The sequence below is a fragment of the Arachis hypogaea genome, chromosome 17 (genome assembly GCF_003086295.3).
Source record: "Arachis hypogaea cultivar Tifrunner chromosome 17, arahy.Tifrunner.gnm2.J5K5, whole genome shotgun sequence".
Taxonomy (NCBI): Eukaryota; Viridiplantae; Streptophyta; class Magnoliopsida; order Fabales; family Fabaceae; genus Arachis; species Arachis hypogaea.
This window is the reverse complement of record NC_092052.1, coordinates 1,174,010-1,394,991: the sequence shown is the minus strand read 5'-3', so window position 1 is coordinate 1,394,991 and position 220,982 is coordinate 1,174,010. Positions and strand designations below refer to the sequence as shown.

Sequence of the window (220,982 nt, the reverse complement as noted above, 5' to 3'; positions counted from 1 at the left end):
CTTTTTATTTTCTGCTCTTTTGTTTTTTCTCTTGGTTGTTCACCAAAAAAAAAAAAGTTTAAACAAATATTTTGATATGTGTATTAGACAAATATACTTTGTTTGTGTTTTGAATTATATTGACTTGCTTGTTTAGAGTACTTTTCTTTTAATTTAATAATACGATAAATTTATTTAATTTTTGAAATAATATAAATATTTAAATACAAAGTAGATAAAAATTTGTATTAAATTTATATTTATTTTGTATGAAAACAAGTTTATTTTGCAATGAAAAAATCTAAAAAAAATTATATTTTTTCTCACTGACGGATTTACAGACGGATTTTTTGTCTGTAATCAGAGTGTGAGATGATTTTGCAAAGTTTAAATTACAGACGAAAAATCTGTCAGAAAATTTGTCTGTAATTACAGACAGAAAATTTGTCGAAAAATTCGTCTGTAATTACAAACGAAAAATTCGTCTGTAATTACAGACAAAAAATCCGTCGGAAAGTTCGTCGCCTTCGGAAAATGGATCGAGAATTTACAAAGGGAAAATCCGTCGGTAACTGGTAAAAATCCGTCGGTAATTTTCTGACAGAAAAAAATTCGTCGATAAATAATTTTCGACGAGGCTTTTACAGAGGAACAAAATTCGTCGGTAACCAAAAATCCGTCTGTAATAAAGACTAAATCTGTCTGTAAATCTATCTGTATTAATCCATTTTCTAATTGTGAGATAGATAAATAGATATGTTTGGATATAATAATATAAAAGTATTTTTTTGTTTACTTCTTACATAAAAAACATCTTGTTTGTTAAGGAAAAAAATCTTAAAAAAAAAAAATATAAATTACAACTTTTTAAAAGAGATATTTTTTTTTAATACTTTTATTTTTATTATTAAAAAATTTGCTAAATATGTTAAAAAAAATTATTAAAAATAATATTTTTTTATCAAAATTAATGACGCCCAAAAAGCACAAAAATTTATCCAAAACTCAATCAAATTTATGCCCGCAATTGTGTAGAAAAAATATATAAAAATTGGGATCCAATTTATATAATTTATTTGAAACAAATTCAACTCAAATCATTTGTGATTACGATCAATATATTATTTTAGTTTAGAAGATTTGATTAGATTCAATTGGATCGGCCGTTTGTGATTTTGATCTCATATTAAAACCGTCCATAGATCCATTGAGATGCTAATGTCATTTTGAAACATGAAAACCTTCATATAAATAGAATACAATAAGAACATTAGAATAGATTTTAGATCGATAGTCATCTAGCAACGCAAACTCAAACTGAAACGATGACGTTACTGATCATAATTATGAATGACGCCGAGAAGAACGCGTCGACAGGACGTGTACTGCTCCGTCATCACACGGCCACCGCAAGAACGCCGCCGCTGCCAGACCTTCCGAAGGAATTGATAATGGATATCTTGCTGAGGCTTCCGGCAAGGACGCTTGTTTCCCTAAGGAGCGTGTGCAGTTCCTGGAGAAACCTAATTTCCGCCCCTGACTTCACCCGCAACCACCTTCGTCGTTCATGCTTATGCGATCCAAGCCTGACTTCGCTACGAGACAATGGTGTCAGATACGACAGTTTTGGAATTCTGTCCGTACGGTCAATAATGGACAAACCTTTTGAACCTACTAAAGTCGATTGCTTCAGTGGACAACGCTACAACAGAATCGTTGGTTCTTGCCATGGATTGTTATGCTTTTTTGATGATGATGATGGCGGCCAGAATACACATGGCATGTTGTGGAACCCCTATACCGGATTCACATTCCAGTCACCACAAATCAGCGGTCAAGTCAGCGTTTGTGGCTTTGGTTATGATCATCTCAGTGACAGCTACAAGCTTTTTGGAATTATAAGGAAGAAAGGGCCATCTGGTTTGGAATTTAGTACCAGAATTTATACTTTTGGACCAACTTCTTCCTGGAGAAGAATTGATGATATCCCATTTGGCCAACCTGGTGTTCCAACTGACGACCCTTTTATGCCTGATAATATGGAAAGGGTGTTTTTTGGTAGTAGCTGAGCATGCACTATTAATTGGAGTGTTAATCATGAGGTGGTTGTTTATTTTGATTTGGGTAAAGAGACTTATAGTCATTTCTCTCTGCCTTATACCGATTCAGATGATTATTTCCAGAGGATGAGCACTTATTTATGTATATTGAGAAACTGTCTTTCTATTTGTTATGAGCATTTGAACGCACAATGCTGGTTTGTGTGGCAGATGAAAGGATATGGAGATGCTCAATCCTGGACTAAATTGGCAATTATTCCGTTCCACCCGCATCTCGTAAATTTGAGTTTTCCTTTACAATCTCTTTACATCTCGGAAAGTAATGTTCTTTTGGCCATTTCTCCATCTTTAAGAATAATTTTGTGTAATTTAAAGAATGGTAGCATAAATTCACCTGACAACATAAATTTAAAGGAGAACTATCCTAGTCTTTGTCAAAGTATAGGTTTTAGGATGGCTTATATCTACTATGAAAGCTTAGTTTCACCAAATGGTCTTCAAAGCAACTCATCCAAAATATTGCTGCAAAAACCAAAGTTTATTGTCTCTTAAAGTCTGTATGCACCTTCATTTGGTGAAGCCTTTCTAGCATTAGTCTACTACCATCTCTTAAAGTCTGTATGCACCAGAACAGCAGCAACTTTTGATCGCGCCGGCAACAAAAGCGTGGACGGCCAGATGCAGGAAACGCGTGCTACGAGATGAATCTGTTCAACAATTCGCTTATATTTCAATCAATAGAGACAGGGAGGAGGGACCATGGAAGAAGTCGCCGACAGCTTCAATGCATGTGGGGAGGGGACACGGGAGGTGAGAGTCGGAATCACCACGAAACAGGAGAAGGAGCTCCTTCAAGGTATTGGCAAGCGCAGTCCAGGAAGAATGAAATGACATGCATGTTGGAGAGAGGTCGCAGTCATTGTGAAAAAGCACAAAATGGTCACCATTGAAGACGACCAACAGTTATCGAGTCGGGGTAGGCGCGACATGGGCGACCTCAAGAAGGCAGTACCTGATGAGGATTCCAATCGAGGCCACAGTCGAGGATCCAGGTGCCTGATTTTGCCTCCATGCAACAAACGATGGCAGTCTTCAAGGGTGAGGGCGAGGAAGGGAGGTTTGGGGCGACTAAATCCTCATTTTGGTCCTGAAGCGATTACTCATTTTGGTCCTTGAAATTTAAAATTACCTATGTTGGTCCTCCATATTCAAGTCCAGGCACCAATATGGTCCCTCAATTCTTTCCGTGCTGAGATTGCACCCTCCTTGTCACGCTGGATGATGAGTAAACAACATCGTTTACTTTTGGCGTCCAAACAAGTTAGAAACGAAGAATAGTAGAGGTAGAGAAGAAGACGAATACTTTATTTTGGGTCTCCATCGTTTTTTCTCCCTTTATATACAAAACGATGACATTTCTGACTTATTTGGGTGCTAAGGATAAACGACGTCGTTTACTCATCATCCAACGTGGTAGGAAGAGTGTCATCTGAGCATTCCATTTGTCTAGTCATCACCGGAAAGAATCGAGTGACCACATTGGTGCCTAAACTTGAATATGAAGGACCAGTATAGGTAATTTTGAATTTCAGGGACCAAAATGAATAATCGCGCTCAGGGACCAAAATGGGTATTTAGTCGGTTTGGAGCTGTTAGGGGAGGGCGGGTCTTGACGTGGGTACTGGGTAGGGCTTCGAGTCGGGCTGGGTTCTGTTTGTGTAGGCTGTGTCAGCTCTTCGGCCTAAGGCCATGTCCAAAAACACAAACAAAAAAGAAAATCTTGGCTAACGGGCTCAGCCACCGTAAACATAAAGCAGGAGACAAGCTCTGCAACAAAATGGCCAGGTGTCCATCTCATATTCATATAAAAGGAATATCTGTAAATCTGTATCAAACAGCATCTGTACTATAGATTGACGCTTGTTTTTTTAGTTAATTTTGAGAACGATCAAATTTTACATGATCAAAAATGACTATTTATTCTCAATATTAATGTTATAACTATTCATATATTTCCTGTTTTTATTAGCTATTTTTTATTATTTTAAGTAATTCAATTTAATATAGATAAAAATTCATATACAATTGTGTTTATGTGAAGTTGTTATTTGACAATTATTAAATAATTTGACATATTTAATTAAATTATTATTTAATATTTTTTATTTAAATCCTAAAAGATCAAACAAAAATTGCTACTTGCCAATAAGTTATAACTCAAATGATATCATCTCTTCATACTTACCTAAGAGATTGCGGGTTTGAGTCTCATTATTTTCGATAAAAAAAAAAGCTATTTGCATATAAAACTCAACTACTATATATTTCTGATTAAACACATACATAATTTAATTTATTTTTAATATATATTTTATATTTTAATATATATTCTACTTTAACTACTAATTTTGATAATTAATTTTAGTTTACACCTAACATATTTAAAAGTTAACATATATATTCTCTTCCAATTGGGTTGGATTGGTACATATTCATTTTTGACATGATCTTGTCATGTTTGTCTCTCCATCATCGATTATTCAAGATTTTAATGTGAAAATGACAAAGTCATAGTAAAATGAAATCAAGAGAATCCAAAATCCTGCAGTAAAATGATAATTAACAACTTTACTGTCCTACAGAAATTCGTCCGGTGCAAAAACATATCACAATAGTGAGTAAACAACCATTCAAATTAACTTAAATATGAGGAAAATTGGTCAACTAGAAAGTTAATAATTCTTGCAAGCATTTTACCAGCACATCAAAATGCTGAATCCTGAAACTGCCACCTCAAACAAAACAATAATAAAAGCTAACAAAATTTGTGATACAAGCATTCATAGGACTATAAAAATGAGACTAAAGCTGAAATAAAATAAGAAAATATAAACAAGAGAAGTAAAACATCCAATACATAACGAGAACTAAACCTTCAACCAGGTTAGGTAAGAAAACCACATGATCAGATGCTTTGCAAGATTGGATCAACAAAATCAGAAATGGAAAAATGGAAGAAAAAAAAGTTAACAAAGAGGCAAACCCGGTTACGAGTGATATTGAATTATCCAGGAGAAATCACATTGAGAATTTGAGATTACACCGATTTCATTTCTATTTATCAAAATATTTAAGCAAACTAAAGAGGTAAAAGAGGAGAAAACATAACTACGGTCTACTAAAACGAAGAAAGCAGAACTCATCACGAAAGCACATCAGGAAAATTATGTAAATACAAACAACAAATTCAGAAGGATTTGAATAACAACAGAAGCAGCTTTAAACAAGGATAATTAATTGATCTCAATTCTGAAACAAGAACACAAGGACATTTGTTAGAATGAAAGAACATAACCACAAAAAGATATACTTCTCCTCCACATTCACATTGAGCAAAACATATGCATATAGTTTGCTCTATCTATGGTATCTCTAAGATAAAAGAAAAGAGTAAACCGCTCTCCTTAACACCATATGTCACAAGATTTGATAAGAACCAATATGCAACAAAAACTAACAATGGCTACGAGATCAGAGGCATACAAATTGGTGAGGAATAAGAACCAATATATTCACACATCAACAAACAAAATTATGAGGATAGCATATTCACAAATAGAGTTCTAGCATCAACAAACAAAATTCCAACATCCAACTTAAAAAAGAAAATAAAAAATTCCTAAAGCTTGTTTAGTTTTTATCTATGGTAATGTTACTGTGGTCTCCGGCAAGCTCATCTCCTCCATGGCAACATCACTGCCTCTAAGGTTGGCCACAAGATTTCCATCCTTAATCATGACAGGGCCAGCCTCAGAGAGAAGGTCCAAGCATGGTGGTTGACATTCCTCTGGAAGCAGGGATTTATCCTTACAATACCTTAAAAGAAATTCTTCACTGACATCAGTAGGAGCAGTATTAACATGGTGGGAATTTATCTTCGACTCGAGATATTGAGGTATCGAGGATTGAACAAGATTCTCAGCTAAAGTCCCAACTGTCAACAGATCATAAGCTTTCCGATAAAGCGAAGAAACCTACATCATCCCAGTCAAACAATTTAACAAATCAAGATTGATAACAATCAAACACGGTAAGAAAGGGTCAACTGAAAAGGTAGATGATGATACATACAGGATATCCAGGAAATGATGATCGATCATAACGGGAATGAGGTAAACAGTTCAAGTCAGCAATCTCAGCGGATATTATCTCGCGCAGCATATCACTGCAGTTTTTTGACAAGTCAACAGTGGCAGATGCCGACATAGTCACAGAGTTTAGTAATAAGAACCAATAGGAAGCATCATTTAAGGCGTCTATGGCAATGCGATGGCCTTGATTGGTGGTGGTATCGCTGGAGAGAGCAATGTGGGTGCAGAGGGCTCCCAGGTTGAAGAGAACAGAGGCCATCTCCAAATAAATGTTGTGCTGAGAAGAGACTTCTTGTGGGTTGAAGGCATTGTACCAAACAAAGATAGGTGGGTTGGGTGAGGAAGTCATGGGGAACAAGGGCTGAATCATGCAAAGGCATTTGAAATAGCGGATGAGGCAATCACGGCGGACGGGAAGAGGGATGTCATCACGCTGCATCTCACCACGCAATTTGTTTAGCATTTGGAGAAGGCCTTCTACTTTCTTTGCCACGCTCTCAGAGTATTTGAGGACAAAGTAATTGCGCAGGGAATCGTATAGGTCCAAGGGCTCACACTTCTTCAAAGGGAATGCCAAAATATGTGACGAAGACGAAGACGAAAGGAATGCCAAATTTGTTGGATAAGGAGGAGGCATGTCCCATGGGTAAGCCACCAGCTTTCCACCATCCATAATCTTGAAAGGGCTGTACTCCGAAAGGAAGAGGTCAATGAATGGGATTCGTGGTTGGTGTTCTAGTTCTCGTGTCCACGGGTCACCGCAGTTGTAGTTGCAGGCAGCACTAACTAATTTTTCAGTGACAGACTCTGCATCATCATCAAGAGGAGACACCAATGATATTACTAGAGGTTGCTGGGATTCGGGTAGGATGGATGATTTCCTCTGAAGAGCCTCCACCTGAAAGAATGTCAACTTCTGGGAAAGATGAGTTATCCATGTTCGGTCAAATGCGAGGATATGTTCCGTTGCAGGCAAGTTACGTAGTATCATAACAGATACCGCCCGATAATTCTGAGAAACCTACATCATCATAATCATCATCAATATCATCCTATTGAAAATCTAAAATGAAAAAATAAATGTAAAATCAATCAAGAGTTAAAACTGACCGATTCAAACGAAACGGAACTGGCGTCGTCATTTGTGTTGTTGTGGTGGAGTCGTTGCTGTAAGTTGAGCTCCGAAGCCTGAGCGGAGCAGAGGCGGTGCAGAGTCTTGGCCAAGAGTAGACTCAAGTCGAGAGTGGCGGATACGTCCTTGGCAAAAACCGTCCAGAGTTTGTAGAAGAAATTGGCGGCGGCATTGAATGCGTCCATTGCAAGGTGACGGCCAAGGGAGGTGGTGCGGTCGCAAGAGGCCCCAATCTGGCTGCAGATGGCGCCGAGGTTGAAGATAACAGCAGCCTTCTCCAATTGGATGCTGTTGCGCTGCGAGGAGACTCCATTCTCATGCTCAGAGAAGAAGGCGTCGTACCAGACAAAGGTGATCGGGTCGGCGTCGGCATCGGAGGAGATAGCGGTGAAGAGCGGCTCAACCATGCAGAGACATTTGAAGTAGTGGATGAGGCAGTCACGTTGCATGGGAAGGGAGAGGTCCCCTCGCTCCACCATGTCCCTGCGGCATTTGTCTAGGGTTTCGATAACGCTTTCCACTTTCTGTGCATCGCTCTCTGAATATTTTGTGGCTACGAACTTGCGTAACGGCCGGTACAGATCCACCGGATCACTCTTCTTCACAGGGATTGCCAGCAGCCTTTCCGGGTTCTGATTGACGTTGCTCATGGCGACGGCCAATCAGGATAGGATACAGTTAGGATTCGATGAAAATCGGATAGGAGCCAACTAAAGTTAAAAATGAAAATTACCCACCAAAAAATTAAATTTAAAAACCCTTATTTAATTATTTCACGTCAAATTTTAAATTTTAAATTCTCCAATTTCGAATTTCAAATATTTAAAACATTCAGCTAGTTATTTGACTTATTTCAAAAAAAATAATTATTTGAAATCCTCCAATACTCTCTTCTTTTTCAACCAGCGACAACCCCTCTTTTGTCAATAATCATCCCATTTCACCGTTGCTACTTGGCAGTCACACACCACTCACTCTTAATAAAAATAACCATTCACTTAGGTAGCGTTTGTTTTGAGGTACTGAGACAGAGACTGAGATTTAGTATCGTGTTTGTTAGTTCAGAGACTGGTACTAAAATTTCTGTCTCTGTCTCTAAAATTTCAGTATTTCAGTACCTCCAAAAAGTAGGGACACAGGGGACTGAAATTTTTAGAGATGGAGACTGAAACTTTAATAACATTTTATACCTAAAATACTTTCATTTCAATTAATTAATTCCAATTTTACCCTTTGTATAAATTAAATTAGAGTTTCATTCTTGTTTCAATTCATGTCTCCCATTTTGCACCAAACAGAATACTGAGATTTATTTCAATCCCTGTCTCTTAGTCTCTGTCTCTCAGTCTCAGTCTTTCCGTCTCTGTCTCTCCACCAAACGCTACCTTAAGGATAAAAATAATCATTCACATACCTAATGAATTGAACATCTAACATATTTTAATTATATATAACTAAACTCAATCCAATCAAAATATTCATCTATATAAATATAAAATAACCATCCGCATACCTACTAAAATGACCATCCTAAATTGACCATTAAAATAGAATAAGAAGATGAATAACCAGAAGAAACTATTATTGTGATGAAACATAATTTTGACGGACTAGTCATGACAAAAGCGGCACTATTGTGAAGTATAGAGCTCAAATCATGAAAGAAGCTAACCATGCTTGGATCCGAAGAAGAAGAAGAAGAGCATGGTGGTATCATCGGTGAGAAGAGGCTTGAAGGAATGGGAGAAAGTAAAGCCGGTTCAGAAGAGAGGTACGAAAACAACGACAGCAGGGTTAGGCTGAGCGTCGGAGGACGAGGCATATCGAGCTGACCGGCGGAGGTGAGGACGGTGTTGGTGAGAGGATGCGGCACTCTCGGTATGGCCGGCGAGAAATTCAATGACGCAAGGTGAGAACGGAAGAAAATGACGGTGAGTTTTGGACGTGTATTAGAGATTACCGTAAATTTTTTTTTTTTTGTGACTTGGTTACCATAAAATTAAAAATAACAGCACATAATGTAAATGAATTTAAATATTAATTTTAATTTTTTAATTTTAAAATCTAAAATTAAATAATTAATTAATAATCTAATTTTTAATTTTAATTTTTTTTATTCATTGTACATAATTAATATTGGTTTCAATACTTTCTCAACCCGGAATTGGAAGGAATTAATTCTGGTCAAGTACATTTACAAAACATACCATCAAACTCATGTGGTTATCAAAATCCACGATTCACATTATTGATCAAACCCCATTAAATTCAAAAATTGAATACTAATAAATTCACAAATCAAACAGCAAAAAAACCTTTATCAAATTCATTATTTGCGCAATAATGCTTGATGACAAAGATAATCGATAAATTTGCTATAGTATAATTGAAAGGGAAAAATTATGAAAAATCACATATGAAATGAGTGTAAGTAGGTTAGTCAAATGCTAATGTGTTATAGTTCAATATCGAAGAGGTTGTGAATTCGAGTCTCTTTATTTTTAGTAAAAAACAGTAGGTTAGTCAAAAAAATTACAAAATAAATTGGAATACTATGTGAAAAGTTTACAATGGTTAGTCAAAATTTTGGATCAAAATGCATAAATAATTTGCTAAGTATAAAAATTATTTGTCATTTACAAAAAATATAATATTCTTTTTTTATTGTGTTTGTCACGTTTAATAATATTTAAAGAACATTTTGTATTTTAAATAGTTTTTCATATTCACTTAAGAGATTATGGATTTAAGTTTTTCTATTTTTAATAAAAAAAAAAGACAATTTTAATAGTTTAGTCATACGTATATTTCATATGAAAATATCACGTGCCTAATCATGTGACTTTTTCTAAAACATTCTAAGATAACAAAAATGCCATAGTAAATGTACCCAATTAAAAGTTATATAATAGCCACATAATCCCATATTAACAACCATATATATGCACCAAATCCCAATTTAGATTGTTCACCATTTTCACAATTGTACTGGGAAAACATTTGAAGATACTAGACTCAATGCAAAGTGACGAGGAGAAATAAGGTTGAACCTCAGGGAGTGTATGTAAGGCCTGCCTATGTGCATCAAGCGGAGTGTCATCATAGAATGTTTGTAGGGTCTTTTCGGTAGGGGTGCATATGGGGCCGGGTGAAGCCGGGTTCACCGTGACTCGAACTCGACCCTAAATAATGACCGGGTTTATTTATGAGACCCTTACCCGACCCTAGATCCGATGAAATCGTGTTACTTTCGGGCCACACTTAAGCCGGGTCTAAACCGGGTGAAGCCCGGGTCTTGATCAACTTTATCACGACATCACCAAAAATTAGATTCTACATCTTTTGAACCTCTAAATTTTAGAAAATAATTATTCCATAACATTGCAACATTCACATAATAATAATTTAGAATCTAATAATAATAATTTAAAGTTTCATAATAATAATTATATCAATTACACATTAAACATTCAAAGTTCAAAAGACAATTAAAACAAAGTTAACAACTAACACAAGATTAACATAATAATAATAATTTATAGTATCATACCAACCAATAACAACAAAATATTAAGTAGCAAACAACTACACGGGTCCAACGGGCCGGGGCCGGGTGACCCAAGGCTTGGCCCGAACCCGATTTAATAAATAACCGGGACCATCTATTGAAACTTCGGGTCTGACCGGGTCATAACGAAGCCGGACCAAATTAGCCCCGAAGTCATCGGGCTCAGTCCGAATCTTCGGGCCGGACCGGGTCTTATGCACCCCTACTTTTCGGGGAGGCAAATCGAGGATGAGGATTAGAGTTGTAGGGCTGCTGCGGATGATTTCAAAGACAAAGTTTGGTGCATCAGTTGAAGTGTTGAGATAAGCTGAAAGACTTGTTATATCAAAGGATCCTCTTGTTATATCAAAGGATCCCAGCACAAAATCTATCTGAATCACACATTCAAAATCCAATTTGATCCTCATCAATTGTTTGTGTGCAAAAAATAGACACTAGCACTTTACACGTACCCCAAATCATGAGTGTCTCTACATAATCTCAAGGGATCTCAGTTCCATGTTCTAGATAGACTAAGTGAATAATCTTAGTAACAAAACAAGGTCAACAGCACACAGCAGGAAAAATCATAAGGCAAAATGATTACTCAAATACGGTGAAAGATCTCAAAACTATACAAATGAAAATACAGTCTCTTATGTACTAATGAGGAGTAACTAACTAGACTATTCTAACTAACTAATCTGTATAATTTAGTTACATCAATTGTGCAGGTTTGAGAGCTATACTTATCTACATAAGCTGCATAGTAAGTTAAGGTGAGTAGGAGCCTTCTTATCAAGTAACAGATATATTTATTTTTTTATCAAAAAATTTAAACATGATTCAGTTTAGATTGTGTAAATCGATCGGATCAAATCGGATCTAATAATTATAATGCGGACAATTGGGTTTATTATTATTATTGCTATAATAAACCGATTTTGTTTTAATTTATTAAAAAATAAATTATTAATCAGTTTAATAAAGATATCTAATAATATGATGACACATATAAACGTCTTAAAAAAAAGACATTTTTAATGTCTTTATCAAAGTAATATTCATATTTTTTAAGTGTTGTCAAGGTTGGATTGTAACATAGACACCATGTATTATATTGTTAATTAGTCCCAACAATAATTGTGATTTTTTAAAAAAAAAAATCAGTACATTGAGTGAATTAAGAAAATTATTTTCAAATCAATGCAGTAGCACAAATAAAAGTTTATATTTTATAAAGGTGTTAATTAATTGTTGGGCTTAAATAACAGGGCATTCCATGAGAAAGAGAAAAGGGCAAAAGAAGGATTAACAAGGCTACAATTCTTCTTGATGGTATTTACTATTTAGAGCAAGCTTTGGTTATTATCTAATTCCCGGTTATTTATTCCAAGCAATATCAAGTGTGTCTATAGTATGCTTTTTTTTTTTTTTTGGTCAAGATAGTATGCTTAATAATTAATATTTAAGGACTCCATTTTAGCACATCAAATAGGATCAAGCATGAAAGGACTTGGAATTGGTTCATTATGGAAATAGTGAATAACTTCTTCTAAACATAATGGGCTTGATTTCAGCCAATTTGATCAGCAGATTGGTTTATATTATAAAACCAATTGTTGGAAAAATAAAAACGTTATTTTTGGTCTTACTATATAGGACAAGCCCACGATTCTACAAATAAAAAAAGCCCCATCAGAAGAATCAAGTCTTTAAAAAAAAAAAGCACAGAGACTTTCCTTCTCTCAATAGGAGAGTAGTCCTAGAACTTCGGGTTCTTCTCCAACAGGGAGCTCTTTTCAATCTCAACACCCACAACATATCTCTCACCACACCCATATTATAAACAGCTATAAGACCTGCAAAACACAACAAATACTGAGCAACGTACAGCATGAGCAGCATAGAAGGAAAAGTTATCAAGCTGAATAAACCAGGAGAGCTGGGATACAAGAAAGAGTGCTTAAATGTAGTAGGCAAGGTAATAAGTGATAAAGAAATAAGCTTCAAAACATGCAAGAATGCCTTACTGGGAATGTGGGGAAACCCACAGGGAGTGGCAGTAAGTGATATTGGTTCGAAGAAGATGCTATTCAGCTTTAAGGACAGAAAGAAAGGGCTACAGATAATGCAAAATGGGCCATGGAATGTAAGAGGAAATATGGTGAATCTGAGACTATGGAGGGAGAGTGAATCAGTGTTTGAGGTAGATCATGACTTCATGGAATTTTGGATCCAAATACATGGCATCCCGCTTGACCTCATGGATAGAGAAACAGGAGTGCGAATAGGAGACATGTTGGGAGTTCTAGCCGAGGCGGAAGACCCAAAGATGGATGGAATTCTGAGGAGATCATACCTGAGGATAAGGGTCAGCATCAACATCACCAAGGCGCTACCAACAGGTTTCTGGTTAGACAGGGAGGACCTGCCCCCTCTGTGGGTCTTCTTCAGGTACGAAAGGCTACCGGATAGCTACTGTTTTAATTGTGGAATCTTAGGACATGAAAAGAGGACTTGCAAGAACCCAACAGCAATGGCAAGTTGGGATCCTACCAAGAAGAGGTATGCACCAGGCCTAGGAACAGGAAATGGACAATCAAGATCAACGGCGGGGGGAGGGAGCTCAAAACAACAAAGTTGGAATGAGGAGGGAGAGAGGTTGGCGCGTGAGCAACAAAACCAGGAAAAGGAGAGTGGGGAGAAACAGAAATCGGAGGAGAGCAGGATAAGGGAGGAACAGGCGTTTCAGCAGAAAATCAGGGAAGAAAGCGTCCGGGAAAACCAAGCTGAGAGAGAGGAAGAGATGGCTGAGGCAGAAGAGCAGGTAGAGAAAGTACAACAAATCCCTGATTTTCAGGGAATTAGGAATAGGCAGAATGTCCTAGAAGCTGCCTATAAATTTAAAAGACTCATTGAGGAGATAAGGGAGAGGAAAGATGATTGGGCCAATAGCAATAAGGCCCAAGAGGAAGAGGAAATGATTGGGGCAAAGAGGTTGGGAAGAAAGGGCCCAACAAAGGAAAATGGGGCAAATACAGAGGCAAACATGTTACATGGAGAATATGGGGAAACAAATGGGCTGAAACAACATATAATAGAGGAGGGGGAAGTAAACAGCTACAGCATTGCGAAGGGGAGGTTGGGCCTGGAAAATGAAGTAAGAAAGGAGACCATAGGCCAGGAATTAAAAAGGCTGATGTTAGCAAGACACAAGGGCAAACAAATCTGTGAAGACAGATTAGGAGGCAATGATAATCTAGCCTTACTGAAGGGTGACAGGAAAGATGACAAACAAAAGAAACAGTTAAAGAAAACACAGAGGAGGGATCATAAGTATGAGAATCAGCAGGCTCACTCAGGGGGGAATGACTACTACGTTGAACTAGCAAGTGATGAAGATCAAGAAGAAGGAATGGAAGCTCAGGGAGATTGGGAAACACAGCTTGCAAGGAAGCTGGAAATAAAACTGAACTTGAAAAGGAAGAGAGAACTATCACAAGTGCCTTTGCTAACGTACACAGAAGGGAGGGAGGAGTGCGAGGACAAGGAAGCCAAGAAACTGAGGAGCAGCAACACGGCTCGGGATTCATGGAAGTGTCAACCAGCAACACAAGACCCTGAAACGCTCAAAGAAGGACAGAAGGCTGAGGAGGCGGGCCTTAACATGCCCCAGCCTCAGCCATGAGTATTATAAGTTGGAATTGTCGGGGAATAGCGGCTGCCCCGACAATTTCTGAGCTATACAATTTATGTAAAAAAGTAAAGCCGCTTATAGTATATCTAATGGAAACTAGGGCAAGTAGAGACAAAATGAATAGGATTAATAGAAAGCTGAAGTTTGATAATATGTTTTGCGTAGAACCCCGGGGCCTGTCCGGTGGACTATGTCTTCTATGGAAATCTAATGTGAATGTTAATGTTTATGAATGGTGTGACAACTATATTAAAGCCAATATTAACATTAATAATGATTTGAAATGGCAGGGCATTTTTGTGTATGGAAATCCTGTTTTTAAGAAGCGAAGGAAACTATGGCAGGAGCTCACGGTAAGTAATATAAGCAAGTAGGAACCTCAAGTTTATTTGGGGGACTTCAATGACATTCTAAACCAAGAAGAAAAGGCAGGTATGCTCCCACAACCTAAAATCTGTTTAGAAACGTTTAGGAGGTTTGTAGATGAAAATGGATTGATGGATGTCGACTTAAAGGGAAGTAAATATACCTGGTTCAGTAATCCTAGAAACAACTTCATAACTAGGGAAAGATTAGATAGGGTGTTAGTGAATTGGAATTGGTTGCAGATTTACCAGAACGTTAGCCTAAAAGCAGCTCCGGCCATAAGCTCGGATCATTGTGCGCTCATATTGGATTTACAACCGAGAGGGAGGATAAAAAGAGAATTCAAGTTTGAGGCGTTTTGGGCTGAACATGAGGAGTGCAAAGAGGTGATCAAGAAGGGCTGGCAACAAGATGAGGGAAATAGGAATTGTTGGGGCAAATTCATTAGAAAGAGAAACAGATGCATAAGGGAGCTGATGGAATGGAGCAAACGAAAGTTTAAGAGAGCAGATAAAGAACTAGAAAGAAAGAAAGCAGAATTACATCACATCCAAGAGAGCGATATGTCAGAAAGAGACCAAAGAAGAGAGAGGGAATTGAAGAACCAAATATCAGAACTATGGAAACAAGAGGAGAAATATTGGGGGCAAAGATCAAGGCTGAAATGGCTAAAATGGGGGGACAAAAACACATCATTCTTTCATGCAACAACCATTCAGAGAAGAATTAGGAACAGAATTGACAAAGTGAAAGATGAAACAGGTCAGTGGATACAAGGAGAGGCAAGCATAATGAGGTTAGTGGAAAGGTACTACACTAAATTATTCACCTCCGAAGGGGACAGAAACTTGGAAGAGTGTGTAAGAGACATACCAAAAAGAGTTACTAGAGAGATGAATGAGGAGCTAATGGCAAAAATTAAAGATGAGGAAATAAGGGAGGCTGTTTTCAGTATGGGAGGGCTGAAAGCTCCAGGGCCAGATGGTTTAAATGGGCTTTTCTTCCAACAACACTGGGAGATCTTAAGCAAAGAAGTCTGTGGAGTAGTGAAGCAAATTTTTGAAGAAGGATGTATACCAGGGGATTTAGGGGAAACTACTGTTGTTTTGGTGCCCAAGGTTAGCCAACCTGAAAGCCTAAATCAGCTCAGACCAATAAGTTGCTGCAATTTTGCATATAAAATAGTAACTAAGGTCCTGGTGGGAAGGCTAAGGAAAGTGTTAGATCAAATCATATCTCCAGTTCAGAGTGCATTTGTCAAAGGAAGACTCATACAAGACAATATAATTATAGTGCAAGAAGCTTTTCATATGCTAAATAAAAAAGGAAACGCTGGAAGTCAGGACCTAGCGATAAAATTGGACATGAATAAAGCCTATGATAGATTGGAGTGGAATTTTGTGCAAAGGGTCATGGAAGAACTTGGATTTAGTAATGAATGGGTGAGGCTGGTTATGAGCTGTGTTAAAAGCGTCACTTACAGATTTAAAATAAATGGGAAGCTATCCAGTAGAATTACCCCACAAAGAGGACTTAGGCAGGGAGACCCATTATCACCATACCTCTTCATTTTGGCAGCTGAAAGCTTCACTATTCTGATGGAAAAGGCGAGAAGGGATAGGCTGATTTCTAGAATAAGATTAGCTCAATCTGCACCGGTCATCACTCATTTGTTATTTGCTGACGATTGCATAATTTTTGCAGGTGCGGAAGAGGAGGAGATATTTCAACTAATCCAGATTTTAAACAAATACACGGAGGCATCAGGACAAAGAATCAACATTGAAAAATCCGGGCTAATCTTTGGAAGCCAAGTATCTATACAAAAGAGGGTGAACATAGAAGAGATAACTGGAATGGCGTCATGGGATGATCCAGGAAGATATTTAGGGCTGCCTGCAAGATGGGGAAGATCCAAAAATAGGGCGTTGGAGTGGATAAAGGAGAAAATACTTGACAAAATGCAAGGATGGAAAGAGAAGCTGCTAAACCAAGCTGGAAAGGAGATTTTGATAAAAGCAGTAATTCAAGCGATCCCGGCTTTTGCTATGAACATCATCAAATTCCCAAAATCATTCTGCAGAGAAATCGAGGCTGCAATAGCGAGATTCTGGTGGGCAAACAATGGGAGGGAAAAAAGTATCCATTGGAAAAGCTGGAAAAAGTTGACTAAGAGTAAAACAAACGGAGGCTTAGGGTTCAAGGATTTGGAGTGTCAAAACATTGCGCATCTAGCGAAACAGACTTGGAGGCTGCTAAAAGAGGGGGAAGCTATTTGGGCAAAGACGCTAAAAGCAATTTATTACCCTAATTGTAGCTTATGGGAAGCGAAAGAAGGAAGAAATGCGTCATGGATATGGAAAAGCTTGTTGGAGGGAAGGGATTTTATTAGGAAGAAAGGAAGATGGAGCATAGGGAGTGGAATGGAAATAGATATATGGGAGGATAATTGGGTGGCAGGAATTGGGAAATTGAGGAGATATGGAGAAGAACAAGTCAGAAAAGTGAGTGACCTTATAAAGCATGGAGAGGGCTGGAATGAAAACAGAATCAGAGAAATATTTCCGGGGAACATAGCAGAATCTATCACAAGAACACCTATAAGCCTGATTAACAAAAAGGATAATCTGATCTGGCCATACACAGCCGAAGGACATTACACAGTGAAATCAGGTTACCGGGCTGCGAAAGAGGAGAAAGATGCAAAAGAAGAGGAAAAATTAAATGAAGCTTCATCAAGTCAGAATCACAGGGAGATTTGGGGGACTATATGGAGACTACCAGTGCCACAAAAGATCAGAATGTTCCTATGGAAAGCAGTGGAAGGTATTCTACCAGTAAATAGCAATTTGTACAAGCGCAGATGTGCAGTTAAGCCTTCATGTAGCATATGCCAGGATGAGAATGAAACTGTCGAACATGCCTTACTCTTATGTCCGTGGACGAGGGCGGTTTGGTTCGGATCAAGTATTCAAATAACACCTACAGCCTATAATGTGGCATCGTTTGGAAGATGGATATGGGATACAGTACAGAAAATAAGAAGGGAGACAGGGAAGGACCAGGAAAGGATACTATGTAAGCTGGGGTGTGTGTGTTGGTACATTTGGAAGACAAGAAACCAATACATATTCCAGCAAGCAACAATCAACCCAAAACAGGCAATAATCAATGCAGAACAACTAGCAGCAGAATACCACAACACAACAAGCGGCAGTAGCACACAACATAATTCAAGCAAAGGCAGGATTGGGGATAAGAAGAGAATTACCTGGAGACCCCCACCACAAGACAGGTTGAAGGTTAATACTGATGCAGCGTTCCAGAAAGATACAGGTAAGGCAGCTTCAGGCGTCGTCATTAGGAATTGGCAGGGCAAGTTCATTACTGGGACAACAACAAAATTTACCACAACTTCAGCAATAGCAGCAGAAGCTCAGGCATACAGAGAAGCTCTAATACTAATAAAGAATTTACAAATAGAAAATTGTATAATTGAAACAGATTGCTTACAACTGGTCCAAGCTGTCAAGGCGAGAACGCCAATAGCGGAAGCAGACGCAATTCTCAGAGACATTCTGCAATTGCTTGAAGAGGCGCCAACTGTAGGAGCTACCTGGACTCCAAGGGAAGGCAACACAGTAGCTCACCAATTGGCAGCGATGGCATTGGGGAATGTTCTCACGAGCCAGTGGACTTACAATATGCCTAATCCAGTTAGAAATTCAATTAGAACAGAAGCCACATTCGCAATTTCTCACCATAATCAATTGCCGCAAATTCAACAGGTTGGGCATTCGTCCCCTACCAATCAGCAAAGAATACATAAAGAACGGGACATACCTCTGAGGGGAGGAATGGATACACGAGACATGCATCAAGCTGAACGGGCAGAGAAGCACCAACCCAATGCGGCGCAGGGGCGAACCATGGAGAGGAGCAACCACAGTGGCAGAGTTGAGGGAGCAGATCGACGAAGGAGTGCAGATGGCTATGATCCATGGCGGAAAGGTTCAAGGCAGAGGATTGTTGAGGCCGAGACAACCCACCCAGAAGACCCACCGCGGTTACTCCAAAAACGGCGGCAGTATCGGACGGATGAGGAGAATATACATGAATGCTCCAGACAACAAGAAACTCGACCAGGGAGCAAAGCGACGAAGAAGAGAGTAGTGTTAGGGTCGAGTGTGAGGGAGACTGGGTTTGGGGCGAATCGGGTTCTGTTTGAAAGGCCGGGTCAGTAATCTGACCTTGGCCAGGTCCAAAAAAAAAAAAAAAAAAAAAAGCACAACCCTTTGTTGTAGTGGTTATCATCTATGTCTTGTAATAGGTATATAGTACATTATAACAACGTAAATTGACACAGATGAATAAAAATTGGTGAACTCTATCATGCCCTCTTTAAAATAAAGGATAAATTATTCCTTATAGTATATACAATGATTATTGATAAATTATCTTTTAACCAAAGTTTCAAAGTTCAAATGAGATCGTCAAATCTAACTGATGTCTCTAATACGATCGCTAGAAAATCCTAAAAACGAGAGAGCTAAAAAACTTATAGAAATTTGTGATATATTAGTTAAAAATGATGGTAATTGGTGCGTGAAATGAGACACCAAGGTATTTTATTTTATTTTTTTTATCTTTAATTGCTCTTAAATTATTTTTCAATCATTATTCAGATAATAAAAATCCTAAGATGGTAATTATTGACTCATTATTTTTATGACTAACTAATATTTTGGTTTGTTTTTGTTATATAATTATACAAGACTATGAGGGTTGATTATCTGAAAAGGAGTATCATTGTTAATCCGACTGAATTTTAAGAAAAAATATTAGGAAGAAAATTTTAGGAAGGGGAGAGCTGAAAAATTAATAGATGTGCTCGTTGAAATGGGAGAATAAAAGCATATGAACAAGTTCAAAATTCTAACCTAATTTATTGGAAATGGTGATTGGATTTGAGAGGAATTATGGTTTTAAAATTGGAGAAGAAAATGTGTATTTGGTGTGGATTATGAAAATGACACTATTATCAAGTTTCAAGAGAAACATCGCGTCAATTGAAAAAAAAAAGAGAAGATAACATAAATCTTGAAGGTTTGGTAGAAGAATAATTTATGAATAATCACTGTATATGTCATAAGGGGGTAATTTACCCTTTATTTTAAAAAAGGTAGAGTAGAATTCACCATAAAAATTTGTTTCTTTTAACTATTTCTTTCAGATTCGATATTTACTAGAAGATGGGAGTAGAATTTATTTATTTGAAAGGATCGTTCATTTTATTTTTCTGTAGTATCCAAAAAATTAGTCATTAGATTTCTAGTCGGACGATGAAAAAAAAAAGGGTATATAGTACATACACTTGAGTTCAAAAGTGTTTGCTTTTATTATTATTCATATATTAGAGAGAATATAATAAACCACACATGAATAATTAAAATTAAATGTTGTTTTATAGTTTTTGTCTCATAAATTATAACTAAGCAATAACTAGTTTTTTTATGTAATATATAATTATATATGGATGGCATGAACATATCCTAATACTTATAGTAGGTTCATAATGCCATAAAAATATCAAATACTAGTATTTAAAACACTACCAAAACTCTTTTTTTTTTTTTTTGATAATCATTTTACTCTTTCTTCTGTGTCTAATGCAGTGGAATTGATCTGTTTGTTATTTTGTATTGAAAGGACAATATATGGAGTGATGAGGACAAAAATATGCCTCACTAATTTCAGCGTTATTATTGCAATTGTCTCTCTTCATTTATTGTTCCTTTCATTTTTTCTGGATGGTGGTCATGGGCATGCTGTATCTAGGGAATAGGGACATTTTCTATAACTCTGCTAAATAATAATAATAATAATAATAATAATAATAATAATAATAATATACTCAAAGGACAAAATGATTCTAAATAATTCGGAAATTTTTAATTAATTTTTAAATTTTAACTATTTAACTATATTTAAATAAAAAAATTATTTTATTTAAAAAAAAAGGTGCATTTACGTGTAACGGTGTAACAAAAAGATGGAAGTGGCCCTCTTAACGTGGCAGTCATAGAAACCATCTTTGAGAGTTGAGAGGGATTATAACGAAAAGAAAAAGTACGAGAAACTAATAGAATATTTGTACAATGTATACAATAGGGGTTTATGGAGTATTAGAGATATAATCATTAATGTTACTTTTTTTTATTAGTTGAAGTTTTTAGGATGAGTGGTATCATGACATAGTATTAGAACTCTAAATTCGAAAAGTCAAGAATTCAATTCTTAATGAACCCGAAAATTAGTTTAAATTTTTGGGAAGATATTTATTATCGCTAATATTCGAATGGTTATAGCGGGACTCTAATGATAATAATCACCATTTTGAGTTAATTACGAAATTAAAGCTTATTGAGTAAAAGATGGAGTCACGGTACATTTTGTTTTAAATCATAAAGAGAAGCTAGTTCTTACTATATTAAGTGAATGAAGCATTTATATAATTGTTGTTGGTTAAAATTGGTAAATTGTACATAATAAAGATAAGGCATAAGAAGAAAAGAAAGAACAAGAGAACCACTCCCTCCACTGCCTCAACCTCTTCTTTAGGAATCAATTTGAAGCGAGGAACTTCCCAGCTTAGTGTCCAATGGTTGACCAAGACCAACGCCTCTGTTGTCGAATCTGTTTTTCTTGATTCCAGATTCATTCCCTGGTCAGCACCAACCCACACCTCTCTTGAATCTCTTTCAAATTGGTAAGTAAGTTCTTGCTGCATATCATAGTTTTAGAGATATTAATCATTAATAATATAGTAGAGATTAATTATGACTTATTCTTAAACGTTACTTAGGGTTTGTTTGGATAGGTTCATAAGTAAATTTTTTTTTTACTTTTAATTTATAAAAATGTATAGTATTAATGTCTGTTATAATTTTTAAAATAAAATTGTAATTTTTTAAAAAGTTATTTTCGTATTTATGAAAAAATTAAAAAAAATAATTTTTTTCATAATAAAAATTTTTTTATCATTTTTTTCTTAAAATAAGTATTTTTAAAACTAAAAAACCAAACACAAAATAATTTATTTATAAGTTACTTTTAATATAAACATTTATTGTTTAAGCTATTTTTTCAAAAATAATTTAATTAAATTATTTATCCAAATTGGACCTTAGTGATGTACTTATTGTTAATTAAACAAATCTTAATTTTTTATTTATTATTTTTTAATTCTATTTTCAATGATATTTTTTCCAATAAAAATATGCTTTTTTATTTTTTTTTACTGAAGAGCTTACCATAGTAGTTTAAGTATTTTAACATTAAAAATAAAAAGATTCTTCTAATATTTTGGCTATTTCAAGCTTGTTACAAGACCTAAAATTTTATTGTACGTGTTTTACTTTTACCTTAAGTTGTGTTTCAAACTTTAAAACTTTGGTGATGAATATATAATTAGGCTCCCTTTTAATAAAAATTTAAGTGGTATTTGTGTTGCTCTTATTACTGTTGTTGCTATTATTATTATTGATACAGTAAAATCATTTACATCTAAAAATTAGTAGGCATTAGTGGTAAATTCGGCGAGAGCTGGCAACGCATATAATTATGTAAAATTAGTAGCTTTTCAGAGTGATTTTTGGCCAAAATGTCTCTAAATTCAAAAGAAGAGTTAAATAAATAATAGGGAACAAATAAATAAATTTAGCTCTTGTGGAAATTAAAAGAATAACTATCGTATAATAAAAGATGTAAACAATTATAGTTCTAACAGTAAAAATATAAGCCAATGAGTTATAGTTCAAATGACATAGTCTTCCCATATTTAATTAAGAGGTTGCGGGTTCGAGTCTCCTATCTTTGATAGAAAAAAAAAACAGTAAGAATATAAACTAAATTAATATCTATTAAAAATAAGTTAGTTTGATAAAAATAAATAATTTAACTAGTTTGATACTTAATAAATACTTATTGTCAATGAGCTATAATTCAAATGACATAATTTTTTTATACTCATTTAAAAGTCACGGTTCGGAAAAAAAATACTTATTACTTATAACGGGTAATTTTGTCAAACTATCCTAATATTTAATAAATATACAATTAGTTTACATCTTTTATAGTTAAAATTATCGGTGACTAAATTATTCAAAATAGTAATTTATTCAAATTTAAAAAGAGAACCTTTTTAACTAATCGAATACTAATAATTATATATTTTGAATAAATTTTTAAAGTCGCATCACAATTTAGTAACGTTAAAATAAAAAATGTTTGATAACAAAAAAATTAATTAAAAATAATTAAAATTTATCTTATTTAATATTTATTAATTTTATTAAAAATTAAAATTAATAAATATTAAATAAGATGAGTTTGTTTCCTCTTAGCATTACCACGTTAAAATAAGTGTCAAATACAATGTTAGGAAGTTCTCATTATCTCATAAAACTACAACTAACATTATATATTATACATAAGTAGTTGTCTTATGTATATATCTTGTTCTTATATTAATTAAGAGTTAAGAGGGTTCACATATATAGTCATGGCAAAAATAATGAATAGAGACCACAGAACGTGGCGAAAATAATGAAAGCAGTAACCAATGTTAGTTCTCACTATAAAAACTTGTCCCACAAATTCAAAATATATATTATATAGTACTATAATAAGTAGTAGTCCTTTCTTTCTTTCTTGTAGGAGAACAATTAAGCTAAGGTAGGCATGGGAGAGTGAGAGAGAAAACACACACACACAAAACTTGGTGTTTCAACTTCGAAGAAGCTAAGGTTAATTTAGGTTAATTTAAGGACAACAATGGCTGAGGTTGTCCATAATGGGCTTCAAGTAGAGAAGCATCAATCCAAGGTTTCTTCTGTAGATGGTATGTTATAATCACCAAACTCTTCTCATATATCTTTAATTTTGTTTAGTTTAGTTACATGTTGTTGATGATGTTTATTATATAAATAAAATTGTTTCTTGAAAAAAATAAAAAATCATGCATATACTTTGAGCTTTTAAATTTAATGGGGTTTTTGCAAGCAATCGCAACTAATGAAATTAATTGATCTCACCATAATAATTCTCCATTATATATAATAGTATTTGGTGAAAATTCGGGAGTAATTAACTTTACGTGAAGTTGGTAGTTGAGAGTCGTTAAATAATTTGAATGATTTGACTAAATTTTCATCTAATGGCTCTCAATTATCAATTTCACGTGAAGTTGACTGTAGCTAAGTTTCTACCGGTAGTATTTATATATTCATTATCTATTCAAAGACTCAACTACTTCACCCTTAAATATTCATATATATATAATACAATAACTCTAAGTCTAACCAGTTTGAAAAAAAAAATATATATATATATATATATATATATATATATATATATATATATATATATATATATATATATATATATATATATATATATATATAAGAGTTGATAATCATTATTTGAAAAAGAAAAAGAAAAGAATAAGGAGATGGCCATGCATGTGCTGATGAAGGTGGATGAGATAGACTTTGAGAAGTGAGAAGAAAAGATAATTTGGTAAGATTAGTTATGGATCCATCTCATGGACCATTCTGTAATAAGAGTAGCAGCTAAAAGGTCCCATGTGTTCCCTTTTAATTTTTATTTAATGGTATTATATAAGGTGCATGCTATGGTTTAAAAAATATTGTTAAAATTAAAATAATAATTTTTAATTTAAAAAATAAAAAAATAATATCAAAATATTAAAAATATTAAAAAATATAATTTTAATAATATTTTTAGTTTAATTATTCTGTTGGTCCTATAGTTTCATAAAATTTTCAATTAAGTCCCTATACTTTTTTTTCTTTTAATTTGGTCCCTGCACCAAATTTTTTTTTTCAATTAGGTCCCTCTTGACAGTAATTGATTTAATTGAATAGGGACTCAATTAAAAAAAAATTTGGTACAGGGACCCAAATAAAATGAAAAAAAAAATATAGGAACCCAATTAAAAAGAAAAAAAGTATAGGGACCTAATTAAAAATTTCACAAAATTATAAGGACTAGTAGAGTAATTAAACCAATATTTTTCAAATATTATTACTAATATTTTTTAAATATTATTAAAGTTATTTAGCTATCGTAATCATAAACATTTTAGACTCTACTGTTATATGAATGTTATAAAAAAAAGTGTTTAATTATTCTGTCAGTTCCTATAATTTCACTTAATTTTTAATTAGGTTTTTATACATTTTTTTCTTTTCGATTGAGTCCGCATATCATATCAGATTTTGTAATTAAGTTCCTGTTATGACAAAAATGTTAGAATTGACAGAATATAATGTTAAACAAAACAAATATGCCTAACATTTGACTGAATATTCTCTATAGCTCAACAAAATATTCTGTTAATCTTAACGTTTTTGTCACAGTAGGAACTTGGTTACAAAATCTGATATAATATAGAAACTTAATTAAAAAAAAAAGTATAGAAACCTAATTGAAAATTCAATAAAAGTATAGGAGGCGGCGGAATATCTAAACCTAACAAAAATTTCATCATTATTAAATGTTATTTGAAGTTTAGAGTTGGAAAAAAAATGTCACATTATTTTTCCTTGTACTAGTACATTAATTATACCTAAATGGTTGTTTGCCATTATTGTTACATATGTAGGTGACATAATTAATGAGGTTAATGACACTCCCATTGAACAAGTGAAGTTAACAGTGCCAATCAATGATGATCCAAATCAACCATCACTAACATTCAGAACATGGGTTCTTGGAACCATGTCATGTGTTGTTCTTTCGTTTGTGAATCAATTTTTCAGCTACAGAACCAACCCCCTTTTTGTTTCATCTATGTCTGCTCAAATTGTTGCATTCCCACTTGGCAAATTCATGGCTGCAACACTTCCCAAAAAGCCTATTCAAATTCCCATGACAAAATTGCATTTCACATTGAATCCAGGCCCATTCACTTTGAAAGAACATACCCTTATTACAATCTTTGCTAGTGCTGGATCTAGTGGTGTTTATGCAATTGGCATAATCACCATTGTCAAGGCTTTCTACCATAGAGGCATTCATCCATTGGCTGCTCTTATGTTAGCATTATCAACCCAGGTTCTGATTAATATTTAATTTAATTTCTAAGCCCAATAATAATTAAAATGATTTAATTATTTGGTTGGTCTATATAATTTTACTAAATTTATAATTAGGTTATTATATTTTTTTTAATTGGGTCCTTACATTATTTTTAATTTTATAATTAGGTTTTTTATAGTATAAAAAATGTTAGAATTAATTGAATATTTATTCATAAATTAAAAGTATTCATAATTAAAAAGATTTTTGACCGCATTTATTTTGGAAAAAATATGCTTTTAATTTTAATGTTTTTGAAATGAAAATGACATAATTACAAAACTAAAAACAGTATAGGAACCCAATTAAAAAAAAAAAAGTATAAGAATCTAATTGAAAATTTGATAAAACTATAAGGACCAATAGAATAATTAAATTTAATTAAAATTAATATAAAAAATAAGCACTTTAATTTAATTGTGTCCTTGAATTTTATGTTTAGATGCTTGGTTATGGATGGGCTGGGATTTTTAGAAGATTCCTTGTTGATTCCCCCTACATGTGGTGGCCTTCAAACCTTGTACAAGTATCTCTATTCAGGTATTTTATTATTTATTTATTTCATTATATTTAACTTGGTAGCTTTTTGCAAATTTTGTTCCATTAATTGATGTGTAAGAGCTAGAGATTAAAAATCTAATTAATAATTAACAAATTACTTAATTTGTCTTATGGTGGTGGAGTAGATAATTACTATTATTATGCTGATTAGGGTAATTATATAATTTTAACAACTATTACTGAAATTAAAATCACACTTTTTTAACGCTTTGACAATACTTTTTAATTTTTTAAAGGGTAAAGTATACTTTTTGTCTCTGAAGTTTGGCAAAAGTTTTAAAAATATCCCTAAATTTTATTTTGTTTTAATTTTGTCCTAAAAAATTTTTATTTGCATCAAATATATCCTCAACGGCTAAATTTTCAAAAAAATTAAGATCAATCTAACAATAATGCATGAAAATTATGCTTGATTTGCTTGTATTGAGGGTTGTTCTTATGAAATTGTTTTTGAATTGGTCTTCAATTTTTTGAAAAAATAGCCGTCAAGGGTATATTTGATGTAAATCGAAAACTTTTGGGATAAAATTGAAACAAAATAAAATTTAGAGGTATTTTTGAAACTTTTGTCAAACTTTAAGAACAAAAAATATAATTTACGCTTTTTAAAATTAAATAATATTTTTAAATAATAAAAAAAATTACCTTAATTTTAACAATATTTTTTAAGTGTTGTCAAAATTGCATTGTAACATAGCCACATGTATTATATTGTTAATTAGCATCAACAATAATTGTTTTTTTTTAATCAATACATTTGAGTGAATTAGGAAAATTATTTCCAAATCAATGCAAGAGCAAAAATAAAAGTTTATATTTTATAAAGGTGTTAATTAATTAATTAATTGTTGGGCTTAAATAACAGGGCATTCCATGAGAAAGAGAAAAGGCCAAAAGAAGGATTAACAAGGCTACAATTCTTCTTGATGGTATTTGGAACAAGCTTTGCTTATTATCTAATTCCAGGTTACTTATTCCAAGCAATATCAAGTGTTTCTATAGTATGCTTAATATTTAAGGACTCCATTTTAGCACATCAAATAGGATCAGGCATGAAAGGACTTGGAATTGGTTCATTTGGGATTGATTGGAACACAGTTGCTGGATTCCTAGGTAGTCCTCTGGCTGTCCCTGCCTTTGCAATCACAAACATGTTGGTTGGATTTGTTTTCTTCATCTATGTTGTTCTTCCTCTTGCTTATTGGAACAATGTTTTTGATGCTAAGAGGTTCCCTCTTATTAGCTCTCACACGTTTGACTTTTCTGGTCAAAGATACAATGTCACAAGGATTCTGAATGTTAAGACTTTTGACATTGACTTGGAGAGTTATCAGAATTATAGTAAGCTCTATGTTAGTGCTGTCTTTGCACTTCTCTATGGATTGAGCTTTGCTAGTTTGACTGCCACTATTTCACATGTCATTCTTTTCAATGGAAAGTAAGATTCATCCCTTCATTTCTCTCATTCTATTCTATTTTATAGCATACGTTGTAAACTCGAGTGCAATTAACTTGATGTGAAATTAATAGTTGAGAATCGTTATAGGTTTGACTAAATTATCAACTAATGACTCTTAGCTATCAACTTCACATGTAGTTTATCTGCACTGAGTTCTTACCATTCAATATATATAGATTTTAGGGTAATGTATATCTTTTGTCCTTGAAGTTTGACAAAAATTTTAAAAATATCCCTAAGTTTTATTTTGTTTCAATTTTGTCCCAAAAGTTTTTTATTTGTATCAAATATACCGCTGACGGCTAATTTTTCAAAAAATTTAAAATCAATTCAACAACAATTTCATAAGAATAACCCTCAATACAAGCAAATCAAGCATAATTTTCATGCATTATTGTTAGATTGATCTTAAATTTTTTTGAAAATTTAACCATCGAGGGTATATTTGATGCAAATCGAAAACTTCTATGACAAAATTGAAACAAAATAAAATTTAGGGGTATTTTTAAAACTTTTACCAAACTTTAAGGACAAAAAGTATACTTTATCCTAATTTTTAATACAAAATATTCAAATTTTTGTTTTTCATAATGCTAATGGAAATACATATTAACAATCAAAATATTTATACATATTAATTTAAATACTTTTTAATAAAATAATCATCTATCAAAATATTTAAATTTGTCATAGTAGATTAATAATCAAACATGTTTATAATAATATGATAAACTTTATTTTTCACATTTTACTCAGTCAGCATTTAATATAGCAAATTAAAAAAATAATAAATTAATTAATTAAGCCTTGTATACATATCATTATGTTTGATAAATCATCTAACAATTTAAGTAATAATGGCCTTATATGAAATATGAAGAACAATATATCAGATGTGGAGGAAGACAACAAAAACACTGAAAGGAGAAGAAGTTGAAGATGTGCATACAAGAATAATGAAGAAGAACTATGAACAAGTTCCTCAATGGTGGTTTGTCTCCATTTTAGTTCTAATGGCCGTCATGGCCTTAATAACTTGTGAAGGTTTTGGCAAGCAACTCCAACTTCCATGGTGGGGAGTTTTAATGTCTCTAGGAATTGCATTAGTCTTCACTCTGCCAATTGGAGTCATTCAAGCAACAACAAACACAGTAATATATATTCACTATCCTTTAATTTTATGGTTTAATTACTATTTTCGTTTCTATAATTTTACGAAATTCGTAATTATGTTTTTATACTTTTTTTTTCTTTTTAATTAGTTTCTTATACTACTGCTTTTAATTTTGTAATAAGATCATTTTCATTTCAAAAATGATGGAAACTCAGGTGCAGTCGATTTTACGTAAAGTTGATATTGAGAGCCGTTAGATAATTTGACTGATTTGACTAAATTTTCATTTAACGACTCTCAATTATCAACTTCACGTGAAGTCGACTGCACCTGAGTTTTTACCTTAAAAAATATTAAACTATGTGAGTTCTTAATTATAGATACCTTCAATTTGTAGAGAAATATTCAATTAATTCTAATATTTTTTTATATTAGAAATGATCTAATTACAAAATTAAAAATAGTGTATATAGACCTAATTGAAAAGAAAAAAAATATAAAAATTTAATTAAAAATTTGATAAAATTATAGAAATTAATAAAATAATTAAACTTAATTTTATTTTTAAAAAATTAAAAAAATAATTTATTAATATTGTATAGATTTGACTAATTTATTGTGAATAACATGCAGCAAATTGGACTGAATGTGATCACAGAATTAATAATTGGATATATTTACCCGGGAAAGCCTCTTGCAAATGTAACCTTCAAGACATATGGATACATTAGCATGTCACAGGCACTTGCTTTTCTTGGTGACTTCAAGTTAGGTCACTACATGAAGATTCCTCCAAAATCTATGTTCATCGTTCAGGTTGGTATTATCAAATTATTGTCCCAAAATTACTTATTCTAATTTTTTTTAATGGTTAGATAGCTTTATGAGTATGATTGTATATAAGTAAATTATTAAAATAATACCTAAAAATTAATGTTATTGACAAAAATAATCTTAAAACATACGAATGATAAATAAGTTACTCAAATATTTAAAATTTTAATAAAAATAATTAAATATTAAATATATATTTTTAAAAATAGTTTTAGAGATTATATTTTAAAATAATCTTTTACGAGCATTATTAAAGAGTGGGATCTTTTCACTCTTAAAATTTGATGATTTTAGGTTAAGTAACATTTTTGTTTAATTTTTTTGAGTAAAGTATAGTTTTTGTCCCCAACGTTTGGGGTAAGTCTTATTTGTGTCTCTAACGTTTAAATCGTTCTATTTGTATCCTTAACGTTTATAAAAGTGATTCAATGTTATCCTACTATCAATTATACTAACAAATCAGATTATATTTTTCAATTATTCTCACTTGGATGTGTTCGATTTTAATATTATACCCACTATTTGTGTTTAGATTCAATTATGTCCTTAAAAAAGTGAATTATGTAAATGTTATAGGAATTAGTTTTAACATTTGATGAGCTATATTTCGGAGTAGATCATCGATTCTATCCCAAACATTTATATTCTAACTTCAAGAAGAGGTTTTTAAAACTTAAATTAAAGCATTCATGATGTGTAATTGACGGCAGGATAACATTGAATCACTTTTACAAACGTTAGGAATATAAATAGGACGATTTAAACGTTAGGGACACAAATAGGATTTACCCCAAACGTTGGGGACAAAAACGATACTTTACTCAATTTTTTTTTTGAATGACTGAAATTTTTTTACAAAATTGGATTTTGCTTTATTTTTTTATATGCATATTTTAAATAATTATCTAAATATTCAAACAATAGGTGAAAACTCATGTGCAGTCGACTTCACGTGAAGTTGATAGTTGAGAGTCCTTAGATAATAAAAATTTAGTCAAATCAGCCAAATCATCTAACGACTCCCAGTTATCAAATTCACGTAAAGTTGACCGCAACTGAGTTTTCACCTTAAAATATTTTTATCATGTATTTAAATCATTTAATAAGTTATTTAGTTTATACTTTTAAAGTTATTTTGTTAAATTTTCGAATACCATTTTTATGGTTTTTCTGAAACAAAATTTTTTTCTAAAAAGTTAAGGTCTCGGTATTTCTGGTACACTTGAAATTTTTACGTTGTTATGGTGTTTAGTTGGCAAGCACAATAGTGGCTTCAATTGTGTGCTTTAGCACCGGATGGTGGCTTCTAACAACCGTTGATCATATCTGCGACGAATCACTCTTGCCGGCCGGTAGTCCCTGGACATGCCCCGGCGACGACGTGTTCTACAACGCTTCAATCATATGGGGCGTTGTTGGACCAGGAAGAATGTTCACCAGGGAAGGAATCTACCCTGAGTTGAACTGGTTCTTCCTGGTCGGACTTTTAGCTCCGGTTCCGGTTTGGTTACTTTCTAGAAAGTTCCCTGAACACAAGTGGATTGAACTCATCAACATGCCACTCATCATTCAAGGCGCCAGCGGCATCCCGCCGGCGAGAACGGTGAACTACATTATGTGGATAATTGTTGGGATATTTTTCAATGTGTATGTTTATAACAAGTTTAAGGCATGGTGGGCTCGCCATACTTATATTCTCTCCGCCGCCTTGGACGCCGGTGTTGCTTTCATGGGTGTGATGTTGTATTTTACACTCCAAAACTATGGTGTTTATGGTCCAAAATGGTGGGGGTTTGAGGCAGATGACCAATGCTATTTAGCAAAATGCCCCACAGCCTCGGGTGTAGTTGCTAAGGGATGTCCCATTTTATGACTTTCTTTTTCATATATTATATTCAATATCGTTCTTAAAATGAATGTGTCTTTTATTTTCAGCCAATTTGATTATAGGACAAGCCCACGATTCTACAAAGAAATAAAAAAATCCAAATAATTAAATGTTTAGAAATGGCCATATAGAAGTGCTTGCTTTTTGACCCAAAAAAGAAAAAAAAAACTTATTTTTATAGGCTAAAAAATTTAGATATAAAAGTGAGATAAGTGATATATTTTAATATTGTAATTTTAGGTGTTTTTTTTAAATTGTGACAGGTAAACAAACGCTTTTTATTTTTAATATCGAGGAAGGTGTGGGGTGTAACAGCATTATGAAAATAGGGGTGCTTTTCCTGCATGTGGTGTTAGGAGGCTGAAATCGGATCGAACGATTTAGAACAAGGAACTCAGACGGTCCGATTAGAGGAGATATACAAAAAAATAATTTTTTTATAAAATTCGGACGGTCCGTTTTGATTTAAAAAAAAAAAACTAAAAACGGAGGGTCCGTTTTATTTTAAAGGAAAAAAAAAACATTGTTAACGGAGGGTCCGTTTTTAGATTTAAAAAAAAAAAAACAAAAAGTGTAAACGGAGGGTCCGATTTCATGTTAAATAATAAAAAAAAAATAAAAATTAATCGGACGGTCCGATTTGTGATCAACGAATTTTTTAACAAAGAATTCGGACGGTCCGATTTCTCCCTATCCCACACCTGTGTCTAACACCTGTATACACCATAACCAAGCACAACTCACACACTCCTCCAATATCCAAAAAAATTAGCCGTAAACAAATTGGATCCTCATTTGTGTTTAAAAAATTTAAAAAATTCAGAGTACATAAATTAGATCCTAAAATTTGAAGTACACAAATCAAACCTATTCCAAATTTTTTTAATTTTTTAAATATAAATCAGACGATCCGATTTTTGTACTTCTTACAAATCAGACGGCCCGTTTTTTATTATCTAAATTAAATCATTCTACATTTTAAAAAAATACCATTCACAATTAAAAAAAAATACTATTATTAATTCAATATTAAAAATAAAAAAATGCGCTTCATAATTTATTCATATATTAGAGAAAATATTCTACGACACATGAATAATTAAAATTAAACATTGTTTTCTAGTTTTTCTCATAAATTATAATTAAACATTCCTCTTACTTTATCTTTTTATTTTTAAATTACATTCCGAAAATTTATCAATAACTAATTTTTTCTTTTTTTCTTTATGCAATATATAATTATATATGGATGGCATGAACATATACTAATTCTTATAGTAGGTTCATAATGCCATAAACATTAAATACTAGTGTTAATGTTCTGATCCAAAATTTAAAGTTAGACTCAAAAATAAATAAAGTCCAAAATTATATAAGTCTATATATTCGACTTATTCGATCGAACCAATCAATTAGCAGGATCAAAACTCAAAACTGCCTTTATTAACAAGCTCATATATTTAAGATATGAGATCGTAACAACCTAACAACTCCAAGATAGGAGGAAAAAAAAGATAACTATTTGATAAAATTTTAACAACCTCTGGATTAAAAAAAAAAAGATAAAATAAGATAGGAGGAAGGTTATAGAGCTGATCCTTAGATTACTATTTCAAACTCTATAAATATCCTTTTATCTTAGATATTTCTTAACTCTAATCTCAGTATTTTTCAACTTTAAATTACTGAGTATCGGAGTTCTTTACAGATATCATTCTTACCTTCACTAAGTTCTCAGAAGGTCACACTTCAGGTAACTCCAAAACAACTAGTATTTTAAAACACTACCAATTACAACTCTTTTTTTTATTCTTTGATAATTATTTTATTTTTTCTTCTTTGTGCAATGCAATGGAATTGATGTCTTTGTTATTTTGTATTGAAAGGACAATATTTTGTTATCTTTGAGAGTTGAGAATGATTGTCATAACCATTCCAGATAATTACGAAATTAAAGTTTATTGAGTAAAAGATGGAGCACTGTACATTTTGTTTGAAATCACAAGAGAGAGTTAGTTCTTTCTATGTTAAGTGAACGAGACATTTATATAATTGTTCTTGGTTAAAATCGGTAAATTATTTTTGGTGGAATACATAATAAAGATAAGGAATCAATTTGAAGTCAAGAACTTTCCAACTCTGTCGTTGAATCTGTTTTTCTTGATTCCAGATTCATCACCCTTGAATCCCTTTAAAATTGGAGAGTTTTTGTTACGTATAATAGTTTTAGAGATACTTATTATTAATAATAGTATAGATTAGTTATGATTTATTTTTAAACGTTATTTAACAATGTATTCCTTATTAATTAAACAAACCTTAATTTTTTATTTATTATATTTTATATCTATATTTCAAATGTAGAATTTAGAATTTAAAAAAGAGCCGTTTAAAGTTTAAAATTTATGTTTTAAGATTTGTGTTTTAAATTTCAAAAAACATTTTCTTAATTTTTTTGGAATATATTAGCATTTTTCGTTACTTTTATAAATATAGATGGCTTTATAATAGCTAAATACATGCAAGTAGATACTTATACTTTATAACAGCACTCCTTGTTTATTAACTGAATTTCAATTTTTTTTATTTATTATATTTTATATTTATATTTCAAATGTAGAGTTTAAAATTCAAAAAAGTTTAGTATTCAAAATTTATTTAAAATTTAAAATTTAAAATTTAAAATTTAATATTTAATATTTAATGTTAGTTCTCACTATAAAAACTTGTCCCACAAATTCACAATAGTACTTTCTTTCTTTCTTTTAGGAGAACAATCTTAAGGTAGGTCAATTAAGGAGATTTATCCTACTAGTACAACCATGGATGAGGTTGTCGTCCATAATGAGCCTCAAGAGAAGCATCATTCCAAGGTTTCTGTAGATGGTATGTGTTATAATCACTAAACTCTTTTGATATATCTTTTATTTAGTTTAGTTTACATGTCGTTGATGTTTATTATATAAATAAAATTGTTTCTTGAAAAAGATCATGCATATATATACTTTGAGCTTTTAAATTTAGTGGATTTGTAAGCAATTGCAACAAATGAAATTACTTGACCTCAACATAATAATAATTCATCCTTACAATAGTATTTATATATTCATGCAACTATCATCATTAATAAATGTTATTTGAAGTTTAGAGTTTATTCAGGTTTTACTTGAAAAAATAAACATGTCACATTATTTTTCCTTGTTACATATGTAGGTGACATGATTGATGAGGTTGATGACAATCCCATTGAACAAGTGAGGTTAACAGTGCCAATCACTGATGATCCAAATCAACCAGCACTAACATTCAGAACATGGGTTCTTGGGATCTTGTCATGTGTTGTTCTTTCATTTGTGAATCAATTTTTCAGCTACAGAGACAACCCTCTTTCTGTTGGATCTATGTCTGCTCAAATTGTTGCATTCCCACTTGGCAAATTCATGGCTGCAACACTTCCCACAAAACTTATTCACATTCCCATGACAAATTGGCATTTCACATTGAATCCAGGCCCATTCACTTTGAAAGAACATGCCCTTATTACAATCTTTGCTAGTTCTGGAGCAAGTGGTGTTTATGCAATTGGCATAATCAACATTGTCAAGGCTTTCTATCATAGAAGCATTCATCCATTGGCTGCTTTTATGTTAGCAATTTCAACCCAGGTTTGAATTACTATTTAATTTCTTAACCCCATTAATAATTAAAATTAATATAAAAAAATAAGCACTTTAGTTTAATTGTGTCCTTGAATCTTATTTTTAGATGCTTGGTTATGGATGGGCTGGGGTTTTTAGAAGATACCTTGTTGAATCTCCCTATATGTGGTGGCCTTCAAACCTTGTACAAGTGTCTCTATTCAGGTATTTTATTTAGGTGAAACTCAGGTGTAGACAGGACTGTCAAACGGGCGGGCTAACTCGTCCCGTTAAGCATGTGTGTTAAACGGGCTAATCCGTTTTAGCCCGCTTTATTCGCGGGCTAGAATTTTTTAGTCCGGACCGTTTATGGTCAGCCTGATGGGTTAAACGGACCAGCCCGTTTATCATTTTATTTTATTTTTGAAAAATATTTTTGATAAAAAATATCACTTTTAGGTCAAAAATCATTAAAAAATAATATTTTTTAATTGATGGGTCGGATTTTTGGGTTGGATAAAGAGAAATACTAGCTAAACGTGCTACTTTTTTTTAAAAATGTAAAAAAAAATTTTAACGAGCCACCCGTTTAGCCCGCGGGCTAGCCCGTTTAACCCGTCATTTTTTTCTGGATTAATCGGGCTCAGCCCGTTTAGCCCGAAATTTAAACGAACTTAATTTTAGAGACAAAATTCACCCATTTAAACGGATAAACGGGCTGGCCCGATGGGTTTAGCCCATTTTCACAGTCCTAGGTGCAGTCAACTTCACGGGAAGTTGAGAGTCGTTAGATGAAAATTTAGTCAAATCAGTCAAATCATCTAACGGCTGTCCGCTATTAACTTCACGTGAAGTCGACTGCACCTGAATTTTCACATGTATTTATTTATTTATTTTCAAAAGAATGCAATAAACGGTTTCTATTATTAATGAATGAATTGCAAACAGGGCATTCCATGAGAAAGAGAAAAGGCCAAAAGGAGGATTAACAAGGCTGCAATTCTTCTTGATGATATTTGCAGCAAGCTTTGCTTATTATGCAATTCCGGGTTACTTATTCCAAGCAATATCAACTATTTCTATAGTATGCTTAATATTTAAGAACTCCATTTTAGCACATCAAATAGGATCAGGTGTGTCAGGACTTGGAATTGGTTCATTTGCACTTGATTGGAACACAGTTGCTGGATTCCTAGGTAGCCCTCTGGCTAACCCTGCCTTTGCAATCATAAACATGTTGGTTGGATTTGTTCTCCTCATCTACATTGTTCTTCCTCTGTCATATTGGAACAATGTTTTTGATGCTAAGAGGTTCCCTCTTATTAGCTCTCACACGTTTGACTTTTCTGGTCAAAAATACAATGTCACAAGGATTCTGAATGTTAAGACTTTTGACATTGACATGGAGAGTTATCAGAATTATAGTAAGCTCTATCTTAGTGTTACCTTTGCACTTGTCTATGGATTGAACTTTGCCATTTTGACTTCCAGTATTTCACATGTCATTCTTTTCCATGGAAAGTAAGATTATTATTCATCCCTTCATTTCTCTCATTCTATTCTATTCGATATACATGTCAAATCATCTAACTGTTTAAGTATATGAACTATGAAGAACGATATATGGGATGTGGAAGAAGGCGAAAAAATCACTGGGAGAAGAAGATGTGCACACAAGAATCATGAAGAAGAACTATGAGAAAGTTCCTCAATGGTGGTTTGTCACCATTTTGGTTCTAATGACCATAATGTCCTTAATAACTTGTGAAGGTTTTGGCAAGCAACTCCAACTTCCATGGTGGGGAGTTTTAATGTCTCTAGGAATTGCATTGGTCTTCACTTTGCCAATTGGAGTCATTCAAGCAACAACAAACAACGTAAATGCGACTGCACCTGAGTTTTCACTATATATATATATATTAACTATCTTTTAATTTTAAATTTAAAGAAATAAAAATAATTTATTGTATGGATTTTGTTACTAATAATTTATTGTGAATAAAATGCAGCAACTTGGACCGAATGTGATCACAGAGTTAATAATTGGGTATCTATACCCGGGAAAGCCTCTTGCAAATGTAACCTTCAAGACCTATGGATACATTAGCATGACACAGGCACTTAGCTTTCTTGGTGACTTTAAGTTAGGCCACTACATGAAGATTCCTCCAAAATCTATGTTCATCGTTCAGGTTGGTATTACCAATTTTTTTACTTTTATGAGTTTCATTGTATATGAGGAAATTATTAAAATAGGTGAAATTACTAAAGGGAGCCACTCACATAAAGACGCTGAAAACGTCTTTTTATAAAGATATTTTTTAATAATTAAAATTTAACACATATAATCAATTAAATCGTATTATTTTTGTCAAAATTAGGCTAGACAAATTAATTTAACCGAAAAAATAGTGAATCAAATCTTGAACTAGTCTAAATTAATATTATTTTTTTTATAAAAAATGACTACAATATCCTTATTATAAAAAATGATTAAAATACTCTTATTATATATATATAAATTTCAAAATTTCTAAATCCTAACCCTACGATAGAAAAATAAAGGACTAAAATTTAGAATTCTCAAAATTAATATATATAATAGAAGTATTTTAGTCATTTTTTATAATAGGGTATTGTAATTTTTTTCTATAAAAAAATGATATTAATTTCATTTAATCGATTATATGTGTTAAATTTTAATTATTAAAAAACATCTTTATAAAAAGATGTTTTCAGCGTCTTTATTTGAGTGGCTCCTTTAACTAAATACTAAATATATATTTTTACAAATAGTTTTAAAGATCAGATTTTACAAACATTATTAAAAATGTGAGATTTTAAGCTAAGTAAATTTTTTTATTTTTTTGTGAATGACTGAAATTTCTTTACAAAATTGGATTTTGCTATAGTTTTTTATATACAGCTTTTAAATAGTTATTCAAATATTTAAACAAAAACAATTATGGAAAAAACTCAGGTGAGTCAATTTTATGTGGCAGTCAAATTATTTAACATCTCTAAACTATTAACTTCACGTAAAGTTGATTGCACCTGACTTTTCGCCATATCTAACGAAGAATAATTTTTATGTTGGTATGGTGTATGTTTAGTTGGCAAGCACAATAGTGGCTTCAGTTGTGAGTTTTGGCACCGCATGGTGGCTTTTGACATCCATTGATCATATTTGCGACGTATCACGCTTGCCGGCCGGTAGTCCATGGACATGCCCGAACGACGACGTATTCTACAACGCCTCAATCATATGGGGCGTTGTAGGGCCAGCAAGAATGTTCACCAAGAAAGGAATCTATGCCACCATGAACTGGTTCTTCCTCATCGGATTTTTAGCACCGGTTCCAGTTTGGCTACTTTCTAGAAAGTTCCCTCAGCACAAGTGGATTAAACTCATCCACGTACCGCTCATCATTTCAGGCGCCAACAACATCCCGCCGGCGGGATCGGTGAACGTCATTATGTGGGGAATTGTTGGGTTATTTTTCAACGGGTATGTTTACACCAAGTTTAAGAAATGGTGGGCTCGCCATACTTATATTCTCTCCGCCGCCTTGGATGCCGGTGTTGCTTTCATGGGTGTGGTGTTGTATTTCACACTCCAAAGCTATGGTGTTTATGGTCCACAATGGTGGGGCTTGGATTCTGACCATGACATATGCCCTTTAGCATCATGCCCTACAGCCCCAGGTGTAGTTGCCAAGGGATGCCCCGTTCTTAGTTGAATCTTTCTTTTATATTTTTGAGTATATATGGTTAAGGAGTGTTAGGAGGCGGCAGATTTATAATACTATTTTTTAAGTATTTTTTTTATCAAAGTTATTTATGACCTTTAGATGAGTATGGAAAGACTATGTCATTTGAGTTATAATTTATTGGCTTTTTTAAGTATTTTATTTATCGATATGCATTATTTATAGCGTATTTAATGCTTGTTTGGGCGCTATTATTTTGATAAAAAAAAAGATTTTTTTCAATGAAAAAAAAGATCTTTTTTTATTTTTTAGCGTGTTTGGCAAATTTCGAGTAGTAAAAATAAAAGCACTAGAAAAATCAGAAAAACATCTTTTTTGAGAAGGTGTAATTTACATCTCTTTTTAAAAGATCTTTTTTCCTTACAAAAAAAATATGTTTTTCATGTAATAAATAAACAAAAAATACTTTTATATTGTTATATCCAAAAATAATTGATAGATAAAAAGATATTTTTGTATGAGATACCCAAACATAAAATTACTTTTACTTTTTTCTAAGATCTTTTAAAAAAAAATAACTCAAAAAAAGATCTTTTCTTAGAAGATTACCCAAAGAAGCCCTTACTAATTTACATTCTACTTTTTTCTAAGATCTTTTAAAAAAGATAACTCAAAAAAAGATCTTTTCTTAGAAGCTTACCCAAAGAAGCCCTTACTAATTTACATTCTATTATTTATCTCGTTTTTACTATAAACGAAATGATTATAAAACAAGATAAGACACAATTTTATTTAGTTATCTATAAAATTTGAAAAAATAGTTGAGGATAAATTAAAAGTTTTTGAATTATAAAATACTGATTTATCATTCAGACAAATAATTAAGGATATGAAAGAGTATTTACTATTTTTTGTTTTTTTGAATGAGTGAAAAATTAGTGCATTTGGACAAAGAATTTGTCTAAATACGTTAACCTTTGTTTAGATACATTCTTTTTCAAAGAACATAAAAAAAATAAATGAGTTACTTGTTTTGAAATTAAATGAGTATTAATTAGCAATTAATTTTCTGAGATCACATATTAATTAAAATACAACATGTACATACAAAGATTTTCGGTTATATACACAGGACTAGTGTATGTATATCTGTGTGTGTCACAAGGCAACAAAAAAAAATTATAAATTTATAATGTTTTTAAGATCCTTTAAATTTATTATTTACCAATCTATTCTAATTTGTTTGCATTCTATATATTTGTTATACATAAAATTATTTTCCCATTTAAATGTTCCAAAATGGTTCAGCCAGCTAATTAATCAATAGTATTTTCAACAACACTAGTACAAATTTAACTATTTCTTCTCAAATTAGCATTTTGTATTTTACATTTTTTATTTATTAAAAGTTTAATATATTTAGACAAAAATATGTTCAAAGTTCAAAGTTCAAACCTATCAATATTTCAATGAACTAAAAAATTGCAAGTAGTCAATAATTTGAGGAGTGGGAGTAAATATTAAAAAAGGTAATTAGAAAATCCTAACTCTTTTTTTATAATTTCTAGATATAAAAGAAAGTAATTAAATTTTATGTTTTTGATGTTTTAAAAAATTAATATATATTTAAATTTTTTATTTATTAATAGATGAATCAAAGAGATATTTTCTACTTAGTCAGCATGAGTCATTACTCATTACTACTCTTAGTTGTGAACAGCTTTTATTTTTCTAAATATAAGAGATTCCATCTTAAAATAAGTATCATTTTTTCCTCTCCCCCAATACCACATATTTTTTTCCCTATACATTCAATTGATGACGCATCAATGATATCATAAGATATACATAGAATATATAAGAATAAGATACATACATGTTTAAATATGCATTAAAAAAAAAAAGAGATAATGAAATACAAGGTATATCAAGTTAAGAGGGTCCATCACTATAAAAGTGTAGTTCCTTTCTTGTTGTGTGAGAACAAGGTACGAGATTGAAAGAGACACAGAGGTTGGTGCTTTCTCATCAGTGGCCAGAGAGCAATGGATTGGGTGGTCAATGAGAATGAAGAGAAGCTTCAATCCAAAATCAGAGTAAATGGTACATATACAATTCTATGTACTAATTAACTATTGTAATAGTAGTAATTAAATGAAGAATAATATGGTGATGAACAATGCTAATTGCTTCAACATCTATTGAATTGATCTTGTAGACTTGAATTTTTTTTAATGTCAAAAGTTAGTAAGATCCTTCCTAGGGCCTCAAGAATAACAGAAGGATCAATCTTTTAATTTGTTTTAGATACAAAAATTCAAGTAAAAAATATTGATTTTTATGCATAAAAAAAGAATTCCATCATATATATATTCCGCCAATAGTAAAATAATGCGTTTGATTTGTATTTTTATTTTGTACTGTATTGATTTTTATACATCAAAGAAATTTGATCATATGTTTCGTAAATATCAAAATTTATGTTTGATTTTTATTTTTAATGTCAAAAATTAGTGAGATCCTTTTTTAGAGTCTCGAAAAGAACAGAAATATCAATATTTTAATTTGTTTTTAAAATACCAAAAATATAAGTAAAAAATTATCGATTTTTATGAATAAAAAATTCAATCACAAATGCGTTTGATTTGCGTTTTTATATTTAATATTTTTTTTACAATTTTGTGAATAAGAAAAAAACCAATAAAAAATATTGATTTTTATGCATCAAAAAAGGATTCCATCATATATTCCACCCAAAGATTGATTTGTATTTTTATTTTGTACTGTATTAATTTTTATACATAAAAAAAAATTTGATCATCTATTTCGTAAATATCAAAATATTGTATTTAATTTTTATTTTTTATATTTTTTATTGTTAATATAAATAATTAGCGAAATTCTTTTTCCGAGTCTCAAAAATAACAGAAAAATCGGTGTTATTTTAATTTGTTTTTAAAATACCAAAAATGTTTATTTTTATGAGTAAAAAAATTCCATCACAGATGCGTTTGATTTGCGTTTTTATATTTAATTTTTTTTTTACAATTTTGTGAATAAGAAAAAAACCCATAAAAAAAAAATAAACTCACATTTTTGTAATTTTTTTTTTTTTTAAGGAGAGAATGAGGAAGTAGATGATTCTCCAATTGAACAAGTGAGGCTAACAGTGCCAATAAGTGATGATCCAAATGAAGCAGCACTAACATTTAGGACATGGCTTCTTGGGATCATATCATGTGTGGTTCTTTCATTTCTGAACCAATTCTTTGGTTACAGAACCAACCCTCTTACACTTACATCTGTGTCAGTCCAAATTGTTACACTCCCAGTTGGTAAATTCTTGGCTGCAACACTTCCCACAAAGCAAATCAGTGTTCCTTTGACCAAATGGTCATTTACCTTGAATCCAGGACCATTCACTATGAAAGAACATGTCCTTATAACATTATTTGCAAGTGCTGGATCCAGTGGTGTCTATGCAATTAACATCATCACTATTGTCAAGGCTTTTTATCATAGAGGCATTCATCCACTTGCTGCTTTTATGTTATCTATGTCAACTCAGGTACCCTAAATCATTTTATTTATTTTTTTTTGAGGAAAAAAATTTTTTTTTTGACTAATTGAAAATACAAAAATGTTATTGGCATTTTAAAATATAATATATTTAAATTTATTCGTCTAAAATATAAAATAAATAAATTTTAGAGAGATTTAGATGTCTCACGTTTTAAAAAATAAGAAACATTTTTGTATGTTTAATTAGTTCAAAATTTATTTATTTTTAAAATAAAAAATCAGAAACCTATTTATTACTTACTCTATTTTTTTTTTTTGAGATATTTTTTAGTCTAAAATTCAAGAATTAAGGATTTTGTTGAAATTATTTTAGATGCTTGGTTATGGATGGGCTGGAATCTTTAGAAGTATTCTTGTTGACTCTCCCTACATGTGGTGGCCCACAAATCTTGTCCAGGTGTCTCTATTCAGGTATTTTAATTTATTTTAATATTTACTAACATATATAGGGTCTTATTAGATTATTTATTAAATTGCATTTTTATTAATTAATTTAAAGTTAAATATTCATTATAATATTTTTTGAAAAAATAAAAGAATATACAATGATAATAAAAACGAAATTATGAAAAAAGAAAAAAAATGGAAAAATAGTTAAAAAGACAACTGGCATAATATAATATAATATAAAAAAATATAACTTAGTATTTAAAGACCATAATTTAAGATTTATAACTTAAATATTTTAGACTCTACTCATCACAATAATCATTGTATAATTATTTTTAAAGGTATCCACATTCCACAGTCCACACATGTAAACCCAATCCATTTGACTTTGACCAAAGTTGATAGATTATTTATTTATTTAATACTTTTCGAAGAATTTTTCACCTTCATATAGATATATATTGTCAAGAATATTAAGCTAATTAATTAGTTAACATATTAATTTGGGCTGTGTGAAATAATTTTCATAATAAAATATTAAAAATGAAAATATTAAAAAATATATTTTCTATCATTTTTTCATTTATAAAATTTAAAAAAATAAAATACTAAAAATAAAAATAGAAAATAATGGAAAAGCCAAAATCACTAGGTTCTAAATAATTATTACAAAAATACTATTTATATACTAAAATCAGTTATCATATATTTAACACGTATTTTATACTAGTAACTGATTCTAGTGTACATCTAACATGATTCTGAATATTACATTGTATTAGGGATATGGCTTTAATCCTTAGCTTATGAGTTATGGTTGATAAATTACTCTTGAATGAGATTACAGGACATTGCATGAGAAAGAAAAAAGGCCTAAAGGAGGATTAACAAGGATGCAATTCTTCTTAATAGTGTTTGGAGCGAGCTTTGCATATTATGTTATTCCAGGCTACCTCTTCCAATCATTGCAAGCTATCTCTATAGTTTGCTTGATATGGAAGAAATCTATCACTGCACAACAAATTGGTTCAGGCTATTATGGCCTTGGCATCGGCTCGTTCGCCCTCGACTGGAACACGGTGGCCGGCTTCTTTGGGAGTCCTTTGGCTTACCCCAGCTTTGCCATCATCAACATATTGGTTGGATTTGTGATCTTTGTGTACATTCTTGTTCCACTCTTCTATTGGAACAACATCAAAGATGCTAAGAAGTTTCCTCTCATTAGTTCTCACACATTTGACTCTTCTGGAAAAAAATACAATGTTACCCGTATTCTAAATGCAAAAAGCTTTGACATTGATATGGAAGGTTACAACAGTTATAGCAAGATTTATCTTAGTGCCATATTTGCACTTGATTATGGCTTGAGCTTTGCAACTCTCACTGCCACTATTTCACATGTTCTACTCTTTCATGGAAAGTAAGTTAGTAAGACTATTCATCATTCATATATATTTAAATTGAAATTCAAACTTATATGCAATTACCTTTAAGTTGATAGTTGAGAACTGTTAAGTGATTTGACATGTTTGACTAAATTATTATCTAACAGTTCTCAACTATCAACTTCAATGAAGACAACTGCATGTGAATCTCTATCTTTTGAAATTTGTGGGTCATATATATATTTGGTCGATTTGAAGAACGATATACCGGATGACAAGAAGCACAACAGAAGCACTTAAGGGAAAACTTGGAGATGTGCATACAAGAATCATGAAGAAGAACTATGAACAGGTTCCTGAATGGTGGTTTATCTCCATTTTGATTCTAATGACTGTGGTAGCTTTGATATCTTGTGAAGGCTTTGGAAAGCAACTCCAACTGCCATGGTGGGGAGTCTTAATGTCTTTAGGGATTGGACTGTCTTTCACTTTGCCAATTGGAATCATTCAAGCAACAACAAACCAGGTAATCTACTCCCTCTATTTGGCTCATGTTTTCAACTATATACAATCTATCACCACTTTAATTTGAAGGAAATGTTTCTGAACATAAATAAGTTGTTGTGTGCAGCAAGTTGGACTCAATGTGATCACAGAGTTAATCATTGGGTACCTTTACCCGGGAAAGCCCCTTGCAAATGTAACATTCAAGACCTATGGCTACATTAGCATGTCTCAAGCTCTTGGATTTCTTAATGACTTCAAATTAGGCCACTACATGAAGATTCCTCCCAAATCTATGTTCATTGTGCAGGTAGGCATTTGATTCCATAGTTTCCAACATGTATCTAATGCTACACCGTATATAAGGTTGTATTTGGTAGCTGGTAGGCACACTGGTGGCTTCCGTCGTGTACTTTGGCACAGCATGGTGGCTTCTTACATCGATCGATAATATATGTGACACATCGAAGTTGCCAGAGAGCAGTCCATGGACATGCCCCGGAGATGATGTGTTCTATAATGCGTCGATCATATGGGGGATCGTAGGGCCAGGAAGAATGTTCACCAAGAAAGGAATCTACCCGGAGCTGAACTGGTTTTTCCTCATTGGTCTCCTTGCGCCGGTTCCAGGGTGGTTCCTTTCTCGAAAGTTCCCACAGCACAAGTGGATTGGACTCATACACATACCACTCATTATGCAAGGCGCCAGCAGCATTCCACCAGCGAGATCTGTGAACTACATCACGTGGGGAATTGTGGGGATCTTCTTCAACATCTATGTTTACAAGAAGTTCAAGGTGTGGTGGGCGCGCCATACTTACATCCTCTCGGCGGCCCTGGATGCCGGAGTTGCTTTCATGGCTGTTGCACTCTATTTTGCACTCCAAAACTATGATATTTTTGGTCCAGATTGGTGGGGTGCTGATGGAACTGATCACTGCCAACTGGCCAAATGCCCCACAGCACCAGGTGTAGTTGCTGCTGGCTGTCCTGTTCTATGAGTTTCATATAAGAAATCCATGCATGGAGGTGTTAATATAGAGTATCAATAGTAGAAGAACAAATTGCAGTTTGTTTGCATAGCAGGCACGTTTGATATAAACAAACAGCAATCACTTTAGGATCCAATAATATTTATTGTGTTTAGTAAGATTTTATGTTATATTCACCTTTTAGTTCTTTTATTTCCTTTTCTCTGGTCAAGTTGTAATTAAGGTATATGTGTGCAATGAAAGTTAAAAGCATATGTTCTAGCATGAAAGCAAACAATCTCAAATAAACCAAAAAGGTTCTTATTGTTATTGGGCCATTTCATTTTATTTTTATGTTTAATAAAAAGGTTCTTTAAATTTTTGCAATCGATTGTCCAACTTCACAATTACAATTGCAACTACATATAAAGTCATAAGCAAACCGTAAATCAAGATGATATGACTAATTAAGAAAACTCCAATGAATATACCTGAATTCGAAGTAATTAAGAAAAAAAAGGCTCTAAAACCAAAATCCTATGGGACAGAAGAATTTTAATATTGTCAAAACAGGTAGAAAACATCCTGCTTATACATCTGAAAAATGTTTCTCTATCCACTATTGTTCATAGCTGAGAAAACATCACCAATTTGTATTCTAGTGCAATGAATTAAGTAAAAGTGGAGAATACAGGGGCTGGAATCAATTGAAGAGCCCTGGATTTAGCCAATCCCTGAAAAAAAAAAAATAATGAAATAGATTATAGATTGTGTGTAATCAATTATAATACCAGAATATAAAGTGCTGCATGGCGAAAGCGCTTACTTGCTTATATCATCAAGATGATCATCGAAATCTACAATACCCTTCCATTTCTCGGTTGAAATATAGTCCAACAAGATCAGATTTGCTGATGGCTCTCTGAGAGAGAATCGACTGTTCCCTTCCGACTGAACCAACTTCCAGTTCTTAGATGCATCCCTAACATAAAGCTAAATCATAAGAGAAAGGCAATCTTGGTTAATGTAACCAACAAGATAAGAGTATAAACACTTAGAACCATATGTTAATGATTTCCTTTTTATAATTTACTAAAAGAAATAACAAATGAATATGCCTTTTAGATGCATCCAGAGACAAATAGCATGTGATCTATTTTATCCATACAAATGTTGTTTGAAACCTTATAACGCATTAAGTCTGTGCCTAGATAATAAACCGAAACAAATTGCATGACAGAACAATTTCATTCTCCTATTCATCAAACTAGACAGATCAATATGCTGCAAAATGTTGGCAATCAAACAAGGGACTCTATTTTCTGGAAACTGAGACTGAGAGAATGATGCAACAAAGTCAGAGGCGCAATTTACAATCCTGCATCAGATCTTAGTTCCAAGATATTACAAATTGCAACACAAAGATGCTGGCCCCAATATCCCTCTAAGTTATTGTCTAAATTTAGAGCTTAATGCAGCAGAAAAAGGTCCCAAAAAAAAAAGATCAAAAAACAAAATAATCAAAGCAGAGCATTTATCTCAAAGTGCTTAAGGGGACTACAAAAGATGCACATATTCTAACAGCTTCAATACTTACAAACGCTGGTAAGGATTTATAATCAAATGTGCTTATATACGGAATCCCAAATACAATCCACAGAGTAAATACAAATATACAATCATAATAGAACAAATGAAGATTAAAGGCTTTCATGATTGTAGTTTCCTATATAAACGCTGCTAACCTGCGTTACAGCGCTACGATCCTTGCTCTTTTTCAAAGCTTCAAGCTTCTTGTTATCTAACTGCGAATAAAGGTAAGGAACAACACGAAAATGACAACCACAACCACACGAATCATAACAAAAACAGAAGAAAATCCCAGCACATACCAAGAGAATGGCGGCTTGAGGAAAGTAGCGGCATATATGATCGCCAATATTCTTAGCAACACCACCAAGCTCATAGTCATCAGACCTCTCATTTGCATGAAAATAGCCAACTATGTTCAACCCTTTAGCAGAGAAATACTCCTCTATCTATGTCACACAAGATGAAAAAGAATTGAAAACAAATAAATCAAAGGTCTTGCTAACCAATGTAAAGGATACTACAAGTACAAACTTTTTAACAGCAAATATAACTTTTTCTTCAAGTTCTCTATGCATTGAAAGAACCAAAGCTTTCCACTTTGACTCTATTGACCAACATGGCACTCTTTAGCTAAATCCACAAATCAATCAATTAGAAAACCAAGCAAACAAAATTAATCGGCACAAAGCATGCTACTTTACATTAGAGTTAAATCAGAAAATAAGAAAATTAATCAAACAAGATAATTGTACCAGAAGGAAAGAGGATAAACTCAACAGTTTAAATTACAAATTCTCCTAGAAAGTAAGGTTTTTTAACGCAAAATCTAAAGTGCAACATGTTGGGAGTCAGAACAGAATTAAAAAAAAAAAAGCACAAAACCCTAGAGAGAGAGAGAGAGTACGAGCATGAGAGAGATCTCCAATTGAGGGAGGAGACCGAGGTGAGAGTGGAAGAGAGGGACGGCATCGTCGATGAGAACGGCGTCGTTTGAAGGGGAGATGCGGCCGATGAGGACACCGTTGACGGAGGAAGTAGGGTGATTGAGTGAGTGAAGAACGAGCTTTATGTATGCGTTCTGTGACAGCTCGTACCTCAGATCGCCGCTGCTGCTACCCATCGATCGATTCAATCGGTTAAAGATTCAGATTTTAATTTCAGATTCCGAAATCAGAAGACAGTGAAAGAATGAAGAACAAGCTAGCTTCACTGGACTCCTATCAACTGTGTCAGCTCAGCTACTGGACTGCAACGACGTCGTCTTGAATATTATTCTTCTTATACCTAACTAAAATTTTAGAGAAAAGGACAAATAGGTCCCTGACTTTTTGTCCCGCAGATATTTTTGTCTCTGACTATTGAAAAATACTTTTAAGTCTCTGACATTCACAAAATTTGGACGGATCAATCCCTGACGGAGACATTTGGACGGATCAGTCTCTGACAGAAGCATTTGAACGGAGGGACTGATCCGTCCAAGTTTTGTGAAGGTCAGGAACTTAAAAGTATTTTTCAATGGTTAAGGACCAAAATGTCCGCAAAACAAAAGGTTCAGACCTATTTATCCTTTTCTCTAAATTTTATTTTAAATTAACTTTTTTTTAAGGTGAAGCTGACCTAATCTATCTATTAGATATAAAAAGTGTTATTTGCAGTTATCAAATTAATTATTATATGGATTTAACTAATATATATTCTAAAATTTTTATTAATAATTTTTAATATTTTATTTTAATAATACACAATAATTATATTAAAAATCAAGTTTTACATAATTTTTTATAATGAAGTTTTTTATTAGTAATTTTATTATGTATTTTTAAGATATAGGTTAACTAAATTCTTATTTTATATATATTATAATTTTTTAATATATTTTATATTTTAATATATATTTGATAAATAATTTTTTTAATGTACATATAATATAATTATGTAGTATATTTAATGAATTTTCAAGAGTGTTTTTATCCAAAATGACTGTATGATAACTTATATAATCATTTCAAAAATCTAATGATGCTAGAAATATATACAGATATATATTGACCTATTGGGGTTAGTTTTTAATTAGCTTGAGCTGACTAATTGTATTATTAAATTTACAACTTTCTTGTCTTTAAATAGGAAAAGAAAAAAAAGAAAAAAGAATGGATTGAAGATTACGATTGCTATGTGTATGTGTATTATGCACATTTATTTTTTATAGTTAATGCATTTAAATATCCTTTAGCCCATACGTGCATAATCGTTCCCGCAAACAATTATAACATGATGGATTCATACAAATGAAATGAGTAGATTGATTAATATTGTGGAAGTTATTTTTCAAATTGCAAAAAAGAATTAAAAAGTATGTTCAAATTATTGGGCTACGGAACCCGAAGTACTAGGTTAGTCCATTCTAATTAAGTCTAATCGGATGAAACTAATTCCAATTTAACTTTTTTATATTGACAATTTTAGTTAAATGTAATAATGATTTTGATGTTATATATATGTAAAGCCACTGTCTACATACTTGGACTCAGTATGATATAAGATATGCAAATATACGGATTTTAAATTTTTGTAAGATACAAAAATAAAATATATATAAAATATAAAATATTTTTTAAATAAAATATAAATTAATTTTTTAATTATATAAAATATATAAAATATTTTTTATTTCAATAAATAATAATATATTATTTCTAAACTTATTTTAATATACAGGTTAACAATCAAATTAAATACTTCGATACTTGATAGTATTTAATTATGTCTAAGCGTGTTTAGTAAAAAAATATTTTTATTAAAATATAATTGAATACAAAAGATATTCGTGTCAGACAAGTATCAATAAGTGTTGTATTTAAAATGTGTTCAATAGAATCGTATTTAAAATGTATCCGAAATATGAATATAATAATTCAGTTAACTGTTCATACTTCTTATATATAAAGTGTAGTATTAGTGTATTACCCCTTAAAAGAGTAATTTAATTTAATTTTTTAAATATGTTATATTTTTGGTCTATATTTGTTAGTTAAAAATCCTAATTTATTATTACCCCAGAGAAGGTTAATATAATTTATGTTATTTAAAAATAATATATTTTTATGAATTGCTTGGGGAAAAAGTAATATTTCACTATAATTTTCTATAAAATGAAAAAAGAAATCACAATGATTTGGTCTAACATTATATGATTTAAGAGTTTATAAAAATAATCATTGATGCTGTGTCCCTTATAAGACACAAACTAAAGACACTATCCCCTTTTCTTCTTCTTTGTGCTTTGTGTGTGTTAACACAGCGAAAAACAAAAAAAAAGCATTAGAGAAAAAGGATGAGCGGCGGTGGCGGGTCTTCTAGGGTTCCGATCCCCAACAATGTACGGAAGACCATCCATGACATCAGAGAGATCACCGGAAAACAGCACACCGACGACGAAATCTACGCCGTCCTCCGTGAATGTTCCATGGATCCCAATGAGACCGCTCAGAAGCTTCTCTATTTAGGTTTTCTTCTCTTCTCTTCTTTTTTTTCAAATTCATTTCTCTTTGTATTTCTTCAATCCCAAATGATAAAAAATGTTACTTTTTACTGTTCCCTCATCTGGGTCTTCCTTTGTTTCCCTTGCGATCCACTGTGATTTCTTATTTTGCGCCTTTTGGCTACCGACCCTTTTTGGTGTTTGTTCTTTATAGTATTTCTGTTGTTAGGGATTTGAAGATAACGGTTTCAAGTTTTAAGCTTTACTAGAGTATTAGCTAAGCCAGTGATTATTGAAGTTGAGCTGGTATTATCATTTTCATGGACGTTTTAATCTCTTTTTGATGTTTTTATTGGTTTGTGGGAACTTTGTTTGGTGCTTTGAATACCAGAAGTTTGGACTTTTGCAACTGTTGAATGCGTGTGAACATGATTTAAAACATGGGGTTTGGTGGTATTAGCTTAAGTTCTTAACATGCTATTGTGATTGCTTATATCTCCCTCAGGATCTCAGCTCACGCACTTTCTATTTAATGGCTGAAGGAGAAGGACTCTGGCTTATAATCATTTATGAATGTTTTAACGGCATTTCTGAGTTTTCTGTGGTTTTAATGTTATTTATGTGAATGGTTTTGTTCATACATTTTGGTTTGTTCACAGATACTTTTCATGAGGTGAGAAGGAGACGTGACAGAAAGAAGGAGGTAACTTTTCTTTTCTGTTGGATAGTTCTTTACCTTCTTCACTTGTTACTTGCTATGTGATTATATAATTGTGTCTAAGTTGGTTCGTAACTTGTGCTTATGAAAGTTGAGTTGCTGAATCATATTAATATCGAGCCTGAATAATATATCAGTTGAAATGATGCCTTGATGGACCTCTTATTTGTTTCTTCAGAATTCAGATATCTTGATTGCTACCATTTTGTTGGCTACTGGTTATATGCCATGTTTAAAATTTGTTCAATATTATTTGCTGAAGGGTGGAAGATTTGAAGTTATGTGTAATTGCCTGTGTCTGCATTATATACTGTGTTGTGGCCATTGTAGATGTCAAGTTGTTGTAAATGAGTAAATGAGCTTGTACTTTTCATTATATTCTCTCGTATTTATTGTCACCCTTAACTAATTCGAGTTTGTTGATCATTCCAGGGTTTTGGGAGTAGAACCTCTGAGGATTCTCGGTCAAAGCAAGGTGGACAAGGGAGGGGGTTAAGGGGTGCTTCCGGGGGTTACACGTCCAATTTTTCTGGTATAACTTCACAACTGAAGTCTCTAATATTACCTCTGTTTCGTCTACGGCCATCCATTTTCAGAAGAGTCACCAGGAAGCTTGGCTACATTAAAACATAACTTTAGGATATCATCAATTCTTAAAAACTTAGCACAAGCTGATTCTTTAAACATTTTCTTACAATCTTTGATCTGAAACTCTTTCATAATAATGTTTTGATTTTGCTGTTGCAAGATGAAAAAGACCAACTCTCCTACATGTTTTTTTGTATAGAGATCTGTCTTATGTATTAGCTGATCTCCTGCCACTTCTTTTTTATCTCATTAGTTGCGTTACTTTGTTTTACAAATATCTCTTTTAGATGGCGGTGGCGGTGGGAGGAACCTTGCAATGCGTAGGGAAAATGGAATCAATAACAGTGCAGAGAGAAATCATGCACCCTCATCTCAGCCAGTTTTGCAGAAAACAAAAGCTAATGCAGCATCTCAAGTCACAAGGTTAAGTTGTTCACCTCACCTGATTATTGATGCTAATAGTATTACACCAGTTTCAATATCTTCATTTATACTTTAATATACTCTATTTTGAATCTACATGCATCCTCTTCAAATTTAATTTTCTTCAAGTGCAGAGTTCCTGCTAATACAACCCATGGTGCTATCGCTACAAATCAAACCAATGGAAAGTCTGGCAATGGTTCTGGTGGCCAATCTCTTGCAGGGAGTGTTCCAACTGTCCCTAAAAGCAGTTCCACTGATAACAACACCGGCAATCAAGAAAATGTTCAACCCCAAGTTGCTCCTGTTGCTGCAGCTACTTCCCCTATTCAAACCTTTAACTCAGTTACCAGCACTGAGCAAGGAAAGTCACTGTCAAGTTCTGGTCAAATTCTCACTTCTGCTGCTGCATCCACTGGTCATACCTCTTCTTTGGATCCTGTACTTGCATCATCTTCCTCCCATAATCCTGGTGTCAGTAGTTCTATTAGTAGGGAAGTTGGGAGTCCCTGGATGTCTGCTGGAACAAATCATGTCAAAGGGAATAAAGTTATTCTTAATGAAGCTAGTGATTTACCACCCAAAAATGAAAATTCCGTGTCTGTGAATTCTGCAAGCAAAATGAATGCCCCTTATTCAAACAATGTTGAAAACAATCGGTTCTTTGAGCCATCTCAAGTCTCAACTGCTTCTCTAAATGGAAACTTGGGGTCATCTTCTAGCTCCAGTAGCCAGCCATCTCTGGGTAAATCTTTTAATTCTATGTTCACAAGTAATTCTTCACTCAATTCTTTCAATATGCTGGTGTATTCACTTCTGTTTCTGAAACAGCTAATGTTTCCGAGGTTCCAACTTCTGATGCTTGTGTGCAATCTTCAGCCGAATTGAGGCAACATGTTACTTTTCCTAATCATTTCCAAGTACCCAAGGCTTTAAAAAGTGGTCTGACATTTGGAAGCTTTGATACCTTGGGTCCAAATGAAACATCTAGCAGTGGAGCTGATGGTGACCATAACCCTTCTCCTGCTCTTGAATCTTCTCTTGGAAGCGACAAAGATGCCATCTCTAGGTTTGTGGTCTAAATGCTTCAATTTTTTTGTATAAATCAAATTATAAACCTTTTTAAAATGTTGTAGAGATGGTCTGTTATTGGGTCAGCATAGCTTTATTCTTTTGCCAAACTCCTCCATTTAGGTAATTACCATAATATACCTTAATGTCACCACTTTAAAGGTGTAGAGTTTCTCTGCGGAGAAAGTGAATACTTCTTTCATGTCCCTCTGGAAATCCTGGGCTGGGGTATTATTTCTTTTATGAATTGTAATGCTTTTAATTGATCTCTCTCTCTCTCTCTCTCTCTCCAAGTTTATTAACTGAGCCATGGTGTGCTCCTTTTAATCTTTGATTTGATGGTATTCATACTTGAGTGTAGGGACCAAACTGCATCGTTGAGTCAACAAGGGGATCAAGTTGATTTTCAACATTCTTCGCCCTATATGATTGAAAAGACATCTGCTCCACCAGAAGGCAATGCTGTAACTAGCACTGACTTGAAGGTTGATCATCCAAAGCAGGAGGTATTGTTGGCTCCAGAGGGCCATCAAATTCCCAACGTTCAAAGTGCTCAAAACTATTACCAGTCCATCATTTTAGGGAATCAGCAAGTTCAATTTGAGGGAACTGAACCTCAATCTCAAGAAACATCTCGTTTTACTAACTATGTTGTAAGTTTCTCCATGCTTTAGCTTTGGATTGTAGTGTTACTTTGAGAAATTGCACTTTTTTCTTTTACTGTCAATTGATTGGAATTGCAACAATGAGTATTTGTTTCCTTTTCCACACATTCCCTTTTCCTTAACTTCCTCTTGTCCTTTTCAAATTGCAGCCTGCAAGTTCCCAGACCGTCACTAGCCCTAGCCCAACTCCACCTCTGCAGAGCCCTATTCCTGTACCTCCACAATCAGTTTCCCTTTTCAGGCCACCTTACCCGGCCAACTTCTTTCCATATGGCCACTATTACCCTCCAATTTATCTGTCTCCAATACACCAATTTTTAAGCCATAATGGCTTCCCTCAACAGCCATCAGCTGGCAACATGTATCTACCCGCAGCTGCTGCTGCTGCAGCCGGGATCAAATTCCCTCTCCCTCAATTCAAGGCTGGAGCGAACACAGGAAATTCAGCCCATATTGGAATTCCTTCTGGATCTTATATCAACCCTCCTGTTGGATATGCACCTAGTCCAGCCGTTAATGCAGGAAGCTCAGCTGGAAATGAAGATATTTCTGTGTCTCAATTGAAGGAAAACCATATCTATACAACTGCACAACAGGTTAGTTCATTTCCATACCTTCTTTAACGTTTCTGTTTAAGTTTCACGCTCTCTTTCTCGGTCGAGTGGGAGATCATGTTTCATCAGCATCTGTCCAAGTTTTTGAATCTTCTAGTTATTTTGACCCCATTTTTTAAATCTCAGAGTGAAGGATCTGCTGTCTGGATACCTGCTCCAGGCCAAGATGTATCAAATTTGCAAGTTAATTCTCTGTACAACCTCACTCCTCAGGGACAACATCTTACATTCCCCGCGCCTCAGGCCAGCCATGGGGCGTTTGCAGGCATCTATCCTCCGGGGCAGACGGTAGTTTCGCCTTCAACACTTTTGCAACAGTCTCAGGCTGTGGCTGGGCCTGTCGAAGCTGTAGGACCCCCTTCAGGCTCTTACCATCAGCCTCAGCCTACACAGATCAATTGGAATTCTAATTTTTAGAGCTGAAAAAAAAAATCTCTTGGTGACAATGATGTGTTCAAATCCAAGAAATATGGTCCTGATCTGAAAGTGTAAATAAGAAATGCGGCCAAAAAGAATGAGGAAAAAAAAAGAAAATTAGTACTCTTTTTTGGATGGAGATATTTTGGTGCTAACGATTTTGAAGGGTGCTAGTTGCAGGTTTTTGTTTTTTTTTTTTTAATTTTTGCGCCCCAAGAAGTTTATTTTACCCTTCACATGTTCTTTTGCCCCCTTATATAGAACATTTAGTTGTGGCTATAAGAAAGAGATTCCTAGTGGTGTTATACTAAGCCAAGAGTTTCAATAGAGTAGGGTGAGATTTTACCAATTTTTCCAGTTCTAATGTCTCACCTGTATATTACATTTTGATGATTTGATAGCGGATATTATATTATACAGTTCTATTGCTGTATTAGAATTTGTCATATCTATTTTCTCTATAAACAAAAATTCAAGTTTCATGCCCCCTTTTTATGTTTAGAATGTGCTTTGCTTGGGTTGAATGAGAGTTCTAACATGCCTTTTTGAATTATTGTTTATGCACTGAGACATTTGCATTTTATGATCATAGCACTTTTTATAGGTTGGTTTCTTTGTTTCTTTCAGTATAGGCTTCTTTCTTTCTTTTATTATTCTCTGCATTCACAATCATGAATTTATGTACTAATATTGATCAAATTGTATTTTGTTGAGAACTATCTTGCATACCAATCTTCAACATCTGTCAAGTTTCAAACATTAATTATAGAAAATCAAGTTACCATATGATACAAGTGTGATGTAACACACTCTTTAAGAAATAAAAAATAAAGAAAACTACTCTTGGTAGACATAAACCTAACACATGTTTCAAGTTTTAATGATTAAATCTTTGCAACTAAGGCCGTCTATACAACAAAAATGAGACAGAATCTGGTTTAAATGTTGCTCCCAAACGATTGATTATCTATCTGTCTTAGACAACAATGCTTGTACTATTTACATTCAAGTCTGTGCTGCCTTCACCAACAGATTTTGTTACAACCTGCTTTGGAAGCTGCTTGGTGTTATCCTTAGATTCTTGCAAGTTGAGTGTTGTGTAGACTGACATTCCAGTGAGAGCAACAACAGCACCTCCAATGCTCACAATCCCAGGATCTGAGTTGAATATCAGATACCCTCCAAGAAGAATCACACATGTTTTGAACTGTCCTAACACAACATGTGTGGTAGCTGAAGTGGCCCTGCATCAAAGTGTGGAATTAGCCTATTTAATTTACTTTTCATTTTTCCATCATAGAATTACTCATGACATGTTCTGTTGTTTGCGTGACGCTCAAGGTTCTTGCATAGCACATATGATATCGTCTGATCTATATAGTCGATCTAATCTAAACAAAAAAGTGGTATGCTGTTATTATTGTAAGAGAAGAAAAGGTAGTCTCACCCTAATGCCAATGCACCTGACCACTGTAAGAGAAAACCAAGAAGAGCAGATATCAAGATTGCAGTTGAGTTGTTTACATCCCACTGAAAGGATAGGACTCCTGGAGGATCTATCCATGGCATCAATGCCCCTAGGAAGAAAACTGTCACTGGGGTTGTCTTCCACATCAACCTACCATAAAAAAGGTTTTTTTTTTAAGTCCAAGTATTTTGGCAAATGGTAAGTGTTAGAGGAAATAATTAGAACTGGAAGTTAACTAGAACTAGTTAGATATTAAGATTTAGTTACATATGAGCTTTTATGAAATTGAAACTGTCAGTTGTCAATTGTTATTGTATTGATTAATGGGTGTAACTAACTCTTAACTATATGTAACTGATTCTAACTAATTTCTAATTCCAATTATATGCGCTAACATAACATCGTTATGCCATGGAAAAATTGGTTAGTGATGACAAGTACTTACGCCAGGGCAGTCCAATTTCCTTGCTGTTGTAGACTAGACCATAAAATCTTATTTATGGCACTTGGTATTATCCATGCAATTGCAACCAGAGCACCAAATAAATTGAACTCTAAATCTGTTACAGTTGCAACTGCTACACCTACTGATACCACAGCCAAAGCCAAGACCTGAATCATTACAATTACATGATAAGTGCATATAAAGAAAAATAAAGAGAAGGGGTTGGTGTACTAGACCCCTTTTTAGCATATTTGAAGGGCTTTGCTAAAGAGAAACAAAAGAAAAAGCAGCAGCATTATTCCTTACCTTTTTAAAAGAAATTGTCTTCCCAAAAAGTACAAACTCAGCAAGAACAATTGTTGGGGTGACAGCAATTTTAGCCATTTGGTAGAAACCAATACTGCATGATGGGATGACTATTCAGTAAACAGAAAAAGTTACAAATCATTTATGAGTTTAATTTATATGTACTGACAACTATCAGGTGTTGACACATGGGGGAAAAATGATTTCCTTTTCAGATAGTGAGGATATTTGATTAGATGTAAGTGTAAAAACTCTTTTATATGCACATTATATAGAAATTAAACTCCTATTTTACTATGAAAAATGTTATAAAACAAAGAGGTGGTGGACCTGTTATACTTGAGGCTAGTGTTGGCAAGGCCAGAGGCAAAGGCCATTACAACACCTAATGCAAATAGAGAAGAGAATGGAGTTGTTTTTGATGGAGGTGACACAGGAAGCACTGATAATGCCTTGAAAATTGCAAGGAGAACCCATGCTGTGATGTAGTGAACAAATGTGAGGAATATTGGGAACTTGAATCCAACTTTCCCCATCACCTGTTAACAAAAATTTCCTTCAATGAATAATAGTTCATCATCACATCATGAATTACTTGCAAGAAAAGAAAACGAAGCAAATCGTGCTGACCAATTTGTTTGCCATGATGATCCCAACAGCAACCATGAAGTTGAAGGACAATGCAGCCACCGGTCCACAGTATCTTTGCTGTTGGCGCTTCGCTCCTTCGGAGGTTCGGAGCTCATTGTAGAGAGAAGCTCTGAGCTCTTCCAGTGCTCTACCTGACTATCAGAACTGACATTAGTCTTAAGAGTGAAGAGGACATCAATTCTAATACATATAATGTTCTTAAGAACAATGATGTTGCCATCAATTGATTTATGTCATATTTATGCATGTCTCTGAAAGATTATTGAAGATGGTATCCAATTTAGGAATTTGAAAATTAGAACATCAAAAGAAATTTCAGAAAATGGACATTATCAGTTCAATCCAAAAATGGGAATTGATATCACAAAGGAAATTAAAATGTATATTACAAAATTATAACTTAAGACTGTCTATTAGATGGATTTTTGAACAAGAAAAATGAAATCTCACACAGAATGATCAAGGAAAGAACAATGTTAAAATGATTTGAAATCTATACATAGCAAAATTCAGGAGAGAATTTCAGAAAATCAAGAATACAAGAATGGAGAGGTAAAAGTACTTGTTTGCATGCAATGAAACTTAAGTGCAGTGACATCTAAGAACTAAGAAGAGACCTGCTTCTCCTGCATCACTATCTTTTCTTTTGATGAGTTTTCTTCCCTCTTCTCTCCACAGCAAATCAAACCACCCCATACCAATCTGGACTATTCATCACATATTTGATCAAATATTGAGGACCCTTTGTGTTACACTTGTGTTACCAATTACATATAAAGAAGTTATTAAAATAGAAAGACAGAGGGGGAAAAAAAATAAATTAAAGGGTCACATTAATATGAATGAATAGGCCAAGATGCTTAAAACACAATCAATGCAAAAGGGTATCTTCAAAAACAGATTTTTTTCATTCTTCAAGGAGGTGTTTTCTCAATAGCATGAAAGAAGAAAAAAGAAAAAGAAAAAAAATTAATAAAGAGAATAAAGGGAAAAAGTGGAAGAAGCTAAGAGAAAAAATTGCTTTGTGTTACATGAGAGAATATTGCATTTGATCTGACTTCCAACAATATAATGACACGTGTCCTTGTTTCAAGTATAGTTAGAGATTGGTGTAACTGTTGATTTACGGGGAAGTTAAGGTAACATCATGAAAAATATTGTTATTATGATTAGGAAACAGTCAAGAACACATGTAGCAACAACCATATGAAGTGCTCTTATATTAGGTGAGATTGACTTGATAGCAAATCTTTCGTTTGTGATATAAGATACCAATCAATATATTATATGTATTATGTATCATATCATATATCAGATATCATAACTAAAAATCTAAAATATGATACAAAACTTTTATCTTACTCTAACTGCATTGCCAATATTTCAGGTATCACACCAACTAGTTGTTGGTGTTAACCGTTATTCACTATATATTATGCATGCTAAGTTTTTTTCTTTCTATAACTAAAATACAAGTATAACTTCTTGATTTAATTCTATAGTTTAATCTTTTTTGCATTGATTATATAAACTAGTAAATAGTTAAAAATCAAACACTAATTCTAATATATGGGGGCAAATGAAATGTCCAATATAATACTAAAAGAAAATTTGTTAAGAATAAAGTTCTAAATGGTGGCTTTCAAGTTGGATGATCAATCATATACCATAATGCTTTATTATTTTTGTTTCCTATCCCTTAATTAAATTTTCTTTGATTGGTGTGCTACTTTAGACTAAACATCTATTTATGGGAATGGATGATTAGATGCTGTCATGCTGCTATTCCAAGAAATGGAATTTGCACAGTACTATCAACCATGACAAGTTTTTCTGAACTTTCTCACACTTTATCAACCTCTAAAGCCTAAAATGATGTCTAATATAATAATGCCATATCCTTTTTTTTCTGTTTGGATAGTGGGGACAGATACTCAGCCCATAAGTCCACTCATTCATGTTTGGTATGGCTGGTAGCTTTCCTACCATAGTATATATTATTATATTAAATTTTAGTCCATTCAATTATTTGCTATATTGGTGAATGCAATCAGTATTGTCCTCACTGTCTCTTTTTTAGCCTAATACCTCTGAATTTTTTTTATTTTTTAAGTTATTTTTCTTTTAAAGTTGTCCATAAGGTCAATATCCATTGTTTGCATAGCTGCAGAATTGATTCCTTCCTTATCCATATCCATACTATAATGAATTCAGAAAATTTAAGCCCTGTAGAAATTACAATGAACAAAACCAAGGAACATGATTACATCAATACTAAATCATTCAAAGAAAATGTTAGTGTGGTCCTATTTAACTTTGAACACATCAAATCCAATTACAATGTAATTTTCCAGTTACAAAAGGTGGTTTCACAACAACTAATGGAAACAAAATTCACTTCTCCTGGAATGGATGCTCAAAATAATCATTTTCCTTAACGACGACATCGATATCAGCATCAGCATGTGGTTTGTTTGCATCTAAGCTTCTTGGGGTCATAGCTGCTAATTTCATTTCATACTCTGCAACTTCTCTTCTGATTCTATCAGTTGCCATGATTTTCTGAGATATTTGTTCAAAACCTTGGTGGATGCTAGTGAGGAGCCTATAAATCTGCCTCCCTGTAGCATCCTTCTTCGCTTCCCTGCAGAGAAAAAAGAGAAAGAAATTTCTTATTACCTACCTTTAATAGAAAGTAACAAAATTAGGCCCTTTATCTTCATTTTATTTTCTTGTGTGCACTCTGCATGTAATATGCCCTAGCACACCTGTGTGGATGTTTCGATATGCATGCGATGATCAAATGTTCATACCTAAAGACAATTTCATCAGCAACAGCATACGTCCGATGCAAGCGTTCTTGGATAGAGTTACTGTCTAATTGAACCTCTCTAGTTTCTTTCAAGATACGCTCAATGTCAGCATCCTGTTTGCGACTATTTTTTGTTATCTCTTTTATTTTTTCAGTGTATGATTTCCTCGATGATGATTTTGGCTGCTTCGCAAGATCAGCAGAGAGCTTTGATTGCTCTTCCTCCCTAGAGAAACACAATATTCATGTTTAAAAAGTATTCATTGAAAGGTAATCAACAAGGATTGAATTAGAAGAAACTTTTCAACATTCCAAAGCCAATCTATTTTACTGTTCTCTGAAGAATCTTTTATTCAGTTCAGTTGTACAAAGTAAAATGAAGAATTCTTGAATACATACCTCTTTCTAATTTCGGATAGAATGAGCTGTTCTTCCTGTTGACATTCTCGCAACTTTTCGAGCATTTCTTGTAAATCTGGATTACTTGAATATAAAGAGTCCTCGAGACTTCTCTTCTTCTCTTCCAAACTTTTTCTTACTGGATCCCTGCAAAATGTATTGAAATTCGGTGAAGTGAACAATTTGTCCTATGCTGTGACTATTCTGACCTGGAATCAAAGTAAACCCTGAATACACAGTACTAACTGAAGCTAAAATGATCTAGTATTTCATATGAATATGTTTACTCACCACTCTGACTCCAACTTCAAAAGGTTATGTCTTTTGGCTTGTAGTTGTTCATTCAACTGGTCGGCATAGAAGTCAACGGAGTGTTGCTTATCAAATGCCATTTCTGATGCTGATTTCATCACTTCCAATTCTCCTTCAAGAAGCTCTAGTTCAGAAATTCTTGAAGCCAAGTCATCTATGAGTGCTTTTTCCTGATTTATAAGTTTATTAGTTATTTAGTTTCACATGCCATTCTATATCTCCATATTTCACATCTATTGACATGATCAGATCAAGAAATAAAACAGCTGGATTATACAATTCCTTCATCTAAACATCAACTACCCAACAAAAGATAGAAAAATAGGAAACAGGGGATCCCCAAACTGGGTCATATTCAGTTGGAATTAAGTTAAGAAAAGCATGTAACAATTTCTTTTGTGAAAGTTACCTTTTGTTTCAAGACATTCATATCTCCACCATCTTTAACATGAGGACCACTTTCTTCATTTCCAAATGAAACTCTTCCATTGTCAGGTACTTCAACCGAATCCACTTCATTTAATATACAATTTTCTTCATCCCTGCTACAACCATCCACCATGCTTGAGGAGGATTCACCGGAAGCAGGTGTTACATCCATTTCCTCTACCTAATCCATTGTTGAGTACTCGAGTCCATAACGGATCTTCTCAAATTATCCGTTTAGATTTCTTCAAGCACTAATCTTTCTAAGGTCAGCAGCACTTCCAAATTTCAATAACTCCAAAATATTCTCCCCGCAAGGAGCTTATCAACTTATACAGGTCCTCGTCAGATGGATACAGAAACTGCCACAGACAACAGATGCATTCCATTCTTAACCATAAATCCATAACATAGCAATTAAAAAAAAATCTAAGAAGATGAAAGGTTAGCACAAAGGGTTTAGATCATGTCCTGAACTGACATAAAAAGATAACTTTCATCATTGCATCTACCTTTGAAGTTTTAGTAGTAATTTAATGCACTAAAGTTACATTTGATAGAATGATTAGATGATTTCAAATCATAAATATCGATGATTATAGATCAACAATCCAAAAACACTACAAGCTCATGCTTTAAAATCTGAGTCCAATCCTACCAACAATCATTGAAAAAAACTTCCACACACAAAAATGTTTAGAATCTCAAATGAATTTCTTTTTGTAGGAAAAAAAAAAGTATAAAAACCTCAAAATGAAGAGTTAATCTTACTCACTCTCATATAATCGCAGAGATCACAGCTAATAATATTACTGAACAGGGATGAACAAAGCAAGATTCATCAGAGATACCAATTACAATAAAGAAATTCAAAATCTCATCTTTGCTTATTTTCCCATACTTTCTCAGCTTTTAAACACCAACCCAGAAGAAAAAAAAGAAAAAAAAAAGAGCATTAAATTCCTCAGGTACCTTGTTGAAGCTGAAATCTCCAATGCAACCGCTTAGCAGCTGAAATCTCTACAGAGTAGCACTTACGATTCTTCCACGCCCCCTCTGTGCGAGTGTGTGTTGTTCTTGCTGTTTTGGATGAAAAGGTTCAAGCTTTGAATTAGGGGTTCTACAGTTCAACACTTTCTAGTTCATGTGTAAAACGGTGTCGTATATCCCAAAGTTAAATGTTTTCATCTTGTTTTTTAGGAATTTAGGGTTTTTTTTTTCTATTTGACAAATAAAAAAAAAAACAATTTGATGTATGGTGTAAAGTTATACTAAATGAATATTTTAGAGGTTAATTTTGATACATTAATATATGTATAGTTATTAATCACTTATTTTAAAAGAAATTTATGTAAAAATTATTTAAATTAACAATTGTTTAGAATCCTTTTCAAAACTTATTTTAAGGCACATATGCATAATTAAAATTAGCTTCACTTACATTAATGTCAAAATAGGTTAAGTTATAGGCGAATTTTATACACTAAATGTCAGACATTTCTTTATAAATATTCTATTAATTTTTAAAAAGGAAGAAAAAAAAAATTGTGATATGTTAAATTCTAATCATATTCTCTTTTGTAAATGAATTATATCATAAACAATGAATAGAATGCAGTTACATTCATGGTTTTGTCATGTTATTGTTACAATACTCATAATGGTTAAATTGAAAGGGATATGTAAGAACTGCATTTCATGCCATTGATGGACCAATAAAATGCCACGAGAATTATGTGGCCCACCAAACTAAGATTCTAGATTCCATATATAGTTAAGCTCTTGGTCTAATGCAGATGCTTCATGATATCTGAACTTTTATTACTAGGCTTAGATTCAAGGGTTGTAATAGTAGTAGCAGTAGCTCATCCCATTATTCATGATCATGGAAAATGGTAGGGAGGATCATGAGATTGAGGACATGTCAATGTCAATGTCACCACCTTCTGTTGGTTCCATGCAAATAGCTGGAAGCAATGGCTTTGGCCACAGCATAGAGTTCATGTCTCAAGCATATCTTCCCAATAGGTACTCAGAAGTTGTCCTTAAAATTGTGGATTCAAGCATTAACCAAGATCCACCACTCCCCATATATCTGAAGGTAAGGGAGAAAATAATCTTGCTTCTATGAAAGAATTATGTTATTTGTACATTAAAACTTTTATCAGATAATCTTACCGTGAACCATGTGAGTTACAGAGTTAGTATAATGCATAGTTACATGGAACGCAATACGTTCTTTTATGGGAATGGGTACGTGGTACGCCATATTTAAAATATTTTATGTGAAAAATATACTTATACATTTCAATACGTAGATGAATTGTAAATTGGTACGCAATACGTCACCTAATTAGTAAATTTATGTAACTATGGTATAGTGTCGCACACAACACATATTTTTCCCATGGAACTCTTTCAAATTTAGGGTGTTTTTTTATAAGATTGTAGTTAACTTGGTCTTGAGAATGGACAATTCATTTTCTCATTGATTTGCAGTTTGAGGATGTAGAGTTCAAAGTGAAAAATAGCCAAACAGATTCCAACAACCCTTTAAAGAAAATGGTGACAAAGGTGGCCACACAACAAGTGGAACAAGAAAAATACAAGAAAATCCTTAAGGGTATCACAGGGAGCATTGGCCCTGGTGAAATTCTTGCTTTGATGGGTCCTTCTGGCAGTGGAAAAACAACTTTGTTGAAAGTAATTGGAGGAAGATTACTTGAGAATGTAAAGGGAAACATTACTTATAATGATGTTAGATTTAATCCTGCTATAAAGAGAAGGTTAGTAATTAACATCTTTCTATAACATGAACTTTTGATCTTTTCAAACCATAAACTTGTGCTGATGTTGTAATTTTCTGTTTCTTCTCTTTGTTTTGCATTGTAGGATTGGATTTGTTACACAAGAGGATGTGCTTTTCCCACAACTTACAATAGAAGAAACATTGATCTTCTCTGCATTCTTAAGGCTACCAACCAACATGAGCAAGCAACAAAAATATGCAAAAGTGGAAAACACTATCAAGGAGTTAGGACTTGAAAGGTGTGTTAGACAATTGTGCAAATTTATTTCCTTATAGTTTTTACAGAACCAAAGGAAGGGGGAAAATTTTGTTTCTCTGAATAATCTTTTGTTTAACCATAGATGTCGCCACACGAAAATTGGTGGAGGATTTCTAAAAGGCATATCAGGAGGAGAAAGGAAGAGAACTAGCATAGGGTATGAAATTCTTGTTGATCCTTCATTGCTGTTACTTGATGAACCAACTTCAGGTCTTGATTCAACCTCAGCTAACAAACTTCTCCTCACTCTTCAAGGACTTGCCAAGGTATTGGTAACTAGAAATTAGTAATTTACTGTATCTAGATACAATTTATATCAAGATGCATGAGTTATGAATGTATAGTTCAAAGTGACATATATTCTTACATGAGTAAATTTTAAGTGTCATTTGGAATAGATGCTGAAAACTATCTTTTGATTAACTTTATAGGGTGGGAGGACCATAATAACTACAATTCACCAACCATCAAGCAGAATCTTTCATATGTTTGACAAACTTCTTCTGATATCAGAAGGCTATCCTGTTTATTATGGAAAGGCTAGAGACTCAATGGAATACTTTTCTTCATTGAGATTCGCCCCTGATATACCGATGAATCCTGCAGAGTTCTTGCTTGACTTGGCAACTGGTCAAGTGAATGACATAAGTGTTCCTCAGGAAATTTTGGGAGATCAAGAATCTTCTGAGCCTTCAAAAGCTGTTATTAAGGTAAGTTTCAATTAAGTTAGTTAGTTAACTATGTCCATGTCTTATCTCATTTCTAACTTAAGAAATGTTGATTTGTTTTCTTAGTATCTAAAACTCAAGTACAAAGAAATTCTGGACCCAAAAGAAAAGCTAGAGAACCATGGAGTGGTAAACACACCAAAACATCTTCAGCTAGCAATTCAGGTTAAAAAGGAGTGGACATTGAGTTGGTTGGACCAATTCATTATTCTTTATAAGAGAACATTCACAGCAAGATGCAAGGACTATTTTGATAAATTCAGACTAATTCAAGCCCTTGGAATTGCAATTATTTTGGGGCTACTTTGGTGGAAATCCTCAACCAACACAGAGGCTCAACTAAGAGATCAGGTAGTTCCTTTCATAATTTCTATTTTCATTTTGATTATAAAAACCTAACAGGGCCTTAACCTGAATCAACATATTTGATGCAGATTGGTTTAATGTTCTATATCTGCATATTTTGGACATCTTCATGTATCTTTGGAGCAGTATATGTTTTTCCATTTGAAAAAGCCTACATAGTGAAAGAAAGGAAAGCAGACATGTATAGACTAAGTGTATACTATGCATGCAGCACTCTGAGTGACATGGTAGCACATGTTTTCTATCCTACTTTCTTCATGATTATCTTGTACTTCATGGCCGGATTCAAGAGGACGGTCGCATGCTTCTTCTTAACATTGTTTGCAGTGCTGTTAATAGCCATAACAAGTCAAGTAATTCGCATCATAAATCAGTTCTCCCAAAAGTTTAAGCGAAAGTGGAACAACATTAATACTAATCAATGATTTTGTTATCAGGGTGCAGGAGAACTATTTGGAGCTGCAGTTATGAGCATTCAAAGAGCAGGAATGGTTGCTTCTTTAATACTAATGTTATTCCTTCTCACTGGTGGATACTATGTCCAGGTATGAACAAGATGATTGTATTCAAACACTGACTTCTAGATGTTCAAACCATGAGTTTGTTTGTTATAGAAGTAGTTTACAACATTAACTGAAAAGATGATTGTATTGAATGCATGGATTCAGCACATACCAAAGTTCATGCAGTGGATGAAGTACCTTTCATTCATGTACTATGGATTCAGACTTCTTCTAAAAGTGCAGTATTCAGGAGACCAACTCTATGAATGTGAGAGCATAGGAGGGTGTAGGACCCTTCAGAGTTCACCTTCATTTGACACTGTTAATTTGAAAGGTGGCTTACAAGAAGTTTGGGTTCTCATAGCCATGGCATTATGCTTCCGTTTTCTTGCTTACTTCTGCCTCCGCAGAAACATTGATGTATGCAATTATTAGTATCTTTGATGAGTGATTTGAGAATTAATGTGGTGGTTGTGGTTGTTTGTAACATGTAATATTTGAGGTAAGTTTGTGACTGCAACTTCATAATTAGGAATACTTAATAGTTCCTTTGTTGAAAGCAAAATGAAAATACTGAATTTCATGTATTGTATTTTACAGCTTGTAATATAGCATATAGGTACTTCAATTTACATTAATCAAATTAATGGGGGTGATTTGCTATCTACAAACTTCTCTTTTTTTGTTTCATATTATTATTTCTCAATTTAAGTCAATCTTTGCTCTCAAGACACTTGCAACCACCTATTTATCAAGCATGAAAACACAACTCAAAGGAGAGGGGAAAAAAATACACAAAAGGTTTGTTTTTTTAAGGTGGAAATTCATATGGAGTTGTCTTCATGTGAAGTTAGTCGAAAGAACCGTTGGATGATTTGACATATTTAACTAAATTGTTATCTAACGATTTTTAACTAGCAATTTCATATAAATACAACTATACGTGAGTTTTTATTTTATTTTATTTTATTTTTAAGTAACATAATAGAGGGATAGAAGGGGGGTGTGGAGGTGGTTTGGGATCAAATCCATGTGCATGTAATGAATTAATGATGATGCTTCATGCCTTGATTAAAGATAGATTTTGCCTTTTCTTCTTCTAGGATTAACTTAGTTAACAAGATGTCAGGAAGAACTTTGCATTCATTATCTATCATTAATTTGAATGCTTTTTATTAAATATAAAAACTATAAAAGTAACTCCTTTTATTATAACATAATCTATTGAAATTGAAGATAAAATAATTTTTTGTTTAATTATATATACATAAAATAAAATCACATAATTTCTCTCCGAAAATTTCCTTGGTACATACAAACTTTATATCATCATCTACCTCTTTTATTCATTACTTAATTGTAACTACATTCTTAACCCACATTAAATACTTCAATTTACACTCAAGTTTAGGATCACTTTTTCCTAAACTATGTCTCATTAAACCCACAAAGCAAAGCACCAAATTTCCCCCACTATTTTCTTACTGTTGCAATGTTTATGTTTTTGTTCCCTCTCTATCTTTAAAAGGCATGCAATTTTTTTAATCTTTTCTCACACAAAACCCCAAAACCACCATAATCATATGGTTATGATATGATGACCTTTCATTCATTCATAACATATCTACTTCTACATTGTAATTATATCCCAAATTAAGAAATCTATCTATCTATCTTAGTTTGACTTTTCTCTGTTTGTGTCTCTGTCTCTGTCTCTGTCTCTTACTCTGCTCTCAGAAAAACAGAGTAGCTCTGCTTCGTCCATAAACTGCAACAAAATGGAACTTGTACCCTACTCTGATTCCAAATCCGACACCAACCCACCATGGAAAGACATGTTCCGATCCGCCTCCGTCAGAAAACCAACCCCGCCACCGTCTCCTCCGCCGCACGCGCCGCCGCAGCAGCAGCATCAGCAAAATTGCTCTGACCCTGGTGATAAAAAACTCAACTTTTCCGGTGAAGACTCTCAGGTACGACTCGCAATCTTCATAGCCATGGCACACGCTGGCCTCGCCTTCGCAATTATCGTTTTTTATGGTCTCTTCAAGCTTCTAGAGCAGTACTTGAAGCCTCTTCAATGGGCAGTGCTATGTTCTATCCCTCTCAGGGGAATTCAGAACGCCATTGTTGCGTTCTGGTATGAGCCATTGAAGCTTGGCCTCACCGACACCCTTCTCGCTGTCCCAATTGCGGTTATTAGGGTCTTTTTGGGTACCCTTTCTGAGATTCGAGAAGCTTCTATGAGGGTCATTCTTAGGAAGTCAAAGTCTGAAACTTTATCATCACTTGAAAGGAAAAAGCTTAGTGGGTTCTCCACTATTCTTCGGTTACTTCTATCTTTTGGTGTGTTTGTTGTTGCTTATGAGAATCTTGGTGTTGTTGGGTCAATGTTAATTATTGGATTAGGCTTTGTTTTCAGCACAAAGAATGTAGATTCCACTTTGTCTTACTTTAATAGCATTAGAATTGGTGGTTTTTTCACTAGAAGGATGCTTAAGAGGTTGCATACTATTGTGGCTGTTGGGTTGATTCTTGGCATGATTGTTGGGTTCTTGGTTGGGTTGATATTCTTCTCTTATAAGATTGGTGTTGAAGGGAAAGATGCTGTGGTTTCGCTGAAAGTGCATGTCGAAGAGAGCAATTATGCTGAGAGAATTGGTGTTAAGAAGTGGATGGATGAGAATGATGTTCCTGGGATGGTAGATAAGTACACTGCTCAGTTTTACAGGACAGTGTCTGATCAGGTTGATGGATTGGCAATGCAGTACAATATGACCGAGTTCGTCAATGGTCTTAAGCATTTTGTGATAACTAGTAGCAGTGTTAACACTTCAGGGTCTTCAACTGAGTTGTTGACCCCTTCGCCTTATACGGAAAAGTTCTTGAATTTGAAGGATCGGGTAGCAAATAGGGAATGGAGTCAGATCTATGCAGAAGTGGATAGCATTTTCCGAGAGCTTGTAATCACTCGCGAGGACTTGGTTGAGAAGGCAAAAGGGTATGCCGTCAAGGGAATGGATGTAGGTCAAAAGGTTTTAGCTAGCAGCACGAATGTGCTTGGAAGTGGCACAAAGTTCTTTATGTCAATTGTAAATTCCATAGTTTCTGGTGCTGCTGAGATCTTCAATTTTGTGTCTCAGACAGTGGTTTTTTTCATGGTTTTGTATTATCTCATAACATCTGAATCTGGTGATGTGACTGAACAAGTTATGTACATGCTTCCACTTCCAAAATCGGCCCGGCTCAGATGTGTTGAAGTGTTAGATAAGGCGATTTCCGGAGTACTTTTGTCTACTGCTGAGATTGCATTCTTCCAAGGGTGTCTGACTTGGCTTCTATTCAGGCTATACAGAATACATTTCTTGTATGTGTCAACTATGCTTGCCATCATAAGTCCACTGCTGCCGATATTTCCAAGCTGGCTCGCAACAGTTCCTGCTGCAATACAACTAGTGCTTGAAGGCAGATACATAGTCGCCATTGTCCTATCACTTGTTCACCTTTACCTCATGGATTATGGGGCAAATGAGATACTAGAAGATGTGCCTGGCCATAGTTCATATCTTACTGGAATGAGCATCATTGGGGGAATGGCATTGTTTCCATCAGCTTTAGAGGTAAATTGTTACCCTCCATGGTTTGGTTCATATCTTCTGTTTTAAAATTTAAGACTGGTTTTCGTGTGTGATTCGATTTTGTTGTATCAAACACTTACCACTAAGCCAAAAACTACAACTTCATTTCTTTACATCTAGTGTATGTGAATCCCACAACAGTATCACATTGACTAAGTTATTGTTCTGCAGGGAGCTATAATGGGGCCATTGATAACCACAGTCATTATTGCTCTGAAGGATTTATATGCTGAATTTGTTTTGGAACAACCAAAGGACATTGCCAAGACAAAGGAAGATTAGACCATAACCTGTTTATATGACAGTATTCATTTCATTTTGAGTTGAAGGTTTCTGCATCTGCAAGTTCATTATTGTTCTTATCCATTCTGTTTATGGATCTTGTTCCTAAGTTCCTGATTTGTTTGTAATTTATATTCTTTATCTGTATCATTCATTAGATTATTTGTGAAGTTTGTAACTGACAAAATAGGACTTTTATTTGCTCTTTCTATTCTCATTCCATTTTTAGATGACATAAAATTACTCTTCACTTGGAGGCAGTGTTTGATAATTGTATATTCACTCCAAAATTGTTGTATTCCTATAAGAATTTTTTCTTATTCGTTGTACCCCAATAAATAAATATATAAAAAAATTTTAGAACATGTATTAGATGAGCTTGTTGGAAATATAATAGTATCTTTTTCAAGCACAAAATGTTTGTTATATTATATACTTTTCACAAATTTCATAGTTTGATAAAGGAATCAAAGAATCAAGTTAATTGATGGCATAAAGAAAAGGATAACAGCTTGGAATTGCAGCAGAAAAATGGAGTGAGCACTGAGCATTGACATTCTTGAGTATATATTATTACAGAGAAAAGGTGTTCATTATGGAAAGTGGTAGTATCTAATAATAAAAATATTTTATGTGACATTAATTAATTTAGTATCTAAAGAAGCATAGCACAAGAAACACATGGGAACATAATTATCAACACTGATCTGGCAATTAATTTGCTCAAAATACTAAATTATTAGCTTAGTGATTCAATCGGTTGATCACCAATAAATTAATTAAATCAAAATTAATTCAATATATAAAATATAAATTAAATATATGTATATATTTTAAAAATTAAGAATTTGATTTACTAATTTTTCGGTCAAATTAATCGATTTATTTCAGGTTTGAGTGATAACAAAGTCAGAACTTTTTCTTAAAAAAGTACATTATAGTTTGGAAAGCTATAAATCATTAGGTAAATTCTATGGTGCCTATAACTTTGGTATCAAATTTGCCGAACTTACCTTGTATAGTAAATTTTAAATATTAAAAAATTATTTACTTTTATATTTTTTAATTTAAATATTAATTTTTATCTTCTTTTAGTAAATTAGGCAAATATAGATAGACACCATAAAATGCACCAAATCATTATTTGAGTGAGAACAAAAATTCTTGTAACTTTTGCTAAAGAAAAATGACTTGAGAAGTTTCTACTCCAAAATAATGGGAACCATAGATATATAGATGGGGATAAAAAACATACCAATGTGAAATTTTCCCATGATTTAATTATATTTCAGATATATCTTTTTTTATCATCAACTTTTCGTCTTTTATATATAGGTTTATTTTTCTAATATAATAGTAAAAAGAAAAAAAATTAAGATCACATATTATAATTCAAAATGTGTATAATTTTTTAGAAAAATATATAAGGTAGTCTAGAATTTTTTTTATTTTAGAGAAGTTATTCTAGAAGTTTGTTAATTAATAAAAGTTCTTAGAGGGAGACTTAAGAGGCATGAGTCATGCTATTCCATACTTTTCTTAGTAATCACCCTTTTCCCTTTAACTTTAAAGCCTCTTGATTTCATCTAAATAAATTGAAATACATAAAAAATTATGTAATATGTGGACTAAAAATCAGTATATATTTATTCATATTATTTTATAGAATAATCAAGCTTATAATAAATCAATAATTAAATTTGTTTAGAATAGCATAATAAAAAATTATAAAATATCAATTACATATTTCTATACACACTTAATGACTAATCTTATTTTATAATTACAAAAAGTGTGATTAATTGAAAGATAATAACGTTAGAAAGACTTCAATTGTTCCCATTTCATTTCATATGAATATTATATTTTTTTATGAAAGTGATTTTTTTTTTTCCTTTGCAAGATATGTAAATAATAACACGTTGCACCTCTCACCGGCCATGTAGGGTCAAATAGGATTCAAATACATATCGTAAGCATAGCTTAAAGCCTTAATCAACTTTAATTATCTTTGTTTTTCTTTGAAATATGGTCACTTCACCAATATTTTGGCAATCCTTTAATGGTTAACATATGATCGAATTTTAGTCGTTCAAGTAACTTGCTTCTAAACAAGAATAAATAGAATTGGTCTTATCATATATTATTATTCCATGGATATAATCTATGATGTACGGACACATGATACGACATGATATGGAACACGCCGACACGCAAATTTTAAAATTTTATATGATACAGGGACACACATATATATAAAATATAAAGTATTTTTTAGATAAATTGTAATGATATTTTGATATTTTATTGATATTAAAATATAAATTAAAATTTTTAATTATTTTTAATGTCTTATTTTAATTATATCAAATATTTAAAATATTTTTTGTTTTAATAAATAATAATATATACTGTATCTAAATTTATTTTAAGAATATATGTTAAGAATAAGACTGGACATGCGGATACGTGATGATATTTAGGTGTGTCTAGGCGTATCCGAAGAAGAATTTTTTATTTTTTATTAAGACACGAACAAATATCGGTAAATATCGTATCTAAAATGTGTCCGACACACGGACACGATAACTTAACGAAATGTCTATGGTTCATAGGATATAATATTCCACATCTTATTTTCATTGACGTGTTACCATCTTTTTTGTGAATTTGTGATGAGGTGATGAGGTGTGACCTTTTGATATGTAAAAATGTGTTGGTATTAAAATTGATGGAACCATTTTTATATATTAGAAGTTAATATTGACATTATTATGAAATTGATTTCTCTTTTCGATTTTCATGTATGAAATTTGAAAGAAATTAGTACAATTTGTATCCACACCATATATTGAAAATTTTGAAACAATAAATCCGAGAGTTTGACTCTTATATATATATACCTTTCAATTTCTTTGGTCTCAAGTTTAGACTCGCCAACATTTGATTTGGAATTCTTGTAGCCAAATAGAAAATGGGGTATGAATGAAGGAAAGCTTAGCTTTGCTCAACAATTTTGTTTTATAATTTCTAACTTGCTATTTAATTGTCCATTTTGTAATAATTGCTCATCAAAATGTACAAGAATTTTATTTTGATTTCGACATCGTTTGCAATTATATTATGTGTATACAAAAAATTAACTATCAAATCAATTGTGCATATAGAATATATATTAAAAAATAAAATACACATTAAAAATGTATAAATATATATTTATATACAAATATATAATAATTAATTTGATAACTGATTTTTTTTTGTATACGTATAATATTTTTGTTTTATTTGATTCTTATTTATTATTTTTTTATATGTATAAGTTGCTCTCATTTTTGTTTTATTTGATTCTTATTTATTATTTTTTTTATATGTAAAAGTTGCTCTCATTTTTGGTAGACCTACTTGCTCATACATTAATTAGATGAGATAGACCTATCAGGTTGCTTGATCCCACAAGTTAGTTTTGATGGTAGATTTGGCACTTCCTACTTATTATCTAATAAGATTAAAGCTTAAACAAGTCAAATTTGTTATCATGTAACTAATAATCTGCCTGCCAAACATATCTTGAAAGTTTAGATACTTATATATAGTTTGATAATAAATTTTTTGTTTAATTCCACTATGGGTCCTGTAATTTTATTAAATTTTTAATTAAATTTTTATATTTTTTTTTATTTGAATCTCTATATCATATCAGATTTTGTAATTAAATCTCTATCGTGATAAAAATATTAGAATTAACAGAATATTCTGTTAAACAAAACGAATATGCCTAACACTTGACTGAATATTTCGTATAATTTAATAGAATATTCCGTTCATTTTAATATTTTTGTTAGGTAGGAATTTAGTTACAGAATCTGATATAATATAGGAATCTAATTGAAAAAAAAATACAAAAACCTAATTAAAAATTTGATGAAATTATAAAGACCGACTGAGTAATTAAACTAAGTTTTTAATTTGACCCTTAGTTTTTTATAGGTTTAAATTCTTCTAGTTAGATTATAAAGCTGGGAAAAAGAAAATGTATGCAAATCTCTAACGTTATTTATTGTTATTTATAATATAAGATTTTTTATTTATTTGAATAAATAGTTATGTTTTACCTAATAAAATCAGATAAGGATATATTATAGACTTGATGATAAAAATTTATTCAACTAGAGATATGATTAAAGTTTCTAGAAAAATAAAAAGAACTCAAATTATAAAGACTTGAAGTACATTCAATACTATATATATACAATAAAAATGGACATGAGTTTTTACCCCATATTATAAAAATTATAAATTAATATAACTGTAATCTATCACATTTTTGGAAAGTTCCAAAGTCACTCCAAGTCTCCAAACACAAATATAGTGCACACAATTCTTTCTGTTAATTAACTAAACAAGTAAAAAGAAAGTGGAAAAAAAAAACCTCCATTGTTGGATGGTAGTGGCTAAATATGCAGAATTTAGGAGCAATGATTCCTAGAAATAAGGAGGGGCCACACTATAATCGATTGTGTAGTTCTAGTTGGATTAGGTGGCCAACCTTTTACCATATAATCCCAAAAAAGATCAACAGTACCTGCTATAATTCAGATCAATTTTCTGCTTCATTTATTATTATTATTATTATTATTACACAAAAAAGAAGGGATTACTAAATCAGTTGTGTGTATAAAAATATATTAAAATATAAAATAAACATTAAAAATATATGTGATTACCATGGTACAAAGAGTTTAGGACAGAAACGAAGAATTATTTAGAAAAATATTATTTTTGTTATTCATATTTCTCATTTTATGATTACAAAGTTCTTACCAATATATAGACCAAGAGTACGGTAAGAGTACACTCTTATGGAATAATATCCTAATAAATTACATTAATTTTTTTCTAATCCTCCTTGATATTTTTCCGATTTTGTTCATATTCTAATACTCTCCTCAAGGTGAGTAGTGGGATCACCAATACTCAGCTTGGTTAGAACTTTAGCAAGGGCTTGTCTTGAAACTGTTTTAGTAAGAATATCAGCTAACTGGTCTTCTGATCTCACAAATGGAAGGCTCAATAATTTCATTCTCAATTTTTTCTTTGATAAAGTGTCGATCCACCTCAACGTACAGGATTCTCTAAAATGGTGCGGCTTTGTTGTCACATTTTAACTGGTTTGGTGATTGTGGTGGAAACTCAATCTCAGTCATCAATTGTCTTATCCACAATACTTCAGTTATGCCTTTAACGATCCCTCGAAATTCTGCTTCAGCACTTGAAAGAGCTACAATTTTCTACTTCTTGCTTTTTCAAGTTATCAGGTTGTCTCCAACAAGTGTAAAGTAACCAGCTGTTGATCTTCTATCATTTGGGTTGCCTGCCCAATCTGCGCCAGTGTATGCCTCAACCTTCAAATGGTCATTCCTTTTGAAAATAATTCCACTCACTGGAGTTCTCTTCAAATATCGAACTATTCTCATAACAGCTTCTATATGATCTTCTTGTGGCTCATGCATAAACTGATTTATTATTCCCACAGCATAAGCTATGTCAGCTTCTTTGTGGCGGTGCTCTGTCCCATGGCAATGAGGACTATGTAATGCACCATTGTTTTCTGCATTTGGAATAACATTGTGCGTTTCTGAACGACAATGGTCTTCAATATGATCATGCTTTTGATGACCCTTACAATGTTCATAACATTATGATGCTTGACACTTCCATCTAATCTTGAAACCAAAGGGCAGGGTTCATTCTTTGAGGAACGTCTCTTGGAGGCACACTTCTGAGTCAGAGACACCTGTTTTGTCTCCTCTGAGTCACAATGCTTATGGCTATGATGTTTATGTTAATGTAGTTGTTCATGGTAGTGTGGTGGTGGTGATAGTGATGACGATGAGAAGATTTTCCATGATGATGATCATGTTGATGAGAGGAGTCACCATCGGTTCCACCACATACATCTTTTTGGAACCTAACTCTACTCTGATACCATATTGCCATGGTACAAAGAGTTTAGTAAAGAAACGAAGAATTATTTAAAAAAGTATTATTTTTGTTATTCATATTTCTCATTTTGTGATTACAAAGTTCTTACCAATATATAGACCAAGAGTACGCTAAGAGTACATTCGTTATGAAATAATATCCTAATAAATTACATTGATTTTTTTCTAATCATCCTTGATATTTTTCTAATTTTATTCCCTAATTATGATATTCTAATAATATGTTGATTTGATTTATTAATTAATTTTTAATGTATATATAATAATTTTTATATAAATTATTGAATAAACAATTATATTATATATAAAAAAATATTAATTATTAAATCAATTATTTATATAGAATATATATTAAAATATAAAATATATATTAAAAATATAAAACAATATATATTTATACAATTTTTAGTATACACGCAATATTTTTTACATAAATTATTGAATAAAAAACCACCACTTAGCCATGCTAAAAGTTGTTAGGGCAAAAGAGAAGCAGGTCATATTCAAAGATTCAATTAAAAAATAAGAGTGATTTTAATTTTAATGAATAATTTGTAAATTTTTTGAAAAAGTATTCAAAGAATCTAAAAGCTTGGTTTAGATTTACTTCAGCTTTTCAAAAATAAAATAATAATAATAAATGTTAATTGATTAGTTTGCTATTTGGTAAGTATGATAAACAAAATTTGAGTAAAGTATTTTTTTTGTCTTTAACGTTTGGGTAAGTTTTAAAGTTGTCTTTAAGTCTCTAATGTTTTAAATTTGACTCAATGTTATTCCGCCTTTAGGGATCCATTAATAGAATTGACGGCGGGATAAAATTGAGACGATTTTGAAATATTAGGGACTTAAACAGAACAAAAACGTTGGAGGACAAAAACAATACATAGAAATAAATTTTAATTTTATCCTTTAATAATATTAATTTTTTACTTTATATAATATTCAATTATTTTTTAATCACATATAAGTAAATTACACTTAATCACACTACTTTCATTCTAAATATTTTTTTTATATTTTTATATTAACTTATAATTTTAAGTGTAAAATTATAAAAAAAATAAATTTATTTAGAATGAAAGTAATATGATTAAGTGTAATTTATTAAAAAATAATTGAATACTATGTACATTAAAAAATTGATATTATTGAAGGATAAAACTAAAATTTATTTGTATGTATCGTTTTTGTCCCCAACGTTTTCATCCTATTTTAGTCTCTAACGTTTTAAAATCGTCTCAATTTTGTCCCGCCATCAATTCTGTTAACAGATTCCTAACGGCATAACAACATTGAGTCAATTTTAAAATGTTAGGAATTTAAATAGCACGATTGAAACGTTAGGAATAACTTTAGAACTTACCCCATACATTGGGACAAAAAGAATACTTTACTCAACGAAATTTAAATGATATCTTTTATAAATAAATAATTAAATATCCAATAATCTTTTCCTGAGCAGACATATATGCATGAGAATATGAGATAACTTTGAAGCCTTATCCACTTGTATTCAAAGGTCATCAACTTTATGTTTAATATATCATCAAATAACAAAAAATCTCTACATCTGTCTTAATTTTGTAATATTATTATTGAGAGAGAGAGAGTTAATAAAGTTGTGAAACATATTGAACTTCAATTGCTTTCTCAACTTTGCTTCTTTTTCCTTGCATTAAATAATTATAAGCATATATAGCCCTTTGAGGAAGTTGGCCAACGGTTAACTTCCCTCCAAACAAACCCTTTGTGATTCCCTTGGAATCAAAGCAAAGTTTCAGACTTTCACATAGTTTGATACTTGGTCACCTTTCTGAAACCCAAACCTTACCTTCCTATGACACATGCTTCATACCATCTTCTTACCCTTCTAGAATTTGTTATATAACACTCTTCTTCAGCTTTCCGTGCACCATGTGTTTGATGAAAGGTTCATGTTGTTGAAGCTTTGGTTCTGTGTTTGAGGATACTGGTTTGGTTTTGTTTTGTTGAGGAGTTTAAGGCGGTGAAGAGTGTAGACCCCATAAAGGGGAAGTTTGAATCAAATATTCAAGGTTCTAGTTCCATCCCAAAGCAACTCTGCCACCTGGGGTGCTTCAGTTTCAAGTTCTCATGAAATAAAGCTAACACCTTTTGGAATCAGTTCCTGGGAAAAGATTCACATAAAAGACTTTATCCCTTATGCATGCCTTTTTTACAAGTTTACATGGATTCTTAACATATAGAGGCAAAAGGGGTATTCGGGATTCTTTTTTTGTTTCATGTTTGTCGAATTTGTGAGGATTTGATTCGAGTGCAGAGAGAATATATATATATATACGTTTCCAATGAATTCTAGGTGCTTCCTTCCACAAGAGTCCTTATTCATCAACTCTGGCAGCATGGCTTCATTTTCTTCAAATTCTGCAGCTGCAGCAGCAGAAGATAGCAGGGTGAATAGTACCAGAAACCGGCCTCTTCCACGTGCCTCCCCGCCTTCGTTTTTGGTTCAGACGGCGATGAGGGTATCGAGAGCAAGATGGTTTACCTTCTTGAGAAGAGTGTTCCATTACCAAAATGGATCAAGGTCAAACCTTGGCTCTAATCCTTTCAATACTAGAACATGGATGATGATGGAGTTTATAGCTTTAGTGGTTCAGATAATCACTATAACATTCACTTTGGCTATTTCAAAAAAGGAGAGGCCTGTTTGGCCTATGAGGATTTGGTCAGCTGGTTATGATATTGGTTGTTTTCTTAATCTGCTTCTACTTTATGGCCGGTACCGGCAAATTTGTGCAACTCAAGGAGATGTTCTTAGCTTTTCTGATATTGAACAGCAGAGAAACAATGAAGAAACCAGGTATCATATGAAATTCTATCTTCAAGAACTTCATTTCAGTCAATTTTTTCATTAATATAATTGGTGATAGTATTTACTGTTTACTGATAATTTATAGGTTACTAATTTCTTGGGCATGCTTAAGAATTCGCTAGAAAATGTTGACACATCGTTTGTTTTTTGGTTCTGCATCTCAAACTTGTTATATTTTTTTCCAAAAGAAAGAATTGCTCTCTAAATTGATTATGACACACCTAAAGAACCAATCAAAGTGTTAAAAGATGGAAAAGTTCCAACAAATCAGAAAGTCGTTTCCATTTATAACCTTAAAAAGAGCTTGTAAGAATCAAATACCCTCTTTCATACCTCACTTTATTGTGATCAGTTCATGCTATTTATGTGCATAAATCATCTGTAAAATGAAAAGCAACTCTTTAAGCAGAAGTAAATTCAAGTTTATGACCAAATTTAACAAAAGCAAAACACTGAGAAGAAAGCAACCTTTAGGTTTAAAATGACAAATTCGCCTCTCATTAATCAGAAAAGGGTGACAAATTAGTCTTTTCGACTTTTCATACAAAATCTGTACACTATATATTTTCGGAAGTCACTTATTTTATTTTGATTAGAGGACAATTACTTTCTAGCCATGCTCCTTTTTCTGGTGAAATCTGAAAATATATGTAGTCTAATTTTCATTGTGCTATGCAGTGTATACAGGATTTCCCATTTGATGAACAAGTGCAGGACTTCACTTGAGCTTTTCTTTGCAATTTGGTTTGTGATGGGAAATGTTTGGGTCTTCGACTCGCGTTTTGGATCCTTTATCCAAGCTCCAAAGCTCCATGTTCTTTGCATCACACTGCTTGCATGGAATGCAATATGCTACTCTTTCCCTTTCCTTCTGTTTCTGCTCCTGTGTTGCTGTGTGCCTCTAGCTAGCAGGCTCCTTGGCTACAACATGAACATGGGATCTTCGGACAAAGGAGCATCTGATGATCAAATCTCACAACTTCCAAGTTGGAGATACAAAGAATCACATACAAAGTTAGAGTTAGGCAACAAGGATTTCGAAGGCAGCGAGAAGTTGATCAACGAGGACTCAGTAAGTGGCACCAATATTACATGCATACATACATACATACATGTTTGATTTGATATATAGTTTGGCTATGTTTGTTTGAGGGATGGGAGGTAAAAATTTTCACCCTTTTTTACTCTCAAACCGAACATACTCGTCTCATAAAGTAGAGATTCATGGATAAATACAGTTCTAACAAGGTCTCATTACCTTTATTGTGAATATGTTTAAATATGAGGTGCTAGAATAATTTTTTATATATTTAGGCATTTATATAGAATTGAACAAGTTTGTTGTTTTTCTGGTGTGCTTGCAGGAATGCTGTATTTGCTTAGCCAAGTATAAAGATAAAGAAGAAGTTAGACAATTGCCATGTTCCCATGTGTTCCACCTTAAATGTGTGGATCAATGGCTAAAAATCATATCATGTTGTCCCCTTTGCAAACAAGGACTAGAGAAGTAGATAATTAGAAATAGCTGATACAAAAGTTCAAGAGGACCAATATTATTTGGTCATATGTATACTCTTGAGATGGTTACCTTCACAGTTTTTTTTTTTTTTTTTTCTATAATATACTTTATTTGGTTCCCTTGAGTGAGTTTTTGTATATATACAGATAGCTCACCAGTGACCAAAAACTACACTTTACTGTAATACTCTGTTTTAAGGAATGAATCCCCATAACTTTCCAAATTTGTGAATTTCCTCTGCATTATTTTTTTTTCCTGTACTATTATCTGAAAATTCTAAAAGGAGAAAATTCTGTATTGAAATAGTGAAGCAAATATATTATATTAGTTCCAAATAATCAAATTTCCTCTATTTTCTTATATAGTGAAATTTTGACATGGCTAGCAAGATCAGATATAATTTCAATTATACCATATAAATTAAAGATATCCATATTGTAGTTTACCAACCCTAAATTTAGCATCAAATATAAAATGTTACCAAAATGGTGGAATTAGACTAAAATTGTAAAAGGGGAAAAAATAATAAAGCAACACAAGGGTTTAAAAAAAGTGAAGCTTTCACAGATATCACAAAATCAAATTAGACAATGAACTTAAATGTTCAAAGCAAACAAAGTATATAGCATATATTTTCCATGTTTTCCAACTAGGTTGGAGATCATAAAAGTTACCAATGTATTGGGAAAATGACAGCAAGGACCTCATTTTTGTGGTTAGTGTTTGGACTAAAGAAAATTGTGGTCACAGATTGTTTGTTGGGAAATAGCCACTATTTTTGTAACATTTCAAACAGCAAAGACCCCAAGATTTTTTGTTTCTCAACCTGATTCTTGCTGGAATTCTATAGAGACATAAATCCTATATATATGCATATAAAATCTAAATCATTCTATTGAAGCAATCAATCAATTATTCTTCATTACAATATTCTTTATTGGAAATGGCTCCTCCAACTAATAGGTATGTTTGTACATGTATCTCTTATCTGTGCCTTCAATAATCAACATTGTATCCTTTGAATAATTCTTTTGCCAAACATGCATGATCATAATTACAAATCATGTTATTGAAGAAACATAATGTTTATGTATATTAGCATTTCAAACATGTATGGTAGCACCTCTTGAATTTAGAATTTCTTGTTTCACAAGCAACTCAAATATAATGGCATAGACATGTCCAAAAACAAAACAAAACTAGGATATGGATAGAAAATTAGGATATTTCAATGTAAAATTTCCAAATGTGATGAATTGGTATGGCTAATTAAGGAAGCATTATTATGAACATAGGAAAAATTTGGATGCAATAGAAGTGAAAAAGCCTCCTAGGTTGAATATGGACAACAATGTCCATGATCTCAAGAACAAGAAGTCGCCATTGCCATTGCAAATGCCATCACCATCACCATCACCATTGGGACAATCTCCTCTGCCATCGCCATCACGATTAGGACAATCTCCTCTGCCATCAGCATCACCATTAGGACAAACTCCTGTGCCGGCCACCACGAAATCTTCTAGTGGAAAGTTTGAGTGTCTATGCTCACCAACCACACATGCTGGCTCCTTTAGGTGTAGGCACCACCGTGCCAAGGAGGCAGAGATGCGTCGCGCAATGTCTGTTGATAGCAACCTCTCTGCATTAGGATCCAAAAAGATCACCAACCCAATAGTCTAAGGGTGAATGAAGCCTTAAAGAAGCTATATGGTGCATGTTTTTCAGAAAAAAAAAAAGTTTTCTTCTTCATGTATGCCTTTAGCTTTTCAAGGATTTGAAGATTATTTCCTTCAAGTTCTTCATTCAATTATGTGCAATTGTTCATTCTTTTAACTCAAAACATTAGATTAATGTACTTACAATGTTTTGGTGTATTTGATTTTATGGTACAATACTCCATTCTTATGTTTTAAGCATTCATTATAATAACTACTATATTCTATATTACAGAAAAAGAACAGAAAGAAACTATATACTATATAGAGACTACATTAAAATTAGAGTGAGGCCTGCGCATTGGTAAATTATTTATACTATATAGTATATTTTAATAAATGTTATATTAAAAATATTTTAGAGAAAAAGATTTACTAAAAATATTTTGTTTTACTAAATAATGATTGCTGATGTGGCATCATTAGCAAAGAAAAGATGATTTAAACAGTTAAACTCATTGTGGAGAGAGTTAATATCAGCTTTTATATATTATAATAGATTGAGGATACAAAAATAAAAGAGAGAAAAAGAGCAAGAGCATGAGCTTTAATTATTATTTTTAAAACAAAAGCGGATATAACAATAAAGAAATAGTACTCAACAAAGGTCTGTGTATTTTAATCTTTGACAGGGTATGGTGATGGCAACAATATTAAAATATTTTAGAGCTTAAACTTACAATATTTTTTGAATATATGAATATATCTTCTAAATGATTATATATTTGTGGTCTAGACAAGATATAATTTTTTTATCAATAATCGTTTCTCATAATAGAATACACCTTTGGAATCATTGGCCCTTTTGCTTCATTCTTGTCTCCCCACCAAACAGTCCTCATAGTATACCTTTGACTGCTAGTTGGGCTTGGCCCATTTCGTTTGGATTCAAATTTCCTTCTTTTTTTCTTAATACAAATTTGAGATCATTAAAAAAGAATTTAGTAAACCAATTTAAGATGGTTCAGTGGTTAACTCATTTGTCTGCTTAGCTAACGACAGACCTTTAAACGGAGTTAAGATTCGCGACGAATTAGTCTTTCACCTTTAAATAAAAATGAATCTATTTTTGAAGCAAAATTCAATCAAATGCTAATCTAAAGCATGATCCACTCTTCCAAGGAAAAAAAAGGGATCTATTCTTTGAAGTAAGATCCAATTTTTTTTTTTTTTTGAACTTGTCATTTATCAATATTTTAGAGTCATAAAGATGTATTTTTATTGATTAATTTTTGAGAATATAAATCATGATACAAAACAATTATCATTTAGTTGTTAAAAATTATATCTAAAATTTATAGTTTAAAAGTTCTAAATTCAGCCTTTAACAACAATCCTTTTAAAAGGTACCTTATGATCAGAAATAATCCTAAATCTGAACAAATAGATGATGTTTTTCATAGTCACCTTCCTTCAATCCTTCTCTTGGGACTGGCTTCTCAATTATTGAAGCAAACCAAAATGATTAAAAAAAGGTACCATAATGATCAGAAATAGTCCTAAATCTCAACAAATTCACCAATAACTTGATAATGACCTTAGTAGGACACACTAAAATAGGTTAAGGTCTTTATTAATTATTGTCTTCCCATCCAAAAAAGGAACCATAACTACATATCATTTTGCTTTTTCTTTCTTTCATTATGGTCAAACTTATTAATAACTCTCAATTCCTACATATATTCCCCATTTCTAAGGTTATGATTTTAAACCATGAAGTAGTAGGATTTTTTTTTTTTTTTTTTTTTTGTGATTTATGTGGTAGGTTTTCTATTTCGCTATGCATATCATTTGCATCAAGTAGTTGTCACCTGCCAGTTGAGTCACACTATCATTTTCTTAACTTGCGTGTTGAAACATTGTTTTAATATAAAAGGTAATTAACAAAGTGGTTTTACTTTTGTGAATAATAATAATAATAATAATAATAATAATAATAATAATAAACAAATGGTTGTTTTAGTGATTAGCTCGTTAGTTTGCTTAAGTAAATATTGAGGTTCGACTCGTCTAGTCTAGTATATGTAACAATTTATTGGTCAGTGACAAACTCTTAAATAGAGTTCCGATCAACAATAAATTAATCATTGACCTAACATACCGAGAGATACTGTAAAACCAATAATAATAATAATAATAATAATAATAATAATAATAATAATAATAATAATAATAATAATAATAAACAACTACTCAGATTATATTTATACAAGTTATTGAAATTAGAAATTATTTTTAACGATATTATAAGAAACAGTGCAACAAAATCAAACACAAAATATTTTGATTAAGTGCTTGTTTGGGGCATTATTTTGATAAAAAAAAGATATTTTTTTAATAAAAAAGATTTTTTTTTAATTTTTTAGTGTATTTGGCAAATTTCGAATAGTAAAAATAAAAATATTAGAAAAATCAGAAAAATATTTTTTTTAGAAGTTGTAATTTTACATCTTTTTTTAAAAGATCATTTTTCTTTTAAAAAATATGTTTTTCATGTGCTAAATAAACAAAAAAATACTTTTATATTGTTATATCCAAACATAATTAATAGATAAAAAGATCTTTTTGTATGAGATATTCAAACATAAAATTACTTTTATTTTTTTATAAGATCTTTTAAAAAAAAATAACTCAAAAAAAGATATTTTTTTAGAAACTCACCCAAACAAACTCTAAATAAAAGATAAAACAGTTTACAAATAATCTTTTATATCTTTCCCCCCGTTTTAACAAAAAAAATTCAAACTCAAAATCTCATTCAAAAGAAAAGAGAAAATCTTATCTCACATACTATTTATTTTGTGTGAGAAAATAGAAAAAAAAAAAAAGATATATATTATTATTATTAGTATTGGAATATTATCTGTCAGATGAGATAGTGAGTTGCATTCCAAGGTGTACTCTTATCTGTCATCATCGTCACCTTCCTCAATCCTCACACAAAAAAAGGATTCATTCGCATTCCATTCTTCCTCTAATTTGTGTCTCTGTTTGTGTTGCAGACACCAAAGCCAAACAGAAACATATTCAGAACGCTTTTTCTCTTTTCCCCACGCTTTATAACTCTATTCCCCACACTTTTTTCTTCTAAGCTTCTCTCTAATTCGCCGATCGATCATCTTGCCTCCAAGGTGAGAACTTTCCCCATACCCACTTCACCTTTTTCGTTCTATTAGCTCTGGAATCATAGAACGTAACTGATTTTCATGAATTTTGACGTCGGGTTCTCGAGATTTTCTTAAATTTCCCATCTTTTTGTTCCTTCGCGTCGGTTTCTCTATTCTGTATGTAGATCCGTGAGTTCATTTACCTTTCATACGTGTTTGTGTTTCGGAATTTTTGCCTTGAATTCTCATAATTTAACCTCCTTGAATTTTGCGAATTTCAAATAATTATTCTTTTTTTTTTTTAATTCACGGGCTAGATTCAGTTTTGATTTTGGAGTTGCTATACTGTGATTCTGACATGTTTTGTGTGTGATGAAGCTAGATTGGGGAGGGAGAGAGGGGGTGGGGGGGACCATGGATCCGTGCTTTAACTCATTGGAAAAGTCAATTTCATAGATCAGTGGCGCTTGGCTGGATGAGAGTGATTTTTTGGTTTGTGGCTTTGTGAATTTGTGTTAGATATTAATGGTACTTAATTTGTTGGTTGAGCTACTTTAGTACAAGGATTAAGTGTGTTTCAGGCCTCAAGTTTCAGGTTCTCTGTTTGTTGTAGTAAGTGTTAGTTATGAGTTTTGATTGCAATTAGGATTCACCAAGTGGAATCTAGGGGCCTTTTACAAACGTTTGGAACGATTTAAGGAGTTTGAGGCTGTTGCAGGTTTAGAAGATGAATGGTTCTACTTCAGTTTTGGATTTTCTATTGAAAACTAGCTTAATTTTGCAGGCTTTTGGTATCTGACAATCTAACCTGAAGCTTTATTTAGTTGCATGCATGAGTTCCATTGTAGGGTTTGGAAGTTATTTATTATTCTACACATGTTGCTGGTCTTCTTTCTTTTCTCTTCACTATAGTATTAGTTCTAAACTTAAGTTTTCACCCGTTTTGTGCTGTAATTCCTGACTTTAATATGTATGTATGTATGTACATGTGTGGATTTGAGAAAACTCCCCTTGCAGTGCAAAATGTGATTGATTGCATGTGGTTGGAAGAAAGTAATACATAACTTTCGATCATTGAGAGTGATGTAATTAGTAATTTGAAATTATGTTTTAATCCAAGTTAGAGCACAGATCTTTTTTTTGGGGGGCGTTTTGTCTTTAATTATTTTCTCTATAGGTTTTTTTTTCTTGTAATTCTGAAATTGGAATATATTGTTCCCAGTGGTTCCTCCAAATTAAGATATCTTGGCATTTGGATTGATTAGCTGAAGTTGGAAATGGTTAAAAGGTTAGCTGGCCCTACACCCACCAATGATTTCATTAGGAAAGAACTAAATTAAATATCTAATTGATTTCTTTTTGGAACAGTTATGGAGTATTTTGATTTACAACTTGGAGAGATATCATGTTGCAGTGCATAGAGGGATTGAGGCATCTATTTGCTCCTCTTTTACGGTGTTGTGACCTTGATATATATAAACAGTCAAGAGGCCTTGAAGATCCTGAACTCCTTGCGAGGGAAACAGTGTGTATGCATCAAACTTACTATGTGATTCGGATACATTTACTGTTACTTCTGTGTTGTTATGAATGAATCTTTGGTTTGGATACACATGCTTCTAAAATCTAGTATCTTGATTTATTCCCTTTAGACTTTGAAAATATTTGATTGGAATTGATGAACAAAAAAAGAAATGAAACCACACAGATGATATTTATATCTAATTTGTTTCTGTTTTCTAATATATGTCATGCTACTACTTGTGAATGGATGCACATTGCTTGAACCAGTGATAACTAACTATTTTTCTGCAACTGTATGCAGTTAGCGTAAGTGAAATCGAAGCACTTTATGAGCTCTTTAAAAAGATCAGCAGTGCCGTGATTGATGATGGGCTGATTAACAAGGTTAGATTTCTCTCTCATCTGATGACTTGTGCCTTGCACATACGATTATGTCAATGACCTTCTATACCTATACCTTTTATGAAAGAAAAAAAATGTTTTACTTGTCATTCTATACGAAACCATGAATTCCATTGTTCGCCTAGGTCTTTTTTATCCCATCATAAGGGATTTACCATTAAAATATCTACCAGATGTTATACTTAATTGCATTTTCCCCATAACATTAATACATATATATCATTTGCAGGAAGAGTTCCAATTGGCATTATTCAAGACGAATAAAAAAGAGAGTTTATTTGCTGATCGGGTATTGCTTACTTCTTTTCATTTGTTTCTAACTTCTTAAACCAATATCTGTTTCCTTGATCTGATTATGGTTAGTATCTCGTATGAGCTTCTCAATCTGTTCTCTCTTAGGTATTTGATTTGTTTGACACAAAGCACAATGGGATACTTGGTTTCGAAGAGTTTGCTCGTGCTCTCTCAGTTTTCCATCCAAATGCCCCTATCGATGATAAGATTGAATGTATGTTGTTTGAAATTGTTATTCGTCATTTTAGGACCGAATTTTTTATCACTCGTCTTTTTGAATTAAGGATGATGCAAGATTTGAACCAATCCTTTCATTTTTAACAAACGAAAACTAAAACTGTATTATCTATTGTTTCAGTTTCCTTTCAATTGTATGATCTCAAGCAGCAGGGTTTCATTGAAAGGCAAGAGGTAATAGCCTTCTTAGATTTGATAAATTAAAGATTTTGATCCTTATTTGGGACAATCATGATTTTAATATGCTTTTCTTTTCCTCTAAAGGTGAAGCAAATGGTAGTTGCTACACTTGCCGAATCTGGCATGAACCTATCGGATGATGTTATAGAGAGTATAATCGACAAGGTGCGACCCTCATGTCCAACTCTCTTTTTTGCTTTCATTTTACTTTGTTCTTTTATTTTTTGGTCTCAAGTCACTCCATTTAACACTAAATTTTGGATGAATGTCTTCAGACTTTTGAGGAAGCTGACACAAAGCATGACGGCAAGATCGACAAAGAGGAGTGGAGAAGCCTTGTTTTGCGCCATCCATCGCTTCTGAAAAACATGACCCTTCAATATCTCAAGTAATTTTCTAACTTATGATCTCTCAACTTCCTAGTTCCTAGGAATCTAAAATTGAAGAAGACCATGGCATTGGTATAAAATAAAATGTACAAAGAAAAATAATGGCAATTAGGAAAGAAAGTTTGTTATTGATCACTAAAACCCTTTTAAAGTTTCTTAGTATGTGTTGAGAACAATATAATGACATAAAATTGAATTTGCTGAGAACTTTCTTGAACAGGATACGAATTAATTTATTTACAATCATATAAATGAAATTATGAAAAAAAGATGTATTGTTTTACAATGATGATTATTTTGGTTTGTATGATGAGCAGGGATATCACCACAACATTCCCAAGCTTTGTGTTCCATTCACAAGTAGATGATACCTGAGTCTTCAAAGCAAAAGCATTCATCATCACATGGACACTTTCTGTCTTTCTCCTACGGTTTCTCACCTCTTGTGTAAAAAATGGACATGTCAGAGAGATTTGCTTCATTATTATGCCTTTGAAGAAGATAATTTTGTTTTGTTGATTCATATTCAGCTGTTTTTTATATTTTGGTGATGTTAAACTCTCAAATTTGATTTATTTATTTATTGCTTGAAATTTTCCACACCATTTTTTCCCATTACATAAATTAGTGATGTGCTGTGCACATGTATTAGGTCCTGGAAAATCTATTACCACGTTCTTTGACCCGTAGTTTTTCCAAATTCTCAAGATATTCAAATAAATGAACCAAGGGGTTGCATTGTTAAGAGATGAAATTTTCAAATATGTAAAATGCAAATCTCATCCATAAATACTCCTTATTAAGTAAAAATATTGTACATGTAAAATTATTATATTTTATATTAATAATTTAGATTTAGAATTTAAAATTACTGTTTAGAATTAAAAATTAGGATCTAAAGCTTAAAATTTTAGGATTTAGAAAATATTTAAGGTTTTGGATTTAATGTCTTTTTTGAAACACATCAGCATTTGCCAAAATGTAATATTGTTGGTAAACTGTCTAAAGTTCTTTTATTTTGTTATGATTTTCACTTGTTTTTTACTTTGTTATGATTTTCACTTATTTTTTCACCAAAAATAGAGACTCAAACACGCAATTTCTTAAATGACTATCCAAAACTATGCCATTTGAGTTATAACTCATTTGTTATGATTTTCACTTACTAGTGCCTTTATCGACATATATTACACTCTGTTTTCAAGTTCAATAAAATTTTTCCTGATTCACTTAATCCGTTCAAACTACACCAGTTTCTCTAAACCTCACTTTAACAAGTTAATAGTATGTTTCTTCCCCCACCAAAATTTTAAGTTCCCAAAGGAGAAGGTAATTAGATTCAATATAGCACCTAATCTGTCGGCGTTAGGAAATCAAATACGTTAGAAACAATCCATTTGTTCTCATTTTAATGCAACATAATGTATGAATTAGTTAATTACAAGGTATTATACAACGTGTAATTTTATTTTGCAAGTTCCAGACGTCACTTGTAAAGATACTAGTTCAAGATCCAAAGTATTCAGTAAGAAGAAAATTTTCATACATATAGATTATGTCTAGAGAAGGCACCACTAAATTAAACTACCATGTCATAAAAAAAAAAAACTTATACGAAAAGAAAAACATTCAAAGTTTAAATATTTAACATATTTATTATAGTTTACTAAAAATTAAAAACTTCTATAAATAGTAACTAAACCCTCTTTTTAGAGAAAAGGACAAATAGATCCCTGACCTTTTGTCCTGTAAACATTTTTGTCCCTGACCATTGAAAAATAGTTTTAAGTCCCTAACCTTCACAAAACTTAGACGGTACGGATGCATTTGGACAGATCAGTCCCTGACGGAAGCATTTGGACGGAGGGACTGATCCGTCCAAAGTCAGAGACTTAAAAGTATTTTTCAATGGTCAAGGATGAAAATATCCGCGGACCAAAAGGTCAATGACTTATTTGTCCTTTTCTCCTCTTTTTATGAATAGAAGTTAGAACAGGCTTATGGCACCTCCTTCAGTTGTAATTATTTTGAACAAAATACCATAGCTAAAGATTAAAAAAGAAACCGAGGATGCAAATTGAAATTTAAGGTCATTCAGGTAAACGAAGCAATAATAGAATAGAGCCCAAAAACTTGACGAAAGGATTACCATATACTGCTAGGTGTTCAAGAGCACCAAAAGGAAAAAAGTTCCAAGACTTGCACCTAATTCGTCGACAATCAAACTTAAAAAAGAACTTAACAGTAAAACCAAAAGAGAGTTCCAGAATTCCTCTATAATAATCTAGAAAGTAAATTGCGTAAGCGAGATTTAATCAACCTCCTCCATCTTGCTACCTTCGGCATCAGCATCAACGTCTTCAAGGGGAGGCATGTCTGCATCTGCATCACCAGCATCCTCGTCAATGCTGAGTCCAAGCTTGAGCATCCTGTGAATCCTGTTCCCAAATGTGTTGGGGTCGTCAAGGCTGAACCCTGATGTTAGCAAAGCGGTCTCAAACAGCAACAGGACAAGATCCTTCACGGACTTGTCATTCTTGTCAGCATCTGCTCTCTTCCTCAACTCTTCCATGATTGGGTTCTCAGGGTTGATCTCCATCGTCTTCTTGCTCGACATATAACCTGCCATGCTGCTATCCCTCAATGCCTGCGCTTTCATGATTCTTTCCATGTTTGCGGTCCAACCATATTCACCAGTGACAAGACAGCAAGGGGAATCAACAACACGGTCGGAGACTATTACTTTCTCAACCTTGTCACCCAACACATCCTTGATCACCTTGCACAGACCATCGAATTTCTCCTTCAGTTCTTCCTTTCTCTTCTTTTCATCTTCACTCTCATCAAGTTTCAAACCTTCCTTGGTAGCAGAGACCAGCTTCTTACCCTCAAATTCCTTGAGCTGACCAACTGCGTATTCATCAATGGCATCAACCATGTATAGCACCTCATACCCCTTCTTCTTGAGCTTTTCCAGGAATGGTGAATTCTCAACAGCTTTCTTGCTTTCACCTGTGATGTAGTAGATGTCATTCTGTCCTTCCTTCATCCTGGTCACATAGTCCTTGAGGCTGGTCATCTCATCACCACTCTTAGTTGAATGGTACCTGAGCAATTCAGCCAGCTTTGTCTTGTTCTGGGAATCCTCATGGATGCCAAGCTTCAAGTTCTTTGAGAAAGCCTCATAGAACTTGTTATAGTCCTCCTTGTTCTCAGCAATCTCAAAGAAGAGCTCAATGCACTTCTTTACAAGGTTCTTTCTGATGACCTTAAGGATCTTGTTCTGCTGAAGCGTTTCTCTGGAGATGTTTAGTGGAAGATCCTCAGAATCCACAATACCCTTAACAAAGCTAAGATATTCAGGAATCAACTCCTCGCAGTTGTCCATGATGAAGACACGCCGGACATAGAGCTTGATGTTGTTAGGCTTCTTCCTTGTATCGAAGAGGTCAAATGGTGCCCTCTTAGGTACAAAGAGGATAGCCTTAAACTCAAGCTGACCCTCAACAGAGAAGTGCTTCACATTCAAATGCTCTTCCCAGTCATTGGTGAGACTCTTGTAGAATGCAGCATACTCCTCCTTTGTGATCTCCTCAGGCTTCCTCATCCAAATAGGCTTCTGCTTGTTCACCAAAGACCACTCATGTGAGACTTCTTTAATTTTCTTCTTTTTCTTTTCCTTCTCCTCCTTTTCTTCGTCTAAATCCTCAACTTTACCCTCCTCTTCCTTCTTCTCTTCCTCGTCCTCATCATCTGATATCTCCTTCTCAGTAGTCTTCTCAATCCAAAGAGAGATTGGGTAGCTGATAAATTCAGAATGCTTCTTAATCAAATCCTTCAACCGGCGCTCCTCAAGGTACTCAAGCTGATCCTCCTTGAGGTGGAGAGTAATCTTGGTTCCCCTACCAAGATTCTCACCAGATGTATCCCTTGTTACAGTGAATGAACCACCAGCTTGAGATTCCCACACGTACTGCTCATCATCGTTATGCTTTGTAGTAACAATAACCTTCTCAGCCACCAAATAAGCAGAGTAGAACCCAACACCAAACTGTCCAATCATGCTCACATCGGCACCAGCAGCCAAGGCTTCCATGAATTCCTTGGTCCCGGACCTTGCAATCGTACCCAAGTTGTTCACCAAATCTGTGAAACGCAAAGCAGAGAACCATTAGAGAATATTGATTAGCCTACAGTGCAACACATGTAAATTCACCTTAACTGAAAAATTTTCTGATATCTTACCAGCCTTGGTCATGCCAATGCCACTGTCAATGATTGTTAATGTGTTGTTAGTCTTGTCAGGAACAATGTGAATAAACAACTCAGGTTGAGCATCGAGCTTGCTCTTGTCCGTCAAGCTCTCAAATCGGATCTTATCCAAAGCCTACATTATAACAATTAAAAAATTGTAAGACACGGATCAATTCCACATTATACAACAAATTGACCCTATATATGAACCTTCAAGCCTAATCGCCCAATTTCAAAACAGATTGAAAAAACAATGGTCACAGTAGAAAACTAAATGAAAACGGCTTCCTAAACAGTAACCCTAACAAACTACCACAACATGAATTATAATACTCAGCAACAATAGCTTTTCAGCTAATAGGTAACCTGATACTAAAATAGAAATGACAATAAAACAACATAAAATCATTTCAAAAGAAAAAAAAAAGTCAAGCAGATCTTCGTCGAGATTCATCAACAAGCAAATTCACCGATAAACATATAAGATATTCAATCTCAACTACAATAGCGTGAAAACGTAACCATCGAAAACACTACACGGTAATCATAATCATAATTCAAATTAGAAAATAAAACTAGATCTTGCTCAAGAGCTAACGAGAAAAGGTAAAATGAAAGCAAATGAGACAAAAGCTTACATCAGAAGAATTGCTGATGAGCTCACGAAGGAAGATCTCCTTGTTGCTGTAGAAAGTGTTGATGATGAGACTTAGGAGCTGGTTGATCTCAGCCTGGAAGGCAAACGTCTCAGTCTCCGCCATTGGAACTTCGAAGAGGAGAGAAAAGTGAAAGAAGAGTTAGGGTTTTGAGAGAATAAGCAAACGAAGAAAGCGTTGTTGCAGAGAAAGAGTGAGGGAGTGAGGGAACGTATAAGAAGGGTTAGCGTAAGGGGTTCTAGATCCTTCTATTTTTCTAAATAATCCGAATTATACGGACCCTACAACCACAACTACACGTGTGGGCCCAATTTTATTTTGGGAGCTACGTTCGCAACCGTCGACTTGGTCTTTCTTTAATTCCAGCCGTTCGTTCAATTGTTTATTTTTGGTTACTCTGATATTTTCATTTTATAATTTTTCTTTTAGAAATTTCTAGATTTTCAGTTTAAATTGAAAATCCTTTACCTTTATTATTTCTTTTCACATAATTTTACTGTTTAGTTTAATTTTCTTTTTGAAAACCAGCTTATGATAATTAGTAGATTAATTCACTCTTTAGACTTTATACTCTAAATCTTCTCTCTGACTCTATCCCTTTTTGGATAGAGATAGTGGAAGATTATGAGTATTCATCCATCATCATCCTTTGAAAATTCATAGAATTAGAAGGCACCAAAAATGGAAAAAAAAAAAAAGGTGAGCTATATTTTTGAATTTTCTATTTCATCGTTAATAGTAGAATTTTAGACTTTAAATGGAAGACTCATTATGAATTGTAGCTACCTCCCATCGAAAACAAATAGAATGCTATATTATTAGTTCATAGTTGGATCTGGATTTGGATTTTGGATTCGGATTCGGATCCACAACGGAAAATGGAGGGCTGGTTCTCTTCGCGGACTGCAACTGATGACCAGCTCAAAACGGCGTCGTCTTCTTCGTCGTCGTCCTCTCTGCTAGCCGATTGGAATTCCTATGCTTCCTCTCAGTCTCAGTCGCAAGGTATCATCGCATCCTTCGATCTCGAATCTGCCGTTCGATCCGCTAACGACACCGTTTCCGGCACCTTCAACGTGTAAGATTCATCATTTTTGCTTCTTACTTCTTTCTAATCATTACTCGCTAGCTCGCTCGCTTAATCAACCAGTTTCATTCTATGCTTCACGCGATCTGCCTTCTTCGTTTGTTTTTGGATATTATCTTACTTAATTAAGATCGAAAGCTGGAGCCTGTTCAAATAGAAGAAGCTATGTTGATTTAGCTTCCTTTGAGTTTGAACCTAAAGGTGGTATCATTGCAGCTGACTCCCGTTGGAAATGAACAAAAGCTTCTGAGGAAGAACTTATTAGGGTTTCAAGGCTGGTTTCATTAATTATTAGTAGTAGCAGCACTAGTTTCTGGGATTAAAAATGTATTTAGGATTAAGACATTTTATGAGATTAGTAAACTTGCATAATGATTCTGGCAGACTTGTGATTGTGAGCTTGCCTGTGATCCCACAAAATCCAACAACTTCAAACTCCAAGGGGCTTTGGCTTGTAAAATCGTGTCAACTTACACCGAATACGATGATTTTGACAAACATTATTTGCTATGTATCTGATATAAAAATCATAAATATTTTTCTTCTGGCATGTGTATAATCAGTATCAGTATATACTGTTACTTGTTAGTATAGAAGAGGTTGAGAATTGGTGTTAGTAACCCTTTCCTTATCCTCATGCAAATGTAGTATAATGATTCTAAATTCTAATGCAATTTTATGTGGAAAAACACTCTGTTCTTTTCTGCTTTATCTGATTGTAGTAGAGAAGTCATCGTTTACTTTCTTTTAAGCTTCTCTGCTTGCAGTATAATTTGATATGGGTAGGTAGAATTTTGACTAAAATGTTTTCTTTTAGTGGATGTCTGAATCGTGGTGAAAGATCATGTTGGACAGAAGCCTTCTATAACTCAAATTGCAAAATATTATCTACTTTTGCCTGAGCTATATGTTCTCATGTTGTTAACTGATTTGTCCCTAATATCTTGTTTAGGGTTTCTAAAGGTGTGAGAGACATACCTGGCAACCTCCAGTCCGCCACTAGTAGTCTTCCCTCAGGGAAAGCATTGGTGTATTTTAGTTTGTTTCTGGCGTCAGGGGTCTTCTTTGTTTTCATCGCGTTCACCTTGTTCCTTCCTATGATGGTGGTTATGCCCCAAAAGTTTGCCATATGCTTTACTCTAGGGTGTGGATTTATTATTGGATCATTCTTTGCTCTCAAAGGTCCAAAGAATCAGCTCGCTCACATGTTTTCCAAGGAGGTAACTAACCAGAATTTTGTCATGTTTTTGTTCATGGTGGCAATATAACTTTTACCTATCATTATAACATTCTCTGGGTGCTTTGGTTTGACACATCCTTTTTGTTTCATTTCAGAGGCTCCCTTTTACCCTGGGTTTTATATGCAGTATGTTTGGTACCATATATGTATCAATGGTGCTACACAGCTACATCCTTTCTGTTGTGTTCTCTGTGATACAGGTATCGTTTTTTCGTGTCCTTAAGATGCTTCTTTGTGCATGCTTCATCCTGTGTTATCATTAGCATTTGATGTGGATTTGAAGTTTGTGCAAAGGTTTCTGGACATAGTCTTGGATTTGCAATAACTTTCCCTCCCATACGACAACCAACATAAATTTAAGAGATCCTATTTACACTTATGGGCCTTGCCGAAAATTGTGTTCCCTAAACATTTTTGTGTATAGTAGTAATTTGTTGTTTCTTCTTTCTGAAATAGTCTATCTTGCGTTGAAATAGATATTTTGATTATACTTGCAGGTTCTCTCACTTGGATATTATTGTATATCATATTTTCCTGGTGGTTCTGCTGGAATGAGATTCCTAACTTCTTCCCTTACCTCCCGAATTTCTGCATGCTTTGGGAGTTGATTTCTCTTTGTTAATGGTGGATGAGATCATTTCATATCCATGTCAATATTTCAGCTGAAGCTCTGAACTGGCTCAAGAATATTGCTAAGTTGAAGCATCATTCAACTCCTCTAAGCAATGTGTGTTGCAACTTCTGAATGAAAATTTCGATTTAAGGAAGTCCATTGCATTCTGCATGTTTCTTTCCTTCGGCCAAGTGTAGAAAATAGCTTTTGTCAAATGAGATCTATTCTTTGAACATTTATTTCTTCTCTTTTGCACATTTATCATTTTCTGTTTATTAACTGTCACATAATCGTCTGTAAGCTAAACTATTTTGCTAAATGTTTTATAATACCGTGCCATTTTGTGTGTTCTGGAATCAGCTACGAATCTTTCAACTAACAAAGCTTTTAATGTTGTTTCCATGTAAACACTTGGAAAAGAGGCTGAATAATTTTGTAATGATTTTTTTTTTTTTCTTTTGTTGCCCACGGTATCTCTTAGTCCATCCTGCCAAAGACTAATCTGTAGTGTATTTGAGTTCTATTTAAAGATCTGTTGTTAGCTAATGGGTTGTTGCATGCGAGAGCGGGATTCAAAATGTGGGACATGAACTAGTTTCTTAAACGGGTATAAAATAAAAAGTTGGATCCTAACGAAGTCTCTTTCTTTCACTTTCCAAAAACAAAAAACGAACACTCTTTCATGAGGCCCATAAACAAAACCAAACGCTCTCTATGGCCCAAGGAATGAATAATCGCAATTGCTCTTCATAATTCCTATGCTAATGTCAATCAAATTCTAAGATTAAGTCTCGGGCTTACTTCTTATGCCCATCAATATTAAAAAATATTTCTAGTATTATATTCCCCATGAAGCAAAACATTAAACCTAAGTAACATAAACTTCACGAGTTTGGAATTTTTTTACCCGGCAATATTATCCTATTACATTCTAGTAATGAGGGATTACCAAATAGTATTGAAGACTAATTGGCACTAGATTAATACATTAGGGACTAATACTAGTGTACTTTATTCATTTCTAAAGTACAAAAGAAGCAGAAAGCCTTGGGTATTATGACCCATGAAATTTATTAGACAATGGTCAAAGTAATATAATCTGGGTAAAAAAAAAATGACTTCTTTTTAGAGTAAAGTATCGTTTTTATTCTTAACGTTTGGGGTAAGTTTTAAAGTTGTCCCTAACGTTTCAATCGTCCTATTTAAGTCCCTAACGTTTTAAAATTGATTCAATGTTGTCATGCCGTTAGGGATCCGTTAACAGAATTGACAGCGGGACAAAATTGAGACGATTTTAAAACGTTAGGGACTTAAATAGGACGAAAACGTTGGGGACAAAAATGATACATAGAAATAAATTTTAATTTTATCCTTTAATAATATCAATTTTTTACTATACATAGTATTCAATTATTTTTTAATCACATCTAAGTAAATTACATTTAATCATATTACTTTCATTTTAAATAAATTAATTTTTTTATAATTTTACTCTTAAAGATTTTTAGTTATCATGAAATGTTTGTAGAATGACTAGTATATAAACTTGCCGAAAAGAAAAAATAATATATATACAATAAAATATATATTATACATTTGTCTCTAATGTATCAAAATTCTTTAAAGTTATAAAAAAATAAATTTATTTAAAATGAAAGTAATGTGATTAAGTGTAATTTATTTAGATGTAATTAAAAAATAATTGAATATTATGTACAGTAAAAAATTAATATTATTGAAAGATAAAATTAAATTAAAATTTATTTTTATGTATGGTTTTTGTCCCTAACGATTTCGTCCTATTTAAGAACTTAATATTTCAAAATCGTCTCAATTTTGGCCCACCGTCAATTCTGTTAACGGATCCCTAACGGCAGGATAACATTGAGTCAATTTTGAAACGTTAGGGACTTAAATAGAACGATTGAAATGTTAGGGACAACTTTAGAATTTATCCCAAACGTTAGGACAAAAACGATACTTTACTCCTTCTTTTTAATAGTACAATGATCAATTTGCCACCCATAATTACCCCTCTAATAATTTATAGCATTGGAAAGTGACTTAAGAACAGAACCCCTTAACTTAAGGATAGAGTTGGACTGCAATGATGTGATCATATATATAATGATTTGACCATTTTAATATGAAGAGTATTTATGATAGAGTTAAAGCCATGCATGCATGCATGAGGTGTCATCAATAGTCATTTATAGAGTCATGTTATTTTCAAACACTAAATATAAATCCATAAACTCATATCTTTGTACTATACAACATGATATGATTAATTAATATTTATCTCTTTTTATAATAAATAGGGTATTGAGAGGCATATATGGCATGGAATAGGGAAACCAATGCCAAAAAGCCGAAATTGAGTGCATCACTTTGCAAGGTTTGAAAATGAATACAAACAAAAGCTAAATTATATAATGAATTTGTCACTCAAGGGACTCACTCATTGAGACTTGAGAGGATATAGCATTGTCTATATATATAATAAGTATATATACGTTCTCATTGAATTTTCTCATGTTGTAGCTGGTAAATCTCATTTATAGAGCATAATTACATGCTAATAATTATTTGATAATAGTGATTTGTTTTTGTTAGATGTATAATTTTTGTTTGTCTTCTCTTATTAATTTAATTTTTTTTAAAAAAAATTTATAATATAATATCAAAAATTCTATGATTAAAAAATTTAAAATTTAATCTTTTTTAAATAGTGTAATTAAGACAAAAGAGAAATAACTCCTAGCAAATTTTTACACAATTAAAAAGAATCCTTACATAAAGATATATTAAATATATAATTATTTGTGTATCTCTTTCGTCCGTTTAAATTTTTAAAATAATTAAAATGTGTCAGTTATATATCATTTTTCTCCTGAACATGAACTAAAAACGTATACTTTTTTAGTGTGGACAAACATATAAATTATGAAATCTAATTTACGTGAGAATAAATTTCATATCCTATCTAACAATCATATATCAGTCTGACTGTGTTTGTTTTCGAGAATAGGATATGACAAGACACTGAGAATAGAACAGGACAAGACACTGATGAATAGAAATACAAAATTTTATGTTCTTGTATTCTGTTTGGTGATAAACTAGAACAAATTATGAAAATCTAATTTATTCTCATTTTTTTCATTCAAAAAATTTGAGATGAAAAATATAATAATAAAAAATACAATTATGAAAAATTAACAAAAATAATGAAAGAAAAAATAAAAAATAAGTTGTGTCCTTTGGTAGTGTCTTCGTGTCATTCCTGTCAGGATTGACATAAAATACACTAATTAAGTGTCTCTGAACACATTGTCTCTGTCCATATCTCTTCTGCCAAACACAATTTTATGTCTCTATATTCCTATTTCAGTATCATGTCTCTGTAAACAAATGCAGCCTATACAGAAGATATAGAACAAGTGTCCAGAACATTTTTTTTTCTCAATATAATCACATAATTTTATCCTAATTAATATACCATTTATTGGGTTTGGTTCTTTTCGACCTAGCCACATACAGCTAGTCTTATCTCTATGATTATGGAAGCAATGACAAGTTTGAAGAGACTGGGCAAATAATTAGAAAGAAACAAAGACTTTAATTGTTTGTAATAGAGAAGGTTTTGTCATATTAATATTATTGATCATAGGATCTAGACTTAAGACTAGTAGTCCATCCCATACGTGTGAATTTGGGAAGTGTATCTTGGGATCTTGGCCATTCATTTATGATTCTAATTTCAATTCACAATGCATGATGCATGTCAATTAACAAATCTTGTGTTGGGTTCCATCAATGATCAATGTGTGTATTAATTATTGGGATTCAAAAGTCCAATTGATGTACATCGAATTCACAACTTTGCTGACTTTATTGCACGTGTGCCATGCATTAAGGACAAAAGTTCAGATAGTAACACAATTACTTGTTAATTATAAAGGACCCCATTCCTTTCCTTCTAGGCTCCATCCTCAATGCAAAATTATATCATTATGGCAGCGTTTGATGGAGAGACAGTGATGGAAAAACTGAGATTGAGAGATAGATTAAGAGATAAAAATTGAAATAAATTTTAGTATTCTGTTTGGTATAAAATGGGAGACAGAAATTGAAATAAGAATAAAATTTTAATTTAATTTGTACAAAGAGTAAAATTGAAATTAATTAATTGAAATAAGGATATTTTAGGTATAAAATGTTATTAAAGTTTCAGTCTCCATCTCTAAAAATTTTAGTTTCCTGTATTCTCACTTTTTGAAAGTACTGAAATACTAAAATTTTAAAGACACAGATAAAAACTTTAATACCAGTCTCTAAACCAACAAACATAATATTGAGTCTCAGTCTCTCAATCTTCGGTCTCAATACCTTAAAACAAACGCCACCTAAATATCTATGATTTAGTTTTGAAGATTAGACTTAATTGTTTGTATAATATAATCTCATAACCACTAAAAGGCTACTATCAACATCAAAATTGGAGAAAATTAAATGTAAGCAATCATAACTCATAATTAATTAGCTGTGGAGGTAGTCAATTAGATTGGATAAAAGAGTAGTTATCTCTATTATTGTTATGGTCTAGTATATATTTTAATTGGATTCGAATTATCGATCTTCTTTACGGATACGTATTATTTTTTTTGAGACATAATTGAGTCGTAAAATACTCAATTCAAATCATAGTATGAATTTACTTGAGATTCATCTCGTATCTAATAAAATATATATACTATATAAATATAAATATAAGGTGAAATATCTATTTTATTATATTTTTTATAATTCTTATATCTCATGTAGACGACATCTAAATTGAGCGTTGGAATTTTTATTGCAAGTATTGTTTCATCTTGCTCGTGAATTATTATTGTTGACTGAAATTTTCGTTTTTTGATGATTAATTTTTATTAAATTCAGGTTATTAGTTAGTCAGATTAATTACTATGGTATATTATTAAATTTTTTTCATGTTGAAGAATTGATGGATATATTCATAATTTAATATATTAGACATTTTTGAACCACTAATGTACTAATTAATAAACTCTTAAAACAACATATTTTAAAATAAAGGTTTAATTATTCTGTTAGTCTTTATAGTTTTGTAAAATTTTTAATTAGGCCCTATACGTTTTTTTAATTGGATCTCTGCACCAATTTTTTTTTTTTTAAATTAGGTCTCTTTTAATAATAATTGGCTTAATTGTATAGAGACCCAACTAAAAAGAAAAAATTGGTGCAGGAACTCAAATAAAAAAAATATAGAAACTCAATTAAAATAAAAATTGGTGCAAGAACTCAATTAAAAAAAATATATAAGAACTTAATTAAAAATTTTGTAAAACTATAAAAATCCACAAAATAATTAAACCTAAAATAAATATATAAAGAGAGTAGTACATGTTTATATCTTACATCTATTTTTACATACAATAATACTAGAGAACCAACATGGTTTCAGCCAAAAATCAGCCAAATACCTTTGAGTGAATTCAAAATCTCTACGTGAATGTTGTTTATGCTAGGCATTAGGATGTTTCTTTTATTTATAAATTGAATGATTCTGAATCTATTTTCTGATTTATCATGTTTTAGGCATTTGGAGAGGGAAGGATGGTGAAGAGACGAAAGCTAATTGAATTAGTTTCCGTGATTCACATTGCAATAATACTGAACGTTTCTCCTCCTAATTTGAATATGGTAAAATATTTAATAACCAATATTTTAAATCATAAATAAATAAAACTAATTACTATATTTATAATTAATTAAGTTGTTCCATTCTTAGTTGATTTGGAGTTGGTTCATATACTTTTCCTTTTTACATACCTTGAGTGACTCGCTTTCTTGTCATGAAGACATGAACAGTATATAACCTAAAAATCAATACCACCACTAAGTTGTGGCTCAGTGCTAAATCAAAATAGTTAACGACAAAATCATGAATTAATTAATTAGAGGTTCATTATTGTAATTGGAGGTATATGTATAGATAGAGGGTGTGTATTCATTGCCCTACTCTACTAATGTTTGTTCAGAGGTCATCACTCACACATTTTGTGACCACCATAACATTTTCATTAGTCAAATATGGATTTTCCTTGGATCCTGTTCTGATTAATATATATAGAATAATAATAATTGTGAGTTTTGATTTAATTTACTGTAACGACATAGATTCTACATTCAACTAATAAGTATTTATAGTAATTAACAAACACAAAGCAGGGGAAGTAATTAAGGGTTAAAATAATAATCATGGAGGAATTATATGGAAGGAATAATAATATATAAATATATTGAATTTATTATTTGTTGATATCTTATAAGCAAAGCTTCAATTCACTGAGGTTGTTGTTCTCCATTAGCATCATCATCATCATCACATCACTTGTATGTATAAATTAAATTAAGATATATTTTTTAATTAGTGAGTAGTGGTGCTACAGAAAATTATTAATTAATAATCAAGCAATTAATGTTGTTACCTGTATATCACGTGCATGGCACACCCCTATGTGTAATGTGTTCATCAATCATCACTATAAATCCACCAACAAGGCAACAACAAAGTGAGTTTATTTATTTATTTATATATTATTAGGTCCGAAAGAAAATGCTCTTCATATATATAAAAAATATTGTCATTCATAGGAAATGAATTCTTTTATTAAAAATGTTATTATTTAACAATGTTTATAAGTGATAATAATATAAGATAACCCTTTAACATAAATCCTATTATGTCAAGAAAATTTGCACTTTTTTTTGTATGAATAATTATGAGTTTAATAATATATAGGGTAAATTATTTTTTCGATTAATATCAGTTAATTTTTTTTGAAAAAAAAATGAGGATTCAATAAAAATAATTTTACAATAAAAAAATATTGTCTAATATTTTATACACTATTAAAAGTGCTTAATTCGACAACCTATACTATTTTAAAAGTTTTACAAACACATATATATAACTATATATGTAAAATTAAATTACACTTTTATTGTATAGAGAGAGATGAGGTGTATCTATGATTATCCAAGACTACTACTTTTACTACAACAATTTCAGTAGATAGCGGTAGAAATTTTACGACAATTTTATAAAACCACCACAAAACAGCAATCTGCAGTATATATAGTGGCGGTTATTAGTTGAGATTGTAATAAAGACAATATTTAGCAGCGAATTTTTTCAAACCGCCGCTATGTGTCGCTTTTGTTATAGTGTTTGGTTAAAGATGAAGAAATTAATAAAGTGATGGGAAACAAAACCGTATATCTTCTTGTTTTATGCTTTGTCTAATCTTACTTTTATTATTACCATATTCACTGAGTTCTTTTTGCCTTGGTATATATCCAAAAGAAGCTTGTTGTTTTTCATTGCTACAATTGCATTGTTGTGAAGAACAATGACATCATCATGCATGCTAAAAATTTGATGTGTCAATATTTCATAGCATGTCCCAAGGGCCGGATCAAGAAGCTTTTTATTATGAGTTACAAAAGAAGAACATTACAATAAATTGGTAGGGTAAGAATGTGGATAATAATTCTACATATGATTCCCATCCACACACATAGCAATTAGCATAGATCTCTTTTGTCTCATATATAGGGGCCCTTTATATATTTATTATCGTCTTAAATTTGATTCATTATATTCATCTACCGTTATTTTTATCAAGAAATTCAATTAATATTTCCTATTTTTTCCCTATTAATCATATTTTGTTATTATACTAATTAATTATAGAATAAGTATGGACCAATTTTTAATTAGTCAATCAATCAACTTTTTAATAGTAAAATTATTTTCTTAATCCTCATTTTTTGAGAATTTAAAATTAGAATTTAAAATTAACTAATATTAACTAAAAAATTTGTTTTCAAATTAAACTCTTAATTATATCCATGCACCATATATAATTTGCTATCTTGGCAAAAGTAGTTAGAAAAGGTTTATTAAGACCAAGAATATATAATGGGAGTCACTTAGATAAAGATGCTAAAAACGTTTTTTTATAAAGATATTTTTTAATAATTAAAATTTAATACATATAATTAATTAAATCATGTTATTTTTGTTAAAATTAGGTTAAACAAATTGATTTGATCAAAAAATAGTGAATCAAATTTTGAACTGGTCTAAATTAATATTATTTTTTATAGAAAATGACTACAATACCATATTATAGAAAATAACTAAAATACTTCTATTATATATATTAATTTTAAAAATCCTAAATTTTAGTTCTTTATTTTTCTATCGTAGGTTAGGATTTAGAATTTTTAAAATATATATATATATATATAATAAGAGTATTTTAATCCTTCTCTATAATAAGGATATTCTAGTCATTTTTTATAAAAATAATATTAATTTAGACCAGTTCAAGATTTGATTCACCATTTTTTTTGTTAAATCAATTTATCTAACCTAATTTTGATAAAAATAACATAATTTAATTGATTATATATATTAAATTTTAATTACTGAAAAACATCTTTAAAAAATGACGTTTTAAACGTTTTTATCTAAGTGACTCCATATATAATAGGCTACGTAGCTATTTCTAGACCATAAAATTAGATGGAATGTAACTATATATAGTCAAATTCATTGAATCCAAAATTAAATGCATGCATCATGAGCATGCATGTCCTATGCATGTTTACATTGTATTTTTATGATTGAAGGTGAATAGTATAGTGTGGATGTAGATGAAATTTTTCATCTATCTTCTAAATGAGGTAGCTAGTAGATTGGATATATAATTGGAAAAGATTCTAAAAATATATAAGATCATGCAAGATTCATAATATACAGAAAACATTATCATGAAATATCAAGCTAGATATATGGAGTGAGATCTTAAATCAAATCAAAGGGTAATCATCAAGATTCATTGATATATATGGCAGGTGGAGAAAAATGGTGCCCTAAATTTGAGCACCCTGGGGAAAGGTTAGTTGTTATATAATCTTATATAGATTTACATCCAACTCAGTTGGTCGAGTAGTCAGTTTATTCGTCTGCTTAAATATGTGTCGAGAATTTAAATTTCGTCTTGTGCATATAGTAATTCATTGACTAACGGCAAACTCTTATATAAAGTTCAGAACCGAAATGAATTAGTTATTGACTCATTGCCCTATTGAGCTGAAAAATATCATAAACAACAAAAAAAATATAAATTTATATTCAAGTATATATTATTGATAATTTTAATTACTGCTATATATATATGACTAAAAAACATTTTTTTCAATTAAATTCACTAATAAAATAACTAAAACTATCATATATTAAAATAGCTAATTCTTATATCTACAATCTAATTAAAAGTATCACTTTATTCCATTTATCAGTAATTGGTTATTACATTTCTAGTGTTCCATCAATCAAAACAAGCTCAAAAGTCACAGGATAAGAAGAAGGGTCTTAATCTCTTCTCATGATATGATACTACAACAAAATGAACAAATTAACCAACTACTTGATTATTTGTATTATTTTATAATTTGTGTATAGTTCAAATCATTTCCTTTAGACATTAAAGGTAAATATTAAGAATATCTTTATTCACAAATTTTTTCATTAGAAGTTAATGATTTCTACTGTTTGATTTATTCAATAAATTGTTTTTTCACACTTAAATTCTATATCTAAAATTTAAATATATCATAAAGGATACCTTATTCAAAAAGAAGAAAATGGTATCTAACTTCCAAATTTGAAATCTAACATAACCATATGTCACAAAACTATGCCTTTTACTTTCATAACATGAATTAAGAAAGTATTTTAATTTGTTAATCTCATTATTTTCTTGTTCAAAACTTATGACTCATGATGACCACTTTCATTCAATATATATATATATATATATATATATATATATATATATATATGTTAAACAGAGAACCTTTTTTGCTTTTTGCAAGTTATTCTAAGCAGTAGATAATTCCAAATTAATAGTTGAAGCAACTGCAATAATAATATTGTCCCTTCCACTCAATACCATCATATCAAAGACCACCATACATTTATGACTAAATAATCCTGCAAATATTAATTATAAAACCCATTTTTTCCCTCCTTACATCTTCATCTCCATGTGCACTTCACTTCTGATCTCCACCACCATCATCATATGCACTCCTTTTATATATAGTAGTGTATTAATACGCTTAGAATTATATATTATGAGTTATTTATAATTTAAAAGGTTTTGAGTTTAAGTCTTTGATATAACAAAAAAAGGGAGTATTTTTTGTAGATTATATATTATGAGAAATATTTTAAAAAAAATAATTGCACACCAACCTTTTTCTTATTTCCATTATATATAAAATATAAAAGTATAAATATATAGATTATATATAGCGTAGATAAACCAAAATCTGACTGTAATCCTCCTTATTATTAAGTTTTAATTATAAAAAAAATGAATGTACATTTTGTTTCTTAGAGAGAATTAGCGAATTTTTGTAAGGTTTAATTACTCTATTGATCTTTATAGTTTTATCAAGTTTATAATTAATTTTTTATATATTTTTTTTCAATTAGATCTCTAAAATACTTTTAGTTTTGTAATTAAGTCATTTTCATGTCAAAAATATTAAAATTAACGGAATATTTTTTCAAAAAATATGTGGTAAAAAATTTAATTAAGTTTTTAATTTGGATATATTCATTTACAAAAAAAAATTAAATTAACTCTAATATCTTTTACACTAAGAATGAATTAATTATAAAATATAAACTAATGTAGAGACTTAATAATTAAACAAAATATAAGAATTTAATTATAAATTTAATAAAATTATAAAGACTAACAAAATAATTAAATTTTTTTATTTTAAATTCATATTTTTTTAGAGACAATTTTATTAGTCGATTCTTTATACTTACTATAATTTGAATTAAAGATCATGGACTAAAAAAAAGTACTTATTGCTTCAATTTACTAGTAAATATCAATAAAATTAGTGAATTATTAATTTATTATAGTAAAAATCCTCCATAACTTAAATAAATTATCTAACAATAACTATTGATAACTATTATGGATTTTAACATTGGAAACAAACATACAGGTCCTCATCATTGCAATATTAAGAATCTGATCCAAATAAGTAAGGAAGCAGATTAAAGTACAGAAACTATTTAGGGTAGAGATACTAGCAATGTTGCAACCACCACATCAATGGTTTCCATCAAATTGCAACCACATAAAAAATTAAAGAGATGCATGGACCACACCCAAATGGGCCATAACTAATTAGATAGAAATTATTTTCTTGATTTAACAACCTATATATCACTATCCCTAAAATAATCATGTCAATTATTATTCACTAAAAAAAATAAAAAAGTGTTATATATATATATATGACTAAGGACTAATTCGTTAAACTTAAGTTTTATTTAAGAGTTTGTTATTGATTAATAATAAGTTGATAATATTCAAATTTTGAACATTTATTTAAACGAAAGAGTAAATTAATTACTCGAACAAATTAATTATTTTTAATATATATTTAATTATTCCTAAATAAAGTTCTACTTAACTACTATTCCATGTTTTCCTGCCAACCTTTGTTAGTATAAAAAAGTTCCAATTTCGTCAGGCATATATTTTTTATAATAAACATTATTTTTATACTAGGATGTTTTAGTAACCAACATATATTTTTTATTTTATTAATTAAAAAATATTCTAAATACATAATTAATTAATAATAATAATATTTTTATACAATATAAAAAGTATTTAGTGTATAAATTGGTTATTAAAACAGTTTTACTTAAATATCCCATTATGTATTGAACCCAATTGTTAAGTAATTAATTAGATAATAGTTTAAGGAAAAGTCTAGGGGACCAGCAGTTTTATTGAATTTTAGCCAGCATGTAACCAGCAGAGAAAGGTGAGCCATTGAATGAAATCTCACACCAATCTCACACCATCAAATCATCATTGATGGCTAGTTGATGGCTAATCACAAAAATTGCTGGCCCTAGCATTGCTCATAGTTTAAAACTCTCTTACAATTCTAATGAAAATGATTATGCACTAGTGCCCACGTGGGGAGCAAAAAAAAAAGAGAAAATCTTAACATGATTTTCAGTTCCACCATTTTTCTTCTCTGACAATGAAACACTAGTTAATGGAGACTACTAACACATCAGATTGGAATTACACTCAGACTGCAGCAAATTCCATCAAATTTCAACCCACTACTTGGCATGTTTAAACAATAATAATAATAATAATAATAATAAATAAATAAATAAATAAATAAATAAATAAAAGAGAAAAGGATAAATAGGTACCTAACCTTTTGTTCCGCGGACATTTTCGTTCCTGACCATTAAAAAATACTTTTAAGTTCCTGACCTTCACAAAACTTGGACGGATCAGTCCCTCCGTTCAAATGTCTCTGTCAGGGACTGATCCGTCCAAATGCCTCCGTCAGGGACTGATCCGTCCAAGTTTTGTGAAAGTCATGGACTTAAAAATATTTTTCAATTGTCAGGGACGAAAATGTCCGCAGGACAAAAGGTCAGGACCTATTTGTCATTTTCTCTAAATAAAAAATATCATATCTTACTTCTATAAATACCATCCTACTTATGACTATGCATTTATCACTTCAAAGAAAACCTCTTACAAAAAAACATAAGCTATAGCTCTTGAGTTTAAAGCTTATGCTATTCTTCCATAAACAAAAGTATCATCACTTCTCATCATCTCTTAGCAATGTCTAGAAGCTTAAGAAACCTCTCACTTTCTTCCAAAATTATCTCTTCCATAACATTGATTCTCTCAATAAACTCTCTTTTCTTCTTTTCATGTTGTTACTCTCTTGATGAACAAGGCAAAGCCCTTTTGGCATGGAAGAAAAGTTTGAATGGTAGTTCTAAAGATGCATTATTAGCATCTTGGGACCCTTCAAACCAAACACCATGCAATAACTGGTTTGGTGTGAAATGCAACTCAGAAAATGAAGTCATAGAGATAAACTTGAACTCAGTGAACTTGCAAGGTTCATTGCCTTCAAATCTTCAATCTCTTAAGTCCTTGAAGATTCTTGTCCTCTCATCAACCAACATCACAGGAAGAATCCCAAGAGAGTTTGGAGACTATCAAGAACTCATCTCAATTGATCTTAGTAGAAATTCTCTCTTTGGTGAAATACCAGAAGAGATTTGCAAGCTAAGAAAACTTGAGAGTTTAGGACTCCATGATAACTCTCTTGAAGGAAAGATTCCATTGAATATTGGAAACTTATCAAGCCTTGTGAACTTGACACTCTTTGATAACAAATTGAGTGGTGAAGTTCCAAAGAGCATTGGCTATTTGAGAAAGCTTCAAGTGTTCAGAGCTGGAGGGAACAAAAATCTCAAGGGAGAGCTTCCATTTGAGATTGGAAACTGCACTAACTTGATGATCTTAGGCCTAGCCGAAACCGGCATTTCCGGCAGTATTCCGGCATCAATAGGGATGCTGAAAAGGCTTCAAACCATTGCAATTTACACAACACTATTGTCAGGTTCTATTCCTGAAGGGATTGTGAACTGCAGTGAGTTGCAGAGTCTTTACTTGTACCAGAACTCTATTTCTGGTTCAATTCCAACTCAAATTGGAAAACTCAGCAAGCTTCAGAATCTACTCTTGTGGCAGAACAATATAGTTGGAACAATTCCTCAAAGTCTTGGAAGCTGCACAGAACTCAATGCCATAGATTTGTCACTGAATCTTCTCACAGGTAGCATACCAAAGAGTTTCGGAAAGCTATCAAATCTTCAAGTTCTTCAACTCAGTGTTAACCAGATTTCAGGTACTATACCTGAAGAAATCTCAAACTGCACTTCTCTGTATCAGATTGAAGTTGACAACAATGCTATTTCTGGGGAGATTCCTTCTCTTATTGGCAACTTGAGAAGCTTGACTCTGTTCTTTGCATGGAAGAACAAGCTAACTGGAACAATTCCAGATAGTCTTTCAGATTGCAAAGATCTTCAGGAGCTTGATCTTTCATACAACAGTTTGATTGGTCCAATACCGAAACAACTATTCGGATTAAAGAACCTCTCAAAGCTGCTGCTTCTTTCCAATGAATTCTCAGGCCTTATTCCACCTGATATTGGTAACTGCACAAGTTTATACAGGTTGAGGTTGAACCAGAACAAATTTTCAGGAACTATTGCATCTGAGATTACCAACTTGAAGAATCTGAACTTTCTTGATCTTGGAAGCAACCATCTTGTAGGGGAGATTCCTCAAGACCTTCACAGATGCCAAAAACTCGAGTTTCTTGATCTTCATTCCAATAGTCTCACAGGTTCAGTTCCATATATGCTTCCAACAAGCCTGCAATTCATTGATTTCTCAGATAATAGGCTAGAAGGTGAACTAAACCATTCCATTGGTTCACTAACTGAATTAACAAAAGTCAACTTGGGAAAGAATCTTCTCAGTGGAAGAATCCCTTCAGAGATTGCTTCTTGTTCTAAGCTGCAACTTCTAGACTTGGGAGGCAATGGCTTTTCAGGTGAAATTCCAAAGGAAATTGGTCAAATTCCTTCGCTCGAAATCGGCCTCAATCTCAGCTATAACCAGTTTTATGGTGAAATTCCAGCAGAATTCTCTGGCCTTAGCAAACTTGGAGTGCTTGATCTTTCACACAACAAGCTCTCAGGGAAATTAGATGCTTTTTCTGAGCTTCAAAATCTTGTTTCCTTGAATGTTTCCTTCAATCATTTCTCTGGTGAATTGCCTAACACTCCATTCTTCAGGAAGATTCCAATCAGTGATATCACTTCAAATGATGGTCTCTTCATTGCTGGTGCTGCTACACACAAAGTTCATGCAAGATTAGCTATGAAGATCATAATGTGCATTCTCTTGATCACAAGTGCAGGAGTAGCACTCTTCACAATCAGTTTCTTGATTCGTGCTTATATGGCCAACAAATCACTCATGAAAAGTGAAAATTGGGAGATAAATTTGTACCAGAAGTCTGAATTCTCATTCTCTATTGATGACATTGTCAAGAATCTGATATCAGCCAATGTGATTGGAACTGGAAGCTCTGGTGTTGTGTACAAGGTAGAGACTCGAAATGGTGAAACACTAGCAGTTAAGAAGATGTGGACATCATCATCAGAGTCCAATGGAGCATTCAGTTCAGAGATTAAGATACTAGGTTCAATCAGACACAAGAACATCATCAAGCTTCTTGGTTCTGGATCCGACAAGAACAAGAGCATGAATCTGCTGTTCTATGAGTACCTCCCTAATGGAAGCCTGAGTTCATTGCTTCACGGTTCAGGAAAAGGGAAAGCAGAATGGAAAACCAGATATGATATTGTGTTAGGCTTGGCTCATGCACTGGCATGTTTGCACCATGATTGTGTGCCTCCTATAATTCATGGAGATGTAAAAGCTATGAATGTGTTACTAGGCCATGGCTATCATCCTTATCTTGCTGACTTTGGTCATGCAAGAATTGTAGCTGAAAATGCTGACAAGCCAGTTCAAAGACACTACCTTACTGGTTCCTATGGATACATGGCTCCAGGTAACTTATACTTTTTTCATTCATAGTATAGAGACTTAATTACAAACTTTTAAACAATTAACTATTTGATGAACATTTTCAGCACTTAGATAATCCCTTTAAATCTTGATTAGTACTAATTAGTATTGTTTTTGTTATATTCACAGAGCATGCATTGATGCAGTGTATCACTGAGAAAAGTGATGTTTACAGTTTCGGAGTGGTGTTACTTGAGATCCTCACAGGAAGGCACCCTTTGGATCCAACTCTTCCTGAGGGTGCAAACTTGGTTCTTTGGGTCAAGAACCACTTGGCTAACAAAGGAGAACCATTTGAGATCATTGACACAAATCTTAGAGGGAGAATAAATGACCCTACTGTGCACCATGAGATGCTTCAAACTTTGGCAGTGTCATTTTTATGTATCAGCAACAAACCTTATGAACGTCCTACAATGAAGGACACTCTTGCAATGCTCAAGGAAATTAGACCCTTTGGTGAAGCCTCAGGGGAAGATCATCATGTGTTCAAGGGAGGTTTTTAACAAGACTTAAGAATGCAGTTTCAGATGAATCTTCTAACTAGATGAATACTTGCATGGTTCACATTAATTGTGCATAGTGTATTGGTATGCCAGTTAGAGCTGGCTAGAATAACTAGAGATATTCAAATATAATCTTATTAGATATACAAGTAAGAAAGTGTTCTAGATGTTTTCAGTTTTTCACCCAACTTACTTCTGTTTTTTTTAGGTTTATTGGTTTTTGAATATAATGATAAAATAAGATCTTCTTGGCCACAATTTTACCTTACAATTCAAGTTTCTGTTTTAGGTGTATGTTTGTGGTGAATGAACCAACATGCAAACAATATCATGAACAAAAAAAATTGCTCCATGTACACTAAAATCAGCTATTATATATTTGTGTATATTTATACATATTGATTTATACGTTTTTCTAATTAAATAATCAGACTTGTCATAGTAAAATACTCAAACTTACAATAGAACAATAATCAAACTTGTTTACAGTAGCATAATAATTTTTCATGAGATGTTAAATACATATTTCTATATGCGGTAGCTGATTGGTGGCTGATTTTTGGTATAAGGTTGTATTAACATTTTGATAGGAGGTATCTAGGAGAGAATGAAGGCTTAACTCTCAAGGAAGCAGAAACAATGATTAGCATTAGATCAGTTTTTGCAGTTAGAAATCACAAACATGTATGTAAGACTCACTTAAAACCTTATTCAAGAAATTTATGTATATAGTTACTATTGCATGTGATGACCAATGTGGACAAAATAATAGTGAAATGAAACCATATATAAAGTTTGAATTAACAAGATTCCTTGACTGCATTCTTTTTTTCTCTCTATCCCTTCCATACAGACAGACACACACATGGTCCCAGGTTTCAAAGCTTCACATGTATTCCATGTGCTGTCTGAGAGAGACTTATTCCAGTGATTGGAAACTCTCTCATAAGCACATATTTCAAACTGAGATTCTATGTTTGTTTATCCTGTACACATATTTGCACATGTAATCACAATGCATTCAGGACCATTATGCTAGTAACATTGAAAGATAACAGCATATATACACATTGCACAAGTGAACAAGGGAATTTCCCATCATTTGCACGGTTCCACAAAATTCTTTGCCATTTAAAAAAAATGTTTGGTCAAAATGGTCTCTGCCACAATAAAAAAAAGGGATATGTATTGTGTAGGTTCTTTCATATAGTAAATGCCTTCTATATTAGAAGGAAGACTGAAAATATAGAGCTTGAATTTGTCATATTATTGAGTCACAATTGTTCTCACCAACATTGTTTTTGTTCCTTTTTCATTAATCCCAAATAGTGAAAAGGGAGTTTTGTATGTAAGCTTATCCATTCACATTCACTTGAATATCTTCCCATAATCTATTATATTCATTCCCCTTTTCCTTCCTTTTCTCTCTATATCATTTACAAGCATAAAAACTTCAGCATTAGTACTTATTCAATTTATTTTTTTTTAAGATACACCCCCTCCCAAAAATAAAATCTTTTTAAATTAATGCAAAAAAAAAATTACTTCATGTCATGATACAACTAGGCCTCCCAAGTCCCAAGTCTCCATCACTTATGTAAATAATTCAACAGATGTCATTATATAATTAGCAGTGATTATAGCTGTAATTTGAAAGCAATGTTTGATAATTTATCTTTTTAAGCAAACCATGGAAACAAGCATGTGGCAGATGATTCCAGATCACTTCAACACCACAGCTCCAATAATGATAGGGCATGCATTTGAGAATTGACTCCACAAAGCAAACACTTCTCCTTAGTGGTGCTTTTATTTGCTGCTTTATCACAAGCCTCTGTCAAAACAAGCAGCTTCAATGTACTCAGACAAGTGAAGTCTTTGAGCAAGTTGATGAGGGGCTATGAAATTACTACTTTTTGTTGTTGTTGCCATGGCACTATGAGAGTCAATGGTGGCTCCATCCCTACCACCATATTACTATGTATGCATTTCAGCAAACACTTCTGGACCCTACTGTCAGTGGAATTTCTAAGATTGGTCTGAGTTTTGGATAATGTCCCATTTGTGTGATCACCATGGAGGATCCTGCTTTTGTCTTTCTAGTTTCTTCAATATGAAGTTAATGACATTCCAGCCGAAGCCACGGTATTGGAGCCACCTTATGATCCTTGACTTCCTTGTCTCTATGGATATGTTCTGACCACGCGACCATTGCTTTGAGGCCTGAGCATAAAGATGATCCATGGATTGCTTTGACAAGCCAATAATTGGCTTCTGATCTTCCTCATAATCATTGCCCTTAAAAACAACTTCAACTGCATTCTCAGCATCTGCTTGACTTACTCCCTTCTTGAAAAGTACCTGACATAATAATCACAACTCCATTACACAAAAATAATGCCCTTAAGGATAAGTGTGTTGTGCAATGTGTGCTTTTGCCTAGTCTTTGTCCCCCAGTGAGGAACCTTCAAGAATGCACGGTTTCGGTGCATCTAAGAGAAATCATGAGGGGTGAAGAATGAAACCTTCAACGCATTTGCCATATTGGGAAAGAATGAAAAAAACAATGGAATTAAATAACTATGGAATGAATTGAATTGATGAGACTTCAATGAAGTATCTAAGTAAAAGGTGAAAACAATACTAGATAAATTGCAAAAGAAATGGAAAATATCGTATCAGAGCTTCCGTGTTAGTTGAACAATTCGCTGAGAAAATTAATAGCACAATAATATGCATCAAGCATAGAATAAATATTTCATTAGAAAGTTCTTAGGTGTAGAAAAAATTCAGTGCAGACTAAATACATGAGTTGAAATTTTGACACAGAAAATTACATATCTTGGGGAATAAAATGATTATTATTAATTATAACCTTGACCTTCAATGCTAGTATCTATTCTCACATGTGCACTCTCAACGGTTAATTCCGAAAAGAGAAAAGGTGGATGCATCGTGCACTGCTGAGTTTGCAAGATGAGGTCACTATGCATTACAATTTTTCCTCCTAATACTTCATTCTAGAGTTAAAATGAAAGAAATTCTGGCAAGCACTTACACAAGCATCATATCATCCTAAATATTTCCACAACTAAGTATAGATAAAGGAGAAAAAAGCAGTATGGAACATGGCTTTACTTAAGGCTACACATAACAAAGAAAAGGTATTAGGAAGAACAAAATTACAGTATAGACCAGCTTACACGTTTGATCCGCCTCGGCCCCCAAGTTGATGAAGACCATCTAGATTGAGCTAATGATTCAGCATACAGCCTATCATTGATCAATCCTCTGAACCAAAGAAAGAAATAGAAAACAGTCACCATAAACCAAAAATCTTTATTTGTTAGGTAAATTAAGTGTATCAAAATTAGGACATAAAATTATTCTAGAATATATTCTTTTTTTGAGGGGAAAAAAGGCACCCTCTCTCCCTCCTGAGGCAAGAAAAATGGAATAAAAAGAGAAAAAAGGACTTTCAAACATTATAATAGAAAGTTATTTTTAACACACCTCCTCTGAAACTTGTTTATCACTTCCTCCACTACATTAGGAGAGAATCTTTTCCCAAGCAACTTCTTTCGCAACTCGACTGCTGTGAGTGCCCTGAGAAGCAGAGAGACAAGCATGCTTTAGAAAATAATAATAGCATAAAACTGCATCTTATATAAATATATTTGCACCCTATCTCCATAGTAAGTAATTATTTGACCTGAATTAATATAAAACTTATTTCAATCTTTTGTTCTTTTCTTTGTCAACTTATAAAATTTGATTATACAGAACAAAATAATGGGGATGGGGAACAACACCTAACCTAGATGCAAGAAATTTAATAGCTGATTCCTCAGCATCATTGGTAAATTTGTCAATTTGCATTGAATCTTGTTCACAAAGGTCTCCTGCTTGATGGACTGATAACTCTTCAACAGCCTCCGCAACCTCTTCCATTTGTTCACAACCTACAATTCACAAATTAAAATCATAACTTTTTTTTTTCTTTTTTTACATTAAGTTTAACCCTGCATATTGAAGCACTAGTGAGTAGTGATTCCCCCAAAACATGACCTAGAGTGATATCATACTAAAAGATGTTAGAAAGTTTACCATCTTCAAGGTTATAAACAGGTAAGCTATGGTGAATTACATTCGGATTGCGAAAATTTTCGCTCCGCATAACCCTTCCATGCACACCATTTCCCCCATTTAAATTCTTTGGCACACTTGCATCAGGATGGCTAGAACAGCTAAAATTTTTCAAGTTCTTCACTGGCAGAGAAGTTTCAGATGAATTAAAGTCCCTGCTCTTCAAGCACACAATGTGACACTTCCAAATGGTCCTATTTTTCAAGTTTCAACCACAAAGGTAAAGTGCAAAGCAAACATAAGTATATATGATAAGAATCCAGCTCAAAAATCTTCAGAATATATGTATCATACACAAAAAATCTGATCTTTTTCAGAAAGAGATTGAAGAAACTCCTTCACTTGAATCCAATTCCATCGATTGGGTAGCTAAAATTGTAACTGACTAACTCAATTACACTTAAAAACTAAGACTTTCTGTGTGTTGGTTTCCCTCACTGTTCTCTTTTAAGTCAAAAAATGGAAACTTTGGAGCTGAATGAGAAAAACAACTCACTGACGAATTGAGAAAACGCGAAATGGAAGCTGGCACGAGATTTTGAAGCCGATGTTTCCCGCGAAAGTTGCCATGTTCATCGAATCCTCAATTTTAGCTAAACACAAGTGTCTGATTCGTTTGATTTTCACGCTTTCGTTTGTGTTCTGTTTTTGTTTTTTTTTTTCTAAAATTGAGTTTGGGCCATAATGAATTTGGGCTTTGATCTTTGGGTTGGCCCATATTTTCTGCATCCCCAGCTAGCGTATTGGAAATTTGGAATTTCTTTTTCTTTAGACCAAAAAATAACACAAAAAATATCTTATTTGTATATTTATTTAGAGAAATATTATTCTTGGAATAAAAAAAAATCAAAGAAACGTTATTTTTACATTAAAAAATATAAATATAAAACACAACATAGAAGATAAAAAATGAAAAAGGATTAGATTTAGCTATTTTTATAAAATACTAGTGTATGTTCCGTGTCCTGCATGGGATAATACATAAAATTATATAAAAGATTTTATTAAAATTTAAATAAAAATATATATAGTAATTATTATTATAAATATTTTATAATTTAAAAATATTAAAAATAATTAATATTTATTTTAATCAATTTGGATTGGTTGAATGGTTATCTCATTTGTCTGCTTAAGCAAATATTTGGAGTTCGAATCTCATGCTTAATAAATAGAGCATCAATATGTGGTGGATTAATCCTCGACTTGTCGAGTTAGAAAATTCATAGAAAAAAATTGTATTTATCTTTAAAATAGATTAATTTTTCACTAATAGCAATACTTATGAACTTTTATCTTTGTTGAAATTTACTTAGGACAATTTTATTAACCACATTTTGAAAAATCATATTTGTTGAAGATAAAATCAAGAAGAAATATTTTTTTTTTAACACTCAACAGGATAAATATCTTCCACAAAAATAGAAGAGAAAAAGGATAGAAAATCTGAAAAACTAAAGATGTTGCATTATTCATTCTATGCTATATTCATTGGATTTTTTTATACTTACATTTAGATGTAGAAATAACATTAACATAATTATGTAAAACCATGTTAAAGATAAAAAGAATGCTAATATTTTAACAATGTTGTGTTATGGTTGTTATCTGATTATAGCAGTTCAAAACAAGAAGAAAAGAAAAAAGATTATGGTAGGTGAATAGAGAGAATAATGCTAGTAAAATTTGGTATTACAAGATTGGAGAATCTTAATCTGAACTAGTTCTGAGTTCTCCAAGCATACAAGAAATGGCAAAAACCTATGAGAGATGGAGTCTCCCCTGCTATTTCAGATTTTTCTGAGCTACAAGGATTCAAGGATCCAGGCTTAAAGATAAACACACCACGCCCTGATGGACCAATCTCATTGAATAACCAATCATGAACATCCCAAAACATATGAACTGGCAAGTTATTCACCATGAGAATTTCATTCCCTCTAAACCTCCAATTGAGGTTCATGATCCTACTTGTCAACATGCCATCTATGGTGATCCACATTTCCGGATCATCCGGCCCGGATAGCGAGGTCTCAATGACAATATCATGTTCCTCTTCGCCGTCGTGTAACATTGCCTTGGTGCAAAACATCTTCTTTCCAGACACATTTTCTTTCTTGCACAACAAGGTAGCCTTTTCAGGTGATGGTGTTGATTTGGTTCTTTCATAAGCATCCTTTTCTAAATCTCCTAGCAACAGAGCCACCTCTTTCTTGTGCACCAAGGCAACGTAATAGCCCGAGCAAGGCTGTGGATTGTTGGAGAATTTCGCGTGCCGGAAATCCCAGAAGATATCTATTCTTGCCTTCTCTATTTCAAAGGACTTAAGGCCCTTTTTCCCCCACGAATGGCCGGATTCGAAATCAATCTTGCAGGTGAACTTGGTTGAAACAGAGGAAGAAGCAGAAGGCTCTTCAAGGCTCATAGAAAGGGAATGTTCTGTGGGACTCTTGCACCATGTCACAACAACACTACGATAAGAATCTGCTAAGTTTGTATGATACACAAAGGTGACATAATTCTGAAGGGCATCTTTCCTTGCAGCCTCTCTTTTCGCCACCTCATCCTTGTTCGGCAGACCAGTCCTCCTCGACCGGCGATCAGGAATGGATATTGGCACTGCTCCTATAAGAGAATTCGCCATTGCATATAGGATTGATACTTGATCCTTCTTTGGCCCTTTAATGGTTGTTTTGTTGAAGAGAATTACAATTGGTAGAACTAGGTATGAAGCCTAGTTACAATGAAAATCATCATCTTTCTTTCACCTATTGTAATTCCCAAATTGGAAAAGCTTCATGCTTTGCCAATTATTTAAGGAAAAGAGATGTTTTGTTACACCATGGGAAATGGACAAAACAAAATCTCTTGCTAATATAATGATTGATTGTTAAAACCTTGGCTTGGAATTTGGAAATGTACCAAGGATGTTAGAAGAATTGCAGAGGAGTTACAATTTTGATATGAAAGAACATGCATGAAAGAAAATCAAGGCTTAACGAATTGCAATGTGAAAAAACAATACCAATCTATGCTGAGGTTGTCAATGAGGTGTCAATGAACTAATCTTTATCCTTTTCTTCCCTATTAATAGGTCAATTTTCTCTCAAGTTTGAAGATGAAAAAACAAGTTTTTGTCCCACTCTCTTGCATTATTTTTCCAACCTTATTATAGTAAATGTCTCATTCATTTTGGAAACTAACAAGAAGGATGCTGGTTAAGATTCTGCTTATGAACTTCTTTAAAATAGGATGCTATAGGTTCCATTATTTATGTAATACATTTCCTAAAAAATAGTATAGTAAAATAATAGGAAATTAAAACAGACCATATGCTATAAATATCATTATATATTTAAAATATGGCAGTGAACTTATGTTATTAGAGAAGCAATAATAGATTAATAATTAACATATCATCATACTAGAAATCAATATCTCAAAGCCCCCAATTCATGACATTAGTGAACACAACCAACCTAATATATTAATGCAATCAACTTCTCAGAAAAGTTATGTACTACATAAACAACAACACTTTCTGGTTTCTTTAAAATACATAATTCAAGTTACAAAGTTGAAAAAATGAAGAGAGGTCTCACAAAACTGACCTCAAGAACTCAGCCTCTACACAAGTACATGAGCCGGCACCACAACATGCACATCAATACCAGTAACTGTACAAAAAATAAATAATATAAAAAAGAAAAAAAATCATTTTCCAACATGAATTCCTCAAGATAAAACAAAAAACTTTCCACGTGGTGTAGATCTGCTCCTTCTAAATTCATGCATTGTGGTATTGCTGCGACCGGAACCATTTATAAGTTTATTCTCAACTTTGCTAGTCAATAAAGGCTCAGCTGCTTGCACCATTCCTCTGCATATCACAAAAAATGTTCGGTTATGTTATTAATAGAGCTATGAATATCATAATTTGCAAGCAAATTTTACAATAATTCCTTTGTTCATACCTTGATCCTATGTTTTGACAATTCTTTGACATGTTCTGTCGAATATTTTTCGGATTCAAAGTACCATGGACTGCAGACTCCATGAACCTGAGATCATTTTCGGGCTCAAAATAATCGCTTTTTCGAGGCGCAACAGCAGTTATTTCACCAACAGTTTCCATATCAGATTTTTGAATCCTAAAGGGTATTTGTTGGTGATGCTGCTTGGCCTTAGCCTTACTATCAGCCTTGCTTTTCTTGTTAACACTTTGTTTTGATACACTAAATACTTGCTTGAATTGTTCTTCTTCCTGTTCTTGATGAACTTTCCTGGAGCTGATCTTTTGAAGGTTAGTAAGTGTTTCAGAAAGGTTGCTGTCTTGTTTGGATGTCTCTTGCGAATTCAGATACGCCTTTGAGTTATTGTCTATAGATTGGGCGATTTGCATTATAGCAAGAGATTTGTTTACTCTAGCTGGAAATTGATTCTTTAGTATCGGTTGGTTTTCTGGTGTGTCACTTTTGACCTTGCTTTTAATGACAGAGCCTCTATCAGTGGATATTGATCTCCTGATTGGAGGCGATGGCGATCGACCCCTCCCTGATGAGCTTACTAGCTTTTCTTCAGTTAGAAGAAATGATTTTGGGATGGAATCCTTGTCCATAAATGTTGAGGGGAGTCTTGATCTTGTTTGCTTACCCGAAGAACTAATTTTAGCCTGAAAAAAAAAATAATAATTTGAGATTTAGGGAGGGAATATACAAGTATATTAACACTACATTGCATCAGAATTGCCAAATATATCACAAAATATGATTATATGTGAATATTCAAGAACCTCAGAACTTCTATCATCCAGGGATCTTTGACTATTATCAGACTTAATACTGCCACTGGTAACATTTTTAGGCAAACGATATGGCGAAACAGCCCTTGGTTTCTGAGATTCAATGGCGTTTCTAGTATTCCCTGTTTTCCATTGTTCAAGTTCAGTTTCCTTCCTCGCCAATGCTAATTTGATATTTGATATCTGAAAATATTCATATCATTATATTACATTCAGTAAGTAAAATTTGAAATTGCACATCACTAATGATCAAATACCGAACCTCATCCTTTAGCTCTCGGATTTCACCAGTTTCTTTATTAGATTGAGCAGCCCCAAGTTCAATGCAAGCAACCCTCTCAGCAAATTTTAGTGTGCTAATTGTTTCCCCAAGAGCATTGACTTCAGGATTTATATGAACAAACATCAAAGTTTTTGCATGCCCACCTATTTATGTAGAAACAAATAACAAATGCAAAAGATAAGTACAGGTCAAGTTACATGAAAAAACAATATATACTAAAGATAAAGGGTAAAAGAGTTCTTTGTGATTATGCTGATTACCTAAAGAGTCTTGTAACACTTGTGTGAGCTTGCTATTTCTGTAAGGAATATGTGGACTCTTCTGTGCCAAAGCAGAGATAACATCTCCAAGTGCAGAAAGAGATTTGTTTATATGCTGTGCCTCCTTTAGTCTTTCACCAACAGCCTCAGATTTGTCCACTCTCTCGCTTCCAGCCAAATCCACAAGATGGAGACAACCCTTGAGAATGGAGTTTGAAACTAGATCCTTCCCTCTAACATGGACTGTCAGCACACTGCAATAGGATGGTAAAGAATTTTGTTTAGTATTTTTTATGGTTAGACTAGTCATCTCTATATTGAAGAAGTTTTACCTGTGAGAACGGCTGCTTCGCTCATTTAGAGCTGTAGCGCCTACAGCGCGGTTCTTCTGACCAATTCTCATCAAATCAAGAACATCTTGAGTACAACTAACTGGAACTAAACTTGCATCTGGCACATTAAGTCCATTCAATTGAGAATTGTTTCGTATATCTAATGTATATATTTGTTAAGGACATCATTGCCAAAACTAAAGGATTTGCTTTAAGGATTAAGATATATAAATAAAGAAAATATGTGCTTGAAAGAAGGATATCTTCTATTAGAACCATCACTAACTAATAAATCTCTAACTTGCTCATTGTATATTTCAATCATCTGGACACCAACTTCATATTTTATGGCTTCTGCCCTTTCCTTTGATATATGAAACAAGTCGCGCAAAGCCCTGTAATTTACACCCCATGTCTCTTCAGACATCAGATCAGGGCCGCTCTACAAAGGCAAAAATGACATTAGACATAAGCATATAAATGAAAAACAATAAGACAACAATAAAGATGACAAAGCATATGATTTGCAACTAGTCTATGAAAGGAAAGGTGTGTTGAATCTAGCACTACCATTGTGTAGGTCTTTCCTGAACCGGTCTGTCCATATGCAAAAATGCAAACGTTGTAGCCATCTAAAACGGACCTGACGAGTGGTTGAGTGTCCGCGTAAATTTGTTCTGCGCACGATAAAGAAGAAATCATTATAATAATCTTCAAATAGGAAGTAATGTATAACAAGCTACAATTTATTTGGAATGAAATTACAAAATGTCTAGTCATGATGCATTGAATATTTAACAAAGTGTGTACTAGTCCTATAGATTTCACTACTTGTTAAAAATTGAACTACCTTGTGTGACATTTGTTGGAAACACCTTATTGAATGAAAACACCTTTCTAGCTTCTTTCCCTTGCTTTTGAGGATTTACTATCATTATATTTCCATCTTCTCCTATATAGTCCACTGTAGATTGCGCATTTGACTGTCCTGGCGAGAAAGGCTTCACTCTACAGTAGACCCTTATGGCTCCTGTAACATAGAATATCTCATCATTATACATTTCATATAAGTAGCTTCACAGAATTCAGTCTTGAGAAGTTTTGGTAACTCCATGTACCTTTGAGGTCTTGTACTTGATTATATAGAATGCGGTTCTCCTCCAAAACTTTGTGGTAGGATGTGGAAGTCACTTCAAGACTCTTGATATGATTCTCTGATAATTACACAAAGGAAATTAACCTATTGTTATGAAAGAATAATATACTAAAAGATTCTGCTTAGGTGGAAGAAATTTTTCCAATGGAAAACCATGTATAGATAGATCTTTACCTAGCCTGCTCAGTTCTTTCTCCCACTCAGATTGAATTTGTTTGACCTCCATCTTTAGCTCATCAAATAAGTATTTCATCCTCTGAAGAAATAGTAAAACCATTTAGGGTGTATGGTGCTACATGATAGGGATCTAAAGCAGAACATTGACAACAGTTAGTGCTAAATTTTATACCTCAAGTTGTTTCTGCTGAGCATCAATTATTTCCACATGTTTTGAACAATGATTGTTATTATGCATTGTATTATCACGCTTTCCGCCACAAATGCAGAATTTCGACAAATCATCTGATGCCAAACTACTTCTTTGATTAAGATATAATGTGATAGCTTCTATAAAATCTCTCTTAGTGATGCGACCACAATCGCTTTTCAGTATTCTCTTCAGCAGAACTCCAAGCTGCAGAACAATGTTCAGAATTCTATTTTAGATTACTTTATGCAGCTAGGAAAACTAAATCCAAATCAATGGCAGTTCTAATAATTGAGAAACAAAAAAAATGAAGGTGCTTATTATAATCAAAAGCTTAGTAGAAAAAAAAATTGGCATACCTGTTTGCCTTGAGAAACAAACATTGCAGAGAAATCCTTGGCTAATTTTCTGAGCAAAGTATCAATTACCTACATATTTTGATCATGTATATCAGATATCACAATTCAGGAATAATATTGGATGAACATATAATTCTTTATGCAAAATCTTGATTTAGGGGAAAAAATTCCCTAACAAGTAACAAACATATTAACACACATTACATTAGCCTATCCCAAATTTTCCACTTTAGAAAATAGCTAAGTACTCAACATATAAATTATGCAACAATTTTTTTACATGTAAACTAGAGTAGAGCTAGTGTACATGAATACAACACATTTGGAAAGGATCTTACCCACCATTGCATTCAGTGGAAGATCTTCAACCCCATCTGTCTCTCTAAGGTATGCCAGGAGAAGCTTCAGTCCAAATTGATCAAACAGGAAGGCCAAGGCATCAGCAGTTTTGGTTTCTTCGACGGCAACATCTTCGGATAGACGAAGAAACTCTAGCATCTGTTCATATTGTGACAACTCAGACTCATCCAGTGACTCATCAGCACTTTCACTGCTCGCCACGTCGGAAGGCGAAGAACCTTTCGGAAAGGAAGTGATCCTCACAGTTCCTCCATACCTCCACACCCCAACTCCACCTGAAAGCTTCCATTCGTAGTACCCTTTCAAACACAGAATGCAGTCCACAACTTTACTTGATGAACCTCCCTGAAAATATATCACACATTGAAAAAATTAAACCTCATTAACATAAATCAAAGTCAATTACAAGTTCCAAGTTCCGAGTTCCAACCTTTTCCAAATCTGAAGCTTCAAATGTCAAAAGCTGCATGTCCTTAACAGCTTCCAGAAAGTTCCTCATATTCTCAAAGTACTGAATTGCAGATTGTGCAGCTCCCTCTGCAGATTGAACAGCAGGGGTGGGATTCTCCACCACCTTTTTCCCAATGCATTTTTTATTAATCTCTATATGATTCACTATTATATTCTGAAGTAACGGCTTTTGTAACAAACTATAACTGAATGTAACGGTTAGTTAGTTAGTTCGTTACCTTGAGGACGGCACCGGGGTTGACCTTGTTGAGGACGTTGCAGAGAATGAGACCGTTGCGAAGTGAGAGGCAGAACTCTTCCTCGGAGGGTTCTTTGGAGAGTGATGCCCACGCGCCACTGTCCATTTGGCGAAGCCATTCTGCTGCTTGATACCTTCTTGAAGCTTCAACAGATCAACATGGCGGGAAAATAACGCAATTTTTGTTATTTCCATTTTAATTCCTTTTCAAAAAAAATTATTGCACTCTAGTCCTTTTTTCTTACTAAGAAATACTTCATAATCAGCAAATATTATTATTTTTGACCCGCATTTAGTCACATATATTTTATATCTAAAATAGATACACACAAAAATACCCAAAACATAGTTTACACTTATATTTACTAAAATTTTACATACATATATTAATATAGTTTGTATTCACATTTTTTAGAATTTGTATATATAAATTAATAAAATTTATTATTAAAAATAATTTAATATTTATGTTAGTTAAATAATAATTAAAAATACTAAAAATTAATGTTAGAAGAATTTCTCATAATTCTTTTATCTCTATAGTCTAAATTTAATGTTGGTCAAAATAGCGGAATGCATCTAGTTTTATATGTGACAAAAAAGTGCATTTAAAACTTAAAAGTAAATTCTATCGCATTACTATAAAACCGGCTATGCTTTATGGTACGGAATGTTGGACTGTCAAAGGGGAGCACGAACATAAGCTAAGTGTGGCAGAGATGAAGATGTTGAGATGGATGAGTGGTCATACGCATTAGGATAAAATAAGGGACGAAAATATAAGGGAGAGAATTAGAGTAGCACGTATTGTAAAAAGATGATAGAATCGCGTCTCAGGTGGTTTGGACATGTGAGAAGATGACCGACAAAACACCCAGTCAAAAAGGTGGATGAGATGGAAGATGGATAAGGAGTAAAAGGCAGAAAAAGACCATTCATGAGGTGGTCAAATGAGATCTACATGTAAACGGTCTCTCTGTAAACATGATACATGTCAGAGTTCAATGACATCGTTTGATTCATGTAACCGACTCACCTAGTGGGACAAGACTTTGTTGTTGTTGTTTGTAGTCTAAATTTAATGTTAAGTTATATAACATTATAAAACGAAAGAATAATAAAGGCGTCTACTCTTTAAAGAGAACATTAATGATTTCATTGTTATGCTTTTGCTTTGACTACCTATTTTATTGACTTCAATTGCTACTAAAGAGTAGACAAATCTTAAAGTAAAAGATTATGGTATAGTATAGTATACCATTCTTTTACCTTTATGCTACTATTTAATACTTAACATAATTAGCGTATATAAACATTACGTTACAAATTAAATACAACTAAACTAGTAAGAGATAATAATGACCCACAAACTTAAAAGAGATAATAATGCTACCATAATAATAATTCTCCCAATTCAAAAGTTGATAAATTCATAGAGAGGACCACAGACCCACCACCACCCACGCCACCATTGATGGCGGTGGCCTGGTGCTGCCAGTGGTGAGGGAATAATGCAGTGCCACGCACCCCACCATTATTTGCAACAATAATTTTTGTTCATATAATAAATAAACGTAGATTAATTGATATAATACCAGCTTCCTCTGCTTTCCTCTGAGCTAATTCATGATCGTTGATGATCTCATCTTCATTGTTGTTGTTGATGCTACCCTTCAAACCTCTCTTACATGGAGTCTCCTGCCGCATTTTTATTTACTTATTTATCTCTGCAGAATCAATAGAAACTAATAATCAGAGAAGTGTAACATGGTAGTTGATGTTCTAAAAAATGAAGAGAAAATGAAAAGAATTTAACTACCTGGGAAAGTGATGAATGATGAAGAAGCTGAAGCTGAAAGAGGTTGGTGGAATGGAAGCAGATCTGATCTAAGGCAAAATAGTTCTCGTGCGTTTTGTGTAATGAAAAAGTGGAATCAATGAAGCATTCATTCAAAAATTTTTGCAGTGGCTTTGGAATTTAATGCAGTGAGCGTCTTTTTTTAGTTTAGAGAGAAAAATAAAATGAAGAAAAACAGAGTCATCAGAGGGGAGAGAGAGATTCAAAAAAACAACGGATGAAAAACAAAACCTTAGTTAGAGATTTAAAAATAAACGTTGGTGTCTCCGTCACGGTGCCGTAACGGTATCCGACGTGGCATGGTCTATGTAGGACCCATGAATAGTTGGACCAAACGGCAGAATCCGGCCTCAATGACCAAAAGGGCTAAGTTTGTGATTTCAAAACTTTTTGCTACCAAAATGCAAGAAGATACAAGTTAATGTGTGCATGTTATGCATGCTTTATTGTATGGATCCGATCCGATCTGCATATATGTGGTATTTATTCGAATCCGATCCAAAAATTGTGGATATAGATCCGATTCGCAAGACTATCGGATCGAATCAGATCAGATTCACACACTAATCGAATCGGATTACGGATTTTATGTACATAGCCGTATATTCGATCCGTATATCCGAGTATCCGCAAAAATAAAGAAATAAATAAGTAAATATTCTTTTTATGTTTTATTTCAACTAATAATTATCATATATGTTGTATTATTTTAATTTATTATTTAAGAAAAGTATGTTTAATATTATTTTAAAAGTAAACATATTTAAAAAATAAAAATAAGCTTTTAAAAATATTTTTTGTTTTGCGGATATATCCGATATCCAATCCAATCCGATCCGATCCATAAATGTGCGGATCGGATCAAAACTTAAAAACTGCGGATATTGGATCCGATCCGATGATTTTAGTACGGATCGGATCGAAAATTTGGCATATTCGATCCGATCCGCGTTCACCCCTACTTTATTGTAGCTACCCTCGTATTTAACCAATTTAATTTGGTTGAATAGTCAGCTCATTCATCCGTTTAAGTAATATTGGAATTTCTAATTTTCTGTACTGCATGCAGTAGCTAATTAATTAGCAACGAAATTATAAAATATATATTAGAATGTAAAATATATATTATTAAAAATAAATTAGATAATATATGTATTTATACACAAATATATAGTGTCTGATTTTGATATACACATCCTATTTTTGTTATAGGTAATATACTCAATGAATTAAGAATGTCACGGACATGACAATAGATCCTTGTGAACAAGAGTTGTGAATGGTGTTTGATGCTTATATAATACACTTGAAGGAGATTGTTGATTTGATATGATGCAACACAAATATCAATTAAATTTTACATACTATATATCAAAATAGGTTACCCCTAATATGAAACTAACAGATATGGAGATATTAAATTAATGACAACTAAGAAAGTAGCAATGTTTGGCGATCTCTTTTGACTAAGAACTTAATCAGCTTGCATGGTTGGTACTTGTTTATGCAATTAGATTAGTTGATTGTTTTACAGGAACAATGTGAATATGTTCGGTGAAAAAAGGTGAAAGGTGAAACTAAAGTTGGCGAGAAATCCTCAAATCCATTGGAAAGTAAATAATTATTTTTAATATTTAAGTAGATTTATCAATCAGATGGAATTTATCTCTTATAAATATTATTATAATTATTAGTATTTTAATCGGTAAAAATAGAAATTTATTCTGTAATAATAATAATAATAATAATAATAATAATAATAATAATAATAAAGAGAATGGTGATGGGTCCTATTTACTTGACGGCAATAAATTAAAGGCATATATAATGATAGAGTATCTATATATCCCAGTGTGCGTTAGATTTTGAAAAAGAATGAGAGCCAAAAGTCTCAAAGTTTGGTCCTGTTCCAGAACGTTGGATCCCCCAATTTTAAAATCATTTCATTTGTTAACCTTATATGTAGTAATTTGCATTTTGCACCACATTTAAGGTAAAAACTCAGGTGAAGTCGACTTCACGTGAAGTTGATATCTGAGAACCGTTAGATGAAAATTTAATCAAATTAGTCAAATCATTTAACGGCTCTCAGGTATCAACTTCACGTGAAGTCGACTGCACCTGAGTTTCCACCCACATTTAATGGACCAAGCAAGACCTCACCCATCTGAATTCCTCTAATTATTGAACATTTTTTATTCCTTTTTCTTAGTTGGTTAGAGATTATTGATGATGTAGGGCATGACCCTTTTCTTATATTTCAAAAAGTTGACATCAATATTTAATAGTGTTATTGTTATTGTTGTTATTGTCATTTATTATTATGAGAAAAGAATAAGAGCATGCATGTTGTGCTTGTGCACATATGTAGTGTTTGTTTTGAGATACTGAGACAGAGACTGAGAGACTGAGATTCAGTATTGTGTTTGTTAGTTCAGAGACTGGTACTAAAATTTCTGTCTCTGTCTCTAAAATTTCAGTATTTCAGTACCTCCAAAAAGTAGGAACACAGGGGACTGAATTTTTTAGAGATGGAGATTGAAACTTTAATAACATTTTATACCTAAAATAGTTTCATTTCAATTAATTAATTCCAATTTTACCCTTTGTGCAAATTAAATTAGAGTTTCATTCTTGTATCAGTCTTTCCGTCTCTATCTCTCCACCAAACGCTACCATACATAACTTGATTGTGTTTGATCATTTAAGTTCCTTATGTTTTGATTAATATTTCTCATGTTATGATGTTAGTTTTCAAGTGGTTTTATGCACTTATCTTTATATATTATATTTTTGTTATTGATTTTCTTTCAAGCAATTCTTTAATTCAGTATGTTAGAATTTGCTACTGATTAATAAATTGCTACATATATATCATGAGATTTTTTTTTTTTTGGTTTCCCACGGTATCTCCCAACCCGGCAGGTCAAGGACTAATCCGTCGCGGTACTGAGCTCCATTTAAGGGTTTGTTACTGGCCAATGGGTTGCTGCATGCACAAGGCGGGATTCGAACCCCCGACACTTGCTTAAGCGGACTAGTGAGCTAACCACTAGACCAACCCAACTTGGTTTATATCATGAGATTTAAACCTTCGACCAATCCAAATTGATTTATTTGATTTTTTTTTTTTTTGGACTTGGTCTGGGTGTTCTCTTTTACAGTTAATTGGGCTTTTTCTTCTGCCATACTCTCTCAATTAAACACAAAAAATATTGTACCAACCAACTAAGACAATTTATTTTTAGGGTTTGTGAATCCAACAAGAGTTAAAAGAACTTAGCCACTATTATATCCTAACTAAGCTTTCACATTAGGCCCGCTTTGTTATAGGCCCAATATGTTAGGAGCTTATTTTTTGTTGGGTTCAAACTTGACCCTTCAATGTCCAAAAGCAATTTGAGCCTTCAAAACCCTCATTATCGTCACATGATCTCACCTTAGTTTATGCGAAAGTAAAAGGAGCTTAGTTTATTAGGATGTTTTGTTCTTTTAGTTGCCATGTCTTTCAATATGATCACTTTCTATCATTTAATGGAGGACCCCTTTCAGGTGACTCTCATGATGCATTTCTCTTTGCATATTCCTCTTCTATTGCCCAAATCTTATATACATCGCTATCTTACCCATTATTGATTTTGATCTAGATTCTCACATTTCCCTTTTGAAACTCTAGATAATAATATACTTAGCTCGACCTTTCTCTTATCTATGGCAATAGTCAAATTATTTAGTGCAAGACAAAGCTTCTTAAGGATATTCTTTGCTATTTCTTTAGGTTCAATATTAAGAGTTGATGAGCTTTTGTACATTTAGGCTGCGTTTATTGTATGTATGCATTATGAATATAGACATTGAAATATAGACACTTAAAATATAAATATAAAATATTTGTGTTTATATGTACTGTTTGGATATGATAGCTATGGTATTAGTATCATGTCTAATATTATGTTTGATTTATAAAAAACAAGACACTACTTAATTGAAAATGATCGTTTTGACCTCTTAATTTAAATTAAAAATTAAATAATAAAAAAAAGACAAAAGCTATTTAGATTTCTATTTTTTTAAATTAGTTTAAAAGTCCCTCAATTTTATCCCAGAAATCTCCCTTCTCCCAAATTGGTTCGAGAGTCACCCACTTGTTTCTTTGAATTAGACACATGGCTTTTTCATTATTTTTCCTATTTGATTAGGGAAAATAGCTTATCAAATTTCAAAATGCATTAAAACAACCACCACTAAGATTATCCATTGCCTATTCAAAAATTCAAATAAAAATAAAATGAGTAATTACAAAGAAGGAGGCTAATGTGGCTGCGAGATGGAGAGGCAAAGGCGGCAGAGTAGTAACACAAGCTCATCGCGACCGGAATATAGCACGCAGAAATCAGAAAGGAGAGTTGACGGGAACAGAGACGATGTGCGGTGGTAGTACAGCTTCAATGATGCAGAATAATTACAGAAAAAATCACTAATTAGGGTTTGTAACAAAAAGAGGAGATATTTGGAATTTTAAAAAATGAATGAGGATAAAATAATCTAGAAAAATGATATAGATTCGTGTCCATCATCTAAAATTCGTGTCTCACCATTTTACAGGAATATAAAATACATATATCTTGTGTATATTTATGTGTAAGCATGTCCTTATTTTTGTGTCTCATAAATCAAACAATAAACACGTTCCACGGTGTCTATGTCTTAGTAAGACACAGACATTAAATAAACGAGTTGTTAAAGCCTCACTAATTTAATGATTTAGAATTATCTCAAATTAAAAAAAAAATGTTATATCTTACAAATATTGAATAAAGATTTATAATGGTTGATTGTTATTCGACTTAATACTTAATAACACAATTTTATAAGTTTAATAACTTATATTATAATTATTATTTCTCTCTTAAACAGAAGGTTATAATATTTATTATATATAGATATAAGAACACTAAATTTAAGAGTGAAAAAAAATACTTTTTATTTTAAAATCAATTAAATTTAAGAAAACAACTCAATCTTAAAATCAAATAAAAAGAGTTCATAACATTATATTTCATTATATATGTACTACTTAAATACTTAATATTAAAATATAATCTCAAATGTAATATCTTTTGTAATTCATATTAACTTGAACATTAAAATTTTTACAAACATACTTTTCACTATAAAAAATTAATAAGTTAGAATAAAAAGATCGTAATAATTTTACCTCCAACTTATTTGTTTCTACAATTTAATTAAATAACTCTTTAACTTAAAAGATTATAAAACACTTTTAAACAAATATTCATTCATCTACCAAATATTTTACCTAAAACTAGTGCATTTATAATAATATTAAATTTATCTAAAACTAGTATACCAATATTTTATTTTAATGTTTCTAAAACTAGTATACCAACAAAGAGTAATTTTTTTTGGTTGGATTTATCTAACATATATCTTACGAGTATATATTAATTTTATAAATTAAATTTTTTTTTATTAAAAATATAAAAAAATTAAAATTTTAAGATATTTATTTTGTATCTATTAAATAAAACATTTAAAATTTTATATTAATAGTAAATTTATAGAGAGGGAATACTCTTGGTTTCAACAATTTTCAATTTTCAAGAAATGAATGAATGAATTCAGTGGTACACGTGGAGAACTGCTATTGGAGGTGGTGGTGGGAGACAAACACGAAACGACATGCCGTAGAAGTGTGCAATCAGAATTCAGAATTCAGAGGGGAGGGCCCACATGTGATTCAGTGCCGACGTGGATCTGCGGAATCTAATTAGTAACTTCGGTGCATGTGGCCCACAACCAGCGCTATTTTATACTGAACCCAACACAGACACACTAACTACATACCCACTTGTCTGGCCCACACCTCCTTATCTATAATAATTGATGGGTTAATGGGATTCACACTTTATTCATTATCAAAATAAAAAAAAGTAAGTATTAAATTAGTTTTTTACGTTTTGGCATAATTTTATTTTAATTTTTAAGGTTTAAAGTGTGTTATTTAAATTAAAAATTTTTTATTTAATTTTAATATAGTTTTATCGTGAAATTAAAGTTAAATAATTAATGAAATGTCTTACATAACAGCAGTACAAAAACAAAATCGATAATATGGACTCATGGAGAATAAGTATAAGCTCCAAAAGTACGAAATCAACTGTAAATTCATCAATATATTTATTTATAATTTTTTAACAATTTAAATAAAATATTTTCGATAGAACTAAAGAGAATGATAAATAAATGTATTGATACATCCACAGTTGATTTTGTATCTCTGAAACTTGTACTTGTTTTCTAAATTATCAACATTGTTCTTATACTGCTGTTATGTAGGACATTCTATTAATTATTTAACTTTGACCTCACGGTGGGACTATATTGAAATTAAATGAAACTTTTTTAGATTCAAATAGTACACTTTAAACCTTAAGAACCAAAACAGGATTACATCCAAACGTATGAGACCAATTTAATATTTTACCCTGAAAAAAACTATCATCTTAATTAATCGACTCGCTATTATATTAAAAAGATTTAGTTAATAACCAAATGGGTTAGTCGAGTAATAAGTTTATTCGTCTACTTAAAAAAATATCAAGAATTTAATTTCTATCGGCAATAAATTAATTTTTAGTGTATCAAAATAGAAATATCAAAATCAACTTTAGTTAATTAAGAAAAAAGATTTAGTTAATATGGATTCTAAAAATACATATTAAATTATTAACTAAGAAAATTTATAAAATTTAAGAATGTATTTAATTTACATTTTTTTATTTTATAAAATGAAAAATAAAATAATAACAACAATAAAAAATTTTTACCACAAAATTCTAATAAAAAATATCAAAAATAAAAATAAAAAAACATGAATTAACACACTTTAATTTTCAATGTAATTTTGTTATGTATCTATTAGAATAAAAAAGATCCTATATTTCTATTAATAATAATTTAAGTTTTTTTTAAAAAAATATATGTTAACTAAACTCTTAAAAATACAAAGATATTATGTATACAATAAAAAATTAATCATCAAATTAATAATTATATATTTATGTATATTTATATACATTATTTTATATATTTTCAATATGCATATAATATAACAGAGTTAAAATAAATATCTTGGGTTTGATTCCCTCTCTAAGTTTGAGCTGCTACACAATGTGTTTAGTGTTTTACATACATAGCTTTGTTGGGTTGAAGTTAGTAACGACAATGGCGGCACAAGTTATGGCAATTAGCACCCCCATCGCCCCTGAATCTCTCTCTCTCTCTCTCTAACTTGTTAACTTGAGATTAGAGAAGAAGGGTGAGAGGGTAAAAATGACATTTCCCCACGTTAAGGCCCTCTTTTTTGTAATTGGCTCATTGCATGTAAAAACACGCACACACTGTAATATAAGTAAGATTAGATTAGCTGTAACATTAGGCCACAAATCTGTAATTATATATGTCAACAATATAATTGATCGATTATCTACCAAAAATAACATAATCATTCATTGATTATTACTGTTATTATTATACAAATATTAAAATAATAATAATTATAATAATATTTAAGGAAAAAGAAAGAAGGGCAAAGTAGTGAAGAGAAGAGAAGAGAAGAGACTACTAGAGCAGTAGAGAGTAGGGTCCTACTGCACCAAACCACCACCACCATCATCACCATCATCGTCGTCATCATCATCATCATCAGCTTCTTCTTCTTCTTCAATTCATATCTGACACCGTACCATTCGCGGATTTCCATCCTTTTTCCTCAGCTCCGTCCTCTGTACAATTCTGATTTCACCAGGTACGTTTGTTTTTCCAGATCAGCATTATTATATATTGGTTCATTCATTCATTGAATTATTAGATCTGGATTTCTGTTTTGTTCTGAAACTAGTTTTAGTTTGATTCTGATTTCTGTTTATTCTCATGCGATGGTAGTGCTGAAATTATGCTAAGAAGTAAGAACCATTTGTTGTTTCTTCGGAATCAGAATCTATGTGATGCTACTTATTGTAATGTCCATTGGATCGGATGGTTTGGTTTTTCATTGACTGTATAATCCGGCTAGGGTCCGTAGTTGCCCCTTCCAACACATTTCTTTTGTTACCTTGGCAAATACTCGAACTTGAGAGCATTGGAAAAAAAAAAAGCATCATGAGCTTGCACTGCTAGACCAATTCAATGTTGGTACATGATGTGTCATACGATGTCTTCTTGTTCTTCTTCATAGCTGGGAGGCATGATTAGACAACAAAATCTTTGTTCTTTTAGGTTAGGAATTTAACTCTATGGTGTTTGTGTATCATAGAACTCTGTCTACATTTCATATAGTAGGTCCAACTGTCCAAGTCCAGATAAAGGAGGAGGGTTGCTATAGGCCTTTGGCAACTAAGGTAAGACTTGTTGAATCCTTGTGACATGAATCAAACAGAGTGTTGTGTATGGATAGCTTGATTGGAAAGATTGCTTGAACATCATGACCAAGACCAAAATGGGTGGTCTTTGTTCCCTAAAGAATCTCAATCTGCTGTGATGAAATGCCTCCTAAAAGGCTAATGAACAGAATGATGCTTTTGGACAAGCAAAAGAAAAAAACATGATCTGATGATCTGTATACTGTCAAGTTCATGAAATTAAACTAAATATTTAATCCAAACAAGGTGGCTAGTCTAGTCTTTTTGAAAAAATAACTTAAGAATGATGGAAATGGTTGGCATGATCCAATCACCAACATTTGCAAGTTCTCAAGACTAATGCTTCTGATAGCTGCAATGCAAACTCCATAAGTTATCTCCCATCCATGTTTCATACATTAACATAATATATTTTCTTGTTTAATCCCTTCCTATGATTTTAATCCATTGTCTATTCCAGGTCTTTGCCAATAAATCAATTGAAGATTTGATGGGGTCTAACTCTGAGGTTCACTTCTCTGGATTTCACATGGATTGCCTAGAGCAAAGAAAGGCCAGCATGGAGCAACCAACAACTTCAGAAGATGATTTGTATAAACAACCTTTCATTATAGGTGTGTTTTTGAATGGCAGGCTGCCAATGGCCAATGTAGTCATAAAATCCACCAACTTATTAGTTGGATCTTGGAACTCAATGATCATGCTGGTGCATAATATCATTCAATGATCACTTCACTTTTTGATATGCTAGTATAAGTTATACTCTTTTGCTTTAAATTTTGCAAAATGGTGTCAAATCATATACTTTGTCATTTCCAAAGTAGATCTTACTGGCTACCGCACACCTCACATGGTTGGTTATCATTAGAGTTTTCCTCAATTCCAAAATCATAAGTTTCGATATATTCAATTTTTTTCCTACAAATTTTTATTTGGTATCCATTGCAGTAATTATTTTCATTACTGTCTTTGTATATTGTAGGTGTTGCTGGTGGGGCAGCATCTGGCAAGACTGCCGTTTGTGATATGATTATTCAGCAGCTTCATGATCAACGAGTTGTACTTGTTAATCAGGTGATGAATAAATGTTTACTATATGATATTCAAATAATTTTTGGATTCATTTTTTGTATTTCATTGTAACATTGGCTCTCTGTTAATCCAACCATTTCTATTTATTTAGTTTTAGTATCTCCATTCATTTAGTTCTAAGCAAAAAATGCTTTTACTTCTTTTAAAAAAGATTATTTCAGGTTGATGTTTGTTATTGTACTAATGATGATGACTGAGCATAATAAAAGGATTATTTAATTTACAACAGGATTCATTTTACCATAATTTGACTGAGGAGGAACTTACAAGAGTACAAGATTACAACTTTGACCATCCTGGTCAGTTCAATTGTACTCATTGAGCATCTTAATAAATGGATTGTTTAATAAATTTGTGACGGATCTTTGCTTTATTTCTGATGCATGTTGTTGATGTTATCAGAAGCTTTTGATACCGAGCAGTTGCTAAGTGTCATGGACAAGTTAAAGCGTGGTCAAGCAGTAAATATTCCAAAGTATGACTTTAAGGGTTACAAGAGTGGTGTGTCTCCGGCGAGAAGGGTATTTGGAACTTCCCTTCTTTCTCTTAAATTTTGATTGTTTTGTTATCAAGCTATAGAATCTTTTAGTGCATAGAAGAACTCTCACATGATATTATTTTTATGTTTGTATTTGAATGCATTAGTGTATTTATGACTTCCATTATCACGCAGGATGTGTTTCTTCTGTATTTTCCTCATGAGAAGAGCAAATTTATCTGAAATAAAATTTCAGCCATTATCTTAAAGTTTATGTTGGCTTAATGCGTTTTGCAGGTAAACCCTGCAGATGTTATAATTTTGGAAGGGATCCTTATTTTCCATGATCCACGTGTTCGGGCATTGATGAATATGAAGATATTTGTTGATACAGGTCCTTTTTATTTTATTTATTCCATTTTGATTTGTTTAATTCATTCTATTGTATGTTTTATGTAGCAGTCCTTAAAGTATTTGGAATCTGCTATGATATTCATTTTCCTTTTAATCTCATGGACTTGATTCTTTTCCTCATAAGTCATAATCATGATCATGATATAGGAAAATGTATATTCAAATTCTCTAAGAAAATGCATGTTTTTTCTTTGTCTTTTCCAGATGCCAGTGACACCATATCTTCTTCAGCTTTGTTTTATTGCTATTAACATTTTTTGTTGGTGGTTCTGCTAGTTCTTTATAAGCTCGTATATCTTGAATCTTTATTGTACTACTAAGTTACGCTGTCAGTTTACATTGAAAAATGTTCAGTGCAGATGCTGATGTTCGGCTCGCAAGAAGAATTAGGCGTGATACTGCCGAGAAGGCTCGTGATATTGCAACAGTGCTTGATCAGGTAACGAACTTGTTGTAACAGCATGAAGCATATCTCATCTTCTGTCTTTTCACCCTTCAATCTCGCATTTATGACAATTACTACATTGCAAGACTTTGGAAATTTATTTTACTTTACGTTGCTTATCAGCTATGATGTGTGTGTTCCTTGCTTAAGAAACATGTGATTATTCAGTTTTTACCGAATTAAAGTTATTAAGGACATGTTTTGTTTTTGTGATATTTGATCAAGCTAGTATATTCTTCTTGTGTCAATTTGATGTTGAAATCCTTCTACTCTATAGATTTAGTAACTGACTTGTCTGTTATTTATTTGATGCAGTATTCTAAATTTGTGAAGCCGGCTTTCGATGACTTTATCCTTCCAACAAAGAAGTATGCTGATATAATCATACCCCGAGGAGGAGATAATCATGTGGCCATCGATTTGATTGTACAGCATATTCGAACAAAACTTGGTCAGCATGATCTGTGTAAAATATATCCTAATTTATACGTCATTCAGTCAACTTTTCAGGTATTTCCTGCTATTTATTTACATTTCTCTTATCATCTATCTACACAATTTGGCTAGAGCTTCATAACTTGAATCATATTCATCACATTTATTGCTATCATGCAGATGCGGGGTATGCATACCCTCGTACGTGATGCCAAGACAACAAAGCATGATTTTGTATTCTATTCTGACCGTTTGATCCGTTTGGTATGGGAATATTCTATTCTAAGACAAGGAATAAGTATGACATTTTCTTTATATATTATTCGTCATGGTTTGATTCGGTTAATTAACCAGGTTGTAGAACACGGCCTAGGGCATCTGCCATTTACAGAAAAACAAGTAATCACTCCTACTGGTAAGCCTTTTTTTTTTTTAAAAAATTTATCCTAGTTGAGAGTCAGGTTCTGCTTTCGATGATTTTAATCGCAGAAATTACTATTTTTAAAAGAACAACTTTTGTGCCTGTTATTTGGTTAGCCTTAGCTCTTGTAATCTTTACAAAATTAGTTCTTTCATGTATGAATCTCTTAATGGTAACTCCATTAATGCAGGGTCTGTATACAGTGGTGTGGATTTTTGTAAGAGGTTGTGCGGCGTCTCCATCATCAGGAGGTATCATTCTATTCCAAATATAAAGTCATTAAATCCAAGTATTGACTAAAATTTTTTTCTATTAATCAACCTTGTTTACATTGCATGTAGTGGTACTAGTTTCCTTGAAATTATTATCCAAACCTGTTCCTCATTCCTCTATTATGTTCCAAGGGACTAGTTCGTTTTTTTCCCTCTTTTCTCCGTTTGATATGAACTTATGATCTAAAGATGTTTCTTCATAAATAAAATCTTTTGCTTAGAAAATCACTATTTCCTCATATTGAATACCTTCAATAACTAATTTCAGTGGGGAGAGTATGGAGAATGCTTTACGCGCATGCTGCAAAGGTATCAAGATTGGGAAGATTCTTATTCATAGAGAAGGAGACAACGGTCAACAGGTCTGCACAAATTCTTGTACTGCATGACTTTGTTTCACTCATTTTATGATAACTAACCTTTTATCCTTTGATTATTGAACAAACAGCTAATATATGAAAAGTTGCCGAATGATATCTCAGATAGGCATGTGTTACTCTTGGATCCTATCTTGGGCACAGGTACATTTTTGCCATCATTTTTGTTGGTATAGTTCATAATTCATTCATAAATATTTCACATTATTGACATTAGAATAGCTTCATCGTTTAGGTAATTCAGCTGTTCAAGCGATTTCTTTACTATTAAGAAAGGGCGTACCAGAGTCCAATATTATATTTCTCAATCTCATATCAGTAAGTTATCGATATTGTCATTTTCTTTAGTTATCTTGCGCCTTTCTTATCTTGAAAATATCATAGTGATGATTTACAATTTTGTTCTGTTCTTGCCAGGCACCTCAAGGTGTTCATGTGGTCTGCAAAAGCTTTCCAAGAATAAAAATCGTGACGTCTGAGATTGACATTGGTTTGAATGAAGATTTCCGTGTTATACCTGGCATGGGGGAGTTTGGGGATAGGTATTTTGGAACAGATGATGATGACATGCAAGTTGTGGCCCCTTCTTAATATCCACAAGATATTTTTTGATTGATAATTACTCATGAGACTTTAACTTGAAAAAGAAGAAAAAGAAAAAAAAAGAGGAGGTTGAAATTTGCTGAATTATACTTTTAATTGGTACTGAGTTTCATCTTTATATCAATTTTGATCATATCCTTCCTTCTTTCTTTTTTTTTCTTTCACAAATTTTGTGTACCTTATAAGAGAAAATTGTTCTTTATAGTTTGATCTTATATTCTTTCTCGGATATATTTTCCATCTCAGAGATATTTTATATCTATATATAGAAATGAATATACAGATTCTTTAATATATATTCTCTAATTCTAATTATTCATGCGACGCCAAGATTTGGTTAGGATATTGTGTATTGTGTCTACAAATTTTCTGTTTTATGAATCACAATGAAGAATATATATATGAGGATAATGTAAATTGCATGTTGATGATGCATGTTGCATGATTGAGGTACTTGATTCTGAAAAAAGACAAGGAGAAAAAAGATAAATAATGTGGTTGATACCCAATCATGCAAACAATCCACATATAATATCTTAGCTTTTGCATTTCATGCAAAAAAGTTTGATATCCAGAAGAAAAAAGAACCAACCAAGTCCAAGAGGATCAAGGGTGAGAGGTTTCCACAAAATATTTGTTTGTCTGGTCTGTCCCCTAACATAATATATAGGGTGAACAAAATAAATATAAATAATAAAAATATATTGAAAAAAAGGATGAGCTGCCACGTGACAGACAGAGGAATCACACGTTGGTCTATCCAAGTGTGATAACCTTCGTTAGGCTAATCACTTGACACCTGTGCTGTTTTTCATGATTCCTATTGGTATATTCCTTTGAGAGACTTATCTATATAACATGGTAGTTTGTTTAACTCAATTTTTGTGCTGTCGTTTGTTATCTGTTTTCCCGCCATCCAAAATAAACACTTTTGAAGCTTGAAAACATTGTAACAATGTCTGCCTTTGTTGGAAAGTATGCAGGTAACAAATTATACAATGTTTTTATATCATATACTGTATAAACTGTATGTTTTTGTCTATCCAAAAAATGTAGCACAGTATCCTCATTTCTACTAAGAAGTTTCTTCAACTTGAATCAAGCTTCTTCAAGTTTATATATATTTGGATTCCAAATGGTTTGTTTTATGATATACTAGATGAGCTTATCAAGAATGCCAAGTACATAGCCACACCAGGGAAGGGAATCTTGGCAGCAGATGAGAGCACAGGCACCATTGGCAAGCGGCTTGCAAGCATCAATGTTGAGAACATTGAGGCCAACCGCCAAGCGCTGCGCGAGCTCCTCTTCACCTCCCCCAATGCCCTCCAATACCTCTCCGGTGTCATCCTCTTCGAGGAGACTCTCTACCAAAATACTTCTGATGGAAAGCCTTTTGTTGAGGTCCTCCAAGAGAACAATGTCATCCCAGGCATCAAGGTGGACAAGGGTGTTGTGGAATTGGCCGGAACAAATGGCGAAACCACCACTCAAGGCTTTGACTCTCTTGGTGCAAGGTGCGCCGGCTTATGATCCACAAATACTTCAATTTTTCTCTCATGTATGTCGTATGCGTATTGTATTGTATTGTATACTTATATACGTGAGTAACTTTTTGAACCTCTATTATATGCTATATTCAAAATCACTATTGATAAATTTACTATAAGTATTTGATCCAAAATAGTACTATATTTTTACGAAATTGATGTATTTATGTGTTGTCTTGAATGCTTGTATTTGTAATTGTGCAACATAGGTGCCAGCAATACTACAAGGCCGGCGCACGATTTGCCAAGTGGCGTGCCGTGCTGAAGATAGGCCCAACCGAGCCTTCTGAGCTGTCCATCCAGCAGAATGCGCAGGGATTGGCTCGCTACGCCATAATTTGTCAGGAGAATGGGCTTGTCCCCATTGTTGAGCCTGAGATTCTGACTGATGGGAATCATGACATAGCTAAGTGTGCTGCTGTTACTGAAACTGTTCTTGCTGCTGTTTACAAGGCACTCAATGATCATCATGTTCTTCTTGAGGGAACCCTCCTCAAGCCCAACATGGTTACCCCTGGCTCTGATAGCCCAAAGGTAATAATCTTCAAAATGATTGCAAAAGACCAAAATGAACTTGCAAGAGTAATTAGTAATTACCACTTAGAATAGTAGTTTAAGGATCATTGGTTAGTTAGGGAGTTAGTTTGCTATAAACAAAGGAAAGAAGAGATTAGTTACTTTCTTTTTAGTCTTGGCATTTGTTAGAGTCTTGAGAGTTAAAAGTGTCTCTATCATTGTGCTTAATAAGCGTCTCAAGACAGAAAATACAAAGATATTGAAAAAAGAGACATTTAATATAAATTTTCTTTTCAAACGGGTTTGTATCTCTGGTGCATTTAATTTGTGTTTTTATCTCCTATTTCTATTTACACTTCCTATTTTCTCTTCTTTTTTCATAAAATTCAAAAAATAATGAAAATAGAAACAAAAAATGAAAATACAAAACAAATGTACTAGTGTCTATTTTTATTGTCAAACAGGGCCTAATATCCTCTATGCCTTGTTATTCTTGATAATTATTCAAGAAATACAGTCCTCCATGAATAACTAACAAGAACATTTCACTCATTTGCTGATGAGCAGGTTCCCCCAGCAGTGATTGCTGAGCACACAGTCACTGCACTGCGCAGAACCGTCCCATCGGCGGTTCCAGGGATTGTGTTCTTGTCTGGTGGACAAAGTGAAGAAGAGGCTACATTGAACCTTGATGCAATGAACAAGTTGGAGGTGCTGAAGCCATGGACTCTGTCATTCTCATTTGGAAGAGCACTGCAGCAAAGCACACTCAAATCATGGGCCGGGAAGAAGGACAACATCACGAAAGCTCAAGAGGCATTCTTGGCTCGGTGCAAGGCGAATTCGGAGGCTACTCTTGGCAAGTATGGTGGTGGAAGTGGAACTGGTTTGGCTTCTGAGAGCTTGTTTGTAAAGGGCTACAAGTATTAATTAGCCATCAAAATGGAGTTTGGAGATTGATTTGGAATGTGTATGATGCTGCTACTTAAGCCTTTTTCTTCTGATTAACATGTTTTATTTTTTTGATACATACATATGTTATAAATTTCAAAGTTTATATATTTATAGGAGCTGATTGTAATGGCCAATGTGATGATCTACCTCTCAGAACAATAAAGTGCCACATTTTCATATGAAAATTTGAAATCTAAACAAGTGAAATGTGATTACAATAACTAGGAATAGAAGTAGTATGCATTATAAAATGTTAGGATGATTGAATTTGAACATTATGTATGTTCAAACAACAGTAGTACTAAAACTTTATTAGCAGCCACTTTCTTTTTCCTTTTTCTTTTTTCCTTTTTTGGAAGAAAGAAAATCAAATGGAAGGATTGTACTACCAATGAGTTTCTGTAAGCACATGTTATGACTTTATGATTGCTTAGCTTCAAAGAATTCATCATATAATTTTGATGGCTAAAAAACATTTTAAGTGGTGGTAAGTGCCAACCAAAAGTAATGTTCAAAAGAAATGTTTTTTGGTGGCCAAGGATATTAGGATATTCCTCTAAAGCTAATACTACTTTTTCATATGCTTTATTGGTGTCTCAGCTAATTATAAGTGACTAAACTAATGTTAAGTGCTTGCTTTGAAGATTCTAGATTAAGACATGATATATTGGTAGGCAATGTTGACTCCAATAAATTTTACAATTTAAAAGGATCCTAATCAATAACTAATAACAAAAAAAAAAGGCCATTGTATTGAAATAAAATAAAATAAAAATCCAATGCTTGCTTTAGCAGACATTGTTGGAGTTACACCAATCCCATTAAGAAAAATAAATAATAAAAATAAAATAATATCTTGTAATTTTTCTCTCTTCTCTTTTACATGCACAAAAGAAAAGTTTAAATTTAGTACTAATCTGTAAAACATGCTCTAAACTCAATAAATACTTAAAAGAAATATCTACAAATTGTTTACCGAAAAATGATCTAATCATACCATTCTTTTTCACACTTGTATATACCATGAGATGCAAATTAAAATAGAGCATTAAGAAATCAATGAACACAAGAAGATACAGAGAGATTTGCACCATGTTCTGCATCTTCAATCATCTCCTTGAAGTTATGCATTGTCTTGAAACTAGAACACCAGCTGGTGGACCTGTCATCTCAATTTCACATATGCTATTCAACCAATAAGATAAATGGATCAAACCAATGTTGAACTTCACCTTAAATGTCCCTCTTACATAGTAGCTTACTTTGTTGCTCTCAACTTGCCTTTGAAGCTTCACACCAACATCTTGAGGCAGAAAAACCAACTTGGAAATCAAGTTCACAGTTTGCAGCCTTGTCTCCTTTGGCTTCTGCATAAAAGGATTCATCGTCCGATTCGATATGAGCCGGTTGGAGAAGAAGAGTTCAATGTCCAAAGACTCAAACTTTACATCAATTCTCTTGTTGGGGTTTGAGAAATTTGCAAGGAGAATGAAGTCACCATTCAAGTATTGTGTTGAGTCATAGTACACAACATTGAGGCTTGCATTTGGTATATCAAATGTGGGGTTTCTTGGTTTGATTGCTAAGTAGAATATCAATATAACAATTCCAAAGAAGATTAGTAGAAGGCTGAATATGAGACATAACCCTGCAAAACACCATATAACTGGTTTTGTCCTTTGACTTCTTGGTTGCCATAGTTTTTTATTTGGCCTATTGTTTTCAAGTGATTCTAAGGAACTTTGATTCCTTATTATTTGTTGTTTTGAAGGGGGTGGTGGAAGGGCTAGCATATTGGAATGGATTATAAAAGAAACTTGAAAAAGGTCACTCCAATGAGCCAAAGTGATGATGAGGAAAACATGAATTGTGTTGATGAAGATTATATATACTAAGATGATTGTTTATTCCAAATTGAGGTGATGGATTGAGAGAAGCTTTTTTAAATAAAGTAATAGTTGGGACAATGAATCATGTTTTTCTAGGTTGGTGTACTTGAGCTAAAGTTGAGTCATGTATTATTTATGTTTGGACTTTGAAAGGTTGATGCTTTTGTTATGTGGCAATGTTTAGTAGAATTTTGAAAGGTTTAATTATTTTTAATTAGTTTTTTTTTTTTATAGTTTGAAAATAATTTATAGTAGATAAAAAATTTGTAATTAAATTTTTATTAGCTGTTATTTTAAAAAAAAAAATAGTTTCAAATATTTTATAAATTATAATCCATCTTATATTAAACACGAAAAATTATCAAAAACTGACCCTAATATTTTTATCTAATATAGAAATTTCGTTATAAACTTTTAACCTATAAAAATCTAAGAGAAAAATCCAAAACAGCCCCTGACAATTATCTCGAAAGACAACGAGGTCCTTGACAAAAAAAAAAAACCCAACCTAACCCCTAATAATTATCTCGAAGGGACAACGAAGTCCATGTGCCAAAAAAAAGTCAATATTATTTTTTTTTTTTGCACAGGGGCTAATCAGTCCAAAAAAAAGGGATCAGGAGCTGGATTGGATGTTTTATTTTTAGGGGCCTCGTTGTCCTTTCGAGATAATTGTCAGGGCCAAGTGGAGTATTCACTCAAAATCTAATAAAAAATTTGGTGAAATTATAAAAATTTATAGAGTAATTAAGCCAATTTTAAATAGGGGCAAATTGTGAAATTGATTAAGTTTTGTAAATAGAAAAAAAAACCTCTTAAGAAAAATAATCAATGAATAAATAATGAGAGTTCATCAAATGGACTCAATATTTTTATTTACTTCTTCTTTAAGACTCTATATGTTTTACATGGTTTATACTTTAGACTTTGTCAAAAGTTGTGTGCAAGTAAAAGGAGTCAATTAGATGAAGGGCTTAGATTATGGGTGTATATAAGTTATAACATAATGTTATATACCATATGATATCAAACTATATATGCAAGTGCTATGTAGAATGTTTAAGCACTAAGGAAGCATGCATAGGAGCCAAAAAGTGATTTCAATTCTTAGTTAAAGGTTCATGTTTTCGTTAAAAGCAATGAATCAATCATGTTGGTCTTAATGACCCCACAATATTTTGAAGTTGATTTTAATTGTGCCAAATTTAAGGCCACTTTTTGCACATTGGTTTTATCTAGTGCTTTCTAGTTTCTACAAATATAGGGCACAAGAGCATTACACAATCATTTTCTTTTAAGAAATCAAAATAATTAATTTTTTCCAATAAAATTATTAAATATATCATAATAAAATAATTAAAATTTTTTATATTTGAATTGTGTGATGAGCAGAAATAAATTGAGGGGAAAAAGGGAACAAAAAGAAATACACTTTATTCATAATTTTTTTTTTAGTTGGTGGGTTTCAGCCTAATAATTTGACATGGCCCAAAATTAATACTAATCATAGGCGTAAAGCCCAATAATAAATTGAAGCCTAACAATAGCATAGAGCTTAACTAAAGTATAAAACTGTAGAATCATTCAAGACCAAAAAAAAAAAAAGAAAAAAAAACTGCAGAATTATTATTTAGCAATAATCTCCATAAAATATTTAGGTTAACTTGCATGAAAAGAGTTTCTAATAACTAATAAGTAATAAAATTGATGGACCAAGTTATGGTAGTACAAGTTATACATATCTTTAATTTATTTATAAATCAATATAGAATTTGAAGGGAAAAAAAAGTTATTCTTTCTTTTTCCAATAGGTATTGATGAAGGTCCACATGGTTGATCTGGTTTATTCAGGTTTATCAATTTTTTTAAGAGTAAAGTATCGTTTTTGTCCCCAATGTTTGGAGTAAGTCCTATTTGTGTTCCTAACGTTTAAATCGTCCTATTTGTATCCTTAATGTTTATAAAAGTGATTCAATGTTATCCTACTATCAATTATACTAACAAATCAGATTATATTTTTCAATTATTCTCACTTGGATATATTCATTCTCAATTAGATCTCACTTGCATGTGTTCGATTTTAATATTATACCCACTATTTGTGTTTAGATTCAATTATGTCCCTAGAAAAGTGAATTATGTAAATGTTGTTTCAACATTTGATGAGCTATTTTTCGGAGTAAATCATCGATTTTATCCCAGACATTTGTATTCTAACTTTAAGAAGAGATTTTTAAAACTCAAACTAAAGCGTTCATGATGTATAATTGACGGCAGGATAACATTGAATCACTTTTACAAACGTTAAGAATACAAATAGGACGATTTAAACGTTAGGGACACAAATAGAATTTACCCCAAACGTTGGGGACAAAAACGATACTTTACTTTTTTTTAATTAAATTTTTATTATTATTTTTTAATTAAGTCTTTATACTATATTAGATTTTATAGTTAAATCTTATCATAACAAAAATATTAAAATTAATAATATTTTATTAAACAAAATAAATATACCTAAATATGGTTGGAGCATATGGTTGTTGCTTGGCTAGGATAGTCAATGCAAGGGAGAAATGACTCAGATTTTTCAACATCCTTAATTAATAATTAATAATTATATATACTAGTCGTTGTTCTTAAATCTTCTTAGGATTTGGCTTTTACCTTTGAGTCAGCTAATAGAACAACGTACTAGGTACTACTATGTATAATAGTCCATGCTAATTAATTTGACTATTCTCTATAAATATTAAATAATACACCAATGCCAACCACATTCTCAATATCACAATTCAATTAAGCACTTAAATTTTTTTATAAAAGGAAAAAATTCCAGCTAGCTATAGCTAGGTTCTTCTCATCACTTGTCGAATTCGGTCTTCATTCATTGCAAGTATGGAGGTAAGATTAGTTGTGATTAATTAATGATTATATGAAAGGATTGAACTAACATATATATATATGTTCTAGTTACTTGGAAATTTAATTTTATATATTACTAATTAATATTATTGTTGAAATTGAATTTCAATTGGTGCAGCAAAAGATTGTTATAAAGGTATCATGCAATAACAAATGCAGAAGGGGTTACTTGTGGAGTTGTGGTAAATGCAAAAGCAAGATCCTCAAAGTTGCGGCGGTTGAACCGGGTATTTAAATTTTTTTTTATCAAAGATAGGAGACTCGAATTCGCAACTTTTCAATTGAGTATGGGGAGACTATGTCATTTGAGCTATTACTCATTGGCCCGAGTATTTAAATTTTGTTTAGTTTGCATTTGCATTTTTTATTTTATTTTAGATATTTTTTATTTTTAGAGTTTTATATATAAAAGATTATAATAAAAATTAAATAATAATTTTTTATTTTTCATTATTATTTTCTCACTTTCTTTTATTAAATCCTAAGGTGAATTATAAAAATAAAAATTCAAGCCAAATGAATTTGTATATGTATTTGTTATTTTATTTATATTAATTAATCAATGATGGCCCACATATATAAATAATAAAAATAATGTTATTAATAAATAATTAAAGCTCGCCGTTATTTATATATATTTAATAATAAAAGTAAAGTATATTTTATTTTTGAAGTTTGTTAAAAATATTTTTAAATTTTATTTTGTTTTAATTTTGTTCTAAAAATTTTTTATTTGTATTAAATATATTTCTAATAGCTAAATTTTAAAAAAAATTAGAATTTATTCAGCAATAATGCATGACAAATATATTTTATTTGTTTATTTTGATGGTTGTTTTTGTAAAATTATTACTGAATTGGTCCTAATTTTTTTAAAAAAATCAGCCATGGTGTATTTGATGTAACTCAAAAGCTTCTAGAACAAATTAATATTAAAATAAAATAAAACTTAAAAATATTTTTAAAACTTTTTAACAAATTTAAAAAAATATATATACTTTGTCCTAATAATAATTAATGCTAAATAAATTTATATATAGTGGAAAAAATATTTGTGGTTTCAAAAGAATATTGTGCATGCATGCAGGTGTGAGTTCATTAGGGTTAGAAGGGGCAGAGAAAGATGAATTGGTGGTCATTGGAAATGGGGTGGATCCAGTTTGTTTGGCCAAGGCTTTGAGAAAGAAATTCAACGTTGCACAAATCATAAAGGTTGAAGAAATTAAGGAAGACAAAAAAGAAGGAAAAGAAGATTCGTCGCCGTCGCCGTCGCGGCCGCCGCCGTGGTCTTATGCTCCCGGCTACTACTGTCCACCGTATCCCCAGAGCGTAGTTTATGAAAACCCATATGGTAGTCAATGCATCATCATGTGAGAATTAAACTATATGCTAATATGCTATATGTATATGTTTTTTGCTTCTCAAAAATAATAGGGTTTTACTATCTTGAGTTTCTTAATCTTCAATAATGTATTTGTCTTCTTTTAATTATGACTTATGAGTCTATGTTTTATGTTTAATTAATAATAATAAATAATATATTACCGTCAGATTTAGTGGAAGAAAAATTTGGTAACAAGCTCTATAATTTTTGTAATTAAAAATTTATATTTGTCATGGACGACAAAATTTGTCGATAAATAGTTACCAGCAAGATTTATATTGTGAAATTTATTCCGTCGTTAAATTCGACGATGAACATGTTACCTGCAAAATTTTTTAATAAATTCGATAGTATCCGACAATTTTATATAAACTAACGAATAAGACTATTGGTAAACTAACAGGTCCAAAAGCGAAAGATAAAAAAAAAGATATATTTAAAAGTTGAAAATTTGTTATTTTTAAAACTTAAATTTAAACCTATTTTTAATTATAATATAAAATACTTGTTATTTTGACTATTTTATCATTATTAAATATATCTAATTTAGCAAAAAAAAAAGGTGGATTAGTAGACTAGTATAACTAATATCCTATATTTTTATTAAAAAAAATGAATATACTACTTGTTCAACTAATTTATCTTAAATTATGTCACCCAAAAAAAAAATGGTAATATTAAGGAGACAAAAGGAGACAAAATAAACAGGTGGAACTTACCTTATTTAATATTTATTAATTATCGCAACAATTAATGAATGTTAAATGAGGTAAATTAAGAGTGTTTTTGACTAATTTTTTTTGTTATCAAATATTTTCGAAAAAAAAAAATCCTAAATCAAATTTGGAACTTTAATTTCTTTATGCCTGCCTTTTCAATGTGTTAGTCGAGAAACACCAAGCATAGTCGCCATTGATTTTTTCAAGCATTAAGCTTTGAATTAACCTAGCTATACGTACGTACACTACGTTCAATTCATGGTTCACTACTTTACTTGACTCGTGACTCGTCAAGTCAAATGATACGCATATAGATGACGGAGTCAACTTAATTTACAATCATCAATTAGTTTATATATATATATATATTAAGACCAATTAATTTTTATTAGAATTATTTAATATATCTAAATATTTATTATAAAATATTACGTTTTTATTATTTTAATTTTTATAACATCTATAAATATTTTTTATATTATATCATTTTATATAATTTAATATACACGATTTTTTTTATTGTTCTTTCTTATCTTTTTAACAATATATATATAATAATTAAATATCTCTCATGCTCAACCCATTCAAAAATTAATAAAATTAAAGGAGTATTACACTGTGCCATAAGGTCATCAATTACTTGAAAACTATATAGGCTGGAAAAGATTTTACTAAAGATAATTATTTAAAGTTGAATTGTAATTGAAAAGTATATTTTTATATAGGGAAAGTATTGAAAATCAATATTAATTGTGTATTAATGTACAATAAATAAAAAAAATAAAAATAAAATTAAAAATCAGATCATTAATTAATTATTTAATTTTAAATTTTGAAATTTGAAAATTAAGATTAGTATTTAAATTCATTCACACTACCGTAACCTCCAATACACGTCCAAAACTCATCGTCATCTTCTCCAGTTCTCATCGGGTCACTGAATTTTTCGTCCGTTATACCAAGGCTGCCGGATCCTCCTACCGACACCGTTCTCACCTCTGCCGGTCAGCTCGATGCGTCTCGTTCTCCGACGCTCAGCCTAAAGTTGCTGTCGCTGTTTTCGTGCCTCTCTTTCTTCGCTTTCTTCCATTCCTTCAAGCCTCTTCTCACTGATGATATCATCATCCTCTTCTTCTTATTTTTCTTCGGATATATCAGATTCAAGCATGGTTAGCTTCTTTATGATTTGAGCCCTATACTTCACAACAGTACTGCTTTTGTCATAACTAATCTTTCAAAATTATGTTTCACCACAATAATAATTTATTCTGTTTATTCATCTTCTTCTTCTCTCCTTAACGGGACTCTTTTATATAAAGCAAGCATGTCTAACAAATATAACAAATTGATATCACAAAACAACTGACTACCATAACGACCTTTTAAGTTTAAATCATGTTTTTATGTTTTAAATTCAAAAATAAAAACAAGGGAGCTATAATAAAAGCTTCCTGGTATGATTAATTCAACGCAACATATACTCATATTTTTCGCATTTAACCTAAAAGATTTTTTTGACTTGGATATTATTCAGTCTTCTCCAATAATGCTTCAACCAAATCGTCGTCGCCGTATCGATCAAGAAGTTCTTTCCAGGTTTTCTCTAATAAATCTCTTGCTCATATACTAGTATATATGTTAGTGATTAAAATAATAAAAATTGTAATCATCTGAGTTGGTCGAGTGATCAGTCTAGGGTTTGTTTGGGTGAACTTTTGAGAAAAGATCTTTTTTCGAGTTATATTATTTTAAAAGATTTTATAGAGAAGTAAAAGTAATTTTATATTTAGATATCTCATGTAAAAAGGTCTTTTTATGTATCAATTATGTTTGGGTATAACAATATAAAAATACTTTTTTTGTTCATTTGTTACACGAAAAAAGATCTTTTAAAAAAAGATGTAAATTACAGCTTCTCAAAAAAGATCTTTTTTTGATTTTACTAGTGCTTTTACTTTTACTACTAAAAATTTGCCAAACACGTTAAAAAATAAAAAAAGATCTTTTTTTAACAAAATAATGGCGCTCAAACATGCACTTATTCTACTTAATAAATGTCAAATATTTAAATATCGTGTATGTAACATCTGATTAGCCAATAACAAACCATTAAATGGAGCTCAAATCCGCATTAGATTCATCCTTAACCTAAAATTGTGTAGTTTAAATTCTTCCTTAAAATTGTTCTTACTTCTTAGGGTTTATGATTATACCCTAAAATAAATGGAACGTGACTTGCAGGAACAAGGACGAACATTCCAGATGCAAAGTCGAAACTACTTGTCGTCTTGCACAGGCACACTGCGCACCCAATTTCGATGACTACTATTCTTACCGATCCGATCCTTTCATCATGGCCATCTGGAAATGGTAACTCTTAACACCATCCATAAACGCATAACTAACGTTTGTAGAAATTTCACTTTTTATAATAAAATTGATAAATAAGCTCAAAGATTTACATTTCGAGAGATTAGTCTCTAAAAAAAAATTAATTATTTTATCTGTCTTTATAATTTTATTAAATTTTCAATTAGAATTTTATATTTTTTTTTTCTTTTCGATTGAATCTCTACGCTGTATCAAATTTTGTAATTAAATTTTTGTCGTGACAAAAATGTTGAAATTAACAAAATATTCTGTTAAACAAAACAAATATGCCTAACACTTGATTGAATATTTTGTATAGTTAAAATTCCAATGTTTTTGTCATTGCTAGATATTTAGTTACAAAATCTGATATGATATAGAGGCTCAATTAGAAAGAAAAAAATATAAAGATCTAATTAAAAATTCAGTAAAACTATAGAAATCGATAGAGTATTTAAACTCTAAAAAAAATACCAACAAAATTCTTCACGAAAACATATATAAATAAGTGAAGTTCAAATTAAAACCTTTTTATCTTGATCATAAAAGATAATTTGAAGATAATGTGTCCATATCTACTAGCTATCGTATAAAATTTTATTAGTATTTTTTTAAAGACTAATCTGTCTTAAATTTAAATTTTTAAATATTTATTTATTATTTTACTCTAATATAACATAATATAACTCACTTTATCTTATCTTTTCAGGAAATTTTCTGTGGATTGGATTATTCGGACTGCTTCTTGTGTCACGTTGTCTGCGAAAATAAGGGACAAGAAGGTTCCCATTACGTCTTTCGTTATTCGAATCATTGACTCTGCCAAAGATCGCAAGGTCTTGGCTAAATTAGGTCATCATAAACTCACTTTCTGCATTGAATTATTTGAAATACAATAAGATATAGCTTTAAAATTTCAATGGTTTTTCTCATTTTGATGCAGAGGTAAAAGATAAATTGCTTAAAAAAGGAGGAAGATTTGACTGGAGAGTTGGGTCACTTCCAGCGAGATTCATTATTGACCTTGAGTTCCTCGATTTGAAAGCTTCATCTCCAAATGTATGTACTTCTATCATTCATAGTACTATTTAGATTGTCTAACAATTTATCTCAAAATAATTTTATTATAGTGGTTTTGCATCTTGATTTCATGACTCATATTTACTTATGTCTTTAGTGTTACAATGTAAAAAGTCGTTTAATTACATCTATTTTTTAGAACGACTAATTGTTATTTTTATTGACGTATCATTATGTAATTAGATGCATATGTAAAATTGTTTTATACTGTCGATATATTAAAATTAAAAGTCTTACATAACTGGATATACAGAAATACTATATCTATATTAAAATCAGCTATTTTTTATGGTATAAAAATATATATGTTGCTTAATTTATTTTTAATGTATATTTTATATTAGAAAAATACTATTTGTATACCAGAATCAGTTACTAAAATCAATCATTAATGTATTTGTATATAAATACATGTGTTGTTTAATTTATTTTCAATGTGTATTTAAATTTCAATATATATTTTATACTTATAGCTGACTTTGGTGTTTGATTTTAGTACATGTAACATAACCCTTTATATTAATAACTGATTTTAGTGACTAATTTTAATATACAGCGTACTTGTTGAATATGTTAAGCTTTCAAGATATTCACATCGTTGAAACAAAATCATATTTGCTTGAAACACAGGGAAAAGATGTTTGTTCCATTTGGCCTACCAAAATCATGAATCATCAGAAACCAAATTCTGGAGTTCTTGAATCTGTTGGTCGAATGCTGACAGAAAAAATCCATACTGACGTAACAATAAATGCTTCAGATGGAAGCATTGGAGCTCACCGCGCAGTTCTTGCTGCTCGATCACCTGTTTTTCATGGCATGTTCAAACACAATCTAAAAGAGAAAGATGATTCCACCATAAACATCTCAGACATGTCAATAGAATCTTGTCAAGCATTCATAAACTATCTTTATGGTGTCATTGAAGATGAAGAATTTTTCAAGCATAGATTGGAGCTTCTTCATGCCGCAGACAAATATGACATTTGTGATTTAAGAGATGTATGCAGTGAGAGCCTTGCAGAGGATATGGATTCAAGCAATGTTCTTGAGAGGCTTCAGGATTCATATCTGTATCAATTGCCAAAGCTGAAGCATCATTGCATGCAATATCTTGTCAAGTTTGGAAGGATATTTGACATTAAAGATGATTTCGATGCATTCTTGCAAACTGTAGATAAGGATTTGGTTATTCAACTCCTTGGTGAAGTTCTTAATGTCTGGAAAGGCTCTTAATTTTTTTTCCTCCTCAAATAAGCATAGAGAAATAGCTTGTTTTGATTACTTAAAAGATTTGTTCCCATTTGATGGATGCAGTTCTATTACTTGAATGAATTTTTTTTTTGTTTACAGTATCTTCTAATTCGATAAGTTAAACACTAATTCATCGCAGATTTGAGTTTTATTTAAAGTCTGCTGTTGATCAATAAATTGTTATATGCATGAGGTTAGATTCGAATCCTAGTCCTTTTTAAAACTTGAAAATGTGTTATTTACTTAGGGCCCGTTTGGGAAACTCTAGAAGTAGCTTTTTTTAACTTTTGACTTATGAAAAGTAGTAGTATTAATGTCGGGTGCAATTTTCAAAACCAAATTGCAACTTTCTAAGAAGCTATTTTGGAGCTTATAGAGAAGTTAAAAAAAATGACTTCTCTCATAATACTTCTACTTTTCATTACATTTCTTTAAATTAAGCACTTTTAGAGTTAAAAATCAAAACACAAAATAACTTATTTATAAGTTACTTTTAATAGAGTCATTTATTGTTTAAGTTATTTTATCAAAAGGAGTTTAATTAAGTTAGTTACCCAAACTGGACCTTATAGGTGGAAGACCGAATCGCTTGCATTGCCGGTTCTCAGTTGAACCAATTTGACTGACCGGACTGGTTCAATTTTCAGAACCATGATTATATTTAAAAAAAAAAAAGTCCTTTTTTGTTTTTTTTTTTTTTCTTTATACGGAGAAAATGGCAGGCCCTGACAGCTTGTTCTCCAAGCCTGCATGATTTTTTGGTATTGCCAAACATACAGGTTCTTTTTGGACAGGTCAAGCCTTCAGGTTAAGTGGAGTAAAGTTGCTTCTTTCAATCTATTTCTCTGAGAGAGAACATTGTGGCCCAATTATGATATTTATATTGGGCTTAGTAACATTGTGGCCCAATTACGAAATATTTATATTGGGCTTAGTATAGCCCAACCCAAATTGTGCTGCTTCTAAAGTGATTGGATACTTTGCTTTGAAAGCACATTCTGCATGTTCTTTTTAGTCTTTACTCTTACAATCATACCCAATAGCCAATAGGAGAGTCACAAGTCACAACACTTGACTTACAAAAGACATCGCCAAAGCAAACACGTAAATCAAGAAAAATCCAATCACATTATAACACAAGCAATACATGCAAGACTGTGTGTACAAATGAATAATATATTAGCATATAATTTAAGAATATAATTTTGATCTACTGGTAATATAAAAAATAACAACAATGATAGGAATCAAGATGGTTTCAGTCAAAAGTCTAAGGTGAATTTAAAATTTTTACGTGGATAATGTTTATGCTAGGTATTAAGATATTTCTTTTCTTTGTAAATTAGATAGTTCTGAATCTATTTTTTAATTTATCATATTTTAGGCATTTGAAAAGGGAATGAGGGTGAAGAGACGGAAGCTAATTGAATCAGTTTTCGTGATTCACGTTGCAATTGCAATAATATTCTAATTTAAATGTGGTGAAACATTTAATAACCAATATTTTAAATCATAAATAAATAAAATTAATTATTATATTTATAATTAATTAAGTTGTTTTATTGTTGGCTAATTTAAAGTTGGTTGGATATACTTTTCAAAAAATAATTATTTTGATTAATGTGGCGTTACATAATTAGATGTACATATAAAACTAATTATACATCAAAATTAAATTTATAATATAAATAAAACAATGATGTAACTACTTAGTTCATTTTTATTTATGACTAATAAATAAAAACAAAGAGAGGAAGATGAGATGAAAGAAGTGAAGGTTTTCGAAGATGAACATGAATACAACAACATATAGCTTAGCCTCTGTTTTGTTTTTACATTTCAATGGTGCTTGTTTTGATGCAGAAGAGACAAATTGCTGATCAACAGAGAAGGATTTGTGTGGGGAATTGAAGTTCTACTTCCAGGGAGATTTATTATTCATGTGGAATTTCTCAATTTGAAAACTTCATCTTCAAATGTATTAATTAGAATCCCTTCTACTATTACTATTATACTGTTCGTCCTTATCGTTTTATTAAATTTGTAATTAAATTCCAATAATTTAGAGTGGTAATTTTAATTTGGAGATAAATATTCTAGTACAATAAAGACTTAGATTTTAAAGTTCAAAACAGTAGGGACTAGATTAAAAGCTTTTGAATTATAAACATTTAATTATAAATTTAATGAAATTATAGTAAGTAATTTAATTGTATGTTTTTTAATTGTATACTCTTAGAATCTCTTCTACTATTATACTAGCCGTTTTTATAGTTTTGTCAAATTTGTAATTAAATTCTGATAGTTTAGGGTATAGAAATTTAGCCCTTAACTTTAATTTGGATGTGAATATTATGTTAAGGAAAAGTATATGGAACAATAAAGATTTAGTTTTTTCTAGCAAGGGAATATTTTTGTAATTTTTTGGACAAAATACAACTTCTCCCAACCCAACTTATAAGAGTATAAAGATGAAAATTAAGTGTTTTAGATTATATTTATGTTGCTTTGGAGACAATATTTATAATTATATTTTGGATTATGTTTATTTTGCTTTGAAGACAATATTTATAATTATGTTTGGAATGAAAACTTGGTCTATAATCATATTTATTAGATATTTATAATTATAAATTTATTAATATAGTTATGAAATAATGTATATTATTCAGTAGATAATAATAAAAAAAAAGAGGAGTTTTGGCGAGTTTAATTAGTCCGTCAGCCCACCAGCCCGCAATTAAGCAGGGCGGGATGAAATTTTAGAATCGACTCATTAAGCAGGGCAGAACGGGCCAACCCGTCAAAAGACAGGCTTCTGACGGGACGGACTTCCCTGTTTGCCACCCGTAAGTATAACTAATTAATGTCCTATATTTTTATTAAAAAAAATTGAATATACTACTTGTTCAACTAATTTATCCTAAATTATGTCACCCAAAAAAAATTATCCTAAATTAAATTTTGGGACTTTAATTTCTTTATGCCTGCCCTTTCAATTCAATGTGTTAGTCGAGAAACACCAAGCATAGTCGCCATTGATTTTTCGAAGCATTAAGCTTTGAATTAACCTAGCTATACGTACGTACACTACGTTCAATTCATGGTTCACTACTTTACTCGTGACTCGGGACTCGTAACTCGTCAAGTCAAATGATACGTATGTATATACATGACGAAGTCAACTTAATTTACAATCATCAATTATTTTTTTTCATATATATTAAAATATATTAAAATTAATTAATTTTTATTATTTTAATTCTTATAATATCTATAAATATTTTTGATATTGTATCATTTTATATAACTTGAATACACATGATTTTGTTTTTTATTGTTCTATCTCCCTTAGCTTTTTAACAATATATATATAATAATTAAATATCTCTCAAGCTCAACCCATTCAAAAAATAATAAAATTAAAGGAGTATTACACTGTGCCATAAGGTCATCAATTACTTGAAAACTATATAGGCTGGACAAGATTTTACTGAAGATAATTAATTAAAGTTGAATTGCAATTGAAAAGTATATTTTTATATAAAGCAAGCATATCTAACAAACATAACAAATTGATATCACAAAACAACTGACTACCATAACGACCTTTTTAAGTTTAAATCATGTTTTTATGGTTTTAAATTCAAAAATAAAAACAAGGGAGCTATAAAAGCTTCCAGTAGGTATGATTAATTAACGCAGCATATACTCATCATATTTTTCGCATTTAACCTAAAAATTTGTTTGACTTGGATATTATTCAGTCTTCTGCAAAGCAGGTACCGCTCCATACTCTTCAACAAAATTCTCGTCGTACCGATCCAGAACCTCTTCTTTCCAGGTTTTCTCTAATAAATCTCTAATATGTCAGTGATTAAAATAAATGTGGAAACTCAGGTGCAGTCAACTTCATATAAAGTTGATACCTGAGAACTGTTAAATAATTTGACTGATTTGACTAAATTTTCATTTAACAGCTTTCAAATATTAACTTCACGAACTCGACTTCACCTTAAAATAATAAAAATTATAACCAACTTAAAGTTAGTCGAGTGATCGGTTTTTTTATTCTGCTCGAGTAAATGTCGAATGCTTGAATATCGTGCATGTAACATCTCATTAGATTCATCCTTAACCTAAAATTGTGTAGTTTAAATTCTTCCCTAAAATTGTTCTTACTTCTTAGGGTTTATGATTATACCCTAAAATAATTGCCAAGGCAACAAAGAGAGGAAGATGAGATGAAAGAAGTGAGGATGGATGTTTGAGTGTGTGTGTTGAACGTTTTGTTGATTGCATCAATGAAATTGGAATGTGACTTGCAGGAACATGAAAGAACATTATTCCAGATGCAAAATCGAAACTACTTGTCGTCTTGCACAAGCACAATGCACATTCAATTTCGGTGACTATTATCTTTGCGAATCCGATCCTTTCACCATCGCCATCTGGAACTGGTAACTCTTAACACCATCCATAAACGCACATATAATGTTTGTAGAAATTTCACTGTTTATAATCAAATTGATAAATAAGCTCAAATATTTACATTTTGACATATTAATTTCTAAAAAAAAGTTTAATTATTCTATCGATCTTTATCATTTTACTGAATTTTCAATTAGGTTTTTATATATTTTTTTCTTTTTGATTGAGTCCTACACTATATCAGATTTTGTAATTAACAGATAAACAGATAAAATTCCAATGTTTTTGTCACGCTAGAAATTTAGTTACAAAATCTGATAGGATACAGAGACTCAATTAAAAAGAAAAAAAAGTATAAAGATCTAATTAAAAATTCGTGAAACTATAAGAATCGATAGAGTAGTTAAACCCTAAAAAAAATACCAACAAAATTCTTCACGAAAACATATATGAATAAGTGAAGTTCAAATTAAAACTTTTTACCTTGATCATAAGAGATAATTTGAAGATAATGTGTCTATATCTATTATTGTATAAAATTTTATTAGTATTGTTTTAAAGTGTAATTCGTCTTAAATTTAAATTTTCAAATATTTATTTGTTATTTTACTCAGATGTAACATAATATAACTCACTTTATCTTATCTTTTCAGGAATTTTTCTATGGATTGGGCTGCTTCTTGTATCACGTTGTCTGCGAAAATAAGGGACAAGGTTCCCATTGCGTCTTTCGTTATTCGAATAATTGACTCTGCCAAAGATCGCAAGGTCTTGGCTAAATTAGGTCATCATAAACACACTTTCTGCATTGAATTATTTGAAATACAATAAGATATAGCTTTAAAATTTCAATGGTTTTTCTCATTTTGATGCAGAGGTAAAAGATAAATTGCTTAAACAAGGAGAAAGATTTGAGTGGAAAGTTGGGTTACTTCCAGGGAGATTTATTATCGACCTTGAGTTTCTCGATTTGAAAGCTTCATCTCCAAATGTATGTACTTCTATTATTAATCGTACTATTTAGATTGTCTAACAATGAGATAATACTCAATTTCATCCCTGAATTTGCATACGAAGCTCAATTTAGTCTCTAAAATTTTAATTGCCTTTATTTAGTCTCCAAACTTTGCAAACATGACTCATGTTAGTCCTTGAAAGAATTTTCAATGTATATACGTTAATAGAACGCTGTCATGGATAGGCGGATGCGACACTAGACTCTGTGAAATGATGTCGTTTTGTTTTTGACACTCAAATAACAAAAAAACAACATCATAAGTGGTGTTTATTGAAACTTTACTTAACAAAACAAGTGATGCGACATCATTTTTGAGCTATTTGAATGTCAAAACTAAAACTACATCATGTTACATGTTTCAGTGTGGCATTTGATTGTTCATTTCAACGCTCTATTAACGTTTTTTAACTAAAAATCGTCTTAGAGACTAATGTGAGGCACGCTTATAAAATTTGGGGACTAAATAGAGATAATTAAAATTTCAAGAACTAAATTGAGACTCGCATGCAAGTTCAGAGACCAAATTAAGTATTAACTCGTCTAACAATATATCTCAAAATGATTTTATGGTAATGGTTTTGTATCTTGATTTCATGACTCATATTTACTTATGTCTTTAGCGTAACAGTGTAAAAAGTCTATTTTTTAGAACCACTATTCACACCTCTACTATAAAAAGAAATTATTTTTATTAACGTGTTGTGACATAATTAGATGCACATGTAAAATTATTTTATACTGTCAATACATGAAAATTAAAAATCTTACATAACTGAATATACAAAAATACTATATCTATATTAAAATCAGTTACTTTTTATGGTATAAAAATATATATATTACTTAATTTATTTTCAATATTTCAATATGTATTTTATCTTAATATCTAATAATTTTAGTGACTAATTTTAATATATAACGTACTTGTTATCAAGTTTTTAAGATATTCAAATCATTGAAACAAAATCATATTTGCTTGAAACACAGGGAACAGATGTTTGTTCCATTTGGCCTACCAAAATCATGAATCAGAAACCAAATTCTGCAGTTCTTGAATCTGTTGGTCGAATGCTGACAGAAAAAATCCATACTGACATAACAATAAATGCTTCAGATGGAAGCATTGGAGCTCACCGCGCAGTTCTTGCTGCTCGATCACCTGTTTTTCATAGCATGTTCAAACACAATCTAAAAGAGAATCATGATTCCAACATAAACATCTCAGACATGTCAATAGAATCTTGTCAAGCATTCATAAACTATCTTTATGGTATCATTGAAGATGAAGAATTTTTCAAGCATAGATTGGAGCTTCTTCATGCGGCAAACAAATATGACATTTGTGGTTTAAGAGATGTATGCAGTGAGAGCCTTGCAGAGGATATTGATTCAAGCAATGTTCTTGAGAGGCTTCAGGATTCATATATGTATCAATTGCCAAAGCTGAAGCTTCATTGCATGCAATATCTTGTCAAGTTTGGAAGGATATTTGACATTAAAGATGATTTCAATGCATTCTTGCAAACTGTAGATAAGGATTTGGTTATTCAACTCCTTGGTGAAGCTCTTAGTGTCTGTAAAGGCTCTTAATTTTTTTCCACCTCAAATAAGCATAGAGAAATAGCTTGTTTTTATTACTTAAAAGATTTGTTCCCATTTGATGGATGCAGTTCTATTACTTGAATGGATTTTTTTTTTATTTGTTCATGGTATCTTCTAATTCGATAAGTTAAGCATTAGTCCATCGCGGATCTAAATTTTATTTAAGGTCTGCTGCTGACTAATAGATTGATTGTTACATACATAAGGCGAGATTTGAATTCTAATACTTGTTAAAACTTGAAAATGTGTTATTTTAAAAAAAAATGTCCTTTTTTTTTTGCTTTTTTTGGTCCTTTATACAGAGAAAATGGCAGCCCCTGACAGCTTGTTCTCCAAGCCTGCATGTTTTTTTGTATTGTCCAAATACAGGTTCTTTTTGGACAGGTCAAGCTTTCAGGTTAAGTGGAGTGAAGTTACTTCTTTCAATCTATTTCTCTGAGAGAGAACATTGTGGCCCAATTATGATATTTATATTGGGCTTAGTAACATTGTGGCCCAATCATGAAAGTGATTCGATACTTTGCTTTGAAAGCACATTCTGCGTGTTCATTTTAGTCTTTACTCTTCCAATAATACCCAATAGCCAATAGGAGAGTCACAAGTCACAACACTTGACTTACAAAAGACATCACCAAAGCAAACACGTAAATCAAGAAAAATCCAATCACATTATAACACAAGCAAATGAATAATATGTTAGTATATCATTTAAGAATTTAATTTTAATGTACTGATATTTATAATATAAAATATTTTATATAATTATATTTTTTTTTGAATAATTATTTACATTGTTGATATAAAATTTAATTTATAATATAAATAAAACAATGATGTACAAAGATGAACACATCACACTACTTAGTTCATTTTTATTTATGACTAATAAATAAAAACAAAGAGAGTAGGATGAGATGAAAGAAGCGTTGCATCAATGAAATTGGAAGATGAACATGAATATGAAGGATTCTGCATACAGAGTTGAAACGACTTGTCGTCTTGCACAATGGAGAATCGACAATTTAGCTTCATGCACTTATCGCAAATCCGATCCTTTCACCATAGCCATCTGGAACTGGTAACTCTTATTAACACTTAGCAGTTAGCACCTTCTCTTCTGGATAATAATAATATAATTATCTTATCTTTTCAGGCATTTATCTGTGGAGAGGAACAGAGTTTCTTGTGTTAAGTTGTTTCCAGAAGCAACGAACAATCTTCCACTTTCATCTTTCGTCATTCGCCTGCTTAGCTCTGTCAAAGATCGCAAGGCCTTGGCTCAATTAGGTTTTCTTAATTCTATTTTGAAATACAACAACATATAGGTTAGTCTCTGTTTCTGCTTTAACATTTCAATGGTTTCTTGTTTTGATGCAGAGGTAAGAGACAAATTGCTGAGCAGCAGAGAAGGATTTGTGTGGGGAATTGAGGTTCCACTTCCAGGGAGATTCATTATTCATGTTGAGTTTCTCGATTTGAAAACTTCATCTTCAAATGTATGTTATTCTTAGAATCCTTTCTACTATTATACTGTTCGTAATTATCGTTTTATCAAATTTTTAATTAAATTCCAATAATTTAGAGTGGTAATTTCAATTTGGAGATAAATGTTCTAGTACAATAAAGACTTAGGTTTCAAAATTCAAAACAGTAGGAACCAGATTAAAAGCTTTTGAATTATAAACATTTAATTATAAATTCGATGAAATTATAGTAAGTAATTTAACTGTATGTTATTTTTAGAGTCTCTTCTACTATTATACTGTCCGTTTTTATAGTTTTATCAAATTTGTAATTAAATTTCGATAGTTTAGGGTATAGAAATTTAGCCCTTAAGGCTTAAGTGTTGCTAACTTCAATTTGGATGTGAATATTATGTTAATTCTAATGTTCTTTTGTACAACAAAAACTTAATTACAAAATTCAAAACAGTACAAGAATATAATTGAAAGTTTTTGAACTATAAGCATTTAATTTCAGATTTAATGAAATTATAGTAACTGAGAGAGGAATTTAACTATGTGTTTTCTATCTAATAGTTCATACTTATGAACACAGGGAGAAGATATTTGTTCTATTTGGCCTAACAGAATTATGCAGCAAAGATCAAATTCAGCAGCTCTTGAATCTCTCAGTCGAATGTTAATGGAAGGAATGCACACTGACATAACAATAAATGCTTCAGATGGAAGCATTGGAGCTCATCGCGCAGTTCTTGCTGCTCGATCGCCTGTGTTTCGTAGCATGTTCTCTCATGATCTTAAAGAGAATGATGATTCCACCATAAACATCTCAGACATGTCAACTGAATCTTGCCAAGCATTTATAAACTACCTTTATGGCATCATTGAACACCAAGAATTTCTAATGCATAGATTGGAACTTGTTCGTGCTGCAGATAAGTATGACATTTGTGATTTAAGAGATGTGTGTCATGAGAGCCTTGTAGAGGATATTGATTCAAGCAATGTTCTTGAGAGGCTTCAGAATGCATATTTGTATGGATTGCCAAAGCTGAAGATTAGTTGCATGCAATATCTTGTGAAGTTTGGAAAGATATTTGACATTAGAGATGATTTCATTGTATTCTTGCAAACTGCAGATAGAGATTTGATCACTCAAATCTTTTATGAAGTTCTTAGTGTCTGGAATGGTTTTTGAAGTTCTTCTTTCTTTTGATTATACCTTTTGTCCTAATTCAATGTACCTAACTTATTTAATTTCCATCAAATTGGGTAAATAAATCAATTTAATTTGATAGTTAAAAAAATTGTAAAAATATAACTCAGAGACAAATGTGAAGGAGATCAAAATTCACATCAAATTAGTCCAATTTTTTTAAATACATAGATATAAATATATATATAATGTCATATTTCAATTAAATATCTAAGAGTGACATTAGCATTGACTAATAAGGAATTATAATGAATAGATTGGAAGTGAGAATACATTAAATTGAAGCCTTATAAGTAATGATTATTAATTTTTTTTTTAAGCACAACGCACATAAATACATGATATATCATTTTTATTGTCTGTTCCACCGAATAAAGGACATAAATTTTAATAAATGAAATATTTGTGCGACAAAAGACTAACACTATGTTTGGTTTTAGGAAAAATAAGAGGAGAGAAAAGTGGTGGAAGGAAAATAAGTGGAAAATTTTATTTTTCTTTGTTTGGATACCAAAGAAAATGGGAAAAAAAGAAAATTTTGGTGTGGGTCCTACAAATTTTTTTTCCATCCATTAGAAGCATGAAAACAAGAAGAAAAATGTTACTTTTGATGTATTTACAATATTATCTCTAATTCTATTATTAATAATAATTATTAATATAAATTTAGTTTTAATAGTTTTAATACATTATTATAATAAAGATTTACATTTAAACATTATATATGTATTAGATAAATAATTTATAAAATTATAATATTTTATAATATTCATAAAATGTAATAAAACATAAATAAATAAAAATATTTATACTTTATTTTATTATAAGGGCATTAATGTAATTTTATACCATTATAATTTTTTTTCTTCTCACTTTTCTTCTTATCCAAACAAAAAAATTTTTCTTTCTATTTTCTTTCCATTCATTTTCTCTTCATTCAAACAACACATAAATAAATCTACTTTTCCTTCTATTTTCTTTCCTCCCATTTTCTTTCCTCTTATTTTCTTTTCTTCTATTTTCTTTCTTATATCCAAACAAAGCCTAAAAGAGTATAATGGCTCTATGTAGTAGTACTAGGTATGAAGCATGGACACTTGTTGAGTTAATGTGTTCATGTGTTGGACACCACACTCGTTAATGGGTTTATGTGTGAGATACGACTCACACTGTCGACACGCGTCTGGTGTCCAATCTTATTTTTAACATGTATTTTTAAAATAAATTTAGAAATGATATATATTATTATTTATTAAAACAAAAAATATTTTAAATATTTTATATAATTAAAATAAAATATTAAAAATAATTAAAAAATTAATTTATGTTTTAATATCAAAATATTATTACAATTTATCTAAAAAATACTTTATATTTTATATTTATGCGTGTCTCCGTGTATTATAATACAATAAAAAATACAATGTAAACTTTTTTTGCTATAAATTTTTATAAAAAGACTTATATAAAATAAATTGTCATTTTTCAGTTTTTCAATCTTTAAAGCGTGAGAAATCTAAATTGAAGAAAAATAAGGGTCAAAACAAATTTTACTCTTTAGAATTTTACATCATTGTGAGTTTGTGAGATGTAGTTTATATTAGCTTGGGTAACTAAAAAGAGATAATTGTGCGATTGAATCTAGTCTAGTACTAAGACGTGTTAAGAGATAACTGCCAAGTGCCAAGTACCAACTTCGGATCTAAACACACGTACGCAAAGAACTTCTATAATCTATCTAATTCTAATCATTAATCACATAGTGATCCTATATTTGATATCTATATATATCCCTTAAGCAATAGAAAGATGAACACCACTTCCTTTTGGATAAAACTTACGTCCAATCTCCAATCACGATTCTCCATTGCATTCATTTTTTTTATATTTCTTATTTTAAAATATATTACTAATTTTTTTACACATATGCTTGAACAATTGTCAAGATAAAGCTAAACTCTCGAAAGCCATCTTAAAAAAAAGAAACGAAAAAAAAAAAAGGATTTTTAGTATAATGATCCGTTATTCCGTTACCCCCTTTCTCTGTTTCCTTTTTGTCTCATCAAATTCGAAAATTCTTATCAAATATCCATATTATCCAAATCCATGTGTCTTACTTCTATCATAAATCTAAACACATAAACAGTAACAAAAAATAAAAAGAAAAAATGCTGAGCAATTTCATCGAGCAAATTTGGAAGAAATTAAGGATAATACATTAAGATTTTAATTAAAAAAAATCATATTTATTATATTTTTATTAAAATAAGAAATTTAAAAACTTCTATTAACAGCATACTTAACCTTAATAAATCTGGAAAAACATTAACGGTAATTGATTAGAATCCCAATAAAAGAATCCTAATTACAATACACAATATCCTAAAAAAAACAATAAAAGAAAGAAATTCACAGAATGATGAACAAAATAAAGCAATAAAAAAGTAAGGACTAATTTGAATGAAACTAGAACAATGGTGGCGGCGCCGGATAACCCAAGAAGGGTCTTCCTCTTCCACCACCACCACCACCACCACCACCACAATCATCGCAGTAACTAACACTGTCCTTCAGCTTATGGAATCCATGCTTGAAAACTCCGAAGCCAAAGAGAAAACCAATGGCAATCACCACAAGAACCAGGCACGTGCATAGCATGCATATTCTCGCCCCACAACACATCTCTCACCAACAATCTCTGAAATCACCAAAGTTTGAATCTTTTCCTTCTGGGTATCTCGGATCTGAGAAAATTCTCGGGTGGGTTGATTGAGAAAATTTGTGAGAAGAATGCTGAATTTAAGAAGAAGAAGAAGAAGAAGTAAAAAGGTGGTGTCTGTGTCAACAATGTGATGAAAACGTTTTGAGGCTTTTTATTCGCTTATAAGGAAAGCTATCTAATCCATTTAACAAAAACTATTTCCCTTTACACATTAAAAAAAAAAAAAGAAAAGGAAATTTAATCTTGAAAAAATATTTTGTGATATTTTTAAATTTATAATTTAAATTAAAGAATTTATTAATTTGTTTAGACTTTTTAAAATACTTATTTCCATACCCTCTATTTCAATAGTTTATCTTATCTAATTAGTAAATAATATTATAAAAGTTTAGTATTATTTTACTTTCTTTTTAAGTGTGTTTTATTACAAAAATATACTTTAAAATTTAGCTCCTAAATTAATTATTGAATATTTGTATATATTTATATATATAATAATTAAATGGTCATAATAAAATAAATTAAATCTGTAATAAATCATCTCTATATATATATATATATATATATATATATATATTATATTTTATGAATTATTGGCATTGTAGTGTATTATTGTGAAATTGGGTTTGTTTGATTATGAATAGGCATGAAGAAGGTGTTGCGTTAAAGGAGGGAAGTGTGGTGAAGTGGTTTAATTGAGTCAGTTATAAAATTTCAATAAAATAGCAAAGCAAGGTTGAGGGATATGGCGCCTAAAAATTAGGTGATTGGGTCCATCGTGAAGCTGACTAATTGCTTGTTTTATTCCACAACTCCATCCCCATGAAACGTTTCCAGTTACTTAATCACACATCGTTAACAATAACGTCTCTCTCTTTGCTTTTTCTTCAAATCATTAAACAAATCATACTCACACTCCCCCCACAACTTTTCTTTTAGGGTTGAGCCCAAGTCGGTTTAATTCGGATTTAAGATAAAATTAGAATTGAACCGATTAAAATATAATTGGTTCGATTTGATTCAGATTTATATTTTTTTTGTACATGTACCTAAACTAAATTAAATCGATTAAGAACGAATTGATTCGGTTTGAATAATTGGATACCCGCTATCCGTGCTCACTCCATATTTTTTTTTTTTTGTGTATTTTTAAGGCCTAATATTTTATATTTTATTTTATTGTATTATATAATCTTGTTTATGGACAAAATTGTATTCATCACTCATCACTTTATTTTTTTTGTAATGATTATAAACATAGCCCATTCAGAACATGGGCTTATGCAGGAAAACTTATAGTCAAACCAACATAATTTTAAGATTAGTGTAATGGTTAGTTTATTAGTTCGTTTAAATATTATTTTTTAATTTGTTTGATTAAGAAATATTATAAAAAAATCTGTCGGAAATAAGGAATAGTACAAAATAAAAAAATTTAGAATTGGAAAAAGCAAAGGAAAAAAGTTGAGTTAAAAGGATTAGTTTTTTAACCCTTTTTTCAACAGTTAAATTTAACTATAGATATTATTAGATAAGTTCCTAATTTTTGTAAATTAATTTTATTAAAGAACTTAGTTTCTTCACAATCAAAAGTTAGAGATCTGTTTTTCTTTTTTCTAAAAAAAAAACTGACCTTGAAAAAATAATTGTAATTGCAAAATTAACAAATGGTTCTTGTGAATTGCCTTATTTAGTTATTTGAAATTTCACAAAAATTCTTTGTCATATTATTTAGGATAACCGCTACTTAATTATGTCTCTAATTCTCTTATTTAGGATAACCACAACTTAATTATGTCTCTAATTCTATGTCATATTATTATTGTTGTGTTCGCTTTTTAACTTCGAATTAGGTAAGTCATAGGCAGCTAATTAATTAATTAGGCTAGGCATGTATCAATTCACATTTTTCAATTTATTCAAGTAATCGTTGTACATTATTTTCAATTAATCTTTAACTTATATTCTACTAGTATTTGAGATATGAACTCATGATGCAACATTTCATGGTTATATATATGAGTGTATCCAATGCTTTATTATAGTTTTACATATTGTATAGACATAAAAGTTTAATTTTAATAGACGCATTCAATCACATAATGTTATGTCAATAAAATTAGATTTAATTATTTTATTAATTTTTATAATTTGATCAAATTTATAATTAGATTTTTATATATTTTTTTTAATTGAGTTTTTTTATTATTTTTAATTTTGTATTAGATTTTTAACCGTGTAAAAAATATTAGAATTAACAGATTATTTTTTCACATATTTTTTGAAAAGAATATTCTGTTAATTTTAACGTTTTTGATACAAGAAGAATCTAATTACAAAATTAAAAATAATATAAAGATCTAATTAAAAAAATATATAATAATCTAATTATAAATTTGATAAAATTATAAAAACTAACAGAAAACTAAACCTAATATTATTATTTACTTTAATTGTATGAATACTCATTTAAAATACAGATATGATTGAATAACTATATAAAATATTTTACAGCTGTAATTACATCAAAATTAAAGTTTATACACAATACACAAAAGTAAGAGAAAAGGACAAATAGGTCCCTAATCTTTTGTCCTGCGGACATTTTCGTCTCTAACCATTGAAAAATACTTTTAAATCCCTGACCTTCACAAAACTTGGACGGATCAGTCCTTCCGTCCAAATGCCTCCGTCAGGGACTGATCCGTCCAAATACCTCCGTCAGGGACTGATCCGTCCAAGTTTTGTGAAGGTCAGAAACTTAAAAGTATTTTTCAATGGTCAAGAACGAAAATGTTCGCGGGACAAAAAGTCAGATATCTATTTGTCATTTTCTCAAAAAGTAATTAACTGAAAATAAAAAAGAGCTAGGGAGATGGTGATGGAGCATAAGGCAAGAAGGGCCTTCCTCCACCACAATCAAGGCAGATACTAAGTTGGTCTTTGAACCTGTCAAGCTCATTTTGGAACACTCCAAATCCAAAAAGACATATAATAATGATAATTATCATAGCCAGGCACGTGCATAGCATGCACACCCTCCCTATGCAGCAGCACATCTTTTGATTATCAAGAGATTAATTAAGAAGAACAAGAAAAAAGATTATTGGTTTCTTTGTCACCGGATGAAAATAATGCTTTGCCTTTTATAAGCTTATATAAGAAAAGTTGCGGATAGGAAAAGAAAAACTAAAATCTTGTTTTCTGTTTTTATCCTTTTAACAACCCTATCAATTATAAACTAAACCTACACTTCATCGTAAGGTGCTTTTTTAGTGTGTTTTTGTTATTAAATTTATTTTAGTGCGTTATTGTCAAAATTGGATTAACACATACATGAATAATTTTAACTACTAGCTGTTATGTATAGTAAAGTGGTTGAGTTTGTTACAATAAAACAATGTGTGTATATTTAATAAACTCAATCACTAAAACAAAAAACATATATATTTAATAAAAATTTCATTTATAGAATAAGTTAATAACACATATATATAGAGAAAATGGTTGTCGCAGAACTCGCATAATAATCTTAACCATATTTTTTTTAGTCTACAGAATTCGTCGCAGTCCTGAGCTCCATTTAAAAGATTGTCGCTGGTCAATGAGTTGTTGCATGTACACACTTGTTTGAACCGATTAGTGAACTTACCACTAAACTAGCCCAACTTAATCTGCAATGGGAATATTTTTTTTGGTTTTTTGTAGTGGGAATATTTTATCAAAGGGACTAAACCACTTTTTCTTTTGGACAAAAACGACTAAACTATTTTTGTTTTTGGTAAATGAGCACAATACAGAGTAGTTTGTGTTTTTGCAAAGAGTTTACAGATTTTATCCAACAAATTCTTTGGACTCAAAGCTAAATTGGGCTAAAATAAATTGGGCCCACAAAGCGCATCATACAAATGTTTTAAATTCAAGGTAAAAAAATGTGTCAAAGCCCAATATATGAGAAATTGTAAATGTGACTGTCTCACTCAAACAAATAAAGCTTTAGTAATAGAACCTTTAGTGTGTGTGAGTGGGTGTGTTGTGTAATCTAGAATTGGGGGTTGTTCAATCTATTGATAAAAAAAGAAATAAAATAAAGCTCTCTCTAACCAACTTAGGTTGGTCAGCTCACTCGTCCGCTTAAGCAAGTGTTGGAGGTTCGAATTTCACCTTGTGCATGCATCAATCTATTGGCTAGCGGCACACCCTTAAATGGAACTCAGATTTCTGACGGATTAGTCCTTAACATGTCGGGTTAGAAAATATCGTGAAAAAAAAAAAAAAGCTCTCTCTTGTTTCAAAACAAATATTTAATTAGTATTATATTGTTTTTTACCAATTATGATAGAGGCACTAAATCGGTGAGGATTTAGGTGTCTTTATGTTAAGGGTTTTTTAGTTAATTGAAGGTAATTAAAGTCTCTGCATTGATGGCGTTGTTCCCCACTTCCACTCAGAGTCTTTTGAACTAAACTACATACTAAAGATGTTATTATGTGTAGAACACTTTAGTTAGCGTAGAGAAAAGTAATAAATAATAATATTAAGTATACGTTAAAATTAGTTATTAATCAATCACTGAATAATAAATATGTATTTGACTCTCATAAAAAAAATTAGTATATTACTATAAAAAAAATTTATTTATTTATTTGTTCAACTTTAGAATAGATATAATATTTCTAGATAATAAAATTAATATATAGTATATGAATAAATTGTGCTTAAAAAGTGAGAATATCATTGTCTACCCTACCTAAAGAATATTTGCAGCTTGTCCTTTTCCACAAATCAACACCACAGATTCTTCTTACATATGTTAATGTTATATTTATTTATAGGCATAGCTAACGTGATTTTTCATCCTACCCTGATGTGTCCACCGTCCATTATTATTGTCATTGATATATATACACTCTATGATGAACAATATCATATTGTTTTTGTCATTTTATAATTATATTTTCAGCGTCACAGCAATGATTACGGACAAATGAGTCACTAGTGGCCCACTACATTTTTTTATTAAAGATAGGAGATTCAAACTCGCAATTTCTTAATTGAGTATGAGAAGACTATACTATTTAAGTTATAACTCATTGACCTAATGATCCACTACATATTATAAACAAAAAATATTATTTATACATTAAAATTAATTATTTATTAATATATTTATATATAAATAAATCATCAAAAAATATTTATATTTAAATATATATATTTTAATTTATTTTTAATATATATTTATATTTTAATATATATTTTATATTAATAATTAATTTTTGTGTACACGTGAGATAATCGAAATTAGGATGCGTTTATATATGTAACATAATTATTACACAATATGAATATATATTGATAACGTATACATTAGGGTATAATTTGTTCTTTTTATAATTTTAGTAAACATTAGATATTTAATATTTAATTAATTGATGCCATCTCTATTATAGCCCTTACACACGTATGTGGTATACCAATAATTGTTAATTGTTAATATGATTGTAATGTTTAAAGCAAACCTTGACTAACATTTCTCTCCAAATAAATAAGGATAAATTATATTTTTTTGTCTTTAAAATTTGATAAAAATTTTAAAATATTTTTAAATTTTATTTTATTTTAATTTTGACTTAAAAATTTTTGATTTATATTAAATATATTCTTGATAGTTAATTTTTTAAAAAATTTAAAACTGATTTAATAATAATTTTATAAGAATAATTTTTTAATACAAATAAATCAAGTATAATTTTCATGTATTATTGTTAAATTAGTCTTTAATTTTTTAAAAATTTAGCCGTTGAGAGTATATTTGATATAAATTAAAAATTTTTGGAACAAAATTAAAATAAAATAAAACTTATAAATAATTTAAAAATTTTTACCAAACTTTAAAGACAAAAATTATACTTTACTCAATAAATAACAATTACTTAGCTTGCATGAATGAATAAAACTACAATTAGCACGCAATACATTGTTATAATAATTATAATAAACAACTTGATGACATCAAGTGCAAAAAACACAGTAACATACACGCAGGTTGTGGTTGGCAATGACTAGTATGTATATTACCTATGTAATGCATTCAATAATTACAATTAGGGTCGCACTACGGTACAGATCAAGATTTACAGATATTCTATTTTTTAATCTTATTTCGTTACATATGTATTGAATGTTCTTTGGCTGGCTTGGCTATTCTTCATCTAACTCTTTGAGTTAGCATCTATGTGATTTGGCTCAGATATAGGCATATAGCAACTTTAGCAAGTGGCCCTTGGATTCGGGGTATGAATTTTGAATTTTATTAAGAAAGTGGAAAAAAAATATAAAGTTGGGTTAGAAGCAGAAAACAATAATCATGTAAAGCAAGTTTATTAAACTAGAGAAAAAAAAAAGATAAAAGAATATGTTGAAAATAATTAACTTTTTTCACTTTTTAGAATATATTTAATTGCAAATACAAGTTAAAATTGTAAAAATTTTGTTTTCTCTTATATAAGATTTAAATGAAAATAAAAAAGAATTAGTTGAAAAATTAATACAAGAGACATGCAATATGAAAATGCCACATACATCAAGCACATTTCAAAATTATATCTATAAAAATTTTAAATTTTAATTTTTAAAATGATTAAAATACTTTTATAATTAATTTTTAAAAGAACAAAACAATTTTTGAAGATTGATTTTAAAAAAACTAAAATACCTTTTACTTTATTCTTAAAGGACTAAGATATCTTTTTAAGCATTAATTTAAAAAATACTAAATAATCCTTATATAATTAATTGAAGTTGATTTATTGTATTAGCAATTATGAATTTAAATTTAACATTAAAAACACTAAAATAACTTTTTATTTAATTCTAAAAGAATTAAAATAATATTTTAAGATTAATCTTACAAACATTAAAATTAACCTTTTAAAATTAAGGTTATTTAATTATATTAGAAATTATAAAATTTAACTTTTAAGAATACTAAAATAAAGATAGAGTTTGTTTTAGGAGATTAAAACGTCATTTAGCATAAATTTAAATAATTTTATTTTGATATTGTCACTATAAAATAATTTTACACATGTATCCAATTATATAACGATATGTCAGACAAAATAACTACGTTTTATATTAATAGTATGAATAATCATTAAAAAAAAAAAGAATGTAATTGAACGACTATATAAAATATTTTACACTATCAGTGTATTAAAATTAAACTTTAATTTAAAAAGACAAAAATATCATTATTTTTTATTAAATTAGAAATTAGAAATTTGAATTGAAGTTTTAAAACACTAAAATACCATGTCGATTATTTTAGTCAAAAGAATCACAAATTGAAATATTTTTAAAATAACTAAGAAAATTCTCTTATGAAATTAGAAGAGATTTTACAAAATAAAGAATAAAATATTAGAACTAAAATGATAAATATTTAATTAAAATATTTTTTGAACAACACACTTTTATGATTCTTTTGAATTCTTTTAATTACTAAACACAATTTTTAGAAATTCTTACATTTGATAATGTCTTGAAGTTAAATTTTGGATTTTTTATGTGTAGTTCATAGATAAAATTATTGAACTTTTATACCTGGTCTATTAGGCTGCATTTGTTTCTGAAAATAAGATAAGACAAGATATTAAGAACAAGACATAAATGACAGAAACACAAATTTTTGTGTTGTATTCTATTTGGTGATAAACTATAACAAATTATAAAATTTAATTTATTCTCTTTTTTTCATTAAAAAAATTTTGAGACAAAAAATATAATAATAAAAAATATAATTATAAAAAATTAACAAAAATAATAAAAAAATGAAAAATAAGTTGTGTCCATTGTAAGTGTCTTCGTGTCCTTTCTGTCAGGATGGACACAAAATACACTAATTCAGTATCTTTAGACACATTGTTTCTATCTATATCTTATCTGTTAAACATGATTGTGTCTCTGTGTCCCTGTCTCTGTATCCTGTCTCTGTAAACAAACCAGCTTTAATAATCAAGCTTAGTTTGAGAAGACTTGACGCAATAATAATATCTAATATTCTTAAATCTTTTAGTGATTTGAATAATTATTTAGTTTGAGAATACTTGAAAAAATAACATTTTGTAACACTATTTTATAAAAAAAATATCATTTACAATGCACTGTTAACTATAAGTTTCAACCAAAAAAGATTTACCACCTTGAATATTGATTAATACTAAAGGAGCAATTCAACTATTAAAAAATATAAACATAATTGATCATAAACTCAATTTTATGGATATGGAAGGGTAAGGTGTGTTCTTATTAGATATGGAGCTATGGTGTACAAGACAAAAATGTGGGATAGCTTTTTCTGAGTCTAAGATAGAACAACTCGGACCGTGCGAGTTCTTCGAACATAAAAATTTGCTGCACAAATCGCATGGTACGATTTGCAGCTGGAGGAAATTTGGTATATATGAAGGAGGAATTCGGACCCTCCGTTTTGCTTGTAATGGGAAATTTTTTTGAATGTTATGGGAATGAAATCGGAGGGTACGAGTTGGTTTTTTTATTATTTTTTTGAATCCGGATAACCTAATCGAAGGGTCCGATTTTGTTATATGGACATATATAAAAGTGTGTAACTGAGGGAAGAGATCTAGTCGCGTTTTCTTCTCCTTCTTCAACGTCTTCTTCTCCTTCTTCAACGCCTTGTGTTCCTAGTTTTTTTGCTGTGTTTCATGAAACCAAGATATTTATTAGTGAAGTTCATGTTTTTTAAGTGACTGATTTTTTTAAGTTCATGTTTTTTTAAGTGACTGATAATTATTAGTGAAGTTCATGTTTTTTTTATGAAGCTCATGTCGATCCATATCTTTAATTTTCTTTTTTTTTTGGCATTTTTACTGAACTTTCACCATGCAAAGCTTGGAAGATTGGAGAAATGAAGAAGAAGAAAAATGGTGAAAGTGAAGCTTCAGAGTGAATGAGTGAAAGTGTGGGGCTACGTTGGATGCTACACCACCGCTTCGGGAGAAGCCTCTGCCGACACATGTCCTTCCTGTCACTAATCGGACCATGCGTTTTGAGGGATGCAACTCGGACCGTCCGTTTTGAGAGATGCAAGTCGCAGGGTTCGAGTTCTGCTTTCTCTGATCCCACAACGAGGTGAAGCACCTCTGCTCCCCATATGCGAGTTCAACACATACTTTGCTTCCATATACAAATTAAAAAGCGACAAAATGAAGCCAAATTATTTCAAAAAAATTATTATTTTCATAATAAATATTTAATTAATAATTTTGTGCCAAATAAAATTATACATTCAAATATCACTTAAAAATTATAACATTGATTTTTGTGTTTTCATCTCCAGATATAGATTATAATTTTAATTAAATTTTTTATTATCACTATTGGCATAAAAACTCATACTTTTTTGTAATTTTTTTTTATCATGAGATAAATTTAGTATTTGTTAAATGTATGACAAAAATATGCTATACATATTTAAATAAAAAAATTAAAGTTATTTAAAATGTTCAAATTAAAATTGAATATTTGAATCTATTTATCTTATGAAGATAAAAAACTAAATTTTTTGTTAAATCCTGAGATAAAACAAATGTTTTTTTTTTTCTCAAAAATAATCTTCAAAACAATTATTTAAGTTATATCAAAGCAAAAAATTTTAATATAACAAATAGCATGGCAATTATGAACAAGCCAATGTTAAATTGTTAATATACACTTGATTTTTGGTACAACAAATTTAATATTTTTTGTTGGCTCTCAAGTGCTATTTAGTGTTATTTAAGTACTATGATCCTATCCCTCCAACAGAAAGAGAAAAAAAAATTGATTATTACTATGTGTGTAAGTCTACAAGCTAGCAATGATAATTGGCTCCTATGAAGCTTTGAGCCATTTAATACTTTGTCAAGCTACTTCTCATTGCACTAGAGAAAAATTACTGTCCTTATATTTATGATTAAAATAGAATATCTGTACATTGATATCTGTACCTTATAATTTCCCTTACAATTAATATCAAACGGACTTGTCAACTAGATGCCAATTATTACAACCTTTTAGAAGATGCCAAGTTGGATCTCAATTGCAATCTTAACCACCACGTCACTGCCACGTACTTTTTTCAAATCTAACGTCACACTTATTTAACTTTTGCCAAAACCCCAAATTTATTGGTGTTTTCTGTTTAAAGAGCTACTTTATTTTTTTTTTTACTTACTAAAAATAAGAGACTCGAATTCGCAACCTCTTAATTGAATATGAGAAGACTATACTATTTGAGTTATAATTTATTGGCAAAGAACTACTCCTTTTACATAAATAATCATCAACTACTTTTATATATAGAGTTTATTGAATTCAAACTAATTCAATCCAAGTTTAAAAACCACTAAATTCTAATAATTTGCATTGAATTGGATTGAATTTCACTACACACTTAACAAATCATATAAACTTGATATTTTTTCTATAATATATTTTATTTTTTACTTAAAATAATATTTTGTAAATATAAATGAGATTTTAGTTATATTCTTGAACATTAAAATTTAATTTTTTTTATAAAACCGAATAATCGGATCTAATACAAATTTCAGTATTTTAAATTAAATTTAAAAATAAAATCAAACTAATACAATTTAAATCATATTAAATTATATATTTGAAATTGAATATAATTTTGCCCTATAAACTATAGATTGAAAGAGGTATGATACTAATAAACTATCACTCAAATAATATAGGGTTTATTTGGATGTCATTTTTAAAAAGATATTTTTTTTAATGATCTTTTTTTAAAAGATCTTTTATAAAAATAAAATTGATTTTATGTTTGGATAAAATAAGATAAAAGTATTTTTTTGTTCATTTATTATGTAAAAAATATATTTTTTTAAAAGAAAAAAAGATCTTTAAAAAAATATAAATTGTAACTTCTCAAAAAAGATATATTTTTTTTATTTTTCTAATACTTTTACTTTTACTATTAGAAATTTGTCAAACACACTAAAAAATAAAAAATAAAAAATATTTTTTATTAAAAAAGGTATTTTTTTTATCGATTTAATAACATTCAAATAAACACATAATTTTTTCATAATTTTCTCATACTCATTTAGAAGTTGCGAATTCGAGCCTAACTTATAATTTATAAAAAAAAAAAAGCAGCATGATATGTAGGAAGGAAGGCAAAAAATCAAGTTGATCCAACATTCATCAAGTGTCACGTGTTGTTGTTGTCATTCGTTGTACCTTAACTCAATTATCACCGATATTTTCTCTTACTAAATATTAAATTATTGAAAAAATTTTAAGTATATTAAAAACTACTGGTGTTCTAATTATTTTAACTGTTAATTTTAATTAATATATGTTGATTTTAATTAATATATATTATATATTTTTTTTATAATTCACATCAACGATTAAAACAATTCAACGATTAAAACAATTAGAACATCGATATTTTTGGTACACTTTTCTAAATTATTAACCCAAAATCCCTTACGCACCCATCCATGCCACGTCATCTTTTATCATTCAGATATTTTTCATGCTTCGTAGCTGTACCCTTCCAATCTTTCTCCAAATCAAGAAACGTTTTTATTACTATAAAGTGAAAAATTGAGGACAAGACCATATAAAAAAAATTATGATTATTTGAATCTGGATGGTTTAAAGTCCCGAGAGCCGATCCATTTATGAAAAGTGGCTAGCTAGATTGAAAAGTATATAGTTTCCTATAATATATGCTACCATATTTTTGTTTTCTATGTTAGTGGCACTGACAAAATCCCAATAATTGTAACATTATTATTATTTACTTTTTTTTTTTTTATACTTATAGGTCCCTAACATGTTGGTGTGCAGTTACGTGTAGATTATGATTTTCCAATTGCTATAAATACCTAGGGGTGAGCACGGGTAGCGGGTACCGATTATCCGTCCGAATCTAAACCGAATCAATTAAATTGGTTCTAGAATTAACGGATAATTGGGTCCAATCTGAACCAAACCGATAAATTTTGTTAGCAATTGGTTCGAGTATCGATTCTGGAGATGCGGAACCCGAACTAACCCGCAAACCCGATTATATATTAATTAAATAAAAAAAATTAAAAATATATATAATTTTTCTATTAGACAATGATTATTCACTATTAATATGTTTGGATTTTAATGAATTTAGTTTTTAATGTATTTGGTGTTTAATATGTTTGGATTATTTCTATTGATGTTACATGTTTATTGTACTTATTAAAATTTTAAGATAAAAATTTGGTTTTCTTTTTTATGAATTTCAAAATCAACGAGTACCCAATTATTCGAACCAAACCAATCCATTCTTAATCGGTTTGGTTTGGTTCAAATATATATACAAAAAATCACAAATCTAAACCAAACCGAACCAATTACATTTTGATCAATTCGATTCTAATTTTACCATAAACCCGAACCAAACCGACCAGTGATCACCCCTATAAATACCCACCCTTGATCTGTGCTTTGTTGTATTGTATTGTATCTCACGTATTTTTCTCCCTTCTATCTATCTATCTTACAATTTGGATTTGAAACAGCAACACTCTCTATCCTTTGTGTGTTGCTGTTGTTGAATTCAAAGAGAAGATGACAGTGGGAGCAGGAATAAGTGTTGCAGATGGGAACTTGATGGTGTTGGGGAAGAAGGTGATGAGCCATGTGAATGACAATGTTCTTGTGACTCCAGCATCATCTGGTGGTGCCCTTCTCAATGCTGCATTCATTGGTGTTCATTCCCATCATAAGGGTAGCCGTATAATCTTCCCAATTGGGAAGCTTGAGTAAGTTTTATTTCCTTGTCTCTTTCTTTGGTGTTTTTTTTAGTACTTTAAGGATGTGATTGTGATCATGGAAGTGATGTGTTGTGTGTTTAGGGGTTTGAGGTTTATGTGTTTGTTCCGGTTCAAGATGTGGTGGATGACACAGAGAATGGGGACATTTGGAAAAGATGTCCCAATTGAGACACAGTTCTTGTTGATTGAGACACACAATGGTTCTGAAGACCAATCTTCCTATGTAGTTCTCTTACCACTCTTGGAAGGTGACTTTAGAGCAAGTCTTCAGGGGAATCATCAGAATGAGATTGAAGTTTGTGTTGAAAGTGGTATATCCCATGTCTTGTATATCCTAATAAGAATTAAGAACATGTTTTATTATGTTGTGTATGTGTGATGAAACATGTGTTTGATTTGCAGGGTGCCCTGCTGTGGAGGAATTTGATGGGACTCATCTTGTGTTCATTGGTGCCGGATTAGACCCTTATGAAGTCATAACCAATGCTGTCAAGTAATTTATTTCAATTCTCACAGCATGATTGTGCAGTGTTTCTTATGTTCATATGTGAATTTGTTAGAGTAATTGATTCAAAAATTTTGTTCAGGACTGTTGAGAAACACATGCAGACATTTTCTCATAGGGAGAGAAAGAAGGTAAATCTCATTGTCTGTCTTAATTCTAATGTTTGTTAAATGTTAATTAATCATAACTGTGTGTATTCAGATGCCAGATATATTGAACTGGTTTGGATGGTGTACATGGGATGCTTTCTATACCAATGTCACATCAGATGGTGTAAAGCAAGGATTAGAGAGGTGTTATTCCTTTTCCATGGACAAAATTTCAAGCTATGATAATAGTTAGATTTTTGTATAATATATGTTCTTTAATGCAGCTTTAAGAAAGGTGGGATTCCTGCTAAGTTTGTTATAATTGATGATGGGTGGCAATCTGTTGGAATGGATGCTAATGGTATTGAATGGGAAGCTGATAATTGTGCAAAGTGAGTACTTCTTTTCTTGATTTCATTGTGTGGATTCTAAATTTTACAACATTGAACATGTTTGATTGATTCATTGTTCTTCGCCAGCTTTGCGAATCGATTGACAAATATCAAAGAGAATCATAAGTTCCAAAGGGATGGAAAACAAGGCCAAAGGGTAGAGGATCCAAAATTAGGACTTAGTCACATAACCAATGAAATCAAACAAGAACATGGCTTGAAGCATATATATGTGTGGCATGCAATTACTGGATACTGGGGTGGGGTTAAGCCTGGTGTTTCTGGCATGGAGCACTATGAATCAGCAATGGCCTACCCTGTTTCGTCGCCTGGAGTTGAGTCGAATCAACCGGATGAAGCCTTAACAACTATAGCCATCAATGGACTAGGCCTTGTGAATCCTGAGAAAGTTTTTAGCTTCTATGATGAACTCCATTCTTACCTGGCTTCTGCTGGCATTGATGGTGTCAAGGTTGATGTCCAGAACATTCTTGAAACACTTGGTGCTGGCCATGGTGGCAGGGTGAAGCTTGCAAGGAAGTACCAACAAGCATTAGAGGCATCAATCTCTAGGAACTTCCCTGATAATGGAATCATTTGTTGCATGAGTCACAACACAGATGGGTTATATAGGTACTAATTAAGGATTTGCTTAATTCTATGAACATTAATCTTTGGATTCATTCAAGTTAGCAATGGATTTTCTCTTGATTGTTTTGTTTATGTAGCGCGAAACATTCGGCTGTCATTCGAGCTTCGGATGATTTCTGGCCAAGAGACCCTGCATCACACACCATTCACATTGCATCTGTTGCTTACAACACAATTTTCCTTGGTGAATTTATGCAGCCAGATTGGGACATGTTTCAAGTAAGTTCAAATTTCAGATCCTAACATCTTTCTTCAAAAGATTTTACTTGCTTGCTTTCTTGACAAGTTGATTTATCATTTGAAACTTTTCTGCATTGTAGAGCTTACATCCAATGGCTGAATATCACGGCGCGGCTCGAGCAGTTGGAGGATGTCCTATATATGTCAGGTAAATGGTGATGAACTAATTAAACCCGTGCTATCAACTTCATATATGAAGTTAAATGCATCTGAGTTTCCACCTTTAGTATAATGTATTAAGTGAATTAGGGTAATGATTCTTAATGTTTGGATATTGTTACTTGATTCAGTGACAAGCCAGGACACCATGACTTTAATCTTTTGAAGAAAATTGCACTTCCTGATGGTTCTATATTGAGGGCTAAACTTCCTGGTAGACCAACTAAGGATTGTTTATTTGTTGATCCTGCTAGAGATGGAAAAAGGTTAGAGAATCAACAATTATACTTGGACTAATTGATGTAACATATTTATTGTTCTTATGATTCATTTTAATTTTTCTCAGTCTTCTCAAGATTTGGAACCTGAATGATTTTTCTGGAGTGGTTGGGGTATTCAACTGCCAAGGCGCGGGGTGGTGTAAAGTTGGAAAGAAGAACCTCATCCACGACGAAAATCCGGGGACAGTTTCCGGTGTGATTAGGGCTAAAGATGTTGATCATTTATCCAATGTCACTGATAAAAATTGGAATGGAGACACCATTGTATTCTCCCATCTTGGTGGTATGTTTAATTTCTAGGCTTTATGGTGGAAACTCAGGTGCAGTCGACTTCACGTGAAGTTGATAATTGAGAACCATTAGATGATTTGACTGATTTGACTAAATTTTCATCTAACGATTCTCAACTATCAACTTCACATAAAGTCGACTGTACCTGAGTTTTTACCAGGCTTTATACATTATACTTTTAATTTAAGGCATGACTAATTTATTCTTTTTATGATGTTAATTTTGCAGGAGAGGCTATTTATCTTCCAAATGATGCATCAATTCCAATTACAATGAAATCCAAAGAGTATGAAGTATTTACAATTGTTCCTGTAAAGGAATTGGAAAATGGTGTCAAGTTTGCTCCTATTGGTTTGATCAAGATGTTCAACTCAGGAGGTGCAATCAAAGAATTAAGCTATGGATCCAATGAAACAAGCACAAATAATGTTGTGATGAAAGTAAGAGGGTGTGGCCAATTTGGAGCATATTCATCAACTAAGCCTAAGTTGGTAACAATTGATTCAGAGGAAGTTGAATTTAGATATGAAGAAGATTCTGGATTGGTTAGTGTTGATCTGAGAGTGCCAGAGAAGGAGTTATACCAATGGAACATTTCTGTTGGCTTTTGAATCATAGAAAATAATGTTTGTCTTAATGAAATAAATTTCATGTAAGAGCTTCTATAAGCTACTTTTTTGTAACATAGATTTATAGAATGCAATAGAAAAAGAATGGCAAGCACAGCTTACCTATACAAAATTTTCACTAGAAAATTGTTTCAATTTTTTTTCCTCTCTTATTTTATTAATGGTTCTCATTATTATACATTTGAGTTCTGCTAAAAAAACCAACTACGCGCCAACTCCAACTAACTAGTTGAAAAACAAATTCGTTATAAAGAAGAAAAAAAAAAAAAAAACAACCTTCTACTATTCTAATTTTTCGAATTTCAAAATCAGAAATAAAAAAGATTTAACTTAATTAGCTTATATTAGAGTTGGTTCTTTAGACTTTTTTTATATATTTTGATTTCTGATCATGAGAAATATTATAAATATCCAAGACATTATTTTTTGTGTATAATATCACAACTCAATACTAAAAAAACAGGTACGGAAGTCAAAGTAAAAGTTACAGATCAGAGGAATGAAAATTTTGTAAACATTAATTTTTTTTTAAACATTTGTCAGGTTGAAATATTCATGGTAAAAATAGTAATTTACTGAAAAGAGAATAAAAATAAAGGTGTTTAGAGAAATAAAAATTAAAATGACATGTATCATATTTAGAGGGATTAACAACATATGTAAATCCAAAAAAAAGAATAAAAAACTTCTTAGATTTATTACCAAAAACCACATAATTTTTTTTTTTTAAATTGGGAATGAGATTTGAACTCGCGATTTCTAGATAAGTATGGGGAGACCATATCATTTGAGTTATAGCTCATTGGCAAAGATCACTAATTTTTGCGTAAGAAAAAAAAATAATTATTTAATTGAGTGTATTAAAATTAAATTAGATCAAACGGTATGCAAGATGAAACTATAAATAATAAGGTAGATGTACTCATATATTGGCCGGTTTGATAAAATAACTTTTAAAAAAATTGTTTCTGGCTTTAGTTTTGAAATCTAAGAGTCTTTTTAATTTGAAAATACTTATAAAAATATTTTTCAAAACTAGCATGTGTTTTTTATAGTTAAAAAAATTAATATAATCTTATATTTTAATAAATGTTTCCATTTATTTTTATTTTTATATATATTAAAATTATTTTAATATTAAAAGCAATCTATATGTAACTGTTACGATGTGTAACCGGAGATTAATAGGCTGGACTCGTTGGGTTGACCCAATCGTCTGAGGAAGGAAGCCTCTGAGCATATTTGCGTCTTTGGGCCTCCGTCCGACTTGTATGTGCGAGAAAATGGGGGTGATACCTGCAAAGACACTCCGATGCCTAAGTCAGCAATGGTGTAAGCAGGTCTAGAGAGTATTGTGACTTAGTAATACCTGAGGGGTGTCAGTGTATTTATAGTGGTGAACCAATAACCACCGTTGGAGTAGTTCCACCTTTTAAGGAGGATAATCGTCCCTTTATCTTAGGGAAGTTGGGATATGGCTCCTGGAAGTGTGTTGAGAGATTTTAGGGGCAGTTACTTGAGTGTTATCTGCCAACTAATCTTCGTCCCCGACTTCTTTGGACCAAGTCGTTGCTGAGATCGACTTCTTGAGAGAAGGTCGGTGTCGTGTGAGAGCCAATCTTAGGATTGGGCCTCTTATTTGGGCCTGGACTCTAGTGTTTGGGCCAGGGTATGAACAATGCCCCTACTCGAGTACAACCTCTTCTGAGAGTTGGGTTCGAGTATTTTAAGTCGGGCTTGTAGCCGACCTGATGAGGAACCGACGTGATTTTTCAGAACTGACGTGTTTTAAAATTTCTCAACAGTCGTGTCTAATCAAACGTCGCGTCTGTTAGGAATTTGCGTATTCACACACGAAGATCAGTTACATTGGTAACGGCGCACCTCTTTAGTGACGGCCTCCGTTTTTACCATTATGCCGCTAATGTATTTATAAATACTTTCCATCTCTTTCTTTGTTTCGTTTCTGAAAACCTTCGCATTTGCCCTCTCCATTCGAAAGAAACTTCTGTTCGAAGGGACTCCTCCTTTCTTGAGCCACTACTGTTTCTACCCTTTTTCAAGCAAAGGTTAATTCTTCTCTCTTCTCTCTTTTTTACAAATACTTTCGTTTGTATATTTTTACTTTGAGAGGAGTGTTGACTGTAGGCTTAGTGACTCTGTTTTGTTGAGGATCTGACCCCAGGCCCCTTAGAGACCCTGTTTTTGATCCTTTTTCTTTTTCCTTTGTTGGTTTTGCTATCCTTTTTATATAGGGAGAAATGTCTTCTCTAGAGTCCCTTGCTCAGTGGGTGGATGTTACGGTTCTTGGAGAATAACCTTTTGTAGATTCTGACTACATCACTGATCTTCGCACGCATCATAGGATTTGTGCTTTTGATGAGGACAAGCCAAAATATGAACTGATTGCCCCGGGTCCGGAAGACCGGGTTTGTTTTAGGAGGGTTTCTGATGAGGACCCTCATTTCTTTTTTATGTATGAGAGTATTTTCGCTCGACTAGGAGTTTTTCTGCCCTTTTCTGCTTTTGAGATTTCTGTCCTGCACCACTGCCGTGTCGCTTCTACTCAGCTCCATCCCAACTCTTGGGGTTTCTTGAAGGTTTACCAACTTGTTAGTCAGGCTTTACATTTTCCGACCTCTTTGAGGATTTTCTTTTATCTTTTTCATATGACCAAGCTTTTAGTGGGCAAAACAATAAACAACATTGGGTGTCTTTCCGAGCTATTCAAGGTCGGAGAGTTTTTAACCTTTTGACGAATCCTTCCGTGACTTCAAAAATTTCTTCTTTAAAGTTCAAGTTGTAGAGGGTCACTACCCCTTTTTCCTGGATGAAAATTTCGTTCCTCGTTTTCCTTTATACTGGTTGGAGGCTTCTTCTGTGGAGAAGTATGGTTTAGATTATTTAGACGAGGTCGAAGAAGCTGTTGTGGGGTTCCTTCGAGAAGTTTGGGGGAGGGCCCCTTACTTGGATACAAAGAAATTTCTCCAAGGGTCTCCGACTTTTGTTCGGGCTCAAATATGTAGATATGATTGTTTCTTATTTTGCTCCGACTTGTTTTAACTACTTCTGACTCTGGAATTTCGATTTCTTTGTGAATTGATTTTTTACCTTCTTCTTTTTCAGAAATGGTGAAGAAAGCTTCTGCCTCCTCTTACCAAAAAGTTCAAGATGCCAAGAAAAGATCTCGGGCGCAGGTGGACGCTTTGAGGGCCACTGGTGATCTTCCTCCTCCTGCTCCTCCTCCTCCTCCTCATCCTCATAACTTGGGGACTTCCTCCCGTCCTATCATGGTCCTCTTCCTCTACTTCTTCTCTTCCTTCTCCTCCCCCGACCTTCCCCTGAACCCGAGAAAAAGAAGCGGAAGACTTCTGGCTCTTCTTCCGGGGTTACATTTGATGGTCCCCAATTTGTCCGAAAACATCTTTTTCCTCATTCATCCATTAATATGGATGATGTTATGGTTTGGAACCATCTGAATGTTATAGTTCAAGGAAGCGTCCGGGCGGCTGGGGTGTGTACGAAACTCCTGGATATTTTTGAACATACTTCCCTTAGTTCTTTGGGTTCTACCCAAAGGGTTGAGGAGCTTGATGGGAGGATTTCTTTATACCAGGAGGAGGAGAAGAAGTTGAAGGAGGAGGTTACCAAGTTAAGGGAGGAGAAGGATCGGATTCGAGAGAGGGAGAAGAAGCTGATGGGTCAGTGCGCTATGGCGGAGGGCCTTAAGGAGAAGGTGGAGCAGAATTATATCAGGCTTTTTACGGAGAACTTAGACCTGAAGAAGGAGCTCTCTGGGTGTCGAGACTCTTATCAGGACTTGGAGGATTCAATTGCTGAGGGGGCAGAGGAGGCATGGAGGATCTTTAAGGAACACTCCGAGTTAGACCTTTCCCCCTTAGATCCTGACAAGATCGTAGTGAATGGTGCAATTGTCTCCCCTCCCCGACCTGAAACTGATTCCGAGTTGAAGACTCGGAGGCAAAGGGTAATAGAGTCTCCTTCTTGGGGAGACGTTCCGAGTTCCTCGAAAGTTCCTTCTGAAGGCCCCGACCAACCCGCTCCAACTCTTTTGGATGCTGCTCCGACTTCTCTCCCTGGTCCTGGTGGTGATGGCCCTTCTCTTGGTGGTGGTGATCTTCCTTCTTCCAACTAAATTATGATGGCTATATGGGGGCCCGGCCTGTGGGTCCCCCGTTTTAAAATAATTTTTCCTTTTTATGTTTTATTCTGTGGTGGTAACTTGCTGACAATTTTTTGGCCTTTTATGGCTATAAACAAAATTAAAAATACCCTTTTTTGGATAAGGGTTTTATATTATTTTTGTGTTGGCCTGCATGCTTTCTGTTTAGGTTTTGAAAACCTTTTTTGATCTTTTTTACTTTTCGAAATCTTTTGTCTTTTTTGAAAAAAACTTTTACCTGGACTGACTGTCCTTTGTCTAAGTTATCTTGAACTTTTCTCAAAGTCTTGGGACAGTTCTGCCTTTGGTTTTTTTATGGGTTTTCTTATCTCTTTTTTGATATTCCTCGTACTCAATTTACTTTTACTGAGTTTCCGTAACTTATGCTATTTTTGCGATGCATTTCCTTTCTTCTCGGTTTTTTCTGACTTTGTAAGTCGAGTAATTTCCGAGTTTCATCATGATCACTTTTATAGCCTCTTTACACCGACTTGTACCTCGTCGTTTTATCCTGACGACCATCTAAGTCGATTCATAGGATTTTCACGCTTTGTCGAGTTTAAGTCGGTGCGTTTCGTAGGAAGGGCGAATAAAAAGGAATTTATAGAGATATGAAAAAAGATCTTTATTTATTTGCAAAGGTACTTTTATTACACTAAGTGTTTTTGACAATTTGCAGCCCCTTAGCATCTCCCTGATATCATATGTATATGTCTTTCTGGGGTTTGTGGGGTGGATCTCTCCGGTTCTCGTCGCCTCGCTTCCTTTTCCCCTGATGGTCCGACCTTTCCATGAGATATCTATCAAGCCGACCTTCTCTGGCCAACTTTTTTATCACTTTTTTAAGGTCATAACAATCATTTGTTGAGTGAACATATATCTTATGGTACTCACAGTAGTCGCCACGACTCCCTCCCTTTTTGTTTTTTGATGGGTCTAGGGGGAGGTAGTCTTTCGGTATGACAAATTTTCCTGTAGACATCAACTAGGGAGACTCTTAGAGGAGTATAAGAGTGATATCTCCTAGGCCTTTCGGGGCCGACTTCCTCTCTTTTCTTGGGCTCCCTTTCTTTCTCTTTTGATGAGTGAGGGTGCCCAGGTCGCCAACTCGGTTCTCGCAATCTGGCATTCTCCTCCATGTTGATGTACTTCTCAACTCTTTCTTGTACATCGCTCAAGGAGGCGGGGTGCCTTTTAGATATGGACTGGGAGAAGGGGCCTTCTCTAAGTCCATTTACTAGTCCCATGAAAACTGCTTCTGTGGGCAGGTTCTGAATCTCCAGGCACGCTTTATTGAACCTTTCCATGTAGTCCCGTAGAGGCTCCCCGACTTCCTGTTTTACTCCCAGGAGGCTCGATGCGTATTTTACTTTATCTTTCTGGATGAAGAATCGCATTAGGAATTTTCACGAGAGGTCCTCGAAGCTGGTAACCGACCTTGGAGGGAGGCTGTCGAACCACTTCATTGCTGCTTTCGACAAGGTGGCCGGGAAGGCTTTGCAGCGAGTGGCATCAGAAGTGTCAGCCAGATACATCCGACTTTTAAAGTTGCTTAGATGATGCTTGGGATCCGTAGTTCTGTCATAGAGGTCTATATCGGGGCTCTTGAAGTTTCTTGGAACTTTTGCCCTCATTATGTCCTCATTGAATGGATCTTCTCCTCTCAAAAGGGAATCTTCTCGGTCGTTGCGAGAGTTCTGACTTTTGAGAGTGGATTCCAGCCTCAAGAGCTTTTCTTCTAGCTCTTTTCGTCGCTCTATCTCATTCCTCAAGTTTCTCTCCACCTCTCGCTGTCGTTCTAACTCCTGCTCCACTTGCTCCAAATGCCCTTGGTGGCCGTGGAATAGTCCCATGAAGTCGGTTGCATGGGTTTGTCCTTCTTTTCCGGACTCGCGTCCATCAGAAGAGTTTGTCTTTGGGTCTTTCAATCCAGAAGTACCCTCTCTGTTCTGATCGGCGCCACCTTGGTGGGTGGTCCCATTCGCATCATTGTTTCCAGCGTCGAGATTCTCTTGCTAAGAATCGGACGCCGTATGACCATCTTCTGGTGAATTGTCCGCCATTATTGGTTGATCTCTCGGGTCCCCGACAACAGCGCCAATGTTACGATGGGTAACCGGAGATTAATGGGTTAGACTCGTTGGGTTGGTCTAATCGTTTGAGGAGAGAAGCCTCCGAGCATATTTGCGTCTTTGGGCCTCCGTCCGACTTGTATGTGTGAGAAAATGGGGGGTGGTACCTGCAAAGACATTCCGATGCCTAAGTCAGCAAGGGTGTAAGCAGGTCTAGAGAGTATTGGGACTTAGTAATACTTGAGGGGTGTCAGTGTATTTATAGTGGTGAACCAATAATCATCGTTGGAGTAGTTCCACCTTTTAAGGAGGATAACCGTCCCTTTATCTTAGAAAAGTTGGGATATGGCTTCTGAAAGTGGGTTGAGAAATTTTAGGGGCAGTTACTTGAGTGTTATCTGCCAACTAATCTTCGTACCCGACTTCTTTGGACCAAGTCGTTGCTGACACTGACTTCTTGAGAGAAGATCGGTGTCGAGTGAGAGTCAATCTTAGGATTGGGTCTCTTATTTGAGCCTGGACTCTAGTGTTTGGGCCAGGGTATAAACAGTAACTTTTAAAGTATAGTGTGCTGCCATATAAAATTAATTTATCTAAGTTTAGAATGTCAATGACGTTTATGTATATATGGTTACTTATACGGATCTAATATTTGAAAAAGAAATGGTTTAATGTCTAAAATGATGGTTAGCCACTAATGATTGCGTCAATGGCACCAATAGAATAAAGATTTCATTTAGTAATATTTAATAGTACTTGATTAGATTGACAAACGATATTTTAGACATGGAGCTGTTGAAAATGAGAATCACTAAGTTAAAATTTCTACTTGCTAATGTAATTCAATAACTTGTGGTTCTAAAATGTTTCATTTATTTTAGCAAATGAAAACTACTAAGTTCCTTATTTTCATTTATACTATTCTAAATTTGACAATATAAATTCAAAAGAAGCAACTAAACCCAATTTTCATGTTGTTCCGTGTTGGAATGAAGAAATGTCTTTTGTATAAATATCAACTCAAAATGCACAAATATAATTATATAAATACCCTTATATTATTATTATTTTTCTCACAAACTTATTAAATTCAGATCTAAAAGGCTCAAATACTCAATGTATTTCATGTGCTTTACAACATATTTTTTTTCCTTCAATATTCCTTAAAAAATATATATATTATATTTATTTTCATTACATATACCCTCTTGCTCTACCTTGTGATTGTTGAGAAGAGAAAAATCAAACTTTGAAAGAAGAATTTAAAGAATGGTTGATGAATTCATGGAGCAATTTCCCTTGATTCATCAAAGCTGTTCTTCTTCATCTTCAGGCAATAATGTGACAAGAGAATCTCCTAAGAGAATTGGTAAGTAACTTCAATTTTGTTCCAACACTTAATTTTATATATAGATTTTCTAATGGATTCATTAATAATCTTCAAGCAATCATAATGTATCAAAAGCAAATTGTATTGGAATTGCATTCTGGGATGGAAATAAACAAGTAGTGCAAAATTAGTTAGACTAGTAGATATGAATGGTAGTTAATTGATTCTCAATTTCAAAATCTTAAATTCTAACCAAAATTCAATCTGAGTCTTTATATATAACCAACATTCATATTAAGAATTTAATTTCTATCCATTGAAAATATTAAAGTAGCAAGTAACAAAAATTAGGTTTAATTATTACGTCGATCTCTGTAATTTTATTAAATTTTTAATTAAGTCTTTATATTTTTTTTTTCTTTTTAATTAAGTCCCTACGTCATATCAGATTTTATAACTAAATTTCTGTCGTAACAAAAACTTGAAATTAACGGAATATTTTTTTGGAAGGTAACGTGTGGAGCGCGATAGCGCACATAATAACAGGAGTGATAGGGGCAGGGGTGCTGTCTCTAGCATGGTCGGTGGCGCAACTAGGTTGGATTGGAGGTCCGATTTGCATTGTGTTATTTGCAGTCACAACCATGGTTTCTTCAAACCTTCTTAGTGACTGCTATAGACACCCTCATCCTGAGTATGGTGCAACCAGGAGTTCCTCCTTCATAGATGCAGTCAAATTATTTTTAGGTATTAAATATTTATTTATTGAGTAAATTATACTTTTTGTCCCTAAAGTTTGAAAAAAGTTTTAAAAATACTCCTAAATTTTATTTTGTTTCAATTTTATTCTAAAATTTTTCGATTTGCATCAAATATACCTCTGACGGCTAATTATTCAAAAAATTTAAGACCAATTCAACAACAATTTCATAAGAACAACCCTCAACACAAGCAAATCAAGCATAATTTTCATGCATTATTGTTAGATTGGTCTTAAATTTTTTAAAAATTTAGTCATCGAGAATATATTTAATGTAAACCGAAAATTTCTGCCAAACTTCAAGAACAAAAAAATTGGAGTGAATGAATACATAAGGGATGTTATGAAAAATGATGATAGGAGAGAAGAATAAACATGTGTGTGGAGTCATGGCTTATGCAACCATGTTTGGCATTACAACTGCCTTTGTTATTACATCTGCCACCAGCGTCAAGTAAGCTCCATTTTTTTTTTATTATTGATTTATTTTTTTCTTGCACTTTTGATTTATTATTATTTTTTTTTTGTCTGAATTTTTGCTGAATTTTGGATGTTTGCAAATTGCAATGACTTTGAGCTTTTTATATACATAGAAGAATAAGTACAATAAATAAGCCTAATTGGGCTCAGTATTTAGGTTCAGTGAATGTGGAATTTGAAGAGATACATAGGCTTCTTAAGAGGTTTAATTAATACATAAGGCCCAAAATAATATTTCTTAGAAGCTTCATTATGGGCTCTTTTCATTTCCAATGATTCTATCTCATTTAGGATTTGTCTAATAGTCAATTCATTTGTCTATTTAAATAATTATTAAAAATTTAAATTTTATTTTGTACATACAATAATTTATTGATTAATAACAAATTTTTAAATAAAATTTTAATCCACAACAAATTAGATTTTGACCTATAAAATTAAAAGATACCATAAAAAAACATCAAAACAAAGAAATACCACAAAAAAAATATATAAATTATTCTAAAAATAAACAAAAAAAAGTGTTATTAAAATACAAATTATGCTTCCGAACCTTAAATGAACTTTGCATATATAAAATAAAAAAAAATTTACTTAAAGTAAATGTCACCCAAAGTTTCTTTTGCAGTCACGATCTATGATTAATTATTTTTGAATTAATAATTTAGGTTAGTTGAGTAATCAGTTTATTTATTCACTTAAATAAGTATTAAAATAAAGTTTAAAATATTTTTCATACATGCAACAAATATTAATCAATAATAAATTTTTAAATGAATAAAACAACATATCGAATAAAAGAATAAAGTAAAAAGCAAAAAACAAGTCATCTTTTTATTTATGTTCTCCAATAATGATATTTTTTTTATGTGAATATTTTTTCATTTGACAAGAAAACATCACAAGTATATGTTAGGAAAAAATTTTAAATAACTCTAACAATTATTTCAAAAGACAACGAGATTCTAAAAAAAATACTCTTTTCGATCTTTGATCTTTGTTTTTCTGGGACTAATTAACCCATGTGTCAATATTTTTAATCATTGACAAATCATTGACACATTGACTAATCATTGACATTGACATATAGACTAATCAGTCTCATAAAAATAAAGATCAGAAATCGAAAAAAATAATTTTTTTTGTTTGAGAGTCTCATAATATCTTTGAGATAATTGTCAAAGACAGGGTTGAATATTCACCCTATATGTTATTATAAATTCTAGAGAAAATTCCACTTTCCTCCTATGCGAGATGCTAAAATGACACTTTCCTCTCCTTTATTTTATAAATGTACATTATTCTTCCTTCTAACTTTTAAAAACCTCCTCTTTAATCCATTTTAAATTTTTTGTGTTAACTAATGTTAACTTTATCCATTTAAAAAAAAATTATTTTTTGAAAAAATATCCATTAACAAAAATTTTATTTTTTATCATTAAATTTTACTTACTAAAATACCCTTTAATAAATTATTCTTTTATTGATTAAATTGTATTTTTACTAAAATATTTTTTAAAAAATTAATAATTAAATTATTTTTTTCTAAGATATCTACCCTTCAATAATTTTTTAATTATTAAATTATGATTTTACTAAAATTTTTGTTACGATTATTTTTATATTTACTATTAATTTTTTATATCAATATATATTATTTTAACATTAAATAAAAAAATCTTACCACTGTTAATATGTATAACAATTAATATATATTGATATTGAATAATAATCTTACTAAAATTTTTTATTTAATGTTAAAATAATATATATAGATATAAAAAAATTAATAGTAAAATATAAAAAAATTGTTAACGAAAATTTTGGTAAAATTATAATTTAATAATTAAAAAATTATTGAAAGGTATTTTAGAAAAAAAATAATATAATTATTAATTTTTTAAAAATATAATTTAATCAATAAAAAAATAATTTATTAAAGGATATTTTGGTAAGCAAAATTTAATGATAAAAAATAAAAGTTTTGCTAATAAGTATTTTTCTAAAAAAATAATTTTTTTCTTAAAAAATAGATAAAGTTAACATTAGTTAACACAAAAAGTTTAAAATGGATTAAAGAAAAAATTTTTTAAAAATTAGAAGGGAGGAGAATGTACATTTATAAAATAGAAGGGAGGGAAGTGTCATTTTAACATTTCGCAGGGGAGGGGAGTAGAATTTTCTCTAAATTCTATAGTAATGTTAATAAATTATTTTTTAATATAAATCTTATTTTAATTTTTCTATCAATTTGTAATAATTATTTTATATTTTTCTTCGTAGGTTAATTCTGGCAAAAATTGTATAACTTCTTTACAGTTGTGTAATTTTAATAATAATTTTTTAATATGCATGATAAAATCCTAATTAATTTTTTTCTTAAACAAATATCATGTTTTAATTATTATTTCCTCTGGTGCATTATTTTAGTCTATATCATTGACATATTTAATTAAAAATGAGTTTCCATTTGACACTCAATTCTACTACTATAAGATAATGATGATGAGATTGTGTTGATTATTTAAAACAAATAAGATAACCATATTCTAAAATTAGATAAATTAATTAGATAAACTATAAAATTCTGAATATTGATTGTTGATGCACATGTGATTATGTGAATGTGTGATTTTGTCCTCTTTGATGAAAACACATATATACACAATAATAGAGACTTAGGTCCATCAATTATTTCGTAGATGTCAAAGATCATGCAAGTAGAGTACCCCCACTGAACTTCTACTCGTCAATAAATTCAACTACTACTTTACTTCAATTTATATCTTTGCAAAATGTCATATAGAATGTTATTTATTTATTTATTTATATGTAAGGGTGGACGTGGACCGATCGAATTGGATATAACAAAAATTTTGATTCGATTCATATTAAAATAATTAGATCGGATTTAATATCCACATATTTTAAGTTTGAATCTAATCTGATTCGATCCGCACATTTGCAGATCGAATAATCGGATATCGGATATATTTGTAAAACATAAAAATATTTTAAAAAATTTATTTTTATTAAAAATATCAATAAAATCTTTTTTTTCACTCTTTTAAACATGTTTATTCTTAAAATATTATTAAATATATTTTTTTAAATAATAAAAATAAAATAGAATAATTATTAGTTGAAATAAAACATAAAAAAGAGTATTTACTTATTATTTATTTATTTATTTTTTGCGGATTCGCGAATATGTAAATACCTATCTGAAATCCACAATTTAATTGTATTAGTGTGCAGATTTGATCCGATCTGATATCCTTATAGATCGGATCCATATCTACAATTTTCATATCGAATTCAGATAAACACCGTAGATATGCGAATTGAATTTGATCCATGATAACCCTATTTATATGTAAAAGAAGTGAACATGAAAGTTTTAAGTTCTTTTTGGCTTAGGTATTAGTAGTAGTAAAAATAATTTTGATGAACATGAAAACAAAAAAGTGTTATTTATACATAATGTATATAATTGATTCTAAAACAATTAATTAATCAGCTTTTAATGGTTCAAATAATAATATAAGTAACATGAAAATACAACATATATATGATAGTGGTGGGGTAGAGTTTTTTCATTTTCTCTTGATTACTGTTATTTTCGGTAGAATGCATCATTGTAGCAAATACGTATGGGCAACATTATTGGGTATTGCATGTGCTTCAACAACTTGTCAAATATAATCAATTCATATCATGTATTTTAATTTAGGGGTGTACATGGATCGGACTATATTCGCGGTAAATATCCGCATTCGATTCGAAAATTGCTGATACGATCCGATCCGCAAATTGATCGGATTGGATCAGATTCGATTTGCATCTTTTGCGGATCGGATCGTGGATATCTGCTCTACATCCGCATATTCGATCCGCGGATCCGCAGATCCGCACTATAATAATTAAAAAAAATAAATATATATATGTTTGGTATTATATTTATTTGTTTGTATGTTTTAGTTAGTAATTATTATTCATATATTGTATTATTTTATTTTTGTTATTTAGAGAGAGTTTGATTAAAAATATTTTAGGAATAAATAAGCTTAAAAGTATGAAAGAAATATTTTTATCGAATTCTTTTACATAGAAATATGATTAAAAAGAGAAGGTTTAATTATGTGGATATATCCGATATCTGATCTGATCCGATCCGCACATTTGCGGATCGGATCGAATCGGATCCGACACTAAAAAGTGCGGATATCATATCCAATCCGATCCGATAGAAATTGTGCGGATCGGATCGAATTTTCGGCCATATCCGATCCGATCCGCGGACACCCCTAATTTTATACATACAAATATTTGAAAAAATAATTGAATTTTTGCAATGTTTTGTTATATTCAGTGACCACTTATTAGATAATGATGATTGGCATGCCGGTAGAGATGACCCTCCATGACTTAGTGGTTGACTTAATTAGGGCTATCAAAGGAAAGTGTGAACACAAAAATGTGAAAGAAAAAAACTTTGATGCTTATTTTTGTATTGGAATTATTTATATCAAGTGTCTTTCAATTACTAAAAAGTCGGTAGGAAATTTGATACACCTACATTTTTTTATTAAATAAGGGTAAAAATTTATTTGTAATTTTTTCGTATAAAATTAATATTTAAAAATTATTAAATAATTTAATAAATTTAATTAAATTATTATTTAACTATTTTCAACTATTAATTTTACGTAAAAATAACTGTATGTAAAAGTTATATACATAAAATCTTTCTGGTATCAATTGGATACAATTTTTTTATTAACAAAAATACAAAAATTTGCACGTAATTACGTAAAATTGATAATTTAAAATAACATATAAATTTTCAACTAATAAAAAATATTATTGTAAGTATGCTAAAATGAGAAAGAAGCGCTTGTGATTATTAAGAATATAGTAGGCGTTTGTTTCTTAAAATTTTTTATTTAAATTTTATTAAATTTTTATAGTTCAAAAATTTATAATCGAATTTTTAGAAGTTATCTCTAAAAGACACAATATTCATATAAAAAATTCATCTCTAGAATATTGTACTATTTATCTTGTATAAAATAAGTAAATCACAAAACAAAAGTTCAAAAAATAATTGGTATTTTTGTTAAACAAAAATGAGTTTTTAAATGCAATGATATTGATTAACACAAATTAAAGTAGTAGCTTTACGCCATTGATTCCGCTTTCAAATTCAGAAAGCTAAGGTCCAAGACCAATGGAAAAGGTTTAAGTATTAAGGAATGGTTGAAATTAAACCTTAACCTCCCACTTACGGCAAAAAGACAACAATAATATTCACATCAAACTTTATAGTCTACCACTGTACAAGGCTGCCCTCAATTCAAATGAGAGATAAAAAATAAATTAACAATATATATTTATTATTTATATATATTATTTTATATATTTTTTATAACAAATTTATATTTTAATATATATTTTATATGAATAGTATATATGATTAACTAAAAATTAACTTTATATGTAAATATATGGATATAATGGGGTGGTCGCGGATCGAATCGGATTGGATATAACCAAAATTTCAATTCGATCCACATTAAAATTATCAGATTAGATCCAATATCTGCAAAACATATAAATATTTAAAAAAGTTTATTTTTATTAAAAAATAATAAAATACTATTTTATTATTTTTTTAAATATGTTATTCTTAAAATATTATTAAATATTTTTTTAAATAATAAAAATAAAATAATATAACATATATAAATATAATCATTATTAATTGAAATAAAATATAAAAAAAATATTTATTTATTTATTTTTATGAATTTATATATATACGAATACTTACATAAAATTTATAATCTAATTTTTATTAGTGTAGATTAAAAATCGAATCTAATAATTTTATAAATCGAATTAATATTCATAATTTGTGAATTAAATTCGGATAAATACTACGAATACGTAGAACACATGTTACCCACATGGTTGTCGAAGGCATATTCAATTTCAAAAAATTCCAAGTTGGTGTGCAGAAAATAATAATTGAATTCTCTTTTGATTCAATAATTGAGTACTTGAGTCTTCTCTATCTGTATTATGTAGGCCTTTGTTTTCTAAACATACCGTGCATTTGTTTCGGTTTTTATTGAAAAACTAAATTTTATAAAATAATCCAATTTTTTAAATAGTCTTTATTAAAAAAATAAGTTTTCACTCCCAATTACATTTTAAAATATATTTAAAATGTCAAAGATAAAATTAAAATAAATTAAAAGTATTTTTAAATTAAAAAAATTAAAAAACAAAAAGTATATTTTTTCCGATTGTTCTATTCAATAACAATAACAAATTAAGTATTAAGGTAGTATTTGGTGAAGAGATAGAGATGGAAAGATTGAGACTGAGAGACAAAAACTAAGAAACAAGGATTAAAATAAATCTTGGTATTCTATTTGGTATAAAGTATGAGACAGAAATTTGAAACGAGAATAAAATTCTAATTTAATTTGCACAAAGAATAAAATTGGAATTAATTAATTGAAATAATAATATTTTAAGTATAAAATGTTATTAAAGTTTCAGTCTTTATCTCTAAAAATTTAAGTCTTCTGTGTTCCTACTTTTTTAAAGTACTGATATACTGAAATTTTGGGAGACAGAGACAGAAATTTTAATATCAGTCTCTGAACTAACAAACATGATATTAAGTCTCAATTTTCTCATCTCTGTTTCAGTACCTCAAAACAAACGCTAGCAGTATATTTTTTTGGATAAAAATCATCACAACTTGCATCATTCATATCATATCATTCCAGCATTACCTAACCATTTTTTCAACTAAGTCACCCACCCCTATATATAAGTCTCATTTAATTCATTACTTAAAATCACACTACACTTATAATTAATTATTATTTTTAACACGGGGTTTGTTCTTTTTTTCTGTGTGTGTCAGAGTAGCTTGTAACCTTGTATGTTACAGGATTTTTAATTTTCACAGTGATTTAGATCACATTAGTCCAATATGTACCTAGCACATGACAGAGGTCAAGGACAACAATACAGAGGCACACATGCATATGTTTTAGATTCATTCTCATGCAACAACACGTTCATTCAAGTGTGTTGATCTTAGCTATCAATTCTAAAATTTAGTGTTGCAACAAAATATACATTAGAATTCAAAACAAACCAATAATTATAAAATAGAAAGAAAAAAGAAGAAAAAGGTGGTACATGCCACCTAATTTTTCTTTGATTCGACGTTGTTTGATTCGTGTAGTCAATTGGATTCAGTGGGATAAGACTCTGTTGTTGTTGTCGTTGTCGTCGTAGCTATCATAGGCTTACCCGTGAGGCTTCAAATTGCAGTGACTTTAGTGGTCTATCTTTGAGTTGAATTCTTGGATTGCAAAAATGGGAGTGCAAGATTCTCTCCAAATAACAAGAAGTGGTACTGGCACTTATGATGATGATGGCCATCCCAAAAGAACTGGTAAAACAAAAGATCCTCCATAGGAAGGACCATTATGTTGTAAACCATTCCAATTTTCTAACTTAGGTTCTTGAGTTTGAAAAAATCCTGAATTTTTTTTTTTTATTTGTCCTTGTTTGCATCAAATTCTACTATACCAGGAACTCTAAGAAGTGCAGTGGCTCATATCATCACTGCTGTGATTGGTGCTGGTGTTCTATCTCTAGCATGGAGCACTTCTCAATTAGGATGGATTGCAGGCCCAGTTTCATTGCTTCTATTTGCAATTGTCACCTATATCTCTTCATTCCTCCTTTCAGATTGTTACAGAACTCCAGATCCTGTTTCTGGCAAAAGAAACTACTCTTACATGGATGCTGTTAGAGTCTATCTTGGTATATTAGTCTTTTAACACATCAATCACTCTAATTAGCCTCAACTAAACTATGCCATCATCATAATCATAACCATAATCATAATTATACCTTCTAACTCAGTTTAGTGTTAGTTTAGGTAGTAAAAGGACATACTTGGCTGGATTCCTTCAATATTTGACCTTGTATGGGACTTGTATAGCTTATGTTATTACCACAGCAAGCTGTATAAGGTACTTAACTTTAGTGTTAGATTAATTATTAGTATCTATTCTTGTTATTATTGCTGATATTGTTTTTGTTACAAATTAATGCAGGGCTATTCTGAAATCAAATTGTTACCACAAAGAAGCGCATAAAGCTCCATGTAAATATGGGGATACATTGTATATGATGCTATTTGGAGTTGTTCAGATTGTGATGTCATTCATACCTGATCTTCACAACATGGCATGGGTTTCAGTTGTTGCTGCCTTAATGTCCTTCACATATGCTACTATAGGACTTGGACTTGGCATCACAACAGTCATAGGTAAAAAGCTATATATATATATGTTATGATATTTGTTTAGAATTATAAGACTTAATATGGTTTGTGTTGTAGAAAATGGAAGAATTATGGGAAGTATAACAGGAGTAGCAGCTTCAAGTACTGCTGACAAATTGTGGTTAATCTTCCAAGCACTTTCTGATATTGCTTTTGCCTATCCATACTCAATCATACTCCTTGAGATACAGGTAATCTTAATTTCATGAAGATTATATTCCACAAAGTTTTATGTTGGTTGATCTAATACTTGTATTTGTATTTGGGTTTGGGTTGAGAAAAGGACACTCTAGAGGCTCCTCCATCAGAGAACAAGACCATGAAGAAGGCCTCCATGATTGCCATATTCATCACAACATTCTTCTACCTCTGCTGTGGATGCTTTGGATATGCAGCTTTTGGAGATCAAACACCAGGAAATCTCTTAACTGGCTTTGGTTTCTATGAGCCTTATTGGCTTATTGACTTTGCCAATGCTTGCATTGTTCTTCATTTGATTGGAGGATATCAGGTAGTACCAAATATTATACACTTAGGTAGCGTTTGTTTTTAGATACTGGAATTGAGATTCGGAAACTGGAATTCAATATTGTGTTTGGTGGTTAGAGATTGTAATTAAAATTTCAATCCGGAGACATAAAATTTTAGTCCCTTCAGTAACTCCGAAAAGTGGGGACGGGACTGAATTTTTTGACAAAGACTGAAACTTTAATAACATTTCTTCTAAAAAATATCATCATTTAACTTTTTAAATTCCAAATCTATCCCCTCAATCTCAATATTTATCTTAAACTAAATATAATACTGAGATATAACTCAGTCGGTATATTTTGTACCAAATACAATACTAAGACTTAATTTAGTCTCGATCTCTAAGTCTCTGTTTCCAGTCTCAGTTTTCCTACCAAACGCAGCCTAATATATACTTCTATTTTAGCTAATTGTTTTTAAATATGGCTATATACTTATAAATATGTGATGTTTATAAATTTGTGGTGTTTATTATTGATCAGATTTATTGTCAACCAATATACAATGCTGTTGATAGATGGTGCCAAAGAAAATACCCAAACAGTGAGTTTGTGAATAAATTCTACAGAATGAAGCTACCAAAGTTACCAGCATTTCAAGTGAATCTATTCAGAATATGTTTCAGAACAACCTATGTTGTTTCCACAACTGGACTTGGAATATTATTCCCTTACTTCAACCAAGTTCTTGGAGTGTTAGGGGCCATAAGCTTTTGGCCATTGGCAATATATTTCCCAGTTGAGATGTACTTTGTGCAGAAGAAAATTGAAGCTTGGTCAAGAAAATGGATTGTTCTTAGAATATTTAGTTTTGTTTGCTTTCTTGTCACAGTGTTAGGTCTTATTGGATCACTTGAAGGAATAATTAGTGCAAAACTTAGCTCATGAAATTCATTAAAAGCTTTTGTTTAGCGCGATTATGTGTCTAGTTTGTTTGCTTATATATTATTGCATTATTATATTCAACTTTCATGTAAATTCAACATACATGGAATTATATTGTTTGCTATTAATACAAGAAAATGTAATGCTACAGAATTACTGTAAAAGAAATAAAGTACATGTGAGAAATTTGTATACAAATTTTGGATACGTATAATATTATATATTATATTATATAAAGTATTTGGGAGACGTTTAACTACCAAATAAAATGATTGTACTTTTGGATATTTTACTCTTTTGAGTATTTTCTCTCATTTTGGACATTGATAGTGAACTTAAATTTGTTTAAAAATTTAACAATTCTTTTACACACATCTTTTTTTATAATAGACACTATTTTGACATAAATATTTTTAATAATTAATAACCTCTTTTGGTTTTTGATTAAAAATAATATAAATATTCAATTAATTAATAACTTTGTTTTTATATAAATATAGTTATATAAAAGTTCAATTAATTAATTAATTAATATTCTATTTGGTATAGTAAACGGGCCTAGGCCCAATAAAAGGATTGCACATGCGAGGGAGAGATATATTAATTCATAACATGTTTGTTTTGTTGAATGTACTGTTCTGTAGCCTATATCTTTAATGGGCTTCTAACAAGTTTTTGGACAGACAATTCTAACTTTAACTATTAAGATCTACAAAAAGCCCTATTAAGAGTTTCAGAAGCCCAAAACGAAGGCCCAAAAAAAAGCCTTGTAAGGGGTTGTTGTTGCGAGAGCTGAGTTGCAGCTTCACTCACAAAAGCCACCACCCGCAGGCTGCAGCCACCTCACTCCGGCGACCTAAAACAAAATTTCAAACCATAAATATTTCAATTTTTAAAAAAGGTATATCTCTTCTCTTCTCTTCAATTGTGAGCATGAAATGAAATGAACTAATTAATCAACCAAATTGATCATTGTTGCAGTGGCCACGTGGCAGTGATGTATTTGTCGAGAACGTTTGGGCGAACACTGTTCGCCGCAGCTGCTAGATCCAGAACCTATGCTTCCTCCGCCGGAGCCGCCACTGCTTCCGGCGACAAACCCCGCAACCCTCTTGAGGAGTTCTTCGAGGTTGACAGGGACATGGAAAGTGATAAACCTATTGTATATGGTATCCACTTTGCGCTTCTTTCTCTTCCTTCATTTCCATTGTTACAAATAACTTAGGGTTTTTGTTTGATTTCCAATTTGGTTCTAGCTATAGAATTTGATTTCCAGCTTAGGTAACTTTCACTTGTTTTTGTGGTTAGTTAGCTCACTAAATTGTATCCAAATCAAAGCATATATCTACTAATTATTGTGCTAATTGACCTAAACCTAAACTTATATATAGTATACTCCTGAATTGCTATAATTGTTTAAAGTTGTTTTTTTTTCCGGAAAATCACAGCTGTTTGGGATGTAATTGCATTGCAGACTGCGATTTAAGATCAAATGACCAATGATAATAACAAAATTGGGAAATGTTAACTGAAAGTACATGATTTCACTTTGTGTTTGGATGTTCATTTTTGTTGCTTGTGTGTTATGAATGTGGTTTTCTTATTTGCAGCTATAAAATCTGTACCAATTGTGCTCTAGTGATGGGTTTGTGGGTTAGTTACTTGGTTTATCTGATGTTGTTAGGTCGGGGTTGGAAGGCCTCCGAATTGCGTTTGAAGTCTTGGGATGATCTTCATAAGTTATGGTATGTGTTGTTGAAGGAGAAAAACATGCTCATGACTCAACGCCAGATGCTCAATTCCCAGAACCTTCGATTTCCTAACCCGGAACGCATCCCCAAGGTATATATATATACTTCATAGAACAATGGTTATGGTGATACTTTTGTGGTTTGAGTTTAATTTTCATGCACTGTGTAATTATTTTTGCTAATGTGGCGTTATGTGATTGGATGCACGTGTAAAATGGTTTTATCCTGACATTGCATCAAAATTAAATGGTTTTCTCGTAGAAAATGTTTGCATAGGACAAAATGCAGATTAGAGAGAAACTTAATGTTTACTGTTAAACTCTGTTATTGGAGTGGGAAAGAAACACTAGGTGATTAGTTTTAAGTGCTTTTTTGTTGAGAAGTTTGTTTGTGAAATCAGGTACGGAAGTCAATGTGCCGCATCAAGCAAGTACTTACAGAGAGAGCAATAGACGAACCGGATCCCAGGAGGTCTGCTGAGATGAAGAGAATGATAAATGCTCTCTGATGATTCACAATAGAACATTATTGAGAAGGACTTTTGTCTTTGATGGATTCTTGGTTTGCAAGCTTTGTTTTTGCAACAAGTGGTTTACATTGAGATGTACCAGAAAACTATAAGATAAGCACGTATGCAGTATCTATATTCTCTGTTACATCGATATTGTTAGTTATCTAGGTTTTGAATTGGGAATGTCTCCTATATTTTCACATATTATAGGAACTATTAAACAATCCAAGCCATTTAATACTTGCATATTCTTAGAGCACATTAATGCGTGTGCTATAGCCTATAGGCACTAATTTACAAACTCGTTTACCTTAGGAAAAGTGTATCGAGTTTTCGGTTACATAAGTTTCGATTAACAAGATGTGCTGAGGTCAATTTTGGATAAATAATTTAAATAATTTTTTTTGGAAAAAGGGTTTAAAGTATAATGATTTTTGCTAATAGTAACTTATAAATAAGTTATTTTGTATTTGAATTTTTAGTTATAGAAGTACTTATTTTAAAGTTGTAGCGTTTGGATAAATGACTCAAAAAATATAATTTTTTTTACACAAAAAAATGCGACGATAACAAATACTTTTCAATATTGAATGTTGATTTTACATAACTTAATTATTAAGATTACAATAGTTGAGGCAATTGATTTTTTATTTGCTCTCTTATTAGTTTTATTTTGTAGGCAATTAGTTCTTCCCATGTAATATCATTAGAAATTGGTTCTTCTACTTCATCTTCACCCATAACGGTGTATTTGTATGTGGTGAATAGTAATAAAATTTTAATTCACAATAATCTGCAATGCCAAAAAAATTATTGTGTAATTAGTGTTTGTTGGTTTTATTGTGTATGATATGGTAGGTAAAAATAAAAAATAAATGTAAAATGTGTGTTAATATATATTTTGTTACTGTTTTTTATTTTTTTTACTCCTATTAGAACTCCCTCCTCTTTTATTGGGGTCAAGAACTTGTTATAACTAACTATAAAAATAATAGCAAGTTATATAAAAATAAAATTACATGTAAAAAAAATAAAATTAAAACTAACTAACTAAGATTTTATACTACACTCAATGTTAAGTACAAATTTAATAATAAAAATAGAGTGGTAAAATGATAAAAAAAAAAAATAGAAAAGAATATATGCAGTATGTAGTTCAGATAGAACATTGTTTTAAAATGGTAGTAGAAGGTCAATACTTTCATCAGATGAACCATTATGTGAAAATGATGGTAGAAGGCTGAAGGCCTGTACTTCTAGCAGATGGAACCTTGCGTAAAAATAGTAGTGGAAGATCAGTATTTTTAGCAGAAATAAAAAATATTTGTTTACAAAACCAAGAATGAAAGTATATTTTTTTTTGTTTTGATGTCATTTTTTTACAAAAATAATAAAATAATTTATTAAAAAGGAGAAATCATATATTTCCACCTCTTCAAAAAATTGTGAATTAACTTTTTGAAAAGTTAAAAAAAATTGTGAATTAACTTTTTAAAAAGTTAAAAACTTTTTTTTTAAGTGATATCAAACACACATATTATAACTTTTCATAATAAAAAAAAACGTCCACTACTTCCCAAACAAACTCTGAGTACACTTTGAATAGTTTAAGATGCCATCGATAAGAAGATCTCAACGTAGATTTGTTACCGATCCGAGATAAGTTCCATATAATGCTGGATTGATTAGTCAACTCAGATTACGTGATTCTGTTTCGTACTTGTGCCAAACCAATATTGTGGTTCATAGACTTACACGTTCAGTTTTATAATTACAGAAAAAACTTGTATGGGTTCTGCACTTGATAAGTATCCTCAATATTAAAAAGATAAAATGCTAGTCTTAAAACGTTAGGAATAAACTATATCCAGCCAGCGTTGAAAAACAAATTAAATTAAATGAATCAAAAAATAAAAAATGTTAAAGGATTATCAAAATTAATTATTTTTTGTTATAACTTTTAATCATTAACTCAATTTTTTAGTCTAATAATTCAACAACATATCTTTAGTACACACTTTTAAATATTGATAGTTAACTCATGATCAAAAATAATAAAATTTTAATAATTCTCTAACATTTTTCTAAATAAATAGCACGTTTTCCATCTATATGTTGATCATGTCATTCTCACGTTACCTACTTTAATAATACCAACAAGAAACCTCATAAAAAAAGAAGTAATAATTCATGCTATGTTTGCTAAGGCTCTAACAACAAAAGTAGAAAACCTTAAATGCGATTCGTTATTATGCTTTTGTGAGGAAGAGGCGGATATAAAGAGTCAACAACTTCTCATCTCTATTGAGGATTGATCTCAACAAACCTTAAAAGCAAGAAACACACATGGGGTTAGCAGCAGAACCAGCTTCAAGTAATGATGACAAGACACCATTGTTGCTCTCTCACCCTCTCAAAAGAACAGGTTTGTTTTTGTCATGTCTCAAAATCTACACGTAACGGCCGCAATAATAATTGCTGCAGAGCCAATTGCATTGCCAAGACAGTTGGCACTGCAGCAACAATATTGCGGCCGAAATGTAGAAGAATGAATGAACGAATGAATGATGAATAGGGACGGTGTGGACGGCGGTGGCGCACATAGTGACAGGAGTGATAGGATCAGGAGTGCTGTCTCTGGCATGGAGCATTGGACAGCTTGGATGGATTGCAGGGCCATTCTCCATTCTCATCATTGCCTCATTCACTCTCATTTCTTCTTTCCTTCTTTCCAACACTTACCGTTCTCCACATCCTCAATTTGGACCTCACCGTAGTGCCTCTTACCTTGATGCTGTTCATTCTCATCTAGGTACATTTTCAAAGTTACTCTTTTTAAGTCTTTGCTTCGAGTTGAAACCTATTTTGGCCTATGGAATTTTTGACCGGCTTCAATTTCGACCCCTAAATTTATAGTTACCCAATTAACACCTCTAAATATTGGATTGTTTCCCACACTTGTCCCCGTAGCTATCTCTGATAACGGAGATCTGATGTGGCACGTTAAGTTGACAGAGTGTGTATCTACGTAACACCCAACTTGTTAGAATGGATGTGTGATGAGTGAATGATGTGTCAAAAGTCGAATGAACTCAATTTGCAACCCTCTTTTCCCAATATGTTCGAAACTTTACTGGAGAAATTCAGTTCATTCAACTTTTGCCACGTAATTCACTCATCACAAATCCATTCTGGCAAGTTAGGTGCCACGTGGATACACACTTTGTTAACTTAACGTGTCACATCAGATCTCCGTTAACGGAGATAGCTACAGGGGCAAACCTGAGACACAATCTAATATTTGAGGGTGTTAATTGGATAACTATAAATTTACGGGTCGAAATTGAATCCGTTCGAAAATTTCATAGGCCAAAATGGATTTCAACTCATTGTTTCATTTCCAAATATTAGTCAAGATTCTTGTTGGCTGAATTACAGGACTAAAGAATGGACGGTTATGTGGCCTTCTTGTGAATATAAGCTTATATGGTTTTGGAATTGCTTATGTTATTACATCAGCTATCAGCATAAGGTGCATCATCTTAGACTTATAGACTAGTACTCTCTTGTTTTATGCATTATTGCTGATATTAGTTTAGTTTGTGACTACAGAACAATCTTGGTTTCAATTTGTTACCATACCAATGAAGAAGAAGTAGCATGTGAGTTTGTAGATGCATATTATATGCTGATTTTTGGGGCTATACAAGTTGTACTCTCACAGATACCAAACTTCCATAACATTGAATGGCTTTCGGTTGTTGCTGCAATCATGTCATTTGCTTATTCTTTCATAGGAATGGCCCTTTCCATTCTGCAAATCAAAGGTATGCTCTTTAGACAGTTGCTTGATTCTTGCGGTTGCGAGCTACAATTCAAAAGCATTTAACTTTCTTACTCTACAATTTGATGCAGAAAAAGGTTATGTTGAAGGTAGCATTGAAGGAATCAGAAGCAGGAGTAGAACTGAAAAGTTATGGCTTGTTGCTCAAGCACTTGGTGACATATCATATTCCTATCCATTCTCAACAATTCTCTTGGAAATTCAGGTATATCTGTTCTATGATCATACCAGAACTTAACTACTATAGATTCTAATATAAGTTGCTTTGATTGTTGAAGGATACTCTAAAGTCACCTCCACCGGAAAACCAAACTATGAAGAAGGCCTCTGTGATATCGGTGGCGATCACAACGTTCTTCTACCTTGGCTGTGGAGGAGCTGGATATGCAGCTTTTGGTAATGATACACCAGGAAACCTCTTAACAGGTTTTGGATCCTCCAAGTATTATTGGCTTGTTAACTTTGCCAATGTTTGTATTGTGGTTCACCTTGTTGGTGCATATCAGGTACACAAATACAACATAGTCTTAGTATATAATATCAAACGTTAAATTTTAGAATAATGCTACACATCTAAGTCTTTTTATTAATCATAGTCCAACCAAAATAAACCATAAGACTTAGAATAATACTAGTCATAACTGCTTTCATTATGTTAGACTAACTTGGTTAGACTTGATTAACAAAAGACTTGGATGGATAACATTATTCTAAATTTTTTATTTAGTTCTCTAATTTCACTGTTGGAGTAAACTATCATCAAATAATTGTGTTGTTTATCATGTCTGCTGTGATATTCTCTCTGTTTTAAAATAAGTATCTCTTTCACTTTTTTTGGTCCAGGTGTATAGTCAGCCACTTTTTGCCATTGTTGAGAATTGGTTCCGCTTTCAATACCCGGATAATGAATTTGTGAATCACTCATATTTCTTGAAACTGCCATTTTTACCGGATTTTGAACTGAATTTTCTGAGGCTGTCTTTCCGAACCGCTTACGTGGCATCAACCACGGTGATTGCATTGATGTTCCCTTACTTCAACCAGATTTTGGGAGTACTAGGAAGCTTAATCTTTTGGCCATTAACCATATATTTTCCAGTGGAAATGTACTTAGGTCTGTCTAATACTGAAGCATGGAGTGCTAAGTGGATCATGCTTCGGAGTTTAAGCATTTTAGGCTTTGTTTTTGGTTTGTTTACTCTCATTGGTTCCATTCAGGGAATAGTAACTCAAAAATTAAGCTGAAAACAAGTCAAAGAAGCACTTAGAAACTACTCACTATTCACTTTCATGTATCATTTGCATATGTTTAACACAAGTTTTATTATATGTTCATTAAGAAGGTGAAAAAAAAAAAAAAAGGACAATATTCCTTTAACGAAAATGTTAAATATCTTTTTACCAAAGATAAAGAGACTCAAATCCGCGACCTCTTAGACGAGTATAGAAAGACTATGTCATTTGAGTTATAATTCATTGCCAACAAAAATGTTAAATTAGCCGTTGGTATATTTTTTTATTCATATTCAATTACACATTTTTTTACCAAATAATTAGAATAATTGAATTTATCATAATAGAATAATTAAATTTTTTTATGATAACATAATAAAAAAATTGAGATATCAAATACAGATTCCTATACATTTATTTATTTGTAAACATATGATTCATTGGTTAATTGAGAAGAAATGTTACTTAAGAAAAAGTATAAAGGCAAAGCTAAAGTAAAGCAGGGAATAAGTTAAAGGCAAAAGGGAAGAGGCGAGTTGAAGTTTAATTTGCATTATCTGTGAACGATCTCTTCCATTTTGATGGCAACAGTTGCGGTGGACAGCTTGATTATGAAGCTGGCGCGGTTACTGAATGAGGAAGTGACGCTGCTGAGAGATGTGCGGACGAAAGTTGAAGGAGTGAGAGACGAGCTGTGTTTGATCCAAGCTTACTTGAAGGATGCTGATGCCAAGGCAGATACTGCTGACACCTCCTCCCACGCCGTCAAGGTTTGGGTCAACAAACTCAGACATGCTTCCTTTCTTATCGAAGATGCCGTTGACTTTTACATCATCAAACTAGCACCTCACCCATCTCAAAGGCAAGCATTTGATTTGCATAAATGTTAGAATTGGAAATAAACAAAGTAGCGAGAGAGAAGGTAGAAACTGACGTGTATTTGTCTTTAGGTAAAAATTATTGAATTTGGATCCTCTAAATTTTGAATTTCACTTTCAGAGAGTAAAGTGTGATCTCTCACTATTTATTTTATAGATGGGACCAAGAGTAAATATGAGAGAGAAACTATTCAAGAGTAGAAGATCACATTTTACCCTCTAAAGTAAAAATTCAAAATTTAGAAGATCCAAATTCAAAATTATTAGACATATTTGACTAGAAAAAGTCTAGGGACTAGCAACTTTTTCAAATTCTGGTCAGCATGTAACCAACAAGAAAAAGTGAGCCATTGTATGAAATTTCACACCAATCTCACACCATTAAAACCATCATTGATGGCTATTTGATGGCTACAAATACCAAAAATTGCTGCTCCTAGCACTCTTCAATTGACTAAGTTGTTATTTAACGACTCACAGAACTGCGAGTCTTTACCATTATATAAGGTATGAGTTTGTAGTTTGTTAGTTGCAAATTAACTAACTTTGGTTTCTTGTGATGAAAGGCGTGGAATGCTGTGCAAGTTTTGTTTGGTGATAACAAGTGTGGTACCCAGGCACCGGATCAGATCTGAGATTGTGAACGTGACAGCGTCCATACGGAAGCTCTACGAAGATAAGCAGGCTCTTGGGCTCACTCCGTCATCAGAACAAAATGTGGCTGAACGAATACGCTATGACCTTCGAATGGGTTCCCATTTTATTAGGGATGATGAACTTGTGGGAGTTGATTATGCCAAGAATTTGCTCACTGATTGGCTCATACATGGAGAAGCCAGGCGCACCATCATCTCCGTCGTAGGCGAAGGGGGACTCGGTAATATTCTTGTTGCTCAGTTATTACTTTAGGAAAAGTCTATGTGACCAGCAACTTTGTTTTCTGGCCAGCATGTAACCAGCAAAGAAAAGTAAGCCATTGGATGAAATCTCATACCAATCTCACACCATTAAAACCATTATTGATGGCTACAAATCACAAAAGTTGCTGATCCCCTAGCATTCCTCATTGCTTTAAAGACTTTACAACTAGTTTTATACTTAGAGAGTTAGAGGAGTTGTTATTATAGATGAATCCCAAAATATTATTGAAATGTTACGGACTAATTGAAAGATTTTAAAGTCCATACTAGTGATTTGTTAAAATTTATTGTGGCTTTATACTCTTTTCCCCTTGTGAAACGTAATTAATGTAAGAACAGTTTATATTTAAATATAACCATTTTCTAACTTAATTTCTTTCTTTGGTTCTTATTAATATCTCCGTAAAGGGAAAACAGCAATTGTTAGGAATCTCTACAACAAACATAAGGAGGATTTTGATTGTTATGCTTGGATCACTGTGTCTCATTCCTTCAAAGAGGAACATTTGCAGACTATAATACAAACTTTGTATGAGAATGATGGTAAAAAGTATCCTGTGGAGGGAATCAGGGAAAAAGAGGTGGACAAGTGTAATTTGACACAAAAACTAAGAGACTACTTGCAAGGAAAGAGCTACATGATCGTGTTTGATGATGTGTGGGAAATACACTTTTGGGAATGCATGGAATTTGCTTTACCTGCTGATACCAACATCAGAAGCAGGATCATCATCACAACAAGGGACAGAGGAATAGCTGAATTTTGTCAACGTTCTGCTCCAGTTCATATCCATGAACTAAAACCATTGCCTGCTGATGATGCTTTGAAGCTTTTTCTTTTGAAGACATTTCAATTTGACCATCATGGTTGTCCTCAAGATCTGAATGATTTGTCTCAAAGATTTGTTAAGAGGTGCAAGGGAGTGCCACTTGCCATTGTAGTTATTTCGGGCCTCCTTTCAACTAAGAAGAAAACTGTATCTGAATGGCAAAAGGTATATGATAGCCTCCGCTCAAAATTCTCCACCGATCCTCATCTTAGAAGCTTCTATCTGGTCTTGCTAGAAAGTTATCATGATCTTCCTTACCATCTGAGGTTATGCCTTTTGTACTTTGGCCTTTTCCCCCAAGATTACTCCGTTAAGTGTTCAACGCTTATTCGCCTATGGGTAGCAGAGGGCTTTGTGAATGAAAATGAGATGTTTGGAGATCAAACACTTGAGGAAGCAGCAGAAGACTACTTAGCTGAGCTCATTCGTAGAAGCTTGGTTAAAGTCTCCAATGTGTTTGTCAATGGCAAGGTTAAAAGTTGCAGGGTCCATGATTTGATGCATGATTTTATTATCAGAAAGTGTGAGGAGTTAAACTTTTGCCAAGTGGTGAGCAAACAACGGTTCAGATTTCATGAATGGACGAGGCGTATATCAATCCAGAATATTGACAAAAGTGCTTTTATTGGAAATGATCAAAGTTTTGTTCGGGTGCGATCCTGTATTAGTTGTGGCATTGAAGAACTTTCAGAATCTGTGGTAAAATCTTTGTTCTCCGGTTTCAATCTCTTGGTGACATTAGGCCTTGAAGATGTTCCACTTGATCATCTTCCTGAAGTTGTAGGAAACTTATTGAATTTGAAGTATTTGAGCTTAAGGAAGACGAAAATCAAGATAATTCCCAAGTCCATTGGCAAGCTTCAAAAGCTACAAACTCTAAACCTTAGAGATACACAAGTACTAGAGCTACCTATGGAAATCAATAAGCTTGTTAAGCTGCGACATCTTTTATCTTATTCCTTCGGTTCCAAAGAACATCGGCAACATTTATTAGGCTTCAGGTTGAATGGAGGGATTGGGGGTTTAACAGATTTGCAGACTCTTGCGATGGTGGATACAAGCACAGCTAATGGGGATGGAATTATTCGAGAAATGGAGAATATGATCAATATGAAGAAGTTGGGCATTGTTGAGTTAAGTGAAGTCAATGGAAGTAGTGTTTGCAATGCCATAAAGAACATGCCCAATCTTTGCTCTCTATCCATCAAGGCAGCCGAAAACTGTGGATTTCTTGTGCTGCAAGCAATAGTTGATCCTCCTGCTAACCTGCAACGTCTTTACCTGAATGGGCCTCTGCAGAGATTGCCAGAATGGATTCCGAAGCTTAAGCATCTTATTAAGTTATGCTTGATAGGGTCAAGGCTAGCTGAAGATCCATTGCCTAAACTTGAAGGCCTGCCAGAATTGCTGGAACTCCATCTTGATCACTATTGTGAGAGTGAAGAGGTACATTTTAAATGCGGCTGGTTTGAGAAATTAAAGGAGTTAACCTTGCAGAGGATGAATACCGTGAGGACTTTAAAGATAGATAAAGGGGCACTGCCTAAGCTTGAAGTTTTGCGGCTGGGGTCATGCCCTCAAATAATACAAGGGGCGGATGCTATTCAAAATTTGGAAGCTCTTAAGAATCTTTACCTCATTGACATGCCAATACAATTTTCATATGATATTGCTCTTAATAATTCTTACGACATTGACATGCCAAGACAATTTGCAAATGATATTTCTACCCCATTAAAGGAAAACACAACACTGTATATTTCTCCACCTTTGCTCCCTCCCCCGCAACTTACTCTGCCGTGCCTTACTCCGCCGCGCCTTCCTCCCAGGAGGGGACAAGTAAAAGTTAAGGTTTTACAAGATTTGGCATCCACAGCTATCAGATTTCTTTCGGCTGCCTAAAGCATGTACAAACTCTGTTCCAAAATGTTTTTCATCTTGTATATTTGGTATTCATAAGCGTTATTAAACTATTAGTTTTAAGTTAATTATAGCCACTCTCAGGTAATTCAGAACCATTTAACTCAATGCATATATTTAACTTTCTTGTACATACAAATTGATGTAGAAAAAAAGGATATTTTGAAGGAATCAGTAGCTGGAGTGGAACTGAAAAGTTATGGCTTGTTTCTCAAGCAATTGGTGACATATCATATTCCTATCCATTCTCTTTTTATGGAAATTCAGGTATTTGGATCAAATATATTCAACCCAGACAGTGTCATGTGGGGTAAATAGAGAATTAACATTTTTGTTATAAAATTTTCTAATATTATATTTTTTGGTGTTCAAGTAGTGGAAAACAAACAGGAAAGGAAGGATTAAAGGAGAAAAAAAAAGGCAGTATCAATTTATCATCAGTCAGCAGACCATACACATTAAATAAAGAAAGCTTTTTTCTTGATTTAGTTGTATTGGTATCATTTGTTTTTTATTTAGATTAAAAATTAAAAGTATGTAGGATATTATTTCACATGTAATCAACTGAGGGTTCAAACATTGGATTCCTACAAAACAAGTTGTATTTCCAAAATCTCTCTCTCTCTCTCTCTCTCTCTCTCTCTCTCTCTCTCTCTCTCTCTCTCTCTCTCTCTCTCTCTCTCTCTCTCTCTCTCTCTCTCTCTCAAATGAATTTTAATTTACAAGAGGAGCAAATACTCTTAACTTAATTTTAGAATTATGTTGATAAGTTTTTTACAACTTATCATAGGATTTTATTAAAGGAAGTGAATGCATACATTTGACTCGACTACTTTATTATGAAATTAACAAGAAATTGGGCAACCTCGGATTCTAGAAAAGTTATCACCCACTTGATCAAACACATATTGCCATTTCTTTATAATAACAATACATGAAATCACGAATAATTGTTGTCTCTTTAATGTTTGCATGAGTGGACATTCATAGGTAGTATGGCACTTGCTGCTAGGCACAAACTACAAAGCTTTATTGGTACCATATATGCAATAAAAATTTTAGCTTTTGGAGCAATTTACAAGTGGCGTTTGTATATATAAAATGTGATTCAAATTTTTTTATATTTATTTAAATAGATAAATAAATTGAACATTTAACTAATTTAAATTAGTTATTAGGATTTATTATTACTAGTTTTATACTCTTGCATATTATATGACAAAATGATAGAGAATTTTAACTAATTTAAATTGATCTAGTGATTAATTTAAATTAGTCTAATAATTAATTTAAATTAGTTATCTCAATTTGAGTATGTAATAATTTATTAACTAATAATAAATTTTTTATTAAAATTTAGATTTACAACAAATTAATTCTTAATCCATTCAACCGACCAATGCCATAAAAAAATGTTGGAAGATTTCTTGAGATTCCCTTAACTAAGGACATATTAATGGACAGACCCGCACGAGGGCCCATTTCATTGGATTCTTACAGAAAATTATGTGGGATCTGAGCTCACATGTTCTGACACACCTTAATTAATTAATTAAATGTGATATGTTTAGGAAACAAGGCCAATTTTGTGTTGTTAATGAATTAGTATTTAAATTTTGTCTAATTTAATTTTTTTGTAATTAATTTTAATTTTTTAAAAATTATTTATTTTTATATTTTTTTAAAAAAAATTAATTTTAATTTTTTTTAATAAATAAGTATTACTTTTTAGACATCATAGTAGATATTCACCAGAAAACAAATGGCTGCGTTCACACTGCGCAGTCAAAATAGCTTACTTTGCTTAACAGACTTAACGGTAACCGTGTGCCGTTATTTTACTATTATTTTTCAATTGTGTTTTTGTAATTTTTTTTATCAAAGAAAAAAGACTCAAACTCGCAACCTCTTAATTAAGTATGGAGAGACTATGTCATTTGAGTTATAACTCATCGCTATGTTTTTGTAATTAACATCAGCGGTGGACCCTAATATAACTTTGATGCATGATCGTAGGGATTGATCGATACGTTGAACTTACCTAATTAATATTAAATTAAATATTATAGACAAAGACAAACAACAATAATGCCGCCGTAGATTAATGAGTAGTGGGATTTAGGCTTTCCAACTACAATTTTCAAACACATTAATATTCAATAATCAAAATCATTATTTATTTTAAATTGGCATACAATTTTTTCTATATGTTGTAATATGTGTAAAGAGAAAGCTAATAAACATCTGTAATATTTTTTATTTGGAGAGTGCTAAGTAAATAACGACTATTTTAAACAACATAAACAACCACCAATCAAATAAAAACACACTACATTTTTAAATTAATCATCTAAATTTTAATATTAAAATAACCATCCGTACACCTAGTGAAATGAATATCCAACATGTTTATTATTCACATTATTTAATATTTTCATTATTTACTTATACTTTTCATTCTGATTATACAATGTAGCTAGTAACTGTGTTGGCTAAAAACTTCAAAACTTAAAGTGATTATCATCATATGTGTATAATAGTGCATAAGAGAGAATTAGCAGAAGAGGAGATTAATACAAAAGGAAGCGTTTAATCATACATAAACAGAGTACAAGAGAAAACTATGGAAAAAACTCGTATTTAATTGTTTTCATATGAAGTTGATAGTCGAAATCGGATAACAATTTAAATAAATCTGTCAAATCAGCTGATGGTTCTTGACTATCAACTTTATTTTCCTAATACTGATTAGCTAACCCTAATTTAAAAAGTTAGAACACATATATATCTTCTGGTATTGCTAGGATTACTTTATATAAATTAAAGCTTAATTAAAAAAAATAAAAATATGAATACACCATTTAAAAAAAATTAAAATAAATCAAAATCAAAATCCAGTTGTATAGATATAGAGCCACCCCAACTAAATTTAGGGGGTGAAGATAATAATAATAATAATAATAACTTTGTTCCTAAGATGATGAACAACTCCAAAATCCAAAGATCTCTCAAAAAACATAGTCTAAAACTAATAAAATCATGCACTTAAAAAATATCATGATGATGAAGGGCCTTGTATACATATATCACTATCTATGTATATCTATATATATATATTGTAATAATTTAGAAAACAAAAGGAAAAGAAAGATCTGTTGATAGTGCAAGGCAGAAAAAGACATCATCAAGGTCTTGTGGAGGTTGAAAGAATGATAATGATTTGCGCAAAGAAGAATTTGTTGTAAGAATCCTTGGCTTCTTTGGAGGAGGAGGGCATGTTGAAATCTCTGGTATCCGAAACTTGTCACCTTTTGGAGTTGAGCAAACACTGCTGCTACTAATTACCACCTCTGAATCTGAATCTTTGGATGAAATCAAGTAGCTTGTTGACTCATGCTTCTTCTTCAAATTGCTTCTTCTTCTTCTTCTTGTCTTTCTTGTCCTTCCAGAAGGAGCCATTTTCATAGCTTGTGACAAATTAGAGATAGAGAGAAGAGAAAAAGGTTATGTTAGTATTGATTAGTCAAAAGAATCGGTAAACATGCAACTATATATATATAAAAGCTATATATACGAAGTTAAGCTCCAAGACACTTCTTAAGATTGGGGATGCGATAAAGACGTTTACGTGTCACATTGTCACATTATTATTGAACGTATTAATGAACCGATTATTTTTAAATTTTTTAATAAATTTGAATAAAATTGATTTTTTTATTACAATAACAATAAATTCAACTTTTTTTTTTTAGGAATTTAATTATATTTTTTAATTTTTAGGGATTTAAATGTCTGCAAAACAAAAAGTTAGGGATATATTTATTTTTTTATCAAAAAATTTAAAGATATTCGGTTTAGATTATATAATTCAATCGGATCAAATTGGGTCTAATAATTGTAATGCAGACCATTGGATTTATTATTGTTACTATAATAAATTGATTTTGTTCTAGTTTATTAAAAAATAAATTATTAACCAGTTTAATAAAGATGTCCAATAATAAAATGACACATATAAACGTTTTTTAAAAAAAAGACATTTTAAGTGTGTTTATTAAAATGGTCTCCCTTAAGATTAGCGTTTTAATTAAAATTGTCTTTAAGATTTTAATTGTACTAATTATATTTTTAAGGTTGACAAAAGTATACTACGTTAGTCTCTAACTCATTGTTAACAACATGCTTACGTGGCTTAAAGACATAAATTGTTAGTAATACATGTTATTTCATAGTTTGGTCATATGTAATGATATAATGACGAATTAATTAGTGACACATAATATATTGATGTAGAATAAATATATTATTGACATCTCAAAAGAGAATAAATATACTTATTTAATAAAAATAAAAAATAAAAATCATATCAAAATTTAAAATTAGGATAATTTTGATAATGTGTATATATAATATATGAACTTTGGCTTACTATAAAACATTGATTAAAAGAATAAATGATTTTTTATTTTTCAACTAATATATTAAATGCCTTAAAATTTAATAAATTTACATTTATTTTTTTTAATAAAAATTTTCTTTCTCTTATAACTTTAAGGAAAAATAACTCATGGAAAATCCAAATACATGATTTATCAAAAAAGAGACCGCCAAATTCATATATGTGTGTGCTTTTTTAAGCACCCTCTTAAAGATTGTTAAAAAAGCGAATCTAAAACACATTTACCCCACTACAGATACTCAAGGCCTTGGAATTTTGATAAGAAAATGCAAACAATATGATGATGCAAAAAGTGGGAGAGAAATAAAGATCATTCAAATATTTTGGGACCCTATATTATTAGACTTTTTATTGTTAGTACCCTATATGTGTATTTGTATTTCAACATATATTTTATACTAATGATTGACTTTAATAGCTGATTTTGGTGTACACGTAACCTTAACTAATTAAATTTTATTGGGATTTCACCAATGATCTGACCAAAAGCATTCTCACGTCTAAAATTGCTTAATATCTATCCCTCGTACCAAACGAAAGTTGATAACCCCATTAAGAATCTACTACTTTTGTTTAATTGGGATGGTATAATTCAAAATTCTCCTTAAAAAAAATTTTGAATTTCAGTTCTTCATTGGAATCATATATTGTTTTTGTATTTTTTAGGTGATACATTACGTTTTTTATGATTATATTACAACTTTCTTTATCTTTTAATTTGTATACGATAATAACGTGGCCCAAAAAACGTTTAATAAAAAAATATTATATATATACTAAAAATTAATTATTATGTATTTATAAATATTTATATATGGTGATTAACATATTTTTAATTTAAATAATCAATCAATAAAATAATAATAGAATAATTAAATTTATTTATAATAGTATATTAAATTTTTTTTATAAAATACTAACTATATATTTTTATATACAATAATTAATTGATATAATAACATAATTTTAGTATACAAATAATATAATTAAATACTTAATGGTTAAGATTCTCATTAGGTTACGGATCCATTAAAATATTTTAGTGGTTCTTGTTCAGCCATTTTGTGTAACAAATTGATTACTCATATTATATGTACTAAATACTAATTGATTCATATGGAGTTGAAAATTAAGAGACTAAGAGGGGTTTGGCACAGTTCCTGTCGTATAGCAGTGGATCCCTTTGGTTTGTCTTTTTAGAGTAATACTAAATCTTAGCTTAATGAACCTTGTCAGCCACCACCATGCACTTCAAATTTTTTAATTGGTTCGTCATAGAATCCTAGGAGCTGTCTTTGCACTTTAAATTTATGAAACCCAACATCTCTAATATTCAGAGCCACCATGATCAAATTGGCATTTGAGGAGCTTAATATCTTGCAAACCGATATCAATTTTCAGTCATACATTCATTTAAAAGACTGTAGACTATTTATTTTGAATTCTAGATTAGGCATTATGCCCCCTATATACAAACTCATTACTAGTTTTTTACATTGTCCAAAAAATATTAGCTAACATTATTATAAGGTAATCCACTCTTTTTTTTTTTTCCCTACCATATTCTTTAGTCTAACGGGTTAAAAATTAATTTATCATAGATTAGAGCTTTATAAGACAGGATTCAAATCTTCTGATATTTGTTTAAATAAACTAGTGAGTTAACTACTAAAATGGTTATAAAATTTTTTTTTTCACGTTATCTTTCAACTTAACAGGCTAAAAACTAATTCATCGGAAATTTGAGTTCCATTTAAAAGTTTGCCGTTGGTCAATAGGTTGTTCTATACATAAGGTGGATTCGAACTTCTAACACTTGTTTAACCAGACTAGGGGACTAAAATGATTGTTATAAGATTAAGCTTTTTTTTTTGGGA

At 31.6% G+C, this 220,982-nt stretch overlaps 33 protein-coding genes across 42 annotated transcripts; 24 read left to right on the top strand and 9 right to left on the bottom strand.

Moving 5' to 3' along the window:
- Window positions 1-1,304: 1,304 nt before the first annotated feature.
- Window positions 1,305-2,930, top strand: LOC112765691 (F-box/kelch-repeat protein At3g23880-like). Its single transcript, XM_025811564.2, has 3 exons — window positions 1,305-2,027; window positions 2,250-2,315; window positions 2,781-2,930. The coding sequence occupies exons 1-3, from the start codon at window positions 1,305-1,307 to the stop codon at window positions 2,928-2,930; spliced, it is 939 nt and encodes a 312-aa protein (XP_025667349.2).
- A 2,655-nt stretch (window positions 2,931-5,585) lies between these two features.
- LOC112764979 (uncharacterized) lies at window positions 5,586-8,061 on the bottom strand. Its single transcript, XM_025810837.3, has 3 exons — window positions 7,301-8,061; window positions 6,171-7,211; window positions 5,586-6,073 (listed from the first exon to the last, which is right to left on the bottom strand). Exons 1-3 carry the CDS (start codon window positions 7,970-7,972, stop codon window positions 5,741-5,743), a joined length of 2,046 nt encoding a protein of 681 aa, XP_025666622.1. The 5' UTR covers window positions 7,973-8,061; the 3' UTR covers window positions 5,586-5,740.
- Window positions 8,062-14,685: 6,624 nt separating this feature from the next.
- Window positions 14,686-19,179, top strand: LOC112765686 (uncharacterized). Its single transcript, XM_025811561.1, has 2 exons — window positions 14,686-14,922; window positions 15,178-19,179. The coding sequence occupies exons 1-2, from the start codon at window positions 14,686-14,688 to the stop codon at window positions 19,177-19,179; spliced, it is 4,239 nt and encodes a 1,412-aa protein (XP_025667346.1).
- A 2,202-nt stretch (window positions 19,180-21,381) lies between these two features.
- LOC112765812 (oligopeptide transporter 1) lies at window positions 21,382-31,979 on the top strand. 2 transcript variants are annotated; one of them, XM_025811675.3, is made up of 8 exons: window positions 21,382-21,704; window positions 23,654-23,837; window positions 25,623-26,074; window positions 26,541-26,638; window positions 27,525-28,097; window positions 28,999-29,269; window positions 29,866-30,048; window positions 31,319-31,979. In XM_025811675.3, exons 2-8 carry the CDS (start codon window positions 23,771-23,773, stop codon window positions 31,937-31,939), a joined length of 2,265 nt encoding a protein of 754 aa, XP_025667460.1. In that variant the 5' UTR covers window positions 21,382-21,704; window positions 23,654-23,770; the 3' UTR covers window positions 31,940-31,979. The 2 variants fall into 2 exon arrangements, with proteins under 2 accessions (XP_025667460.1, XP_025667461.1); XM_025811676.3 differs by lacking the exon at window positions 21,382-21,704 and adding an exon at window positions 23,411-23,560.
- On the top strand, window positions 29,912-39,495 carry LOC112762537 (oligopeptide transporter 1). 2 transcript variants are annotated; one of them, XM_025808402.2, is made up of 8 exons: window positions 29,912-30,048; window positions 34,724-34,840; window positions 35,168-35,619; window positions 35,720-35,817; window positions 36,541-37,113; window positions 37,208-37,469; window positions 37,602-37,784; window positions 38,706-39,495. In XM_025808402.2, exons 2-8 carry the CDS (start codon window positions 34,777-34,779, stop codon window positions 39,330-39,332), a joined length of 2,259 nt encoding a protein of 752 aa, XP_025664187.1. In that variant the 5' UTR covers window positions 29,912-30,048; window positions 34,724-34,776; the 3' UTR covers window positions 39,333-39,495. The 2 variants fall into 2 exon arrangements, with proteins under 2 accessions (XP_025664187.1, XP_072079172.1); XM_072223071.1 differs by lacking the exon at window positions 29,912-30,048 and adding an exon at window positions 33,649-33,707.
- Window positions 39,496-41,198: 1,703 nt separating this feature from the next.
- On the top strand, window positions 41,199-46,464 carry LOC112765035 (oligopeptide transporter 5). The gene is made up of 7 exons (XM_025810891.3): window positions 41,199-41,405; window positions 42,422-42,870; window positions 43,198-43,295; window positions 44,122-44,694; window positions 44,918-45,185; window positions 45,291-45,473; window positions 45,544-46,464. Exons 1-7 carry the CDS (start codon window positions 41,348-41,350, stop codon window positions 46,162-46,164), a joined length of 2,250 nt encoding a protein of 749 aa, XP_025666676.1. The 5' UTR covers window positions 41,199-41,347; the 3' UTR covers window positions 46,165-46,464.
- Window positions 46,465-46,598: 134 nt separating this feature from the next.
- On the bottom strand, window positions 46,599-48,995 carry LOC112765036 (ER membrane protein complex subunit 8/9 homolog). Of its 2 annotated transcripts, none has more exons than XR_011875410.1 (5): window positions 48,632-48,995; window positions 48,027-48,173; window positions 47,880-47,939; window positions 46,961-47,116; window positions 46,599-46,868 (listed from the first exon to the last, which is right to left on the bottom strand). XR_011875410.1 is itself a non-coding variant. In XM_025810892.2 (5 exons), the coding sequence occupies exons 1-5, from the start codon at window positions 48,845-48,847 to the stop codon at window positions 46,838-46,840; spliced, it is 621 nt and encodes a 206-aa protein (XP_025666677.1). In that variant the 5' UTR covers window positions 48,848-48,995; the 3' UTR covers window positions 46,599-46,837. The 2 variants fall into 2 exon arrangements, 1 of the variants encoding a protein (XP_025666677.1); XM_025810892.2 differs by having other exon boundaries at window positions 46,961-47,127.
- A 1,899-nt stretch (window positions 48,996-50,894) lies between these two features.
- Window positions 50,895-56,184, top strand: LOC112766447 (GBF-interacting protein 1-like). Its single transcript, XM_025812347.3, has 9 exons — window positions 50,895-51,233; window positions 51,868-51,911; window positions 52,359-52,458; window positions 52,802-52,937; window positions 53,072-53,682; window positions 53,769-54,006; window positions 54,370-54,661; window positions 54,823-55,269; window positions 55,414-56,184. The coding sequence occupies exons 1-9, from the start codon at window positions 51,062-51,064 to the stop codon at window positions 55,702-55,704; spliced, it is 2,331 nt and encodes a 776-aa protein (XP_025668132.1). The 5' UTR covers window positions 50,895-51,061; the 3' UTR covers window positions 55,705-56,184.
- Window positions 56,185-56,425: 241 nt separating this feature from the next.
- On the bottom strand, window positions 56,426-59,568 carry LOC112766448 (nucleotide-sugar uncharacterized transporter 2). 4 transcript variants are annotated; one of them, XM_025812350.3, is made up of 7 exons: window positions 59,192-59,568; window positions 58,554-58,709; window positions 58,254-58,462; window positions 57,924-58,017; window positions 57,618-57,784; window positions 57,152-57,322; window positions 56,426-56,948 (listed from the first exon to the last, which is right to left on the bottom strand). In XM_025812350.3, the coding sequence occupies exons 1-7, from the start codon at window positions 59,204-59,206 to the stop codon at window positions 56,681-56,683; spliced, it is 1,080 nt and encodes a 359-aa protein (XP_025668135.1). In that variant the 5' UTR covers window positions 59,207-59,568; the 3' UTR covers window positions 56,426-56,680. The 4 variants fall into 4 exon arrangements, with proteins under 4 accessions (XP_025668135.1, XP_025668133.1, XP_025668134.1 ...); XM_025812348.3 differs by having other exon boundaries at window positions 58,554-58,705; window positions 59,192-59,472; XM_025812349.3 differs by having other exon boundaries at window positions 59,137-59,409.
- A 1,215-nt stretch (window positions 59,569-60,783) lies between these two features.
- On the bottom strand, window positions 60,784-63,678 carry LOC112766446 (uncharacterized). Its single transcript, XM_025812346.3, has 6 exons — window positions 63,496-63,678; window positions 62,507-62,885; window positions 62,077-62,267; window positions 61,786-61,932; window positions 61,388-61,612; window positions 60,784-61,218 (listed from the first exon to the last, which is right to left on the bottom strand). Exons 2-6 carry the CDS (start codon window positions 62,696-62,698, stop codon window positions 60,969-60,971), a joined length of 1,005 nt encoding a protein of 334 aa, XP_025668131.1. The 5' UTR covers window positions 62,699-62,885; window positions 63,496-63,678; the 3' UTR covers window positions 60,784-60,968.
- A 688-nt stretch (window positions 63,679-64,366) lies between these two features.
- On the top strand, window positions 64,367-67,859 carry LOC112766445 (ABC transporter G family member 26). Its single transcript, XM_025812345.3, has 9 exons — window positions 64,367-64,624; window positions 65,023-65,309; window positions 65,416-65,571; window positions 65,674-65,857; window positions 66,023-66,301; window positions 66,386-66,670; window positions 66,754-67,038; window positions 67,123-67,230; window positions 67,354-67,859. Exons 1-9 carry the CDS (start codon window positions 64,403-64,405, stop codon window positions 67,621-67,623), a joined length of 2,076 nt encoding a protein of 691 aa, XP_025668130.1. The 5' UTR covers window positions 64,367-64,402; the 3' UTR covers window positions 67,624-67,859.
- A 782-nt stretch (window positions 67,860-68,641) lies between these two features.
- LOC112766444 (uncharacterized) lies at window positions 68,642-71,473 on the top strand. Its single transcript, XM_025812344.3, has 2 exons — window positions 68,642-70,808; window positions 70,998-71,473. Exons 1-2 carry the CDS (start codon window positions 68,967-68,969, stop codon window positions 71,106-71,108), a joined length of 1,953 nt encoding a protein of 650 aa, XP_025668129.1. The 5' UTR covers window positions 68,642-68,966; the 3' UTR covers window positions 71,109-71,473.
- A 7,139-nt stretch (window positions 71,474-78,612) lies between these two features.
- On the top strand, window positions 78,613-81,712 carry LOC112766442 (E3 ubiquitin-protein ligase At4g11680). The gene is made up of 3 exons (XM_025812343.2): window positions 78,613-79,958; window positions 80,649-81,042; window positions 81,335-81,712. Exons 1-3 carry the CDS (start codon window positions 79,444-79,446, stop codon window positions 81,479-81,481), a joined length of 1,056 nt encoding a protein of 351 aa, XP_025668128.1. The 5' UTR covers window positions 78,613-79,443; the 3' UTR covers window positions 81,482-81,712.
- A 420-nt stretch (window positions 81,713-82,132) lies between these two features.
- Window positions 82,133-83,427, top strand: LOC112766441 (uncharacterized). The gene is made up of 2 exons (XM_025812342.3): window positions 82,133-82,452; window positions 82,785-83,427. Exons 1-2 carry the CDS (start codon window positions 82,433-82,435, stop codon window positions 83,170-83,172), a joined length of 408 nt encoding a protein of 135 aa, XP_025668127.1. The 5' UTR covers window positions 82,133-82,432; the 3' UTR covers window positions 83,173-83,427.
- Window positions 83,428-85,918: 2,491 nt separating this feature from the next.
- Window positions 85,919-89,942, top strand: LOC112766440 (calcineurin B-like protein 3). Its single transcript, XM_025812341.3, has 10 exons — window positions 85,919-86,338; window positions 87,537-87,602; window positions 87,683-87,843; window positions 88,140-88,222; window positions 88,470-88,529; window positions 88,640-88,748; window positions 88,893-88,945; window positions 89,036-89,116; window positions 89,227-89,339; window positions 89,658-89,942. The coding sequence occupies exons 3-10, from the start codon at window positions 87,720-87,722 to the stop codon at window positions 89,713-89,715; spliced, it is 681 nt and encodes a 226-aa protein (XP_025668126.1). The 5' UTR covers window positions 85,919-86,338; window positions 87,537-87,602; window positions 87,683-87,719; the 3' UTR covers window positions 89,716-89,942.
- A 1,531-nt stretch (window positions 89,943-91,473) lies between these two features.
- LOC112766436 (heat shock cognate protein 80) lies at window positions 91,474-94,634 on the bottom strand. Its single transcript, XM_025812329.2, has 3 exons — window positions 94,233-94,634; window positions 93,586-93,727; window positions 91,474-93,486 (listed from the first exon to the last, which is right to left on the bottom strand). Exons 1-3 carry the CDS (start codon window positions 94,353-94,355, stop codon window positions 91,652-91,654), a joined length of 2,100 nt encoding a protein of 699 aa, XP_025668114.1. The 5' UTR covers window positions 94,356-94,634; the 3' UTR covers window positions 91,474-91,651.
- A 1-nt stretch (window position 94,635) lies between these two features.
- LOC112766439 (protein transport protein SFT2) lies at window positions 94,636-97,549 on the top strand. Of its 2 annotated transcripts, XM_072223070.1 has the most exons (5): window positions 94,764-94,949; window positions 95,033-95,328; window positions 96,290-96,557; window positions 96,673-96,777; window positions 97,075-97,549. In XM_072223070.1, exons 2-5 carry the CDS (start codon window positions 95,129-95,131, stop codon window positions 97,183-97,185), a joined length of 684 nt encoding a protein of 227 aa, XP_072079171.1. In that variant the 5' UTR covers window positions 94,764-94,949; window positions 95,033-95,128; the 3' UTR covers window positions 97,186-97,549. The 2 variants fall into 2 exon arrangements, with proteins under 2 accessions (XP_025668125.1, XP_072079171.1); XM_025812340.3 differs by having other exon boundaries at window positions 94,636-95,328.
- Window positions 97,550-109,870: 12,321 nt separating this feature from the next.
- On the top strand, window positions 109,871-113,592 carry LOC112765636 (uncharacterized). The gene is made up of 2 exons (XM_025811521.3): window positions 109,871-112,811; window positions 112,958-113,592. Exons 1-2 carry the CDS (start codon window positions 109,988-109,990, stop codon window positions 113,332-113,334), a joined length of 3,201 nt encoding a protein of 1,066 aa, XP_025667306.1. The 5' UTR covers window positions 109,871-109,987; the 3' UTR covers window positions 113,335-113,592.
- Window positions 113,593-114,834: 1,242 nt separating this feature from the next.
- LOC112766409 (uncharacterized) lies at window positions 114,835-118,125 on the bottom strand. The gene is made up of 6 exons (XM_025812299.3): window positions 117,977-118,125; window positions 117,442-117,674; window positions 117,152-117,296; window positions 116,848-116,940; window positions 116,538-116,625; window positions 114,835-115,695 (listed from the first exon to the last, which is right to left on the bottom strand). The coding sequence occupies exons 1-6, from the start codon at window positions 118,054-118,056 to the stop codon at window positions 115,405-115,407; spliced, it is 930 nt and encodes a 309-aa protein (XP_025668084.1). The 5' UTR covers window positions 118,057-118,125; the 3' UTR covers window positions 114,835-115,404.
- A 1,017-nt stretch (window positions 118,126-119,142) lies between these two features.
- On the bottom strand, window positions 119,143-120,435 carry LOC112766000 (uncharacterized). Its single transcript, XM_025811852.3, has one exon. It carries the CDS (start codon window positions 120,122-120,124, stop codon window positions 119,201-119,203), a length of 924 nt encoding a protein of 307 aa, XP_025667637.1. The 5' UTR covers window positions 120,125-120,435; the 3' UTR covers window positions 119,143-119,200.
- A 506-nt stretch (window positions 120,436-120,941) lies between these two features.
- LOC112765998 (kinesin-like protein KIN-14F) lies at window positions 120,942-128,184 on the bottom strand. Its single transcript, XM_025811851.3, has 18 exons — window positions 127,927-128,184; window positions 127,703-127,834; window positions 126,088-126,251; window positions 125,829-125,972; window positions 125,381-125,743; window positions 125,039-125,107; window positions 124,662-124,886; window positions 124,487-124,568; window positions 124,275-124,370; window positions 124,007-124,186; window positions 123,727-123,833; window positions 123,420-123,598; window positions 123,157-123,321; window positions 122,825-123,078; window positions 122,544-122,707; window positions 122,273-122,464; window positions 121,455-122,152; window positions 120,942-121,360 (listed from the first exon to the last, which is right to left on the bottom strand). Exons 2-18 carry the CDS (start codon window positions 127,812-127,814, stop codon window positions 121,216-121,218), a joined length of 3,339 nt encoding a protein of 1,112 aa, XP_025667636.1. The 5' UTR covers window positions 127,815-127,834; window positions 127,927-128,184; the 3' UTR covers window positions 120,942-121,215.
- A 6,956-nt stretch (window positions 128,185-135,140) lies between these two features.
- Window positions 135,141-141,238, top strand: LOC112764571 (uridine kinase-like protein 3). The gene is made up of 15 exons (XM_025810243.3): window positions 135,141-135,796; window positions 136,870-137,023; window positions 137,392-137,483; window positions 137,731-137,800; window positions 137,904-138,022; window positions 138,277-138,373; window positions 138,753-138,832; window positions 139,154-139,348; window positions 139,454-139,537; window positions 139,628-139,688; window positions 139,885-139,945; window positions 140,235-140,328; window positions 140,415-140,487; window positions 140,579-140,661; window positions 140,761-141,238. Exons 2-15 carry the CDS (start codon window positions 136,900-136,902, stop codon window positions 140,932-140,934), a joined length of 1,407 nt encoding a protein of 468 aa, XP_025666028.1. The 5' UTR covers window positions 135,141-135,796; window positions 136,870-136,899; the 3' UTR covers window positions 140,935-141,238.
- Window positions 141,239-141,376: 138 nt separating this feature from the next.
- LOC112764572 (fructose-bisphosphate aldolase, cytoplasmic isozyme 1) lies at window positions 141,377-144,151 on the top strand. Its single transcript, XM_025810244.3, has 4 exons — window positions 141,377-141,929; window positions 142,106-142,463; window positions 142,706-143,030; window positions 143,580-144,151. Exons 1-4 carry the CDS (start codon window positions 141,902-141,904, stop codon window positions 143,940-143,942), a joined length of 1,074 nt encoding a protein of 357 aa, XP_025666029.1. The 5' UTR covers window positions 141,377-141,901; the 3' UTR covers window positions 143,943-144,151.
- A 924-nt stretch (window positions 144,152-145,075) lies between these two features.
- On the bottom strand, window positions 145,076-145,759 carry LOC112764573 (uncharacterized protein At1g08160). Its single transcript, XM_025810245.2, has one exon. The coding sequence runs from the start codon at window positions 145,757-145,759 to the stop codon at window positions 145,076-145,078; it is 684 nt and encodes a 227-aa protein (XP_025666030.1).
- A 2,860-nt stretch (window positions 145,760-148,619) lies between these two features.
- On the top strand, window positions 148,620-150,271 carry LOC140181082 (heavy metal-associated isoprenylated plant protein 47-like). The gene is made up of 3 exons (XM_072223811.1): window positions 148,620-148,759; window positions 148,899-149,007; window positions 149,868-150,271. The coding sequence occupies exons 1-3, from the start codon at window positions 148,754-148,756 to the stop codon at window positions 150,152-150,154; spliced, it is 402 nt and encodes a 133-aa protein (XP_072079912.1). The 5' UTR covers window positions 148,620-148,753; the 3' UTR covers window positions 150,155-150,271.
- A 3,683-nt stretch (window positions 150,272-153,954) lies between these two features.
- Window positions 153,955-155,685, top strand: LOC112765685 (BTB/POZ domain-containing protein At1g55760; the record flags this gene model as incomplete). The annotated part of the gene is made up of 3 exons (XM_025811560.3): window positions 153,955-154,105; window positions 154,197-154,312; window positions 154,964-155,685. Coding segments are annotated over 3 exons (873 nt in total), but the record flags the coding sequence as incomplete, so codon positions are not given.
- A 6,349-nt stretch (window positions 155,686-162,034) lies between these two features.
- Window positions 162,035-162,738, top strand: LOC112765684 (BTB/POZ domain-containing protein At1g55760-like). The gene has a single exon (XM_025811559.3). It carries the CDS (start codon window positions 162,060-162,062, stop codon window positions 162,624-162,626), a length of 567 nt encoding a protein of 188 aa, XP_025667344.2. The 5' UTR covers window positions 162,035-162,059; the 3' UTR covers window positions 162,627-162,738.
- A 488-nt stretch (window positions 162,739-163,226) lies between these two features.
- On the top strand, window positions 163,227-165,300 carry LOC112766567 (BTB/POZ domain-containing protein At1g55760). The gene is made up of 4 exons (XM_025812462.3): window positions 163,227-163,716; window positions 163,792-163,925; window positions 164,016-164,134; window positions 164,697-165,300. The coding sequence occupies exons 1-4, from the start codon at window positions 163,586-163,588 to the stop codon at window positions 165,297-165,299; spliced, it is 987 nt and encodes a 328-aa protein (XP_025668247.1). The 5' UTR covers window positions 163,227-163,585; the 3' UTR covers window position 165,300.
- Window positions 165,301-180,564: 15,264 nt separating this feature from the next.
- Window positions 180,565-184,262, top strand: LOC112764081 (probable galactinol--sucrose galactosyltransferase 1). Its single transcript, XM_025809605.2, has 12 exons — window positions 180,565-180,887; window positions 180,981-181,210; window positions 181,302-181,392; window positions 181,487-181,535; window positions 181,606-181,697; window positions 181,778-181,885; window positions 181,973-182,518; window positions 182,614-182,755; window positions 182,857-182,924; window positions 183,067-183,201; window positions 183,282-183,499; window positions 183,736-184,262. The coding sequence occupies exons 1-12, from the start codon at window positions 180,694-180,696 to the stop codon at window positions 184,116-184,118; spliced, it is 2,256 nt and encodes a 751-aa protein (XP_025665390.1). The 5' UTR covers window positions 180,565-180,693; the 3' UTR covers window positions 184,119-184,262.
- A 7,355-nt stretch (window positions 184,263-191,617) lies between these two features.
- LOC112765148 (probable amino acid permease 7) lies at window positions 191,618-202,957 on the top strand. Of its 2 annotated transcripts, none has more exons than XM_025811025.3 (7): window positions 191,618-191,760; window positions 192,232-192,468; window positions 192,842-192,935; window positions 201,115-201,329; window positions 201,402-201,535; window positions 201,628-201,855; window positions 202,358-202,957. In XM_025811025.3, exons 1-7 carry the CDS (start codon window positions 191,661-191,663, stop codon window positions 202,760-202,762), a joined length of 1,413 nt encoding a protein of 470 aa, XP_025666810.1. In that variant the 5' UTR covers window positions 191,618-191,660; the 3' UTR covers window positions 202,763-202,957. The 2 variants fall into 2 exon arrangements, with proteins under 2 accessions (XP_025666810.1, XP_025666811.1); XM_025811026.3 differs by lacking the exons at window positions 191,618-191,760; window positions 192,232-192,468; window positions 192,842-192,935 and adding exons at window positions 199,750-200,444; window positions 200,585-200,818; window positions 200,937-201,030.
- Window positions 202,954-205,245, top strand: LOC112766479 (uncharacterized). The gene is made up of 4 exons (XM_025812377.2): window positions 202,954-203,660; window positions 203,741-203,928; window positions 204,444-204,601; window positions 204,911-205,245. The coding sequence occupies exons 2-4, from the start codon at window positions 203,757-203,759 to the stop codon at window positions 205,016-205,018; spliced, it is 438 nt and encodes a 145-aa protein (XP_025668162.1). The 5' UTR covers window positions 202,954-203,660; window positions 203,741-203,756; the 3' UTR covers window positions 205,019-205,245.
- A 1,972-nt stretch (window positions 205,246-207,217) lies between these two features.
- LOC112767207 (probable amino acid permease 7) lies at window positions 207,218-210,163 on the top strand. The gene is made up of 7 exons (XM_025813094.3): window positions 207,218-207,446; window positions 207,597-207,833; window positions 208,460-208,553; window positions 208,634-208,848; window positions 208,937-209,070; window positions 209,144-209,371; window positions 209,709-210,163. Exons 1-7 carry the CDS (start codon window positions 207,368-207,370, stop codon window positions 210,108-210,110), a joined length of 1,389 nt encoding a protein of 462 aa, XP_025668879.1. The 5' UTR covers window positions 207,218-207,367; the 3' UTR covers window positions 210,111-210,163.
- Window positions 210,164-210,439: 276 nt separating this feature from the next.
- On the top strand, window positions 210,440-214,908 carry LOC112765683 (disease resistance protein RPM1). Of its 2 annotated transcripts, XM_025811558.3 has the most exons (4): window positions 210,440-210,960; window positions 211,543-211,853; window positions 212,305-214,633; window positions 214,795-214,908. In XM_025811558.3, exons 1-3 carry the CDS (start codon window positions 210,680-210,682, stop codon window positions 214,626-214,628), a joined length of 2,916 nt encoding a protein of 971 aa, XP_025667343.1. In that variant the 5' UTR covers window positions 210,440-210,679; the 3' UTR covers window positions 214,629-214,633; window positions 214,795-214,908. The 2 variants fall into 2 exon arrangements, with proteins under 2 accessions (XP_025667343.1, XP_029150528.1); XM_029294695.2 differs by having other exon boundaries at window positions 212,305-214,908.
- The last annotated feature ends 6,074 nt before the right edge of the window (window positions 214,909-220,982 follow it).

Excerpts from the sequence above, each read along its gene's own strand:
- LOC112765691 (XM_025811564.2), top strand. The coding sequence starts at position 1,305 with ATGACGTTACTGATCATAATTATGAATGACGCCGAGAAGAACGCGTCG. Across the intron at positions 2,028-2,249 it reads TGCCTGATAATATGGAAAGG|ATGAAAGGATATGGAGATGC; the intron begins GTGTTTTTTGGT and ends TTTGTGTGGCAG. Across the intron at positions 2,316-2,780 it reads TTCCGTTCCACCCGCATCTC|AGACAGGGAGGAGGGACCAT; the intron begins GTAAATTTGAGT and ends TTCAATCAATAG.
- LOC112764979 (XM_025810837.3), bottom strand. The coding sequence starts at position 7,972 with ATGAGCAACGTCAATCAGAACCCGGAAAGGCTGCTGGCAATCCCTGTG. Across the intron at positions 7,212-7,300 it reads GTTCCGTTTCGTTTGAATCG|GTTTCTCAGAATTATCGGGC; the intron begins GTCAGTTTTAAC and ends ATGATGATGTAG. Across the intron at positions 6,074-6,170 it reads CATCATTTCCTGGATATCCT|GTTTCTTCGCTTTATCGGAA; the intron begins GTATGTATCATC and ends GGGATGATGTAG.
- LOC112765686 (XM_025811561.1), top strand. The coding sequence starts at position 14,686 with ATGAATAGGATTAATAGAAAGCTGAAGTTTGATAATATGTTTTGCGTA. Across the intron at positions 14,923-15,177 it reads AACTATGGCAGGAGCTCACG|ATTTACCAGAACGTTAGCCT; the intron begins GTAAGTAATATA and ends AATTGGTTGCAG.
- LOC112765812 (XM_025811675.3), top strand. The coding sequence starts at position 23,771 with ATGGCTGAGGTTGTCCATAATGGGCTTCAAGTAGAGAAGCATCAATCC. Across the intron at positions 23,838-25,622 it reads CAAGGTTTCTTCTGTAGATG|GTGACATAATTAATGAGGTT; the intron begins GTATGTTATAAT and ends TTACATATGTAG. Across the intron at positions 30,049-31,318 it reads AATCTATGTTCATCGTTCAG|TTGGCAAGCACAATAGTGGC; the intron begins GTTGGTATTATC and ends TATGGTGTTTAG.
- LOC112762537 (XM_025808402.2), top strand. The coding sequence starts at position 34,777 with ATGGATGAGGTTGTCGTCCATAATGAGCCTCAAGAGAAGCATCATTCC. Across the intron at positions 35,818-36,540 it reads GTACAAGTGTCTCTATTCAG|GGCATTCCATGAGAAAGAGA; the intron begins GTATTTTATTTA and ends AATTGCAAACAG. Across the intron at positions 37,114-37,207 it reads GTCATTCTTTTCCATGGAAA|AACGATATATGGGATGTGGA; the intron begins GTAAGATTATTA and ends TGAACTATGAAG.
- LOC112765035 (XM_025810891.3), top strand. The coding sequence starts at position 41,348 with ATGGATTGGGTGGTCAATGAGAATGAAGAGAAGCTTCAATCCAAAATC. Across the intron at positions 41,406-42,421 it reads ATCCAAAATCAGAGTAAATG|GAGAGAATGAGGAAGTAGAT; the intron begins GTACATATACAA and ends TTTTTTTTTAAG. Across the intron at positions 43,296-44,121 it reads GTCCAGGTGTCTCTATTCAG|GACATTGCATGAGAAAGAAA; the intron begins GTATTTTAATTT and ends ATGAGATTACAG.
- LOC112765036 (XM_025810892.2), bottom strand. The coding sequence starts at position 48,847 with ATGGGTAGCAGCAGCGGCGATCTGAGGTACGAGCTGTCACAGAACGCA. Across the intron at positions 47,940-48,026 it reads CTCAAGCCGCCATTCTCTTG|TTAGATAACAAGAAGCTTGA; the intron begins GTATGTGCTGGG and ends CTTTATTCGCAG. Across the intron at positions 47,128-47,879 it reads ATCGTAGCGCTGTAACGCAG|CTTTATGTTAGGGATGCATC; the intron begins GTTAGCAGCGTT and ends CTTATGATTTAG.
- LOC112766447 (XM_025812347.3), top strand. The coding sequence starts at position 51,062 with ATGAGCGGCGGTGGCGGGTCTTCTAGGGTTCCGATCCCCAACAATGTA. Across the intron at positions 52,938-53,071 it reads GCAGCATCTCAAGTCACAAG|AGTTCCTGCTAATACAACCC; the intron begins GTTAAGTTGTTC and ends CTTCAAGTGCAG. Across the intron at positions 55,270-55,413 it reads TCTATACAACTGCACAACAG|AGTGAAGGATCTGCTGTCTG; the intron begins GTTAGTTCATTT and ends TTTAAATCTCAG.
- LOC112766448 (XM_025812348.3), bottom strand. The coding sequence starts at position 59,270 with ATGGGGTGGTTTGATTTGCTGTGGAGAGAAGAGGGAAGAAAACTCATC. Across the intron at positions 58,706-59,191 it reads TAGTGATGCAGGAGAAGCAG|GTAGAGCACTGGAAGAGCTC; the intron begins GTCTCTTCTTAG and ends TCTGATAGTCAG. Across the intron at positions 57,785-57,923 it reads AGACAATTTCTTTTAAAAAG|GTCTTGGCTTTGGCTGTGGT; the intron begins GTAAGGAATAAT and ends GTAATGATTCAG.
- LOC112766446 (XM_025812346.3), bottom strand. The coding sequence starts at position 62,698 with ATGGATGTAACACCTGCTTCCGGTGAATCCTCCTCAAGCATGGTGGAT. Across the intron at positions 61,613-61,785 it reads CTATCCGAAATTAGAAAGAG|GGAGGAAGAGCAATCAAAGC; the intron begins GTATGTATTCAA and ends GTGTTTCTCTAG. Across the intron at positions 61,219-61,387 it reads GCTGATGAAATTGTCTTTAG|GGAAGCGAAGAAGGATGCTA; the intron begins GTATGAACATTT and ends TTTTCTCTGCAG.
- LOC112766445 (XM_025812345.3), top strand. The coding sequence starts at position 64,403 with ATGATCATGGAAAATGGTAGGGAGGATCATGAGATTGAGGACATGTCA. Across the intron at positions 64,625-65,022 it reads CACTCCCCATATATCTGAAG|TTTGAGGATGTAGAGTTCAA; the intron begins GTAAGGGAGAAA and ends ATTGATTTGCAG. Across the intron at positions 67,231-67,353 it reads CTGGTGGATACTATGTCCAG|CACATACCAAAGTTCATGCA; the intron begins GTATGAACAAGA and ends GCATGGATTCAG.
- LOC112766444 (XM_025812344.3), top strand. The coding sequence starts at position 68,967 with ATGGAACTTGTACCCTACTCTGATTCCAAATCCGACACCAACCCACCA. Across the intron at positions 70,809-70,997 it reads TGTTTCCATCAGCTTTAGAG|GGAGCTATAATGGGGCCATT; the intron begins GTAAATTGTTAC and ends ATTGTTCTGCAG.
- LOC112766442 (XM_025812343.2), top strand. The coding sequence starts at position 79,444 with ATGAATTCTAGGTGCTTCCTTCCACAAGAGTCCTTATTCATCAACTCT. Across the intron at positions 79,959-80,648 it reads AGAAACAATGAAGAAACCAG|TGTATACAGGATTTCCCATT; the intron begins GTATCATATGAA and ends TGTGCTATGCAG. Across the intron at positions 81,043-81,334 it reads AGTTGATCAACGAGGACTCA|GAATGCTGTATTTGCTTAGC; the intron begins GTAAGTGGCACC and ends GTGTGCTTGCAG.
- LOC112766441 (XM_025812342.3), top strand. The coding sequence starts at position 82,433 with ATGGCTCCTCCAACTAATAG. Across the intron at positions 82,453-82,784 it reads ATGGCTCCTCCAACTAATAG|GAAAAATTTGGATGCAATAG; the intron begins GTATGTTTGTAC and ends TTATGAACATAG.
- LOC112766440 (XM_025812341.3), top strand. The coding sequence starts at position 87,720 with ATGTTGCAGTGCATAGAGGGATTGAGGCATCTATTTGCTCCTCTTTTA. Across the intron at positions 88,946-89,035 it reads GTTTCATTGAAAGGCAAGAG|GTGAAGCAAATGGTAGTTGC; the intron begins GTAATAGCCTTC and ends TTTCCTCTAAAG. Across the intron at positions 89,117-89,226 it reads TAGAGAGTATAATCGACAAG|ACTTTTGAGGAAGCTGACAC; the intron begins GTGCGACCCTCA and ends GAATGTCTTCAG.
- LOC112766436 (XM_025812329.2), bottom strand. The coding sequence starts at position 94,355 with ATGGCGGAGACTGAGACGTTTGCCTTCCAGGCTGAGATCAACCAGCTC. Across the intron at positions 93,728-94,232 it reads TCATCAGCAATTCTTCTGAT|GCTTTGGATAAGATCCGATT; the intron begins GTAAGCTTTTGT and ends GTTATAATGTAG. Across the intron at positions 93,487-93,585 it reads CATTGGCATGACCAAGGCTG|ATTTGGTGAACAACTTGGGT; the intron begins GTAAGATATCAG and ends TGCGTTTCACAG.
- LOC112766439 (XM_025812340.3), top strand. The coding sequence starts at position 95,129 with ATGGAGGGCTGGTTCTCTTCGCGGACTGCAACTGATGACCAGCTCAAA. Across the intron at positions 95,329-96,289 it reads GTTTCCGGCACCTTCAACGT|GGTTTCTAAAGGTGTGAGAG; the intron begins GTAAGATTCATC and ends TATCTTGTTTAG. Across the intron at positions 96,558-96,672 it reads CTCACATGTTTTCCAAGGAG|AGGCTCCCTTTTACCCTGGG; the intron begins GTAACTAACCAG and ends GTTTCATTTCAG.
- LOC112765636 (XM_025811521.3), top strand. The coding sequence starts at position 109,988 with ATGTCTAGAAGCTTAAGAAACCTCTCACTTTCTTCCAAAATTATCTCT. Across the intron at positions 112,812-112,957 it reads CTATGGATACATGGCTCCAG|AGCATGCATTGATGCAGTGT; the intron begins GTAACTTATACT and ends TTATATTCACAG.
- LOC112766409 (XM_025812299.3), bottom strand. The coding sequence starts at position 118,056 with ATGAACATGGCAACTTTCGCGGGAAACATCGGCTTCAAAATCTCGTGC. Across the intron at positions 117,675-117,976 it reads CGCGTTTTCTCAATTCGTCA|GACCATTTGGAAGTGTCACA; the intron begins GTGAGTTGTTTT and ends CTTGAAAAATAG. Across the intron at positions 115,696-116,537 it reads GGCCGAGGCGGATCAAACGT|GTACTTTTCAAGAAGGGAGT; the intron begins GTAAGCTGGTCT and ends TTATTATGTCAG.
- LOC112766000 (XM_025811852.3), bottom strand. The coding sequence starts at position 120,124 with ATGGCGAATTCTCTTATAGGAGCAGTGCCAATATCCATTCCTGATCGC.
- LOC112765998 (XM_025811851.3), bottom strand. The coding sequence starts at position 127,814 with ATGCGGCAGGAGACTCCATGTAAGAGAGGTTTGAAGGGTAGCATCAAC. Across the intron at positions 123,834-124,006 it reads TCCAACAAATGTCACACAAG|AACAAATTTACGCGGACACT; the intron begins GTAGTTCAATTT and ends TATCGTGCGCAG. Across the intron at positions 122,708-122,824 it reads AGTGTTACAAGACTCTTTAG|GTGGGCATGCAAAAACTTTG; the intron begins GTAATCAGCATA and ends CTACATAAATAG.
- LOC112764571 (XM_025810243.3), top strand. The coding sequence starts at position 136,900 with ATGGGGTCTAACTCTGAGGTTCACTTCTCTGGATTTCACATGGATTGC. Across the intron at positions 139,538-139,627 it reads CTGACCGTTTGATCCGTTTG|GTTGTAGAACACGGCCTAGG; the intron begins GTATGGGAATAT and ends TTAATTAACCAG. Across the intron at positions 140,488-140,578 it reads GGATCCTATCTTGGGCACAG|GTAATTCAGCTGTTCAAGCG; the intron begins GTACATTTTTGC and ends TTCATCGTTTAG.
- LOC112764572 (XM_025810244.3), top strand. The coding sequence starts at position 141,902 with ATGTCTGCCTTTGTTGGAAAGTATGCAG. Across the intron at positions 142,464-142,705 it reads TTTGACTCTCTTGGTGCAAG|GTGCCAGCAATACTACAAGG; the intron begins GTGCGCCGGCTT and ends TGTGCAACATAG. Across the intron at positions 143,031-143,579 it reads CTGGCTCTGATAGCCCAAAG|GTTCCCCCAGCAGTGATTGC; the intron begins GTAATAATCTTC and ends GCTGATGAGCAG.
- LOC112764573 (XM_025810245.2), bottom strand. The coding sequence starts at position 145,759 with ATGCTAGCCCTTCCACCACCCCCTTCAAAACAACAAATAATAAGGAAT.
- LOC140181082 (XM_072223811.1), top strand. Across the intron at positions 149,008-149,867 it reads AGTTGCGGCGGTTGAACCGG|GTGTGAGTTCATTAGGGTTA; the intron begins GTATTTAAATTT and ends GCATGCATGCAG.
- LOC112765684 (XM_025811559.3), top strand. The coding sequence starts at position 162,060 with ATGAATCAGAAACCAAATTCTGCAGTTCTTGAATCTGTTGGTCGAATG.
- LOC112766567 (XM_025812462.3), top strand. The coding sequence starts at position 163,586 with ATGAACATGAATATGAAGGATTCTGCATACAGAGTTGAAACGACTTGT. Across the intron at positions 163,717-163,791 it reads ACCATAGCCATCTGGAACTG|GCATTTATCTGTGGAGAGGA; the intron begins GTAACTCTTATT and ends TTATCTTTTCAG. Across the intron at positions 164,135-164,696 it reads TGAAAACTTCATCTTCAAAT|GGAGAAGATATTTGTTCTAT; the intron begins GTATGTTATTCT and ends TTATGAACACAG.
- LOC112764081 (XM_025809605.2), top strand. The coding sequence starts at position 180,694 with ATGACAGTGGGAGCAGGAATAAGTGTTGCAGATGGGAACTTGATGGTG. Across the intron at positions 181,698-181,777 it reads GTAAAGCAAGGATTAGAGAG|CTTTAAGAAAGGTGGGATTC; the intron begins GTGTTATTCCTT and ends TCTTTAATGCAG. Across the intron at positions 183,202-183,281 it reads CCTGCTAGAGATGGAAAAAG|TCTTCTCAAGATTTGGAACC; the intron begins GTTAGAGAATCA and ends AATTTTTCTCAG.
- LOC112765148 (XM_025811025.3), top strand. The coding sequence starts at position 191,661 with ATGGTTGATGAATTCATGGAGCAATTTCCCTTGATTCATCAAAGCTGT. Across the intron at positions 192,936-201,114 it reads ACATCTGCCACCAGCGTCAA|GGCTATTCTGAAATCAAATT; the intron begins GTAAGCTCCATT and ends AAATTAATGCAG. Across the intron at positions 201,330-201,401 it reads TGGCATCACAACAGTCATAG|AAAATGGAAGAATTATGGGA; the intron begins GTAAAAAGCTAT and ends TTTGTGTTGTAG.
- LOC112766479 (XM_025812377.2), top strand. The coding sequence starts at position 203,757 with ATGTATTTGTCGAGAACGTTTGGGCGAACACTGTTCGCCGCAGCTGCT. Across the intron at positions 203,929-204,443 it reads TGATAAACCTATTGTATATG|GTCGGGGTTGGAAGGCCTCC; the intron begins GTATCCACTTTG and ends TGATGTTGTTAG. Across the intron at positions 204,602-204,910 it reads ACCCGGAACGCATCCCCAAG|GTACGGAAGTCAATGTGCCG; the intron begins GTATATATATAT and ends TTGTGAAATCAG.
- LOC112767207 (XM_025813094.3), top strand. The coding sequence starts at position 207,368 with ATGGGGTTAGCAGCAGAACCAGCTTCAAGTAATGATGACAAGACACCA. Across the intron at positions 208,849-208,936 it reads TTCCATTCTGCAAATCAAAG|AAAAAGGTTATGTTGAAGGT; the intron begins GTATGCTCTTTA and ends AATTTGATGCAG. Across the intron at positions 209,372-209,708 it reads ACCTTGTTGGTGCATATCAG|GTGTATAGTCAGCCACTTTT; the intron begins GTACACAAATAC and ends TTTTTGGTCCAG.
- LOC112765683 (XM_025811558.3), top strand. The coding sequence starts at position 210,680 with ATGGCAACAGTTGCGGTGGACAGCTTGATTATGAAGCTGGCGCGGTTA. Across the intron at positions 210,961-211,542 it reads GCACCTCACCCATCTCAAAG|GCGTGGAATGCTGTGCAAGT; the intron begins GCAAGCATTTGA and ends TTGTGATGAAAG. Across the intron at positions 211,854-212,304 it reads CGTAGGCGAAGGGGGACTCG|GGAAAACAGCAATTGTTAGG; the intron begins GTAATATTCTTG and ends ATCTCCGTAAAG.